Source organism: Dendrobates tinctorius, unplaced genomic scaffold, assembly GCF_039654945.1.
Source record: "Dendrobates tinctorius isolate UK_male_01 unplaced genomic scaffold, ASM3965494v1 ptg000165l, whole genome shotgun sequence".
In the NCBI taxonomy this organism is placed as follows: domain Eukaryota; kingdom Metazoa; phylum Chordata; class Amphibia; order Anura; family Dendrobatidae; genus Dendrobates; species Dendrobates tinctorius.
Genome location: NW_027361832.1, coordinates 7309352 through 7597709, shown reverse-complemented (window position 1 = coordinate 7597709; position 288358 = coordinate 7309352). Strand labels below are relative to the sequence as shown.

The following is a 288358-nucleotide window of genomic DNA, read 5'->3' as shown; positions in this document are numbered from 1 at the left end:
TCCAGGGGGATCCCGATATCCAGAGGGGTCCAGGCAACTCCAAATATACCGCAGTAAGAGGGTCCAGGATAAGGCAGGATTCTGAGGAGCTCTCTCAACAAGCGTCCTCTCTCTCCAGCTACATAGCCATGCCCCCAGCATTGAATTAGTTTGTGATTGCTTTTTGTATTTTCTGTGACTTCCTCTCAATTGCATGCTAATAATAGTATTCGTCAGCAGCTTACAGGAAAGTCATTGTAAGTAAATGTGTTTATTAAGGCAATGAACAGATGTATTCAAGGGACAATTCACAGACATAATAGGAACATTGTAACAACCACAGGACTAAAGCTGTTTACACCACAAATAAACGAGAATTGTTAGCGAGTCGCCCTTGTCAGATGTTCAAAGCAGCAGGGAAACCAAACAGAAAAAATAAAATATTCATGTTAACACAGTTGTAACTGGGTGCCGCTACAGACGAGTCACGCAGGTGTAGCCTTACCACCATGCAATGTGGCTCTGATACTGTGCCCTCTTATCAATTCACTGCAAAGGCTCTTGGGGAACTAAATAAAATTATTGCAGCGTTATCTGCAAAATAAAATATTACTGGCTAATTTGCTGTCAATAAAACTTTAGTTTGGAAAGCGCATAAAAGGACTTGTGTACATAGGTGTATAAGGATCAGTAATGCGGCAGCCATATATATTTATGGACTTGTTTCCTATAGCTAATTTTTTAGATATTTTAGATGTGTTGAAGCCCCTGTTTAGTAGTGCAGATTCGCAGGGTGGCTCAGTGGTTAGGAGTGTTCCTTTGCAGCATCGGGGTCCTTGGTTCAAATCCAACAAGGACTACATTTGCAAGGAGTCTGTATGTTCTTTCAGTGTCTGCGTGGATCTTCTCCAAGTTCTCCAGTTTCCTGCCACAGTCCAAAACCATACAGATAGGGAATGTAGATTGTGACCCCCAATGGGGACACTGATGATAATATGTGCAATCTGTAAAGCGCTGTGGAATTAATGGCGCTATATAAGTGAGTAAAATAAGGGTTCACTCAAGCCAAGGAGCAGAAGCGTCCAGCATATGCTAACATTGAAAGGAGTATGAACCCATAAAGTTTTTAAGCTAAGTGCACCTGGCCCACCAGAGATTCACCATGCTGAACAATAGTTATACCATTTCAAAGTTTAGGTACCCTTTAAATAAAAATATCTTGGGCCCAACGAAAACATTCCACTAAGGCTGGGGCTACACAGTGACTCTGGCAACAACACAGGTTTTACGGCCAAATATCCTGCTACATCACAGCAGAATTCAAGTGAATGGCGTCATATATTCATATTGCAATCCACAGGGTACCGTGACGAGCAAGTCGCAAAAAATCCAACTTTTTTCTGACTTTTTGTAATTTGCCTGTTCAGGCTGTGGTATGTGGTGGGTCGCAATTAGCTCACGTTCACTTGCATTAAGTTGCAGTGTATGAGTGGCATTCAGGGATTTTTGGCCACATGATCTGTGTCAAGGCCAACGTCACCGTGTAACCCCAGCCAGAGGCGCACATAAAACTGGTGCAACCATATTGGGGCCCAAGGGAACCACTCCCACCTCCAAGTGATAAACTTTTAGGCCTACATACTGTTATTGCACAGGGACCCTTTTCTGTCTCTGTCTGCCCCTGACCTCATCCTAATCTGGCCCTCCCTTCATTAAGCCCCGTTCTCAATATGTTACCAATAAACCAGCAGAAAATGAACAGTAACCTCCAAATCTATTATACCTGATGGCAAGCGAACTCCTTCAGAACCCCCTCCTATCCCCCCAGGTATTCAATTTCCACCCATTCATCTACTTAACCTACCGTCTGCGTTCTAAGTTCGATCAGATACCTAGTAGGAGACATCTGCGGAGCTATCACTGATCCCTGGCTGGAGACCAGTCACAGACCAGGCGTCTGATCCAGCATGTAATGTTACTTTAAAACGCCTGTGACAGCTACTTGGTCCCTGTCTGTGCCTAATATATGAGGTTTCACAGGAGCATCTATGGCCACAATGAGGAAAAGAAAAAAAAAAACACTAAAAGCAATTTGTATGAAATTTACTTGCGGAGTCAGAAGCCGGCGTACATATTTCTGTGCACTGAGATCATTGCGTCTAATGGTTTTGTCTGCTGTTGGAGAACGCGAGATCCCAATAAAGAAATCTCTGCAGGACATAGGGATGGCTGAGATCGCTGAGACTAAGCAGACGGTGTGTGCATGCCAGCTCCCTAATGAGGCATAATTGTCTAAGACACTGGTTAAGTAGAAAACCAAAGCAGATCCAGCGCATTCCTTCCCGGCCTAATAGACAACTTAGCTCTTGGAACATGCGTGAACGGCACGCTGCGAGGCGCTGAAGTAACCTATAGCACCGGCATAATGCGCTGAAGACTTTGCTCGCTGCTCACATGGCGCTATCCATCCTAAGGTGACCCTGCCAAAACTAATCTGCTGCAACCACGGGTAACAGATTTAATCAGCGGGAAGATGTCACTGTTATACACAAATGGAGATGAAATAAAACAGTTATTTGGCAACAAAATATGAGGTTTCTGGACAAAAACCATCTTTCTTCCAGCAGCAGTGCGTGCAGCTTAGAGAGCGTTTCCATGCCGTATATGTATATAGCGGTATACGTCTACATAACATTGCTGGATCTTTTCACTTTTCATCCCACTATACATGCTAAACTAGATTGTGACTGTTTACCTGGATTCAGTGATGCACGGGATGTGGGGTTACCAGAATAATTATTGGGGGCCAATTCTAGCTTTTTTGCTGCTCAGGCGAAAATTTAAATGGCGTCCACCCTGCCATCCATCTTCACATACAAAAAAGCAGTGAATAAACCATACACATAAATATATATATATCAGCACTGTATAAACTGTACACACAAATATATATCAGCAGCGTATAAACCGTATAAGTAGGTGTATACAAGCATCCAGCAATGAAAAAAAAAAATTCATATAAATATGTATCGGCAGGGGGGAAGAATCCACATACATTAATATGTACCAGCATCCAGCAATGAATAACCTGTACACACAAATATATATCAGCAATGAAGAAACCATATAAGTAGGTATATACTAGCACCAAACAATGAAAAAAAAAATAAGGATACAGTTAAGTCCAGAAATATTTGGACAATGACACAAGTTTTGTCATTTTAGCTGTTTACCAAAATGTAGTCAAGATGCAGTTATATAATCCATATGGGTTTAAAGTGAAGATGCTCAGCTTTAATTTGAGGGTATTCACATCCTAATTGGAGTAAGGGTTTAGGAATTACATCTTTCATATTATCAAACGTAATCTCAGCTAATCTTTTGTTGTCTCAAAAAGCTCTTTAATGGACTGCATGGGCTTTTCACTCGTTAATCTATCATCAATTAAGCAGGTAAAAGGGCTGGAGCTGATTCCAGGTGTGCATCTGCATTTGGAAGCTGTTGCTGTGAACCCACAAGATGCAGTCAAAGGAGCTCTCAATGGAAGTGAAACAGACCATCAATCTGCTGAAAAAAAAGAAGAAATCTATCAGAGAGCAGAAATGTTAGGCAAGCCCAAATCAACAGTTTGGTACATTCTTCTTAAAAAAGCGCACTGTTCAGCTTAGGAACTCAAAAAGGCCATGATGTCCAGTGGTGGAGGATCGCAGAAGCCTTTACATGGTAAAGAAAAACACTATTACATCATCCACCCAAGTGAAAACACTCTTCAGGAAGAAAGTGTTTCAATATGTAAGTGTACTATAAAGAGAAGACTTCATGAGAGCAAATACTGAAGGTTCACCACATCATGCAAACCATTAACCAGCTTTAAAAATGGAAAGGCCAGATTAGAGTTTGCCAAAAAAAGGCCACCCAGTTCTCGAAAAGCATTCTTTGAACAGATAAAACTAAAATCAACCTGTACCCAAATGATGAAAGAAGTATGGAGAAGGCTTGGAATGGCTTATGATCCAAAGCACACCACATCAGTTAAACATGGTGGAAGCAGTGTGATAGGATGGGCATGCATAGCTTCCAATGGCACTGGGTTACTAATGTTTATTGATAGTGTGACTGAAGACAGAATTCTGAAGTGTTTAGGGCGATACCGTCTGCTTAGATTGAACCAAATGCAGCACGGTTCATTGGACGGTCTTCACAGTATAAATGGACAATGACCCAAAACATACTGGAAAAGCAAAGAAGTGGAATATTCTGCAATGGCCTAGTCAATCACCATACCTCTGCCCCATCGAGCAGCATTTCACATGCTTAACTCTTTAACGACCGCTGATACACATTTTAATGGCAGCCGTTAAGGGGCCTTATTCCTCAGTTCTGCTTTTTAATAGCACTGAGAAATATGCTTAGCTACTTACCGGTAGCGGTGTTTTTCAGGAGCACATGACAGCACCACGATTGAGGGGATCCGCCTTTCGGGGACAGGAAACCTACAGACACAAAAAGGGCGGCCCTCTCCCTCGCTTCAGTTGGATTACAGAGCATGAGAGGACCTCCCTGGTTAGTAGCAGCATATATATATATATATATATATATATATATATATACGATTAAATACTCTTCACACCCGTGCCTAAGGTCTAACTCCCGAGGAAAAGGTGCTGATCCATACGTGAAAAAGCGAAGAAAGGGAGGGAATGGAAAGGTGCTGTCGTGTGCTCCTGAAAAACACAGCTACTGGTAAGTAGCTAAGCATTTATTCAGTCGCAACGAGAGAATTACAGAGATGTAAAGAGCCTAGGAAGGGACAGCTGCCTCAAGCACCTTTATCCCAAATGTGAGGAGTCGCCCAAATCCAACCTGTAATGTTTAAAGAACGTAGATGGAGAGGACCCCGTAGCTGCCTTACAAATGTCCTCGATGGATACCTCCGAGCACTCTGCCCATGATGTCGCCACGATCCGGGTGGAGTGTGCTCTTACGCCTTCTGGAGCTTCTGCGCCACCTGCTGTATAAGCCAGAGAAATTGCCTCCCTAATCCACCTGTCTAAAGTGTTTTTGGACACCCTAAGCCCTTTCCTAACTCCCTGAAAGAAGACGACTAGGGATTTGTCCTTCTTCCAAGAGTCTGTGGCCCTACTATAAGTAAGGAGACATCTTCTTACGTCTAGTGAATGAAGTTTTTTCTCTGACTGGCTAACAGGCTTTGGGCAGAAGGAGGGAAGGACTATCTCTTGTAGTCTGTGACACTTTGAAGCAACCTTGGGTAGATACAAGGGGTCTGATCTTAGTATGACTCTGTCTTCTCTAAACTGAGTATATGGGGAGAGTCTAGAGAGAGCCTGCAGATTGCTAACCCTCCTGGCAGATGTCAGTGCGACCAGTAGGGCAGTTTTGAAGGATAGGATCCTAATAGGGGCAGAGTCAATAGGCTCAAACGGGGCTTCTGTTAGAGCTGACAGCACCAAGTTTAGATCCCAGGGTTCTAGCTTCTTTTTAATGATGGGCCTAGATCTAGCCGCTGCCTTTATGAATCTGAAGGCATCAAAACTATAAATTGACACATGTGGAATTATATAATTAAGAAAAAAGTGTGAAACAACTGAAAATATGTCTTATATTTTAAGTTCTTAAAAGTAGCCACCTTTTGCTTTGATTACGGCTTTGCACACTTGGCATTCTCTTGATGAGCTTCAAGAGGAGTTCCCAGAGATGCTTAGCACTTGTTGGCCCTTTTGCCTTCACTCTGCAGTCCAGCTCACCCCAAACCATCTCGATTGGGTTCAGGTCTGGTGACTGTGGAGGCCAGGTCATCTGGCGTAGCACCCCATCACTCTCCCTCTTGGTCAAATAGCCCTTACACAGCCTGGAGGTGTGTTTGGGGTCATTGTCCTGTTGAAAAATAAATGATGGTCCAACTAAACGCAAACCGGATGGAATAGAATGCCGCTGCAAGATGCTGTGGTAGCCATGCTGGTTCAGTATGCCTTCAGTTTTGAATAAATCCCCAACAGTGTCACCAGCAAAGCACCCCCACCATCACACCTCCTCCTCCTCCATGCTTCAAAGGGGTAAACAGGCATGTAGAGTCCATCCGTTCACCTTTTCTGCGTCGCACAAAGACACGGTGGTTGGAACCAAAGATCGCAAATTTGGACTCATCTGACCAAAGCACAGATTTCCACTGGTCTAATGTCCATTCCTTGTGTTCTTTAGCCCAAACAAGTCTCTTCTGCTTGTTGCCTGTCCTTAGCAGTGGTTTCCTAGCAGCTATTTTACCATGAAAGCCTGCTGCACAAAGTCTCCTCTTAACAGTTGTTGTAGAGATGTGTCTGCTGCTAGAACTCTGTGTGGCAATGACCTGGTCTCTAATCTGAGCTGCTGTTAACCTGCGATTTCTGAGGCTGGTGACTAGGATGAACTTATCCTCCGCAGCAGAGGTGACTCTTGGTCTTCCTTTCCTGGTGCGGTCCTGATGTGAGCCAGTTTCTTTGTAGCGCTTGATGGTTTTTGCCACTGCACTTGGGGACACTTTCAAAGTTTTCCCAATTTTTCAGACTGACTGACCTTCATTTCTTAAAGTAATGATGGGCACTCGTTTTTCTTTACTTAGCTGCTTTTTTCTTGCCATAATACAAATTCTAACTGTCTATTCAGTAGGACTATCAGCTGTGTATCCACCAGACTTCTGCAGAATACAACTGATGGTCCCAACCCCATTTATAAGGCAAGAAATCCCACTTATTAAACCTGACAGGGCACACCTGTGAAGTGAAAACTATTTCCGGTGACTACCTCTTGAAGCTCATCAAGAGGAATGCCAAGAGTGTGCAAAGCAGTAATCAAAGCAAAAGGTGGCTACTTTGAAGAACCTAGAATATAAGACATATTTTCAATTGTTTCACACTTTTTTGTTAACTATATAATTCCACATGTGCTAATTCATAGTTTTGATGCGTTCAGAGTGAATCTACAATTTTCATATAATTTTTTCTATTTTATTTTTTTTCTTTGCCTAAAATACAGAAAAGTGTCATCTTTAACTTTAACCTTTTAGGGTATGTGCACACGCTGCGGATTCTGCTGCGTTTTCGCAGCGTTTTTGGCTCTGCAGAAACGCAGCAGATTTTGCTGCGTTGTACAGTACCTTTATTTCCTATGGAAATAAAAAAAAGCTGTGCACATGCTGCGTTTTTTTCCGCGCGCTTTACAATCCGCAGCATGTCAATTGTTTGGTGCAGAAACGCTGCGGTTTTACACCTCATCCATTATGAGGTGTAAAACCGCAGGGCAAAACCGCAGAAAAAACGCAGATAATCCGCAGATAAACCGCAGAAAAACCGCAGCACTTTGTCCTGCGGATTTCCTGCGGTTTTCTCTACAAAATCCGCAGAGACTAAAAACTACGTGTGCACATACCCTTAGAGATCTTTTCATCTTCAATTTGCTTAACTGCTCACAATAACAGTATTTTTGGAAAGGGGTGCCCAGACTTTTACATGCCACTGTATATCCCCCATCCTGGTATATGTCCTTTAACCTGGGCCCCATCCTAGTATGCATGTCCCCCATCCTGGTATATGTCCCTTGTTTTGCAGCTCGGCTTCTTCTTCTGAAGTCAGCAGCTGACTTCAGCGTGCAAGCGACGGGAGTGCATGACTTCACTGCCATGCGCCACCAGTCGCGTGCACGCCGACATCAACTTCTGGTGTCTGATTGGCCGGCAGTGTGTGTTGCCATGCACGGACCTGAAAGGTCTCTGCACCGCAATTCACTTCAGCTGAATGTGCATCATCCATCTGAATTACAGTATTTGCTGGCATCAGCGGACTCCTTAAACCCCTGGTTGTTGCTGTTTAACCATTTAAATGCCACTGTTAATGTCTCACAGTGGCAAGTGTCACGATGGATCTCCATAGCAGCTAGGGCCTCTTTCACCGCCATCTTCGTACACCTACAAAGCCCATCCACTATCAAATCTGTCAAAATATAATGGTTATTAATTAACCTATACAATTTTTAATCTAAAGAAAAAAGTTGAATTAACATTTCTTATCACTGCACTCTCCCCTCCAACAAAAAATGCAATAAAAAACATAAATAAAAAATAAAAATCAACATGTCATATGTGCCCAAAAATGGCATCAATAAGAATGACAACTGCACACACCGAAAACAAGCCGTCACATGGCGAAAACAAAAGAAGTTATTAGCGACACAACTCAATTTATTTTCTTTACAAAGTTGAAGGTTTTTTTTGTACCACTAAAATATACAAATAGACATTTGAAATATTAAGAATCATAATGATAGGACATTTTTTTTTTTACTCATTTTGTGCATTGAACACCGTTTAAACAAAAGGCTAAAAAAAATTAAGATTTTTTTTTTTCAATTTTTCAGCTTTCTTCCCATTTTTCTGTACGTTATGTTGCAAAGTGAATGTGTCATTCAGGACTACAGCTCATCTCGCAAAAAAAGCAGGCTCACATAAAATATATAAAAGAAGGCAGAAAACACAAAAACTGTCCATTGAAGGAGTTACCAGACCGATCTGGATAGGTAACAACTTCTTGTAACCACTCTACCCCTTTACAGTAATACAGATTCTGTAAGTTCTGCAGTGTTAGCAGTATATAACAAGCCTCTCTTCAGTTCTCATGTCATTTTTCTTCCCCCTGGTCCTCACCCCGTCCTGCGACGGCTTGTTATAGTGTAGTGATTGTGATAGCCGTTGTTGGGCTCCAGCTGATAGGACAGACACTGGAGACCCAGATCCTGCGTTATGAAGAAGACGATGATGACAGCTTGTTCAAAGCCAAAATATGATCACAGTGCAGAAGAGAGAAAGTGTCAACCTGAAGGGGAAACCATTATTTTGGGGCCAGCTGCACTGTAAACTGTTGATAAATTGATTCCCAGAAGTGATGTGGAATGAAGTGGTAAATTTCACATCACCGCCTAGAAATGACCTTGGTAGCGAGTCCAGCTTCTCCGTACTGCACTCTGGTAATTGTCATGAATGTTCGTAGCTGTCTCACATTCCTCCCATGTAAAACAATGATGAGCTATCAACCGTTCAGGGGCAGAAACAAGGGAACGTAAAAAATATGAGATCAGTCCTGGAAAGACACAGCCATACAAGTATGATGATGTATTTTGGGTTCTATGTCATATCAGGACAATACTCTGTTCTTACACTGAGCTCTAACGTAAGGCCCTGATTTACAGGAAACCCATGAACATCCAAGTAATCTGCAGCAAGGTAACCATGAATGGATGGAAAAGAAGGAGAAATGTTCCCCCTTAGTCCCTCAGTCAGAGGCCTCTCACATAGCCAAGTCAGATATCTTGTTTTGCACTGAGGAGGGACAAACATCCAGAAACACGAGTCTGCAAATGGAGTTTCTGGTTTGGCTGCTTATCCTAAGTCATTTGGCAAGGCTCATTAAGAGGTCGATATTGACATTTAGGATTACAACATCCAATAGGCGGCACTAGAGATCAAGTCCTCTTCCTCTGTGAAGAGGTTATTTGCATATTTAAATTCTCAGAGGAGCATTGCATGGCCTAGAAGTCATCTCATGCTGGCTTGGCACTCTCCACAAGAAAAAATGTATCTGCTTAGACCCTAAGACAGAGGCCTCTTACCTAGCCAAATCAGATCTCCTGCTTTGCACTGAAGAGGGGCAAACATACTGAAATACGTGTCTGCAAATGGAGTTTCTGGTATGACTTCTTATCCTAAGTTATGTAGCAAGGCTCGTTAAAGGGTCTGTACTGACTTTTAAAATTGCAATATCCAATAGGTGGCACGAAAGATCAAGTGCACAAGTAGCAGGATGCAGCAGGCCTCCACTAATAAAGGCAAGGAGCAGCACAGGTGCAGACTACTGATAAAACAACCACCCCACACCTACCAGACCATGGAGGGGTTAGCTGCCTAGTAGAAAAAATGCACATAGATAAAGGCTTGCTTTTGACGCCATTCACACAGGCAACCTATTAATGACGCCCATAGTATTATCAGGCGGGCTGCTCTAGCACTATAGTATGCAAAACACAGTGTGGGGTGGTTGTTTTATCAGTAGTCTGCACCTGTGCTGCTCCTTGCCTTTATTAGTGGAGGCCTGCTGCATCCTGCTACTTCTGCATTTGTTCATCAGACAGGGTTTTGGGAAGGCCATATCTTGTGGTATGAGTTTTTTGAATTTTTCCTATGATAAGCCGTTTTGAAATTAGTGTTAGGGACTCGCAAATATGAGGAGCCGTGAAGTGGCTTGTGAGCTTAATTTATTTTGGCCAAAAATACTAACGAATACCTCATTTAATGTATTCATTGTATACATTAATTTTTTGCACTTATCATATCAGTTTTTGCAGGATGCAGCCGGGCCTCTTTCTGTTGGCTTGGTCTGGGGCGTCTGTCACTGTGCTGCTCCTTGCCTTTATTAGTGGAGGCCTGCTGCATCCTGCTACTTGTGCAATTGTTCATCAGACAGGGTTTTGGAAAGGCCATATCTTGTGGTATGAGTTTTTTGAATTTTTCCTATGATAAGCCAGCACGAGAGATCAAGTCTTATTCCTCTCTGGAGAGAACATTTGCATGGACAGAAAAAAATAATAATTCTCATAAAACCAGCATAAAAAAGAAGACTGGAAGACAAGCCAATCTCTCTATCCATACACACACCTTTTTAGAGCAAGTCAACCTCATAGGATGCAGTTCTTACTTCGGGCCCCCTCTATTAGTCAGAGTGCTAATCATGTTATTATGGAGTAGGCCGGTCCATTTATTACAGAGGGCGCTTATTTCAAATTGCAGCTTCAACTTATGTAGCAAGACCTGCATCGATCAGCTGATCCCAAGCTAGGCTCAATGTCTAAAAGGGGATGTCCTGATAAGAGAGCCCATGTATACAGATTTTTTTCGATTTACATCTGTTTCTGGAGGACAGGAAATATGGCTGCATTACAGTTTTTCCCCGGGTTCCCAATCAGTTTTACCAGCAGATCCAGCTACTATTACACAATAATATACATACACTGCAAACGTCCAGTGATTTGGACCTTATGTAATAAGTATTTATTTTTTTACTCATTTATATTGTGCCATTAATTCCACAGCACTTTACAGACGTTATTGGCACTGTCCCCAATGGGGCTCACAATCTAAATTCCCTATCAGTATGTCTTTGGAGTGTGGAAGGAAACAGGAGAACCCGGAAGAAACTCACGCAAACACGGGGAGAACATACAGACTCCTTGCAGATGTTGTCCTTGATGGAATTTGAACCCAGGACCCCAGGCTAACCACTGAGCCACCATGCTGCCCTAAGTAAAAGCCATTAACGTTACAACGTGTTTAAAGAGAATCGGTTAGCAGGATTTAGCCCTATAAACTAAACACATGGACATAATGGTGCTGTGATGCTAATTAATCTGATACCTGATGTGAAGGGATCCGCTCAAGAATACTCACCTTATGAAGTTTACATAAAATGACCTCTTCTGTGCTTCGGGATGAGACGTGGAAGCAGGATCTTCTTCTGGTTCTCTGCCCCCCTATCAGCCTCCTCTACTTCTTGTTAAGGTCACTGATTATTCAGTTACCTGCCTCCTTTTTAAAATTCCGTGTCGCCATCACTGTGTTGACGGAGTGTGCACAGTGTGAGTCAGCATCCTGTGTGCAAGGCTTCAATAAAATGGCGCCGATTGCGCTGCATACGCAGATCGAGATTTCAGCTCAGTGAAAAATTTACTGAGACGAAATCTCGATCTGCGCATGCGCCGCCTTCGGCACCATTTTATTCAAGTCCTGCACACAGGACACCAACTCACACTGTGCCCGAACAATGAGGGCGGCGTGGAATTTTAAAAAGGAGTCAGGTCACTGAATACTCAGTGACCTGTACAAGAAGTAGAGGAGGCTGATGGGGGAGGCAGGGAACCAGAAGAAGATCCTGCCCACATGTCCCGCCCCGAAGCACAGAAGCTGTCATTTTATGAAAACTTCATATTGTGAGTATTCATCAGCCACTGAGCCCTTCACATTAGGTATCAGATTAGTTAGCATCACAGCACCATTATTGCCATGCCTTTAGTTTATAGTGCCAAATCCTCTTGGCAGGTTCTCTTTTATGGCAATCGGCAAAGAAAAATGGTAACTGGCGTGTGCTTCCTCGTTAAGGTCTTGTGACCTTTTCATCTCTTCAGTTTTTTCCTGATTGCCTTCAACATTTCTAGTTGTATTTTTATATTTTTTTTTCTGCAGTCAGTAGTTTATTTTATTGTGCTACAAATAGACAAATAGTATTTAGCTCTTTTATGAATTTTTTTTGTGTGCATGTTTTCTTTTCATTCACAAATATGTTTTTCCCCTTATAGGCTGGGTGGTTGGATCCTTAGATATTCTGGGAAGTCCTGCCAGTCTCGTGCGGAGTATCGGGAATGGAATTGCTGACTTCTTCAGACTCCCATATGAAGGTCTTACCCGTGGTCCTGGAGCCTTTGTGAGTGGCGTCTCCAGAGGAACCACTTCATTTGTAAAGCACATTTCTAAAGGTACGTCGGAGTCTGTGTTCTCAATAGCTATTGTCATCTTGCCGGACATTGAGTGGAAATTGCTCATGCCAATATAACAGTTGTCCCACTTTTACCGAATGTAAAGATTTAATCAATTGCACATAGGACTTGTTCATATGTCATTTCCAGCATTCTTAAAGGGGGCATTTCTTGTGATTTTTTTAATTTAAGCTGAGTAACTCCTCCAAATGATGCTGCTGCACTGATTCTGGAACAGTTTTTCTTTTTCTTCTGTGCCCCTCTATTCCAAAGTTATGCCTCCCAGTAATGAAGATACAAATTTTGTGTGTACCACCTAACTTGTCTGTAGCTGCTGGCTCTTTATCCTTTGACACTATCCAATCAAAACACGGCTCCCCCCACAGAAAAGTTCTGTGTTCCACGCCCATTTGATTGAAAGAAAAACTTGCATCTTTATTACCGAGGGTCATAACACTGGACTGGAGGGGCACAGAAGAAAAAGAAAAACTGTTCTGGAATGGAGCAGCAGCAGTCGGAGGAGGAACTTCGTTTAAATTAAAAAAAAAAACACAGAGAAAGGTCCTCTTTAAACCTTGATCTTTGGTATAGACCAGATATGATGTGTGAGGACATTTAATTGTAGGAAGTAGCATATCCTGTAGAACTTGTAATATCTGTAGGCAGGGGGAAGAGCATTTCAGATAATAGGTGCAGCACTAGAGAGATTGTGGAAGAATGATTAACAGAAAAAATAGTGCATGAAACGGACATGTGCAAGTTTAAACTGTTCTATTCTGTAGAAAATTAGCTTATCAAATTCAGTATGTAATAATTGGAAGCTCAGAGCTACTGGTCTTGGGTCTCCACCTATGCCTCTACATGCACCACACCAGTGAGTGTCATCATATGGTATAGAGTCTACATACATGCTGACAAAATATCGTTTGGCAATAAGTGCTCCAAGTGTGATCAGAGGGCATGATATCACCCCTCTGCCCCCTCTTACTTATGCCATCGCTAGTCTTTTGTGCCATGTAGGTTGATGGGCAACCCATATAGCTACATCACTGTGTCTTCTGGTGGTCTGCGTTTTATCTGTAGCCGTTGAAGTGAGATAGCACTTGGGAAACTTAAGGAAGTGTGTGCTAAGTAGCAGATCTTTTAAAGGGAGCGTCTGCCTTTATAAAAATTGGACTAACAGCAGGAAATGGGGGTTAAAAAAACCCTAAAATAAGAAATACCTGTTCAATAGTCAACACTCTGGTGTTCCCTTCTGGGCTACGTTTCCTTCCCTGCAGTAGGGGTCCAGTGAATGTACGTTGGGTCATTGCCGCAGGGAAAGGACCACCAGTGTCGGGGCTGGAGCAGCAGGGATTGAACTGGTATTTTTTTTTATATAGTTTTTTTAGGAGTTGTTCAGGATATCAGGCCTTCTTTCCTATATCCCAGAGCTCCCTCGGTTGAAATCATGATACCCGACATGTACAATATGCATTCTGCATGTAGGAGCCAGAAATAGGATTATCTTCTGCCGTCTCAGGATTCATGAGCAGGATCTGGGGTACGCATGATAACACTCGGCGCTTATATATCATATTCACTCCTGGCTATGGTGCTGAATTATTACTAGGACTTGCCAGAGGGGAGATTTCATTTCCATGGAGTGTACTGGTAATAAAAATAATGAATAAATCATAAGTTCAGAAATATTAATATTTCTGTGTGGTCATATACCAGGAAAATCCCCCACATACCAGCACCATTACATTGTGTCCTTTCATAAAACGGTTAGATTTTAAGCTTGTATGGGTATATGATACTCATCCGCAATATATTGCAAATCCTTATATACATCTACTGTGGGAGCCTTCCAGAAAGTGATGTGCTGACACCCCCCTCAGGAGTAATGTGATGCTGGCTGTAGATCCCGCTGCACGTGATAGATGGGGAAGCCTTAAGTGTGTTTCAGTGTTCCTGTGGGCTATTAGAAATCCTACCCCGACCCACGGATTTCTGCTACAACCGGCATGGAAGAGAGGAAAAGAGCGGACGAGCGTGTACAGACGGTGACATCTAGTGGAGAAGTGGTGGGGACTGCCGACCAAAGCGGCAGAGTCTTGTATTAATACAAACTGTGTCACAATTGTTGTTTGTGATTCTCTCAATTTGCAAAATGAATCAATTTCCATAAAAATACAAGTCAATCGTTTCTTGTTATCATTAGGAACTCTGACGTCCCTCACCAACTTGGCTACAAGTTTAGCGCGGAATATGGACCGGCTCTCTCTGGACGAAGAACATTACAACAGGCAAGAGGAATGGAGGAGACAACTGCCGGACAATCTGGGAGAAGGACTGAGACAAGGCTTGTCCCGTCTAGGAATCAGCTTACTGGGTAATGTGACAATATTTCTGTATCTAATCTGTGTATCGATGTTCTAAAAACGCAAAAAAAAACTGACCCGCACCTCCTAACAGAATAACGCAAGAGTGAGCTGGTGCAGCCGGCTCTGACTGCATAATATACTAACAAAAGAATACAGCAGCGCTCTGCACGAAGGTGTATGCAAACATTGCAGTCTTAGGCGGTTTTAATTAGTGCTGGATCCTACTACCGTACCTGCGCTTTAAAGGTACGCCTTGTCATGGCTGGTGGGCTCGTATAAATTGGCCAAATTGTGCGCTAAGTAACTGAATTTTATAAGTATATGCTATGTAGCAGTAATGCAGTCTAAATGTTATATATTCAGTATTTGCATTCATTTTAGCACTTACAGAGGTTGCTGCATTCTGTTGTATCTCTTTATTTATCTGCAAAAAAAAAAAGAAAAGAGAGAAGTTGCAACAGGCAGAGGCGTTCCTGGGTGCCATACTCCCCAAGCAAATACTAAACCTTCAATATAGAAGATAAAAAATGGAGGTAGCACACCAGTTAAAGGTGAAAAAAGAGCTATTTAGTAGCCCAAAATGGCACTGTTTCAGCTTGAGAAAGGCTCACACTTGCCGAACCAACCGAAACGTTGCCATTTTGGGCTATTAAGTAGCACTTGTTTCACCTTTAACTGGTGTGCTACCTCCATTTTTTACCATCTATCTATCGTATGTATACATCTAATTTATCAGTTCAGCGCTCTACAATGCCCGCACCCACCATCTATAAGGACTTGTGCTGTTTGGGAATCTATCTCCTGAAGCACGTTATCTACTAGCAAGCGCTCCAGCACCAGATGTGGCACAAGATGGCTTTCATTCTCAATTGCTTGCAGTAGACTTGGGATTTTAGAGTTTTTCGTTTCCATCTTCTAATTTCAGTGACATATACATATTTTATTGTTGTACTTGCTGTGAATGCCGCTGTTCTCCTGAGTCTGGGTTTGTTTTTCTTTTGCTCCTGCGCCTCTCCTGACTTGACGTATGGCTCACTCTTTCCTGTATGAACATCTAGCCGTTTGGCCGCCTAGGTGTGATCATCAAGAAGACTCCCAGAAAGAAGAGTTGAAGGTCACACCTACTTGAATAACAAGACTAGATTTATATACAGGGTAGAGGAGGCCATATCTCAGGAACACAGAGGTGCAGGGGCAGCAAATAAAAAAACAACCTATTTGTGGCAAGTGACAGGTTTTCTTTGAGCCTTTCTGACATATCTGGATGTGTATAAAATTGCTAATAGAATGCAGGACTCGTCTTCAAGACCCTCACCCAGCCGTCATAATCTTCATACTGTGTAATGCTCATGAAGCTCTCTGTAGATCTCATAAACTCGCATTGTAGGTAGTTATGACATATAGATAGGATTTGCTTCGAACTGCTTCAGATTTACTAGAAGTGTTCCTTTAAGTATAGTAGATGTAGAATAGTAAGTAATAGCAAAACAGAAGAAAAAGTAAAACTGCCGCCATTGTACCTACTCAATCAGAGGAACAATTGAATTGTTTTGGGCAAGATTGCACCAACTTATCCGAGTTTCCCTCCTTCACATGCGGTCCATCATATTATGGAAAGTTTTTGTGATCTGCATGGGGGCGCACCAGGCGCAGTTACCCCCCTGCCGTGTCCTGTCTGAGTCTGATGTTCTTCAAGTGACTTTTCCGTTTATATGTAATAAACTGTACAATCATTAATGCACATTAACAACTAGTGCTGGAACTCAGGAGATAAAAGCCCTTTTGGCTTAAAGTGAAGTAAACAATATGAATGGAAAAATTCAAGTTTGTGGAGTTTTACTTGAAAACAGAGCCAATGTTATATTGGAACATAGTTTTATTGTATAATTGTAAATAATTGAAACTGAGAATTTTCTTTATAGTGAAGACTGAATTATTTTCTAGGTTCCTTGAGAGAAAAATCTAGCCGTTCCCAGGTATGGAAAAGATCATGGCAGAAAATCTGTCTCATTGATCATCTCAATGTTTGATCTGCCAGAAGCATGTTATAGAGCTGGAGGAGCTGAGCAGATTTATATCTAGTTTTGTGGGGAAAAGATTCAGTTTAACTAGTAGTTTATTCATTTAAGTCTATGCTTAGGAGTCCAGTAGGTGGTCCATATATAGGACCTCCCACAGGACACCTAAGTACAGAAACAGTACAAATTACAAGTTATACTGAGTAATTTCCCACAAAACCTTATATCAATCTGCTCAGTGCAGCAGCACAGGTGGAATACAGCTGGAGCCTCGACGCGCGTTTCGCCGTCTTGGCGTTGTCAATGTGACAGTTTCATAAGTTGTGTACTGATAGATGGTTGAGCCACAAAGAAAACACCTCCAGTCTGATTTCTTATGGGTTTTTTTATATTACATGTCCAATTATATAGATAGAAAGGGAGTGAGCCTTGGCCTGTGATGACTACTGCCATTGCTTGCACTGGTGATTTCATGGTGTGGTAGTCTCTATTTGAGAAGTCTGGCTTTTTAGTCAATGTGATTGCAGTGTAGTCCTTGGGCTTGTAGGCCTAAAATTTCACAATACTTCTGGAACCTTGTTAGAGAGGACCTGAACTTCTGAATCTCCTCTAATTGCTGCTGCTCCACTGATTCTGAGGCCGTTTTTCTTTTCCTTCAGTGCCCCTCCATTCCAAAGTTATGTCCCCCTTCAACGAACTGGGCGTTGTACCACAGAACTTCTCTGTGGGCGTGTTTTGATTGGCCAACATCAGAGGAGAAAAAGCACACGCCCACAGGGAAGTTCTGTGGTATATGCCCTGTTGGTTGAAGTGAAAAATTGCACCTTTATTTCCAGGGGGCATATCTTTGGAATGGAAGGGCACAGAAGAAAAATAAAAACTGTTCTAGAATCAGTGGAGTAGTACCAACTAGATAAGATACTCAGTTTAAATAAATAAAAAATGGTCCTTTTAAAGAAGTTAGACTTTTTCCAGTATGGTTACAGTGTGGTGGGTAAGATGAACATTTTAAAAGTGATGTTCAAGCAGAACTAAGAAGTTGAAGAAAAACCTTTTTTTGCTGTAACAAAAACAGAAGTTTTTTTTTATAGATTTTTATTAAGATGCAGCCAACAAGCCATTTTGCCATGGCCAAAGTATTCAGATTTTTGAGTCTTGCTCGGACGCCCTTTGCCCTGCTCTGGGGTCTCATTGCTTTTTTATGTGACATTTGCTTTCTGCTCAAGTGGATTTCCAACAAAATTAAAAGTCTCTTCTCTCACCACGCTGGATGAGGAGAACCCATTGTCCAAGCCTTGTACTGCTGGATCCATGCAGTATGTGTTTACATGACTGTGTCCTTCATTGTACTCTGATGCTTGCCAGTGTTTCGCAAAGCACGGTCAGAAATTACTTCTTCCTGCTAAGAGGCTTGAAACCAAAGGTCAAGTCTGTTTTTGACAAATGCTTTTATTCCTCGTGAAATAACAATTCTGAAGCATCTTTTCCTAAAACTTTGTGTTGTGCCTTTCCTCTCATATTCTTCTTGGAAATGTGTGTGTAAATTGTTTTGTTTCTCATTTTTTTCTTCATTGTCAACCACTCCCCATAGAAAAAAAACCTTAAAATCTGTATTTATTGGGGACAATGAGAATCTTTTCTTGAACATACATGAGTAGTCGCAATGCCCCCAGTATCCAACATTCCTGAATAGGTCGGGATATGGGAAGTGTCGTAAAAAATAAAAAGAACGAACTTTTACACCCAATTGTTCAGTGTCAGAAAGCAGCACTTTCATGGCTCTTTCATAGTGGCTTCATTTGTGACATTGCATGGAGCCATTTTTGTGTTCAGCGTTATTAGTTGTTGTCCATTTAACCAGTTTTGGTAGGAAACCGGCTTCCCTCATGGAGTCTGGTTCTGCACGAGTTTTATTGGAAATGCTTTATCGGAGAAACTTGCAAATTAGCCATCTGCCGGAAGGAAACAAAACTGTTTTGTGAGTGCCCCCCTATTGGAGGTAGCCACCCTGCAAGTCAATGACCAACACTTTAGCGAGTCTTGTAATATATATGACTAATAGCCAGTAATGTTGCAAGTCTTGTTAAAGGGTCCGTCATTGACTTTACAAGGTAGCTGTTTTTAGTTAATGGCACTAGCAAGCTTTGTTTCCTTTTAGAAAAAGCTCATTTGCATGTTGGTTTACCATCAGATTCTGTGCTCATCACTTAATAACGATACATTCGGCTTTGGCGCAAGCATCAAAACATATCCATTAGATATCCTTATGGAGCCATGTCAGAGGTATATTCAGGGGAAATCTCCGATGTACATGTTACTGAAGGCTCGGCTGTGATGTGAAGTCTTACGGCAAGTACCCATCGAGTTTTTTCATGAGGAAGGCGCTTCTGGAGTCGCCAACATTTTTATTTCTGAAGCTTCTTTTTGGCGTCTTTTTGGTCATTGCTTTCAACATCTTTGCCGTCTGCGTGTTTTTAAAACTTGTATTGTGTTAACTAATGAGCAACATGAAAAGTGGTCAGGTCATTTCTTTTAGCCACCTGGCTTCTTTGGAAACCTGAAGCATTTAAAAAACAAAATATAAACAAGAAGTGCTTTTTACAGTGCAGTGCATGTGTTTATTCTTTTTAGCATTTATTTAGCTCTTTTTCAGGCGGGATACGAAGCGGACATGCCTGAATAAGACATAGTTTGCTCATACTTTTACTATACAAAGGTATGAGTCTTATCTTATGCCCTCTGCCTCGGCTATGCCACAATTTCATGTGTCTTTGTGAATTATGACGCGGCAGGATTTTTTATAAAAATGATTGATTCTCTGTAATTAAATATATGAAGATGAATTTTCTAACGCCGTTTTGGGACTTTGCTCGCTTGTGGTGCATTCTTTGTTGGCGTAGGCTGCAGGATATTATCGACATACACGCAGGGTTATGTACACATGTACTGTATCTTGTTGTACTTCATGTGACATGAGCCGCGTTTTCAGCTGTTTTCTCTGTTCCATTGTCCTAAGGATGGCAGATCAAAACGACCATAGACATTCCATGGGAAAAGGTCGCAAGAGATGACTCTCTAAGGATTTGTAGATTTTCATAATATGTGGTACGTTGGTCCTGAAATTACAATCACAAACCACAAAAAGGTCCCAAGAGGAAGTGGTGAAACGTTACATGTCGGGCCAGAAGTGCTGGAAGTGATTTACGTTTTAGCATCCAATGATGTGGGTATTGTCATGTGATAATCCCTGCAAATTCCACTCGGAGGTTCTGGTGAGGTTAATCCCAGGATCCCGGCAGTACTCTCTGTCGCACGCAATAGAGATATCATTGTCTTTTTTCTAGAGGATATTGGCATTTTCGTCCTTTCAAGTGTTATTATATAAGACCCAGATACAGGGAGTGTGACTGGGTTTGTCTCCTATGTTCTCGATGCTGGGGGGCGCCAAAAAGGCTCTCTGCCTTGGCTTAAGTATTTAGATACAGGGCCTAGGCTGAGCTGTAACCTAGATGTTCCTTTATCCTAGTCAATGGACAAAGATTCATTGTGGCTCTTCCCCCTCATAAAATACCCCTCATACATGTGAGGAGGGGTATACAAAATAAAAACAAGTAATCTTAAACAATACAAGTCATGACTAGTACACGAGGAGAGAGGATCCTGCCCGCAAGGGCTCACAATCTACAATTGCTGGGTGAGGATTCAGTAGGTGAGGGTAGAGCTGGTCGTGCAGTGGCTTGGTGGATCGGTGGTTACTGCAGGTTGTAGGCTTGTTGGAAGAGGTAGGTCTTCAGATTATTTTTGAAAGTTTCCATGATAGGCGAGAGTCTTATTTGTTTTGGTAGAGAGTTCGGGTAGGGGGGATGCGCGGAGAAATTTTGTATGCGATTGTGGGAAGAGGAGATAAGAGGGGAGTAGAGAAGGAGGTCTTGTGAGGATCGGACGTTGCAGGCAGGCAAGTACCGAGAGACGAGGTCACAGATATATGGAGGAGACAGGTTGTGGATGGCTTTGTGTGTCATGGTTAGGGTTTTGAACTGGAGTCTTTGGGTAATGGGGAGCCAGTGCAGGGATTGACAGAGGGGAGAGGCCAGGGAATAGCGGGGGGGGGGGGGGACAGGTGGATTAGTCGGGCAGCAGAGTTTAGAATAGATTGGAGGGGTGCAAGAGTGTTAGAGGAGAGGCCACAGAGCAGGAGTTTGCAGTAGTCAAGGTGGGAGATGATGAGGGCATGGACTAGGATTTTTGCAGATTCTTGGTTGAGGACTGTATGGATCCGTGAAATGTTTTTGAGTTGATATCGGCAGAAAGTGGAAAGGGCTTGGATATGTGGTTTGAAAGAGAGATCTGTGTCAAGGATTACCCCGAGATAGCGAGCTTGTGGGACTTGGGAAAGTGGGCAGCCATTTACTTTAATGGATAGATCCATTGGGAGAGTCGAGTGAGAGTGGGGAAAGATGATGAATTCTGTTTTGTCCATATTAAGTTTTAGAAATCTAGCGGAGAAGAAGGATGAAATAGCAGACAAACATTGTGGGATTCTGGTTAGTAGGGAGGTGATATCTGGTCCAGAGAGGTAGATCTGTGTGTTATCAGCATAGAGGTGATACTGAAAGCCATGAGATTCTATGAGCTGTCCGAGGCCGAAGGTGTAAATGGAGAAGAGCAGGGGCCCTAGTACTGGACCTTGCGGGACTCCGACAGATGGGGGCGAGGTGGGAGACGCTGAATGTCTGGTCTGTTAGGTATGATGAGATCCAAGATAGGGCCAAGGCTGTGATGCCAAGAGATGAGAGGGTCTGTAGTAATAGGGAGTGGTCGACTGTGTCAAAGGCAGAGGACAGGTCCAGTAGGAGGAGGACAGAGTAGTGTTGCTTGGCCTTGGCTGTTAATATGTCATTGGTGATTTTAGTTAGGGCAGTATATCTGGATTGAAATACTTTCCACCCCATGTAGTCTGCGTCCATCTTTTTCTGTAGCTTCACAAGCTGAGTGTGCCCTCTCCAGGTTGTCCCTGGCCATTAGACAGAATCACACGGAAGGATATTTACGGCAATCCACTGCCCTGAATATAAGGCTCTCGTTGTCCCTAGCAGCCCAAGTTCTGCTGCTTACTCACTGCTGCCCTTACATTGACTGCCCATCACTTCCTGCCTCTGCCACTAGCACTCAGTTCCCCCTTCCCAACTGGGCTGGCCACTTTAGTTAACCCTGTCCCAGCTAACTGCAGACCCAGGGGTATTATATCTGTATCACATACATGGGGATTAAATATATCTAACCTTTAAGTGTCATGGAGCAATCCATCAGCTCCCACCACTGTTAGGGTACCGTTACACCTAGCGATGCACCAGCGATCCCGACCAGCGATATGACGCGGTCAGGATCGCTGGTGCATCGCTAGGTGGTCGCTAGTGAGCTGCCACACAGGCAGATCTCACCAGCGACATCGCAGGGGACGGGGATCGCTACTTACCTGTCAGATGCGGCGATCCTGCGTCCTCCCGCCCAGCTCCACGCGTCGCTCGTTGGCTCCACAGGAAGCCCAGCAGGAAGTAGCAGACGAGGAATGGTCCAGGAGCTTCTCGCGCGATCAGCGATAACCAGCGGGGGAGCCGGTCAGAGGTAAGTATCAGACATAGCGATATCGCTAGCAATATCGCTGCTACGTCACAAAATCGGTGACTTTACAGCGATATTGCAGTGTGTAACGGGGGCTTTACACGTGCACTAAACAGGTGAGCTGGATAACCTATTTGTCTATTCACCGTCACATAAGTTCACCCGAAAAGGTTAGAGTGCATTTCAGGATCTTCCTGAAATTTCAACCGAAAGCCAAATATCCCTAACTATTTGTGATTAGTGTATGTATAATACACATATATATACACTGTGTTCATAACACACACAATAAACTTTTGTACACAGTATAATACACATACACGTTAGACACGCTCCCCTGTCCCCTCTAGCGCCGTCACATCCCAGCAGAGGTGTGGAGGGCATGTAACATACAGAGGGCAGCAGACTTCTGTATTAAGAGCTTAGTCCATAACAACTAAGAATATTTACAGCTTATTGTCAAGTCTATCATTGCCCATCATTAACACTTGATAATATATAACAATACAAGAAGATTTTTGGTTTTAATTTTATCTTTATTAGTATAAAACTCTGGGCTGATTATAATATGTAATAATAATTATTACAATCATTGTAATATGTCGCTGGCGAGCTCTGAGCGGTCGGCCTTCTTGCTGCAGAGCTCTAGATTCCCTATATGTAAAGTCATAAAGTTAAAGGCATTCTGTCACCAGGATTTGTTACTCCATCGAGGGTTGCTAGAAATTACTGGAAAGTCCGTAAAAATAGATGACTTTTTTTCCCTTGTATAAAAAATGTAATGCATGTGTGATTTTTGTGACTCTTATAACCTTATTATGACTGTAATTATCACCAGTGTGCAGTTCACAGTAAATACAGCTAATGTCGTCGTATCCGAATTATGGTCTGTAGAGGCGTATCACTCCTAATCATAATGACTTATTATGGTTTTCCAATGTGAGCGCAAAATTTTTTTTTTCTGTCTCTGATTATTTGATAAGCTATTCAGAAAAGAAATCAAATTTGCTACCCTGAACCGATAAGAATGCAGCATGATGTAGGGTCAGAGACCCTGATTCCAGTGATGTCACTTACTGACCTGCTTGCTGTAGTTTTGTTAAAATCATTCTTTTATCTGCTGCAGATATCACAGTTCTCTTAATGCTGAGCTCTGTATAACCCCGTCCACACCTCTGATTGGCTGCTTTCTGCATAGGCAGAGCAGAAAGCTGCCAATCGGTGGGGTTAGACAGAGCTCATGAATATGGAGAATTACATGGTAGCAGCTTTACTAGTCCTCTAGTGATAATCTCCTGCTGATAAAAGTGATTTTATCAAAGCAACATCAAGAAGCCCAGTAAATGACACATCGCTGCAATCAGGGTCTCTACAGTATCACTACATTATACTGCTGTCAGATTAGCTGATAAAAACCTGCTGACAATTTCCCTTTATATTATAAAATTGTGTCTGCATGCGACCACCACTAGAGGGAGCTAGCAGAAGTCAGAATTCTGTATCTTCCTTTAAAGGGTTCACCCCCAAAACAAGATTTGTTACCGACTCATAGGACAGAATGTGAGTGTATGATCGCTGGATGGTCAACAAAATGGGAAGCAGACGTCCCTTGTGTGAATGGGGCAGCCGTGCTCGTGCACGCCCACACTCCATTCATTTCTGTGTGACTGTCTATAATATCCACTCTGTCATTCTGGTAGAAGTGATTAGAGCGGTGGTCACACATTACACCGCTCCACAGGAAACTTCGGGACCTCCGTAATTGGGATTAGTGTGACCCCCATTTCTCATGTAGGTGATTAATGTTTATTCTTATTTCTATCTAGATGACCTTTAATAACGCTCACCAAAGCCGTAATATGGACGCAGTCGTCTGCTCACGTGTGCTCTGATCACATGTGAGGATTCGGTTTCTCATGACCCTACTTCTACCACTAAAGGGATTTTAAGTGTGAAAACTAGCATTACATTTTGGCTGTATCCGCCGAGCGTGCATCACTGTTCTGACCTCAGCGTGAAGCCAGGACTATGGATATGTATGATTATATGTGCTGTGTACTCCGTTATTAGCCCCAGGGGTCACTGTGCATCCAGATCGCCCCTGATCACATTGACTTGTATCTAATATATAAGCTCTTAATTAAAAATCCCGAACCAGGTTCAGGGATGAGTGATGAGATAGGTACAAGCGTGAGAAAATCCCCCTTTCCAGCCATATTTATGAAGCCCCCGCGTATTGCATTCCATAGGCTCCAAGGCTAACAGCGGCCGTAGATTCCCCATCCATGTCTGCAGCCATGATGCACGAGCAGAAATATTCCAGTGTTATTGGAGATAGCAGGCCTGGCCGTGTCACTGACAGATTTTTGAATGTCACCTCCATCTACAAAAGCCGTTAAAATCTCCATGGTCCAAAAAATCTAAAGGAAAAATGAGAAGAACAGCAAAAAAAAAAGGAATACCATTAAATTGCTGGGAAGGACTGTGTCCCACGGTAAAGTTAATATTCGCTCATTCACTCCAAAGAAATTAAGTGTTTCAGTTCCGAGCTCAATGAGATCGTGTTTCACGAGGTCTATTGGTTTTTAAACGACAAAAGCTATAAAGACAGAAGTAAAAATATATATATATGTCATGTATTGGCCGGGTGCAGACACTGCTGCGTGAGTCAGCGGGCGGGTGATGTGCTTTCTTCATTGGCGCAGTCGCGCACATGTACGTAGCATTAATCACAGCGACGTTTCAGCAAGTGCTTCTAGGGTGCTGTGTAGGGGGCAACAGATGCTGGGGGTCGCAGGCATCTTAGAATTATTGCATCTGGAAAAAACTATTTTGGGATTTGCTGGCAGAGAATCCACAATGTATAACCGTATACCCGTTGTGGACGACATTTATACCCTATGGAAATAATTTGCAGCAGAACCTGACCTTCGGTGGGATTTTGATGTCAGCTCTGTCGATCCATGCTGCAAATTTTCAACACTGATTTCAACTTTTGCAACTAAAGGTTGAAATCCGTGACGTATCTGTATGTAACCCATGCGGATGTTGTTGCTGATTTGATGCAAATCCACTGCATCTCAATATACCTTTACACTGAGATCTCCTCTTCACAGATCCTTTTTTATCTATGTAAATATGCTCAAAATTTACTCCTGAATGCCTGAAATGCGTGCTCTACGATGTTGCTACCTACATGAGGCAGCTCTACCTCTGCAACATATCACAGGAGGAGTAGCACTGAACCTGACCCGATCCGGTGATCCAGCTTCAGAGCAGCGTGCTTGTAAGATCTGAAGCAAAGAGCTTGAAAGCACTGCACTCCTTGTCTATGAGATATCCTGCATCTGTGGCTGGTAACTGAGGCAATGAGCGGTAAACTATAACATCATAACTCACTCAATTCTTGGGAACTTACATTATTTTTAATAAAAAGTAAATTGCAAACTTTCTTCTTTTTACCAGCACTTTGCTTTTTTATCCATTAAATGAGGACCTTTCACCGATTTTTTTTTTTTCATGTTGAACTGGACACATGACCTTTTTTTGGCCTCCGTTGCGGAGATGTTAGTAAGGTATTTGGTACCTAATAAGTTAATTTTCAGCAAGTAAGAGTGGTTGTAATCAGAGAGCTTTTACTGGGGGTGTGTACTTCTTTCCCTTGTATGACGTTAACCAATCTCAAGCAAGCCGCACTCAGGGGAAAGAAGAACACGCCCCCATCATAGCTTTCAGCAGGCTGTTCCTGTTTGAAACATGTAATGACAGACAGTCTGATCTCCCTGCAGAGCGATAACAAGCTTCTGTGAGCACAGCAGACATAAATGTGATTGCTAATCAAGAAGACTTGTGGTTTGTCCTGAGGAAGAAGTTTGTTTTACTTTAAAACCCGTTGACAAACCACATTCCTTTATCCTGGTTCTTGGTCCTTTTTCCCCACTTCTTGATTCGTTGACTATTTGCAGGTCTGCAGCAGCTTCATTGAGAGCATTGTGTGTTGTGGTTCACAACCCGACTAGGTGAGCAATTCCCTGTACACTAGCGTTCTTGTCACTTGGATAAGACACTATTGCACCTTTGTTTTTTCCACCTCTTCTACATAAGTTTGATTACTGACATATTTGAGCTTTCATCTCCTGGCAGTCCATGTGGGAGATGGGCAGTACAGCTGAGTTTAGCTGTGTCACATTACAAACCCTCTCCTCATAGTGTTGCCATCTCAGCTGTACTGCCACACTGCCTGCCTGGAGAGGAGTCGAAGATTTCATTAATCACTCCAGAGCTGAAAACTGTTTTGTAGATTTTACATTTTGACTCATTAAAGTATTGTATCGAGACATACCATTAACTTGTAATTAATCTTACGTTGACAACGCACACCTTGATTCCTATCACGTCATTCCTCCATATTATTGGTCAACGTCATACAGGGAAAAGAAGTGTCTAGTGAAAATTCTCTGATAACGCCCATTTTAACTTAATAAAATTAACTCATTGGGTGCCAAATACTCTTCTAATATCTGTGTAAAGGAAAGGCAAAATAAAAACAAAAACTCTTTATTCCGCTCTACAGCCATTATTACATCATGTGTCCAGTTCAATATCAAGAAGAAAAGTCAACTCCTTAATAATAGGAAGGATTCCTGCAGTCACCACTGAAGGGAGATGCTCGTAAGCTCCCTCTAGTGGTAGCTGTAGGAACTTAACAACAACAGGATCACTGCCTGATCACTAAAGCTCCAATTACTGGGATCCCCTCCAACCCGAAGAATGGGCCGTTACAGAGCTGTGTCTAAATGGAGTGCGGTTGAGAATGTGGCACTTCTGCTCCATTCTTAGCCTGTGGGAAATAGCCAAGCTCTGTCCTGAGATCGGTAGAGATCTGCATCGTTAGATCCCCAACAAATAGGGAAGTAATCCACTATACTGTAGATATGATATATCTTTTAAACTTTATAGAATTAAAATGTTTCTATCAATACAGGAGATATAGAGCGATGTATCAGAGAAACTTGGCTCTGACAATTTGAAAGGTATGTTAAAGGGAATCTGTCAGCAGGTTTTGCTATATAATCTGAGAGCACCATGATGTAGGGGCAGAGCCCCTAATTCCAGCGATGTGTCACTTAATAGCCTGTGAGTTGGTGTTTCAATAAAATCAGTGTTTTATTAACAGGAGATAATCATTACAGGACTAGGTGTCTTGTGCTTCCTAGTTCAACCATGATTCCAGCACTAATTAGCAGCTTATTCTTAATATACACAGGCCACAAATCAGTGATGTGGGCGGGTTATACAGGGCTCAGTGGTGTGGGAGGGTTATACAGGGCTCAGTGGTGTGGGCGGGTTATAGAGAGCTCAGTGGTGTGGGCGGGCTATACAGGGCTCAGTGGTGTGGGAGGGTTATACAGGGCTCAGTGGTGTGGGCGGGTTATACAGGGCTCGGTGGTGTGGGCGGGTTATACAGGGCTCAGTGGTGCGGGCGGGTTATACAGGGCTCAGTGGTGTGGGCGGGCTATACAGGGCTCAGTGGTGTGGGAGGGTTATACAGGGCTCGGTGGTGTGGGCGGGTTATACAGGGCTCGGTGGTGTGGGAGGGGTTATACAGGGCTCAGTGGTGCGGGCGGGTTATACAGGGCTCAGTGGTGTGGGAGGGGTTATACAGGGCTCGGTGGTGTGGGAGGGGTTATACAGGGCTCAGTGGTGCGGGCGGGTTATACAGGGCTCAGTGGTGTGGGCGGGTTATACAGGGCTCAGTGGTGTGGGCGGGTTATACAGGGCTCAGTGGTGTGGGCGGGTTATACAGGGCTTAGACTTTGAGGTGTGCTAGATCTGTAGCTTAGAAAACAGTGATTGTATCAAAATGATAGCAAGCAGGCAAGCAAGTGACACATCCCTGGAATCAGAGTCTATGTCCCTACATCATGTAAATCTTTATTACATAGCAAAAACCTGCTGAAAAAATTCCTTTAAGAAAATTAATCCACACATGATTTTGAAAGACAAGATGATAAAAGTGGTCTGACGCTCATAACAAGTTTTTTTTTTTTTGCTGTTTCAGGTGCAATTGCTGGCATTGTGGATCAGCCTATGCAGAACTTTCAGAGAACATCCGAGGCTCAGGCTTCCGCCGGACACAAGGCCAAAGGGGTCATCTCTGGTGTCGGGAAAGGAATTGTTGGTGTTTTCACAAAACCATTCGGAGGAGCTGCAGAACTAGTGTCGCAGACAGGATATGGTAAGTGGCACAGACCACCGTGGCGATCTGCATGTTCTATGGAACCCATAGAAGTCTATAAGAAGCCAAGCATGCGCAAACCGCTGCAGGTCGCTGACTCAGCCTGGAGCAGAGCGCCATCCTGCCTGGGAAAGCACTTCCTGAATCTCCCTTTTGGGTATAGGTTTTTTGTTTTTTTTTTATCTCATAATTTTTTTTTTAAATAGGCCATTTATGGTAATGAGAAAACTTATTTAAAGTGGTACTCACATCAGTTTTGTTTGTGATAGATACGCCTTTTCTTTGCGGGTTTTCCCTATAGCCTTGAATAAAGTGAGGAAAAGTCACCGATAAAAAGTACACTTGCATTTGCATTGTGATTCCGCAGCTGACACTCCATAAATACTAATTTAAGCTGTACATGATGTAACAATAAAGTTTTATCAAAGCTAAGTAACAGGAAATATGCAAAACAAAGCAGCTTTATTTAAAACATAACAAACCAAGCAGAGACAAATCCCGCACACCAAAAAAAGCGATAAAAAGCATGCAACATGTAAAATGGCACAAAACCTCAACCTAAATTTGCTAATTGGTGCAGAAAATCGCAACCAATCCTCATCGTAGGAACGTAGCCTTAATGTCTACCATGACTTTATCAGATCTCTATATAGACGGCTCCATGATAGCTGATGCAGCGTGTGATTTCTCTTCCCGGTCGATGGATTTGGCTTAAGCGTCATTCAGACATCGGTTTTTCTAGTTTTCCGATGTTTTTACAGATACATCCTGTCCCCATTATAGTGTACGGTGCTGATCACTCTTATATTTTTTTTGTGTGTCCGTAAAAAAAAAAAAAAATTCTCGGTGACATTTCTGTTTTTGATTCAAGTCACAGATGAACATTTCCCATACAAGTCCATAGGCGTGTGAAAATCATGGCCAGAACATGTATGGCATCAGGGTGCTGTCTGTTTTTACCATTGTAATGGGTAGGATAATGTTTTTATTATTTTTTTTTATTATTTTTGCATAAATTAAAATTACCAATGAAATAGATGGTAAAAAAAAACCCTGATGAAAATTGGACAATTTTTTTGCATACAAGAAAAATCACTAGTGTCTGAAAGAGGCCGTACAGCAGGTCAGACCTTTTCCAACACTTTAATAAACTGGGACATAATTTGCAGCAGAATTAGGCAAGTACCTGTCCAGGGACGGACACAGACAGAAGAGGCCCCTGTGTAATGACAGTATATGGATGGAGCCTTTGTGGTCTAATAGCTCATCATAATGCAGCCATTGGTGCTTTGGAGGTGGTGGTGACCCCTTCCCTCGTAGGCCCCTTTCCCCTGAGATCCCTGTCGGTTGCACCAGTGATAGGTCCGCCCCGGCATCTGTCAATCATCGCATTGTGTGAGTGAGGCCGTACATAGCGGTGGGTGCGAGACGTGAAATTCTGCCAGTGATAATGGAATTAGTGCGCAGAGAATTCTGGAACCGATTACATTCCAAGCTGTGCTCATTCTAATGTATGTGAAATCCATGAGCAAATGTTACTTTCCCCCCCATTTAAATCTTTATGAACTGGGATGTATATTTTGCAGTGGAAAAACCAGGCCGTGTTCACTCCCATCTCAGAGCATGTTCTCCATGTCTGGCGTTCCAGGGAATTCATCTCCCATAAAACCATTTTTATAGTATCGCTGAAGGTTTTACAAACCACTAATTCTTGCAGTAATGACCATGCCTCATTTATTAAACCTTTACAAGCCATCCCAATGTGCACATGTTGTCTCCTCTTCTCTCCTCTGCTGTTCTCGCGGTCGGCCGGCGCTTGCTGGCTCTCGCTGCCGCATCCTCGCAACCACATGTCTCCGGAGGGCTCATAAACCTAGATGTATCAGCGTTTAACAGCTGGATTAAGTAACTTCTCTATAAATACCGTATCTAGGCAAACGGTTTGTTTTTTCAATTTTTACCATCCATGACACGTATGGAGAAGAATTTTTCTTTTTAAAGCAAGAAGGTAACTTCAGCCCCGAGTTCTTTTCTTTCTCGGCGGAACTTGTAAACGACGTGTGCGATACCAGTCGGGAGATGGACGTCTCTCAAGAGTATTAGGTTTCCACTAATTGCTAATACAAGATTGCTTTTCAAACATTCATTTTTTGGGGATTTAAGCTAATGCCAATTCATGAGGGTTAAGTGCGCGGCCTTTGCATTTTAATGCTCCGTGTTGCAGAAGTGGCTTCCAAAGAACTGAGCTCATTGTGAAGGCCCTGAATGCTGAGCGGCGAGCAGTGGGCTGCACACGTGTAGCTTTATACACCATATCATTGTGTGTAGCCCTTTAAGAATCCCATGAATGAACCAGTATAATTATTGTGGGTTTTGTCTCTCAGGATTCTCAGATATTATGATACGAGAGCAAAAATAAGAAGTGTCCCCTCTAAGTGCCGTTATCTGTTTTCCTCACCCAGGAATATTACATGGGGCCGGACTATCCCAACTTCCTAAGCAGCGCTACCTGGCCAGTGATCTGCACACCCACAGCGCAGCCAACAGCCACGTGAAATATGTATGGTAAGGTTATTCATAGCTATGATGGCTACTTTGGTCATAACTTTAGGGCGTCTTAAACGAGCCTTAGGTAGACTGTAAGGTAAGACCCTTTAAAATGGAGGGCGACCCTACATTATATCAGGAAATCTGATGCTTAAAGGGAAAAAGTGACCTATTGTATAAATAAGGACTTTGTTACATTTATTTTTAAATAATATTTTCCTTTTTTCATATCATAATCTGCTTTAAATAAAAACGTTGAAATCCTGCAAATTTTCACACTGGCCACTTCAGACTATTTTAGACTCAGACTCCTGGTTATTTACAGAATACTTTTCAGAAGTCTCATTATCATCACAGACAGTATTCAATGAAAGGTAACTATCCTGATACACAGCTGAAAACACAGGATCCACTGTACGGTCCAGTAACAGCTCCCCATCCCTTTGCACACACTCATTAGATTCTTCAGCACAAAATAGTCAGTCTATTGCTACTAATGTGCATGTGGATTTCCTGAAAGGAGAACTTATGAGTCTAGAAAATCTCCAGTGTGAAAACTGCAATGTTATATCAGTACAATTAATATAAATACCTGATTTAACCAGGTGGTCAGTGACACATTCCTTGGTAGGCAGGCATTATGGAACAATGACAAAGCTTCCCAGGGGAATTGCAACAGTAGAAAAAAGAAAGATTCCTCCATACAGGTGAAAAGACATACAGTAAATGTGTCAAGCTTCACAGAGACCATAAAGGTCGAAATGTTTCCGTTTTTTCATGTGTATGGAGGACTAAGAGTCAAGTTTTAGGCTGGATTTACATAGTAATTTCCACAAATTAATAAGTTTTCATGTATCCTTTAATAAGATGGGAAGGGAAGCAAAAGACCAGAAAAAGCCATACACCTGACAAATGCTATTGAGAACTCTGCTAATAGAAGTGGAAAGGAAGAACAAAGACGAAAGAATCTAATTAATAACAATATTGGAGAAAGAGAAACCAATCACAAACTAAAATGTTTCTATACTAATGCACAAAGCATGGGCAACAAACAAGGAGAATTGGAACTACTAACACAGGAAAAGAAATATGATGTCATTGGAATCACTGAAACTTGGTGGGACGATACACATGATTGGAATACAAGACTAGAAGGATACAACTTATTTGCAAGAAACAGACTTGATAAACGAGGAGGGGGTGTTGCATTGTATGTTAGAAACGCATATATCTGCACAGAGATTGAAGCTTCAGAGACTGGGAGTTCTGTGGAAACTGTTTGGGTAAGAATACAAGGACAGAACAATGGAAAGGACACCATTGTAGGCATTTACTACAGGCCGCCTGTGCAAGCTGAAGATATGGATGAACTCTTTATGCATCAAATGGCCAAGTTCTCCAAAAAATATGACATAGTTGTCATGGGAGATTTCAACTATCCAGACATTTGTTGGGAATCTCTCTCAGGCAAAACTAACAGGTCAAGGAAATTCTTATCCTCTCTTGCTGACAACTTTATCTTCCAAAAGGTAGGGGAGAAAACAAGGGGAACTGCTACCTTGGATCTAATCCTTATAAACAGGGAGGAAATGGTTGAGGAGGTAAAAGTGGCTGGAACCCTAGGAGGTAGCGACCATGCTATTTTAGAATTTTGGATAACTAGAGGCGGAAGACCTGTGAAGACTCAGACGTCAAGGTTAGATTTCAGAAAGGCAGATTTTAAGGGATTCAGAAAGATAATTGGAGGGATCCAATGGCTGGATATCCTTAAAGACAAAAATGTCCAGGAAGGATGGGAAATCTTGAAAAATGAAATTCTCAAAGCACAGTTGTTAACAATTCCGAAAAGAGGGAAGAATAGGAAGCATTTAAGGAAACCAGGATGGGTGAACACAGAACTTAAGCACATGCTAAAAAGGAAGAAAAAAATGTTTATAAAATGGAAAGAGGGAGGCATATCTAAAGAAGAATATAATGCTGTCTGCAGAATCTGCAGGGCACAAATCAGATTAGCTAAAGCTGAAAATGAATTGAGGCTTGCAAGAGATGTCAAAAGCAATAATAAAGGATTTTGGGGATATGTCAAAAGTAAAAGAAAAGTCAAAGATGCTATAGGATTTTTACAGGATGAAAATGATGAAATGGTAAGACAGGATGTTGAGAAGGCTGAACTTTTAAATTCCTATTTTGCATCTGTTTTCTCTCAGAAAGGAAATGTAACACCAACTGTTATTCACTGTCCTATTAAGGGAATAGAAGAATCCAGGATATCTATAAACAGAAAGATAGAGAGGAAACACTTAGCTAACCTAAATGAATTCAAGTCTCCAGGTCTAGATGAATTACACCCCAGAGTACTGAAGGAGATAGCAGAAGAAATTTCTGAACCACTCTCCATAATCTTTGAAAATTCTTGGAGAACAGGAGAAGTGCCAGAAGACTGGAGAAGAGCAAATGTTGTTCCTATCTTCAAAAAGGGGAAGAAGGTGGACCCAGGCAACTATAGGCCGGTGAGTCTGACTTCTATACCAGGAAAGATCTTTGAACAAATTATTAAACAACATGTAAGTCAATGCCTGGATAAGAATGAAGTGATCAAACAGAGTCAGCATGGGTTTGTAACTAATAAGTCATGTCAGACTAACTTAATTTCCTTCTATGACGGTATCACTGATTGGGTGGATCAAGGAAATGCTGTAGATATAGTATATCTTGACTTCAGCAAAGCATTTGACAAAGTCTCTCATACAATCCTTATTGAAAAAATGACTAAGTATGGAATGGACAAGGCAACTGTTAGGTGGATTCATAACTGGCTTAGTGATCGGACCCAAAGAGTGGTCGTAAATGGCTGCACATCCAGTTGGAAGAATGTCTCAAGTGGGGTACAACAGGGCTCTGTCCTGGGCCCTGTATTGTTCAACATCTTTATCAACGATTTAGATGAAGGAATTGAGGGTAAACTGATTAAATTTGCTGATGACACAAAGCTAGGAGGGATAGCTAATACTAGAGAAGAGAGAGAGAGGATTCAAAAAGATTTAAATAAACTGGAGAAGTGGGCAGTAACTAACAGAATGGTTTTTAACAGGGAGAAATGCAAAGTACTACATCTGGGCAATAAAAATGAAAAAAGCATATATAGAATGGGAGGAATAGGGCTAAGTGACAGCACATGTGAAAAAGACTTGGGTATACTAATAGATCACAGACTGAATATGAGTCAACAGTGTGATGCAGCAGCAAAAAAGGCAAATGCAGTTCTAGGATGTATTAACAGAAACATACAGTCTAGATCACGTGAAGTCATTATTTCCCTCTACTCCTCTTTGGTCAGACCTCATCTGGAATATTGTGTCCAGTTTTGGGCACCACATTTTAAAAAAGACATCAACAAACTGGAGCAAGTTCAGAAAAGAGCGACCAGAATGGTGACCGGTCTGCAAACCCTGTCTTATGAGGAAAGGTTGCAGGATTTGGGAATGTTTAGTTTGCAAAAGAGAAGACTGAGAGGAGACTTAATTGCTGTCTACAAATATCTAAAGGGCTGTCACATTGTAGAAGGATCAACTTTATTCTCATTTGCACAAAGACTAGAAGCAATGGGATGAAACTGAATGGGAGGGGAGACAGATTAGATATTAGAAAAAACTTTTTGACAGTTAGAGTGATCAATGAGTGGAACAGGCTGCCACGAGAAGTGGTGAGTTCTCCTTCAATGGAAGCCTTCAAACAGAGGCTGGACAGACATCTGACTGGGATGATTTAGCGAATCCTGCTTTGAGCAGGGGGTTGGACCAGATGGCCCAGGAGGTCCCTTCCAACTCTATGATTCTATGATTCTATGATTCTAAGATGTGTAGTAGAGGGGTTACAAGGACACTAAACTTCAGGAAGGCAAATTTCCAACGGATGAGAGATGATCTTGGTGCAATTAACTGGGACGATATCCTGAGACATAAAAATACACCAAGAAAATGGGAGACGTTTATTAGCATCCTGAATAGGAGCTGTGCACAATATATACCGTATGGGAATAAACATGCGAGAAATAGGAGGAAACCACTATGGCTAAATAGAGCTGTAAGGGGCGCAATAAGAGATAAAAATAAAGCATTTAGAGAAATAAAGCAAGTAGGTAGTGATGAGGCATTAACTAAATACAGAAGATTAAATACATTCTGTAAAAGGCAAATCAAGGCAGCAAAGATTGAGACAGAGAGACTCATTGCCAGAGAAAGTAAAAATAATCCCAAAATATTCTTTAACTACATAAATAGTAAGAAACTAAAAAATGATAGTGTTGGTCCCCTTAAAAATAGTCTGGGTGAAATGGTGGATGAGGAAAAAGCCAATATGCTAAATGACTTTTTTTCAACAGTATTTACACAAGAAAATCCCATGACGGATAACATGATCAGGGATAAAAATTCTCCGTTAAATGTCACCTGATTAACCCAGCAGGAAGTACGGCGGCGTCTAAAAATCACTAAAATTGACAAATCCCCGGGCCCGGATGGGATACACCCCCGAGTACTGCAGGAATTAAGCACAGTCATAGATAGACCACTATTTTTAATCTTTAAAGATTCCATAATAACAGGGTCTGTACCACAGGACTGGCGTATAGCAAATGTGGTGCCAATATTCAAAAAGGGGACAAAAACTGAACTTGGAAATTATAGGCCAGTAAGTTTAACCTCAAATGTGGGTAAAATCCTGGAGGGTTTTCTAAGAGATACTATACTGGAGTATCTGGAGAAGAATAACCTCATCACCCAATATCAACATGGGTTTACAAGGGACCGTTCCTGTCAGACTAATCTGATAAGCTTTTATGAAGAGGTAAGTTCCGGACTGGACCAAGGGAATGCAGTGGACGTGGTGTACATGGACTTTTCAAAAGCTTTTGATACGGTGCCACACAAAAGGTTGATACATAAAATGAGAACAATGGGGATAGGGGAAAATATGTGTAGGTGGGTTAAGAGCTGGCTCAGGGATAGGAAACAAAGGGTGGTTATTAATGGAGCACACTCGGACTGGGTCACGGTTAGCAGTGGGGTACCACAGGGGTCAGTTTTGGGCCCGCTTCTTTTTAACATATTTATTAATGACCTTGTAGGGGGCATAGAGAGTAGAATTTCAATATTTGCAGATGACACTAAACTCTGCAGGGTAATCAATACAGAGGAGGACAATTTTATATTACAGGAGGATTTATGTAAACTAGAAGCTTGGGCTGATGGCAAATGAGCTTTAATGGGGATAAATGTAAGGTCATGCACTTGGGTAGAACAAACAAGATGTATAATTATGTGCTTAATTGTAAAACGCGGGGCAAAACTGTCACTGAAAAAGACCTGGGTGTATGGGTGGACGACAAACTCACATTTCGTGGCCAGTGTCAGGCAGCTGCTGCAAAGGCAAATAAAATATTGGGATGCATTAAAAGAGGCATAGATGCTCATGAGGAGAACATAATTTTACCTCTATATAAGTCACTAGTGCGACCACACTTAGAATACTGTGTACAGTTCTGGTCTCCGGTGTATAAGAAAGACATAGCTGAACTGGAGCGGGTGCAGAGAAGAGCGACCAGGGTTATTAAGGAACTGGGGGGGTCTGCAGTACCAAGACAGGTTATTACACCTGGGGTTATTTAGTTTGGAAAATCGAAGGCTTAGGGGTGATCTTATTACAATGTATAAATATATGCGGGGACAATACAAAGACCTTTCTAATGATCTTTTACTCTTAGACCTGTGACGGGGACAAGGGGGCATCCTCTACATCTGGAGGAAAGAAGGTTTAAGCATACTCACAGACGCGGATTCTTTACTGTAAGAGCAGTGAGAATATGGAACTCTCTGCCATATGATGTTGTAATGAGTGATTCCCTACTAAAATTTAAGAAGGGACTGGATGCCTTGAAAAGTATAATATTACAGGGTATATACACTAGTTTCCTTAATATTGCGTTGATCCAGGGAGCTAGTCTGATTGCCGTATGTGGAGTCGGGAAGGAATTTTTTTCCCCAATGTGAAGCTTACTGTTTGCCACATGGGGTTTTTTTTGCCTTCCTCTGGATCAACATGTTAGGGCAAGTTAGGACAGGATATGGGTTGAACTAGATGGACTTAAAGTCTCCCTTCAACCTTAATAACTATGTTACTGTGATAGTGGCTCTGTCAGGGCTTACGTCCAAACCATCAAATGACTAATATGTTTGACGATCTTACATCAGTATGTGATAGACGTATACAACTGTAAAAGGCTGGTAAGCAGTTGAGTGAAAAAGTTTACATACCCCGGCAGAATTTTTGCTTTCTTGGCCTTTTTTCTGAAAATATGAATGATGACACCAAAACTTTTTCTCCACTCATGGTTAGTGGTTGGGAGAAGCCATTTATTGTCAAACTACTGTGTTTTCTCTTTTTAATTCGTAATGACAACCCAAAACATCCAAATGACCCTGATCGAAAGTTCACATACCCTGGTGATTTTGGCCTGATAACATGCACATAAGTTAACACAAATGGTTTTGAATGGCTACTAAAGGTAACATCCTCATCTGTGACCTGTTTGCTTATAATCAGTGTGTGCACATAAAAACTGTGTGAGTTTCTGGGATCCAGACAGACTCTTGCATCTTTCATCCAGCCACTGACATTTCTAGATTGTGAGTCATGGGGAAAGTAAAAGAATTGTCAACGGGTTTATGGGAAAAGGTAGTTGATCTGTATAAAACAGGAAAAGGATACAAAAAGATATCCAAGGAATTGATAATGCCAGTCAGCAGCGTTCAAAATGAGACTAACAATTGGAAAATCAGGGGCTCTGTAAAAACAAAACCACGGTCACGTAGACCAACAAAAATTTTGCCCACAACTGCCAGGAAAATTGTTCGGGATGCAAAGAAAATCTTACAAATAACATAAGTTGAAATAAGGGACTGTTTGAAAACTAGTGGTGTGGCTGTTTCAAGATGCACAATAAGGAGGCACTTGAAGAAAAATGGGCTGCATGGTCAAATCGCCAGAAGAAAGCCATTACTGCGCAAATGCCACAAATACCTCACCTACAATATGCAAAACAGCACAGAGACACGCCTCAAAGCTTCTGTAACAAGGTAATTTGGAGTGATGAGCCCAAAATTGAACTTTTTGGCCACAGCCATAAATGTTACATTTGGAGAGAGGTCAACAAGGCCTATGATGAAAGGAACACCATTCCTATTGTAAAGCATGGAGGTAGAACGCTGATGTTTTGGGGATGTGTGAGCTACAAAAGCACAGGAAACTTGGTCAAAGGTGAAGGAAAGATGAATGCAGCACATTATCAGCAAATAATGGAGGCAAATTTGCATTCATCAGCCCGGAAGCTGCGCATGGGACTTACTTGGACATTCCAAGATGACAACAATCCAAAACACAAGGCCAAGTCGACCTGTCCTTGGCTACAGCAGAACAAAGTGAAGGTTCTGGAGTGACCATCTCAGTCTCCTGACCTTAATATCATTGAGCCACTCTGGTGAGATCTCAAGCGAGCAGTTCATGCTAGGCAGCCCAGGAAATTACTGGAACTGGAGGATTTTTGCCAAGAAGAGTGGGCAGCTTTACCATCTGAGAAAATAAAGAACCTCATCCACAACTACCACAAAAGACTTCAAGCTGTCATTGATGTTAGAGGGGGCAATACACACGGTATTAAGAAATGGGGTATGTGAACTTTTGATCAGGGTCATTTGGATGTTTTGGTTGTCATTATGATTTAAAATAATAAAACACAGTAGTTTGACAATAAATGTCTTCACCCAACCACTAACCATGAGTGGAGAAAAAGTTTTGGTGTTATCATTCATATTCTCTGAAAAAAGGCCAAGAAAGCAAAAAATTCTTCCGGGGTATGTAAACTTTTGAGCACAACTGTAAGTGTTCTCATAGTCCATGTACAACACGAGGAATCTTCTCAGACTGATCTCATCTAAACATGAGGCTGCTGTATTGTAGAAAGCAAAAAAAAAATATTAATCCAAACATGGCTCTTCCATTACTTTACCGATAAATAGTCATGCTAAAAACTAAGTACAACCTACTAGGGTACAAAGGTTTTATGTGTCAGGACATAATAAAAATGCCTTTGGTACTGAGAGTTAAACTTTGTCATTATTTACCAAAAACAAGGCCAGAATGCAGAAGTGTGTGAAACCATTAATATACTGTTACTTGTTCCATCGGAACTAAGAGGGTCATTATTTTTTTAAATTTTCTTGTTTGGAGCATTAAGGTGTGTAAAAAGGGAACCTGTCGGGCGATTCATGCTCCTGACACCCCATTGACAGATTCTCATTAGCGCCGCTCCACTTGATTGATTCGTTTGTCCCATGGCAAGATACCTGTCAATCACCCTAAAGTGGCACAGACTAAAGACGGCCAGGGACGCTGTTGGACTACTCTTTTCTCCGTCTATGGTCCCCGGTCAGCTGTAAGAACTTTATTTTCCCTGAAATGCCAGAGTGTTTTGGGCTAAAATATATGTGGTTGCAGTCATGTATCCAGGCTTGGATTCACATTGTCTGTGGTTTGGGCACAAATTATATGACATGTTCCCCTTAATGCAGTGCTAAGGAGGAAAGACAACAACAATGATCTAAGAGAAGCAATTATTGCTGTTGTTCAATGTGGGAAGCAGTATTAGGCCATTTCCATCAATGTGGAGTCCGTCATACTACTGTGACAAAGATTATTCACAAGTGGAAAACATTAAAAAAAAATTGACAAACTTCACAGGAGTGGACATCCCAGCAAATTCAACTCCAATCCAGATCGTGCAATGAGAAGTTAAAAAAACAAAACAAAACCAAGAGCTACAGCTCAGACTCTAAAGGCCTCAGCTAGCAAGTTAGTTAAATGTTCCAGTTTATGACAGTATAATTAGAAAAAGACTGAACAAGTATGGCTTGTTTGGTGGAAGGTTTGTCGCTTTTTAAAAATATCAAGGCAGTATGGCTAAAGTTTTCAAAGCTGCATCTGAACAAATAAAAAAAAAAGTGATTTGGACAGAAGAAACAAAATTGGAGATGGTTGGCAAAAAACTAAACAAACACAGCAATCGTCCAGCATGGTGGTGGAGGGGTGATGATTTGGGCTTGTTTTAAAGCCACAGGACCTGGGCACCTTGCACTCATTGAGTCGAACGTGAACTCCTTTGTATACCAAAATATTCTACAGCCAAATGTGAAGCCATCTATCCAAAAGCTATAGCTTGGCCAAAGATGGGATAAGCAACAGGACAATGATCCCAATCCCATCAGCAAATGTTCATCAGAATGGCTGAAAAAAAAAATTGAGGTAATAAAATGGCCAAGTCACAGTCCATACTAGAACCCAATTGAAATTCTATGGTGGGAACTTATAGGGTTATTCCCATCTCCGATATCCCATCCCAATGATAGTGGGTGTAGTAATAATAATTCTAGCAAAAAGCTCAAATTAGAAATGTAGTAGAGTTGCAGTAGATCAGGTATCCATGGTTACGACCACTGACAGCTGTTACATTGAGTGATTGTAACCTGATACCTAAGGTTCTGCAATGCCCTGCACATGGGGTAAAAAACATAGCTAATCAGAAGAACTATACTACATTTCTAGTTGGAGGGATTTTCTAATACTATTACACTTACTACATATTGGGGTAGGATCTTGGAGATGGGAACACTTCTTTAAGAGAACTAAATACATGAACGCCCACAAACCTCAATATACTTAAGCAATGTTGTAAAGAAGAGTAGCCAAAGTTCCTTCAGAACAATGTGAGCGACCGATAATCATACAGAAGAAAATGATTACTTCAAGTTATTGCTGCTAAAGTTGTTTCTACAAGCCACAGATTCATGGGGTGTACTGAATTTTTCTAAACTGCTTCTCTATTTTGGCCTAGTTTTTATTAAATAATGACCAGATGGGATTGGTCCTCAGTTTTTCATCTGAAGTTGTATTTGCCTAAATCTAAGACCTTCTAAGGACGAGGCTTTTTTATCCATACAGTTGTAAGTGGGTGTACTTAGTTTTTCTCACGACTGATGTAAATTTCTTCTCTTCTGCAGGAAAATGCTCCAGTCGTTGGGAAGACCGGAGCTGCACATGGCTTTGGACGTAGTGATCGTCAGCGGCTCAGGACAGGAGTATGCGGGCTGCTTGCTGCTCACGTCGGAGGTTCTCTTTGTGGTCAGTATCAGTGAGGACACCCAGCAACAAGCCTTCCCCGTCACCGAAATAGACTGTATGGAGGACCGCCGGTCCGAGAACTGTCTCCTCCTGCAACTCAAGCAGCAGTCAGTCTCCAGTGAGCTGGAAGTAAGTGGCAGTGACCCTCGGCTTTTGCCCCCTTGGGCTTTAGTTTTGATGAGCAGTGTAGAGGAAACGGCCTTGTCCTGGTGGTCGGACATATTGATATTGCTTACACACGATAATTTGAGACTTGGAATATTTGACCTCATTCTTTTTTTTCTTGGCGCAAGCATCATGTTGCCCACCTAGTTGAGCTACTCTGCACCAGTGTCTGTGACTCGGGCCGTTCGTACTGACATTGGGGACCGCCATCTTCTGGGTCTCAACAACCCGTTATATGTTACCTGTGGGTGTGTCCCACAGTGATATGGGGGCGTCACTCTCTGCATTGCTGTGGATGGAAAATCTGCACCGCTGGTCAATTGATTAAAATTGTGATGGAAAATCCATGAGTATAAAAAGTACAGGAAGTGACTTGTGTTACTCAAAGAGGAACTGAGGTTTTCTTAATATTTTTTAAATCCATGAAAATAAGAAACTTTGTAATATATATAGTCAGACGACTGCTGCTTCTTCCTCCTCCTCATCAATCATTTTCAGTTCTCGGGTAAAATGTGCCTTCCATGAATACAGACTTTCCCATTATGGAGATGGCAGTTGGTGCTTATAAAGATCTATGGAGAACTGTAACTGTTAATTAAAGAGAACGTACAACAACTGTCTGTAACATTTTGGCTGCGTTCACACGTTCAGTTTTTTTTGCGGCGGTTTTTACCACGAAAACACAAAAAACAGCATCCCATGCATTCCTATGAGATTCCGCAATGCTGTGCTAATGCTGCCGATTTTCCCGCGGCGGAAACGCATCGCGGAAAAATCCGCAGAATGCTTATTAATTTGCTAAATCGCTGCGATTCCGCACCCATAGGAATGCATTATTCTGCTTACTTTCCACATGTGGCTGTGCCCACCATGCGAAAAGTAAGCAGAACATTTGCGGATGGTACCCACGGCCCGGAGGAGAGGAGACTGTCCTCCGGTCTGTGGGTTCCATATCCCTGTAAAAAATAGAATTAAAATAAAAAAATCGGGTTATATTAACCTTCCGTCGTCCCGCGCAGCGTCCCCAGGCTTCAGCAATACACGCGGCAGCTCCCGTTCCCAGTAATGCATTACGATGACCTTTGCTGACGTCGCTGTCTCGCGATGCTGTAGCGGTCTCGCGAGACCGCGACGTCATCAAAGGTCATTACCGCAATGCATCACTGGGAACGGAACCTGTCGGAGCATCGTGGAGACCTGGGGACGCTGCGCGGGACTTCGGAAGGTGAATATAACACGATTTTTTTTTAATTATTTTTAACATTAGATCTTTTTACTACTGATGCTGCATAGGCGGCCTCAATAGTAAAAAGTTGGTCACACTCGTCAAACACAATGTTTGACGAGTGTGACCAACCTGTCAATCAGTTCTCCAAGCGATGCTACAGATCGCTTGGAAACCGCTAGCATTCTGCAAGCTAATTACGCCTGCAAAACGCTAGTTTTTCTGCGGGAAAATCGCGGGAATTTAAAATGCAATTTTCCTGCGGAATGGAATTCCAGAATTCTCGCGGTAACTTCCACGGGAGTTTTGCAACGTGTGAACTTAGCCTTTATCTCAGTAATGTGAATACCTGCCTTTACTGAATACAGATATTGCAGATTTCTCCCATATCTTCACTGACCGTGAAAGAAGCAGATCTCTCTGACAAGATATATTACAGAGTTTCTTACTTTCATGTGTACAATTGATTTATGAAATAAAACGATGGTTATTCTTTAGAATGTTTTTTTTCTTAGTTTTCATACATGTTCCCAGTATCTGGTCACTTATGTGGATTTCCTGGATTTTAACATCAAGGCCTACCCTTAGCTCAGTTGCATGAAGCCGATTGTGAGATTCAAGGAGCATCACTGATTCCTCATGCGCAGCACATACAGCTGTGGATCTTCCCAGTACTATTGCTCGGCCCCCATTAAAGTAACGAAGGCTTACATGCAGCACCAGGCACAGCCACAACTGGTTTTGTGCAGGGAATAGAGGGAGCACTGTGCTGAGGCTTGGTGGATGCAAAGGTCCTGGGGTCCGATCCCCAACAATGAAACAGACAGCATCTCCAATTCTATAGGCGCTTCATAAAGATCCTTTAAATGTAGAAATGAAAATGTGATCTCTTCTTACAGTGTGATGGGACCAGGGAGCGGCTCTCTGAACAGCAGTACAGCCGACTGGTGGACTACGTGGCAAAAAGTTCTCCTCACCTGATCCCTAGCCAGTCTTCCCTAAACATCGCCACCCAAGTCGTAGCCGCAGAGCCCCCGACGTCCAACATAAAGACTTACCAGTTCCTGGTGGAGGCCGCATTCGCCAGAGTGTTCACTAGCAAATTCAAGATGGTGAAGAATAAGGCTCTGCAGCGAGGATTCTACTGAGTGGTCTCCACGTCATGGTGCTGATCAGTCATAACTGAAGCCACTGCCAAAACCTTTATTTATTAGCACGAGACCCCACCAGATTATAATCTGACAATCGTCATTGGAAATGATATCTGATGTGTTCAGTTCTTATATGTGATACTTTTATTGAAAGGAAACTTATAACCCGCTCTGATGGGAGCATAAAGGGCCTGATAGGTTTTCTTTAAAGCTGCTATGTAAGTGATGGTGTCCGGCGTTGTGTGGCTCTCAGCCATGACCAGCAATTTTATACAGTCAGACATGAGACATTTATGCATTAGATTGCTAATAAATCCCTCCTAAATAGGCCAAAACTCAAGATGGGCACTCAGTGCTTTTTGATGATCGTTTTTTTTTTTCCTTCCAACCACAAGATCTGGGCTCGGTGGGCATGTTCTGTCATAGGTGTATTTCATATAGATTGCCAGTAAAGCCGGCATGGCAGTCTCCGTCATTCACAGATAGGTGTACAGTTCCTGGAGGTCCTCACTACTGGACTTTTAGGGTCGACCTTTTTTTTTTTTTTGTACCAAAATGTATTCTTCCATGTCCTAGATGTATTGGTTGAGCCTATTTGCATCGATCACGATGAAGCGTCGGTGCTACTTTTGCTTCTCTGTGATTTCAGCCAATGACCTGATTCCGGAACATCCTGTACAAAGCAGAACTGATTTCAATGACTCCTTATCTAGAAATGTCTCCATATTGGAGTTTGGCAAGTGGATATTACAGTGCGGAGACTCCAACTCTCTCTACGAATTGTCAACTTTTTCTTTTAAAATGGTTTTCTATTTTCAGGAAAGCAGACCCCAGACACTGTAAAATAACAATCAGAAGGACTAGACCTACCTCGTGTCCAGCGCTGGCTTCCTGCTGCGGCCCGGCTTTCATTGTTTTAGCCACAGAGGAGAATTCACTCCGACAGCAGGCATTACCGCTGTAGCCATTCACTTAGCAGCTCATACTGTCTACTGTGGCATAGCCGCTGAGATCAGTGATTGGCTACAGCGGTGACATGACGTCACCTCTGTAGCTAAAACCGGCGCAGCAGTGGCGAAGCAGGCACTTGACCGGAGGAGGGTGAGTACCTGTTCTGTTAGATTAGCATTTGGGGTCCTTTCCTGAAATCGTAAAACACCTTAAAGACATATTGTGATTAAGACTTCTGCTACTTACACATAAAGGAAAGTCCGGCTTCTGCCACTAAGTACCAGTAATTAGTGACACCTCCAGGAGCTTGTAGGGAACCTGATTGGTGCAGATGCTGCTTGACTACCAAAATTGGGCTTACAACATCCCCAGGAAATGTGAGACACTTATGTGACTGTGTCCAAGTCCCTTGTCATTCTGCAACCCCTTCTGACATTACTGAGACCACCAGGATTATGTATGAGTAATGTTATAAAACTGCATATAGCCGAGCGGTGACCGCCTATTTACTTATGATGGATGCTACAAACACCGACTTATTGTAAGTGAGGAATAAAGATTGCTAAATATTTCCAGTTTATTATGAAAGTACATTAAGAAATTTTATCTCTAGTTTTTTTTGGGAGGGAAGGGATATTAGTCTTATTAGTAGATACACAGCTTCATCAAAAAGTGCCTCATTTCTATAGGCAGTCACGGGGGTCCAGACATTTCATTGCCAAAATAGACTTTCCATCTAAAGAACATGGCCATTTTCTTAAAAAAAAAAAAAAGTCTAGTGATATTGGTATTAGTGTATTCAGGACCAACCCGTCTCTTCCTATCAGAGCTCATCCCTAAGGTAAGATTTGAGATGAACGTTAGCGGAAATGGTCAGTTTTGACCACTATGAGGACTGTTCGTACTGTCTTTCCATGTAGTGAGTCATAAATTGAGGCGCTCATGACACATGAAGCATCCGCACTACATCGCTTTACATATCTTGGTGGTCAGAATCAAAATCAACTGAACCAATAACATTATAGAGTATCAATGGCCACAACATGTCATCCCTAAGGGCACTCCCAGAATATATGCTTCTTACAAAAACCATGGCAATGTAGAAATTTTTTTTTTTTTAAAAATGATTGTATCAATGCAAGTAATAAATAATAAAAAAATCATAAAAAGAAAAAGGGCTCAGATGTATAGGACAGCACATCACCAGAAATAGACCAGGGTAAGAGAATAATGTGCCTCGCTAACATAATATATCCATGATTGTCATAACACACAGTGCATAGTGCCATCAAGTCATAGGTGAAAAGACAATCACTGTAGCACCGTCCATATATAATGTGTGCACATGACACCGGTATAATCATCTGTGAATGACATTATGATAGCGGGGCACATTATTCTCTTACCCTGGTATATTTCTGAACCGGTTTTCTTTTGACTTTAGTTATATTGATTTATGCCTTGTATTGATACAATATTTTTTTTATTTTACTCTATATTGGTGGACGTTGACTCCATGGTTTTTGTAGGAACTATACATGGTGGTCGTAACAATTATTTTCCCACATTGTTACTGTCTGCTTACGGTACATATAAGTGACGCCTTTGCAGCCTCCAGGAGCACCCTATTGCACTTTACATACCTGTATCTTCCATTTCACTTAATATCTCCCAGCTGTTCACACTTTTGACTCTGCGGCCACATGTGCGATGCCAATAACATCTTAGCGCCTGCTCAGTCTCTGCTACGTGAATGTAGCACAGTTATAAGATGATCTCTAAATAGGCTTTTAGGATTGAAAATAAATCTTTTTATGAACTGTTTCATAGAACTGAACCTGTGTGTAAATTACTAAATATCTATATTTCAAGAATAATAAAGTGATATTAAAAGTGATACGTGGCCTGTGTGATTTCTGTGACTTGTAGACTGAGAGCAAACATCTGTATTGTACTTTTCTCACAATGAATTTGGAGTAAGTTTATCAGTTTGGTATAATGGCCGATGTAGCGGGCGAAGGGATTGTCTTTAAACGCCAAACTCAACAGGGGTGTCTCAAGTTTGGATGATATTTCTTGGATTGATTCAAGTAATGAGTTTCAGACAGTGGGTGCTGAAAAAGAAAGACTAAGGGTGTGTGCAGACGCTGCGGATTCTGCAGAAAGAATTGACATGTCACTTTCTGCGGTTTCAAAACCGCAGCAAATCCACGCGGATTTTTCTGCCACGTCTACACAGCGTTTTTTTTTTTACCATTCATTTGAATGGTACTGTACACCGCAGCTAAAACTGCAGCGGGTCCGCAGCGGCCAAAAACGCTGCGGAAACGCAGCGGAATACGCAGCGTGTGCACATACCCTAAGGGTTCATTCACACTAGTGTATAAACCGCATTGCACTCAGACCAAACAGAAAACTTCTCCCAATGAATCGGAAGCGATGTGGTGATGAACTAGGCTTTTCTCAGCATGACGGGTAACACTTTGTGTAGTCTAAAGTGGCTCAGTGAACAAAACACTGAAATTCTGGTTCCACGGCTAGGAAATTCCCCAGATCTCGATCCCATTGAGAACCTGTGGTCAATCCTCACAAAGCAAGACAAACAAAAACCCAGAAATAATAAACTAGAATGTACTGATGACCCATTCTTGTCTAATCAGTCAGAATTTGGCCCAGAAGCTGATAAACTGCTGCCAGGACAAAGTGCAGAAGTCTTAAAAATAAGGAACACACACACTGCAAATATGGAGTCTTTGCAGAAACTTGATTAGTCAATAAAAGTGTAAAAACTCATGAAATGCTGATTATTGTAACCAGAAACGTCAGACTAATGCTGGATTCACACTAGCATTTTTTAGCGCAGCGCATCATGCACGTACATGCGTCCTGAGCCCCTATCTTTAACATGGGTGCGCATGGTCTAGCGCTTGCACGCGTTTTTGTGAGCATGCTTTTTTTGTAGTGCGCGCCGGACGCACCCTATTGCATTTTTTGTGCGTCCAACCTGTCAAAAAAACTAATGCACACGGAATGCGCAAAAAAAAAAAATCACATTAGTGTATGGGAACGCTGGCATACATGCGCACGCCTGCGTTTAAAACCGCATGCGTTTTAAGAATTAACATGGCTAGAAACTGGTTAAAATGCATGCGCATAAAATAAGCAAACGCATACAAAACACATGATGCGTTTTTTGCATGCGTTTCTATTGCGCACGATGGGCAGCGCTAAAAAACGCTAGTGTGAAAGTAGCCTAAGATAAGATCTAAAAACACCAAAGCAAAAAATTCTGAAAACCAAAGATTTGTGTCTGTCTCAAAACTTTTGGCCACGACTGAAGTACTGCAGTAGATCCTGTAAGTAGCTGAGGCAAAAAAACAGCAGCCACTGACTTCCCTGCTCCACAACTCTCCAAATAGCAAGATGTTCCTAGATATCTACACAATTATGGGGAAAAAATCATAAGAGTCCAATATCACCATTTCAACCTCGAATTCACTTCCCCCAACATGTGAAAATCAGCAAACCATTCAGTTGCAAAAGTCAATCTCCCCTGCCTCCTAAGGAACTGATTAATATAAAGACCCCAATTCACCAAGTAACTTTTGCCAGTTCTCTGCTGTAAAATTCCCTGGACACTTAAAATTTTCAAGCAAACTTTTTCTATAAATTGGGTAGACCTTCACCCAGAGGGAGCACAACAAACTAATAATTTATGCTACAGCAGAAATGTACATCAGTCCCTGATAGGGGGGCACTTAGTGCAGCATGGCAGCTGAAAATTAAGGAGTCTTAACCCATTAATGACCACCAACACGTCTTTATTGACCTGCAATATAAGAGATTGGCATCTCCCGACGGGTGACAATACACTACGCTATAACTGACAACTTGCCACTAGAGTTGAGCGACTTTGGTCGGATCGGGTTTCGTGAAACCCAAATGAAACTGGTCCAACTAGGGCAAAAAAGAGTCAGAGTTTCGTCCGAAACCCGACCCCAATGCAAGTCAATGGGAAACAAAAGTCAGCATTGAGCGGATGACATTCCCCATTGACTTGCATTGGGGTTGGGTTTCAGACGAAACTCGACTTTTTTTTTGCCCTAGTCGGACCAGTTTCATCCGACTCAAATTTTGTTTCATTCGGGTTTCACAAAACCCGATCCGACCAAAGTCGCTCAACTCTACTTGCCACATCAGCCGCGATTACTGTTGGCACCGACCATGGCCAGTTAACACCATAGATGCTGCTGTCAATAGTGACTAGAGCATCTAAATGAAAGGGCGGGGCCTCCCTCTTTAACCCCATCGGCACCCTGAGATCTTGATTGTGTGGTTCTGATGCTTGCTATGGGAATTCAAGGCCAAACAAAGGCCTTATAGTCTGCCAGCTGTAGCGGGCCTCCTCAGAAGTTATCAAAACGGTTAATACATTTCTTCATTCCTGTCAATTTCTAAAAATCACCTGAAGAGTTCATGAACTACCTGAAAGCAGTTTTGAAAACATTGAGGGTGATGTTTTTAAAATAGTATAACTTTTGGGGGGTTTCCAATATATAGGATCCCCAAAATCACTTCAAAACTGCACAGGTCCCTATAAAAATCAAGGGAGCCTTCAACTTTTCTGGTGGGGAAATCCCCTCTGAACTATATGTCAGGGAAATTGCCAACCTTGCTACAGTGGCCTTGGAAGCTTTCTTCCCCCTATTCTTGCCCTCGTACTGAACAAATTGGAAACCTGTCTCCAACTGCACATGGCCTCTGATGACCACCTGCCTAACATCAAGAGCATTAAAGAGGGATTCCTTTTGATTTTCCAGATGTTCACAGAAGGAGGGTAGCATTATCTCCTGGTTTAGGTTCTGGACAGACACTACCTTGGGCAGAAAAGTCGGGTCTAATTAAGAGCTATCTGGTCATCCAGAATCTGGAGCTACGGATGGACAGGGCCTGGATCTCCCCTACCATTGAGCAAAGGTAATGGCCACTAAGAATGCTGTTTTTAAGGCGAGTCTGGATATATTTGTGTTCTATGGGCACGTAAGGGGTCTTACAAAGGGCGTTAAGAACCAAGTTTAAATCCCAAAGGGGCACAGATCGCCTTATAGTAAGTAGGTCTCAACCTCTGCACTGATAAATCTAGACCCCACGGTTGACATGCCAATCGATGATCGAGGAATAAACTGCACAGGTAACCATCTTCCTACTGGCCTGGATCGTAGATATGACTTGGTCAGACAGACCCTGGTCCTTTAAAATGTTCCTTTCAGGATTCAAGCTGACAGATGGAGTCTCTTCGGCTCGAGGTGGAAGACTGAACCTTGATGAATGTCATTATATCCTCAAGTTCAAAGAACAATCGCATCCTGAAGTCCTGGGGTATTACCACACATTTCTCTGCGTCTTCCCATTCCTCCAGGATCATCGCCTGGATAAGACTGTTCACTGGGAACACTCGCTGTTTCTGGGATCTGAGACCCCCATACATCCTGTCCTGGATAGACCATGATCTTGGGGCTTCTTACACCTGTATTGTGCTCCTGACTACAGATGAGCTTATATGTTCGGGTCCCTCCTTATTCGGCAGGCTTGCCGAAGAAGCTGCATCGGGATCCCGGCTAACTGGAGCGCTCCGATAATCAGCTGTTCCGAGCCACAACACATGCATGGAGAGCCCAACAAACAGACTCTCCATGCATGTGTGGTGCTTGTTACACAGCAACAACACATGCAGCGTCGGACACCTGATTATCAGAGAGCTTCAGGTATCCGGGTTCCTGCAGCAGCTGCTTATTTATTTATATAGCACCATTACTTCCATGGTGCTGTACATAAGGGGGTTACATATAAAGTTATAGCTATCATTTACAGTAAACAAATTTACAATGACAGACTGGTACAGAGGGGAGAGGACCCTGTCCTTGTGGACTTACATTCTATAGGATAGTGGGGGAAGAGACAAAAGGTCAAGGGTGCAGCAGCTCTGGTGGTAGTGAGGCAGCAGAATGGTTATTGCAGGCTCTAAGCTTTCCTGAAAAGATGGGTTTTCAGGTTCCGTCTGAAGGATCCGATGGTGATGGATAATCGGACGTGTTGAGGCATGGAATTCCACAGGATGGGGGATATTCGAGAGAAATCTTGGAGGCGGTTGTGTGAGGAACAAGTAAGTGTGGAGGAGAGTAGGAGGTCTTTGGAGGATCGAAGATTAGGTGAGGGGAAGTTATAGGGATGGGACAGGTTGTGGATGCCTTTGTAGGTCAGTGTTAGTAGTTTGAACTGGATTCGTTGGGGAATTGTGAGCCAGTGGAGGGATTTGCAGAAGGGAGAAACGGGTGGAGAGAGGTTGATTATTCGGGCAGCAGAGTTGAGTGCAAGAGAGTTGGCGGGGAGGCTACAGAGGAGGGTGTTGCAGTAATCAAGACGGGAGATGAAGGCATGCACAAGAGTTTTAGTAGATTGAGGGCTGCGGAAAGGATGGATTCTGTAAATATTTTTGAGCTGGAGGTGGCAAGAGTTTGGACGTGTGGTTTGAAGGACAGGGCAGAGTTGAGTTACTCTGAGGCAGATTTCAGGTGTGATAATAGATCGGGTAGGGAAGATACGTGGGATGGAGGAAAGATGATGAGTTCGGTTTTGTCTATATTTAGTTTTAGGAAGTGAGCGGTGAAGAAGGCTACAACTTGCCAAATAAGAAGGGACCCGAACATATTCGCTCATCTCTACTCCTGACTGCCTGAATCAGCTCATCAGTGTCTTCAGAGGTTAAAAAAAAAAAAAAAATCTCTTTCCTCCATTTGGACTTTCTGCAACCACTTCATCCTCCACCTCTGAGCCAAAGAACTGAGCTTCCTCTTCTGAGCTCAGCTCCATTTCCCAACATAGAGATAAGGGACTAGGGCCCGAGTTGGTAGCCTGGAGTGGGGTGAGGTTTGAGATGGAGGCCTGGACCTCTTCTCTTATCATAGACAACATCTCTGCAAGAAAGGATGATTGCTCATCCCTAACAATCTTGGTTGTGCAGCCTTTACATAAAACTTCCCAAAAGTCTCTGGTAATTACTGCTTGGACTTCATAGTGGCCTTGCCCGAGTTTTTACAGGTAGGGAGTGCCGTGGCCGGGATTCCCTTATCCTAATTGTCTTAAAACGGGAAGCACAATCAGGATCCTGCAGCACCAGTGAGATTTGTACAGACACATGCACCATGCAGTCTTGCTCTCAGCCAGCTTCCTCCATTGCCATCGTATGAAGCGAGAGCCTGCCGAGATAGATGATCTTTATATTACCTGTCTGCAGTATGCTGCATTCCACCATGGGACACAAGCCACCAGAGGTCAGATGCTGGTGTGACCATGACACCACCGGATGTACACTTGTCCCACATTCCGCGTGTGTACCTGAAGGAGGCTGTACATTACAGGTCGGAGACTACCCAGGAGCTCGCCCGGTTGCTGAAGCAGAGGGAACTCCCATTCGGGGAGTGTCAGCTTGGCGCTTCTTGACAGGGAGTAGGAGAAGCTGAGCTGCACAATCCCCGAGCCCTGTGGTAAGCGCTGCACTCTCTCCGTGCATCCCTCCTTACAGGGACAAGAAAACCACTGAAGGATGTGGGTGGGAGAGGCCTTTAAAACTCTACTTGTGTTTTTAGTCCCGGTAAAGATGACAAAGAGCTTGCCATGGTGGTGTCATGAATGATGACACCAAAACTTCTCCATTAATGGTTAGGTGAAGCCATTTATTGTCAAACTACTATGTTTTGTCTTTTTAAATCATAATGACAACCCAAAACATCCAAATGACCCTGATCAAAAGTTTACATACCCTGGTGATTTGGGCCTGATAACATGCACAGAAGTTGACACAAATGGGTTTGAATGGCTACTAAAGGGAACATCCTCACCTGTGACCTGTTCGCTTGTAATCTGTGTGTGCATAAAAGCTGAATGAGTTTCTGGGATCCAGACAGACTCTTGCACCTTTCATTCAGCCACTGACGTTTCTGGATTGTGAGTCATGGGGAAAGTAAAAGAACTGTTAACGGATCTACAGGAGAAAAAGGTAGTTGACCTGTATAAGACAGGAAAGGGATACAAAAAGAAAAGGAATTGATAATGCCAGTAAGCAGTGTTCAAACTGTGATTAACAAATGGAAAATCAGGGGCTCTGTAAAAACATAACCACAATCAGGAAGACCAACAAAATGTCATCCACAACTGCCAGGAAAAAATTGTTTGGGATGCAAAGAAAAACCCACAAACATCAGCTGAAATACTGGACTCTCTGAAAACTAGCAGTGTAGCTGTTTCAATATGCACTTGAAGAAAAATTGGCTGTATGGTCGAGTCGCCAGAAGAAAGTCATTACTGCGCAAATGCTATAAAGTATCTCACCTACAATACACAAAACAGCACAGACAGGCCTCAAAACTTCTGGAACAAGGTAATTTGGAGTTATGAGCCCAAAATTGAACTTTCCGGCCACAACCATAAACATTACATTTGGAGAGAGGTCAACAAGGCCAATGATGAAAGAAACATCATTCCTACTGTAAAGCACGGAGTTGGATCACTGATGTTTTGGGGATGTGTGAGCTACAACGGAACAGGAAAACTAGGTCAAAGTTGAATGCAGCATGTTATCAGCAAATGCTGGAGGCAAATTTGCACTCATCCACCTGGAAGCTGCGCATGGGACGTACTTGGACGTTCCAACATGACAACGATCCAAAACACAAGGCCAAGTCGATCTGTCCTTGGCTACAGCAGAACAAAGTGAAGGTTCTGGAGTCGCCATCTCAGTCTCCTGATCTCAATATCATTGAACCACTCTGGGGAGATCTCAAGTGCGCAGTTCATGCTAGACAGCCCAGGAATTTACAGGAACTGGAGGCTTTTTGCCAAGAAGAGTGGGCAGCCTTATCTGCGAAAGTAAAGAGCCTCATCCACAACTACCACAAAAGACGTCAAGCTGTCATTGATGTTAGAGGGGGCAATACACGGTATTAATGAGGTATGTGAACTTTTGATCAAGGTCATTTGGATGTTTTGGGTTGTCATTATGATTTAAAAAGAGAAAACACAGTAGGTTGACACTAAATGGCTTCACCCGACCACTAACCATGAGTGGAGAAAAAGTTTTCATGTCATCATTCATATTCTCTGAAAAAAGGCCAAGAAAGAGAAAGCAAGAATTCTGCCAGGGTATTTAGACTCTTGACAGCATGGTCCGAGTGAAGTACAATTTTTTTTTCTCGCACCCACGCTGCAATTTTTTTCCAGTCCGATCATGATCTGATCAGAGCTGGAGAGGGGGAGGGTGGGTTAGGAACAAAAAAAAAAAAAAAAAAAAAAAAAAAAAAAAAGATGAACACAATGATAGAGCAACATTGGTCCAAGTGCACTCTGATTTTTAATCGGATTGCATTCGTCCAATTTCATTGGAAGTAAGAATAATCCCTTAAGGCATTTGGATAGGGCGGTGCAAATCACATGGCTGGTTTCCTTTAATTGACGGAAAAATGAATCCAGTGGTTATTTCCAAATGTCTCCTGCAATAACCAGGTTGTTAATTCCAGCAGCGAGCCACCAGAGGGCAGCGTAGACAGCTCTTCAGGAATTGTACAGGGTTATGTGATTCACTGATGATAGAAATAAGAAAACCAGAATAGGCTTCGATCTGTGGAAGGTTATAAACAGCCGATGCCTTCACTTGCAAATTAGAAGCACTGCACAGTTCAGACATCTGTACATCAGTCATCACACGTGTAAGGCCCACAGTCACACGCATTTAGAATATGCATCAAAATCCCTAAACATGCGATGTGGGATTCTGCAGTCCTGGTCATACAGAGTGGGGAAAATATCTGGGCAGATTGCTGGTGCATCTGCAGAAATAAGCAAATTTTCATGAAATCTTGGAAAGAAGTCTGAAATGCTCAGCAGGTGGAAGGGAAAGATCAGTGCAAGGTGAGGGAACGTTGTGGCGGCCAGAACTGCTCTGCATCCCATTACAGATTTACACATGACACAGATCCAGGTAGAATTGATATATTTAAGCACATTTACAGAGAATTGTAAAAACCAGCCCAGTGTCATTCATCATTATCACTGGTATCTGAATCGTGTTACATCAAGTATGGCCAGCACAGACTCCAGACAGAGGGAGAATAGTTACCAGAGCGATGGATCCTCCTAGAAGAAAGAAAAATCATTATTAATGGAGACTATTCGTGTTGCTGAAACCCTCTAAGCTGACGCAGGTTCTCTTTTCTCCATATGGAATTGCAAAAGTCAAAATAAATAAAAATTAACTGAGTTCTGCATATTACACGTATAATTGCCAGATTTTTTTCTATTTCAGCCTTTGCGGTGGCAATTTTCTGCAGTGAACCCAGGCATAGTCACGCGTCCCGTCTAAGGGCTTGTTCACATGTCAGAACATTTATGCCAAAAGGAGGAGCAGAACTTAGAGAAAAGCTATAACTGAAAGATGGACACCTGTCCTGTGTTTTGGAGACAATCCTGGTTTTGCCTACACAGACTGATGTGTGACTAAAGCTTAGCTAATGAAGCAGCCGATGGCTGGAGTTTCCTGTAAACTCACCTGAAGTTCGGTCTCATTTGGGGCTCACCCCCTGGAAGACTCCTGCATCCCTCATTGCCTCAAACTCCTTCACTGCATCGTAGTTCTTGTAGAAATCGGCATACGCCTTTTTCCTTGGTTCAGCAACACCAAACTAAACACAATGCCATCAGAGAAGCCATATGTTACATGCAATCAATCTCCACATAACCAAGTGTTGTATAAGGGCCTTGCTTCTGGGCAACACCCAACAAGATTCTAGAATTCAGCATTTGAGGGATCAGTGATACATAGGCCAATACTGCCCGCACACGCCTGTCGCATATGACGCAACACAGTTGACTGCACGAGGACTACAGTGGGACGACCAGGAGGGATAGTGCCGTTTTCTCCCATCTACACTAGATTCAGCATATTTTGCAGTAAGGTTACCTTGTACAGTGCCACAACGCTTAGTGAAAAGATAAAGGAGCCGATAATGTGGAATCTCAGACGCTTGCCCAGGAGGCCTCTCATCTGAGGCTTGGGAAGAAGAGCTTGTGACATGGTGAGGTTCTGTAGTCTGCAGACGAAACACAAAAGTGAGAATGACAACAAACTGCAGGTACAGGATGGAATAGCGCATCCTGCAAGTCATCACCAAGGGCAAGGAATGCTTAACGCAAAGATGTACAAGTGCTGACATTTATACAAGCGGCAAATTCAAGTTTACATCTAGTAATTCACGAGAGGCACACACGTCTTATTGTAGCAGATTCGAGTGATGGTCTTATTCACTTATATGAGGATTGTAGAACTCAGCATGTATCCCCAAGACTCCATATTAAGTAAAGCTACAGTCACCTAGCAAGATCATGAGCGAGCGTTCCCAGGATCACTCATTCACGATAATCCCGCAATGTAAACTGACCATCACCGAAAGAACGAGCAAAGCGCCCATTCATCGGGTGAAGTGAAATATAGTTTTCACGAAAGATTATTCCCCCCCCACAGACACACATTCTGTGTAAAGATGGCCTATACCGCAGAAAACAATGGATGCCTAGGCGCACTGAACGGTCTGTTACAGATCACTTAGTGCGCTTCGCTATGGCCGTCTGCTCATGTAAACAGGTTATTAACCGACCGCTGATCGTTTCATGCTACAAAATTTGGGCAGTGTAAACCCACCGTAACCCCTTCCTACCCCATGATGATGTGTTACGGCAATGGGATCAAAAACTGCCCACAGGTATCAGCCGTTCCCTGCGGTACCTGTTGGTGCGAGCATCGATCAAGCGTTTAACACTCTAGATTAATTTTTCTAAAAATAAAAAATACATGAGCAACAACTGCTTAACAGAGAAGCATCCAAACAATCTGGGGGTATAAAAAGCGCTGGCAACAAACCTCAATTATTAATTATTTTGGGGTATAACTGTTTTAAAGACAGACACATCACAGGTTTGAAAACTGCAGATTTTTCCTTATTGTGTAAGTTTGAGTTTCTCTTTATAATATGTTTTAACCCAAGTTTACTAATATGAAATACAAGAGTAAAAAACAAAAAAAACCCAATCTCAGAACCACAGGACAGGTAAAGGCAATAAGAGGTTATGGTTATGGAAAGATGCGCTCCAGATCTGCAGAGCGACATCATTCTAACATCCCAAACAGGCCACTGAAGGGTGAATGAGATGGCGTCATTCATGGCTGAGAACAGCAGAGCGAGTTGCGTTACCCCCTATAGAAGGGAATGGGGGTCACTGAGCAGCGTAGCAGTGTGGATCACAGACCGACCTTCCACTGTCAGCCATTGACCTCCCCCCATGTGCCCCATCATCTGACGCAGCTGCACCCACAGTACGGCCATCTGGACAACATCACCCAGCAAGTCCTGCACACTGTCACTGATGAATGGGCAAAACCGGGCGACCAAATGCATCCCCCCCCCCCATACATAGGAGGGACCCGCACTCAGGGGGCGGCCGGGTGAAGCGCGCGTCTTCCCCGCACTCAGGGGGCGGCCGGGTGAAGCGCGCGTCTTCCCCGCACTCAGGGGGCGGCCGGGTGAAGCGCGCGTCTTCCCCGCACTCAGGGGGCGGCCGGGTGAAGCGCGCGTCTTCCCCGCACTCAGGGGGCGGCCGGGTGAAGCGCGCGTCTTCCCCGCACTCAGGGGGCGGCCGGGTGAAGCGCGCGTCTTCCCCGCACTCAGGGGGCGGCCGGGTGAAGCGCGCGTCTTCCCCGCACTCAGGGGGCGGCCGGGTGAAGCGCGCGTCTTCCCCGCACTCAGGGGGCGGCCGGGTGAAGCGCGCGTCTTCCCCGCACTCAGGGGGCGGCCGGGTGAAGCGCGCGTCCCCCCCGCACTCAGGGGGCGGCCGGGTGAAGCGCGCGTCCTCCCCGCACTCAGGGGGCGGCCGGGTGAAGCGCGCGTCTTCCCCGCACTCAGGGGGCGGCCGGGTGAAGCGCGCGTCTTCCCCGCACTCAGGGGGCGGCCGGGTGAAGCGCGCGTCTTCCCCGCACTCAGGGGGCGGCCGGGTGAAGCGCGCGTCCTCCCCGCACTCAGGGGGCGGCCGGGTGAAGCGCGCGTCCCCCCCGCACTCAGGGGGCGGCCGGGTGAAGCGCGCGTCTTCCCCGCACTCAGGGGGCGGCCGGGTGAAGCGCGCGTCCCCCAGAGGACCTCCGTGACATTACACAGGTCACCGCTGCCACCATCATCCTCACCCCTGGGGCCCCACTCACACCCCACCCACCTGCCCGTCCCGGGGCCCCTATAACCGTGCAGACCCCCGGCCTCATTTCTGCAGAACATCAGAAGGGAATGAAAACTTCTGCAGTTTCCAGCTCTGCTCGGTGTCAGTTCATTGCCGCCATCATGAGGTGACTGGAAGTCTGTGCTGGTCAGTGTGCCAGGGCAGGAGCGCGGCCACGTACAGGGGCAGCAGAGGTGGGAGAGTGTGAGGGCGGCTGCACACATCCCAGGGAGCAGCAGATGGCGGCACCCGGGCGCTCCTGTCCCCGCAGAGGTCACCAGAGGAGCAAGAGGCCTCTACACACCGCGCTTCCCCGCAGCCGGTCACTAATGCCCTGCACCGCTATTCCGCCGCTCCCCGGCAGCCTGAGCGCACAGCGCAGTCCGGTCACCACTCACCTCCGCAGCGGGCGATGTGTCCTTCCTCAATGAGACGAGACCGGGCGGAAATAGAGAGATAGCTCCGCCTTTTCCACTAGGACAAGTGCCGAGGAGGGACAAACCTGCTCCGAGTGCGCAGTCTGACGCGTGCCTGACGTGTGGTGCCTGCAGCACAGGAGACTTCTACAGGGGGCGCCACAGCCCAACTCTGACCTCACCCCTAAATAAAAAATTCACACCCACATCTGACTTTTTAACCCCTCCCTGATTGGGTCATTTTTGCTTTTTCCCTCCTTTGTCTTACTCCTCCCTCTACTCCGCCCTATGTGGCTTTTTTTTCCTTACACAAGTTGTCTTTTGTCCATATAATGAACTGAAAAGGGCAAAAAATTCTAGTCATGTGAAAAACCATAAAAGCATTTCTACAGTGATCATTGTGAGGTAACTATGACCTGTAATATGATTCTCGGTGTCGGTCTGATTACTGCGACAACAAACTGGTGCATTTATTTTTATTTTTTTTTAGTGACAAAAAATTGTCAGAACTTCCTGAAGAACTGTTTGTTCTGTCGCCATATCCTGAGGGTGATGTGAGGGCTTCTGTTGTGTCCCACCAATGGGATCAACCTGTAATAATAATAATAATAATAATCTTTATTTATATAGCGCCAACATATTCCGCAGCGCTTTACAGTTTAACAGTTTCAAAACACAAGTCATAAGTAACAACGCTAACAATACAATAATTAAAGCAAAATAAGACGAAATAAGACGACCCTGCTCGTGAGAGCGTACAATCTACAATGAGGTGAGGGAGATACAGAGTACAGGTGTGTATTTACAATGGTGTGTTTACAATGAAGGTCCAGCCATCTTGCGGGAGTGAAGGATGGATGGAGATAGTGAATGGGCTACGCACGCACACTTACACAGAGAATGACTTTGATTAGTGAATGTGATAGGCCGCTCTGAACAGGTGTGTTTTGAGGGAGCGCCTAAAACTATGCAAATTGTGGATAGTCCTGATTTCTTGGGGTAAAGCATTCCAGAGGATAGGAGCAGCACGGGAGAAGTCTTGGAGTCGGGAGTGGGAGGTACGGATTAGTGCAGAGGTTAGTCGAAAGTCGTTTGCAGAGCGCAGCGATCGGCTAGGCCGATAGACAGAAATGAGAGAAGACATGTAAGGGGGTGCCGCACTGTGGAGAGCTTTGTGGGTGAGAACAAGTACTTTGAATTGGATCCTATAATGAATGGGCAGCCAATGTAAGGACTGGCGAAGAGCGGACGCGTCCGAGTACCGATTACCCAGATAGACGATCCTGGCCGCTGCATTAAGTATGGACTGGAGAGGGGATAGTCAAGTGACGGGGAGGCCAATTAATAGAGCGTTGCAGTAATCCAGGCGAGAGTGGATCAATGCTACAGTGAGGGTTTTTGTTGTTTCCATAGTGAGAAGAGGGCGGATTCTAGAGATGTTCTTTAGGTGTAAGCGGCAGGAGCGGGCAAGGGATTGTATATGGGATGTAAAGGAGAGATTGGTGTCAAACATAACACCCAGACAGCGCACCTGCTGCCGGGGTGTTATTATGGTGCCACCCACGGAGAGGGAAATGTCAGATTTAGGGAGGTTAGTAGACGGCGGGAGCAGAAGAAGTTCAGTTTTGGAGAGGTTGAGTTTCAGATAGAGAGCGGACATGATATTGGAGACTGCGGACAGACAGTCACTGGCGTTCTGTAGTACAGCGGGGGTAAGGTCGGGGGAAGACGTGTATAGTTGTGTGTCATCAGCATAAAGATGGTACTGAAAGCCAAATCTGCTGATGGTCTGTCCAATTGGGGCCGTGTAGAGAGAGAAAAGAAGGGGGCCAAGGACTGAGCCCTGAGGTACCCCGACAGCAAGAGGAAGAGGAGATGACGTGGAGCCAGAGAACAAAACACTGAAGGAGCGGTCAGAAAGATAGGAAGAGAACCAGGAGAGTGCAGTGTCCTTAATGCCTAGTGACTGGAGCCTAGAGAGTAGGAGATGGTGGTCAACAGTATCGAAAGCTGCAGATAGGTCAAGAAGAATGAGCAGAGAGTGGTCACTGTTACGTTTTGCTGTCAGAAGGTCATTGGTCACTTTGATGAGTGCAGTTTCAGTCGAATGTAGGGGGCGGAAGCCGGACTGTGAAGGGTCTAGAAGGGAGTGAATGGAGAGGTAACGGGTAAGGCGGGAGTAAACTAGGCGTTCCAAAAGTTTAGAGATGAAGAGGAGATTGGAGACTGGTCTGTAGTTGTTTGTGCAGGATGGGTCGAGAGCAGGTTTCTTTAGTAATGGAGTAACGATGGCGTGTTTGAAGGAGGATGGGAAAATGCCCGAGGAGAGGGAGAGATTAAAGATTGTAGTTAGGTGGGTTGTGACGACTGGAGAGAGAGACTGGAGGAGATGTGAGGGAATGGGGTCGGTAGTGCATGTAGTCGGACGAGAAGAAGAGAGGAGTCTGGAGACTTCTTCTTCTGTGATGGGATCAAATGTGGAGAGTGAGCCAGGGGAGATGTAGGAAGGGATGGGAGTCACAGCACTTGGTGGTTGGGAGCAGATTTCTTGACGGATATTATCTATTTTTTCTGTAAAGTGGGAGGCCAGGTCATCAGCACAAATGTCTGTGATAGGGGCTTGTGCTTTTGGCCTGAGGAGGGAGTGAAAAGTGTCAAAAAGTTTCTTGGGGTTGTTGGCTAGTGAGGAGATCAGGGTGGTGAAGTAGGTCTGTTTGGCAAGGTGAAGGGCAGCGTTATAGGTTCTTAACATAAATTTGAAGTGGATGAAGTCTTCTGGTGTGCGGGTTTTTCTCCATAGGCGTTCAGCACTCCTGGAGCATCGCTGGAGAAGTTGAGTTTGCGATGTGAGCCAGGGCTGTTTTACTCTGTGTTTGGAGGTTCTGAGGGTGAGGGGAGCTACTTGGTCAAGGGTGCTTCTAAGAGTGTCATTGTAGTGATGAACAGCCAGATTAGGACAGGAAAGAGAGGAGATTGGGGACAGAGATGAGTGTAGGGAATCTGAAAGTATCTGAGGGTTAACAGCTTGTAGATTTCTGACTGTGTGGTAGGTAGGAATGAGCTGGGGTGGGCGAGGATTTGTGAGCGTGAAGGAGAGAATGTTGTGGTCAGAGAGTGGAAGCGGTGAGTTGTTTAGGTGGGAGATTGAACAGAGCCGGCAGAAGACCAGATCAAGGGTGTTACCGTCCTTATGTGTCTCAGAGGTTGAAAGCTGTGAGAGGCCTAGAGAGGTGGTTAGTGATAGAAGCTGGGATGCAGATGTGGAATTAGGGCTGTTAATGGGGATGTTGAAGTCTCCCAGGATGAGGGTTGGTAGTTCTGAGGACATGAAGTGTGGCAGCCAGGCTGAAAAGTGGTCAAGGAAGTGGGTGGGTGAGCCTGGGGGCCGGTATATGACCGCTACCCTGAGGGAGAGGGGACGGAAGAGCCTGATGGTGTGGACCTCAAAAGAAGGGAATAAGAGTGATGGGACTGGGGGGATGACCTGGAAAGTGCATTGTGGGGACAGGAGTATGCCAACTCCACCACCAGGTCTGTTTGTGGGTCTCGGGGAGTGAGAGAATTGTAAGCCACCGTAGGAAATGGCAGCAGGAGAGACAGTGTCAGTATCCTGAATCCAGGTTTGAATGAGGGCCAACAGATTAAGAGAGTTGTTCAGAAAGTAGTTGTGTAGGAAAGGAAGCTTGTTACAAGCAGACCGTGGATTCCAGAGGGCACAATTAAAAGATTGAGATGAGGGAGTGCAAGTAATGTTAATCAGATTATTGTGGTTTCGATATGAGGTAGGGTAGGGGTTGAGGTTGGGGGATGGTGGACCAGGGTTGGGGGAGATGTCCCCTGAAATCAGTAGGAGAAGGAAGATAAAGAGCCAATAGTTGTTGGAATTGTAAGTAGTTTTTTTCTGCGATGTGTTTGGGCAAGATTGGCTGAGGTTTCTCAGGAAGGTGAGGAGTGCATGGGAGCTGTACATGGGAGAAGGAAGTATAGAGGGGCTGATGTGTATGAGTCGTGATGGAGGGGGGATAGGGTGATGAATGTGGATGGCAAGGGAACACAGGAGGATAAAAATAAAGCACATGGTTAAAGGGGAAGGCAAAGTGTGGGTTACCTGACTCCTGCCCTGACTAACTGCCACGTATAACTGCCGTTTTGCTGGATGCTTATCTTCTGTGATGCTTTGCTTATGGGATGCTTGCGTGCTGCACCCCACACTGCATCTGCACCCCACACTGCGTGCTTCCACTTAGAAACTACTACATATATAGGCCACACTACAGGGTCAGGAGAGAGGGATTGTGGGAGCTGGTTGGGTATAATTTGGCAGCTGGGGCCAGCACACCAGGGGATGGTTAGATGATCAAAGGCACTAGACCAAGATGTGGCAAAATGCTATAGCACCTTCCACCTGATAAGATCTAGAAAGGCCCCAGTCACAGATCTAAAGCAGTAAGTATTACATACAGTGCAACAAATGAATTATACCAAAGCTTTAGCAAGCACATTTAAATATGCAGCAAAATGGTAAAGCAGCAGAAGTATGGAGTTGTACCATTTGGATATATTACAGCAGAGAATAGAGGCAGCAGAGGTGGGAAGTTGTATCATTCAGGCTGCTTGCTGGCAGTGAATGGAGTAAATACATGCAGGGTGGCTCAGTTGATTACCATTTGGATATATTACAGCAGAGAATAGAGGCAGCAGAGGTGGGAAGTTGTAGCATTCAGGCTGCTTGCTGGCAGTGAATGGAGTAATGTAATGCATATTTCCCTCTGTGTTTAGTTCTTCCTCCAATCAGCAAATTTCCCTGTTGTTGCTGTAGGGAAGGTGACCTGACAGACGGACGGACTAGTCAGAGTGAAGAAGGAAAGGTTTGCACAGTGAGGGTAGGTGTCAGGTATTATTACAGTGGGGAAACAGCTAGAAAAGTGTAGTGGACGTGCAGTACCTTGGGTTGACCATTAGATGGCAGGGAGGAGTGTGAGCAAAGGACTTGACATCAGCTTAGGGCTTTAGAAACCGTTGGTCATGGGGGCGGAGTCAGTGGCGTATCCAGGGGGGGGCAGCCGGGGCAGTTGCCCCGGGCGCAGCCAGCAGGGGGGCGCAGTCGGGCCGCCTAATGCAGCGGTCCGCAGTGTCTCCCCCCCGGCGGCTGCGCTCTGCCGCCCCCCATCCTGTGAGCCGGCTGTTCTCTGTGACGGCTGTCAAGCTGACAGCCGACGCAGAGAAGGAGGCCGCGCCTGCTCCCAGGCAGCAATTTTACTGGCGTCTATACAGACGCCTGTACAATTAGCTCTGACCGCCGGGTCAGAGCGACGTCAGCAGCGTGATCATGTCATGTGATCACGCTGCTGACGTCACTCCCCGGCGCCAGAGCAAACGCTGGTGGTAAGTGTGCTCCACTGTGGAGCTGAAGAACCACCGAAGATGGGAGATGAGGGGGAGTTAATGAGTGGGGGGGTTTATTGAGTGGGGATGGAGGTTAATGAGTCGGGGGGTTAATGAGTGGGGGTTAAAGTGTGGGGGTTAATGAGTGGGGGGTTAATGAGTGGAGATGGGGTTTAATGTGGGGATGGGTGTTAATGAGTGGGGGGTTATTGAGTGGAGATGGGGGTTAATGTGGGGATGGGGGTTAATGAGTAGAGATGGGGGTTAAAGTGTTGGGGTTAATGTGGGGATGGGGTTAATGAGTGGGGGTACATAATGTGTGGGGGGATGTGGGAGTGGGGATGGGGGATACTTAATGTGTGGGGGGATTTGGGAGTAGGGACAAGGGATTATTGAGTGGGGATGGGGGATACTTAATGTGTGGGGGGATTTGGAGTGGGGATGGGGGTACTTAATGTGTGTGGTGGATTTGGAGTGGGGATGGTATTTAACGTGTGTGGGGAGATTTGAGGACACAAAATGAAGAGTATGTATGAGGGCATATATGAGGAAGCAGTATGGGGGATGGGTGCAGACAGTAAGGGGTGCAAACGGATGAATTTATGTGGGCACAGTATGGGGAGTGAGGGTGATGGGATGTGTGCAGACACAGTATGGGGAGTCGAGGATATGTGTGAGCAGACAGTATAGAGAGTGAGGGGGTAAATATATGAGGAGACAGTATGGTGAACAGGAGGATGATAGTGGAGACAGTATGAGGATGGAGGGGGAATAGTGTGAGGCGACAGTATATTGCAGATATTTATATTTAGGAGCATTATAATGACACTTCTATCTTTAAGGGCATCGTGTGGAGAGTTGCTGCAGAAGACCGGAGAAGATGGAAGTCTGCAGAGACGAGATGTGGATGAGAAAACTCATCATGGGGTCTGGACAAGAAGAAGAAAAGGAGAACGACTGCAGAGACGACGTCATCTATAAGGTACCTGGATGTAAATATTATTAGTGATACTGACTAATTCTCATGTTTTTATTTGTTAGGAACATTACAGGGGTTGTCCAGGTTTGTACGGAGTCTGCAGACATTCTATGTGACTGCAGACTTCTGAATTCTCACAGTGCTCACTGAACGCTGTCAGGATTCTCTGGTGCCGGTAATTTACATACATGCGGTCACATGCTGACTAGACGTGTGTGGCCTCACTCAATGAAAATGAACGGAGCGAGGCCGGGCACGTCTAGTCGGAATGTGGCCAGAAGTATACAAATCACATACTTGTGCTGACATGACTGTACATCGGCAAGGGAGAATGCTAAAAGTGTGCAGTGCATTCATTGTGAGAATTCAGAAGCTCCAATGTCAGGACTCAGCTCTGCAGGTTCCAGTGTCATCACATGGACACTTCACTCATATGCGATTTTCATAGATATGGTCTTGTGACAACGAGCTTCTCTTCCTGCTTTCAGTTTTTTACTGAACATTGAGAGCATTAGGGAGAGCGGCTCGTGGGTACATGGCTAAGTGTGCAAGTCACATATGTACTTTTTTTTTGGGGGGAGGGCACCGAACCAAATTCTTGCCCCGGGTGCCAGAAAGCCTAGATACGCCTCTGGGCGGAGTTACAGTTTCAAGGAACCGGGTTAGCTATAAATACTGAGGGAGGGTTCCAGAAGGTTCCAGTCCCCAGGGGGAGCTCCAGTGACAGGAGGACTGCTGCAGTCTGTGCACTGTGAGGTGAATCCAGACCAGGGGGACTGAGGAGAGAGAACGTCAGGGGGGTGGTCCTGACAGGAAAGTACCGCAAAAGAGGACGAGACAGAGGCGATACATACCGTGTGGAAGAAGACGTCTGACCAGTAAACTTACTGTTGGTGTACGGGCCTAAGGCGGCCACAGTGACGGACCTGTCAGCAGCGTCATCAAGTGAAGTAGGGACAGTACGTGCATGTACGTCCCTGGTGCTAAGGTACGGTGTGTAAAGCGGGCCTAGAAACGGAGGCTCAGGAAAGTGAAGTGAATTGAAGTAAAGTGCGGTGTACTTCAGAGGCCGTCAGGCGGACGGCAAGCGAATAAACCTGGACCTGTTGTACCCAAATGTTGCCTCCAATTGTCTCTGTACGTCTCTGCGCGGTATAACGAGGGATCACCCCCCTAGTCCGGCCCTCACACCTCTACATTTGGCGTAGTCGGCAGGATCGCCACGCTAATACATCATCTTCTGCGGCAGGCCTGCCTTAAAGAATGGAAAAGGACTTGGACTGTGCTGCTTGGATTATAAATACCTGTGGATTACAATTGACTTACCTGTGGATTACAAATTGGGAGCGCTGTGGTGACTCCGTGGTGCTGACCGAAGATCCGGGGCGGTATCAGGAGCTGCGCAAGATGGCGGTATTACTACAGCGCAGGGGAGAGGTCCGGGTGTTTGCAGTCGTGTTGAATGGACTGGGACCCCTCCAACGTACCCCCGTGGACAGCAGTATGTGCCCGCAGGCCGACACTCCCATGTACTGGACCCTGGCAGATGGGTGGAAAGGCCTGCCGACGCCCCACCCAGCAGGAGGAGTGGCACAGAAGAAGGACTTGGCTGTGGCTGTTTGGCGCCATTCGATTGCTGCCCCACGGACGGTATGAGACGCTGTGGGTGTCGGGGCCCCGGCCGCCTAGAGTGGCAGTGGCGGCAGGGGATAGAGCTGTGCCAGGAGTCGCACTCAGGACCATGGGCAGGTAGCGGGACGCTGGGCTGGGGAGCGGAGCCTGAGCGGAGTCAGCGAGAGCGGCCGCCACCAATACCGGCAGAGGACTTCCCAGCGGAGCCCATGAGTCTGGGGGAAAGGCCCGCAGGACAGTGGAGCAGGGGACTGAGGCTGCGGGGGAAACCGCGTGTTGATGTGATGAAGGCCGCAGCGCCGGGGAAGGTGAGAGTACCCCCGGCACCACCAGTGCCTCCGCAAGCGGCCCCCACCATTCTGCCACAGCACGCGGTCTCCAGCATACCGGAAGGTCGGGCTGCAGAGGACCCTATGATATACGCAGAGTTGAGTGAGGCCCCTACCCCCGTCCCTGAGCCATCCCGCCCGGAGTCACCAGGGCGGAGCTTGTTGACAGAAGATGCGTCTGTGCTCTCTCGGCCGGAAAAACCGCCATCACCAGAACCGGCTGTCACTCCGGCTCTGCTGGAAGTATTGGATGCGGCCTACCCTGCGGCTGCGGTGATGCCTGCATTAGAACCGGCTGTGGCCTGTGAGACAGGCCCTGTGGACCAGCCCCCCGGAAACACGGCTGCTCCCATCCGCCACCCGGCCCCAGCGGCTGCTGAGCCGCAGAAATCATCGGCCGCCTCTGATCCACGCCCTTTCTCGGCAAGGTCCCACCCACCGGACTCTGGGACTGGCGCGACCCCCTCTGTCTGGGTGGCGGAGGTGATAAAACAAAAGAAGATCCGGGAGCAGGAGGTATGGAGCCTGCTTCACTCAAAAGGGGAGGCTGGCATGGCGGTGGAAAGATCCCGGGGACGGCTGGTGTACACCAACACTGACAGGGGGTACGGTTTCATTCGTGACCAGTCTGGCCAGAAAGTGTACGTGAATGTAGCATCCATACGTCATGGCCGGGCCCTGAAAGAAGGGGACTTCGTCTCCTACTATAAAGAATACTGCCCCCGCGGGTATTATGCGGTGGCAGTACTGGCGGAGCCTGAGCAAAGCGGACCCCCATGAAAAAAGGACTGATATGGACACTCTCGGTTCCCCCAGGAGTTCCACGGCTGTGGAGCCCTCACCTCTGTCCACTGAGAGTGGGATAGACTGTCAGGAGTTCGATGCACCGTTGTGCAGGTTATAAGGACAGTTGCATTTAAAAAAAAAAAAATGTTTTTGTTGTTGTTTATCTGATGCAACTATTCTCTCTCTCTTTCTTTCTTCTTTCTATGTTCTTTATATTCGAAAATATGTTTACCTGACAGAACGGGGATACGGAAAAGCGGAGGAGTGTCCAGGTCCAAGAAAGGGGGGAGGAAGAAAGAGGATCTGCCATGTTATGTTGTTATATGTTGGTTTTAAAAGCAAATGAAAATGAAAAAAAAAATTATAAAAATGGGTACTTGAGAAATTGTAAAGTTGTTTTGGTGTACAATATGCACAAGAAAATGCAACAGGTCCGGGTAAGGGAAGGTCTGCGGGACCAAAGGAAAGTGTGAGATCGGGTAGGGATCTAAGAGTTGAGGAGGTCTAGGAGACCGGGACGCCGACCATGACATGTTATTGAAAGAAAGGAAAATGAGTTGGAAGACGTGAGGAAGACAGCCGTCCTAGGTCAGGTCCCCAACACCACGGACACCCCTGAAGGACGAAGGCGTGCGCTGGTAATGATCTGGAAGGTAAGAGACCTCGATCATGGCGTACCGAATAGTGGAAGGTGACGGTAGGGGAGAGTAGGGGAAGGTACACGCCATAGAGAGAATATGGGTGTACCTAGCCCAATTTGAAAGACGTCATGTGGCGTGCGCGTTGGTGAGTAGCAGTAGGCTGCTCAGAGCATAGAGCTCCCAGTATGGTTCGGCCCCCGCAGATAGTGGGTTTGGCTCATCAGCTGGTCCGACAACAGAATGTAGGTGTAGCTTCAGAACGACGAAGGCAGGGATGACGATTGTCGAGGACGACAATGGACAAAGGAAGAGGGAGTGTAGGGAAGGTGACCGGACGGACGGACGGACTAGTCAGAGTGAAGAAGTAAAGGTTTGCACAGTGAGGGTAGGTGTCAGGTATTACAGTGGGAAAACAGCTAGAAAAGTGTAGTGGACGTGCAGTACCTTGGGTTGACCATTAGATGGCAGGGAGGAGTGTGAGCAAAGGACTTGACATCAGCTTAGGGCTTTAGAAACCGTTGGTCATGGGGGTGGCGGAGTGACAGTTTCAAGGAACCGGGTTAGCTATAAATACTGAGGGAGGGTTCCAGAAGGTTCCAGTCCCCAGGGGGAGCTCCAGTGACAGGAGGAATGCTACAGTCTGTGCACTGTGAGGTGAATCCAGACCAGGGGGACTAAGGAGAGAGAATGTCAGGGGGTGGTCCTGACAGGAAAGTACCGCAAAAGAGGACGAGACAGAGGCGATACATACCGTGTGGAAGAAGACGTCTGACCAGTAAACTTACTGTTGGTGTACGGGCCTAAGGCGGCCACAGTGACGGACCTGTCAGCAGCGTCATCAAGTGAAGTAGGGACGGTACGTGCATGTACGTCCCTGGTGCTAAGGTACGGTGTGTAAAGCGGGCCTAGAAACGGAGGCTCAGGAAAGTGAAATGAATTGAAGTAAAGTGCGGTGTACTTCAGAGGCCGTCAGGCGGACGGCAAGCGAATAAACCTGGACCTGTTGTACCCGAATGTTGCCTCCAATTGTCTCTGTACGTCTCTGCGCGGTATAACGAGGGATCACCCCCCTAGTCCGGCCCTCACACCTCTACATTGCTAGGTAGAATTAGACTGTGTGAAGATTGTCCCTATGTCCCTCCTGTAGTTGAGCTCTGTATTAGGTTGCTCCTCCCTTCTTCAGTTTAGCCTACAGCAGCCGTTACTCAAGACGCATGTGTACTCCCCTGTACAAATTACCCCTTTTTACCTACTGTCCATTGTAAACTAATACAAGATTTTGGAAGAAATCAGCATTGTTCCTTCTGGTCTTTCTACAGTTGCAGTGCCGGTGGAGTTAATACTACTGAGGACGCCTGGTGGTGTGAGTACAAATTATACAATTATCTAAGAAGCTGATAGAACACTTGGGACTCGCAGTCATCAGGAAGAGTCAGAATAGCAAAAAGGGGGTTGCTGTGACCAGGAATAGTATACAGCTGTAATCCAAGAAGAGGATGTTTAACGTAAGGCTAATGTAAAGCCACAACAGCAGCAGCTTACATGGCTGCAGACAGTCTGTGCTCTTCACTTCAGAAAACTGCACAGTGAAGGATTTAACCTGTTACTAAGAACAGTTCACAGCCTGTAATCCAGAGAAATGATCATCTATAAGCTCTTGAGAAGCTGCAGCTTACATAGACTTGTATCATTCTGTGTTCTCCAGCCCAGCTTGTTGCAACTTTGTATTGGTCTCCTTGACAACCAGGAGCAGAACGGCCCCTCCCCCACCCTTCACTGCAGAGACTAGCAGCTCATATTAGGCTACTTCACACATCAGTTTTTCAGCATCAGGCACGATGCGGTGAAAAATGTGAAAGCCGGATCCGGCTTTTTTCCCATAGACTAGCATTATCGCCGCATTGCGCCTGATGGCCATGCGGCGTGTCCGGCTTTTGCCGGACCGCTTTTTTCCACTGCACATGCCCGGAGACTCTCTCGCCCTCTCCTGCACGTCTCCGGCCTATACAGATGATCCGGCGGGCTGCGGCTTCTACCGGATCAGGTTTGACAACTTTTCGCCGCAGCCCGCCGGATTTAAAAAACTGAAGTCTGAAAGTACCCTTACCCAGATCTCATCTGCCTGTGAGTTACAATGGCTGAAGGAAAGTCTGCAATATCTTTATATGAGGATTCAGCCACTAACAGACCCAGGTGCTCTGCTATGCCGTCACTGAAAGCTATAGAGAACCTTGAAATCATTAAACATGAACTTTCTTGTAATATATCCATCTTATGGCAAAGACTGCAGAGTCACATTAACAGCATCTCCCAGTATGCCTCTCATGAGATACCACCAGAGGGAGCCATTGAACAATTGTACTCAGCATACCAGGCTTATAAAGACACTTGTAAAAAAATACATCTCCACGCTGCTGAAATTAAATACACAAGATTCAATAAAGGAATGTCAGGACTTCCAACAGCTCAATGCCGAATGAGATAGCACCGTGCGTGACATCGTGAACAAGACAGAAGCAAAAATCCCACAAATGTCATAAGTGACATCGCACAGATCCAGGTCTGCTAGGAGCTCAAAGCACTCAATCAAGTCAAACTCATCAAGGTACTCAACTCTCAGTGAGCAGCTCATAAGAGCGCGTGCCGAAGCAGTATCTACAAAAGTGCAAGCCATTTTCACCCAAAAGAAAGCAGAGATGGAAACAGAATCTGCACGCAAGAAAGCAGAGATGGAAGCCGAATCTGCATGCGAGAAGGCGGAAATAGAAGTGCTGCAGAAGGAATACAAACATGTAGCAGCCGTGGCAAAGCTAAAGGTCTTCGAGCAGGCTTTAGGTGGGAGCCAAGCAGGCAGTCTCAATTCGTACGAACTCAACACGGAAGACCCACTTAAGCGCACAAGACATTACGTGCTGAGCCAAACCAACGAACCCCTGAACATCAACAACCTTCCCGTCAGCACTGACCTCTCTCTAGAGCATCAGGACGCTGATCCGCCTGCAGCTTCCAGCTTTCAAGGTCAGTCCAATGGACCACAAACATTCAAACCTGAACCTCCTTCATGTGTCAATACGCGGCCTGACCCTATACCTCAGCAAATGCCATACGCCGACGTTTACATGCAGCCTAACATGCCGTCAAGGCACTACGCTCCTGATAACTATGTGGATCCAGTCCCGCATACAACAGAGATCATATAACACAAACCGTTGCTGGTCTAAACGCCTCAAGCCACTCCGTATCTTCCCATGTTCTTGAACCAAGAAGCTAATACCCACGCTAACAGCATCACTCAGCCAGCAAATGTTTCTCCAAAGTCAGAAAGAACAGACATGGACGATTTTGCGAGGCTCATGATACGCCGAGAACTCACTCACCGGTCTCACAAGGTTCGACAACCAGCCTGAGAATTACAAAGGTTGGAAATATACCTTTTAAAGCCGCAATTAGTGACCTTGGCATCACTGCTGCTGAAGAGCTGGATCTGCTAATCAGGTGGCTCGGACCTCAATCCATGGAGCGGGTCAAGAGTCTCAGATCCGTCCACATCAGTAATTCAGCAGCTGGTCTCATGGCTGCATGGGAAAGACTGGAACGAAGCTTCGGCAGTCCTGAAGCCATAGAGAATGCACTGTTTAAGAGTCTAATAATAATAATAATAATAATAATAATAATCTTTATTTTTATATAGCGCTAACATATTCCGCAGCGCTTTACAGTTTGCACACATTTTCATCACTGTCCCCGGTGGGGCTCACAATCTATATTCCCTATCAGTATGTCTTTGCCTACAGGATTTCCCCAAAATATCTGGCAAGGAGAGTTCAAAATTCCTAGAGCTCAGTGACCTACTCCTAGAGCTCCAGTTAGCCAAGGCAGACACGCACCTACCTGGTCTCAGCTATCTGGATACCGCTCGGGGCGTTAACGCAATAGTTTCTAAGCTGCCATACAATATACAAGAGAAGTGGGCCACTATTGGGTCAACGTACAAAAGAGCCAATCAAGTCTCTTTTCCTCCATTTGCCTTCTTCTGTGACTTCATCAAGGAAATTGCAGAGTGCAAAACTCACCCCAGCTTCTGCTATGAAGAACCTAGCGGCTTTGCATCATTCCCTAAGTACAAGAGTTCGTGCTCTCATGACAGCCCCCGCAGGGGTCCGGTGTCTGCAAAAAAGACAGAAGTTCTGCCTACACCGACATCAGCACCAGACAAAGGCAGTGAAGGTGAGAAGGTTGAAAATGCGAACCGCCAGTGTCCAATTCACAAACTGCCACATTCCCTGAAGAAGTGCATCGGCTTCAGGAAGAAACCCCTTCGAGAACGAAAGGAGCTCTTGAAGAAGTTTGGAGTATGCTTCAGGTGCCTCGCCTCTACTGAACATCTTGAGAAGGACTGTGTCATCGCCATCAAGTGTCTAGAGTGTGACAGCGAAGACTACAAGCGCTCCATCCATCACAGCCTGACTCTGCATCTACACCTTCTCCCACCACAAGCCATCGCGGGGAGAGTTCAGACCAAGCGACAAGCCAAGTTGCGGTATCTTCTTCATGCACCGAAGTCTGCGGAGAAGGTCTTCGAGACAAGTCCTGTGCGAAGATTTGCCTAGCAAGGGTGTATCCCAAGGGTCATCCAGAGAAGGCAGTCAAGGTGTACGTTAGTCTGGACGACCAGAGCAACAAATCACAGGCCAGGTCAGAACTCTTCAACTTGTTCGACTTAAAAAGAGACGTCTATCCTTCCACTTTGGGCACCTGCAGCGGCGTTATAAAAACCTCTGGAAGAAGGGCCCGTGGCCTCATAACAACTTCTCTTGAGAAGGATGCCATGGAGATACCACGACCCAAGCTTGTTGAGTGTAACCAAATTCCATTCAACAGGGAAGAAATCCCAACACCAGAAGTCGCTCTTCAGTATCCTCACCTCAGAATGATAGCCAAAGAGATGCCACCCCTGGACGACAAGGCAGATATCCTAATTCTCCTCGGCAGAGACATTATATGACCACAAGAAGCGTCAACAAATCCACGGACTAAATGAACCGTATGCTCACCGCCTCGAGCTAGGCTGGGTTATCATCGGCAATGTCTGTAGCCACCAGACACAGGATCCTAGCAATATCTCCTTTTACAAAACACTTATCACGCCAGATCACCATGACTTGTCCTCCCTGCCAGACCCATGTCATTACTGGACGAAGGAAAAATCAAATGACACTAAATGTCAGCAACAACCATCTGACAATTCAAGTCTGCGTTATCTTCGAGACTACAACCTTGAGAGAACAACACTCGACCCTACAACAAAGGACAACAACTCACCACCAACAGAGGAAGACAAGGTGATCATCAAGGTCATGAGCATCAAACCAACCAATGTCAACTGTAACAGCTGGGTAGCTCCCTCACCTTCCCTTCCAGCAAAGACTGAGTTTGCAAGGGATTCACAGCAAGTATCTGCTAAGTTCCCAATCTTTGACGCCTATCTCCATCACAAGCCTGGTCAAGCCGAAGCCATGCTAGACTTCAGTGCTCAGAGTGAGAGCCCCTTTCAACAGCCTACCTCTTACCGATGGTGTTAGCGTATGCCCCACGCAATGCAGACTCAGCATACTGCCGGATGTCGAATAAGACACGTTCACTTCCCAAGTATCACCCTGTGATGAACTTCCTATTGAATGAGGAGCCTCGCCTGTTCAAAACAGCATCCACGGTCCTCTTAGGTTCAAAACACCCATCGCAGTTCAAGGCAGGGAATCACTGAGACAGCTCGCTACTTAGGGCATCAACAGAAACACTATGTTGCCATCTCAGAGACAGCAAAGGTGGGAGATGGGGAAGAAGTCCCTAAAGACCTTACAGCAACTCCAACTCCTGCACCGTAGTTCTTTAAAGATCCTTTCAACCGTCATGAAGAGACAAGTCTATGTTTCTTACGACGCATCTACGAAGACTACAGCTGCAGGAACCTCTCCAAGTGCTTCAGTTTGCTGGCTCCTTCGAACAGGAGTCACATGAACGTAACTGTCGCTGGACTCTGCCACGGCGGGGAGCATACCTTCGCATGCTACTGCTGTGCTAGGACACAGGATTATCAGCATCCAACTGAACTTTAACTTCCCCTTATGGACTGGAACTTCTACTGTTGGGTTGGTGGAAGAGTTGGCATGCTGCGGCTTCCCCAATCCGAAGATGGGTTTCTATGTGACTCATTTTTCAATTTTATTCAAACTCTACGTTTGCTACAAGTATGGACTTGATTCCGTATTGTGTTGCATTGTTTTTCTTTTCTCCTCTCATTGCAGGTTTCACGATGTCGAGGGACAGGACTTATGAAATCTGACGATTTCAGACCGGGAGTGTTGTGTCCCACGAATGGGAACAACCTGTAATGCATATTTCTCTGTGTTTAGTTCTTCCGCCTATCAGCAAAATTCCCTGTTGTTGCTAGGTAGAATTAGACTGTGTGAAAATTGTCCCTATGTCCCTCCTGTAGTTGAGTTCTGTATTGGGTTGTTCCTCCCTTCTTCAGTTTAGCCTACAGCAGCCATTACTCAAGACGCATGTGTACTCCCCTGTACAAATTACCCCTTTTGACCTACTGTTCATTGTAAACTAATACAAGATTTTGGAAGAAAACAGCATTGTTTCTCCTGGTCTTTCTACAGTTGCATTGACAGTGGAGTTAATACTACTGAGGACGCCTGGTTTTGTGAGTACAAGTTATACAATTATCTAAGAAGCTGATAGAATGCTTGAGACTCGCAGTCATCAGGAAGAGTCAGAATAGCTTCTTCTTTGCGTCACAACTCGGATGTACAGTCAAAGCTTTTCTCTTTTTTTTTTTCTTTTTAGCTAGTTCGGTCAATAAAAAAATGCCAGTTCTGGAATTTAGATTTTTTTTTCCACTTTACAGAGTTACATGGTTACAGGGGTATTCTTACCTCCAAGACCCAATATGTAGTATGTGTAATAATAATAATTAGCAAATACCTCCAATAAGAAATGTATACCTAAGCTACCGCAATGAGTGGCATAAGTAGAGTCATATGGACCCTGGGGCAAAATTTGGACTTGGTGCCCCCCTTCATGTCAATCAGATGTTTGGGTCCTTGTAGCTTACTAAATCCTATAAGGACATACATGTTGCCCCCTCTCCCATTATGTAACCGGGTCCCTTATTCTGGGCCACTCTTGGTATATATATCCCCCCCATCCTGGTACATATGTCCCCCATCCTGATCCCCTTCATGGTAAAATATCCCTCATCCTGGTATACATGTCCCCATCCTGGTATACATGTCCCCATCCTGGTATATACAGGGGGTTGGACAAAATAATGGAAACACCTGGAAACTTCAACCAAAGTTAGTTTAATATAGTGTAGGTCCACCTTTTGCGGCGATTACAGCCTCAATTCTCCGAGGTATGAATTCATACAAGGTGTGAATTGTTTCCAAAGGAATTGTAGCCCATTCTTCAGTTTAAACACCCTGCAGTTCTTTGAGCGACGATGGCGGCGGAAATCGACGTCTAACTTGAATCTCTAAAATCGACCATAAATGCTCAATAATGTTGAGGTCTGGGGATTGTGGGGGCCAGATGAGATGCTCAACTTCATTAGAATGTTCCTCGTGCCATGCTTTAACGATTCTAGCTGTATAAATTGGTGGATTATCATCCTGAAAGATGGTGTTCCCCTCCGGGAACAGTGCTTGAACCATAGGATGCACTTGGTCGCCCAAAATGCCTAAATAATCGCGGCTGTTAATTCTTCCATGAAGGGATATCATTGGCCCGGCGAATCTCAACGAAATAGCACCCCAGATGATCACAGATCCTCCGCCATGTTTTACGGTTGGGAGAAGGCAGTCTGGATGGAATGCTTCTTTCGGCTGTCTCCAAACGTACACTCGGCCGGAGGTCGGAAATAGGGTAAACGATGATTCGTTTGAGAATATCACATGTTTCCACTGCTCAAGGGACCAATTCCGGAGGTTTCTACACCACTCTAAATGCTTGGAAACATTTGTCATTGAGAGAAGCGGTTTTCAAATTGCAGCTCTTCCGTGGAATCCAGATTTGTGCAGCTCCAGACGAACAGTTTTCGTGGAAACTGGGTTCTGTAGGTGTTCATTGAGCTCAGCAGTGATTTTCAGAGCCGTGGTCTTGCGATCCTCTCTCACAATTCTCACGGTCCCTCTGTCAACTTCAACTTTCGGCCGGACATGTGCTTTGCTGCGGATGTTTTTCCTTCTCTTTCAAACGCAGCCATTACTTTGGAGACAGTACATCTTGACACGCCAAGCATTCGGGCACTTTCTGTTACACTAGCGCTAGCCATACGAGCACAAACAATCTGGCCTCTTTGAAAATCCGAGAGGTCTGCCATTGGTATCAGGTTTTCATCAATGTTCTTACAATTCTGCAAAACAAACAGTTAATTTACATTTATATACACATATCACATAACACAAATAATCAACTACAAAACATTACCATATGTCACGGTTTGCATGTTTAAAACATGTTCGAAGATTATGATGCCAAAACGTTTCCATTATTTTGTCCAACCCCTGTATATTCCCCATCCTGGTATACATGTCTCCATCCTGGTATACATGTCCCCATCCTGGAATATATTCCCCATCCTGGTATATATATTCCCCATCCTGGTATACATGTCCCCATCCTGGTATATATATTCCCCATCCTGGTATACATGTCCCCATCCTGGTATATATATTCCCCATCCTGGTATACATGTCCCAATCCTGGTATACATGTCCCCATCCTGGTATACATATTCCCCATCCTGGTATACATGTCCCCATCCTGGTATACATATTCCCCATCCTGGTATACATGTCCTCATCCTGGTATATATTCCCTGTTACAGAACCACTCAGCACCCAGAATATGTTGTGCAGTTATATGTATATATAATAGGTTCCATGTGAGATGCATGTCCCTAATGTATCAGCAGTGTCCGCCCTCCCCCCACCTTTGTAATTCCCACAGTAAACATCGGCAGGCTCCGGCCACCTGCGGCTTTTGTAATGCATGTCTTGCCTGACGCTTGTCTATTGGCCGGCCCTCTGTATCTGTGTGATATATTCTGTGTCCTGTGAGTAAAGTGTTGTCAGACTGGAAATACATGGAGAAGCAGTGATCTTTTATATGCGCCCATGCACTCAAAGAAATTCCAGCCAGCGTCATTCATTCAGACTCCAACCAACGCAGAGCGGACCTCCGAAAACACGGGGTGGTACTGAAAGAGGTACCCCAGCTTGGAAGACCCCGTTACACTGGTGGCAGACAGCGGGATTTGATACCCCTTCTACAGGAGGAAAGGAATTAATGGAAAATAACTACCAGAAGTTAAAGAGGACTACATTAAAAGATCTGGTGGAAGCCCGAGGGTTGATCGCCAGCAACAAAACAAAAGCGGATTTGATAGCAGCCATCATGGAACACGACAGTGCAGCGCCCCCCAATGTGAATGTGGAGGAGACCAAATTCCAGAGGGAGGTAAAGAACAGACTGGCGTTCTATGGCCTAAACCCTGCAGTAGAGATCATACGAGAGGTGATGGCTGATGTGCGTACTGATCTGAAGGAAAAGATGGCCGAGCGGACCAGGATAGAGCTAACCAAGATGGAAATGGCAGAGCGGACCAAAGTGGAGCTGGCCAAGATGGAGATGGCAGAGTTGACAGAGGAGAGTCAGCGAGCAGGGGGAGCTCTGGCCTTCGACCAGGTACCTTCAACATTAAGCCACAAAAAGATCCAGTACAATGCCTTCCGACAGTTGGGGGATGCAGAGGAAGACATTGATGGCTTTCTGCAGGACTTTGAGTGGCAGTGTGCCCTTCATCAAGTAAAGCCGGAGGAACGGGTTCAGAATCTGGCCAGCAAGCTGACAGGCCGGGCAGCGGACGCCTATCGCACGGTACCTGATGAGGACTGTATGGACTATGAGTGGATCAAAGAAGTGATCTTGGCCCGGTATGCGCGGACACAAGAGGCCTACCGCCAAAAGTTCCGCGGACTTATAAAACGCGTAACCGATACCCACGCTGAATGGGCCTGTAAATTACGGCAATCACTGCTACAGTGGGTATAAGGGAGCCAAGCAACCACTAAGGAGGACGTCCTCCATCTCTTCCTGTTAGAACGATTCTTTAATGGACTAAACCCCGAGTCACAGGAATGGCTTCGGGACAGGCGGCCAACGACTCTTGAGGAAGCCGCTCGTCTGGCCGATGAACATCATGATGCCAGGAGGCCGCAGTTCTTCGGATCAAAGGTGGTCACTAGGGGCCCGCCCATGGACCTGGAGGTCCCCAAACCATCGAAGATTGTAGGGGGATCAGCTAGAAACCCGGCCTACCACAGTCCCCCTGGGGCGCGATGCCACACCTGCCGTCAGCTGGGCCACCTGCAAAGACAATGCCCCAACCGGACTCAGCATACCCAGTGGCCAAAGGCGGGAACAGCTACCTTCAGCTGGGCTGCTGTACACTGCTACCAAGGTGAAGCTGACCCGGCATTGGGGGCTACGACTAACCAAGGGGTGGAAGAGATGGAGGAAGTGCTGCATGAAGTAGACCCCGTGCAGGCAGCCCGGGCAGATAATCGACAACAGCATCGACAGGTCGTGTGGGTTAATGGGAAACGTATGCAGGGACTAAGAGATTCCGGAGCAACTTTGACCATTGTGAAGCCTCATCTCGTCCGGGACCAAGAGAAGACGGACCGGACAGTGGCAGTCCGTGTAGCAGGGTGAGCCATACATCGACTACCCACTGCCAGGATTCACCTGAACTGGGGAGTCGGGGATGGCCTTGTTGAGGTCGGCTTGATGGAGGATTTGCCTGCAGACGTCTTGCTGGGAAATGACTTGGGGCCCATGTTGTCTGCATTCTCGGTGGCCCCTCTGGCTGAGACCTATCCTGTGACCACCCGGAGACAAGCTCGAGCTGTGGAGGCGGAATCACACTCAGAGGAGGCCCAGGTAAGACATCCCAGCCCTGCACGTATTCCCATAGCCAGACACATTTCTTGGGCCACCCCAGATAAATTTAAGAGGGAGTTACTTGAGGATCCTTCATTGGAGGGATATCGTGGGAAGGCACAGGAGGGGAGAGGAGTACTAGAAGGGGAACAGTTTGTATGGAAGCAGGGACTCCTCTACCAGATCACAGAGCAGCACCACACAGGGACGAGCCCCACTATAAAACAACAGCTGGTAGTTCCCAAGAAGTATAGGCAGGAGCTACTGCGAATCTCTCATATACCCTTGGCCGGGCACTTCGGCGTCAGTCGCACCAGGCATCATCTGACACAAAACTTCTTTTGGCCGGGGGTAACCTATGATGTTCGTCAGTACTGCCAGACCTGTGACAGTTGTCAGCGCATTGGCAAGAGGGGGGGATCGATGCAAGGCCAAATTATGCCCCCTCCCCATTGTGGAGGAACCATTTAGCCGAGTAGCGGTCGATTTGATAGGGCCGTTAGCCAAACCCAGTCCGTCCGGGAAAAAGTATATATTGACAGTGGTAGATTATGCCACACGGTATCCAGAGGCGGTTGCGTTACCTAACATACTGGCAGAGACGGTGGCAGCCGCCCTGCTCCAGGTTTTCTCATGGGTTGAATTTCCCCGGGAGATTATCTCGGGCCAGGGTACCCAGTTTACAGCAGAGGTGACTAACCGTGGAAGCTGTGCGGCGTAAAGTCCATTAGAAGCGCCCCGTACCACCCGCAAACCAATGGGTTGTGTGAACGCTTTAACGGGACATTAAAACAGCTCATTGGGACTTTTACCAGGACCTACAGGGACTGGGAGAAATTCTTGCCACACCTCCTGTTTGCCTATCGGGAGGTGCCCCAAGAATTCACGGGGTTTTCGCCGTTCGAGCTGGTATACGGGAGACGGGTAAGGGGACCCCTAGACTTAGTGCTGGAACACTGGGAAGGGGAGGGCCTCATAGAAGGGGTACCTATTGTACCCTATGTGCTGGAATTCCGGGACCGCCTACAGGAGCTGACTCAGGCTGTACGCGAGAACATGCAGGCGACCCAGCGGCGCCAGCGCATATGGTACGATCGGAGGGCCAGAGAGCGCACCTTGGAAATAGGACAGAAGGTCCTGGTGTTAGAGCCCACTAAGCAGAATAAGTTTCAAGCTGCATGGCAGGGGCCCTACCAGGTAGTGGGGAAAATAACCGACACAACCTATAATGTCGCCGATTGTGACGACCCCAGGGTTATCCGCATGTTCCACGTGAATATGCTTAAGCCCTACTGGGAGCGCCCTGAAGAGGTAGTGGCCATCTGTGCACCTGAAGCAGAGGATTTAGCCGGACTTCCCTTGCCAGATGTCTTAGGGGAAAGGACTCAGTCTAAAACATGGGACCAGGTACACTTGGGAGACCTAGGCCCCCGGGAGAGACAGCAGGCGGAGGCGTTGTTGAGGCTGCGACAGAGGATGTTTTCAGAGAGACCGGGGTACACTCACCTGGCACAACACAAGGTTGAGACCCAGGATCAGACCCCCCTGCGACAAAACCCCTTCCGCGTCCCTGAGTCTGTACGAGAGGGGATGCGACAAGAGATACAAGAGATGTTGTGTTTAGGGGTCATTGAAGAGTCAGATAGTCCCTGGGCATCCCCCGTAGTGTTAGTGCCCAAGAAGGATGGGGCTACACGGTTTTCTGTAGACTATCGTAAGCTCAATGAGAAAACAGTGACGGATGCATACCCCATGCCGCGTGTGGATGAGTTGTTAGACCGGCTGGCGGGGGCAAAGTATTTGACCACCATCGATCTATGCAAAGGCTACAGGCAGATTCCCCTTTGTCCTGACGCTATTCCCAAGTCGGCATTTGTCACCCCATTCGGCTTATTCCAGTTTCGAGTTATGCCATTCGGGATGAAGAATGCCTCGACGACCTTCCAAAGGCTGGCTGACCGGCTTCTGGATGGTCTCCAGGACTATGCTTCTGCCTACCTGGACGACATCGCCATCTACAGTGCGACATGGGAAGAGCATCTAAATCACCTAGAAACAGTATTGGACAGGATCCACCAGGCCGGAATTACCCTGAACCCAAACAAGTGTCATGTGGGTAAAGCAGAGGTTCAGTATTTAGGGCATTGGGTGGGAAGTGGGAAACAGCGACCAGAACCAGCCAGGATTGAGGCCATAGTCAAATGGCCCATGCCACGCACTAAAACCCAGGTCATGGCGTTTCTAGGGACAGCGGGGTATTACAGGAAATTCGTTCCCAATTACAGCAGCGTAGCCAAGCCCCTCACTGATTTGACCCGTAAGAACCAACCCCGCCAGGTAACCTGGACCTCAGAGTGTGAGGAAGCCTTCCGCCAACTAAAGGACGCCCTCACCAATACCCCTGTATTGGCCGCACCCAATCCAACTACACGTTTCCTTGTTCATACAGACGCTTCTATGTTTGGATTGGGGGCAGTACTGAGCCAAGTCGGGCCGGACGGCCAAGAACACCCGGTAGCTTACCTGAGTCGGAAACTACTGCCCCGTGAAGTAAGCTATGCGGCCATCGAGAAGGAGTGCCTGGCGGTAGTATGGGCACTCAAGAAGTTGCAACCATATTTGTATGGATGACAGTTTTCCCTCCTAACGGACCATAATCCCCTAGTCTGGCTTAATCGGGTCTCCGGAGACAACGCCAGATTGCTGCAGTGGAGTTTAGCCCTACAACCTCTGGACTTCACCATCCACTACAGACCCGGCAAACAAAATGGTAACGCCGATGGACTAAGTCGACAAATAGAACTTGTACCAACCCCATAAACTTCGGTCATCCCCCAACCGATCCGTTGGGGATCAGACTGTGTATGCCGATCGCGTTGCTGAAAAGAGGAGCCGTGTTACAGAACCACTCAGCACCCAGAATATGTTGTGCAGCTATATGTATATATAATAGGTTCCATGTGAGATGCATGTCCTTAATGTATCAGCAGTGTCCGCCCTCCCCCCACCTTTGTAATTCCCACAGTAAACATCGGCAGGCTCTGGCCACCTGCGGCTTTTGTAATGCATGTCTTGCCTGACGCTTGTCTATTGGCCGGCCCTCTGTATCTGTGTGATATATTCTGTGTCCTGTGAGTAAAGTGTTGTCAGACTGGAAATACATGGAGAAGCAGTGATCTTTTATATGCGTCCATTCCAGCCAGCGTCATTCAGACTCCAGCCAACGCAGAGCGGACCTCCGAAAACACGGGGTGGTACTGAAAGAGGTACCCCAGCTTGGAAGACTCCGTTACATTCCCCATCCTGATATACATGTCCATATCATGGTATATATATTCCCCATCCTGGTATACATGTCCCTATCCTGGTATATATATTCCCCATCCTGGTATACATGTCCCCATCCTGGTATATATATTCCTCATCCTGGTATACATGTCCCCATCCTGGTATATATATTCCCCATCCTGGTATATATATATATTCCTGATCCTGGTAAATATGTCCCCATTTTGGTATACATGTCCCCATCCTGATACAGTATATACCAGGATGAGGAATATATATATGTCCCTATCCTGGTATACAGATTATGATGCCAAAATGTTTCCATTATTTTGTCCAACCCCTGTACATTCCCCATCCTGGTATACATGTCTCCATCCTGGTATACATGTCCCCATCCTGGTATATATTCCACATCCTGGTATACATGTCCCCATCCTGGTATATATTCCCCATCCTGGTATATATATTCCCCATCCTGGTATATATATTCCCCATCCTGGTATACATGTCCCCATCCTGGTATATATATTCCCCATCCTGGTATACATATTCCCCAGCCTGGTATACATGTCCCCATCCTGGTATATATATTCCCCATCCTGGTATATATATTCCCCATCCTGGTACATATTCTCCATCCTGGTATACATGTCCCAATCCTGGTATACATGTCCCCATCCTGGTATATATTCCCCATCTTGGTATTTATATTCCCCATCCTGGTATACATGTCCTCATCCTGGTATACATGTCCTCATCCTGGTATATATTCCCATCCTGGTATACATGTTCACATCATGGTATACATATTCCCCATCCTGGTATACATGTCCCCATCCTGGTATATATATTCCCTATCCTGCTATACATGTCCCCATCCTGGTATACATGTCCTCATCTGGGTATATATTCCCCATCGTGGTATACATGTCCTCATCCTGCAAAAGACAAAGTGAGCAAAAACCAAAAGTGCATCTAAATAATACAGAGTTTTTAGTAATACTGTTTTTGATCAAAAGTAGCATGAAAGCCATCCCACCACGACAAGGTAACTCTGTTCGGGATAGTCCTACACTGTCTAATATTAAAAACCTTGCTTTGTGTCAAAGTTGACCTCAATGTGTGAACAAGGGCAGACAAAAGGACTGGGTCCCAAACAGTAGACACCAGTCTTGGGAAGCCTTATATACAATTTCCAGCTCAGGAGAGGGAGGCCACACCCCAGCTTGCACAGAATGCGAAAAATACAAAGAAAAACACAAAAATTGAGCTTGGTTTGAGATGATACACATGCAGCGTATAAATGCATGTTGACATTGGCCATAAAACATAAAACCTGCAAAAGACAAAGTGAGCAAAAACCCTGCTGTAACTAAATAAGTAAAAGCAAAAGTGCATCTAAATAATACAGAGTTTTTAGTAATACTGTTTTTGATCAAAAGTAGCATGAAAGCCATCCCACCACGACAAGGTAACTCTGTTCGGGATAGTCCTACACTGTCTAATATTAAAAACCTTGCTTTGTGTCAAAGTTGACCTCAATGTGTGAACAAGGGCAGACAAAAGGACTGGGTCCCAAACAGTAGACCCCAGTCTTGGGAAGCCTTATATACAATTTCCAGCTCAGGAGAGGGAGGCCACACCCCAGCTTGCACAGAATGCAAAAAATACAAAGACTGGTGTCTACTGTTTGGGACCCAGTCCTTTTGTCTGCCCTTGTTGTGGTGGGGCGCCACATTCCCCCCTAGTGCAATTCAGCACTCCTGGGCTGATGAAAAACATACACAACATATAAACGAATAAACAAGTTTAAATGTACAAGATTTAGAAAAATGAAAAATTACAAAAACCAAAGGCTCTAAAAATAGTCCTGTGATGATAAGTCCATGCATCAACATCCATGGTCTATTCCTGGGTAAATGGTGAACTATGTACAAAGTTAGTGACCACAACTAGTCCAGTGGCCAATAAGTCCATAACACAAACGGAAAAACTCAAAAAAGAAATTTCTTACAGAATATCTGTAGGCACAAAATTTGAACAGTTACATATATACATGTTAACACTTACATTGCTTTAACTTATTCATATGCGGAATCTGAGGTGTGGTATACCTTGAGTAGTACGGGTAGATCTACGTAACACTGGCGTGGTTGAGGATTTTACTGGTTGCCTGATGCTAACTACTGGTGTAGTGTGTGATGTACTGGATACACTACTGGTGGTTCTGCGTAGCACAGGGATACTAGATTTCCTAGGACCACTTCTACTCACTGTGGGCATGACAGATTCACCACTGGCAGGGCGAGGGTTCTCTGGCTCCACTGCTGGTGTGGCATCTGCTGCCTGATTTTCAGGATTTTCTTGAGTCACTTCTTCTTGTACTACCAGTTGGGGAAATGTCAACACTGGCACCACTATGGCATCATTTACTTTAGTCCAATTTGCAGGGAATTCTCCAACTATAGTGCTGACCTTTTCTTCTTCCATGGGTTGGATGTTATTTTGTTCTTCCATTCTTTCTTTTAGCTGGTTAGGGCATAATTTCAAATGATCCCTTAATATTGCTGCTGAGGTTTCTCCTCCATCTTTACTAATAAGGCACACCTTGGTATTATCAAAGTTTGAGGGTAGAATGGTGTAGGGTTCAGCTTCCCATTGGTCATCCAATTTATGCATCCTTCTTTTCCTCTTTAGGACTTGTTCTCCTGTTGACAATGGAACTGCAGGTGCATGCTGATTTTAGTTCCTCTCTTGTTTTTGTCTTGCCTGAACTAGACTCTTTTCCACACTCTCTTGTACTCTTCGATACTGTTGCTGCCGTTCTGTATCCCAGTCAGCATCTGGTGATGTCACCTCAGGTGTAAGGACTCCCATATCCAAATCAATAGGCAACTTGCCAGGCCTCGCTCTCATTAGGTAGGCTGGAGTGCAGTTGGTGGAATTCACAGGAATGTGATTGTAGAGGTCAACCAGATCTGGCAACTTTTCTGGCCACAGATTCCTCTCTTCCAAGGGCAAGGTCTTCAGTAGGTTGATCACCACCTGGTTCATCTTTTCACACATGCCATTGGTCTGTGAATGGTACGGTGTTGTCCTGATCTTCTTACAACCATACAAGTTACAGAATTCCTGGAACACTTCTCCCTCAAAAGCTGGACCTTGATCTGTAAGCACTCTCTCTGGATATCCGTGTGGTCTACAAAAGTGCTGTTGGAATGCACTGGCTGCTGTCCTGGCTGTTTGATCCTTGACAGGCACAACTACCAAGAATCTTGACTAGTGGTCAACGATGGTAAGAGCATAAATGTAGCCTGAACGGCTTGGGACCAGCTTCACATGGTGCAGGGCGACCAACTCAAGTGACTGCTTGGTTATTAATCAGCTTCAAAGGAGCTGGCTGGCTGTTTCGGTCCTTTCTGCGCAGGTTGCATTGTCCACACTCGCTGCACCAATTTTCAATGGCTTTCCTCATACCAGCCCAGTAAAATCTCTCCCGGAGCAAGGCTTCCAACTTCTTCCATCAGAAGTGTCCAGCTCCATTATGGTATGCTTCCAAGACCATTGATGCTTCTCTCTTTGGGACTATCACCTGCCAGACCAGCTCATGAGTGTGGACATTGATACTCCTCCGACACAGCTTTCCTTCATAGATGAACAGCCGACCTCTTTCCTTTCACAACTGTTGGGTTTCTTCAGGAGCATCCGACTCTGGGCGTGAGTCAGCTTGTGACAGTAGCTCCTTCACCAGGCAGACTGCGGGGTCGCTATCCTGCGTTTCTGCCCAGTCATGATGAGGCAATGGATTTAGGGTGGCCTCTCTCAAGCCAGACCGTCTGTTTCTCACTCCTTGGGCACGTTGGGCCGCAATTGGCCAGTGGAAGGCAGGTAACTCGATTTCTTCAAGTGCCTCAGGGTCTTCTCCTGCATCTGGCAGATTAGGCATTCTGGACAGCGCATCAGCATTGGCATTCTTGTGCCCCGCTCGGTACTTGATGGTAAATTCATAGTTAGACAGCCGAGCCATCCATCGCTGCTCCAGTGCACCTAGCTTGGCAGTTTCCAAGTGAGTCAACGGGTTGTTGTCCGTGAAGATGGTAAACTTGGCTGAACCTAGGTAATGCTTGAATCTTTCAGTCACAGCCCAGACTATGGCGAGGAACTCCAGCTTGAAGGAACTGTAGTTGTCAGAGTTCCTTTCATTGGGACGCAGCTTCCTGCTGGCGTAGGAGATCACGCTTTCTTTGCCATTCTGTACCTGTGACAGTATTGCTCCCAGTCCCACGTTGCTGGCATCCGTATACAACACAAATGGTTGGTCATAATCTGGTTAGGCCAGAACTTCATCTCCTGTGAGAGCCATCTTCAGTCGGGTGAATGATCTCTCCAACTCCTCAGTCCATTCAAATGTGGAAATTTTCTGTTTGGCTTTCTTGGACTGTCCCACCAGAAGATTTTGCATAGGAGTGGCTATTTCAATGAAGCCCTTGATGAACCTTCGGTAGTAGCCTACCAACCCAAGAAATTGACGTACTTCATGGAGGTTGCTGGGCTTCGGCCAGTCCCGGATGACTGTGACCTTGTCAGGGTCCGGTGCCACACCTTCTGTACTCACTACATGACCGAGGTACTGAACCTTGGGCTTCAGGAGGTGGCATTTGGAAGGCTTCACCTTCAGGCCAAAGTTGGACAAGGCTTCAAACACCTCAGCCAGGTGCTTCAGATGGTCTTCATAAGTCTTGGAGAAAACAATGACATCATCAAGGTACAACAGGACTGTCTCAAAATTCTTGTGTCCCAGGCAGCACTCCATTAGCCGTTAAAATGTTCCTGGGGCAGTGCAGAGCCCGAATGGCATATAGTTGAACTCACAGAGACCCATTGGGGTGGTAAATGCTGTTTTCTCCTTGTCTGCCTCAGTCACGGGAACCTGCCAATACCCACTGGTGAGATCTAAGGTGGAAAAATAGTTAGCAGTTTTAAGTGCAGCTAATGATTCCTCATTTCTGGGTAATGGGTAGGCATCCTTATGTGTAATGCTGTTAATTTTCCTGTAATCAACACACACTCTCATGGTACCATCCTTTTTCTTTACAAAAACTATTGGAGCTGCCCAGGGGCTACAACTGTCTTTGATAACCCCTGCTTCCTTCATCTCTCTCAACATACCTTTGGCACATTGGTATTGTGTTGGGGGTATAGGCCGGTACCTTTCTTTTATGGGTGGATGATCTCCAGTGGGGATATGATGTTGAACCCCTTTTGCCTTCCCAAAATCTAGAGGGTGTTTACTGAATACCCGCTCATACTCCTGGGTCACTCTGTAAACCCCATTCTTTTGGTATGAAGGGGTGGAGTCAGTTCCCACCTGCAGTTGCTGACACCACTCCTCCCGCTGCCTTACAGAGCCATTGTCCTCCACCTGGTCGGATGAGACCAAGGGCTCTGCTGCCTGCATTGCATTATTACTGATAGTGAGCAGCTTAGCAACTGTGGCATGCCGACGTATTGTGGCCTCCTCCTCCCCACAATTCAAAAGGCGTACAGGTACTCTCCATTTACGTACATCAACTACCCCTCTGGCTGTCAGGACAGTGGGCCGGCTGTCAGAGTACACTGGCTCTACCAATGCCTGGTAATCTTTCCCTCTGAGGCCTATGGCTGCCCGACACCAAATCAACATTTCACATCTGGAGGGGTATTGCAATGGGGAAAGCATCACTCACTCTGACGCTGCCAATTTCTCCGCTAGAGAGTTCTACCTGCTGTCTTTGTATCAGGGCCTTGATCTCCTTCTGCAGGACTCGTTGTTCACTGGAACCAGCAGCCTCAGCCACCTGTTACAACAAGACAATAACCTCGGAAAGACAATTTTCAATCACATTGGTACAGAGAGTCATCATTGGGTTACATTCTTGTCGATCAATATCCACAACTATCAGACCTTGAGATTTTAACTCTACTCTACCCACTTTAACAGTAATTTCTTTACATCCCACTTGCGGTAAAGACTGACCATTACTTGCAACCACTGTGAGTTCATCACTTGGGCCACGGGTAAGTTCAGAGTCAGCCCAATACCGCTTGTAGAGGATATAGGGCATTGTGGTCACCTGGGAGCCAGTGTCCAGCAAAGTGTTCATGGGGATCCCGTCAATCACCACTGGAAGGTTCGGTCTCCCTCCAACCTACTTGGCTCGCCAGTTCCTTGGGCCTTGTGGTTCTACTCCTGGGGGTTGGCCCTCTGCCCCAGGGGTTGCTCGTTTAAATAACAGAATCTTGCAAGGTGACCTGCCTTGTGGCAGTGACGACAGATGGGACGTCCGTCCTGATTATAACGATCGTTCCCCCCTCGGAGTGGCGGGGTTCTCCTCTTCCGGAGCCACGGGACATCCTCTGGACTGGAAACAAGCTGGATCTTCTCCTTGGAGGACACCTGCAGGGACTGCACGGTTTTAGTAAGTGCAGCCATCCCTTTGGTCAACTCCTGGACCTGAAGACGCAGCTCTTCTGTTGGATCTTTATCCAGAGTCTGTGCATCAGCCTCCACAGGGATGGAAGGGAAAGATGTTGCTTCCTGGTGGTAGGTGATCGCTTGGTGCCTAGGGGGCGCTGGACAGCTGACGGTTCCTGCAGCACCCGGATAGCCCTGTCCTTGAAATCAGCAAAGTCCAGATCAGGGTTCTGTAGGGCTATAATGCGCAGCTGTGCTCTGTGGGTGCTGGATAAGAGTCCTTCAATAAATTGCTCCTTTAGCAGTCCGTCTCCATCTTTCACACTGTCAGGGTCAATCTGCTTGACGGCTCGCAGTGCCTCCTGCAGGTTAAGAGCATAGTCCCTTATATTGTCCTGCACCTTCTGTTTACATCCAAAGAACCTCATCTTGATTTCAGCTGCAGTGCGGGTGTCAAAGGTGCTTCTTAGCTTGGCCAAAATCTTTTTAACAGTCTCTTTATCAGTGTCCTGCCAGGCTTTTACTTCTCTCTGTGCTGCACCTGCTAGCTGCCCAATCAGGATGTTCACCTTCTTGCTTTCAGATAGAGGATACACCTCAAACAGACTACACAGTCTCTCTTTGAAGTCACTCAGGGTATGTGACTCCCCTGAATACTGCGGTAGCCATGCTGCTCCCGGTATGTAAGGCATAGACAGCGACATTATGGGGACCGCTGCGGTGGGTGCTATTGGAGCCGTAGCCGCATTGGGCACTGCATCTTGCGGCGCTGAGGGGCTGGCGGGGGCGTTCGCCGCTGCATCGGCGCTTGCCTCAGACATTCTCCTTCCCCCCTAGTTAACGTTTGCCAGGCCCTGGGGTTGAGCGACTTACAGGCTGTAGACCTCAGCTACTCCCCTTCTCGCGCGCTGTCCTCTCTTCCCACATGGCACTTCACTTCCTTGCGCTCTTTGGAAGGCTCCTCCCATGACGGCCCGCCTCTTTGGGTTCCCGCGCGCACCAAGCAGCGGGATAGTGGCGGCAATGGCGCCAACAGTCCACGGTACTCAAAACAGTCTCTGGCACACAGGACCCGGGGATACCGGGCTCCGTAATCCTGTTCGTGACGCCAAAATGGGTCGCCCTCCCAGGGCTGTGGGGTACTCGGTACCGGGCCGGCCTCTCAGAGGGGATTGTCACAGCAGCGGTGACCCGGTCCGTGGCCCTGGGCGCCCATGTAAAAGGGGTTGAGTGATGAAATAAAGTTTATAAGTGATTCGTGACGCCACCTGTGGTGTTCGGTAGTGAAGGTGTTAAGCCGACGCTGCAGATAGATCCTCTGGCACAGATGGTGTAGTGCAGCAAAGATGTTGTAGCCCTCCACAGGCAGGGCTGTTGGTCCCAGGGCATTGTAGATAGGTGTTGGGGGAAGAGGGTGCAGTGTCTGGCACAGAGATGTAGCAGTGCTGAAGAAGAAGTTGTAGGAAGAAGGCAAGGACACAGCGGAATGTAGTTTCTTTACCTTTACTTGTAAGTGCAGTCCAGGGTCCAGATTACAGATGGCACAGGAGCTGATTAGCCTGGAAGCAACTTAGGAATCTCTCTGTCAGATGGGTTGTGTAGTCTCCTCTCTAGCGCTTACTTGAGGTACATGCAGTACAGTGTTACACTGACGTTCCTCCTTCCCTTTTGGATCTACCTCGTATGGCAGACAGCTGTAGCCTTCTAGCTCTCTTGGCTCACCCTTCGCTGTTGTGCCTCCGAGTCTTAGTTGGGAATAGAGCATTTACAGCTTCCTATTCCTCTGGTTTCTGTTGCAGGACCTTCAGTATCCATACAACCGTGGAGACCAGACTCCAGATCATGCGCTATCACTGGGACGGAGCTCTCTATCCTCAGCTCAACCTCCAGCTTCTCTCCACACGTCTACACTCTTTGCCCTCCTCACGCTAACTCCTAATTTCCCTTCCTGGCCCTCAGAGAGCACTCCTCCCCCAATTCTGGTTCAGAGCTCCCTCTGCTGGCCTGGAGTGGAAACTGTGTTGCATAACATGGTTAACTACCAGAGAGACCCTTCATTGTTTCCAAGCATGACATCACACTCCCTAGGAGGAAGGTAATGCCACTGTGGCGACCATACTCTTGGGGGCACCACAGATACATGAAAAAAAAAATTAGGATGCCATCCATGTCTTATGTGCGCTGTCTGCTATTTACTATCTAAGGCTTCTTTTGCACTTGCAGTTTTTTTGCCGGCCGTTTTTGCAACCCCAATAGATTTGTCGGAACGATGTGCATCGTATGGCCGTGAGGGCCGTATTTACGGCCGTGAAAAAATATCACGCTTGCTCAATATTTTTCGCGGCTTACTTACACAGCCCCCATTTAAATCAATGGTGCCGCAAAAACAACAGTAGCGTAATTGCGGAACACCGTATTTTTTTCCCCCAACTTGTCACACTCAGGAAAAACGGCGATCCGAGAAGGTTTTTTGTGGCCCATTTTTGCGGGAGACCGTGAAAATCACAGCAATACGGCCTGCAAACACAGGAAGTGTAAAAGAACACTTACAAGGAGAGAATAACTGATGCCAAACTGAAAAACACACGGAAGACATCATGCATGCCAATGTGGAGCATTTAGTGACAGTGAGACAAGCAGACCGACATTGCTCGCACAGGTGTGCTAGGGGGTTGCATTATTGATGTTTAGGGATCCCAGAAAGTTGAGTGGTGAGATCCTCATATGAGGCGGAATAGATCTAGCTCAGGAGCATCAACATAAGCACCATAGAGATGGACCAAGGTACTATTGGTTCGCCCCCTGGAAAAAATCTTGTTCCTAGAGACAAGACATCTGGGTAAGATTTGGTGTTACTACTATATAATATAAACACATTACCAGCTATTGAAATAATAGACGTCCTTACTGTATGTATTGAGGTGTCGCATTCCCAGTTGATGAGCCGAGATGCATGGTGGATGGTAATGAAGCGTACTCTGCACGTCAAGTCTCACAGTTTATTTTATCACTTGATTGAAGGATGTGGGAACGGACGTGATCTCATGTGCATCTGACATGACTACACCTTTATCATAAGCATGTGTACTTGAGAACTCGGTGGAGTGGGATCAGTGTTCCTGTCGGTGGGTGGTGAGAACTTCTTCCATCATTAGGGGCTGATATCATAGTTTCCAGCATGAAACTTCGTGCTTTGATGTGTTCTTGATTGGACTATGACCAGGCTTGGCTGTACTGGAGAGTTGGATTGTCACCTGTATTTCATAGAGTAGTCTGTTCTTTCTACTAATTGTTGCTGAACTTTTTTTTTCTTTAAAAAAAAACAAAGGGCTGGATGTATTATTTTCCATTTTGGTAATGGAGGATGATCTCTCACATTCCTTAACAAAACTTTAATTTGTATTACAGTCAACAAAAGGAGTCACTTTATCCCTAGTAATCGGTGCAGTATGGAGCTAATTTCTGCTGCACCATACCGGGTGGCGAGAAATTGTAATAGGCCCTCTTACCTCCTCTGGGTGATACAAGAGGTCAGGGTAGCATTTTCGAAATGCTGTAGGATGGAAGTTGACCTCGATCAAGTGAGCATATACAAGGCTATCACCGGAGCTTGTGTCGGAGTGGACCGGTTCACTCCACATTACAGCGTTACTAAAGAGTCACTAGTACCAGAGCTTGCGTTTGCTACCTGTGGAGGTGAGGGCATGTGTCTGTGATTTCCAACAGGTTATGGTGCTGAAAAGTGCTGAAGTGACAACTGTTATTAACTGAGTTGAGAGACCAAATGGCTTTTGTATCCAACAATTTTGGAAACTTTTAACTGATGGACCTTTCCTTTATAAAGAAAAAAATTCTGTAACCAAGTATAAGTGGATGTAGTTCTTTCAAAGACAAGTGCAGCAATACCTTTGCATGGCCAATCCGTTCTACCGTTACTTATAACTTAAGGTTTGAATTTGTATGCAAATGAGGCTGAAGTGCTATTTGTAGATTTGAAGCCTCTGTCACTCCAGCTCTATTCTCCACCAAGCACCACCTCCTCCTGCTTGACTGATGGCTCCTTTGCCTGAAATCAAACAACATAAAGGCCATCAGACAAGAAGGAGGAGGGAATAAAACTGGAGTGACACTGATTGGGCGCTGGAGTCACGTGTCACAACCATCACATGAAAGCCCCAGGACCCCAAGTGCTGACACCGCTGGAACAGCATGAGATATGAGTATAGGTTTATTTATTTTATTTAATTAGCGCTAAATTTCAAATTTCTAATTTATTTTAATGGCTGCATGGGTTTGTAGAAACTGTACAACCATTAACAATAAGTAACTCATTGGGAAATCATTTCTATTAATATAGCAGAAAGAGGCTTGACTTTACATCCATTTTCTACTTCCATACAAAGCTATTGGAATCACGGCAGTTTGTAGTCCTCCTAACCTTGGAATGGAAGTTGTGGTAGTATAAACCAACAGAAACCTTATTGCAACAACCCATACATTTATTCTTTAGAAATATATATAAAATAAATAATACTTTAGTTTACATTTGAGAAAAGAGAGGAACTGAGTCCAAAGCTACATTCAGATAACAACTTTTATTATAAAAGACAATAAAGGAGCAAGACAAATAGAGGCATAATTACATCAGATGAAGAAACACTATCTTAGTCACCGGATACAAGAAGCACCGTGAGCAGTGGGGTTAGTGGCAAATGGGGGTAAATGAGATGAATTCCCTCATGGTGGGCAAGTAAGGTTTATACAAAAAGACATAATAGGCCTTCCAAACCCCCTTTCAATAGCCATAACCTGGGAATATGATCCTCATAAGTGATGGGACGGGGTGGAGGGAAATAAGTTGTCTATTGCACTTGGCCCAGTCAAGTAATTATAAGGTTAAACCATACCCATCATTGCAACCACCAGCAACCCGCTGACCAGGAGAGCCCCGACGCACGTTTCGTGGTATAACCACTTCCTCGGGGGGCGTGGCTAAAGTAGTGACAATTGCCCAGTTAAATACCTAATACAAACAGTCACATGTGATCAAGAGTCCAATCCTGGGAGACACAGGTAACAAACGCATCGGTTGGAAGTCAAAATCTCCACCCCCGTTGTCTCAACAGGAAGTGACCCGACGAAGGGACGGCTGGCGCCTAGCCGTTACCCAGCGACGGAGCATGCCCGAGAGAGCAGCGGGGAAGAGGAGGGAGGACTCCGCCCACAAGTGCCTCCCAGTCATGTGCGGCCAATTGTCCCGGCCATTGCCCAGCGACGGAACACGCCCGGGATAGCAGCGGGGAGGAGGGGAGGAAACTCCGCCCACAAGCGCCTCCCAGTCACATGCGACTGGCTGTCCAATCATGGAAGAACTAAATAACATATACGTGGTGGGGAAAAGAATATCAAATCCTCCGTCAGAGTTCTGCTCAAGGGAAAATGCACAGTGAGAGAGGTGGCTATACAAAGACCCTACCCAATGGCTGCGCACGCCCGAGAGACAGCAGATTTATTTAATTAGCCCACCACAGTAAGAGCCATTAATACACATCTTATTAAGATATCACAATATACTGCTTATAGAGCCAACATTTAGATGACATGAAAAAATGCAAACAGTAAAGCGATCCTTTGTCAAATTACATATAAGCATAACCCCAGGTAAACCCACACTGAAGTATAATATAACAATAAGGAGGACAATTTTGTGCATTTATATTCATGAGACACCCAAACATCAATATATCCAAGTCCAAGAATTTACCAAAGATCATATCTTTCTTCTTTGGTAAATTCTTGGACTTGGATATATGCACAAAATTATCCTCCTCATTGTTATATTATACTTCAGTGTGGTTTTACTTAGTTCTTCCATGATTGGACAACCAGTCGCATGTGACTGGGAGGCGCTTGTAAGCGGAGTTTCCTCCCCTCCTCCCCGCTGCTATCCCGGGCGTGGTCCGTCGCTGGGCGACGGCCAGGACAATTGGCCGCATGTGACTGGGAGGCACTTGTGGGCAGAATCCTCCCTCCTCTTCCCCGCTGCTCTCTTGGGCATGCTCCGTCACTGGGTAACGGCTAGGCGCCAGCCGTCCCTTCGTCGGGGTCACTTCCTTTTGAGACAATGGGGTGGAGATTTTGACTTCCACCCGATGCGTTTATGTTACCTGTGTCTCCCAGGATTGGACTCTTGATCACATGTGACTGTTTGTATTAGGTATTTAACTGGGCAATTGTCACTACTTTAGTCGCACCCCCCGAGGAAGTGGTTATACCGCGAAACGTGCGTCGGGGCTCCCCTGGTCAGCGGGTTGCAGGTGGTTGCAATGATGGGTATGGTTTAACCTTATAATTACTTGACTGGGCCAAGTGCAATAGACAACTTATTTCCCTCCACCCCGTCCCATCACTTATGAGGATCATATTCCCAGGTTATGGTTATTGAAAGGGGGGTTGGAAGGCCTATTATGTATTTTTGTATAAACCTTACTTGCCCACTATGAGGGAATTCATCTCATTTACCCCCATTTGCCACTAACCCCACTGCTCAGGGTGCTTCTTGTATCCGGTGACTAAGATAGTGTTTCTTCATCTGATGTAATTATGCCTCTATTTGTCTTGCTCCTTTATTGTCTTTTATAATAAAAGTTGTTATCTGAATGTAGCTTTGGACTCAGTTCCTCTCTTTTCTCAGCCTTTGTGAGTCGCCTCTACGTCTTTATCTGGGGTACTTTTGTGCACTTGCACAGCATGAATAAAAATGTACTTTGAGGGTATTTTTCTTTATTTTGTTTTAGTTTACATTTGTATAGATGTTAACAATGGCAAAATAAATGTTTCTCTCGTTCCATTAAAAATATAATGTCACCGTGGTTGCTGTTTTTGTACAATGATTAATTATATGGAAATATTAAAAAAGAAAAAAGGCTAAATTATTGCATCTACAGTTTAACTATAGTCGGGGTGAAAAGTTTTGAGACTGACACAACTTTTGGTTTTCACAAAGTTTGCTGCTTCAGTGTTTTTAGATATTTTAGTTGGATGTTTATATGGTTAACGAAGTACAATTATCAAAATTTCAGAAGTTTTTACACTTTTGTTGACAAATACGTCAAGTTTATGCAAAGACTCAATAATTACAGTGTTGTCCCTTATTTTTTTTTCAAGACTTGTGCAATTTGTCATGACAGCTGGATATCAGTTTCTGGGACAAATCCTGTCTGATGACGACACATTCTTGTCTTATAAGTGCTTGGAGTTTATCACAAATTCTGTGTTCTTGTTTGTCCACCGCTTTTTGTGTATTGACTGCAGATTCTCAATGGGAAAATAAGTCTGCAGGAAGTACAAGGATTGGACTGGGAAGTTATTTTCTCTGGTGAAGTCCCCTTCAGACTGGGACATCTGGAAGAATGAATGTCAGGAGAAGAAAAGGTGATCGCTACCAGAAGTCCTGTGTCACGCCAACAGTAAAGCATTCTGAGACCATTCATGCATGGGGGGTTCTCATCCATGGAGTGGACTAATTCACACCTTTGCATAAGAACACTGCCATTAATAAAGAATGGGATCTAAACCTCCTCCAAGTGCATCTTCTCCCAATGAACCAGGAACAATTTGGTGATGACCAATGCTTTTCCAACATGACAGAGACCATGTCTAAAGCAAAGAGACATGCAGTGGATACTGTGTCTGAAGGTACATCCTGCCCCATCTACTGGCTGACACAAGGCTGTGGGACAGATCTCCCCAGTAAACAGTGGTACGCTGGCCGTGCGCTGGTATGGTTTTGCCGGCGCATGCTCCCTTTTTGCGCTGCGTCGAGCACACAAAAATGCAACAGAGTGTGTTTTGGCGCACGTCGGCATAGAGCTAAAAGGGCGCATGCGCCGGCAAAACCATACCAGCGCACGGCCAGCGTAAATATAGAGTACGCTGATCGCATGCAGCGTCATGCGACCATAGGAGGAGCTGACTGGAGGAGGCGCGGCCGGGGGCAGAGCTTAGCGGCGGCCCTGTGCTGCACTTGGTAACGCTACTGTGAAACTAATATTGACTTTTGCATAAACTTGATGTATTTGTCAATAAAGTGTAAAAACGTATGAAATGATGATGATAGTACTTCAGTAGGCATTGAAATATACGACTAAAAGATTTAAAAACACTGAGGTCTCAAACTTGTGTCAATCTCAAAACTTTTGGCCACAATTGTGCACCGACGGTACACACCTGGCATAAACTTTTTTTTTGTTGTCCATACGCATAAGGTAAAATGTAGACCATCCAACTAATTTTGACAGGGATACCCGCTGATATCATGTGTATTGGCACCTACAAATTGTTCCCCAACATATCTCAAGGGAAAAGAGGGATCGGTCTTGCTCACTTGATAGTTCCTAGGTAATAAAAGCCGCTGTCAGGTGTCAAGTCCTCTCTATACATTGAAGTAAGTACATTATGGTAGAATTGAGAAGAATAGCTGCCAACACCTATCCCAAGTATATGACCAGCTTTACAATCTAGCTAGACCCACTTGGTCCAAGGCTCAGAATCATGATTGTTTGCTATGAATTAAAATCAGTTACCTTAGCATTGCATAATAGGACAAGAATTATAGTTCCAACAAAGCATAAAGATTGTGTTTTTTCCATGGGGATTTTTTTTTGTATAAAAAAAGTCTGCTGGGTTTAAGGGTGTGTGCACATGCTGCGGATTGTCCTGCGGATTTTTCCGCACGGATTTGTCAAAAACCGCAGGTAAATCTGCAGGTCAAAAGACCTGTGGTTTATCTGCAGTTTTTCTGCGGATTAGCCTGTGGTTTGACACCTGCCATGGAGCAGGTGCCAAACTGCAGCGGAATCCGCACAAAGAATTGACATGCTGCGGTGTTGAAACCGCAGCAAATCAGCACCGTCTGCACTGCGGTTTTTAATTTCCATTGATTTTAATGGTACTGTAGATCCGCAGGACCAAAACCGCTGCGGATCCGCAGCAGAATCCGCAGCGTGTGCACACACCCTTACTGTTCAAAGTGGATATGATTTCATGTAAACTCCTGCCCACTGTGCATTTAAAGACGCTGTTAAACTGTGCATTTTTTTAATGCATTTTTTCAAATAGGCTTCTATGGGAAACCTGATAAACGCATATAGGAAAAGCCGCCGTGTTTTTACTGTAATCGCAGAATTTCACCATTTCTGCACTAAAAATGCATTAACAAAAAAATAAAAATAAATAAACACTGCTCGAAATCTGTGACAAAAACATTTTTAAAAAATCTGCAAAAATACAATAATCAGCGCAAATTACTATTACGTATTTTGGTGCAGACACCTGTAGAAAGAACCTGCAGCATTTTTGCACGTGTTTCAGACCAACATAGTAAAGGTCGAGCCAGTGAGCGGACGTGACTTGCTGCATGTACACATCTGCAAAATGAATGGATGCAGGAGCTGCCTGTTATTTACATGCACTGGTCTGGTCCGTAAATCAGACCCGATTAGTGTATGCTGCCATTTTTACCACTCAGACCATTGGTCCGTTTGGAGAAATTGGTCATGTGCACTGACACTGGCTATAATGGGTCAATGTGCTCTCAGTGTGTGGTCCATGGTGAAATGGACAGCTCTCCCATGTAGGATACGGTCGTCTGGACGAGCCCTAAAGCTGACGGTGCTGACCAATCTGTTAAACACTTCTCTGAGCCAAAATTTAAAAGACCTTGCAGTTACGGTATATATTTTTTTTTATATAATCTCTTCTCCCCAATGGTTTTATAGAAGAGGTTGAGCACCCAAAGCCAGGTCTCAGAAGTTCACCTGATTGCTTAGGTCATTTAGGAACATGGCGAATCTGCTATTATTTAATAAGGTATAATAAACTTATTAATTCATTCCTTTTATAGTAGGAAAACTTGTAGTAATGAGGCAAAAGACGAGCAAAGGTGAGAACAAGATGTAATAAATCACTGGAAACTATGAATCAGTGACCGGTGAGATCTATTCTCAGGGTCCTGGTTGTGTATCTCAGTATATCATGATCTTCTCATCCTGTAATTTACAAAATTGCAATTTGTCCTCACAAAAATCATCTTATGGGAAGTGTACCAAAAACAGAACCAAATCAATGCATTCCTCAAATACATGGAAAAAAGTACAATTACACAGTGTGGAAAATCCGCTGTAGGACATGGTGTTTTATTCTGTGTTACTATAATGTCAATAGATCAATCTAGTAACGTAGGAAGAAATGAGATATTAGACCAGGTAATACCTGAGAATGATGCAACACCATTACCTCAAATTCAGGAAACAGATGTTGATTGTACAGAGTGTCCACAGCTGTATCATCATAGCTCCTTACACAGTGTAGTGGTCATTTTCAGGTACTGCAGCTCAGCTACCGTTAGGCTGAGCCTACAACTTTGGCCTCAACACAGGTTGTGCTGCCACAGATATGTGTCTGTGCTACATCGCAGTGCGATGAGGTCACATTGCGACACTTAGGCTGGAGTCACACACAACGATAAAAACGGTCTGAAATCGAACACAAAGGTATCTTAACCATTGATCCGTTTTTGATGCGATTTTTCGTAATTGATGCGATTTTAATCACATGTAAGGATCCGTTTGACATCCGTCTGGTGAGATTTTCTCGCAGGGTAGCTAAATGGACATATAATGGAGCCCAATGACAGGTTTCCCCACACAAAGAATAGATCTAGAATATATATATATATATATATATATATATATATTTTTATTTTATACATGTCATAGAGACACATTTATATATATTTTTCTAATTCATACAGTTCATCATAGCAGAATAGCCGCAGAAACATTTGCCAGCTTTTGTATAATTATTCTCCTGCCCGACATGAAATGACACATGGTTTACATATAGTTAACCATTTCATTTCATGTTTTTTTTGTTATGTCTATCACAATTAATTAGATGAGGGTTTGTGGGTAAAATTTTGGACTTGTAGGGGTTAATTTAAGGGGTTAATTCGTTGTATGAAATTGCAAGGACTCCTGCTGACGTCACTGAGGCTGCAGGGAGTCCCCGTAATTTCATACAACGAATTAACCCCTTAAATTAACCCCTACAAGTCCAAAATTTTACCCACAAACCCTCATCTAATTAATTGTGATAGACATATAAAAAAAACCATGAAATGAAATGGTTAACTATATGTAAACCATGTGTCATTAAATTATACAAAAGCTGGCAAATGTTTCTGCGGCTATTCTGCTATGATGAACTGTATGAATTTGTAATGTATATTAATGTGTCTCTATGACATGTATAAAATATATATAGACACACATATATATATATATATATATATATATATATATATACACACACACACACACACATATATATATATATATATATATATACATACATACACACACACATACATATATATCTAGATCTATTCATTCTTTATTTAACCGGTCTCTGTGATTTTACTGTATTGGAAGAATTGCCGGCTTTTGCTAAAGGACACCGGGTGCGATTTTATCGCAAGTCACACATCTAGTCCGTTTTTAGTCCCATTTCTTCTCGCCACCATAGACTTGTATTGTCGAATCCGATCCAAAAATCGGTGACAATGGCAGCATGCTGCGATTGTCTCGGTCCGACGATCGGATCCGATCAAAAATCGCATGATGGGAGCTGCCCCATAGAATAACATTGGGACGAATGCAATGCGATTTTTTATCGCATTGCATTCGTCCGATTTAATCGCCAGTGTGACCTCGGCCTTAGGGTGATGTGACCATGACAAGCAAGTTGTAAAAAAATGTAACCAGCTCCAATTTTTTTCAATTTGCTTGCCTCGGGGTCACAATGCAACCCTAGCCATTTGCTTTGCACAACTACTTTATGTATGTTGGGGCTGGCAGCACTTGGTCCTAAGTGGACATTATGGGTAAGAGCAGGCTTTAGCACTATACATGTCGTTTTTCTTCCCTTAAAGCGGTATATATCTATTTTTCTTACTAGTGATTTACAACACTCCCATGTTGATCCTTCACTTTTAGTTACTTTTTTTTAGTACTTTTTTTTATTAACTCATCTGTATATTGAGACATTTCATGTTGTTATTTGCATGGAGACCTGCACACACGGGAGCATTAACTTCATAGGCGCTGGCACTTTATGTAATTTGCTGCTTTTTTCTGGCTTTCCCATCCATTAAAATAAACATGGACCCTGTGAGTGACAACTGTGTATTCAACTATTCACTTTGTCTGAAACTTGATTATTGCTGCCCCTGATCTTTTATGTCTAATGTTTTTTAATAAACTTTGATATAATTTTTTTATTTGGGACTTTATGTGCTCTATTTCTTCTTGTGTATTTATGAATTACGGAAGTATCCCGAGCTATAATAGCCTCCCTCACCACTAGATATAGGGTTTGATGGATCATTAACGTGGCTTCTATTCTAAGTGCCCTGTTACACGTATCAATGTCCCAGCGATCCCACCAACGATCCGACGTGGATGGGATCGCTGGGACATCGTTAGCCTGATCGCTGGTGAGCTGTCACATAGACAGCCCCAGCGATCAGGACCGGCAAGCAAGCTGGTTTCCAATGTAAACATCAGGTATCTAAGAGCCGCGCAGCTCTTAGATACCCGCTGTTTACATTGGAAACCAGCATCACTGATCGCTGGTCTCTCGCTGCCACATGCAGCGATGTGTGCTGGCCAGCGGGAGACCAACGATCAAAAAACGGCCCAGGACGATGGAGCGCGATCAGCGATACCCAGCAGGGGGGCCGGTCGCTGATGGAGGTCACACACAGCGATGTCGCTGGCGAGATCGCTGTGGCGTCACAAAATCAGCGATCTCGCTGGCGTATTGCTGTGTGTGACGGGGCCTTATGGATTTTGCTTATACTACTGTATGTAGCAGCAACACAAAGAAATCTTTGCTCGCACGGTATGTGTCGCAGCCAAAGTTGTAATGTAGCCCAAATCTTAAAGTGAATGAGAATTAAGCTGCAATACCTGCAAATGGCCATAACAGTGTATGGGCACTGTGGGGTTCTCTGTGAGGGACCAGTATGAGCCAACACAATTGTTTTTTTTCTAACTGGTAAATGACTTATAGGGTCAGGTGATTACTTCCACTAAACTTTTTTGGTCCTGTTGCTATCACATTTGGATCATGGAAGTTAGACACCTCTACATCAGTTAAACATTCAATGGATTTTTGTGCTTTTTATGGCTCACCTGGCAGGTGGCTCCTGATAACCTGTGAGCTGGATCAGCAGATTGAATGCAGCATGACCTGATGACACTGATGCAATGAGGAGAACCAACTGGAGCAAAGGAAGCCATGGAGACTGGATGGCGGCTGTAGTAACAGAGGTTGTAGGAGCTGAATGCCAGCAGCAGGAACAGTGGAGCCAGTGGCATACTGCCAATGGCGGCAGATCACACAGCCGCTGTGGGGCCCATGAGTGGATGCTGATGCAGTTGAAAGCAATGATGAAGAATGGAGGGCACTGTGAACTGAGATAACCTTACTGACGTCGCCTCAGTTCCAAGCAGCCAGGTCTTTCAGAGCACAGCTCCAGTGTATTTAAATAAATAGATTTGAAAAAAAAATATGGCATGGAGACCCCTCTATTCTTGATAACCAGCACAGTTAAAGCTGACAGCTGTGTGCTATGTCCCTCAGCTGTCAGCTTTATCCTGTTTGGCTAATGAAAATAAATGGGTCTCTATGCATCTTTAATTATTTAAAGAAAAATGTAAAAAAAAGGTGTGGGGTTTCCCCCATGCTTGACAACCAGCCAAGCTAAATCAGGGGGCTGGTATTCTCAGACTGGGAAGGAGCCAATAGAGAAAATGTAAAATAATAACTATAAAAATATAAAAAAATAGATTTACAAAGAATTTTATAGTTTGGAATGTAGGATACAAGGTAAGAGGGTAACTAAGATTTGATTCTAATATTAATCTTCATACAAAGTTCAGTCATCAAGCAATTAAAGTTTAATGAAATGATGACAGCCATGATCCTGCCTGAGTTGCAGTCCCAGCAGTGTTATCTTCTTGCCGCGGATGACATTCTCTGTGCCGGTCTGGACTGTTGTGCCGAGCTGACGGTCTTGCCAGTTCTTTTCGATTCATCAGTTTTCACGCTGTAGATTGAGGTAGCATCTGAGTAACAAATTAATGAGAAAACAAAACATATGAGACGTGATCTCACCAATCCTAGAACAAACAGCGACAATCCCATTGTCGTAACACACAATTTATTTATTTTTTATTTTTTTAATAAACAAAGAAAAATCTTGCAATTTTTACACCTGACTATTTTACACACAGGACGAGTTTATAGCATTTTCCTCATAAAATGGATTACAATTATAGGTAACATTGTTATTTCCTGAAATAATAGTAAGTACCAGTTTGAACCCTTCACCCCAGGGCGATTTTCCTCCCCTTCTTTCAAAAGCCATAAGTTGATTTTTCCATCCATAGCCGTATGAGGGCTTGTTTTTCTTGCATGACAAGTTGTACCATTCATTTTATCAAAACTATACTCTGCAAAGCTGGAAAAAAAATTGAATGTGCGTTGAAATTGCAAAAAAATTTACAACTGCACAATTTTATTTTTTTTTATTTTTTTTTGGGGGGGGGGTGTAGGGTGGGTTTATTTACCATGTCCACTATATGGTAAAACTGACTTGGCAACACGATGCTGCAGGTCAGTAAGATGATGCAGATACCAAGGTTATATACCGTATATACTCGTGTATAAGCCGAGATTTTTAGCCCATTTGGGCGGGGGAGGGGGAGCCCCGGGGGTGTCAGAGACCATACTCTCCTCTCCTGGCACTTCTCTGCAGCCCCTCGCTTCCTGCATTCAGCGGTCACGTGGTACCACTCATTAAACTCATGAATATGCGCATATGTAATGAGCAGTATCAGGTGACCGCTGAAGGCAGGAAGCAGACGGCAGAGGGAGAAGCAGGAGCTGCCGCTGCAGAGAAGACCGTGCAGCCAGGAGGGGTGAGTATGACGGGGGCAGAGCTGTCCCTGTTCTAGGGTCTTCACCGCTGTGTCTCCGGGTCCTCCTTCTGTGATGGCAGAGGGCGCGATGACGTAGTCAGTGTGCGCCCTCTGCTGTCACTGCAGAGAGCCGGGAGACAGAGTGGTGGACGGCTTGGAACGTGGACAGGTGAATATCGCCGGTGCCAGGGGCTCAGGACACAGACACCTGGCCCCCCAGCGACGGAGAGGTGAGTATGTCATTTTTTTTTATTGCAGCAGCATATGGGAGGTATTTATGGAGCATCTTCTTGGGCCAGCATTAACCCTTGTGCACCAGTATATGGGGGTATTTATGGAGCATCTTCTTGGGCCAGCATTAACTCTTGTGCAACGGTATATTATGGGGGGTATTTATGGGGCAGCATTAACCCTTGTGCAGCAGCATATGGGGGGTATTTATGGAGCATCTTATGGGGCAGCATTAACCCTTGTGCAGCAGCATATGGGGGTATTTATGGAGCATCTTCTTGGGCCAGCATTAACCCTTGTGCAACAGCATATTATGGGGGGTATTTATGGGGCAGCATTAACCCTTGTGCAGCAGCATATGGGGGGTATTTATGGAGCATCTTATGGGGCAGCATTAACCCTTGTGCAGCAGCATATGGGGGTATTTATGGGGCAGCATTAACCCTTGCGCAGCAGCAATATATGGGGGGTATTTAAGGAGCATCTTATGGGGAAGTATTAACCCTTGTGCAGCAGCATATGGGGGCATTTATGGAGCATCATTAACCCTTGTGCAGCAGCATATTATGGGGGTATTTATGGAGCATCTTATGGGGCAGCATTAACCCTTGTGCAGCAGCATATGGGGGTATTTATGGAGCATCTTCTTGGGCCAGCATTAACCCTTGTGCAGCAGCATATGGGTGGGTTTTTATCTATTGAGCATCTTCTTGGACCACCATTTAACCCTAGGCTTATATGCGAGTCAATACGTTTTCCCAGTTTTTTGTGGCAAAATTAGGGGGGGAGGGCGGCTTATACACGAGTATATATGGTAGGTTTTTTTTTTTTACTTAAATGATGAAAAAAAATCTAAAATTAGTAGAAAACAAAAAAACCACAAAAACAAAAAAGCCCTTTGCTTGTGTCACCATTTTTCGTGATCCGTAAAGCTTTACATTTTCAGGATATGGGGCTGTGTGAGGGCTAATTTTTGAGTCCTGAGCTGACATTTTTACTGATACCATTTTGGGGTAGATACAATGTTTTGACTGTCACTTGTTACAATATTACCATAAAATGCAACAGCCAAAAAAAAGTAATTCTAGTGCTTTTATTTTTTTTTATATTTTTTTTCTTGTTACGTCGTTTACCGTTTAGATTCATTTACTTTATATTTGATAGATCGGACTTTGATGACCGCAGCAATACAAAATGTGTGTATTTTTTATTATTGTATTATTTTTAGTGGGGCAAAAGAGGGGTCGATTTGAAATTTTGTCTATTTTTTCACATTTTTAAATCCTTTTTTTTTTTTTTTTTACTTTTTACTTAATAGTCCCCTTATAGGACTTGAAGCTATAATCATCTGATCACATGTACTATACATAGTACAAACTGATAGAGTTGAGCGAAACGGGTCGAAAAAATTCAAAAGTCGCCGACTTTTGGCAAAGTCGGGTTTCATGAAACGAAACCCGACCCTAGGATGAGGTCAGCCACGAGGTCGGCGACTTACGCGCCAAAGTCGCGTTTCAAAAGTTTGTTTTGCGCTCTTTTTCAGCCAATCAGGATCCACGGACACTGTGGGCAACGTGATGACCTAGGCACGGGTCACCACCATCTTTCAGAAGGGCATGCAAGTGATTGGCTTGCTTTGGTGGGCGTCACAGGGGGTATAAAAGGGCGTGCACGCCGACCGCCATCTTACTTCTGCCGATCTTAGTATAGGGAGAGGTTGCTGCTGATTCTGTAGGGAGAGCGTTAGGCAGGGAAGAAGACAAAAAAACTGCTTCTGCTGCTAGCGATTTGGCCTGCACAACACACAAGTCACTGTGTGTGCAGTGCAAGGGGAGTCTATATTGTGGTGTATCAGTGGTGTTGGTTGTTGGGCTGCCTTTTAAGGCTTCCTGACACGCTGGCATTGCTGTTTACCCACTGCTCCGCAAACTGCTTTTTTAAAAGCAATCCAATCTCCCTTATCCTCTAGTCACTTTTGTCACAGCTGTGCCATCGAGCCTGTCACATAGCGCTCAGATATCAGTGGGCCTCACACAATCCACAAGTGTCCAGTGTCCAAAAGTGTGCGCAGAGATTCAAAATCTCCATTATCCTCTCGTCACTTTGGTCACAGGCAGCTGTGCCATCGAGCATGTCACATAGCGCTCAGATATCAGTGGGCCTCACACAATCCACAAGTGTCCAGTGTCCAAAAGTGTGCGCAGAGATTCAAAATCTCCATTATCCTGTCGTCACTTTGGTCACAGGCAGCTGTGCCATCGAGCGTGTCACATAGCGCTCAGATATCAGTGGGCCTCACACAATCCACAAGTGTCCAGTGTCCAAAAGTGTGCGCAGAGATTCAAAATCTCCATTATCCTCTCGTCACTTTGGTCACAGGCAGCTGTGCCATCGAGCGTGTCACATAGCGCTCAGATATCAGCAGATATCAGTGGGCCTCACACAATCCACAAGTGTCCAGTGTCCAAAAGTGTGCGCAGAGATTCAAAATCTCCATTATCCTCTCGTCACTTTGGTCACAGGCAGCTGTGCCATCGAGCGTGTCACATAGCGCTCAGATATCAGTGGGCCTCACACAATCCACAAGTGTCCAGTGTCCAAAAGTGTGCGCAGAGATTCAAAATCTCCATTATCCTCTCGTCACTTTGGTCACAGGCAGCTGTGCCATCGAGCGTGTCACATAGCGCTCAGATATCAGTGGGCCTCACACAATCCACAAGTGTCCAGTGTCCAAAAGTGTGCGCAGAGATTCAAAATCTCCATTATCCTCTCGTCACTTTGGTCACAGGCAGCTGTGTCATCGAGCGTGTCACATAGCGCTCAGATATCAGTGGGCCTCACACAATCCACAAGTGTCCAGTGTCCAAAAGTGTGCGCAGAGATTCAAAATCTCCATTATCCTCTCGTCACTTTGGTCACAGGCAGCTGTGCCATCGAGCCTGTCACATAGCGCTCAGATATCAGTGGGCCTCACACAATCCACAAGTGTCCAGTGTCCAAAAGTGTGCGCAGAGATTCAAAATCTCCATTATCCTCTCGTCACTTTGGTCACAGGCAGCTGTGCCATCGAGCCTGTCACATAGCGCTCAGATATCAGTGGGCCTCACACAATCCACAAGTGTCCAGTGTCCAAAAGTGTGCGCAGAGATTCAAAATCTCCATTATCCTCTCGTCACTTTGGTCACAGGCAGCTGTGCCATCGAGCCTGTCACATAGCGCTCAGATATCAGTGGGCCTCACACAATCCAAAAGTGTCCACTGTCCACAAGTGTGTGCAGAAATTCTAAATCTCCCCTGTCCTATAGACACCTTGTACCTTGTTTTACATTACTATATAGTTTGTTGGATTTTGTCTACATTTCTACCAAAAATGAGGAAGGCTGGTGGAAGAGGCCGTGGAATTGGGCGGGGGTTGGCAGCTGGTAATGATGGTGTTGGTGGTGGATCTGATGGTAGTGGCAAGAGCAAAATAGGACCGAATGCAGGAGGTGCTGACCCTGCGTCATCGTCTGGCTACATAAGGCCTCGAACGCTTAGTTTTCTAGGAGTTGGCAAACCGCTTTTAAAGGCAGAGCATCAGGAAAAAGTTTTGTCTTACATTGCTGACTCAGCCTCCAGCTCTATCGCCTCCTCTTCTTCAGTTGTAAAAAGTAAAAGCACTGAGTCGTCATTGGAGGCTCATGTTCATGAACCACACCTTTCCTTGTGTCCTTCACCCCAACCAAGATTGAAGGATGACGCAGGCCATACTACTGATTACTCCATGGAGCTGTTTTCACATACCATGCCTGGATTATCAAGTGAAATGGTGAATTACCCAGGCCAAGATGAATCTGACATGGAGTGCACTGATGCACAGCCGCTGATGGATGATTCTGCTGGTACATTCACTCAGAGCACTACATTGTCCTCGCAGTGTACAGAGCCAGATTTTGACCCTGATGAGACTCAGGTGCCCCTTCCCGCACACTATACCACCATACACGGTGACACAGAGAAAGGTGCACATGACATAGAAGAGGAGGTGATGGATGACCCAGTTGTTGACCCAGATTGGCATCCATTGGGGGAAGAGGGTGCTGCTTCCAATAGCTCAGATGAGGAGCATCCACAGCAGACATCGACATCGCAACAGCTGTTATCTGGCAGGCCCGGAGCACTCCAAAGACAGGTTCCAAACATCAAAAGAGTTGCTGGACAGCTTGTCCAGAGGGTCAAAAGATCACAGCGTGCTAGGCCGCAAAATGTCTGCCAAAGTAGGGAGAGTGCAGTGTGGCACTTTTTTGAACAAAATCCTCATGATCAGGCCAAGGTTATCTGTAAGAAGTGCGCAAAGACCTTTAGCCGAGGGAAAAATCTGAAAAATTTGAATACCAGTTGCATGCTTAGACATTTAACCAGCATGCACTTGCAAGCGTGGACACAACACCAAACCTCAAGTGCCACATGTGCAACTGATCACAACGAAGGTAGTCAGCAACGCTACATTGTTTCCCCCACTGTAAGCCCACCGGTTAGCACAGCAGCAAATGTTGAGGTGTCGTTGCAAGACCACAGCAGTCAGGGAATCCCACTGTTATATCAACGAAAGACTGATTCTAGGCCATCAGAAAGAACACCAACTCCATCACCATCATCAACCCTCTCTCAGTCCGCCCTGTCCACCGCTACTTCCACCATATGCAGCTCTCAAGTCCAGCTCACCCTCCCAGACACTATGAGTAGGTCAAGAAAGTACTCAGTCTCTCATCCGCGTACACTGGGTTTGAACGCCCACATTGCCAAACTAATCTCGTTTGAGATGATGCCCTTTCGGTTGGTGGAAAGCACAGCTTTCCGCGAACTCATGGCCTATGCAGTACCACGCTATGACCTACCCAGCCGCCACTTCTTCTCTCGCAAAGCCATCCCAGCCCTCCACCATCATGTGAAAGACCGCATTGTCCATGCACTCAAGCAGTCAGTGAGCGGAAAGGTGCACCTCACAACTGATGCATGGTCCAGTCGGCATGGCCAGGGCCGTTACGTGTCCATCACTGCGCACTGGGTTAATGTGGTGGATGCAGGGTCCACAGGGGACAGCGGTGGTGGGACAGTGCTGCCTAGCCCACGGTATAGGAAACAGTTGGCTGTAGGCGTTCGACCCTCCTCCTCCTCCAGAAGCGAAAGCTCGTCCACAGAGCGCAGTCGTACGAGCACTCCATCTGCAGCTGCCACTGTTGCACACGATGTGTCCCCCTATCGAGCAGCTAGTGGAAAGCGTCAGCAGGCTGTGTTGCAGATGATGTGTTTGGGCGACAGACACACCGCCGAGGTGCCGGCCGAGTACTTGAAGCGACAAACTGAGTCATGGCTGGGCAGTGTACATCTTGAGGCAGGCAAGGTAGTTAGTGATAACGGCCGTAATTTTGTGGCAGCCATAGCCCTTTCAAAACTCAGCCACATACCTTGCTTGGCTCACACCTTGAACCTGGTGGTGCAGTGCTTCCTCAAAAATTATCCGGAGTTAACAGCCCTGCTCCAGAAGGTGCGAAGACTGTGCGCGCATATCCGCCGGTTGCCTGTACACTCCGTTCGTATGCAGAAGCTGCAGCGATTGCTCCACCTTCCCAACCACCGACTCATTATCGACATTGCAACAAGGTGGAACTCCACCCTGCACATGGTGGAGCGGCTGTGCGAGCAGAGGCAGGCCATAATGCATTTGTGGGAGGATACACGGCCAGGCACTTTGAGAGCAGACATGGAGTTGACAGGCGTGCAGTGGTCGAAGCTGAAAGACCTTTGTAAAGTCCTTCAGTGTTTTGAGGAATGCACACGGCTGGTAAGCGCAGACGACGCCATCCTAAGCCTGAGCATCCCACTTATGCGTCTGCTCATGCAAACTTTGACGCACCTTAAGGAGCAGGCGTCTGCAGCCAATGTTGATGAGGAGGAAGAGGAGGAGGGAATCCTTGATGACATTCAGCCATTGTCTGCTCAGGGACCTCTCCTGGAGGAAGAAGAGGAGGAGGAGGAGGAGGAGGATGATGGGGATGATTACTTAGGGGAGGAGGATGCATCTCGTGGGGCAAGTGAAAATGTTGGCGTGGCAAGGTCTGGTACAGGGTTTGTGCGTGACTGGAGGGATGTGGATTTGCCAGAAAGTGCTCCTCCACCCAGCACTCGCAGTGCATCATTGACACCGGGAACATTGGCCCACATGTCAGATTATGCCTTGCGGATCCTAAAAAGGGACCCCCGCATTGCCAAAATGATGAATGATGACGACTACTGGTTGGCCAGCATCCTGGATCCACGCTATAAAGGCAAATTACAAAACATCATGCCACAGGAGAACCTTGACCTAATATTGGCTAATAAACAAGCAACTCTGGTAAATCGGTTGCTTGAGGCATTCCCAGCACACAGCAGCGGTGATGGTTCTCACACGAGCCGTACGGGCCGGGGGCAGCTTGGCAGAGGTGTTCGTGGTGCACACAGCAGAAGTGGCGTTGGAGACAGGGGTTTCATGACAATGTTGTGGACTGATTTTTCAAATACCGCTCACACAACTGGTAATACTGCATCGATGGAAAGTGACAGGAGACAGCAGTTGTCAACTATGGTTACAAACTACTTTTCCTCCCATATCGATGTTCTCCCACACAGGTCATTCCCCTTTGACTATTGGGCCGCTAAACTGGACACCTGGCCTGAATTGGCCCAATATGCCTTACAGGAGCTCGCTTGCCCAGCTGCAAGTGTGCTATCGGAAAGAGTCTTCAGTGCAGCTGGATCAATCCTGACAGAAAAAAGGACCCGTCTGTCAACCCAAAATGTGGATGATCTAACCTTCATTAAAATGAACCACGCATGGGTTTCCAAGGATTTTGTCCCACCTTCCCCTGATGACACATAGGGTGACAGAAAAATGGCTTGCTTTGGTCCACCTTTTCCTGGTACTTCACCTATTTCGCCTTTTGCATCAGCTGAATGTCCAACATCAACATATGCCACTTTCTAAAACTCCCTAACTGTGCTGCCTCCCCCCCCATGGCCGGGGTCACCACCTACCGCATGACACCGTGCGAGTGCCGTTGCCCTGGACAGGTGGGTAGGCCGACTCTTGGGAGCGGGCACTGGCACAGGGTCCCTCATAGTGCAATCAAGTGTCTCTGACGGTGGTGGTGCACACCCGCCGTCAGACACACCGCTGTACTATGAGGGGCCCAGTGCCAGTACCGACGCCCACGAGTGGGCCCCCTTTGCTTGGGCAGGGCCCCAGCATTTGCAATCTTTACCTCTCCCTGCTCCTCCGCTGTGTAATCTGGGCCGTCAAATCCATACTGTGCCTGACACCGTCTGAGCCTGCCTCCTGAGACATATATTTTGAATGTGTACGCTATCCATACATGTTATCCGGGGATACGGTACCCTTTCTAACCTTTGTGCAATCACGTGCAATCCATACTGGGCCTAACACCGTCTGAGCCTGCCTCATGCTGTATAGACATATATTTTGAATGTGTACCCTATCCATACATGTTATCCAGGGATACGGTACCCTTTCTAACCTTTGTGCAATCACGTGCAATCCATACTGGGCCTAACACCGTCTGAGCCTGCCTCATGCTGTATAGACATATATTTTGAATGTGTACGCTATCCATACATGTTATCCAGGGATACGGTACCCTTTCTAACCTTTGTGCAATCCATACTGGGCCTAACACCGTCTGAGCCTGCCTCATGCTGTATAGACATATATTTTGAATGTGTACGCTATCCATACATGTTATCCGGGGATACGGTACCCTTTCTAACCTTTGTGCAATTACGTGCAATCCATACTGGGCCTAACACCGTCTGAGCCTGCCTCATGCTGTATAGACATATATTTTGAATGTGTACGCTATCCATACATGTTATCCGGGGATACGGTACCCTTTCTAACCTTTGTGCAATCACGTGCAATCCATACTGGGCCTAACACCGTCTGAGCCTGCCTCATGCTGTATAGACATATATTTTGAATGTGTACGCTATCCATACATGTTATCCAGGGATACGGTACCCTTTCTAACCTTTGTGCAATCACGTGCAATCCATACTGGGCCTAACACCGTCTGAGCCTGCCTCATGCTGTATAGACATATATTTTGAATGTGTACGCTATCCATACATGTTATCCGGGGATACGGTACCCTTTCTAACCTTTGTGCAATCACGTGCAATCCATACTGGGCCTAACACCGTCTGAGCCTGCCTCATGCTGTATAGACATATATTTTGAATGTGTACGCTATCCATACATGTTATCCAGGGATACGGTACCCTTTCTAACCTTTGTGCAATCACGTGCAATCCATACTGGGCCTAACACCGTCTGAGCCTGCCTCATGCTGTATAGACATATATTTTGAATGTGTACGCTATCCATACATGTTATCCGGGGATACGGTACCCTTTCTAACCTTTGTGCAATCACGTGCAATCCATACTGGGCCTAACACCGTCTGAGCCTGCCTCATGCTGTATAGACATATATTTTGAATGTGTACGCTATCCATACATGTTATCCAGGGATACGGTACCCTTTCTAACCTTTGTGCAATCACGTGCAATCCATACTGGGCCTAACACCGTCTGAGCCTGCCTCATGCTGTATAGACATATATTTTGAATGTGTACGCTATCCATACATGTTATCCGGGGATACGGTACCCTTTCTAACCTTTGTGCAATCACGTGCAATCCATACTGGGCCTAACACCGTCTGAGCCTGCCTCATGCTGTATAGACATATATTTTGAATGTGTACGCTATCCATACATGTTATCCAGGGATACGGTACCCTTTCTAACCTTTGTGCAATCACGTGCAATCCATACTGTGCCTGACACCGTCTGAGCCTGCCTCCTGAGACATATATTTTGAATGTGTACGCTATCCATACATGTTATCCAGGGATACGGTACCCTTTCTAACCTTTGTGCAATCACGTGCAATCCACACTGGGCCTGACACCGTCTGAGCCTGCCTCCTGAGACATATATTTTGAATGTGTACGCTATCCATACATGTTATCCAGGGATACGGTACCCTTTCTAACCTTTGTGCAATCACGTGCAATCCATACTGGGCGTGAGAACGGCTGGCGAGCTGTTAAGCAAGCTACAGCACCTGTCCAGACAAGTACAGGGATTCCCTAGCGAGGAGACTTATTTGATTGTTTTCAATGTTGGGACAGCAATTTTTGGGGAGCACTATACTCTGGAGAATGATAGATGGGGCCCACCATACACTGGAACATTCCAAAGGTGGACATCAGACACTGGAGCAGCATTTACAGGGCCCATTATACACTAGAGCATTAGAAATGGGGCCCATTATGTTTGGAGCATTATTTGGGCCCATAAGACAGTGGAGCTTCATCCATGGGGACCAACATATACTGTAGCATTATGTGGAGCTCATCATATACTGTTTCAAACATTATATGGGACCAATGATTCTGTATGGAGAAATAGATGGGCCTCGTCATGAGATGTAAAAAGTGAGGTATTTTTCATTGTACTATACCGCTATTTATCTGCCGTATCGGAGCATGATGAGTTGTGGTATGTGTTAAAGGGGCGCTCTTTCGCCCAGGGCACATGAAAACCTGCAGCCAGCCCACCCCCCCCCACAACTTTAGCCAAATAACACCCATTTTTCAGTGCGTAACTTGTATTATGAAGTTAATTAAGGTTGACAAGCTTAAGTAAGAAGAATTGATGCTTTTGGCATTCAAATGGGCACTGTAGGTGTGTTTCCTGTCCTCCTCTCACTGCCGACTTTTATTCCCCATTGACTTACATTGGGTTTCGTGTTTCGGGACGACCCCGACTTTTCCCTATAATCGGACGATCTTGCTCGACCCGACTTTTGGAAAAGTCGGGTTTCACGAAACGAAACGCGACCCTAAAAAACCAAAAGTCGCTCAACTCTACAAACTGATGCACTGCTATGTATAGTGAAAATCACAATCTCCTGCCTGCGGCTGATAAAAGGCACAAAAAAACTGATTTACACAATAGATCATTTCCTGATGACAAATTCCCTTTTAAAGTGGTGAAAAAAAAGTGTTGGAAATTTGTAAAATAAACAAAAATTTGTTTGTGTTCCCTTGTTCTGAGATCCATAATTTTCTATTTTTCTGTCGATGTAGCTGCGGAAAGGTTTGTTTCTGTGTTGTGAGCTGACATTTTTATTAAAGGGAAACGGTCAGCGAGCGCTTGCTATGTAATCATGATATAGGGGCAGTGACCCTGATTCCAGCAATGTGTCACTTTTTTGTTTCAAGTAAATCAGTGTTTTATTAGTAGGAGATTATCATTAGAGGACTAGGTCTTTTGTGCAAAGTAGTCCTCCTGCGCTGTGTACCAACACCCCCACCACTGATTAGCAGCTTTCTGTCATTATACAATGTACATAGAAAGCTACCAATCAGTGGTGTGGGCAGGGTTATACGCGACTCAGCATTGTGAGCTCTGAAAGATCTGTGATTCTATCTCAACTGCTGAATCCAGTAAACTAAGTAACACATCACTGGAATCAGGGTCTCTTGCCCCTACATCATACTGCTGTCAGATTACATTGCAAAAAACTGCTGACATATTCCTTTTAATACGTTTTTGAGGAACATATGATGTTTTGATTCATTTTGGTTGCATTTTTAGGGGAAAAAAATGCAATTCTCGAATTTTGATTTTCTTTATCTCTTTACACTATTTACTGTACAGGTTAATATATTTTATATTTCCATAGATCAGACTTTTATGGACATGGCTCTACCAAATATGCGTTTATTTATTTATTTATATTTAAAGAGGGAAAAGGGGTTAATCATTTTTTTTTTTTATTACCTTTTTTGAGTCCACTTAGGGAACTTGAACGGAGATCATTTGATTACTTTACTGCAGTATATAGCCAAAGACTGGCCTTCATAGGAGGACTAAGATGATTGTAATATGGGCCTTTAGCAAGACCAGGGCTGCAATAACAATCCTCGGTCATGTCACTGATGTCACTTGGTGAATGATGATGGGGCCGATGCAGACGCCTTCCTGCCTCGTCAATCGGCCCATTGGCATTGTCAGAGATTGACAGTGGCATTTAAATGGACAAATAACAGTCAGCAATTGGAACAAGCTCGGTCGCTGCTGTCACAGGTAGGTGCCAGCCGGCTCCTGAGCTCAATCCCTATATGTGGACCCTATGTAGGACAAAGTATTATATCCTACATTGGAAAGGGGTTAAAGAATAGGTGGCAAGTATCTGATTCCTGAAGGTACAATCACTGGGTCCCCCACTGATCATGAGAGCGGGATGGTTTAGTCTCTGTTTGAATAAAGCAGCAATTGTGCAGGGATGCTGCCGCTGCATTCAATGCCTATAGGGTTCACGGAAATTTGGATGCTGCCGCTACATACAATGCCTATGGGGTTGGCGGAAAAGTATAACGAAGTACAGCAGTCTGCTACGTCAGCCCCAAAGACTTGCAATGGAGTGGCCCTGTGTACGCCAACCACCAATACATTCAGACAAGAGACATAAAACACTTGCTGTCAAGATCGTGAGGGTCCCAGTGATCAGGCCCTTAGTGAAGAAACACTTTCTACAGGATAGGTGATAAGTGTAAATCTTGGGCCCACCCTATGGGCTTGAATTGTACCGTACCTGATATGACACTTGAATTTGCTTTATTTTCCAAGTCTTGCTGTATCTTTAGAAGCATCCTTTCCCGCTCCAAAGCTTCCAGGTATTTTGAGTATCTCCACGATATCTAAGTGAGCAGTGACATAGTTAACTAATTAACTATAATAGGTATAAAAAGAACAGGAAATACAATACAATACATAGATACTTTTATACAGTAAAATGTACATTTAGCGCATACTTAGTAATTGCACCATCAAAAGTGTTAAGTCCAAAAGTAGCCATCCCTCTGTGTGCCACGTATTCACTTGGGGTCACTAGCTACACATCCGATGGGTTCTGTTACCTGGTTTATAAAGGAGGAGACAGCTGTGCCCCCAATTCCTGCAGAATGGCAGAGAAATGCGTGGGACAACGCAGCTGTGAAAACGGAGTTTGGGTAATGAAACATCACATGTCATTCTATCACATAATGAGAAATGTTAATCATGGTTAATTAGGAGCAGTTTCCGGTCCTGTAAGATTAATAGCTGCAGTTTTTCCTGTACTTATGCAGATGCATGAGGCTCTGTCTGTTAGTGGGTGTTTTGTTTATCCCCACTGATTCTCAGAATAGCCCACCTGAACAGAGGTCCCAGCAATTAGATCCCCAGTGGGATCCCAATGATCAGACCCCCATTGATTGCAAAGTTATTCCCACGGATAGGGATAATTTCCAAAATTAGGACAACCCTTTTAAGTTTGGAGTGCTTTCATGAAGTGCCTCTTTATTCTGGCCTACATAGAGAGGTCCTGAGTGGGGAAGCCCATCTATGACACTGCACAGCATAATGACTACTACAGAGATGCCTGAAAGACGTGAATACAATTGAAAACTGGGAACTGGTGTGATACATCTTCTCTGAGCCGGCTATCAATTTGACACTCGGCCCATAGAACGGTTGAATCCCACTCCTGGGGGCGGCAACATTGCCTGGAAGACACTTCAGACCACCACATCAGGTGGCCTGACGACGTCCCCCTGACGGATGCCCTCAGGGCAATAGACCACCATCTATTACTGTAGACAATAACAACAATAACAAGTGTATAATGAAAAGTACTCACATGTCTGCTGCGTTCAAAAGTGTCGCGGCCAGAAAAGGTCTCGTCACTGTAAGCGCTATCATTGTCATCATACAAGTCTGAATAGGTGCCCTTTCTCTTTGAGCCTTCGCGTTCATGTTGCTGTTGCTGCTGAAAATGTAGAACATAGATGAGATCAAATCAAAGGAGCAACACACAGAAAACCTTCTATTTCACCTATAAAGCTATCGAAAGTCAATGAAAACATGGGGGCAACACTACTTTTTTTGTTTTGGTTTTACAACTGTGTATTATGTACAAGGACTAAACTTCCATTAAAGTAAAACTTTGTTATTTCCCTCTTGCAGCAATCAGAAGAACATACACTGACCATCGACTGATAAAGTAGAGAACATCCAGTGGGAGAAGTAACCAGACAAGGGGGCGGATATATTAGGAAGAAAGTAAAATATACTGAAAGGGAAGAAATTAAAGATTTCAAAATTTAAAAATGCCCTGTCCTTTATTTATAAGGAACCATAAATCTGATAAATAGTTGTATATTTCATAAATGTAAAACACTGTTTTATTTCTTTTAAAATTTAATACCTAAAGTATTTACAAGGAAGGAAATGTGAAGAGTTTTGCATTATCCTTCACAATTCTCCAGAATTAAATACTGGGCTATTGAGAATTTGTGAAGAGATTTTCAGCAAATCAAGCCGGAAATCCAAATCTATTTCTGCTAAATATTAGTTCTGTATAGAAGAAGAGGCAAAAGTCAAATGGTAAGAGCCAATAGACCGGCTACAATAACAGTTTGGGAGCTGTGATTTCTGTTCAAGAAGATGTCACCAAGTGCTGAATGGGAACTTGCTCTGGATTTTGCACAACCAGATTAATCTGGTTTTATATGTCAGTCTCTAAACAGATAAGAGTTGCACAGCGAGCTGTGTAGTGATGTGTTCATTTAGTGCACTATTAAATTTGATAAATTAGATTTAAGGTTCCCTCCATTGCCCCATTTGCTGGCATTTTATCTCACGCTAAAGCCCCCCATACACTGTAGATTGATAGCTCTTTTGACTTACAGCTATCTCACCCGTCTGCCCCATACCCAGGAGTACTCGCTCTGCCAGGCGCTCCTGTGCTCTTTATCAGGGAGGCACTGACAGACATCTCTGGTGGCGGTCAATCTATTAGAGAACAAAATGTTCAGCAGTCTAAAATCAGACATGTTTGATCCATATCTCACCTGACAATCACTGACCTAGGGAGAGTCAGAGTCCCCCATGCACAAAACCTGTCTATATTGGCAGGTTCGGCCAATGTTAGTGTAATCTGTATGGGACCTTAAAGGGGTATTCTCAAGTGGTCTCTTGAGCAGCACACAACCCTGCATTCTCCTTAGATTTCTCACTTCCTGGTTTGTAGCAGGGCGGGCTCTACTCCTCGAGTGACAGCTCAGGTGAATAGTAGAACTGTAGTATTAGTAGAACTATGAAGCTCAGCAGAAGTTCTGATATAACACAGTAAGCGAATAGTGGTTTGTTCTGTGTCTAAACTGATCACTGTATTTACACATGGAATGCAACTACTGTGCACTCACAGTCAGGGTCTGGAGGTCGAGCTGCAGGGAAACCATCTTTACACCATAAAAGATAGAAGCTTTCATTGTGTGATAATGACTCCAGGTAGAAAAAGCAAGTCAATTGCAAACTTGCTTATTTTCATGCTGTCTAACTAATGTAAGGTAGTGCTTATTGTTAGTGTTGGGGAACACTCGCTTGGCAGCGCATCCACGTCACACAGGAACACTTTCCGTTAAAACAGGTTGTGATGGTGTGATATGCTATATGGATATCATTTTGTGTATATTTCTATTTCACTGATTTTCATAGTGTTTTTCTAGATGCCTTGTATGTCTGCAGCCTGACTTTTATCTATGTCACTTGATGACCCCCTGTAGTGTCATAATCCCCCAGGCACCTTTTGTCAGGCATGGGAGGCCTGAGAACTGCTCCAACCCATCTGGCTACTCCTGGACATGGGGAGGGGGCTGGAAGGGACAGGAGGGGGGAAGTCACTTGCTGTGTGCAGAGCATGGTGTGAAGACAGGACTTCGGAGAGAAAGAAGAGTATATGGAACATGTTATCCACTGTCAGCTGGATTTTGGACTCTCATCTCCCTGGACATGTTATCCTGTTACTGGACTGCATTTGGATTCTGGACTATCTTATCCTTTGTGTGGTGGACTGAATATGGACCTTTCGTATTTTTGCCTAAATAAAGGTCTTGGAATTGTTCACTCTTCGCTTGCTCTGTTGATTGTGTGATACCAGAGAAGGACCCCGTGACACAGTCCAGTGCAGTTTATTATGGCATCATAAACCGCACCGTAAGCCATGTTATACTTCACAGGTTTACACATAGTTCATAACATTTCAACATATGGCCTTTCCTTGCAGTCCCTAAACACGCTGGACCTCCTCACTGTCCAGTTACCGTGGGCAACCGCATGCCGTACAGTTCATTAATGTTCATAGAACACAACAGGCACCAACAGTAATAGCCCCCATGTCCGGGGTTACCTCGCAGGAGCTCCGGCTCCAGATGCCGACTCTTTGTCAGTCCTCTCTTTCCCAGGGAAGCTGCCGAACTGGGATCACCATCCCGGATAACGTCTTTCTCACCAAGCCACCTGACAGTCCAGATCCACAGACAGACAGTAGCTCCCCAATGCAGTGCTGTCACTGACTCTGCAAACACACATGGCCTGTCCAGGTGCTATTCAGGGATCCGTCCCTACTCCCAGGGACTCCCAACACACCAGCCTCACCAGGTCCAGGGCCTCAGCGGGTGCTATTCAGGGATCCGCCCCTACTCCCTGGGACTCCAAACACTCACGCTTCACCGGGCGCTATTCAGGGATTCGTCCCTACTCCCAGGGACTCCCAACACACTGGCCTCACCAGGTCCAAGGTCACAGCACGTGCTCCAGGGATCCGATCCTTCTAGCAGAATCTCCCAACACTGACCCTCCAGGACCTTGCACCCTGAACCACTCGGGTACACACTCTCCCTCCATGTGACCAGACCTCAGGCACATTATATGGTACATAACCACACCCACAGGTGAGGTATGGATCACATGGTCATGACCTCACTAAAGGTCTTATTTCACACAGCCACTCACACAGGCTTTAACCTGGGCGTTCAGACACACACCCCTGGGTGGGTTTGTAGGTGACTGGTCCCACCCGTCTCACCAAGTCACCTGAAAGCCGCCCCATATAAAGCAAAAAACCCATTAGCAGTAGATCTGCTAATCACAACATGATTCGGCTTCCATCACAGGGCACCCACCCCTGTGATACATATCGGCCATTTACAATCCTGCCGCTCACCATTTCCCCATCACAATAAAGGAAACGCCTGCATGCATGTCCTGGGAAGCCCATACAGCGCCCCCTAGCTTTCACAGGGGTCACTGCATCCCACTAATTACAGCAATGTAAGAACTTTAGAATACCCCTTTATTTCAACAGTTATCCAGTATTCTTAAAAGTATGTATAGAGAAGTTTTTGATGGGTCATATAATGACTAGTGATGAACGAACGTGCTCGGATAAGGTGTTATCAGAGCATGCTCGGGTGCTAAGTGACTTTGGCATGCTCGAATAATATGTTCTAGTCCCTGCAGCTGCATGTCTCGCAGCTGATCGACAACCGCAACACATGCAGGGATTGCCTAACAAACAGGTCATCCATGCATGTGTTGTGACTGTCTAACAGCCATGAGACATGCAGCCCGTTGGACTCGAACATATTATTCGAGCTGGTTATTTATATATATATTGTCTGTGCTCGAATTTAATAAAGGATTTTGATATTTTTATACTACTTGGATTCGTTTGCTCCCTTTTTTCTCCTAAATTTGTATATTATTCGAGCACGCCTATGACACTCGGTTAGCACCCGAGTATGCTCCAATAACACCATATGAGAGTACGTTAGCTCATCACTAATAATGCCAGATTCCAGTTGTAGCAATCACTTAGAGTTTCTAAAGTATTCCAGTGTTCATACTGGACCAACAAAAAGATCTGTATGAAAAAAGATCTGTATCTGCTTGTATCCATACTAAAAGACAGAAAAGCAAAGCAGAGGTTAAAGATCTGGCCAGTGACGCGGACAGAAAACATGGATTTTTGTGAGTACTCACCGTAAAATCCCTTTCTCCGAGGACGCTCATTGGGGGGACACAGGTACTGTGGGTGTATGCTACGGCCGTCTGGAGGCTGACACTAAGTATACAAAAAAAGACTTAGCTCCTCCTCCGCATACACCCTCGCCCTGATTGCAGGCGGAAACCAGTTTAGTGCAACAGCAGTAGGAGAACACAACCAATTAATACCATATGTCTGAAAAAGGACCACCCTAATTTTAAAAGGAACCATATTAATTAAATAAACAAGAGCCAACTGGCTACTAGGGTGGGTGCTGTGTCCCCCAATGAGCGTCTCGGAGAAAAGGATTTTACGGTGAGTACTCACAAAAATCCATGTTTCTCCTTCGTCTCATTGGGGGACACAGGTACTGTGGGATGTCCTAAAGCAGTCCCTGGGTGGGAGACTGACTCACCGATCCAAGCCACATGCACCTCCTGTCTAAAGGTGCGCCACTGCTGCTTGGAGAATTCTTCTACCCAGGCTCGCATCTGACGAAGCCTGAGTATGCACATTGTAATGCTTAGAAAAAGTGTGCAGGCTGGACCAGGTTGCTGCCTTGCATACCTGCTCTGCCGAAGCGCCCAAGAGGCACCCACTGCCTGAGTAGAGTGCGCCCCTATCCCTGCTGGAATTGGTGCGCCACCTGATGTACTGGCGCTGGACAAAATGAAGGCAGAACAATGTCCTCATTAATGTGAAATGATGACACGACCTTCAGCAGAAAGGGGGGAGCTGGTCTAAGAACTACCTTATCCTTGAAAAAGGTAAGAAACGGTGCCCTACAAGATAGGGCTGCCAACTCCGAGACCCACCTAATGGAGGTTATGGCTACCAAGAATGCGACCTTCCTGGAAAGATACGACAATGAAATTTCTTGTAACGGCTCGAAAGGAGTCTCCTGCAGGACACTCAGGACCAGGTTAAGGTCCCAGGAGTCTATGGGTGCTCTATAGGGGGGTACCAAATGAGAGACCCCTTGAATGAACGTCTTGACCTGCATATTAGTAGCGATTCTTCGCTGGAAGAGGACAGACAAGGCCTATATCTGTCTCCTAAGGGAACTCAGGGCCAACCCTGCTTCTAGGCCTGACTGAAGAAAAGCCAGGATGTTGGGAACCGAGAAGGACAGTGGAGCAACTCCGTGCTCTCGACACCAACCAAAGAAAACCTTCTAAGTGTGATGGTAAATTCTCGCCGAGGTAGGCTTCCGGGCGCTAACCATTGTAGCAACCACTTCACGCCCAAACCCTGCCTGGGTCAGAATCCAAGATTCAATGGCCATGCTGTCAAACACAGGGCCCCTGAGTTCAGGTGGCAGATCGGCCCCTGAGATAGTAAGTCTGGTCGTTCCGGCAGACGCCAAGGAACGTCTGCGAGGAGCTGCACTAGATCCGCCTACCATGCCCGATGGGGCCAGCAGAAATGCCGGAACCCCCTCTGTCTTGATTTTCCTGATGACCCTCGGAAGTAGCGGCAGCGGGGGAAACAGGTATGGGAGCCGAATCTTGTTCCATGGTAGGACCAACGCATCCACTGCGATCACTCGCGGGTCTTGAGACCGAGCGACAAACACGGCCACTTTGGCGTTTACCCTGGAGGCCATCAGATCCACGTCCGGTTTCCCCCACCGTTGGCAAATCTGCTGGAAGACCTCTGGGTGCAGGGACCATTCCCCGGACACGACACCCTGCCGGCTTAGGAAGTCCGCTGCCCAATTTTCCACGCCTGGTATGTGGACTGCTGAGATTATCGAGTGGTTCCCTTCGGCCCAGCGTAGTACATGCTCTATATCGCGCATGGTTGCCCTGCTGCGCGTGCCTCCCTGATGATTCATGTACGCCACCGCCGTGGCGTGGTCCGATTGAATCCGGACAGGACGTCCTGCTAGAAAGTGCTGGAAATGTTGCAGTGCCAACCGCACCGCTCATATCTCCAACAGGCTGATCGGGAGGCGTGCCTCCTGTTGCGACCATTGCCCCTGGGCCATGTGATGGCAGAAAACTGCTCCCCAACCGAGGAGACTCGCATCAGTTGTGATCACCAACCAATGATCTGGGGGGAAGGGTTTCCCCTGAAGAAGAGAGGAGTCGCGCGTCCACCACTGCAGTGACCGTTTGACCTGAGAAGACAACCTGCACTGACGATCGAGCGTGAATGGACTCTTGTCCCAGGATGTCAAGAGGGCGTGCTGCAGGGGACGAAGATAAAATTGGGCAAACGGAATTGCTTCCATTGCCGCCACCATCCTCCCTAGAACCCTCATCCCGAACCGAATGGTGTGAGGGCCTGGTTGTTGAAGCCTCTGAACTCCCTGCTGGAGCGCTCGAGCCTTGTCCTGAGGGAGAACTACCAACCCTCGGGAGGTGTCGAAAATCATCCCTAGGAACAAAATCCTCTGAGCCGGAACAAGGGATGACTTCTTCCCGTTGACCAACCATCCTAGGCGGGATAGGGTATTCAGCGTGATGTTGACATTTTCCTTGCATGCCCGAAAAGACGGACCTTTCACCAAGAGGTCGTCTAAGTACGGCAAGACCACTATGCCCCGAGAGTGTAGAATGGCCATGACGACCGCCATTACCTTCATGAACACACTGGGGGCGGTGGTCAACCCGAAAGGCAGAGCTACAAATTGGAAATGCCGACCATCGATTGCGAAACGTAGGATCCTTTGATGCATAGGAAAAATAGGGATGTGCAGGTAAGCATCCTGGACGTCGATCGAGGCCATGTATTCTCCCTGCTCCATGGTCGATATAACTGAATGGAGGGATTCCACTCGAAAGTGTCTGATTCTGATGAACCTGTTCAGGAGCTTTAGGTCCAGAACCGGCCTTACTGTCCAGTCCTTCTTGGGGACCGCGAACAGGTTGGAATAAAAACCCTGAGTTCTCTCGCACTCTGGTACCGGAACAATGACCCCGTTGCGCTGAAGTACCTCGATGGCCCCTAGCAATGCCTCTGCCTGGGCTTCCGCTTTGGGAAGCCGGGAAAGAAAAAATCGTCTTGGAGGGTATCTGACAAATTCTATTTTGTACCCGGACGACACTAATTCCGCCACCCATGCGTCGCGTGCTACCGCGACCCAGACGTGGCAGAACCGGAGTAGACGGCCGCCTACTCTGCCGTCTTCGGGTAACGGATGCCCCGAGTCATTTAGCTGAGGGTCTCTGGGACCTGGCTCCCCTTGACCTGGGTAGGCAGCCTCGCATCCTGCCCAGCGGGTTGGCTCTATACGTGACCTGACGATCCTTGTCTTGGTTGTAGCGAGCTGGGACGGAAGAACTGGCCGCTGCCATCCACCCGGGGCTGCAAAATGCCCGAAAGCGTGCCTGAGGCTGACGCAATGGCAGTTTAATTTTTTGCTGTGGGAGAAAACTGCTTTTTCCCCCTGTAGCATCTGAGATGAGTGTCTAATTTTTCCCCAAATAGGCGGCTACCCTGATAAGGCAGGGAAGTCAAGGATTTCTTGGAAATCGAATCAGCCCGCCACAGCCTTAACCACAGGGCTCTCCTAATGACTATTGCATTCGCCGACGCTAAAGCTGCGCAATTAGCCACATCTAAGGATGCATTGATTAAATAGTCACCTGCCATCGCGATCTGACCTGCTATCTCAGACACCTCCGTTGGCAGGTCTCTATCCTGCAGGACCTTATTTAAAGATTCTAACCATTACATTATGGCCTTGGCTACCCATGTTGCCGCAAATGAGGGAGAGAGTGCTGATCCTGATGCTTCATATACTGAGCGGGCCAAGCTTTCTATGAGGCGATCCGTGGGGTCTTTAATGGATGAAACAATAGGCACAGATAAAGTTTTTGAGACCAAGCGTGACACTGGGGGATCCACAACCGGAGATTACGCCCAGCTTTTACAGAGCTCTGGTGCAAACGGATATCTCGTTTCTAGCGTTTTCTGGCCCGAAAAACGCTTGTCTGGACGTTCCCTGTGACGCTGCACTATGTCCTCGAACTCTGGGTGAGTGCTAAACACCCTATGCGGTCGCTTGGCCTTTTCAAAGGACACCTTATGACCTGAGGTTAGGGAGACGTCCTCCTCAATACCCAAAGTCTGATTGAACAGCTTCAATGAGACTGTCCACCGTCTCCCGACACCCCTGGGTATCCAGGTCCAGGGATTCCTCCGCGTCATAATCTGAACTCTGCTCGCTACCAGAAAATGGTGACGGTGAACAAGACGCCGCACTCACGGATGCCGAAGCACTGGAGGGGCCCGGAGACGCAGTGTGGGTTCTCTTCCTATGCGTCTGCCTAGAGAGAGTGTGGCCCCTGCAGGCCGGAGGCTCTTGTGAGGTGGATGAACCCTCCCAGACAGGCGAGCCGTCGTCTTTGCCCCATCCAGGGCCTGAAGGGTCTCAATCGCCTTTCTAAGCGAAGCCATGGACCGTGAGAGTGATAACGCCCATTCCGGGGGATCCAGACCTCTGGGCTCCGTCGCAGGGGAGGGCTCCTGGGCGCATTCGGAGTGACAGGCCTCACATAACTTAATAGTCTGCGCTCGTGGGAGCATAACCCCACAGGAGACGCATGCGGCATAAAGGAACGTGTGCGTTTTTCCTTGCCCGGACATACTGCTGCTTAGGCTCAATCTATGAGAGTTTGAGGGGAAAGGAGGAGGAGGATAACCCCCTATCGCACGTAGCGTGGCTCCAGGGACGGGGTCGCACTTACCCTGCTCCTGTGTCCCCCCGCGCTTCTGCCTCTGCCTCTGATGCGCTCCTTCACCTCTGGGTAGGCGGCGAGGTGCTCTCCTGGTCACGGCCTACCCTATACTGAAGCCGGGGCCTCAATTTGTCTGGCGCTCGCCCTAGCCACGGGGGGGGCGCCGCCGGATATGACGTCACGCCGGGGGGGCGGAACTTCCACCCACGGCCTAGGCCGAAGCCGCGGGCTAAATTACTCACCACCCGCCCGTGCACTGGCGGCCCCGCTATCCTGGCGATCCCGCCGGCACCTCCATGAACCGCTCTCCTCCCCCACATGCTGGCGGTCTTCCACATCCGCGGCCCTGATGAGCCACATGCAGGTAGTAGGGAGGGAGGGAAGGAGGAGAGGAGGCGAGAAGGATAGGAGAAGGCTAGGAGAAGGGGGGAGGGAAGGAGGGGAATGGAGACTGCCGGATTGCAGCCTTAGTCCCATAACCGGTCAGTTTTTGGCCGCACCACTGACCTGGAGCCTCTCCCAACATGCTGCCCAGGGCCCCCCCCAGCCATCCATACCTGCGACTCCAGCCACTAGGTAGAGGAAATGGGGTAATTCATTTGGACGATGCAGGCACCCTAGCTCCGTCCGCCTTGCAGGGGCGAGGAGAGGGACCGTCTGCCGCCATGCAGCACCGCCGTCTTGCGTTGGTGGAGCAGTGGGGGCCGCACAGACTAGTCTTTTGCCTCTGTGCAAGCCCATGGTTTCAATACCTAGGGGTGGACAGGGCTAAGTCTGGCATAATGTCCCACGTCGCGGGAAAGGATGCGTGGAGGGATCCTCGCACGTGCTCGCCAGTTGATGGTTTGGGGAAATCGGATCCTTTCAATAGGATGCGTTGCCCCTGTCTTATCTTCATAAAATAAAAAAGAAAAAATAGAAGTCTGGGGAAAAGTCCCAGATATGTCCCTCTGTGCGGGAAAGGATACGTGGAGACGATACTCAACCCGTGCTCGCCCGTTGATGGTTTGGGGAGATCGGACCCTTTCAATAGGATCCGTCGCCCCTGTCTCATCTTCATAGTAACATAAAAAAAAATTGTCTGGAGAGATCCAGACTGTGTGTGCCTCCATAGGACACTAAGCAAAAAACTGGTTTCCGCCCGCAATCGGGGCGAGGGTGTATGCGGCGGAGGAGGAGCTAACTCTTTTTTTTGTATACTTAGTGTCAGCCTCCATACAGCAGTAGCATACACCCACAGTACCTGTGTCCCCCAATGAGATGAAGGAGAAATGTCTATATAGAAATCCAATTAACTCAAGGTGTTTTTGTATATAAAAAATGTTTCAAAGGTTTCATGGTTATAACAAAAATATTCAGGATTGAGAGTCCTCAGTAGTTGATACCTTTTAATGGCTAACTTTCCTACATCACACATTACACATCACACATTCCTACATCCTACATTACATCTTTCCTGTATCAAAATGGTTATAACAATAATTCTCTCCTTGTATAAGTCCAGAAAATTCCAGGGATTTTGTATCATAAAGATATATAAACACGCTGTAAGATGACCGTCGGACAAGTCCTTGAGGGGAGATGTGTGTCATCGCGGCTGTTAGCTGAGGTGATGTGAACTCGGAAGCATGCTCCAGCACATATAGTGCTGACAGAGCTATTTGGCCATTCCAGGGCCGGGTTTTTAGAACGGTCATAAGAGATGGGTGGGAATGACCGCTCGCATATCCCAACCCCAGGGGCGTGGATTGGCAGATAAAATCAAGGCCAAGTCTCTCATTCAGAGTTTGTGGCTGTGTGAAGGGTTAATACTAAAATCAGAGTTGAAGTTTCGTTTTATCCATTCAATGTAAGGTTTCGTTTCTCCGTTTTTGTTGCTGTAAGATAAATTTTTATAATTGGCATGGGCTGTCATGAAACCAGATTGTTCTCATCAGGTGCAAAGATAAGGGAGGTGGGAATGTTAAACTCTGAAGAATATGCCATTATACTACTTTCTATTTGGATACGGACATATATGTAGTTTCCGGTTTTCTTGCAATATTATTGGCTTATAAAGTGAAATGATGCTATTGGTACTTGAGAACCTTGCATAATTAAGCAAAAGATTATAAAAGATGTGACTAAAATAAAGGGGCTTAGTGATCTGCCTCGATCCTCCCGTACAGAGACCCCAGTCTCCGTGTGGTCATTTGAGTTGCTAGCAACACTGGAATAATTTGGAAATCACTGGCTCAACCGTGAAGGGTTAATTTAGCCCTCCCTAAATAGCTGCCTCGACAGTGGCACGCAACGTGGGGCCCCTGAATAGGGATGCCTCTGCCCCCGGAGGACAACAAGACAAAGGATCCTCGGAGCGGACACAGGTGCTGGAAAATTGGGACTGATCACCCCCCCACAACCACGGTAAGTTGGCAGTTATACTGTTCAGACTGACCGTTGGTGTGGTTTTCCTGTGCTTGTTGCTGCAAAGAGGATCTGAGGTTTGTCCCCTGGTGGGGTGATTCATGGGTGGAATCATATAAAGGTGTAGTCCCGTTGGGGGCCCAGTGCTCGAACCGTACCTCATAAGGGACGGACACCCCGGATTGACCAGTGATTGTGACTCTCTTTATAGTCAAAATATCCTGAATTCCTGATCATTATTAGTATTGGGCGTGGTGAAGTGATCGAAGACTGGGTAGGATACGTAACTCAGGTATATATAGATATATATATATATATATATATATATATATATATATATATATAACCAGAGGTGTCCGGAGGGATAGTCTGAGACGCCCTCCTCCTTTCACTGAGTACCGCGAATTTTGGGCTTCCCAGAGGGGGTTGACCCTGTGGAACAAACGGAGACAGCTGCTCCAGTATTGTGCACAACTGAAGTAAGGATATTTAGCTCTAAAGGAGAGAATTGTTTCTGTGAAAGAAAAAGAAAAGTTTGGAATTGTGTGAAGGATCAGATACTGTTAGTCTTATGATTCAGATACAAGGAAAGAAATGTGTCAGGAATGCAGGAAAAATATTTTTGATTCTGGGATTTCCTAAGGGCGGGAGGTTGCAGCCTACGCTATGGGATGAAGGAGTTAAAAGGTTGACTGATGATGGATTACTTAAAGGCGCTGAGGAATTCCGTGGCTTGGCACATGAATTGTACAATGAAGGTTATGTGGAAATTGAACAGCAAGTGAATTCTGATTGTTTCTGTTACTGTTATGTTGAAGAAAGAAAAATTGTCTATTATTATGGCAAAGACGGGATGTTTTATGGTTCAAGCAAGTGACTGTGGTTTGACAATGTGATTGATTAAAGAAGGAACTAAGATTGATATTAATGTGTCAGGGAAATAGTTAAAAGTGATGATTTGAAAGAAGAGGTCTCCCTGTTAGATGACAATTGTACAAGAAGACCGAGAGTTGCAGCCCCCACCTCTGCTAACGGCACCTATTATCATCTGCCGGCAGCCTTAGTGCCCGGTTTTCAGACTTTAACCTGCTCTGTTCAGGAGAGAGAGAGAGAAAAAAAAAAAAGGAGCAAACAGCAGCCTCTAGCCCCCACCGCAGCTGCGAGCACACAGTGTGCCCTTCAGCCCACACAGCAAACTCTGCCCCCCCTCAGACTTCAGCTAGTGGGAAACTTGCTCCTCAGCCCCTCCCTGCTAATTCTCGTTACTGCTCAGTTTGTAATCTCTCTCATATGTCCTGTAAATTTACTAGGGGCAGATTCATTATCACAGTTCCGCTCCGGAATACAATTCCAAGATGATGGTCAGATGGTTTTTTTGTTACATAATCCCTATGTAGATGAAGACAGTGAAGATAAATCTGTATTTTGCATGCCTTTCCCACAGTTATAATGGCCCTGATAGGCTCAGATCCATCCCCAATATTGCCTGAGGATCAATGACTCACCCCATACCTCTCAGAGATACTATCTAAAATCTGGTCAAAAGGGCCAAATGATATAGGGAAAATGCCAGTAGAACCAGTAAGTGTTTCTCAAACCTGGTGCCTAATCCACATACTCTTTTGTCCCAAATACCCCAGGATGCTGCTTGTTTTACAGTTATTGATCTTACCAATGCCTTCTTTAGCATTCCGTTACACCAAGACTGCCAGTTTCTATTTGCACTCACTTATCAGGACAACAGTTAACATGGACAGTTATGTCACAAGGGGCCCAAAACAGTCCAAACCAGGTTGCAAAAAAAAAAAATATGAGCAGGTGTCTTTTGCCATTTCTGCCACTGTTAGCCTCCTTAAAGCATCTGGCATCACTGAACTGTCGGGTTTCGGCCTCGAGACTTCAGTTCTGCCTTGGTCAAGTGATATTCTTGGGTCACTGTCTCCTTCAGGGTGCCAGACACCTCGCAGAAGAAAGAAAAATAGCTGTCAGCTCCCTTCCTTTCCCAAAAGATGAAACTGAACTCCAGCGTTTTCTTATGCACTTATTTTTGTCAGTGGATACCGGATACATCCCGCATAATGCAACCCCTTTACAACGCCTTGAAAGACGGTATAATGAACTATAAGGAAAGATGGCAGTGATGAGGATTACCTCCAACATGATTGTTCCCAATTTCTGACTGAAGAAACAGCTACTCCACCAAATGTCAGTGAGAATCCACTCCCAAATCCTGATCTGGTGTTATACACGGATGGTTCAAGATATGCTGATGAGTTTGGTATATTCCACACGAGATATGCTGTTACCACAGAGGACACTGTAGTGCACGCAGCTGCGCTCCCACCCTCACAGTCAGCACAAGAAGCAGAACTCCAGGCTCTGTCTACTGCATGTACTTTGGCCAAGAACAGACGGGCTAATATATACACGGACTCACGGTATGCATTTGGTATTGCTCACGATTTTGGGGCTCTATGGGCCAATCGAGGGTTTATTACTACTGCCGGAACTCCAGTGAAAAATGCTGAAGCTGTTAAAACCCTCATGGATTCGATCAAATTACCTGCTCAGGTGGCTATTATCAAAATTAAGGCGCACGGTCCTAGGACCAGTCCACAGACTGTTGGCAACACATTTGCGGATATGCAGGCAAAAGCCGCCGCTCTCTTAGCCGTTGAACCAACCATACCAACTATGGTGACCACACGCTCTCAGCGTAAACAGTTACAAGAAGCACTGACCCTACAAAAACCTGAGGATCTACAACAGACTGAAGTTTTCTGTCGGACCCCACGAGACCGCTTAATGACAATGCAGAGAATGTCTCCAAAGGAAGAGGTGAAGCAATAGAAGACTGATGGGGCACGAATGTATAAAGGTCTCTGGAAAAAGGACCAACTCATGTGTCTCCCTAAGCGGATGTACCCTGCTATTGCCATATGGGCATATGGACCTATATATCGAGGAAAGAATCAGGCCCTCGCACTGGTGCAAAAATTCTACTGGGCCCCGGTTCTCCAGTTGGCCGGAAGCATTCCCTGTTACCAACATGACTGCAAAAACTACAGCGAAGAAACTGGTGATGGAAGTCATATGCAGATATGGGATTCTAGAAGTTGTTGAAAGTGATCAAGGTCCGGCCTTTTCTTCTCATGTGTACCAAGAAGTTCTGACAATGCTTGGATCCTCTGTAGCCCTCCATACTCCGTACCACCCACAATCCAGTGGGGAAGTTGAGAGGCTGAATGGCACACTGAGGGCACAATTGACCAAAAATGATGCAGGAGACTACGGCTCCTTGTCCAGAGCTCCTACCCATTGTACTATACCATATTCGTACTACCCCTATTGCAAAACATGGCCTGTCCCCATATGAGATATTGTTTGGTACTAGGCCCCCAGTTGCAAATTTCCAGCCTCAGCAGTTATCAGAAGAGACTGACCGTGCTGTTCAATATGTTATTCTGCTTAGTAAAAATCTTGCTAACACCTATGTTCTAGTTTTCTTTTCTTTTCCTGATTCAGCAGAAACCGACACTTGTCATAACCTGAAGCCTGGTGATTTGGTAGTTGTGAAGAGGCATGTCAGGAAGCACGGACTAGAACCCTTGTATGACGGTCCCTATGAAGTCCTCCCCATCACCCAACAAGCCAATAGCAAATGAAAGGACATAATGTTTTGGTTTTTCGCATTTTCCATATTATTATTGGTAGAAGTTAAAAGTTAAAGTTAGAAGATATTCAATGACTCAGAGATCAATACGATAAAGACAGTGATCGTACTAAGGACAGTTGGTGGTCAGACACCTTCTCCTTTCTCAATCCAGCCAATTGATTTAAGGGAATTGGGGGCTGGATAGCTGGGATCTTACAAAGCTTGTTACACACTGCTGCCTGTATCCTTGTTGTATATGTGATACTAAAACTTGTTCTTTGGTGTATTTCTGTATGTATTAGGAAATTCTGCACTAAGACAGCTAATGATTATACCAAAGGTGTCGTTGCCTCTGCTCTTCTCTGCACCGATCTCAAAAGGCTACTTGATGAAGATGTTGAAGCCAAGCACATGGCTACCTACAAAAGTTCCCCATCACCGTCATCAAAAATTGTTATTCGTGAACTGCAGTATACAGGGGGGACGGGTGCGCCGCGACAGCCATGACTGGTAACATGGCATCAGTCATGTGAAGACCAGTACCCCTCAAGCTGTTAGCTTGGGATAGCACCTCTGATGCTGCATATGTGTTAAAAAAATTTATCTAGGGGGGAATGTGAAGGGTTAATACTAAAATCAGAGTTGAAGTTTCGTTTTATCCATTCAATGTAAGGTTTCGTTTCTCCGTTTTTGTTGCTGTAAGATAAATTTTTATAATTGGCATGGGCTGTCATGAAACCAGATTGTTCTCATCAGGTGCAAATATAAGGGAGGTGGGAATGTTAAACTCTGAAGAATATGCCATTATACTACTTTCTATTTGGATACGGACATATATGTAGTTTCCGGTTTTCTTGCAATATTATTGGCTTATAAAGTGAAATGATGCTATTGGTAGTTGAGAACCTTGCATAATTAAGCAAAAGATTATAAAAGATGTGACTAAAATAAAGGGGCTTAGTGATCTGCCTCGATCCTCCCGTACAGAGACCCCAGTCTCCGTGTGGTCATTTGAGTTGCTAGCAACACTGGAATAATTTGGAAATCACTGGCTCAACCATGAAGGGTTAATTTAGCCCTCCCTAAATAGCTACCTCGACAGCTGGACGTGTGGAGACCTCCAATGTGTGTTGCTAAAGGCACTGACCTGAGCGGGTGAACCCGCAATACCATATGGACTATTTGTTTTCAGTTTGTTTTTCACTTTGTGCCTGACAAGGCTCTGTTTTGTTGTGCCTCCAGGAATGGTTTATGAAGTTAAATAAACTTGCCTGGACTTTGCATGAATACCGCCTCCTGTGCTTACGTCAAGAGCAGCTGAGTGAGTACAAACCTCTACAACGGGATAGACATGCTGTAATTTTTTTGTCCTAATTTGCAAATTAAAAATAGCAGCAAAATGTATAAAATTATAACAAATCTCATCCACATGCTGCTAATTTTTTGGCATAAAAATTGACCTGTGTTGTGGATGTTAAAATCTGCAGAATGTCAATTTCTATTGCAGATTCTCATTCCAGAATTTCCCTTATTCAATTTAAAAGGGTGAAATCTGCCACAAATCTGCAGGCACATGCGCAGTAGATCTTTCAACACAGCGTTAACTTACGCTAAGGGACATGACTCTTTTTGTGCATCCTAAAAATGTGCAATTCTACATATTAGATGTAGATTTACCCACCTTGGCGACTTTCTCTTGTTCCCTCATCTTCTGTTTCATCTGTTCTGTTTTCTTTGCCTTCTTCCGCTCCAGGTGAGGCACAATCTTCTCATCTGTCAGACGATTCCGGAATTCACAGAACTCGGGCCAAAACTTGAACAGTATGCTGAAGATTGTCATCTAGGTGCACAGATACATTCACAGTTATTACTGTCTATTTGTATTTTAGAAAATTGCAAAAAGTTGTCAGATTTTAGTCGGCCATGTGCAATAACAGCAGAATGTTGGGTTAGTCAAAGGCTATCTCTGCTGACCCCCCATACACGTGCACACTCGAATAAGAGCTCAGCAGGAAAAAAGGAAATGAGCCGCAGTCTGGACATTTTTGCTTTATATTTTTTTTTTTATATTTTTTAATGTTTATTTACATTTTAAATGAGGGAAGTTGAACCTAATGTTGCTCGATTGAACAGGCTTGATTGCAAACTTAACACACTGCAATACTACAGTATTGCAGTGTATTGTTAACACTCTGGGTTTCATGGAGGTTCTAACATCCCAGACGCGAGGGACTTCAGTAGGCCCTTAGCTGGAATGATAATGTATTGCCACCCTGCGATCAAGTCGCTGGTGGGACTTGGGGGGGGTGGGGGGGCAATGGCTTTTGTTTTAAAGCCTTTTAAAAGCCACTATCATTCCTGACCGATGCTTATAAAGGGAATCTGTCACCTCATTTTTGGCCTATGAGATGCGGCCACCGCCATCAGGGGCTTATCTACAGCATTCTGTAATACTGTAGATAAGCCCCCAATGTAACCTGAAAGATAAAAAAAACGACTTAGATTATACTCACCAGGGGGTGTGGTCGGGTGCGGTGGGTGTCGCGGTCCGGCGCCTCCCATCTTCTAGCGATGACGTCCTGCGCACTGCAGTACTTTACTCTGCCCTCAACAGGGCAGATAAAGTACGCCTGCGCAGGAGCCGTGGCAGAAGTAAGAAGGAGGAAGTCATTGCTAGAAGATGGGAGGCGCCGGACAGGATGGCGACACCCATCGGATCGCACCGGACCGCGCCCCCCGGTGAGTATAATAAAACTTGTCTCTCTTATCTTTCAGGTTACATCGGGGGCTTATCTACAGCAGAATAGAATGCTGTAGATAAGCCCCTGATGGCGGTGGCCGCATCTCATAGGCGAAAAATAAGGTGACAGATTCCCTTTAAGATATTAAGTTGAGCTACATGTAGCTCCGATCGTGTCAGTATCATAGCGCTAGAGTATGTGCCAAACATTAAGTACGGTTTACAATACAATATTAAAAAGTGGGTGTTGATCCTTACCACCTGATTATGCGCAAGTTATGCAACTTTTTTGCATAACTTGAGTTAATTAAAGCCTATGAATCTATTCAGTACATATGAGATGTGTAAATTGCCTATGCTATAATGCGTTTCTGATTGTATAATTGTATTTCATAATAAACTACAAAAGCAGCGAAAATTTTGGATTTTCCTTATATAAATTAAATCCACCACCTTTAAGTAGTTTTGAACATGACTCTGGCAACCTGTCCATAAATGCCCAGCGCCTCGGCATATATAAGAAGGTACTTTTCATTGTCCTCCAGAGCCACATGCTAATTGGCACTGTCCGGTCTGATGGGTATCACTGATCTGTGCTCGGCGCCTCCTCATTGCCCAAAATCACCGTCCTCCTGCCTTGATTGATGTGGCTGCTATCTCCTATCATATCCACAGATTGTTCAACTCACACACCTGCAGAGTAGAGAACAGGAGCTGCGTACATGCAACAGGCTATGTGGATGACGTAGTAAACGTCATCCATGAGGACTGGTGGTTTGCGAAGAGGCAGCGAGCACCGACCAATGACTTCCATTGGACTGGACCGATTAGCATATGGCGCGGAAGGATTATAAAAAGTTATTTTTTTAGATATGTGGGGGAGCTGGGCACATACAGTTGTGGCCAAAAGTATTGACACCCCTGCAATTCTGTCAGATAATACTCAGTTTCTTCCTGAAAATGACTGCAAACACAAATTCTTTGGTATTATTATCTTCATTTAATTTGTCTTAAATGAAAAAACACAAAAGAGAATGAAGCAAAAAGCAAAACACTGATCATTTCACACAAAACTCCAAAAATGGGCCAGACAAAAGTATTGGCACCCTCAGCCTAATACTTGGTTGCACAACCTTTAGTCAAAATAACTGCGACCAACCGCTTCCGGTAACCATCAATGAGTTTCTTACAATGCTCTGCTGGAATTTTAGACCATTCTTCTTTGGCAAACTGCTCCAGGTCCCTGATATTTGAAGGGTGCCTTCTCCAAACTGCCATTTTTAGACCTCTCCACAGGTGTTCTATGGGATTCAGGTCTGGACTCATTGCTGGCCACCTTAGAAGTCTCCAGTGCTTTCTCTCAAACCATTTTCTAGTGCTTTTTGAAGTGTGTTTTGGGTCATTGTCCTGCTGGAAGACCCATGACCTCTGAGGGAGACCCAGCTTTCTCACACTGGGCCCTACATTATGCTGCAAAATTTGTTGGTAGTCTTCTGACTTCATAATGTCATGCACACGGTCAAGCAGTCCAGTGCCAAAGGCAGCAAAGCAACCCCAAAACATCAGGGAACCTCCGCCATGTTTGACTGTAAGGACCGTGTTCTTTTCTTTGAATGCCTCTTTTTTTCTCCTGTAAACTATGTTGATGCCTTTGCCCAAAAAGCTTTACTTTTGTCTCATCTGACCAGAGAACATTCTTCCAAAACGTTTTAGGCTTTTTCAGGTAAGTTTTGGCAAACTCCAGCCTGGCTTTTTTATGTCTCGGGGTAAGAAGTCGGGTCTTCCTGGGTCTCCTACCCTGGGTCTCCTACCATACAGTCCCTTTTCATTCAGACACTGACGGATAGTACGTGTTGACACTGTTGTACCCTCAGACTGCAGGGCAGCTTGAACTTGTTTGGATGTTAGTCGAGGTTCTTTAGCCAACATCCACACAATCTTGCGTTGAAATCTCTTGTCAATTTTTCTTTTCCGTCCACATCTAGGGAGGTTAGCCACAGCTCCATGGGCTTTAAACTTCTTGATGACACTGCGCACGGTAGACAAAGGAACATTCAGGTCTTTGGAGATGGACTTGTAGCCTTGAGATTGCTCATGCTTCCTCACAATTTGGTTTCTCAAGTCCTCAGACAGTTCCTTGGTCTTCTTTCTTTTCTCCATGCTCAATGTGGTACACACAAGGACACAGGACAGAAGCTGAGTCAACTTTAATCCATGTCAACTGGCTGTAAGTGTGATTTAGTTATTGCCAACACCTGTTAGGTGCCACAGGTAAGTTACAGGTGCTGTTAATTGCACTAATTAGAGAAGCATCACATGATTTTTCGAACAGTGCCAATACTTTTGTCCACCCTCTTTTTTATGTTTGGTGTGGAATTATATCCAATTTGGCTTTAGGACAATTCTTTTTGTGTTTTTTCATTTAAGGCAAATTAAATGAAGATAATAATACCAAAGAATTTGTGTTTGCAATCATTTTCTGGAAGAAACTGAGTATTATCTGACAGAATTGCAGGGGTGTCAATACTTTTGGCCACAACTGTATGAACAGGTTTCTGGAGTGCTGTTCAAAATGACTTAAAAGTGGTGGAGTTAGGTTATTCAGAGAAAATTGGTTCCCTTTAAAGGGTTAATGAAACCCTTCTTGTTGGCTCACTATGGATTTAGGGTGAATAAGGCCCCCCGCTTAATACCCTTCTATTAGTAGAAGCCATATGTTGTAATTATATGCCGGGAGACTATGAGTGTTGATTGAAAGTCAGAAATTAGACCCAAGACTCCCCCTGATTAGCTGGTGCCAGGGGTGCCAAAATATAAGGTTTATGTATGTATAGATATCTATGATTCCAAAGGAAAAAAGAAGACAGTACCGCTAGTTCTGCTGAATCTATGTGCCACAGGTGTAATGAACAATTGCAGGCTATGCCTCAAGATTCTGGGTGCTCCTCCAGAAAAATCATGATGAATTCCATTGAAGAAATAAAATGTATAGTACTTAAAAAGTTCCATACTTTATTCAGAAGCGATTAAAACATCATGGCTAGGAGAGTGAGGACAGGAGTGTGCGGTTGCAGGTGCCGACGACAGCAGTTTTGCGCTTCTACGGGTCAAAAGTATGGAACTTTTTAAGGATCGGTGAGTGCTATCCATTTTCTTTCTTCAATGTAATGTATGTATAGGCCCGCTCCTGTAACTCAAGTTTACAAATGTATTCATCAGCTTCAGCTGACCTCTGCTTCCCGAAATACATATGGTCCAAGATCCCGACGTCGCTCTATAATTTTCTCTGCTTGCTCTGGAGGAATGTCTATCTGCAGAGCTGGAGGGATGGAGGAGTTGATGAAACAGTTGATGATAGCTGTGATCTTGTTCTGAATCATAGACTCATCACAGTGCGAGTGGCACAATTCCTGAAGGATACGCAACATAAAAAAAAAAAGATATTTAGAAGAGATGATCAATTCGTAGTAGCCGGTCTTCACTTGCGCTGGGAATCTTTGGCATCTCTTGCACATACAAGGTTCTGCGACATTATGTTGCGATGTGACATACATCATATGAGGCCTAACGATGCCGGGTCGAGGAGCCACGGATGCCTAGCACAGAAGTGAAGACCGGGTGCCCTGTAGTACTGGAAACTGGACCAGGGCAGCGTGAATCTAATTGCAATCTCTAATATTCAATGGATTCCATGAGACTGAAAACAGTTGTAGCTATAAACTCATATGGCAGATGTAATGATAGTAAATAGATCAATGAATGATTAACACTACAAATACACGGATATAGCAATCTTTAAATCAACTTACAGCAGCCCACAGACATCTGGATCACAGAGTTTTCATATGTAATGTGAATAGCAGGGACACTCCAATGTGAAGTAAATGAGCGGATGTGATCTGCAAACATACACATGCTGCACCATCGATGTAGCCATACCTGCTGTGATGCCGCGGTATCCATGCTGTGCAGTGACAAGGCAGTGACTTAGTAAAGTTCAAAGTAATGTCTGTTTTAATGCACGGTGTACTCACAAACAGAAAGTAAATCAGGTCCTCCGGATTGCAGCCAGGAAAACAAAGACAGTCCGTGATCTGTTGCCGTGGGCGACTGCATCGCCGTGTATGCTGAGGGTGCCAGGCCTTTTGGCTCCGCTGGGCCCCGTGTTACCTCACACAGGTTGAGCTCTGCAAAGCATTCTTCTCTGTCTGCTTGCAAGACCAAAACTGACACACCCAACCCTCTACTGCAGGGGTTTTTACAAACAAACCTGTGGCCTTAGGCCACATGGAAACCTGGGGACGGGGAAGGAAATGGACTGCCCCCACTACCATTCTGTAGTCCATTTAAAAAATAAAAGCCCATGTGGGGTTTCTTAAATCTGCCTTGGACAAATAACTTGCCCAAGACTGACACTTTACTTCTATTCTGCCTTGCAATCACAGCTATGCCTGTGATTGTACTCCCCCCGCCCTCCATATGCTTCTTCGCACATTTTGGGGGATACATACATTGTACTCCCCCCGCCCTCCATATGGTTCTTCGCACATCTTGAGGGATACATAGCGACCCTCGCATATAACACCGGTCACTGCCTTGCACTTCCATGCTTGGATTTCTACATCTGCATTACCATTTGCACATGGCAGCATTTTGTTCAGAATTTGTAATTTTTGTATTTTAGACCCACTCGTGATTTTTACTTACAAATATTGCAGCAATATACTGACCAAAATACAGCCTTGTGAAAGTGGCCTACAAGAAAATTGGGAACAAATAATGAGTTGTATCTAGGCTTTTCATTATTTGGGACAAAGATTTAGCTTGCAGCCCTAAATCTAAATACCATGGCTTAGGCAAAGCGGATTGTCGGTGCTTCCCTTGTGCTCTTGTGTGATGTTGATTACAAGAAAACAATTGGTTCCATCTCACCTTATACTTCTGCACCTCTTGCCAGAAGAGCAGTCCATTTTCAAGAAAATCACCCTTTAAAGATATAAAGCGCTGAAATTGGCTGGCCGTAACAGAGTTCAGTAATGCTTTGCGGAAAGCTATGATTTCTTTGGACGAAGTAATCCACTTGCTGTCCAATTGCTAAAGAAAAAAGTCCAAATTAGTAATCTCCTGCGCATAGTAGTCACAGATAGAAGAAAATGAGTAATCTCCTATACATAATTGTCACATATATGGTAGATGACAATGAGTAATTTCCCATACATACGGTAGTTGTGACAGATGAATAATTCCCTATACATAGTAGTCACAGATACAAGAAATTTAGTAATAATAACAATCTTTATTTTTATATAGCGCTAACATGTTCCGCAGCGCTTTACAGTTTGCACACATTATCATCACTGTCCCCGATGGGGCTCACAATAGTCTCCTATACATAATTATCACAGATAGAAGACACTGTGTATTTTCCCATACATAGTTGTGATAGAAGAAAATGAGTAATCCCCTATACATAGCTGTCACAGATGGAAAACAGTGAGTAATTTCGTATACATAGCCATCATAGATAGGAGAAAATGAATATCCCCCTATACATAATTATCACAGCTAGAAGAAAAGGAGTAATCTCTTGTACACAGGTGTCACATTTGAAAAAAATAAAATACTCGTTGATGCATTTTGCACCTTACAGGTGCAATAAATAAAAAATACAATATGACAAAATGTATAGTTGAAATAAAGCAATAAGTATACTTTAAGATCATGAGACAGAAACTAATCTATTTTGGACACGTGAGGAGGGGAAAAGAAAGAGACGCTCCTCAGAATGGTCAATGGTAAAAGGGAACAGGAGACTGATGGCCCGTTGGCTAGACACCATTAAGAATGATACGGGAATGAACATCAAGTAACTGAAAGAAGCCGTGGAAAACAGGGAAGTATAGCGAGAAACCGCCTAGATTTAGAAGACTAGTATATTTACCTTCCACACTCCCAACTTCTTCTTATTTGATTGGAATAGGACATCTTCCACCACATCTTTCATCTGTGACTGGAGGAAAAACACATAAACCAAGTAAATATTTACAGTTTAACCCATTGAAGCCCACCGTACACACTAGACTAAAAGCGACTGAACATGCCAATGTCGATGGGTTCGGCAGACAATCTAACATATATTGGGGACCACGACTCTTCTCTGAAAGAAAATTGTCATCGGAGATAAGGATCTGGCATGTCTGATTTTGAACTGCCAATCGTTTTGTTGTACAAGAGATAAGCCACCACCAGAAATGTTTAGCAGGGGCTCGGTCATAGCGAAAACCGGAAAGCTCGGTAGAGTGAGCGCTCCTGTGTCAGGGAGGGTCCGGGGATTAACTGCCTTCCGAATGATCGGTTGAACTATTGTTGATACAACGGCTATCTAAAGTGTGTGTATTCGAATAAATACAATCCATTGCTCATAGTCATTTCTGGCTACTGAAATTTTTGCCAAGAAGTCAAGATAAATTCTCATCTCTAATTAATCTCACGTACTGCAAGTATAACTCATCATTTTACTTGCAGCCCGGTATCCTAGAATCAATTACTGATGACTTTCATCTTATCTATCTACTGGCGAACACAGTACAAAAATATGTTTCTCTTTAAAAACTTTATTGTTTACTAGTTTACTAGTTGGGTCATCTGCTTTTTTGTTCAGACTGGCCAGTTATCAAACAAAAACTAAGGAATCCTGATTGTAATTGTACAGTGGAAATAGACCTTTGGAGTGAGTAAAATAGATGTGCATGTAAATGTTTGCATTACCCCTTTTTACAGAATGGATAAAATTACAAAGTGCTTGTGAAAACAATTGGCTTTGCAACTTACCGTATTTTTTATTAAAAATGAGCAACGTTCTCAAGAACAGAGAGATTATTAATTTTACAGCTTATGGCTCAGCTATGCCACTGGTCCAAACAGTCAGACATCATGGGTGCACTACCCCCTGCCCAGCAGAAAGCTGAGAGGCAAGATAGTGGTGCACTACTGGAGATCGAAGCCAAGAATGACTTCTGGAAGGCAGATTTTAGTAGAATGCAGGTTTAAGATGTATGGAGCGAGATGTCCTTCTGCCTCTCAAGGCTTGAAGCGAAGAACTATAAGATTGTAAGGATGAATATGTGTCAGTGGGTCAATATGTGTCAATAGAGTGTATGTTTCTCAATTCTTGTTTATCTCTCCTATTTGTCTTCTTTCCTTTTTATGTGATTTTGCTTTATAACCTTTAGTCTTCTCTATATATAAAAGCAACAGTATGAATAGAAAAAAAAAAAACACTATGCCACTTCTCCTAATTCATCTTAAAAAATTGACTGATATCCTTCATGTTATTGAAACATGAAATTAAGATGCAGATCCTACTTTACGTTTCCGACGTTCTCTAAATTCTTCAGTTGCCAGATACAAGGGTAACCATTTCTTCTCGATCCTCATACGGACGTATTTTTGTATCTCAGTTATGACGATTAATGGCAGACGATCATGTAGAAGCTTTCCCCAGCCTCCTGCCAGCTTCATGACCTGGAAAATAAAACAGGCATTTCTTAATTTGTTGGTGTCCAGGGCACGATGTATACTAAGTCTACTCATTTTGCGGCTACACGTAAAAACATTGGACTTTTTTTTTTTTTTTATGTAGGGTAGGGGTTAGTGAAAGTATTCCTAGAAGTGGTTAGGGGTTTGTAACTAGTCATCTAGGGAACACTTTAGGGAATATTTGAGGTGTCTTGGGGTAGTTGGGAATTAATACCCAATGTCCTGTAAGTGAAGGGTAGGTTAAAGGTCAGGACCTAATTTTTTTCTTTAGAATGGTGATGGGGTTAACAGCTCTAGCAAGGGCTGTCGCAGGCATCAAAGGGCTCAGGTTAAAACATATATTTATTTTATTTCATGTGTCTCTCCAGCCATACTCTTGTGCCGATCTGTAATTGTGGAAAGACACAATCACGCATTGGGTGGTACAGTTGCAGAGACAATGGTACGATGTCAGTGGGTATCTTACATGGGTCCTATTCGAATTAGTTGGATACTCGCTAGCTGTCATACAGATACAGTACCTCACCAACAGTACCCCTGGTTGTGTCTCTCTCCCAAAGTCTGTTTTGATTCATTTTTTTATACGCCTTAATAATTACATTTCTGATGGATATGCGTTGGGTTTTTAGGTGCAAATCCATCGCCTATGAACATGCTCTTTAAGTTTTGCATTCTTTGTGTCTCGGTTCATATGGATTGCCAAACAGCATGACTTAGGAAAGTCTGACAGACGGCTTCACTGTAATGACCCCTCCCAAAACCCACACTTACCCCTTCTTAACTTAAATAAGACACGACTGCGTGACATTGGATGTAAAAGGCCACAGCAGCCCCGTTTATTAACACCAAACAAGCAATAACATTTTATCCATAAACGTAGAAATATTCCATAAACATAACCACCAGCAAAAGGAGGGGGGGTAAATAAAGAGTCCATTGTACATGATTGCAACACCAGCTCCACCACGTGCCCTCAGCCACACCACACCGGCTCGAGGACACCCAGCCGAGTGTTGCAAAACCCATTGTACATGATTGCAACACCAGCTCCACCACGTGCCCTCAGCCGCACCACACCGGCTCGAGGACACCCAGCCGAGTGTTGCCCAACCAATGTCCTGCTGGGACCCAGCCCAGCAGGGACCCACGTTAACATGCCCCGCTGTGACCGAGCACAGCAGGGTCCCACGTTAACATGTCCCGCTGTGACCCAGCACAGCTGGGACCCACCTTAACCAAGTATACCATTGCACCACCAGGGGTAACCCGCTCCTGCACTGGGTTCACCCCCCCGCTCTTTGTGCAATCCACCGACTTCAAATACCCCCCTCCTTTCCGCCGACTGCTGCGACAACGTCAAACCTCTTCTTCTCTTCACCATGTCGATCTCCAGAAGATCCTAAAATTAGGGCGGGACGATTCCGGACGTCTGCAAGGTAAGGAATGACCATCCCCCCACAGTTCTGCCCTATATATCCATCCCACTACTGACCACTCCCTGCCAACTCACATTGCACAATAAGCCCCATAGCTCCAACCCACACCTTCCCCACAAGCACAAAGCACTACTGACCACTCCCTGCCAACTCACATTGCACCATAAGCCCCATAGCTCCAACCCACACCTTCCCCACAAATACAAAAGCACTACACCTTACCCTTCACTAACCCTCAGGCCTAGCATCCCTCCTTAGTCATGTGCGCCCTCCCTGTAGCCCCTTTGGGGCAGGCGTCCGGGCTTGCCTTGACTTAGGAAAGTCTGACTGACGGCTTCACTGTAATGACCCCTCCCAAAACCCACACTTACCCCTTCTTAACTTAAATAAGACATGATTGCGTGACATTGGATGTAAAAGGCCACAGCAGCCCCGTTTATTAACACCAAACAAGCAATAACATTTTATCCATAAATGTAGAAATATTCCATAAACATAACCACCAGCAAAAGGAGGGGGGTAAATGAAGAGTCCATTGTACATGATTGCAACACCAGCTCCACCACGTGCCCTCAGCCGCACCACACCGGCTCGAGGACACCCAGCCGAGTGTTGCAAAACCCATTGTACATGATTGCAACACCAGCTCCACCACGTGCCCTCAGCCGCACCACACCGGCTCGAGGACACCCAGCCGAGTGTTGCCCAATCAATGTCCTGCTGGGACCCAGCCCAGCAGGGACCCACGTTAACATGCCCCGCTGTGACCGAGCACAGCAGGGTCCCACGTTAACATGTCCCGCTGTGACCCAGCACAGCTGGGTCCCACCTTAACCAAGTATACCATTGCACCACCAGGGGTAACCCGCTCCTGCACTGGGTTCACCCCCCCGCTCTTTGTGCAATCCACCGACTTCAAATACCCCCCTCCTTTCCGCCACCGCGAGCACGTATGACACCTTGTACGTGCGAGTACCACCACCAAAAACCCAACCCGAGCCGACTCTGCGGCTCGAGTAACCAATGTTTCTGTACCAAGACCAATCAATCAAAACTGATCCCCATTAGACCTCACAATGCCAACCTACACCAAAATACCAGTAAAACAAGGTCAGCCACACCCAAGACCTGCAACTAGCCAACCGCATCGTCCAATCCTATGCACCGCCTGCGCGACCAGTCCCCAACCTGAGCCGCCGCCTCTGCCTCGTTGAGACCGCAACATTGCAGGCGCCTCCGAAAATTATACTTCACCTAATAATTAATCAAAGCCAACCATTATTGCCGTGAACAAAAGAACCTACATTGGTTCCCCAAACCTCCGATAGATTCTTGAAAATGTGCCCAGTAAAACCCACTATGTAGTCATTCCAAACAGGAGCCCCTATGGACACCAACATGAGCACGGCTCCCAGGCAGAAAATTGCACTCCACCTGATAATAATCAAAGCCAACCATTATAGACGTAACAACAGAACCTACACTGGTTCCCCAACCTCCGACAGATTCTTGAAAAACGTGCCCCACTATATAGTCATGAACAACAACACGAGCATGGCTCCCAGGCAGGAGCATTCAGGCCCGATGTCTCAGATCAAACTCCTTGACGCCCCAGCGACCAAGTCTCCACCACACACGTGCAGTACCAAAACGCTGTTGGTCCCGTCAACCCTGCGTGATAGCATCTATCTTAAAATATCCACCCAACTAGAAAACATAAACCAATCCACCCCGTAATCACCACGACCCGGAACGAATTAATTGTGTGCATCACCCGTGCACTTCGAACCCAGAATCACAACACTATTGTTGCCACCCTCTTACCAAAAGTGAGATGTACTCCGCACCCATTCCCCGCTGAACTGCGGATTCGACACTACTCACAAAAGAAAGAAAAGCGACTCCACACCACCTGAAGTCCAGGAAAACTCAGACACACATCACGTCTCCCGACAGACACCATAAACCCGGGCCATCCGTCAAAACATTGCACTCACCGGTGCCCGATGCTTGTCCACCACTCAGCCTTAAAGCACCGCAAAAAGCACCCCCAAACGGAGCACAGCCCCAGATGATTACCAGGTCCTTAGAATCATTAAAAGTCAATGCACATCGCACTAGCTTCCCCTGCCACAGCGTACCACCAGCCCAACATTAATGAAAGTAATGTTATAGCTGCAACCTGCTAACCCACTACCTAAAGTACACCTCCCCCGCAGCAGCGCTGCACCACAACCGTGTCCCCATAATACCAGCCGGTCCTGACAAGTGCGCATAACGGAATAAATGACATAGCCATGTATTGCCGGACGGGCTACACCCACGCGGGAGACCATTCACATGGCCATCGAAACAACATGTCCTGCCTCATGCTCTATACAGAATTCCTGACAAATGGAACAACACCCGCTGGATAAACAAACCGTTCACCAACCAGGACCCCCGAGACCAGTAAAGCACACGCTGGGTTACCCAACTCAAATGTTGCATCATCCTTGCGCAACACTTCACCCTGGCCCCCCCGTCCGGGGGCACCCAAAAAGAAAAGACTCTAAGGAGAGCTGTATACCCAGAAGGCAAAGCAGGACCAGCTGCACCCACAATAAACCTCCTAGCCCATTGTAACGAAAAACTATCCACTCTGTATAATAAACTCCTATGTAGCTACAATCAACGGCTGTAACAAATACCCCCAGATACAGTCTGCCAAAAGCTCAATCGGCAACCCTAAAGAACCACAGTGAGAACCCACCAGTCCTTACTTACAAAAGTTGTTAAAACTGCCCCAGGGCAGCCACGACCAGCAAATTACCGTAAGAACGCCATATGACTGCAGATCATGCAAAAACCCCCAGTGGATCGTAGCCCCACGTATTCAATAACCAAAATCAACCCCCCAAAACAGCAGCGCGATATACACGGGAACCTAATAACGACCCCCGACCTGACACGATGTACTCGTTAACCTAACCTGACTTAGACATAGGGCCCCAGGTGAATCAAACACTTTGACTTATCCAAACACATGATAACCGCAACAACGCCCTGAGCATGAAGAAACCCAAAGTAGTCAAGGGTTGGACCATGAACAGAAATAAGCACACCACCTTCCCTAATACCAGATAGTAGTTCCAGGTTGGACCATGAACAGAAAATAAGCACTGCACCATCCCTAATACCAGATAATCCCCGACTACCACACAGAAACCAAACCACGGACCTCAACAACCGGACATTGACCAACCATAACCCCAGCTCCACGCCATATCTACGTATCCCCAGAAATTAACCAGGAAAACAAATCCGGTAAAAGGTCAACTCCAAGCCCCCCCGGGGGAAATGTCATCCATTGCTGCCAGAAAGGCAGGTTCCCGAAAGATCTGCCGTCCCAAGCATCTCGACCTCACCAGAACGTCTGCCGCAACAAACCAAAATGCCCCTAGTGAACATGAAAACCCTTAGTACACTCAAAGCCCCTATTGGAGAACCGAACCCGGCATATAAATAAAACACACCCTAATGAAAACTCGACCACCTACCCCCTCACCTCTGATCAGCAATAGAACACACCCCACTGTAACGTGAAAGATTAAGCCGCCCGATGCACTAACCAAACAGATCACCACGTCAGTGAACTGCCATCCAACCAATATCAAATACTTGGCGCGGCGATAATCCTCCAGCCCAAAGACCCCATGCCTATAACAATAAACCATAAAACTGGCATGGATATGGCTATCCACCACCGCTCTGCCAATATCCGTATCACCACCTGAATTACTCACAAACCGCCATGGAATCACCACCAGTCATACACAAACACCCAGAGAATGCAAGCACAATTATACTAACCAAAATAAAATGATGTCGTCACCTATAGATATACCCACTATCATAAAAGCAAACTAGCATGAAATTAAAAAATACCTCCCAACACTCATGAAGTGCACAAAACAGCCTCCTGGACCACAAAGCAACCATTCCCTCACAGATTCGAACGCTGTCCACATGGACCAGCCGCGCATCTTTCCGAACCCCCAGACAAACACCCGAAACCATACGTAGCAACACCCTTCCCAACCAATATAATCTAGACATTAATAAAGGTTTAAGTGAGCCTTACTTACTAGGCTGACTCCGCGGAACCCCACGGAACAGCCGTCACGTGTCCTCCGCGTCGAGCACCGCAACTGCGATCTTCTCCATGGATCTACGCCGACTGCAGCCCTCCTGGGCCGCAGCGCCAGCGCCCAGACCGACTGTCCGTCCGAGAACGCATGGCAAAAAGTCACTGGCTCGGAGCCTCAAACGGGGGGGGGAGGTTGGCGCTCCAGCCGCAGGCAACACCTCCTGAATCTGGCACCCAACGCCGGGGGAACGCGACGCCGGACCACATGACCTGTGGCCCCTGGCAGCTGAAGGGTGGCCACATGACCGAGCCACCGCCCGCTTCCCCCCAGCGCCGCGAGAAAGGAAATGAGGCTGGTGAAGTCACACACCACCTCGCCACCGGGCTCCTTGCCGCGTCACGTCACCGCCGTCCACCGATGCCGATGACCGCGCCAGGTCAGGTGACCATGCCGGGTAACGTGGCCGCGACGTGCGCGTCACCACTGTGTGACGCGATCCGAAATGGAGGGGAGGCCGGCCACGTCACTCACCGCCCCGTTACCTTGCTGCCTGCTTCTCGACTTCTGGTCCGGCCCCGCGATGTCTTCTGCAACAGGTCTGCTAATGGGGCTCATCCTCCGCTGCAAACTTAACTCCGGGCTGAGGTGCTCAGCAGGCCGTGATCGTCGCTGCCGCTTCGGAGGCAGAGGGGTCTCATCTTCTCCGCCGTCGCCATCACCAGACCATCGCTGCAGCTGTTCCTTCATCCACTGCTGGCCGCGCTGCTCCATCATCCTCTTCATCTGTGCCACGAGGTATTCCATCTTCTGGATCCAAAGATTCAAGCTGAAGTCCCAGTTGTGAGGAGCTGACGATTCCGGACGTCTGCAAGGTAAGGAATGACCATCCCCCCACAGTTCTGCCCTATATATCCATCCCACTACTGGCCACTCCCTGCCAACTCACATTGCACAATAAGCCCCATAGCTCCAACCCACACCTTCCCCACAAGCACAAAGCACTACTGACCACTCCCTGCCAACTCACATTGCACCATAAGCCCCATAGCTCCAACCCACACCTTCCCCACAAATACAAAAGCACTACACCTTACCCTTCACTAACCCTCAGGCCTAGCATCCCTCCTTAGTCATGTGCGCCCTCCCTGTAGCCCCTTTGGGGCAGGCGTCCGGGCTTGCCTTCCTCCAGGGTGCTTTAACTTATATTTAATTATCAGTAGATCCTACTAATCTTCAAAATAGAAGACCACAATTGCAACATTTTGTTCCATGGAAGAGCAGCTCTGAAGCACAAACTGCTGCTCTAACAAGTAAACCTCTTTGCATACTATGTTATTACATAAAAAAAATTATAAACAGTATCTGACAAGAGGAAAGACAGAATTGCCATACTTTTTTTGGCCCCATGTCTCACCTGCTCCTGCTGATCACTTGTGGCTGGACTGTTAGGTCCAAAGAAATATTTTTTATTTAAGTATTTGTCCTTTATATCCTTAGAAACTTCTAGCCGTTCCTCCTTATTTTTGTGCGAACCTCTTCTGAGATGTTCAAGGTCCAACCAGCATCTGAGATCCACGCTACAAACGTAACAAAGTATTGTGAACAAACTGACCATGAACCATGTGAAAATGGCATAAAAAAGGCAGTAACAACTTGTAACATGCAAGTAAACAGAACAAAAACACTGCTATGCAGAAATGAAAGAATGCATAAATATGTGATAATTGTGAACAAAGAAGAGAAGCTCTACACAGTACAATTTTAATTTAATAAAAGAGCTAATGACCATCTCTCTACATTGTGGCCTACTTAAATAAATACTAGATCAGATATAATCTAATCCAATACGCCAGGCCAATAGATAGCTGTTGAGAAGAAAAATTTTAATAGGTTAATATTCTATACACAATCATCTTTAAAGAGGGCCTGTTATCTACTCAAAAAATAAATTTTATTTAAATACCTTGTAAAAATAAATTTTATTTAAATACATTGTAAAAAAATCCCGAGGTCCCGATTCTGCAGCCCTTTTCCGTTTTGCGCTGCATCGCTCCATTGTTGAGATATTCATATTTGCTTCTTCTGGAGCACAATATGTGAAATCTCTGTTTGCAGTCCAACTGGGTGATTTTTCAGAGTTTTCTTTGGGAGTGTGCGCTTTCTCCCTTCCAGATGCTGCCAATCACAGATCAGCAAAGTCTAATTCTAATAGATCACCTGCCGAGTTGTGATTGGCAGCAACTGGGAGGTATGGGTTAATGTGCACACCGTCAGAGAAAACTGGCAGTGAAAGGGTCAGCTCAGTACCTTGTCTTCTAAGTGTTCTGCAACAGAGGAAGACGCAAGTGCTGACCATTTCACTGCCAGCATCTGTACTCTAAATGAGTTAGTTCTGCTGTCAGTGCAGCTATCGGTAGGTGTCCTAGAGAAAAATGAAAATTCATGTAGACCTGTTATTAAAGGGTCACCGAGGAGCATAGCAGGCCCAGGCTAAGCCACAGAAAACCAGAGATGTTGGTAACTAAGCGGATGTCCTGTCCTGATCCTGTCCACACAACTAGCAGTAGCCGTGGAGCGTACCTACGATGAACCTAGACGCCCTCGGCACAGCCAGAGAGCTAACTAAGCCTAAAGCAAGAACGGGGAAATCTAAACTGCCCCAGAGCAGACCCCAAAGGAATAGAGAGCCCCCAAACATATATTGTCAGTGAGACAAGATGAAAACACAAACGCAAGCAGAAAAATAGAATGAGCAAACGATGGGGCCCACACTGACTAGACAGGACAGGAAAGACACTGTCTGCAATCACACAAAAAACCATGCAAAAAGTCCAACACGTCTGATGCACAAAAACACTGAAGTCGCACGACTTCGCCCCCACTATATCAGCACTTTGGTATATTCTGAAAGCAAAGCAAAAAGAGACCAATATAAAAGGGGACAAAACAAACTGGCACATGCAGTAACATATGGGCGGTGATTCAGCACAGCCCCAGCCGGAGCTAGCTGACCCGCACAAAGCAGAGATAAACAAAACCAGATCAAATGCAAACAGAATAGCAAATGAACCACTTAGCTGAACATGCAGGGAAAGAGCAGGAGACATCAGACCTCCGGAGGCTCAGGAAGAAAATCACCAGCAGGGATAGAGGGAGTCAGCTGTCTTAAATCCCAATCAGAAACCCCAGATCTCCAATCGTCTTCCTCATTATCAGGTGGCAAGCCTCTGTCAATCAGATCAACTCCACTACCTCCAGTAACCACCAGAGGGAGCCCAGAAAGAGAACTCTCAATCTGACCAGCTCCACTATCTTCAGTAATGACCAGAGGGAAGCCAGAGAGAGAATTCACAACATAGACCTCTCCAAGGAGGGAACATGTCCCCTCACACTGAATATATGGGAAGAGAGAAAGAACTAACACTTCAATCTCCATTGAAGTAGAACTGCACATTGAACAGATGGGATTAATTAGAGATGGGAAGAAAAAAACTAATTATAACTAGGAAACAGAGAGAGCTGACACTTCCATCTCCACTGAGTAGTGGCCTCCTGCAGTGACCATACTATTACAGTAGGGAAATTCGATGGGAAGAAGACACCAAGACTGAGATCTGTTTATGCAGAGGCGGGGAAGTACCTTTCCCCAGGGATAGGGATTCCACTGATCAAAGAATCTTCTTAGACATTTTGGAGCCAGTGGTCAGTGATGAATATTGGGGTTTGCATCAATCCGATATTTATAGGAGATATATTTTCGGCGTTATAGCAAAAGGATGAACATAATGCATTCACTCACATCACCGTAAGGCCATTTTTATCCCTCCAAATTAATAATGGTTCTATGGATGGTGCTGATGGTGCTATCCAGACCAGGTTTCATCTCTATAGATAGGTAAAAGAAACATTTACAATAATATCTACCTCTTTGGACCTCCAGGGGCAAAGATATCCTGTAAGCTGGGGATCTCATGGAATTCTCAAGGACCTAACACATTCCACAACCAGCGATCATGTGAGGTCGTCACAGGAGGTATTTGGACGTAGCCATGAGCTAATAAAAACTAAAGTTTGGGAGTCTGTCTTTGTTCATTCAGGAAGACATAGTTCACTGTGAGAGCCTTCCATTTTCCTAACCAGAGTGCTTCCCTCCATAAAGATAAGAGCCATTCCTGTAACATCAGGTTTTAGCACTTATCTTTCGTTATACCTTTTTATTTTATGTAATTGTATATACTAAAATGCATATACTAATTTTTTCAGAGGCGCTGGAATAGAGGAATGTGAGGGCAGCGAAACTGGACAAAAAAAACACCAATTTTGTCAGATTAAAAAGCTATAAATAAAAATGAATAGAATCGCGCACAAACCTAATTAACTGAATTTATTACATTATTTTGCAGAGGAGCAATTTCTTCAGTGATTAACTATTCTGCCATTTTCACAGTCTTTTTTAGGCTTGGATTTCACAGATTTTCACCATTGTATTTTATCTTACCATACATAATTTTTTTTTTTTTGCAGTGCTTATTGTTGCAGCATACTGTTTCATTCTTCTTTTTCACATTTATTTGGGCTTAGTGCAATTTAGGCAACAACATTGCACTCACGGTGCAAAGTAATATTACAGCCTTATTATTGCAGGCTATTGCCATTATGGTCCATTACATCTAGAGGGTTTATGCTTTTTATTCTATTTGTGATTGTGTCATTATTTGTAATAAATTCAATTAATTAGGTTTGTGCGCAAATCTATTCATTTTTATTTATAATTGTATATACTGTATTGTTTTGTTCACATTTTGTATAATCTTTGCATATTTTTTTTATAAACACTGACTATCTTTCTGGATTAAATATATAACATTTAATAGCTTCGTTCCTCTTGCTCTGTAAACCGCACCCTTGAAGCCATACACTACCTGTGCAATCAGCTTGTATAAACGATTGGTAGTGGCAGCTAATAGTGGTTCCTTTTTTATTGTTATTGTGGTTCTGGCAGTGACCAGACAGGGGGATATATACTCCATGCCTTGGAATCAGAGGTGTATATACCATACGCTCACTATGAGTTCCCCAATAACCAGCCTAGTAGTGGAGGAAGTCGCTGCCTCGCCCATCACTCATGAGCCAGTTGCGTAATTGTCCTGATGATTGGAGGCATCGGAGTTGCTTTCCGCTGACAGACTGGTGACAGCGGTGGTATCTGCGTGATCTCTCCAGTGTCTCCTGTTACAAAAGTGATAACAGTGATGAGATCTGCGTGATCCCCCAGCTATTATCCTTGACATCTGGTGGCAGCGGTGGGATCTGCATGAGACACCCAGCTGTTATCCTTGATAGTAGGCAAATACTGTAGATTAGGGAAACGCAGGTGTTTGGAAACCCCTTACATTTACATTTTTGTTTGTTTACAGCAATGAAGACAAATTTCCTAATAAGGCAATTTTTCAAAGTCTCATAACTTTCCATGCTGGACAATATTACTTAAAGTTACTTTTTAACTTTTCCCAAATAGAAGCTTTCATAACTTGAAAAGTTGAAGTCCCAGATCACTGCCATTGGCACAATGTGTCTAAATCCTGATATAATTATGAGATGTCTCACATGGCTATGACTGCAGCAGATTGTGTTTTGGTGTCAGATACATCAGTAAGACAGTTTGTCCCATTACTCCATGAGAAATGTTACATAGTAGCACCAAAGAGTGGAAAATGCAGATCAGATATCTTCCAAAGAAAGCAATCTAATAGTGTAGCTGTTTTCAGCCCTCTCCTGTGTCAGCTGTGCAGGGTTAATGTAGCACATGGCTGTCAGTTAATATCCTGGCACTGATTCTATTATGTGGTGGTGTCTGCTGGGGGCAGATGTTTTTATTCTGTATGACAGAGATAAAATGGGTATTGGGGAATTAGCGGGCTCATTAGTAATTCTTATTAAGCAATGTAATGGTAACTGAGTCTACGTCCCGTTACATGTTTCAGCAATTCTAATTTACTGGGCACTTTAGTATGACAAGCTTCATGTTATAAGACACAAAAAAAATGTAAGAATGATTTATGGGTCTCGGTAAACTGGCAAAACTGCAAAGAAAATAAACGTCCAAGAGAAATACATTCTTACATTGGAATAATGTCCATTGCTGGTCTCTTGTGAAGGTAGAAAGTAAGGTCAAAACATGTAAGTACATAATAATGTAGCACAGATAGGAGTACTGCATCATTAACTGAAGTTACATATACTGTATAGGTAGTGTTGTATAGGCGCAGTTGTCTATATGGGACAGAAAAAGTTATTCCCATCTTAGATGGGTACATTTGAAGAGTTCTTATAAAAATGAGCAATTGTCCAATGTATTTTTTATTAAAATTTGACATTGTTTTCAAGATACCACTCCTACAGTATTTTATTGTTTGCTGCTTGCTGTCCAGGGGATAGGATAAACGAAGCCGACAACAGATCCATGGGCACAGTGACCCATGACTCAGCTATGAAGGGAAAGCATGGGCTAAATTAATAAAGGAAGAAGAAGCGCGGGCTCCTTTGGGTCAAAAGTTTAAGGGGGTTGGTAAAAGGGGAGCTTTTGACAATAGAGCAGGACTATATATTATCTGAGAGGGGTGGGGAATATCAATCGACACAAGGCACCATGAGTAAAGGTCCTGTGCCCTCCTCACCTGGTCTCCTTAACCTGACCGAAATGACAGCAATCCATGACATCTTTGAGCAGCTGAAGGCTGCTGCAGGCAGCGAGTACGGAGCAGCTGTCAGGTCTAAGATCCTTGAGATCGTGGGAGGTCCGGCTGCTGGGGGTGAGGCTGTGCTTCCATCGGCCCGGCGCACACGCAGGGAGACAGTACTGAAGAGTGTCACTTGATGTGGCTTTTGGGCCTCGGCAGCGCCGAAAGAGCACCACCTCGTCGAGACCTTCTGCCCCTTCTGCTCCAAGTAGCAGGTCTCAATATGGGAGGAATCTTTCCAGGGAACCGGGACCTGCGGCGGAGGGCAGGCCAGCTACCTCTAGTGTCTCAAGCTATGACAAGATAGCGGCGGCCCTTCCTTACGATCCTGTGTCTGCAGCGCCCCCTGGCCCTGGGGCTCGAGGGTCTTCACAGATAATACCTGCGGGTTCCTGATCTCGGGATGTCAACGAGCCTGTTGTCTGCTCCCTCGTCATAGTGCCGGGTCTGAGCAGGACAGCTTGCCAGGCGGTCCCTGATTGAGATGCCGAGTAAGATCTGGTCCCTGTTCACCCTGAGGTAGATCATACAGAATCCAGTTTTTCAGCTGGTGGGTTTTGCACATTGATACAGCCTGGTCAGTATGAAGTCATGTTATGTGCATGCTCACTTATTTTAGTTTCTCCCGAGGTGGATTTTAGCCACGACCCCAGATGTACTGCTTCTAGTGGGAATAGTGTGGGTGCTTTGAAGTCAGAAAGTGGTAGCATCGTCAGTTTGTTAAGGAGTGTGCGGGACTTGCTAGAAAATTTGGATTGGACAAATAATGGATTAGAAGGGTCCCAGATTCCTGATTGGGTGCCAGGGCCTAATTTTTGGCGGCAGGTGGTTAATCGGGCAGAGAGCGAAGGTGTGCATAGCAGCGAGCGAGGTTTCAGTGTCAGTACATACTGAAAAAGATGAGGAGGAAGACAAGATATTGTTGGATGATAAGGCAAAAGGGGAACTTTACATTTTTTTTAAGGTCCCCTCAGAGCCAATTTAAAAAGGGAGGTGAAAGAAAAATCTGGAAGGATGAGTACGTGGAAATATTCTCCCTCCTTCCATTGGAAAAATGTAGTTTGGATAGGGGAAAGAAAGATGAGCGCAAAAAGGAAGCAGAAGAAAAGCGGAGGTGGCAGCTTGTTCCTCAGACTTCGGTTAATTGGCTTCAAGTTTTTGCCATACTAGCGAGTGTGATAGGTGAGAAGGCCTTGGTGCATTGCCCTGGGCTTTTCTGCTACATTTTTTTTATGTTTACTCACTTATATAGCACAATTCCACAGCGCTTTACAGACATTATCGGAACTGTCCCCATTGGGGCTCACAATCGAGATTCCCTATCAGTATGTCTTTGGAATGTGGGAGGAAACCGGAGCACCCGGAGGAAACCCACGCAAACACAGGGAGAACATACAAACTCATTGCAGATGTTGTCCTTGTTGGGATTTGAACCCAGGACCACAGCACTGCAAGGCAAAAGTACTAACCAATGAGCCACCATTCGGCCCACATGGATACTATAGGCGAGGTTCATCGAGCTTATGGAGGGCAACTTGGTTAAGTTATGATGAGGTGTTTTAGTGGAGGAAAAGTGGTATTAGAAAGATACAGGTCTATGGCTGAAGGCGATGGCACCTTCCCGTTATGGTCAGGCTTTTCAAGGCGTGGCCGGGGGATCTGGCCAACATTTTGCAGGAGGGGGCATGTCCCAAACTGGGCTTGCAGGAGCAAAGCTGGGAGCATGTTGACAGTTCAATGAAGGCCAGTGCAAGTTCAGGGAGGGAACAGTAAATTTAAGCACCAGTATTCAGGATGCGGCAGTTTGTCACATGGAGTGTCTCGTTTCAAAAAAGGGAAATCTAGATCTGGGGGGATTCCGAAAGAAAGGGCTAGTCCAGTGAGTCTTCTCACGATGGTCCGTTATCTAAATAGGTACCCCAAATGGGATAAGGCAGTGCTGAAGAAAGGTTTTTGTTTCAGTTTTAAAATTCCCTTCCCCGCCATATGCGGTTCTTTTACTTTGAAGAATTTGTTGTTGGCTCGTCAGCACCCCGTGGTGATTAACAAGAAAATTATGCACAAAGTATCATGCAGGCGAATGGTGGGTCCATTTGAGTTCCCTCCCTTGCATAATTTGGTGGTTTCACTTTTATAGGTGGTACCGAAAAAGAGACGAATAAATTCCATTTGATTCAGCATTTATTGTTCCCAAAAGGTTCATCAGTTAATGATGGCATAGACCCAGAGCTTTGCTCCGTGGTTTATACATCCTTTGATACAACAATCAAGTTGGGTTAGGGCGTATGTTAAAGGGACACATTGTTGGCTAAAACCAATATTGAGTCTGCTTTCTGTTTGTTGCTGGTTCACCCAGATAGCTTATATTTGTTGGGTTGTTTTTCATAGAATCATAGAATCGTAGAGTTGGAAGGGACCTCCTGGGCCATCTGGTCCAACCCCCTGCTCAAAGCAGGATTCGCTAAATCATCCCAGTCAGATGTCTGTCCAGCCTCTGTTTGAAGACTTCCATTGAAGGAGAACTCACCACTTCTCGTGGCAGCCTGTTCCACTCACTGATCACTCTAACTGTCAAAAAGTTTTTTCTAATATCTAATCTGTGTCTCCTCCCATTCAGTTTCATCCCATTGCTTCTAGTCTTTCCTTGTGCAAATGAGAATAAAGTTGATCCTTCTACAATGTGACAGCCCTTTAGATATTTGTAGACAGCTATTAAGTCTCCTCTCAGTCTTCTCTTTTGCAAACTAAACATTCCCAAATCCTGCAACCTTTCCTCATAAGACAGGGTTTGCAGACCGGTCACCATTCTGGTCGCTCTTTTCTGAACTTGCTCCAGTTTGTTGATGTCTTTTTTAAAATGTGGTGCCCAAAACTGGACACAATATTCCAGATGAGGTCTGACCAAAGAGGAGTAGAGGGAAATAATGACTTCACGTGATCTAGACTGTATGCTTCTGTTAATACATCCTAGAATTGCATTTGCCTTTTTTGCTGCTGCATCACACTGTTGACTCATATTCAGTCTGTGATCTATTAGTATACCCAAGTCTTTTTCACATGTGCTGTCACTTAGCCCTATTCCTCCCATTCTATATATGCTTTTTTCATTTTTATTGCCCAGATGTAGTACTTTGCATTTCTCCCTGTTAAAAACCATTCTGTTAGTTGCTGCCCACTTCTCCAGTTTATTTAAATCTTTTTGAATCCTCTCTCTCTCTTCTCTAGTATTAGCTATCCCTCCTAGCTTTGTGTCATCAGCAAATTTAATCAGTTTACCCTCAATTCCTTCATCTAAATCGTTGATAAAGATGTTGAACAATACAGGGCCCAGGACAGAGCCCTGTGGTACCCCACTTGAGACATTCTTCCAACTGGATGTGCAGCCATTTACGACCACTCTTTGGGTCCGATCACTAAGCCAGTTATGAATCCACCTAACAGTTGCCTTGTCCATTCCATACTTAGTCATTTTTTCAATAAGGATTGTATGAGAGACTTTGTCAAATGCTTTGCTGAAGTCAAGATATACTATATCTACAGCATTTCCTTGATCCACCCAATCAGTAATACCGTCATAGAAGGAAATTAAATTAGTCTGACATGACTTATTAGTTACAAACCCATGCTGACTCTGTTTAATCACTTCATTCTTATCCAGGTATTGACATACATGTTGTTTAATAATTTGTTCAAAGATCTTTCCTGGTATAGAAGTCAGACTCACCGGCCTATAGTTGCCTGGGTCCACCTTCTTCCCCTTTTTGAAGATAGGAACAACATTTGCTCTTCTCCAGTCTTCTGGCACTTCTCCTGTTCTCCAAGAATTTTTGGGAGGGTGCTCCATTTCTCCTGCTTATTTTGCATTTAGTTCATTATTGGAGTGCGTTATATGCAATGTACTCAGGATAGCGTCAGTTATTCACTACCTCAATTATGTTTTATACATCGGGCCGCCCGGTTCCCCAATTTAGTCATTGCTGAGATCTATGGAATGGGTAGCTTGTCACTTTAGAATTTCAGTAGCACAAGAGAAGACAGGAGGGCCCTGTACCTGTATTAGCTTTTTGAGTATCACCATCAACACTGTGTGGATGGAGTGTAAGTAATCAAAGGAACAAAATCGTGGTTAGAAAAATCCAGTTGAGGAACCTTCACTCGTTGCTAGGAAAGCTTAAATTTTGCATGCCGGAATATGCCCACTAGACAGATTTTTTTACGTCACCTGGTGGCATCAATGGCAGGGGTGCCGTCCCTTAGTCATATTCGTTATATTTGTTTAACAAAGTAACTAAGAGAGGATTTGCCAGTTTGGGAGGGTTTTCTGGAGAAGTATAATGGCCAGTCACTAATGATCACCAAGTCCATAGAGGATTTTGACTATGAATTGTTTACAGATGAGGTGGGCTGTACAGATTTTGGGATCTATTGCAAGGGTCAATAGTGCATAGAAGAATGGTAGAGGGCCTGGATAGAGCCATGATTTCCAAAGAATCTGACATTATTAAAGTTTTTTTTTTCAGATTATAGTGGCTTTGTCAATTGAAGTGAGTAATCCAGCAATAGGAAGATACGCCTTCATTGTGATATGTCAATGGTAATGATGATCAATTATGTGGGTCTTCTCCCCGGAAAGTTTGCTTGCTGAGGTATTTTGTCTTGCATTTCCTTTGCCTCAATGTATGGGTGGTGGTGGTTCATGTACCGGGGGTCTAGAATTCAGTTGCTGATTCTCTCTCTCATTAGCAGTGGGACCGTTTTCGGACACTGGGACCAGATGCGGAGTCCTCGGGCTGAAAGTAGCCAGTATAGCTACTGTAACTGGTATTCAAACGTTTGGCTCATTTATTAGAGTGTTCCTTGCAGACATGGGTAGCTTATGAAGCAGCTTGGAGGAAGTGGGAGACATGGAGGGGAAATTCGGCAAATTGGGGTCAGAAGAGGACCTTGTAGGTGCATTACTTTTTTAATTAAGTAGGGTGGCGGCAGAAAGATGGTCTATTTCAAGAGTTAATCGCTTTATGGTGGGGATAGCATTTGGTTACATTAGGGGTTTGGTGGATATCAAAGCATTTTCTTGTGGGTCAGGCACTAAAGGGTTTTATGAAAGGGCTCAATAGGACGGACACTCGTTGGCCAGTTTCATTCAAGCTTCTGGAGGAATTGGGGGTCGGTTTGGCACGAGTATTCAGCTCTCAGTTTGAAGAGACATTGTTTCAGCAGGCTTTTTCGTGATCATTTTTTGGGGCCATGAGAATACAGGAGTTAGTGTTTCCATCCTTGTGGGTGGGGTATTAGGTCAAGATGCGGTTGCTTTAGTGGATTCCATTGAGTTTTGGTTGTGTCGGTCAAAACAGATCAAGTTGGAAAAGGAAAAAGTTGTTTTGGGGGCATTGAGGGGGTCCCCAATATGTCCAATACGTCCAATACAGTGTTTTAAAAGTTATTTAAGTTTAGGAGTGGATCGTTCAGGCCCATTATTGAAGTACAATGTCACGCTGTTGTGGCGCCCCTGAGGGTTCAGTCGCCACAGAGGCACTGCACCTCCTCCTGAGGTGTGGTACCCCACCATTCAGGTAAGGTGGAGACCCCTGACCACGCTCCAACACCTGCATTCCACACAACACAGTAGTGTAGCAAAGCACCCTTTGGTGGCTCCCTGCTTGGAACACGAAGCGTGCTGGGAGGCTGGTTGAGTTTAGTTGGCACCAAAAGAGCGGGAAGAGTTTAGGATTTAGTCAGTCTGACAGTCAGTAGAAGAGTGAAGATCCCCTGAGTGGGATGGATGAAGGAAGTGCTGCAGCCGACCTCAGTGACCTGGGTCCGCTGACACAGGAGAGGAACATTGATGGAAAGCCTGACTCTCTCCATAAGAAGGAAGGATTAGTACAGAACGTAAGGAAAGGAGGGCTAAGGATTAGGGTTAGAGCAGAACCCTTCCCAAGTTCACAGCGCAAGGCCGGTGTCCGATCCCCGAGGTTGTATGGATACTAATGGTCCTGCGAGAGACACCGGAGGAATAGAAGTTGTCACCACTTTATTCCAACACAAGACTTGTGGGCACAACAGCAACGTGAGTGAGCCGGGACTAGGTAGTAAGGAGTCCCCGAAGCAGGCTACAGCTGTCTGCCATACAAGTAGAGTTCTAAGAACATCTGAAAGGAGGAACTCCAGTGTAACTCAGTACTGTGAGTACTTCATTATAGGCGCAAGAAGAGAGACGTTTAGAAAAGGCACATATGTTGGCGGAGTGTTGGAACGGAGTACTTCATCTTGCCTGAAGGTTGACTGAGCTCCTGGCCCGGAGGACATGGTACGGATGTGGGCACCTGTATGCACAACAGACTGTGAGTAAAGCTTTGGAACTGCATGCCCTGGTGTCCTCCGCTTATTGCTGCGCCAACCCACTCAGCACTGCTACACCTTTGTGCCTAATACTGCACCATCCACGTCTCCCCTCACTGTCACTTCATCTACACTGCCCTGGGAATACAGCCCTGCCTGTGGAGGGCTACACCATCCTTGCTGCACCACACCATCTGTCCCAGAGGATCTGTCTGCAGCGTCGGCTTAACATCTTCATTGCCGAACACCACAGGTACGAATCATTCACTAATAAACTTTAATCATCATCCGCACACTCAACATTCCCCTTTTACAATGGACGCCCAGAGTCATGGACCGGTCAACGCTGCCGTGACATCTCCCATTGAAATCCACTGGGCCCGGCTCAGAGTACCCCTCGGCCCTGCCACGGCACGGGGCGATCCACTGTGACCATAGGAAAGCTGGGAAGAGGGACCCTATACTGTCCCTTAATCTAGGGGAGCCCTAGTTTAGCCTTAGCTCCAGGGTTACCCCTGAAGGTGAAGATGCCCGGGTCTCATACTTCTCTGTGCTCCTACAAAATCCTACTTAGCTCCCATCTTTTACTCAGGGAGGAAAGGGGCAGGAGTAAAAGGGTAACACCAGCTGGACAAACAGGCACATGGCACAGTCAAAAGACAAGCGCACAGGATAAAATACAAAAGGGAAAATGGGTGCAGAGTAAAGAGGCAGAAAAGCAACACAAAAGAACGCCAGAAAGGGAAGGGAAGGTAGAGATATCCACAACAAACTGCATACAACAATCTCAAGACGACAAGGCGAGTCTCCAGAACACTTTCTCCAATGAAGCCAGGTACAGAATGAAGATTCTATTGCTCACATGGAGGGAACCCAGACTCAGGTCCAAGTAGAATGCGCCACATTCATGACACAAAGACGGGTCTTTTCAGTCTCGCTATCAGTTGGTGGCAATTTTCAGGAAGTGCCTGGAATTTCAGGGTTGGAGACTGACGGGTTCTCATCTCATTCTTTCCGTATCGGGGTCGCAACTAAGGGTGAAAAATGGGGACTCCCGACTGAGGTGGTTCAGAAGATAGGTAAGTGGGAGTCTAGGATATACAAACTTTATGTGTGGCCTCATTTGATGTGAGGGAGGGGTGGAACAGGGGATGGGGTTGAATGGGAAGCGCTTGTTTATTGATTAAGAATTAAAGTGTATATTTAAACATATAGATTGAGTTGTTTGGTTTTCACCTCCCTTCTTCTTCCCTCCCCTCACTCCCTTCTTTCCCATAGGAGGAGAACGACTAGTGTGGGTTTTGGGGCACTCTTGGGTATTTGGGGGGCCTTGAGGGCTGAAGAGTGAAAAAAACGACTTCAGGTTTTCTGAAGTATGAGGTTGTAGTGAGATGGATTGGCGATCAAGACATTAATTGGCGACAGGTGATGCCGATTTTTACTGTTTGGCGTGGTTAGAACATTTCCCGCATGTGTTGGTGTTACCTGTAGGGGATAATTATTTATTTATTTTATTCATTTATATAGATGGCTAGTAAACCTTATTCCATGTAGTCCAACATATTCCTGAGCTCTATATAATCCTGCCCTTACCAATTGGCAGCTTTATGTGCAGTGTGCATAGGCAGAAAGCAACCAAATACTGGTGTGGGTGGGGTTATACAAAGCTCAGCATTCAGAGGACTGGTAGACCTGCAGCACATAGAACAGTGATTTTATCAATACTGCAGCAAACAACCCAGTAAGTGATAAATCGCTGGAATCGGGGTTTTCTTCCAGTTCTGTGAGATTCCTGGGTCATCTTGCATGCACTGCTCTTTTGAGGCCTAGTCACAGATTTTCAATAATGATCAGATAAGGGGACAGTGAGGGCCATTGTAAAACCTTCAGCTTGCACCTTTTGAGGTAGTCTATTGTGGATTTTGACGTGTGTTTAGGATCATTACCAATTTGTGGAAGCCACCCTCTTTTCAACTTCAGCTTTTTCATAGATGGTGTTATGTCTGCATCAAGAATTTGTTGAAATTTCATTGAATCCATTCTTTTCTCTACCCATGAGATGTTCACCATGCCATTGGCTGCAACACAACCCCAAAACATGATTTAGCCACCCCATGCTTAATATCTGACAAGATGTTCTTTTCCTGAAATTCTGTGACCATTTTCTCCACACAAATCTTTGCTTATTGTGGCCAAAGAGTTTTAATGTAACCTCATTGTTCCACAGGACTAGTTTACAAAATGCATCAGGCTTGTTTAGATGTTCTTTTGCACACTTCTGGTGCTGAATTTTATGGTGAGGATGCAGGAGATGTTTTCTTTTAATGACTCTTCCATGAAGGCCATATTTATGCAGGTGTCTCTGAATAGGAGAACAATGTCCCACAACTTCATTCAGAGTCTGCTAAATCTTTCTGAAGGTCTTTCACCTCCAAGCGGGGGTTCTGATTTGCCCCTCTAGCAATCCTACAAGCAGCTCTCACTGAAATTTTACTTGGTCTTCCAGACCTTATCTTGACCTCCACTATTCCTGTTAACTGCCATTTTCTATTTACATTTCAAACTGAGGAAAGGGCATCTTGAAAACACTTTGCTATCACATTATAGTCTTCTCCTGCTTTTGTGGGTGTCCAAGATTTTCAGAGTACTAGGCAGCTGCTTAGAAGAACCCATGGCTGCTGTCTTTTTTGGCACAAGGTTAGAGGAGGCTGGGAAATTTGCATCACCTAGCCTTTCCGAATGATAATAGTGAACAAGCCATAACCCTAATAGGATAATTAAGGTCTGAAACCTTGGTCAAAGATATCTGAGCATACAAATTTGCAAGGATGCCCAAACGTTTGCATTGGCCCATTTCCCTTTCTGTAATTTTTAAAATGAAAAAATGACGATATTTTTCTTTGCCTAAAATACAAAGGAAATATGTAATCTTTAACTTTAGGTCTTTTAAATATTTCATTTTCAACTTGCATAACTGTTCATAATAACAGTAATTTTGACTAGGGGTGCAAAAACTTTCACATGCCTCTGTAAATTATAACATTTTACCTTGCAAAATGCTCATCCAGAAAGGAGAGGAAGTGCTGTAGCTCCATCCTGTTCCGGAGTAATGTGTCCATGTTGTAATTTCTGAATTCTTCAGGTACCAGCTCCCAGAGATTAGGCTCTTTAGGAACATCAGGAGGTGGAACAAACGTAGACTTGTGGACTTGATTCTGTAAAATAAACTTAATTTCTTACCACTTCAGAAATAATATATTAAACATTTTTCCCAAATCTACAGAATTAATTTTGTTAAGGCCGTCAAGAATGTATACATACAGTATACAGTATTAAGTAGATAAAAACTTTGATGGGTGTGCTTCTTTAAGGCCTGTTTCACACTTCAATTTTTTTACGCCAGTCAAAATCTGCCACTTTTAGAAAAAACGGATCCGCCTTTTTTTGGCGGATCCGTTTTTTCCCCCCATAGACTTGCATTAGCGGCGGATTTTGACTGATATTCGTCCGTCAGATCCGTTTTTTGACGGATCCGTGAAAATTTTAGCGTCTCCTGGGCGGAAGAGACGGACGATGCAACTTTTTTTGCTACGACGGTCCGCTATTTTATAGTGCACGTGCCCGGCAGATTTCCCCTGCCGAGCATATTAACCCTAAATACCGTTCTGGAAGCGCCGAAAAAAAAAATCTCTCTCACTCTCCCTCCCTCCTGCGGTTCCTTTAAATTTAGCCCACATGCCGACTCCAGCGGATCCGTAAACACCACGGATCCAGTGACGACCGTTTGGCCCACAACGGCAGCGGATCCGTTTTTAACAGCTCTGGCGGATTTGGCCTTCCGTCAAGAAACGCTGAAAGTGAAAGTAAAAAAGAAAAGAGAGAATTGTGTTAGCAGGAACCAAATTGTGTAGAGATTTGCAGGGGGAGTGAATTAACCTGCTGTTCCTGATCAGGTGACAGAAAGGACTTCCTCAATATAAAAGGTCTGGGCCAGGCTGAGAAGGGCAGTTGGCACCAGAACCTGCACCAGGGCAGGTTGTATGCCTGCGAGGTGGGCTTCCAGTCACCATCTGCATAGACGAGTCCAAGAGAAGGCCTAAGCTGTGAGGAAGATCCATGCCCCGCTCCAGTGGAAGGCTCTGATCAGAGCCAAGCCAGGCCCAAGAGACACCGTTGCCAAGTTACTGGGACATGCTTGGAAAGTGAGACAGGCAGGACATTGTGTGTCAGTGAAAGAGTTTTGGACAACTCCAGTCAAGGTGTAGGCTCCAGACTACGCTGGTCAAGTACTGAGGACCAGAGCAACACCGGTCAAGTCCCAAGACCCAGGAGATGCCCGTCGGCGGTCAAGCACTGAAGATACCTGAAGAATACATGACCAGAGACTCTCACCTCAGCTGGTGATCAGAGGATGTGTGTGAGCAGGGCCGTTGCTTTCAGCACAGACTCACGGTACCGAGTGTGGGAAGGGGGAGGCTGCAGATGGGATGGGGCCTGGCTGACAATAGAGAGCCCCAGAAAGTGTTATTAGACTTTGTCAGTGCCTGCAAAGCTGCAAGGGTGTGCCCTAGAGACTGTTCCTGCTAAATACAGCGTTTGCCCCCCCCTTCCCGGTTAGATCAAGGCTGGACTGTAGACCCCGAGTTGATCTCGAGGACATATCCACTCGAAATGTACTAAGGGTCCCGTTCCACTAAACGGCGCACCAGCGATCCCGACAACGATACGACCTGGTCAGGATCGCTGGTGCATCGCTACATGATCGCTGATGATCTCTCAAACAGGCAGGCTCACCAGCGATCAGGATCAGCGAGGACGCTGGTATCCAAGGTAAATGGCAGGTAACTAAGCGCGAGCGTGGCTTGGTTACCCGCTGTTTACCTTGGATACCAGCTCCCAGCGCGAGCACGCTGGTATTCAGGGTACACAGCGGGTAACTAAGCCATGCGCGCTTAATTACCCGATATTTACCTTGGATACCAGCTCCCAGCGTCTGCTTACAGTGCTGGGAGCTCGCTGATCGTTGGTCTCCCGCTGCCACACGCAGCGATGCGTGCAGGCCAGCGGGAGACCAATGAGCAAAAAATGACCCAAGACATTCCTGCACGATCAGCAATACCCGGCGGGGGGGGCGGTCGCTGATGCATGTCACACACACAATGAGATCGGTGGCGAGATTGCTGATGCGTCACAAAATCGGTGACGCATCAGCGATCTCGCTTAGTGTGAAGTACCCCTAACCAATATATCTATACGCATATAATTGCCTGTTGCTTGTAAATGATACTGTGAATATTGTTCTTGTGCATTTATCTGTGACAATAATCTTTCCAGCATTTAACCGTTACGTGAATAAAGTAGTAGATTTTTTATCCCGCCTGTTGTCTCTGCTGTTACATTCCGATCTCCTGCATTACAATTCCAAAGTTATGCCCCTGGTAATAAAGATGCAAATTTTCCCTTTACACAATTGGGCATATACCATATAACATCTTCATGGGCATTTGCTTTTTCTCCTCTGATGCTGGCCAATAAAAATATTACCAATCCTGCAGAGAACTTCTGTGGTACACGACCAGTCGGTTAAAGGAAAATTTGCACCATTATTACCAGGGGACATAACTTTTGGAACTGGGAGGCACAAAGGATAAAGAAAAAACTTCCAAAATCAGTGGAGCATAGCACCAATCGGAGGAGGTACTCAGTGAAAATTTCAAAATCTAGTGAAAGGTTCTCTTTTTAAATGGTGGCCCTACAATACTTTGTAATCCTTGCTTCCACCAGTGGGAAGGTCAAGACTGCAACATTACAGGGAAGATGCAAACTAGAGCTGCTTGAGCACACTTTAATCAAGGGCATACATACCCTAGCCTAGAGGCTGACTATTATACCTTCTATCTGGCACTTGGTTGATCACATTCCACTTGAGAACCTGTCCAGGATTCTGCTCTCCAAATGAACAGAACAGTTAGCAAATGTAGGGGATGGTAATTGGCCTCAGGCCATGGTCTGTTAGGAAAACTTGCTGTGGACACAATCGTCCTTCTTTGGTTTCCATACTTCCCTGATGGTCTGTCCGTGCTGGGACCAGAGCTATCGTGCGCTTGGCTAGTGCAACTACACATGGTGGTTTCTCGTGTGTGGAAGTGGTGAGTGATGTGGGAAAATGGGACGCTGCAATTCATACTTGTTTTGCAGCCCAAGAGACATGGGACTTTGTGTCTCCCGGTCGCCAGGCAATGCAGGACGCTGCCTTGTCTGGTGAAAGCCAATGGTGGGAATGTGTTCATCCTGCTGTGCCGGTGAGCAGGGAGTGGCTCCATGGACATGACTGGGAGGAATGCATCACCTGATTTTTATCTTTAGCAATGGACTGGCTATTTAAAGCCTGGCCCTATCCAGATCCAGTTCTGTTTACTCAGTTCCCTTGCGTAGTGGTGGGGTGAGTGCTTTCTGGTGAAAGTCCAGGTTGCTTCTCAGCAATTGCTTATGTTTTTTTCCGGTTCTTCTTCCTTAGTTATTGCTTTTGGGTTCCCTTTTGGTTTTTGTTTTGGTTAATGCTGCTAGCTTAGGATTTACTCTGGTATCTTGACTAACATTGTCCGCGTCACCGAGCTACCCTGTAGCAGTAGTCTGGGAAGGGATCTGTATAGCCCCCATCCTTATTGGGAGTCGGTAAAGAATATCCCGGCCCTTAGGACTTCCCTATCAGTCATGGCTTGCGGTAAGTGCATCTATGATGGCACATTTGCTGGTCAGATGCGAGTCGCAGCCGAGTAGATGAATTTCTGCGTATAACAGGTTCAGACAGGCATATAAAAACAGAGCAGACCAGTGCATTCCCCAATTTTTCCATTGACTGTTGATCTGTGAGAAAAATCCCTGGTGTGTACAGGCAGCTGTTTATTACTGGATCAGCATGCTGTGCAATGAGCACATGGACAGCACTCTGACTGAAATACACCTGAACTCGGCCCTAAGGTAATGGAGAGATTGTAAACCTAGAAAAACAGACACCAGAGTCAAATGTCTTGGGGAGCCCATTTTTTTATTTAAGACTAACACAAATTTTGTTTATCACAAAGTTTCCTGCTTTAGTTTTTATAATGGCAATTTGCATTAACTCTACATTGTTATGAAGAGTGATCAAATGAATTGCAAAAAAATTGCAGTCATTCCTTGCCATGAAAATTAACTTACCGTACGTACGCAAGTATAAGTCAAGCTTTTCAGCACATTTTTTTGTGCTGAAAAAGCACCCCTCGGCTTAAACGCGAGTCATTGTCCCAGAAGATGGGGGGAGCGGCAGTGGCGGAGCAGTAGGTCACAGAGGCAGGAGCCGACTGCTGTGGCTAACTCCTGTGCCCGCTGCTAAAGAGAAATGAATATTCATTTCTCTTTAATAGCACGCACAGTGTCAGCCGCAGCAGCTGGCTTCCAGCAGCTCCCTGGCGGTCACTTGTGCCCGCTACTTAAGAGAAATTAATATTAATCTCTCTTCACTCCTATAGGCGTGGAGAGAGGTGAACATTCATTCTCTTAAGTAGCGGAGACACATGACCGCACGGCAGCTGCAGCTGACACTGTGCGTGCTACTTAATAGCATTGGATACTCACTGCCCTTCATACACAAAGTCCCGGCGTGGAGAGCAGTGAGTATTCTGGCAGCTGTGCTCTGCTTGTGAGCAGCACATGACGTCCATGCCATGTGCTACTTACAAGCATAAAGCAGCTGCTATCACCAGAACAAGATGCTGCAAGGGAGTGCAGTGAAGGTAAGTTTTTTTTAATGCTTTTTTGATGGGAGCCATGCATACTAGGAAAGGGATGAGGGTGCAATGCACATCAGAATAGGGATGAGGAGCCATGCATACCAGGATAGGGATGAGGAGCCATGCATACCAGGATAGGGATGAGGAGCCATGCATACCAGGATAGGGATGAGGAGCCATGCTTACCAGGATAGGGATGAGGAGCCATGCTTACCAGGATAGGGATGAGGAGCCATGCATACCAGGATAGGGATGAGGAGCCATGCATACTAGGAAAGGGATGAGGAGCCATGCATACTAGGAAAGGGATGAGGAGCCATGCATACTAGGAAAGGGATGAGGGTGCAATGCACATCAGAATGGGGATGAGGAGCCAGGCATACCAGGATAGGGATGAGGAGCCATGCATACCAGGATAGGGATGAGGAGCCATGCATACCAGGATAGGGATGAGGAGCCATGCTTACCAGGATAGGGATAAGAAGCCATGCTTACCAGGATAGGGATGACGATCCATGCTTACCAGGATAGGGATGACGAGCCATGCTTACCAGGATAGGGATGACGAGCCATGCATACTGGGATAGGGATGAGATGGATGCCTACCAGGATAGGGATGAGGAACCATGTATACCAGGAGGAGGAGCCATGCAAACCAGGATAAATATGAGATTGAGGCATACCAGGATAGGGATGAGGAACCATGCATACCAGGATAGGGACGAGGAACCATGCAAACAAGGATAGGGATGAGGAGGCCATGCATACAAGGATAGGGATGAGGGTGCCATGTATACAAGGATAGGGATGAGGGGACCATGCATACCCGGATAGGCATGAGGAGTCAAGCAAACAATGATGGGGATGAGGAACCATGCACACCAGGATGGGGATGAGGCGGCCATGCATATCAGAATAGGGATGAGGGGGCCATGTATACCAGGATAGGAATGCGGAGGCCGTGCATCCCAGGAGAGTCCTGTGTCATGACAACATTAAAGCATCCTGAGAACATTCATTTGCTTGGGCTTTTCATCCATGGGGGGGGGCTCACTCACAATTTTTCCATTTGCAAAGAATGGAGAGGTCTGTAATTTTTATTCTTTATGCACTTCAACTGTGAGAGACAGAATGTAGAAAATGGAAGAAACACAAGACGACTGTCAATCTTCCTCGGTCTGGGATTCCATGCAAGATCTCGCCTCGTGGGACAAGGTTGATTCTGAGAAAGGTCAGAAATCAGCCCAGAATCATACAGGAAGACCTGGTCAATGACCTGAAGAGAGCTGGGACCACAGTCTCAAACAGTTCGGTTGGTAACACACTACACCATCATGGATCAAAATCCTGCAGGGCACGCAAGGTCCTCCTGCTCATGCCAGCACATGTCCAGGCTCTTTTGAAGATTGCCAATGACCATCTGGATTCTTCAGAGGAGGCATGAGAGAAGGTCATGTGGTCAGATGAGACCAAAATAGATCTTTTTGCCATCAACTCCATTCGCTGTGTTTGGAGGAAGAAGGATGAGGTACAAACCCAAGAACACTGTCCCAACCATGATGCATGGTGTTGCTAACATTATACTTTGAGGGTGCTTTTCTGCAAAGAGGACTCCATTTTGAAGGAAGGATGGATGGGGTCATGTATCGCAAGATTTTGGCTAACAACCTCCTTTCCTCAGTAAGAGCATTGAAGATGGGTCGTGGCTGGGTCTTGCCGCATGATAATGACCCAAAACACACAGCCAGGGCAACTAAACAGTGGCTCAGTAAGAAGCACTTCAAGGTCCTGGAGTGGCCCAGCCAGTTTCCAGACTTGAACCCAATAGAAAATTTTTGGAGGGAGCTGAAACTCAACTGCCCAGCGACAGCGCCGAAACCTGAAAGATCTGGAGAAAATCTGTATGTCGAGTGAGCCAAAATCCCTGCTGCTGTGTGTGCAAACTTGGTCAAGAACTACAGGAAACGTCTGACCTCTGATTGCAAACAAAGGGTCTGGGTATCAAACATTAAGGTTTGTTTTCTATTGTGTAAAATACTTATTTCATGCAATAAAATGCAAGTAAATTGTGTAAAAATCATGCAATGTAATTTTCTGTCTCCAAGTTGAAGTGTACCTACGATAAAAATTACAGGCTCTCCATTCTTTGTAGGTGTGAAAACTTACAAGTGTGACCAGCCTGTCAATCACTTTTCCAAGCGATGCTTCAAATCGCTTGGAAAGCGCAAGCATTCTGCAAGCTAAAACGCTTGTATTTTGTGGGAAAACGCATGCGAATTCCGGCAGGGAGTTGTGGAAATGCTGCGGACATTTCCGCAGCATTTCGGCAACGTGGGCACTTAGCCTAATAGATCTAAAGACACTGAAGCAGCAAACTATGGAAAACAAAATTTGTGTCTGTCTCAAAACTTTTGGCCACGACTGTAGAATTAGCAAATATGATAGATTGCCTTTACATAAGGCTTTGTGCACATTCTGCCGTGGGTGGACATCAGTTCAGTAATAGTTGATTATGTATAGCACAACTATATCAGGCTGCACAATCCATCACTGTGATTTATATTATATGTGTTGTATTCATAGGGAGGTCTTGGCAGTCAGTGCTACAGACAACAAGATACAGTTACAGATTATATTCTGTATTCCTGACATTTTTAATGCCCGTGTGGGTGTTTCATGGGATTTTGAGCAATGTTTTTACTAAATGTATTTAAAACGGACGCTGCCATTAAGAGGAGATGATAATTGAGGTTCTTCCTTTCTGTCAATTAATCTCTACAAGTATGAAAACTGATTGCCTAAGAAAGGATTATACGGTTTGGAGGTTGCGGGGCAGTCGCTGTTGTGATTTTCGGTACATTAGGTTTGTCATTCACGCCTGACATCTGCTCCAAAGAATCTGGGAGATTAATTTAATGATGTTTCTTGGATTCTTTGCAACGTCAATTGTATCAAAGTGTAAAACGATGTTTGTTTCTTCACATGATTAACTCAGATGCTGAAACAAAACGAACTGGACTGCAAAAGAACATATTGTGTAGCAGTCTGCCTCTGACGTAAGAGGCTTTACACATTCAGTTTTCCATTTGATATTCTACTGCCAACAAAACAATACTTAAAAAAAAACAAAACATAAAATACATGAAAATATTTATTTGAAATCAAAAGCATTCGGCGTGCTCAACAGAAAATGGTTCAGAGGTGTCTTGGGCATCTGACGTTTAAAACAGAGGTATTCTCCCAAAGTAGTAATACTTGTAGGGAAGAATATGAAGAATATTACTGTAATATTACTGTAACACGGGATCTGGTGGACTTATTTATATACTTTATACCGTAATATTTACATCAATATTCAAAAGCAAAGCCAGCCCCCTTCTATATCACAGCCCATGCAGAGCCTAAGAAAGAGGCTGGCTTAGCTGGTAAGATGAGAAGCCTCCTTCACATAATGCTCTGGTCACACGCCGACGAGGGCCAGAAGCAGAGGGTCTGGAAAATGGGAGAGGACCAGGGCACCTTTCCAAATGGACATACATAGAGAAACTATATGATATATCAATATATACTAATAGATCATAAAATGATAATATTGTATAGTTAAAAAGGATTTAGGATATATTATTACTCCCTGGAAAGCATCTTAGAGGTACAACACTACTGAGGAACCATATATCATCCACTGTGCCACCTGCTGCAGTTTCTACAAAATCGGTGTTTTAGCATCAGAAGATTATCACTAGAAGACAAGTAAACCTGCTGCCATGTAGTCCACCATATTCATGAGCAGTTTATAGCCCTGCCCCCACCTCTGATTGTCAGCCTTCTGCCTATGCACAGTGTACACAGAAAGCTACCAATCAGTGGCATGTTGGTGGGGTTATGCAGATCTCAGCATTCAGAGAACTGCAGCAGATAAAACAGAAATGTTATCAAAACTACAGCATGCAGCCCAGCAAGTGACACATCACTGGAATAAGTTAAAACCTTTTTTTTTTCTTACACAAACAGCACTCGAAAATATGTTGGTGTGAATGTCTTCTTAGGGTTACATTTTAATGACAAAAATGCAGCATGTGCCAGCCTGGTCCGATTTATGGATCAGACTAGGACATGTAAATAGAGGGCAATTCCTGCACCCGTCATCTATGCAGGCGAGCACAAGGAGCCAAGCACATACTCGGTTTGCCCTTATACATTGATAGAGGTATTGACATGGTAGTACTTGTTTCATAGAATCATAGAATCGTAGAGTTGGAAGGGACCTCCTGGGCCATCTGGTCCAACCCCCTGCTCAAAGCAGGATTCGCTAAATCATCCCAGTCAGATGTCTGTCCAGCCTCTGTTTGAAGACTTCCATTGAAGGAGAACTCACCACTTCTCGTGGCAGCCTGTTCCACTCATTGATCACTCTAACTGTCAAAAAGTTTTTTCTAATATCTAATCTGTGTCTCCTCCCATTCAGTTTCATCCCATTGCTTCTAGTCTTTCCTTGTGCAAATGAGAATAAAGTTGATCCTTCTACAATGTGACAGCCCTTTAGATATTTGTAGACAGCTATTAAGTCTCCTCTCAGTCTTCTCTTTTGCAAACTAAACATTCCCAAATCCTGCAACCTTTCCTCATAAGACAGGGTTTGCAGACCGGTCACCATTCTGGTCGCTCTTTTCTGAACTTGCTCCAGTTTGTTGATGTCTTTTTTAAAATGTGGTGCCCAAAACTGGACACAATATTCCAGATGAGGTCTGACCAAAGAGGAGTAGAGGGAAATAATGACTTCACGTGATCTAGACTGTATGCTTCTGTTAATACATCCTAGAATTGCATTTGCCTTTTTTGCTGCTGCATCACATTGTTGACTCATATTCAGTCTGTGATCTATTAGTATACCCAAGTCTTTTTCACATGTGCTGTCACTTAGCCCTATTCCTCCCATTCTATATATGCTTTTTCCATTTTTATTGCCCAGATGTAGTACTTTGCATTTCTCCCTGTTAAAAACCATTCTGTTAGTTGCTGCCCACTTCTCCAGTTTATTTAAATCTTTTTGAATCCTCTCTCTCTCTTCTCTAGTATTAGCTATCCCTCCTAGCTTTGTGTCATCAGCAAATTTAATCAGTTTACCCTCAATTCCTTCATCTAAATCGTTGATAAAGATGTTGAACAATACAGGGCCCAGGACAGAGCCCTGTGGTACCCCACTTGAGACATTCTTCCAACTGGATGTGCAGCCATTTACGACCACTCTTTGGGTCCGATCACTAAGCCAGTTATGAATCCACCTAACAGTTGCCTTGTCCATTCCATACTTAATCATTTTTTCAATAAGGATTGTATGAGAGACTTTGTCAAATGCTTTGCTGAAGTCAAGATATACTATATCTACAGCATTTCCTTGATCCACCCAATCAGTGATACCGTCATAGAAGGAAATTAAGTTAGTCTGACATGACTTATTAGTTACAAACCCATGCTGACTCTGTTTAATCACTTCATTCTTATCCAGGTATTGACATACATGTTGTTTAATAATTTGTTCAAAGATCTTTCCTGGTATAGAAGTCAGACTCACCGGCCTATAGTTGCCTGGGTCCACCTTCTTCCCCTTTTTGAAGATAGGAACAACATTTGCTCTTCTCCAGTCTTCTGGCACTTCTCCTGTTCTCCAAGAATTTTCAAAGATTATAGAGAGGGGTTCAAAAATTTCTTCTGCTATCTCCTTCAGTACTCTGGGGTGTAATTCATCTGGACCTGGAGACTTGAATTCATTTAGGCTAGCTAAGTGTTTCCTCACTATCTTTCTGTTTATAGATATCCTGGATTCTTCTATTCCCTTAATAGGACAGTGAATAACAGTTGATGTTACATTTCCTTTCTGAGAGAAAACAGATGCAAAATAGGAATTTAAAAGTTCAGCCTTCTCAACATCCTGTCTTACCATTTCATCATTTTCATCCTGTAAAAATCCTATAGCATCTTTGACTTTTCTTTTACTTTTGATATATCCCCAAAATCCTTTATTATTGCTTTTGACATCTCTTGCAAGCCTCAATTCATTTTCAGCTTTAGCTAATCTGATTTGTGCCCTGCAGGTTCTGCAGACAGCATTATATTCTTCTTTAGATATGCCTCCCTCTTTCCATTTTATAAACATTTTTTTCTTCCTTTTTAGCATGTGCTTAAGTTCTGTGTTCATCCATCCTGGTTTCCTTAACTGCTTCCTATTCTTCCCTCTTTTCGGAATTGTTAACAACTGTGCTTTGAGAATTTCATTTTTCAAGATTTCCCATCCTTCCTGGACATTTTTGTCTTTAAGGATATCCAGCCATTGGATCCCTCCAATTCTCTTTCTGAATCCCTTAAAATCTGCCTTTCTGAAATCTAACCTTGACGTCTGAGTCTTCACAGGTCTTCCGCCTCTAGTTATCCAAAATTCTAAAATAGCATGGTCGCTACCTCCTAGGGTCCCAGCCACTTTTACCTCCTCAACCATTTCCTCCCTGTTTATAAGGATTAGATCCAAGGTAGCAGTTCCCCTTGTTTTCTCCCTGACCTTTTGGAAGATAAAGTTGTCAGCAAGAGAGGATAAGAATTTCCTTGACCTGTTAGTTTTGCCTGAGAGAGATTCCCAACAAATGTCTGGATAGTTGAAATCTCCCATGACAACTATGTCATATTTTTTGGAGAACTTGGCCATTTGATGCATAAAGAGTTCATCCATAGCTTCAGCTTGCACAGGCGGCCTGTAGTAAATGCCTACAATGGTGTCCTTTCCATTGTTCTGTCCTTGTATTCTTACCCAAACAGCTTCCACAGAACTCCCAGTCTCTGAAGCTTCAATCTCTGTGCAGATATACGCGTTTCTAACATACAATGCGACACCCCCTCCTCGTTTATCAAGTCTGTTTCTTGCAAATAAGTTGTATCCTTCTAGTCTTGTATTCCAATCATGTGTATTGTCCCACCAAGTTTCAGTGATTCCAATGACATCATATTTCTTTTCCTGTGTTAGTAGTTCCAATTCTCCTTGTTTGTTGCCCATGCTTTGTGCATTAGTATAGAAACTTTTTAGTTTGTGATTGGTTTCTCTTTCTCCAATATTTTTATTAATTAGATTCTTTCGTCTTTGTTCTTCCTTTCCACTTCTAATAGCAGAGTTCTCAATAGCATTTGTCAGGTGTATGGCTTTTTCTGGTCTTTTGCTTCCCTTCCCATGTTGTTCTAGTTTAAAGCTCTCCTTACAAGTGTAGCAAGGCGACTTCCAAATACATGCTTACCAGTCTTCGTAAGGTGCACCCCATCTCTAGAAAGTAGTCCATCGTATAAGTAGTTCACTCCGTGATCCAGAAATCCAAATCGTTGCTGACGGCACCATCGACGTAGCCAGTTGTTCACCTGCAGAATCTTATTCCACCTCCTTGTTCCATGGCCATCCACTGGGAGGATGGAAGAGAAGACCACCTGCGCTCCCAGTTCTTTCACTTTCTTGCCTAAGTCATCAAAGTCTCTGCAGATGGTTTCCAGGTCGTTTCTTGCAGTGTCATTTGTCCCCACATGTAGTAGCAGGAATGGGTAGTCATCTGTAGGTCTGAAGAGTCCTGATATCCTGTCAGACACATCTTTAATTTTTGCACCTGGAAGACAACACATTTCTCTTGAAGTTATATCCGGTCTGCAGATAGCGGCCTCAGTTCCTCTCAACAGGGAATCCCCCATGACCACCACTCTCCGTTTCTTCTTCACAACATTTTTCTTTCTCCATCCAGGAGGACTCTGAAGGCGTACAAGGTTGCTGCTTGTTGGCAAAGTCTTATCCTGATGTATTTCTTCATTGTTTTCCTGCGTGAGAGCCTGGTACTGGTTTCTGAGCAGTATGGGTGCTGACTGCCTCCTGATCCTCCTGCTTCTCTGGGTCACATGTCTCCATTCCTCTGTTTCTTCAGGTGCACTTCGAATTTCTTCTCTTTCTGTAACATGAAGAGATAATTCTGCTCTGTCCAAGAACTCTTCACCTTCCTTAATGATCTTCAACGTAGCTAACCTCTCTTCGAGATTTTGCAACTTTTCCTCCAACAGGGACACAAGCTTGCATTTGTGGCATGTGAAGTTTGGCTTTTCCACTGGTAAGTCTGTGAACATGTAGCAAGAAATGCAGCTCACCAAATGGCTCCTGGCCTCTTCCATCTTGAGATTTCTTAAAAACGATGAAAGATGAGCCCAAATTATCGGCGCGCGGTTTTTCCGATTTCCTCTTTTCAGCTGCAACGGCCAAAACCCAGTGATCGTTGAGCTCGCGGAGACTCTTCACTTATCCCATGAAAGGCTTCATGCTCCTTTTTTTTACATTTATATTACTGTCTTCTCTAAGAATTTGGGCAATTCCAAAGGAAAAAAAAGTCTTCATATATATTTTTGCTCAAAAGCACAAAGCATAGTTGTACAGAGCTCATATTTTGCACCAAAATTCAGAACACGGATTTTACTCTTTTTTTTTTTTTAAACTTTTGCTAAATATTCAATCCTGAATTTTATATTTTTCCGTTACATGAAAAACTTGGAGAACGTTTCTCCAAACTAATGCAGTAAAGCTATTACCTTACCTCATCTTTCTTGGACGCCTTCTCCTGTTGCAGAGCTTGAAGCTTTCGATAGTTCGCTGACTCCAGCTGGCGAGATTCTTCAACCAGCTCTACCTAATAAAAAGGAATAAAACAAAGCAATGAAGAAATGCTGCCGACTTCTCAGCCTGTGCAGGGGGATACATTGACAAACGAATGTGAAGACCATCTGTCCATTGTTGTGACACAAAAATCCTGATGTGTTTATAATGATAAATCTGTCATCGCTCTGCTAACAGCGGTTATTTTACTCTGACTATTGTGGGATGTGATGCGGAGCAGCTGACTGTACCAAATAATAATTCTCACTATAAAACAAGCGAAAAACTCTTTACGCTGTTAAATGGCCAACTAGAAGAGTCGGCGTGAATCGATTTGCGCGTCCCATTCCATCAACCACAGCAGCGGACTGTGGCAGCTGCACGTGAGAGGCAGTACCACCTCTTACCCCCTGGCATCTGCGGCTCTTCTTTAGATTAGCCAGCTATTAGAAATCTGCAGATGCCGGCAGATAAGAGGCGCTTCTCCTGCTCCAGTCCAGTGGCCATAAACGTGTCGTAGCCGATGGAATGGGATGTGCGCTTCGATTCACACCAACTACTCATAGCAATGATGCCCACCCCTCTATTTGCTGCTGTCACCCTTCCGCTCCAGCAGAGTAGCGTTACAAGGTCAGCTCTGGCTTTGCTGGATATATTGATAACAAGTATGAACGTTAGATTAATTTCTATCAAGCTCTGAACCTACTGACCCAATCACAATCCACAAATTACAGAAACTTTTTTTTTTTTTTCTTGTCCACAGCTGCAGGAACTGCAGGCGATTTAAATACAATAGTCTGGTCTGTAAACTAGACCAGCCAAGCGCAAAGTGAAATTTTTTTCACGAAGACCAGATGTCCCTGTGGACCAGCACATAGGCTGCAACTGGTCTGTATACTGCTGCAGTACATGTCTATGAAGTACATGTGAATGTACCCATAATAAGGACTTATTCAGACGTCTAGTTTTCACGTACGAGTTCTATTCCTGGTTCTCACACATAGTTTATGGGGCTGTTCACATGTCTGATTTTTTTCGTTGGACCAAGCAGTCTGTGCCAAAATCGCAGAGACATCCGAGTGACAGATCAAAATTGGCAATGCAAGTCCATGGGTCCGTGAAAAAAAAATTGGACAGCACTTGAATGCCACAGACTGATCGATAGAAGTTGGAGATATATTTTTTTCTTGTCCGAGTAAAACTGATGAAACTTGGACAAAGCTCTGATGATAATCTGCTGAAAATCTGATAAAGTTTGAATAAAAAAAATGTATTAAACTTTTTTCTAGTATGTGAAAAACACAGACGTCTGAATGAAGACTAAAGCAAAAGTAGAACACTTCTGTAAGTTTGTTTCTGTAAGACAATAGGAGGTTCCGATTTCTTCATATTACTGTATACAAGAAGTCATAGTGGTAGGTCTTGTTTGTGGATGGAACCGCCGGCCATTTATACTCCAACTGTATGTCACGCAGTTCTGTACGGTGACCCTGTATGTTGATATTTAGCCCCATACAGGGTAGAACACATACTTTCCCAAAGCTCTGTCTGTCTAACTCAGTCATCTGTGTCCAGGCGGCGAGTAGAATCATGAGGACATATTCTTCAGCTAAGTCGAATAAATCCTCAAAAGGTGGATCAGATTTCTGGTAAATCTCTTTCCTTATGTTCCGCTCAACACCGATGTCCATGGAAGCTGAAGGAGCAAGGTAAGTGCCAAAAATGAGCTGGAGGAGAAAACCAAATTCAGGTCAATAAATCATTCTGTGACTTCAATGTGGGATTTAAATTTTGCTGAGAAAGAAAGAACTTGACAACAGTTAGACTCTTAGTTGCACCTATCATGAATGCTTAGAGGGGTGGAGAAAACCCAAGTTTTAGAACGGATGTGTGTAACCTGTGCTTCTACAAGGACTGAAGGTCTTGATGAGACTTGTAATTTCACAGCTGGCTGAACGACGGGTTGTCTATGTCCGTTGTTTAAATTGGCCAGGTATGACTTTAGACAGCTGTGACTGAAAGAGAAAACTTTGGCTCCGGTTCATCAAAGTGTTTCCACCAGAAATCTGGTAAAAAACACTTTAATAAGTTGCTAAATTTGAAATGAAAATTGAGGTTGGGCAAAAATATAGAAACTTTTGGTGTTTTCATGCGAATTTTGCCTAGCTCTGCCGAAGTAGGTTAAGCAAGGGCTGGAACATGGGTGTGACACTCCAGATCTTCCAATTCATGAAGAGCTCTGGCAATCTGTACACCAGAAATCTTACTCCAGTCCCTGACTAGAGTGAGATTTGTGGTGAGGTGCACACCACTCGTCAGGTGCTCCTGATTCATTAAGACTAAGGAATGCAATTTTTAATGAGTCAGGAATGTCGGAGTCCAACTCACTCCCATCAAGACTGGTGTTGTTCATAAAGCCTTTATACTTAAATAAATAGCCAATGATCCATACCCTCATCTGTATAAAAAAGGAGCTAGTCCTTGACGCATTGTACGGGCGCAATCAGACAGCCGTATAACACGGACCATGATCGCATCGCAATGCTCGGACTGTCCATCGGCTTTCCTGACCCTACCATGACAGCTGCATACAAATATACTTGGGTCACCAGAGCCAGCGGCCAGTCCAAACATTGCAATGCGATCGTCGTACGTGTTATACAGAAGCTTGACTCTGCCTTATGTCCTATTGTCATCCATTTTGCGAGTCAGACTCAGCCATTAAAATCTATGAGGATCTGTATATAACAGATCAGACATACTTTGCACTTCAGTCTTCCCTCCATCTTTCATCTGTTTTTCACTGATTCATTGTTAGGAGTCAATGGACAGAAAAAGTTCAGACAGTTTATCTCCTTCAGTCTGTAAAAATGGATGCAACACAGCAGCAAAGTCATGCTACATGAATGCAAAAATTGACTCTGATGTGTATGTGGCGCCCCTAAGGCTCAGTCGCCACAGAAGTACTGCACCTCCTCCTGAGGTGTGGTGCCCCACCATCCAGGTAGGTTGGAGGCTCCTGACCACGCTCCAACACTCGCTCCCCACACAACAGAGTAGTTCAGCAAAGCCACATTGCGGCTCCTTGCTTAGAGTGTAGCAGAGCACCTTTGGTGGTTCCCTGCTTGGAACATGAAACGTGCTGGGAGGCGGGTGGAGTTGAGAATACATAAAAGAGGGGGAAGGTTTAGAATTTCAGGGAGTTCGAGGTCAGTCTAGGAGAGGAAGCCACTCAGAGAGGAGTGAGGAAAGAAGATCCCTGAGAGAGGAATGGAGGAAGGAGGTGCTGCAACAGACCTGAGTGACCTGGGTCTGCTGGCACGGGAAAGGAAAGAAGGAGAAAGACATTGAACTAAAACCCGATCTTCCATAAGAGAGAGAGATTAGAACGGAACGAAGGAGTAAAAGGGAACAGAGAGGACGTGGATTAGAGGAAGAACCCTGCCTGGAGGTTCTGGGCGCAGGGCCGGGGCCCGGTCCCCGAGGTTGTATGGACGCTAATGGTTCTGCAGCAGACGCCGGTGGAATAGTGGGCTGTAAATGCACTACTCCCATCTAAGACTTGGGTTTGCAGACCGGTCAACATTCTGGTCGCTCTTCTGTGAACTTGCTTGAGTATGTTGATGTATTTTTTAAAATCTGGTGCCCAAAACTGGACACAGTATTCCATATGAGGTCTGACCAAAGAGGACTAGAGGGGGATAATAAATACTCAATTAGGACACAAGTGTGCTCGGATAACACCTTATCCAAGCACGCTGGCTCATCACTATAAATTAAGTAAAAAAGAGCAAATGTTTGACCTCCTTTCCAGTAGTGCCTGACCTTTTTAGCCAAGAGAGAAGGTCAAATGGAGTCTAGTTGCATATTTTGGACTATTTGCCTGATTAATGTCAGTTGATGCCGGGGGGGGGGGGGGGGGGGGGACTACTGAACATCATTTTTTGGGGTATTCAAAAAGAAGCCTCCAAGAGAGTGATGAATGGGGACGAGGTCATGGTTTGAAACCAGTCTAAGGGTACCTGCACAAGCAGATTCCGCATGAAAAAGCAGAGCAAAGGTGCCTTGTAAAATGAACATAGTACACAGCACTAAGTTCCACCTTTTTTTTATAGCACACAATGGTACAGGCTATTTTATGACATCCCATCAGAGGAGCAACAATCGCGGCTGCAGAGGGTGTGACAGGGCCCATGCGGGAGTGCAGATTTTCATCAGTATGCTGGGTCAGATTTATATCAGTGTTTGGTCAATGTGTCAGCTGTACCATCAGTGATTTTCTCATGTGCAAAAAAAAAAAAAAAAAAAAAGAAAGTTTCTCTGAAGCATTACAATATTAAAAATGGACGACTCACAGACAGTATCCTTGTGTTTTGCGTGACTTTCCTGGACCCATAGACTTGTATGGGTAATTTTGTGCTGGCCTATTCTGGTGAGACGGATCCTCTAAGCCTTGGGTCTGGATGGGCACACTGACCCAGGGCGCTGATGCAACAAACAGGAAGGCACGTGTGCAGCGAGGACTTGGCATACACAGGAATCTCAAGAACATGGAAGTAGGGGAACCAAGCAGAGACGAATGCAAGCACAAACAAAAAAAGTCCAGATGGTGGAGCCACCAAACATAGGGCTAGAGTCCCAAGCCCTAAACACAATTGTGTTTCTAAATGGGCCTTAAATAGGTCTAGGGAGACTATGTCATAGATCCACTCTGGGTAACTTGCAAAACCCAATGTGTAGCACAGCAGAGGGCAGTGGATTCAGGGGAAGGAAACAAAGCCCAAGACAGGTGTGCAACATTTTGATCTCTCCGTGATTATTTTTTGAGGATGTATGGTCCGCAAATCAGCCCTTAGAACATGTACCCATTATAGACTATCTGTGAAAAACACAGAACATGTATGTGAAAAATGGTTGTCTGAATTAGGCCTAAAGCACAAGTCTGGCCCCTACGTGATGGGTAGAGTCAGAGGAGCCAGGTAATCTATTGAGATGAATTAATTGCGCTGTACACATATATTAAACATGGTTTTCCTTTTTTACTCAATGGTAGGTGAACTGCAGACCCCGTTTTCTCATGGTACCCATTTTGAACCCCAGCAACAGGTGTTCCAATGAATGTTTTCATGACATGGGAATGTTATCCTAACTTAATCTTTAGCTACTGGTAATATTCCAAAAGAATGACACCCTCTTTGCATACAACGATGGCTAAAGACACCAGAAATGTGTCAAAAGCTACAAAATTAGTGAAACTGAATCATATACAGAGGCCAAAGAACATCTCTATAGACATGTGTTCTGAGCCGGGAACGAAGGCTGGTAACGTGCCTATGATATCTAAAGCCATTGTAATTATTTTTCTCACAGTCATGACACCGTGTTATGCCATAGGCGCACAGATATCGTGAACACTTAGCTTGTAGCCGCTTTTGGTGAGGAATCAGATTAACGCTCACATTTGTTCCAATGAAAACAAATCTTGTATGTGCAAAGGGCTTAAAAAGCCATTGAGAGAACAAAAGTCAGTATCCAGGCCAAGCGGCTGATCTGTCTGTGAACATTCTCGTATGTGAGCGATGCCATGAGGTCTGTTTAGGATTCCTGGATTTATTTTAGGGGTCACATTATGTATAATGATGTCCACTGGCATATTACTGTGTAATATAGAGATCTGCTGTCACCCAGAGGCCGGAGAGAGAAATCAGCTGCACAATTCAAGTTCTTTCTTTGATTTGTCTTTCCTTTTTATTTTGTTTTATATAGCCATTATTAATTTTCGGTGCATTCTGTTTTTTTTAAGTGTAATTCCAATTTTACAAAACTTTTGACATATCATGGTGACAAGTTAGAAGTTTGGATCAGTCCGTATGCTGAGACCCTTCATTAATTGCTAAAACGAAGGAGCAGGAGCACTCAACCCGGCTAAAGACAATCTCATTCAGACATCCATTTTTCACATCCATTCTTTTTTACAGCACACATACACGTTATAGCTTATGGGGTTGTACACACATCGATGTTTATTTTGCGGGCTGCGTCACCCAGAAAAAAAAAATTATGTCCATTTCAGATTCTAGTCAAGGATCAAACTTGCCCACTCAGGTTTGTGAAGAACTCGGAAAGCACACTGATGACACCCTAGTGCTGTTCTTTTTTCATATTTTTTGCTATGAGAAACTTCAGAAATCTCGATCAGCTTTTTGTTGTATGAAAGAAAAAATTATGAGTCAGTGATGGAAAAAGTGACACTGATGAAAATCTGATCCAGCACACTGATCCAAATTAGCGCATACGAAAAAAGCCAATGACATCTGACTGATGGCCAGTAGTGACGAGTGAGCATGTTCTGATAAGGTTATCAAGCATGCTCATTTGCTAACCAAGTGACTTTGGTGTGCTCAAAAAATACGTTCAAGTCCCCGCGCCTGCACGTCTTGCGGCTGTTCGAGAGCCATAACAATTGCAGGGTTGCCTGTTTGTTAGGCGATCTCAGCAAGTCTCGTGGCTGTTAGGTAATCCCTGCATGTGTTGCTGCTGTCGAACAGCCGCGAGACATTCAACCGAGGGCACTCGAACATATTTGAGCACGACGAAGTCACTTGGTTAGTACCTGGGCACGTTCTCTCATCAATAATGCCCAATAGTACCATAATGTACCAATAGTGGCACCCTCAACGCTTTCTGTCTAATAATCATTTATCCTTCACATAAAAGAGTACTAAACCTGGGCCCCGTTTTAGCAAGACTAGTGTTTTAAATGCCGATCATGACGAACTGTGATCTGAAGTAAGATTCACATTTAAATTTATAAAGAGGTGTGAACCCGCACCGGAAAAGTCCTCCATTTAGGAGCTACATTTTGTCAAATTTTACACTACTTTTGTTGTGCAGATTTTGCTGAAATTCTCGGATGTGCTTGGCCCAAATCCCTCCAAACTCCGCTCCCCTTATAGTACCTGTCTACGTGATTGAGGAAGACATGGTGCATATATAATAACACCAGCCATAATGCACATAAAGTCTTAGAGTGTATGTGGAATGTTGCCAGACTTGCTATAGGAATATCAGTGTAGTATATACTGTATAGTGCCTCACCGTCCCATTCACGGCTTCCTATTAAACTTGTCAAACTTTACTTTGCTCTTGGAGAAAACTTTATTCCAGGATATATTTTAATTAGCGCCATAAAAATCCCATATAAACAGCCCACTTTTTATGTGATGTTTTTAAATGATGTAATAAATAAAGTGTCAAGGGTTCACTAACTTTCATGACCTGTTTAAGAAACAAATGATGCCAAAGTATGCAAGTGAAAGACTGAGCTTTAAAGATGTATAATATTTTTTGGCTAGCTGTAAAGTAGTTCAGTCTGACCCCATAAATATTTGCTTTTCAATTACAACATTTATATATTTTGCTGCTGAGCATGAAAATACACTTACTCCAAAATCGCAGATAAAATCCGCAGAGGAATAGCTTAGTTACTCACCGATAACGGTGTTTCTCGGAACCCATGACAGCACCACGGAGAGAGGGGGTCCGCCCATCAAGGACAGGAACCTACAGATAAAAAGGCGGCACCTCTCCTCCGTCCCCAGTTGGTTACAGAGCATCAGAGGGTCTCCCGGTTAGTTAACAACAAAAGTATATACATAACATTATAATATTTCATATTATGGAGAAGCCCCGTGTCTAACAAAACCACTTTACACACATTAACTCATGCTCACCGCACACGTGAAGGGGGGGAATAATCGGGTGCTGTTATGGGTTCCGAGACACACCGTTATCGGTGCGTAACTAAGCTATTCTCTCTCACCCATGACAGCACCACGGAGAGAATTTCAGAGATTGGTAGCTTAGGGAGGGACCACCGCCTGAAGGACCCTTCTCCCAAAGGTCAGGTCAGACGTAGAGGCTAGATCTAAGCGATAGTGCCTGAAAAAGGTAGAAGGTGTTGACCAGGTGGCCGCCTTACAGATCTGCTCTATTGATACCTCTGATCTTTCTGCCCATGAGGTCGCCATTGCCCTTGTAGAGTGAGCTTTTAAACCCTCCGGGATGGTATATCCACTGGATGGATACGCCAGGGCAATCGCATCCCTTATCTACCTTGCTAGGTTACTCTTGGATGCCTTGAGTCCCTTCCGAGGTCACTGGAAACACACAAAGAGACCTTTCCTTCCTACATCCCTTGGTGGCCTCTAAGTACTGAACTAGGCACCTCTTCACATCCAGGGTGTGAAATTTCTCCTCTCCCCTATTCCTAGGGTTTGGGCAGAAGGAAGGAAGGACCACTTCTTGGGACCTATGGAAGTGTGTCGACACCTTAGGTAGGTATGCTGGGTCAGGTTTTAATATGACTATTGTCTAGGATTTTAGTGAACGGGGGTATTGCTGACAAAGCTTGAATATCGCTCACTCTGCGAGCGGATGTTAGGGCCACTACAAGTATAGTTTTTATGATAGGGTTTTTAGGGGTGCTGACTGGATGGGCTCGAATGGGGGCCCTGTTAGTGCAGACAACACTAGGTTTAGATCCCATGATGGTATTTTCTGGGTGGTTATTGGTCTAGACCTGGCTGCAGCCCTCATAAACCGTGCCACCCAAGGGTTGCCTGCCACATCCTGGTTATAAAGGGCACCTACAGCCGCTATCTGTACCTTCAATGTATTAGTTGCCAGCCCCTGCTCTAACCCTTTTTGCAGGAATTCGAGAATTTTGTCAATTTGTACTCCATCCTGAACTCTTACCCCGGAGCTGAATAGAATTTTCCTTCAAGTTCTACCATAGGCCCTGGTTCTGATCGGTTTCCTACTCTTTTGTAGCGTGGAAACCAGGTTTTCGGAGAACCCCCTCCCCCTCAGCAGTGCCCTTTCAAATTCCATGCTGTTAAATGGAAGTTCACTGCCCGAGGGTGTAACACGGGACCTTGGGACAGAAGGTCGGGGAGATCTGGTAGAACCCAGGGGTAGGTTATTGACAGTATTCTCAGCCAGGAAAACCAAGTTCCTTTTGGACAAAAGGGGCTATTAGTATCATTCGTGCCCTGTCTTCTCTGACTTTCCTTATGACTGCTGGAATGAGAATGGGCGGCGGAAAGGCATACATTAGGCCCTGCGTCCATGGAAGCATAAACGCATCCAGGGTCCAGGATTCCCCCTGGGGTCAGGGAACAAAATGCGTCCACTTTTTTGCTTTGTGGTCGGCAAACAGATCCATGTCCGGGGTTCCCCACATTTTTACAATCTTCCGAAAAATGGACTGTTTTAGAACCCACGCCCCTTGATGTAGCTGGGTGCGACTTAGAAAGTCTGCTGTCTGGTTTTCTGCTCCCCGTATGTGTAGTGTAGATAGGGATAGTAGGTTTTCCTCGGCTAGCGTGAAAATTTTGAAGGATGTGTTCATTAGTGTTCGGGACCTGGTTCCCCCCTGATGATTCATGTAGGCCACCGTCACTCGATTGTCCGAAAATATGCGGACATGATGTCCCTTTAATATCGGTAGAAAGTGTGTTAGGGCGTAGCCTACTGCCAACAGTTCCTTTTGGTTTGAGGAGGCATCTAGTTCCTGACCTCCCCATTCCCCCTGAGCCACCCTGTTGCTCATATGTGCTCCCCATCCCTTGGGACTAGCATCCGTGGTGATTATGTGTGTGACTTTTATCACCCAGGGAATCCCTTTGGATAGGTTGTCTCTGTTTTCCCACCAAGCTAGGGAACGAATAGTTTGAGTGTAGTGTGACATAACCTTCCAAGTGACCTCTTAAAGCTGACTGGTTGGCTAAAACATCCCATTGGAGATCTCTCGTATGTAGCTGTGCCCACTGGACTGCCGGCAGGCAAGCGGAGAGGGACCCTAATAGTGACATTGCTTTACTTAGCGTCATGGAAGGGTTCTGTATCGCTCTTGCTACCATCTGAGCGATCCTCTCCTTTTTGTGGTCTGGCAGGTAACACTCCTGGGTGTTTGAGTCCAGTGTCAGGCCTAGGAACTCCTGGACTTTTCTGGGCTCCAGCCTTGATTTTTTTCAGGTTTAGGAGCCAGCCGAGGTTTTTTTAGAGTGTCCATCACTCTGTCCCTCTGTTCCCTGCATATTTGGGCCGAGTTGCTCGCTATTAAAAAGTCGTACAGATATGGGACTATAAAAACATCTTGTTCTCTTAAGTGAGCCATCATCTCCGCCACTAATTTCGTGAAGATTCGCGGGGCTACCGAAATCCCAAATGGCAGGGCCCTGTACTGAAACTCCCTTATTTCGTCTCCTATGGAGACCACAAGTCTGAGGTATTCTCGGGAGTCTTTGTGGATGGGAACGTGATAGTAGGCATTGCTGAGGTCTAATACTACCATGAAACAATGTGGAAAGAGAATTTTGATGCTTGACTTGATCGACTCCATTTTGAATTTCTCGTTTTTGACATAATCGTTCAGCCTCTTTAGATTTATAATTGTTCGGAAGGTACCGTCCGGTTTGGTTACTAGAAAGAGAGGCGAGTAGAATCCTCTGCCTTTCTCCCGCGGGGGAACCTCCTGGAAGACTCTTTTGTTCAACAGGCTTAGGACCTCTTTTTCGAGGGCTTCTTGTTCTGTTACTGATGATCTTAGTGGGGTCACTACATATTTTTGAGGTGGGAGAGAGAGAAAGTCTATCCTTAACCCTGATCCTATCAGATTTAATAAACAAGGGTTGTTCGATATTTTCCTCCAGGCTGGGAGAAAAAAGCTTAGCCTCCCTCCCACCCTGGGCAAACAGTCATTTGGAGGGCTTTTTGTCTCGGGACGAGTTACCAAAGAAGAACCCCCTGTCTCTCTTTCTATCGTCCTACTTCTGTTCTCTCGGGGGTCTCCTCTGAAAAAACGTTTTGCTTCGAAAGGACCTTTTAAAGCCTTTAGGGCCTAAATTTGGGAATCCCTTCTTTTTATCCCCCGCCTTTTGGAGGATGTCATCCAATGTCTCTCCAAATAGGAATTTCCCTTCACAAGGGATGGCACATAGTTTCATCTTAGTCTGTAAGTCCCCAGGCCAACATTTAAGCCACAGCGTTCTTCGGGCTGCGTTTGACATGGCTGCCGTTTTGGATGACAACCTTACCGAATCAGCCGAAGAGTCGGCTAAGAAGGCCGCCGCTCCCCTTATCACAGGAATGGATTCCAGGATCTTCTCCCTGGGTGTACCCTCCCTTAGCTGCTTCTCTAGTTGGTCCACCCACACCATGAGGGCTCTGGAGGTACAAGTTGCCTCTATCGCTGGTCTAAGATTTCCTCCTGCTGATTCCCAAGTGCCCTTGAGGAAAGTATCGGCTTTCTTGTCTAATGGGTCCTTTAGAGTACCCATATCCTCAAAGGGGAGTGCAAATTTTTTCGAGGCTTTGGCGACTGTCACGTCTAACTTCGGGGCTTTGTCCCAGGACGTGGAAGCCTCCTCGTCAAAAGGGTATTTTCTTTTAAGGGAGTGAACCGTGGAGTTCTTCCTATCTGGTCTCTCCCATTCTTTTTTTATCAGACCCTGTACATTTTCGTTTAACGGAAACACTCTGCGTCTCTTTTGGCCTAGTCCCCCGAACATTATGTCCTGGACTGATCTATCTGGCCGAGGGTCTGCTACCCCCATGGTAGAACTTACTGCCTTTACTAACATGTCTACCTCATCCAGGGGAAAACAATGACGACCTTCTGTTTCCTCATCTGAGGATGACGAGTCGGTGTCTGAAGTATGTGATGTAACTTCCCCTGACGTCGAGGCCTCTGACTGGGAGGCTGCTACTGTGTCCCTTTTCCTTCCCCTCTCTTTGTGTTTTAGGGATGAAAGGGCACTTTGAAACTCCGATCGGATTACCGCTCTTAGATCTGAGGCGTAATCCGGGGTTTCAGCACAAAGAACTTCCTGTATGCAGGAGCTGCAGAGTTTTTTATCCCAAGCTGCTGGTAGCGGCCTGCTACAGGTGGGGCATTCCCTGTTCTTTGTTTTTTCTTTCTTCTTTCCCTAATAAGGGAAAGAAGTCTATTATAATGGGGGACATTCATGTAGATCACTTACCCCATTATGCGCGGTTGCAGGTACCGGTCCAGGAGGTGGATTCGGATCCCTCACGGGCTGATCCACAGAAGGTGACTTGCTCCTTGCAGTCGACTTGCTCCGCTACGTGGAGTGGCTACTGGACCGGCCCTCGCGCCCGTCCTTTTCTTTTTGCCGGCGATGGTGGTGTCTGGGTTGTTGCTGCTGCTGCTTATGCTCCTGTATTGGCTGCTCCTCGTGCTGGTTGCTGTCCTCCATGTTTACAGGATGCTTCCAGCAAGGAGCAGCTCCCACGTTCTTCTGACGTCACCTCCTTCTCCCAGCCTACCCCGCTGTGCCCCCGGGGAGTGCGCAGTCCCCGGAAGTCGTCATTCCATTTCCAGGGCAGCGCCATATTGGTACACCTGTGTACCGCAGCGCTGCCCCCGCGTGTACCAGCATCCCCCAGCCCCATTCTCCTTTCCGGAGCAGCGGCTCGGTCCTCTGCCGCCCGCTCACCCTGTACAGCCCCTCGGTTACAGCGGTGGCGGCTTCAGGCACCGACCCCACTGCGGCAGGGGCCTCCCCGCTGCCAGGACTGCAAACGGGACGGTCCTGGCTCCTCTTCAAAAATAAGCTGCTGCTGCCGCAGGATCCACGGGTCACCCGTCAAGGACAGGAACCCAACTGGGGGCGGAGGAGAGGTGCCACCTTTTTATCTGTATGTTCCTGTCCTTGATGGGCGGACCCCCTCTCTCCGTGGTGCTGTCATGGGTGAGAGAGAAATTGACTTTTTTGCTACAGATTTATTTTACATCCAAAGCATAGCATAAACTTAGCGGCATGCAAGCTGAGTACAAATATATTGATAAGTCAGTGATTCTGTATTGATTCTCACTTGGCCATACACTTGGATCATAGTGGCGTGGCAAGAGCATGATCTACACTGCAGCTACACTTAACTCCTGGTCTTTCAGTCAGGGGAGAATGGGGGGCACAAATCCTCCTTTCTTGCGATAGGTGCCAGAAAGAGGAGTTGAACTTTAGCGCCACCCAATGGAAGAAGCAATCCTAAAAGTCAATACTCCACTCTAACAAGCCTTGCCACATGACTTAGAATAAAAGCCAAATCAGAATTTCTAGTTCCAGACACATGTTTCAGGGTGTTGCCCCTCCTTGGTGCAAAGCAAGATATCTGATTTGATTGGGCTGTATGAGAGGCCTCCGACTAACACGTCTGCAAATAGAGATTCTGGTTTGGTTTTCATCCTAAGTAATGTGGCAAGGCTCTTAAGGGTCGATATTGACTTTTAGGGTTGTTACTTCCAGTAGGTGGCAGTAGAATTCAAGTCCTCTTCCTCTGTGAAGAGGCAATTTGCATGTTTACTTTCCCATTCAAGCATTGCATGGCCTATAAGTCTCCTTACACTGGCATGTCAGAAATTTCATTTTCCATAAGGAGAGATGTTAGCCCCTAGACCCCAGTGGCTTGATGAATATTTATATAGAATACCTCTTTAATGATCTTGCTAAGTAGTCTGCATAAGGGCATATGCAACTGAGGGTGGGCAAAAAAATGAGTACAGACCAGTTCTTCCTACTTTTTCCATTATTTCAATTGTCATTGAGCTTTGACACAAATGAGTGCTCAGCAACTTAAGATGCCAATTTGGAAAGGGGCACAATATATTATATATATATATATATATTATAATATATATATATATATATATATATATATATATATATATATATATATATATATATATATGCAATTTTTTTTTTTTTCCTTCATTTATTTTTCTGTTACTCACCTGTTCTAGCTCCAGCACCTAATGCTGTACCCTACTCTCATCTTGCCTGCAGCAGCCAAATTCACTCCAATGAAAACATCTCATTGGGTAATTTAAGATGGTTGAAACAGCAGGATGTAATCTGTGTATTCAGGTAGTTTTAATATTCCTGCTGTTTTACTGTACCACCACTGCATCCTCAGCTCTGCTGCATCATTTCCACTCAGTTATAACTCTGCTATTCCAGCCACCGCTGCTGCAACCGTGCTATTTCGATCATCATTGCTCCAACATTGCGACATCAGCCATTACTGCTACAACCCTGCTAATTTTGGTCATTGTTGTTTCATCTCTGCTACATCAGTCAGTGCTGTTCCAGCTTTGCTTCAGTAGTCAATATTGTTCCATCTCTGCTTGATTAGTCTTTGCTTTTCCAGCTCTGTTTCATCAGACACTGCTGCTTAAGCTTTCCTTCCCCAAACAAAGCTGTTTCAGCACTGCTGCATCAGTCATCACTGTTCCAGGTCTGGTGCATTAGTTACTGCTGTTTAAGCTCTTCTTCATCAGTCATTGCTGATCCAGTTCTGCTGCACTAGTTATTGCTGTTCCAGCTCTTCTGCATCAGTCATCGCCGATCCAGCTCTGTTACTCCCTCTGCCGGCATTGTGTTTTCAGTGATGGTTGCCTCACTGCGCTACATTCAACAGGTGAGCGACCCACTAAGAGGTTCGCTGTGACTTTATACAGTCTGATCAAAATTTGCTTCACTGCATTAGATCAATGCATAATATTTGGATGTGCGGTCAGAGTCATTTTTCTACATTTATGCTATAAGACATAACATTTTCCACTGAGTTCAAGCAATTGATAAATAGTTTCCGATATGAGGAGCACTTTCCTTTTCATGACGTAAAATGAATGAAGAAGAAAGATGAGCATTCTGAAATTCCTGGTTTTGGCACCAAAAGATCTAGTCCCACTCCTGCCCAGAAACAAAGTTCATCAAGCAATTTTTAACAACATTTTGGAATGTTGCATAATTTGATGCTTTGGCCAACTTTGTCAACTTGTAGATGTGGCACCCCTGAGGGTTCAGTCGCCACAGAGGTACTGCACCTCCTCCTGAGGTGTGGTACCCCACCATCCAGGTAAGGTGTAGACAACTGACCACGCTCCAACACTTGCACCCCCACACCACAAAGTAATGCAGCAAAGCACCTTCGGCGGCTCCCTGCTTGGAGTATAGCATAGCACCCCTTGGTGGCTCCCTGCTTGGAACACGAAACGTGCTGGGAGGTGGGTGGAGTTTAGTTGACCCAAAAGAGCGGGAAGAGTTGAGTTAGTGAGTCAGTCATTCACTCAGTCAGAGAGTGAGGATGTAGACGGACGGAGTGTGAGACAGAGAAGATCCCCGGGAGAGGGATGGAAGAAGGAAGTGCTACAGCAGGCCACAGTGATCTGGGTCTGCTGGCACAGGAAGGAGACAGAGAAAGGAAGCTTGATTCTCCATTGGGAAGAAGGATTAGGATGGAATGTAAGGAGAATAAGAGAACAAGGACCAGGGTTAGAGGAGAACCCTTTTCAAGTTCTAAGCGCAAGGCCGGGGTCCGTTCCCCGAGGTTGTACGGATACTAATGGTCCTGCAGCAGACACTGGAGGAATAGAAGTAGTGACCACTTTATTCCCACCTGAGACTTGGGGGCACAACAGCAACGTGAGTGAGCCGGGACTAGGTAGTAAGGAGTCCCCGAAGCAGGCTACAGCTGTCTGCCGTACAAGTAGAGTTCATAGGAACATCTGACAGGAGGCACTCCAGTGTAACTCAGTACTGAGAGTACTTCATTCTTAGGCGCTATAAGAGGAGACGTTCAGAAAAGGCACATAAGTTGGCGGAGAGTTGGAAAGGAGTACTTCATCTTGCCTGGAAGTTGGCTGAGCTCCTGACCCGGAGGACACGGCACGGATGCGGGCACCTGTATCTGCAACAGACTGTGAGTAAAGCTTTGGAACTACATGCCCTGGTGTCCTCCACTTATTCCGGCGCCAACCTGCCCAGCACTGCTACATCCCTTGCGCCTGACACTACACCATCTACGTGTCACTTCACCTACACTGCCCTGGGACTCCAACCCTGCCTGTGGAGGGCTATAACATCACTGCTGCACCACACCATCTGTCCCAGAGGATCTGTCTGCAGCGTCGACTTACATCTCTATTGCCGAACACCACAGGTGGCGTCACGAATCACTTATAAACTTTTACCACCATAAGCACACTGAAACAACCCCCCTTTGCAATGGAGCCCCAGGGCCACGGACCGGGTCACCGCTGCCGTGACAACCCCCGTTGAGAAGATCAACTGGCCTGGTACCGAGTACCCCACGGCCCTGGTGAGTGAGGGCGCTCCATAGAAAAGTTGGTGGTGACGGTGTAAAACCACCAGATAAATTGATCATAATTTATGAAAAGAAATGTATACCCACCTCTGGCTGGAGTAACATATGCGGCAGAGGCGCACAGTAGTTCTAAGATGCGTTAAATTCATTTAGAGGCATGGTCTCTTGAATTTGGAGCATCTTAGTTCAGCGCATTCTTTATTAAGACTGGCAAACAAAACACCAGTGTTAAAGATGTTGCCCAGGCTGCGGACTAAAGACTGCAGCCACTCAATGTGACTGCCGAATTCCCTGGTATTCCTGGTGGTATATGTCCTCTCAATTCACTTGCATTGAGAAAAGCTGGACATGTCTAGTCATCATGTGACCGCAAGTATACAAATCACAAACATGTGCTGATGTGACCATTGACTCGAACTGGGAATACCGGGAGAGTGTGCAGCCACAAAGTAATTGCAGATTTTTGGCCCAGACAACCCCTTTAATGAATTAGGACCATAATGTTTTTCTAACAATCTTGTGTGACTGATCCCTCTATCACAACAATCTATATTCAATAATTTATTGCTCATAGCATGGAAATGTGCTTAATAAAAATGAGTGTCTTTTTCCTTTATGTCTTTGGATGCTGATATTTTTGATGATTTGTGATAAACTCACAAGCACAATATCTAATAATCCTGTAGTGACATCTGATAGCGCTATACATCATATGTTTTGGGTTCATTTAAGGGTCCATCTCACTAATAACAAAAATATTCCCTAAGTGGAATTCAAAAGAATCATAAAATCTAAAGAGCATTATGCAATCTGATCATGCTCGGCACACAACATCCCGTTCCTTAGATTTACCACTTACTTGGGAATGTCTGCGTAGTTTAAAAGGTTGTAGAGTCTCTTGGTAGAACATGTGATGATAGGACTGTAGATCAAACCAGAAGTGGACACCATTCTCCCACAGCTGAAACACAAGATCGATCGCATTGTTAGCTATAAAGACATCATTAATTTTGTAACAAAGAGAAACGCCTATCTGTAGACAGCTGGTTCAGAGTACTAGCCGCTCAGCAAAAAGAGCAGGTGTGTTGGTTGGCTGGGTGACAGGCCGCTGATGCAACTCTTAGTAGGTATTGGTTTGGTTCTTCTTGTGGCAATCCTCCAAGAAAAAAAACCTTGTATGTCTAGTGACTTGTCCAGGATTATAAAATCTCTGAGTTCCAGAAATCATTTATAGGTGTCCAGTATTGCAGCTCATTTTCATTATTTCAATGAGATTGATCTGCAATACCAGACACAGTCTATGTGAAAGAGTGGTGCTGTTTCTGTTTTTTTCTTTCTAATCCAGGACTACAACAAGATCTATACCAAAAACCCTTTAGAAAGTTCTAATATGGAATTTTTTTTTAACAAAATAATGAGCAATTGTCATAATTTTAAGGGATCTTGGGCTCTAATCCCGTGGCACAGCCAGGGATACTGGAGAGAAGACAGAAGTGATTTATTACAGCTTCTGTCACTTCTTATGCTGGCTACAGAGCACTCAATGAGCGATATTGTAGTCACTTCTGTCACTATATGGAGCTGTTTTCCCTCTGTATCTCTGTATATGGCTGCCCCAGTTACAGTGGAAAAAAAAAAGGAAAAAAAAAAAAACTATAAACAGGAAATGTTCCCCAGAGTTTTTGATAGGTTTACTATGTGCACATATACATAGAAAATTAAGGAAAAAAATAAAAATCCCCACTGCAACAAAATCCAAAATAATACAATATTCTAGAATAAAATATATTCGCCTTTTATTTTTAACACTATAACTAACAACCTACACATGTTAGTTATACACACAACTGTAATAACCAGGAGAATTAGTTCATCAAGTTATTTGATGTGAAACATGAACACTAAAAAAAAAAGAAAAAAACTAAGCCAAAAATTGTTTTTTTCTAAATTTATTTTTCAAAAAGAAAGGTTATCACAAAACAGCACTAAAAAAATAACACAATTTGTCTGATATAAAACAGAGCTCCATATAGTTTTATCAGTGAGAAAAGTAAAAAAGAGTTACAGCTGCAGAAAAGTAGAGAGGCAAAAATGAAAAAAATGTGGCCAGTCATAAGGGTTTATATACTTTGTAATGAGTTAGCATAGTTGTGTTATTAAGGGGGCACTGAGATTAATGTTAACAAATCTGATCATCATTAAAAGTTCTCATAAATGTGAAAGGGTCAGTAAAATTTGTACAGATTATTTTCTTGATGATCTGGTTTATTCCTTTAATCAAAGTATAGTGACACAGCTCTTTTCCTAAAAACATGGACGTGGTCAAGTGGTAGGGTACACGCTGGGGAGGTGTAGTTATGATGTGGGTTGAAGGCATGTTTAAATGACAGCAAATTCGCCCAATATATGCATGCATAATTTGGCCAAGCATATATGTGCTCTTTATGGAGAGAGAAGAGTACGCCACAGCCAGGGTCGGACTGGGGTGTCTGGGGCCCACCAGGGGAAAGGACTCTTGGGGCCCACCCTACGGTTATATGCAAATATCTGTCAGTTGTTATCCCCATTATAGTGGAGCATCAGCTGCAAACCACAGGCGCCTCCTGCACATCTACTGTGCGCCCCCATAACTGGGATGTATAATTACAGTAGCTTACATTAATGGGGTTCTTTGGTTAAAACAAGTTATCACCGATCCATGGGCTCCACAGGATAGGTGATCATTAGGTCCGACCATTAGAAACTGCACTGATTGGAAGAATGAGGAAGTTTTATCCCTGATAGGACACTTAACCCCATTTTAAAATGGAGTGGCAGGTGGGATATCTGACCGAAGCTCCATTCATTCTCTTTGGGGCTTTTATAAAAAAAACAAGTTCAGCCACTGAGGGAATGAATGTATCAGTGATCAAGTCAGACATGCCACTCCAGTCTAATGGGGATAAAAGCTCCACATTCTGCCGATTGGGTCCACATAGTCCGCCACACAATATTATGGGCAACCACATAGTCCGCCATACAGTATTATGGGAAACCACATTGTCAACCATATAGTATTATGGGCAACCACATAGTCCTCCATACAGTATTATGGACTCCACATAGTCCGCCATACAGTATTATGGGCAACCACATAGTCCGCCATACAGTATTATGGGCAACCACATTGTCCACCATACAGTATTATGGGCAACCACATAGTCCGCCATATAGTATTTTGAGCACCCACATAGTCCGCCATACAGTATTATGGGAAACCACATAGCCCGCTATATAGTATTTTGAGCACCCACATAGTCCGCCATACAGTATTATGAGCACCCACATAGTCCGCCATACAGTATTATGGGCAACCACATAGTCCGCCATACAGTATTATGGGCAACCACATTGTCAACCATACAGTATTGTGGGCAACCACATAGTCCTCCATACAGTATTATGGGAAACCACATAGTCCGCTATATAGTATTTTCAGCACCCACATAGTCCGCCATATAGTATTATGAGCACCCACATAGTCCGAAGCACAGTATTATGGGCACCTCATAGGCCGCCATACAGTATTATGGGCACCTCATAGTCCGCCATACAGTATTATGGGCGACCACATAATCTGCCATACAGTATTATGGGCAACCACATTGTCCACCATACAGTATTATGGGCAACCACATTGTCAACCATACAGTATTATGGGCAACCACATAGTCCTCCATACAGTATTATGGGCAACCACATAGTCCTCCATACAGTATTATGAGCACCCACTTAGTCCACCATACAGTATTATAGGAAACCACATAGTCCGTCATATAGTATTTTGAGCACCCACATAGTCCGCCATACAGTATTATGAGCACCCATAGTCCGCCATACAGTATTATGAGCACCCACATAGTCAGCCATACAGTATTATGGGCAACCACATAGTCAGCCATACAGTATTATGGGCAACCACATTGTCCATTATACAATATTATGAGCAACCACATAGTCCGCCATACAGTATTATGGGCAACCACATAGTCCACCATACAGTATTATGGGCTACCACATAGTCCTCCATACAGTATTATGAGCACCCACATAGTCCGCCATACAGTATTATGGGCAACCACATAGTCCTCCATACAGTATTATGAGCACCCACATAGTCCGCCATACAGTATTATGGGCAACCACATAGTCCGCCATACAGTATTATGGGAAACCACATAGTCCGCTATATAGTATTATGAGCACCCACATAGTCCGCCATACAGTATTATGGGCAACCACATAGTCCGCCATACAGTATTATGGGCAACCACATTGTCAACCATACAGTATTATGGGCAACCACATTGTCAACCATACAGTATTATGGGCAACCACATAGTCCTCCATACAGTATTATGGGAAACCACATAGTCCGCTATATAGTATTTTGAGCACCCACATAGTCCGCCATACAGTATTATGAGCACCCACATAGTCCGCCATACAGTATTATGAGCACCCACATAGTCCGCCATACAGTATTATGGGCACCCACATAGTCCGCCATACAGTATTATGAGCACCCACATAGTCCGCCATACAGTATTATGAGCTCCACATAGTCCGCCATACAGTATTATGGGCTCCACATAGTCCGCCATACAGTATTATGGGCAACCACATAGTCCGCCATACAGTATTATGGGCAACCACATAGTCCGCCATACAGTATTATGGGCACCTCATAGGCCACCATACAGTATTATGGGCATCTCATAGGCCGCCATACAGTATTATGGGCAACCACATAATCTGCCATACAGTATTATGGGCAACCACATTGTCCACCATACAATATTATGAGCAACCACATAGTCCGCCATACAGTATTATGGGCAACCACATAGTCCACCATACAGTATTATGGGCACCACATAGTCCTCCATACAGTATTATGAGCACCCACATTGTCCGCCATACAGTATTATGGGCACCACATAGTCCTCAATACAGTATTATGGGCAACCACATAGTCCGCCATACAGTATTATGGGCAAACACATTGTCCACCATACAGTATTATGGGCAACCACATAGTCCTCCATACAGTATTATGGGCAACCACATAGTCCTCCATACAGTATTATGGGCAACCACATTGTCCACCATGTGGTATTATGGGCACCACATAGTCCTACATACAGTATTATGAGCACGCACATAGTCCACCATACAGTATTATGGGAAAACACATAGTCCTCCATACAGTATGAGCACCCACATTGTCCGCCATACAGTATTATGGGAAACCACATAGTCCTCCATACAGTATTATGGGCACCACATAGTCCGCCATACAGTATTATGGGAAACCACATAGTCCGCCATACACTATTATGGGCACCTCATAGTCCGCCATACTGTATTATGGTCCCAATATATTGCTCCTCCATACAGTATTATGGGGCACCTGCTCCTTCATACAGTATTATGGGCCCCCTGCTCCTCCATGCAGCACATTATGGCCCTGCTGCTCCTCCATGCAGCACATTATGGCCCCCCTGCTCCTCCATGCAGCACATTATGGCCCCCCTGCTCCTCCATGCAGCACATTATGGCCCCCCTGCTCCTCCGTACAGCACATTATGGCCCCCCTGCTCCTCCATGCAGCACATTATGGCCCCCCTGCTCCTCCATGCAGCACATTATGGCCTCCTCTGCTCCGGCACAGCTTCCAGGGAGCATGGTGACGAGAATGATATACTATTAAGCTGCGTAGGCGACAACCGTGGGGCCCCCAGAAACCTATTTTTCCTCTCATTGTGGCCCCATCAGGTAGCCAGCACAGCTTCCAGGGAGGGTGCTAATATTATATATGCTATTACCCACTGCGTAGGCGACCACCGTGGGGGCCCCCAGACAGTGTCAGACAGGGAGCTCGGCAGAGAGCACACAACACCACCACCACTACACAGCCGGGCCGGCACTGTCCGGCACTGCAGGACAGCGGTAGTCGGAAGCCGGCAGAGCTGCATGACCGAGGAGGAGGACACTGGACGCACTGAGCAGGCCACAGGGCTGCAGGAGTCAGACAGGGAGTCCGGCAGAGAGCACACAACACCAACAGACAGCCGGGCCAGCACTGCAGGACAGCAGTAGTCGGGAGGCGGTCGAGCTGCATGACCGAGGAGGAGGACACTGGACGCACTGGGCAGGCCGCAGGGCTGCAGGAAACAGACAGGGAGCCCGGCAGAGAGCACACAACACCACCACACAGCCGGGCCAGCACTGTCCGGCACTGCAGGACAGCGGTAGTCGGGAGCCGGCAGAGCTGCATGACCGAGGAGGACGACACTGGACGCACTGGGCAGGCCGCAGGGCTGCAGGAGTCAGGGAGCCACTGCGACTGGGCCCAGGGGGAGTCAGGGGCCCGGCAAGTCAGAGCATGATATCTCCCAACCGTCCCAATTCTCGTGGGACAGTCCTGTCCGGGACTCTATCTATTCTTCCTGCACTGCACCGACCCGCCACGCCCCCCCATGCACCCCATCCTCGCCCTCCCAGATAGACCCACCGCAGCCCCCCACAGCCTTCAATGACATCCTAGGCTGTTCTTTTCTGTGCGCACAGGATCTGTGATGATGTCACATGAGGGGAGGAGTCAGGGGTCACATGATCAGGGGCCTCTGTGTATGCAGGACTCTGCTGTGCTGGTTGTCATGGTGCTGGATGAGGTAAAGTTTCTGTGTGGGGTCAGGAGGGGTTTACAGGGTGGATGTAGTACAATTGTGTACAATTTTGGACGGAGCGGAGCCGTGTGTGTACGAGGTGTATGGAGCGGAGCCGCGTGTGTACGAGATGTATGTAGCGGAGCCGCATGTGTACGAGATGTATGGAGCAGAGCCATGTGTGTCCAAGATGTACGGAGCGGAGCCGTGTGTGTACGAGGTGTATGGAGTGGAGTCGCGTGTGTACGAGGTGTACAGAGCGGTGCCGCGTGTGTACGAGGTGTATGGAGCAGAACCGTGTGTGTACGAGGTGTACGGAGCGGAACCGGGTGTGTACGAGGTGTACGGATAGGAGCCGCGTGTACGGAGCGGAGCCGGGTGTGTACGAGGTGTACGAAGCAGAGATGTGTGTGTATTTTAGCATGTGGGCCCCATTTGAAAGTTCGCACTGGGGCCCATAACTTTGTAGTTACGCCACTGGTGACCAGAATCGCATAGTACAATTACTAATATGATTGTTCTGTGCATATAGAACATTATGTTATCATCAGCAAAAATTCTGTTTATACTGGGTGATATGGTAACAAAAATGATGATTTTTACCCCTTAATGACCCCAGCTTTTTTCGGTTTTGCGTTTTTGTTTTTCAGGCTGGAGTCACACTAACCTGCGTAAAATACGGTCAGTATTTTACATGCGTAATACGGATGACAGACCCCTAAACAGTGCTCCGTATGTCATCCGTAATCAAGGTGTGGTCGCGTATTTTGCGCATGTCAGCATCCGTATGTAATCCGTATGGCATCCGTATGGTGAGATTTTCTCGCAGGCTTGCAAAATGGACATATAATGGAGCCCTATGACAGTTTTAATAAAGAAATGAAAGAATAGATATAGACACATAGAATGCATATATATATATGTATTCTATGTGTCTATATCTATTCTTTCATTTCTTTATTAAACCTGTCAGTGTGAGTTTACTGTATAGCGCACTGAATTGCCGGCTTTGCTAAAAGACACCGGGTGCGTATTTCTCGCAGGTCACATGTGTGCTCCGTGTGTAATCCGTATTTTTTGCGCACCCATAGACTTGCATTGGCGTACTACGGGCGTAGTACGCTGACAATCGCAGCATGCTGCGAGTGGCACGGAGCGTAGGATACTGAGGAGAAATATACGGCTGGTGCGAGGGACCCCATAGAGAATCATTGGTCCATGTCTAATGCGTGCTTTTTGCGCCTCTCACGCACCCGTATTCCTCGCCAGTGTGACTCCGGCCTCACTCCCATTCTCAAAGCCATAACTTTTTTATTTTTCCATCAATATGTCCATGTGAGGGCTTATTTTTTGCGGGATGAGTTGTACTTTTGAACAACATCATTGGTTTTAGCATGTCGTGTACTCGAAAACGGGAAAAAAATTCCAAGTGCAGTGAAATTGCAAAAAAGTGCAATCCCACACTTGTTTTTTGTTTGGCTTTTTTCCTAGGTTCACTAAATGCTGACCTGCCATTATGATTCTCCAGGTCACTACGAGTTCATAGACACCAAACATGTCTAGGTTCTTTTTCATCTAAGTGGTGGAAAAAAAATCCAAAGTTTGCTACAAAAAAAAAAAAATTGCACCATTTTCCAATACCCGTAGCGTCTCCAATTTTTGTGAGCTGGGGTTGGGTGGGGGCTTATTTTTTGAGCGCCAAGATGATGTTTTAAAGGATACTATTTATGTACAGATACGATCTTTTGATCGCCAGTTATTGCATTTTAATGCAATGTCGCGGCGACAAAAAAAACGTAATTCTGGCGTTTCGATTTTTTTTTCCAGCTACGCCGTTTAGTGATCAGGTTAATCATTTTCTTTTATTGATAGATCAGGCGATTTTGAATGCAGCGATACCTAATATGTTATGTGTGATTTTTTTTTTTATTGTTTTATTTTGAATGGGGTGAAAGGGGGTGATTTAAACTTTTATATTTTTTTATTTTTTTCATATTTTTTTAAACTTTTTTTACATTTTGGCATGCTTTAATAGCCTCCATGGGAGACTAGAAGCATCCTCTCCTTGATTGGCTCTGCTACAGATAGGTGATGAGCAGATCGCCTATATGTAGCACAATTACAGCATTGCTATGATCGCCGACCACCGGGTGACGCACATAGCAATGCCTCATCCACAACCATAGAGGTCTCGAGGAGACCTCTGGTTGTGATGGCAATGCATCACTGACCCCCGTTCACATGACAGGGGTCGCCGATGTGCGTATTTACGGCCCGGCGACCAGAAGCGCTGGTTAAATAAGCGGGATTTAACTAGTTAATAGGCGCAGGTGGATCGCAATTCCACCTGTGCCTATTGTGGGCACATAATCACTGACCTCAGGGAGACCAGTCAAAGAAAACACTGCGGCAGCCTGCAATAGCGCTCAATCAGTGAAATCCTAGGGAAATCCTGGGAAATACGAATATGCAAATAAAGTCCGTGGAGCCTCATTTAAGAGTCTCCAACACGGGACTAGCCAGATCTTCCTCCAGGGAAGGACCCAGCCAAGGAGTGGCTCCTTTCGGAAACCACCATTACCACCATATTAAGTGGCCATTTAAGTCAATATCCAGCTCTTTACGAGTTTACAGATATGACAAGGGAAATACCAAGGCCAGGTATCCATCCACAGACAGCTGTTTCGGGGTGTTGCCCCTCATCAGTGTGGAGTAGGATTCTGGCTAAGTGGGAGCAATGCCTAGTAGACCAACCTCACAAAACAATCACTGACCTCAGGGAGACCAGTCAAAGGAAACACTGCGGCAGCCAGCAAAGGCGCTCAATCAGTGAAATCCTAGGTGCATTGCTCCCTGGGAAATACAAATATGCAAATAAAGTTCGTGGAGCCTCATTTAAGAGTCTCAAACACGGGCGCGGATGGATCGCAATTTCACCTGTGCCTATTGTGGGCACATGTCAGCTGTTGAAAACAGCTGACATGTCCCGGCTTTGTTTCGTCCTCACCGCCGGAGCCCTCATCAAAGCGGGAGTACTGCCGTTGGACATACTATTCCGCCCAATGGCAGTAAGGGGTTAAGCACCCAAGGATTCCCCCATGTATTGGCTGAACTAAATAGGCTATAAGACTATGGATAAAAGAGGATAGTACAGATAAAGAAAGAAGGTCACAGCGAATAAATAAGTAGCAGAGCTTAGAACACAACATTCAGACCAACAAAGCATATTCAGTCATTTTCCTGATTTATCATAGTCTTGGGCATATATCCATGACCTGTCTCCGTAATGATGAGACACAGTGTTCTCGACCAGGATACTCATGTACTGGTACAACCCGCTCCGCGTTTACCTAATGTCTAATTACAAGTAGTTCTTTGCAGGCTCCTCTCCAGCATACCTTGTTCCCGGACTGCTCACAAAATGTTGTAAAGAAATAACCGGCCCGAGAGTCAAGAAACATGGCTCGCAACATTTCTTCCATCTTGGAACTCTTCATTACACTGTAGTTTGTATCTGCGCTCTATAAACAAGCAAAACACCATGATTTATCTGTGCAAGAGCCTCGTTCTTTTCCTTTTTATATTTTAACAATTTTCCAAATATTACAGGAGATTCAATATCACAATACACAGCGTACATGAAACATACTCATTCATGCAGATCTTTTCGGTAACAAGGCTTACAATCAAATTACCCAATTCATTTCAAGCATCATCCTAAACCAAAATGGTTAGAACATTTTGTAGATGTGTTAAGTGTAACAGATCCGGGCTAAGTGCGGCCCATGGGCCACATCAGGCCCTCTGGCTGTTCCAATCCGGACCGAGACACCCGAAGGGCCGAAACAGTGACCCACGGGCTGCACAGACAGCGGTGAAAACATTGGTGGAGAAGGGGGGTTTCATGGAGAAAATACCTTTGCACATCTTTTGGGTTTACGGCTGTGCATGGGCCCTGTTGGAGCCTGAACTCAAAGACTCTGTACCCAGGAGGAGCCTATCATACTATCCAGTACTTTACAGTACTATTTCCTGGAATTTATTCCATTGGGGCCATCTAGGAGGACTGGCACATTATGAAATGTTTTAAGGATGCTATTTTTCTTGCCAGAAACTGGTTCCTTTTGTGGCGGGAGCCATAGGTAAGGTTGTTTTCAAGCCCAAGATGCAGAAGTGGCCAAGAAGTAGTGACCCTGAGTTGCTGCAACTCACTGGATGTGGTAACCCCACTGAGGCTAGTTTCACACTTGCTTTTTTTTGCAGCGCGTTTTTCCCGCAAAAAAACGCATTGAAAAAACGCATACATAAGCATACAACTGCTGCGTTTTTTTCAAGCATTTTTATGAGCATGCATGAAAAAAACGCAGCGTTTTTATGCGTTTGTATGCGTTTTTAGCGCGTTTTTACCGCGTTTGCGTTTTTTTCCAACATTTTTAGGTGGCCCCTCACACTACCCAAACCATGACTTTACTAACCCTAACCCTGACCCTAACCCTAACCCTAACCCTGACCCTAACCCTAACCCTAACCCTAACCCTAACCCTGACCCTAATCCTTAACAAAACCATACTTAACCCTAATCCTGACCCTAACCCTGACCCTAATCCTTAACAAAACCATACTTAACCCTAACCCTGACCCTAACCCTAACCCTGACCCTAACCCTAACCCTAACCCTGACCCTAACCCTAACCCTAACCCTAACCCTGACCCTAACCCTTAACAAAACCATACTTAACCCTAATCCTGACCCTAACCCTGACCCTAATCCTTAACAAAACCATACTTAACCCTAACCCTGACCCTAACCCTAACCCTGACCCTAACCCTAACCCTAACCCTGACCCTAACCCTAACCCTAACCCTAACCCTGACCCTAACCCTTAACAAAACCATACTTAACCCTAATCCTGACCCTAACCCTGACCCTAACCCTTAACCAAACCATACTAAACCCTAACCCTGACCCAAAACCCAACCCTAACCCTGACCCTGACCCTAACCCTAACCCTAAACCCCCTTAACTAACCCTAACTCTAACTCAAACCCCTAAATTCCATGGTTAAAAAAAAAAAACGCATATGCAAAAAAACGCTTACATGAGCATGCCAGTGCGCACATATGCGCATCCATAGGCTATAATGGCCCTTTTTAGCGCAAAACGTGCGCATATGTGCGCATGCGCTTTTTTGCAGGGCCAAAAAATGCAACATGATGCGTCTGGAAAATCCAATCGCACACCCCAAAAAAACGCAGCGCATGAAAATCGCATACATGCGCTTACAAGCGCGCAAGTATGCGCACCCATGTTAAAGATAGGGGAAAAAACGCATGCGCAGGTTAGCGTTTTTTTCCAGCGCTAAAAAACGCAAATGTGAAACCAGCCTGAGTTTGGAAATTGTGCACAAACTTCATTTTCACTCAAGGTCAGGACATTCATCTCTATTCTGGACCATTTAGTTGGGCAAAATTAAGATTTTTTTTATAATTCAGATCAGATGTATGGACCACATTCACAGCACATATGGTGATATGGTGCCCTTATGGTGTTACCTTCCAGAGGTCTAGGGGGTGTGTTTGACTATTATGTTTCACACCCTCTGAAATCCTATGTCACCTCCGGCAGATGAGCAGACGTTGATTTTCGCTTTGAAGGACACATGGAGGGAAAGGGTTGGTAGCAGCCTAGGGGAAAGACCAGAAAAAAGGGGGCTCTTCCTAAGCTTTAACAAGGGGAGGCAATTTTTGCATAAATGCCTATTTCCTCTGCATGAATAATGATCATCAAAATTAATAAACAGGCAGCCGATCACCTTGTTTGATGAGTGAAATTATCTTTTGGTCTGCCTAAAAAAATCATTGTTCTCGACAGCGCATCATGCTTGGTAGAGCGGCTTAGTATACATTTTTTGCAAACGTATCAACTAAATACCCTGCTTTGTTATCATATTTTTACTAGCACTTGCTGTTTATTGTTACATTTTTTTACAGCAGAGTATTTTTTCACGTTTGTTGTACTGTGTTTTTCTCTGTGTTTGAGGACAATGGGAGCCTATATGCACTAAACGTTCAGTGCACATCTTTGGTCAGCAAACAAGTAGCTGATTGGCAGTCGTTTAGCGCCACTGATCGGCTAATGTAAATGGACCTTTACACTTCATGTCTCTTTCTGGTCTGTAGGACACATTTCATAGTTTCATGGTTATTAAGGTTGAAAGTAAACATAAGTCCATCGAGTTCAGAGAGTGCTTACCAAAGACTATCATTGGGAATTTTTTTTGTGGCATGCTTCACTGTTGAGTACTTTGATAAATAATAAAACTTTGGTAATGATACACTTTGGCAATAAAAAAAAAATATTAAAAATTATACAAGCCAGACCAAAAGATTTGTCAGCAGACAGCTGTTTTGGGTCTCTGATCTGGTTAGTCTTTAAAATCTCTGGTTACTTTTCAAAGAAGAATATTTAGAATTGAGAGTCCTCAGGGCTTGATACCTTTAAATGGCTAACTGAAAAGATGGTAACAAATTGCAAGCTTTCAAGACTACTCAGGTCTATTCATCACTTCTACTCCTTACTTCCTGGCGCCGCTGGAGTGGCAGCCTGTTACAGTAGCTCCTTCTTTGCTCTCCTTTTTTCTCTTCTTTTTTATTGTTACTCCAAAGGACATTGCACTATGGAAAACCATAAGAGGACCTGGACCTTCGATGAACTTTTTACCTTGTTTTTACTTGGATCTATTGTGTTGGGAAATCCAGGAACTGAAAAAGACCCTATTGTCTACTCCAGAGAAGCTATACTGCTGCTTAGGGACACAGCAAGACAGCATGCTGCTAATAGACCACAGGACATTCTACCAGAAATAAGGAGGACTAAGAGAAGAGGTTGCAGAGCTCGAGCCCTCAGGAAAACTAGAAGAAGGCGCTATAGACCTGCTCTTCCCTCCGTCATTATGGGCAATGTGAGGTCACTCGGGAATAAGATGGACGAACTGTCGGCGCTGACCAGACATCATCGGGAATTAAGGGAGTGCAGTATGTTGCTGTTTACAGAGACCTGGCTCACCGAAGGTACTCCGGACACTGTTGTCTCGTTGGATGGCTTTAAACTCATTCGCGCGGACAGGACAAGGGAGAGCGGTAAGAGGAAAGGCGGAGGGCTGGCGATATTTGTGAATGATAGATGGTGTGACTCTAGGCATATCGCGGTCAAAGAGCAAACATGCTGTAAGGACATTGAGCTATTAGCTGTGGGCATGAGACCTTTTTATTTACCAAGGGAACTATCGCATGTAATCATGATAGCTGCATATGTCCCCCCTTCTGCGAAAGCTGATGCCGCCACTGAGGTCCTACAATTCACAGTGAGCATGATGCAGTCCCTTCACTCCCAAGCACTCCTTCTGGTTTCGGGAGACTTCAATCATGTGTCTCCAGCATCCATAATACCCGGCTGCACACAGTATGTTACCTGCCTCACAAGAGACAACAAAATATTGGACTTGTTCTTTGCCAATGTGAGAGGGGCATATGCCTCGTTAGCCCTACCGCCCCTTGGAAGATCAGGTCACAACCTAGTGCACCTCCAACCCGTGTACAAGCCACTTGTACAGAGAGAACCTGCTGTCACTCGCACAGTGAGGATATGGACTGAGGAGAGTGATGATGCTCTGAGAGACTGCTTTGAAACAACCACTTGGGATGTGCTGCAAGACTCCTATGGTGATGACATGGATGGTCTCACACACTGTATAACGGACTACATTAATTTCTGTGTAGACAACACGGTACCCACAAAAGTAGTGAGGTGCTTTTCTAACAATAAACCATGGATCAGCCCCGGAATAAGGGTACCGTTACACCTAGCGACTCACCAGGGATCCCGACCAGCGATATGACGCGGTCAGGATCGCTGGTGCATCGCTAGGTGGTCGCTAGTGAGCTGCCACACAGGCAGATCTCACCAGTGACATCGCAGGGGTCGGGGGTCGCTACTTACCTGTCAGACGCGGCGATCCTGACGTCCTCCCGCCCGCGTCCACGCGTCGCTCGTCGTCACAGCAGGAAGCGCCGCAGGAAGTGACAAACGAGGAATGATCCAGGAGCTTCTCGTGCGACCAGCGATAATCAGCGGGGAAGCCGGTCGGAGGTAAGTATCACATGCAGCGATATCGCTAGCAATATCGCTGCAACGCCACAAAATCGGTGACTTTACAGTGATATTGCTAGCGATATCGCAGTGTGTAACGGGGGCTTAAAGGCTCTTCTCAAAGAGAAGAAGTTGGCCTTCAGATCAGGTGACAAGGGCAGGCTGAGAGAGGTGCAGAAAGATCTGAAGAATCTAATCAGGCAGGGAAAGGCTAATTATAAGAGAAAGATTGAACTGAAATTGTCACAGAAAAGGATTCATGAAGTCTGGGAGGGTCTAAAGTCTATATCTGGGCATAAACAGACTGTCTCCAGGATGGTTGTAGATAAAGAGGGGCTTAATGAACTTAATCTATTCTTTAATAGATTTAATCACACACTGGCTGCTCCTGCCCCTGCATACCATTCACACCTCTCTGCTACAATAACCTCACCCCCTGCTGCAACTTGTCAACTGAGCCAGGTTCTGTTCTTCACAAGTACCCAGGTTGCAAAAGAACTGGATAAGATCAAAGTTTTGAAGGCTGCAGGTCCTGACGGCATCAGTGCAAGACTAATCAGAACCTGCGGGCACCAACTGAGTGAGATCATTACATATCTGTTCAATATGAGCCTGAGAATAGGTATAGTATCACAACTGTGGAAATTATCGTGTGTGGTACCAGTTCCGAAGAAACCTTATCCGAACGACCTTAATGACTATAGACCTGTAGCATTGACATCACACCTGATGAAGGTACTAGAGAGATTGGTTCTCACACGTCTCCGTCCTCTAGTGAGCTCGGATATGGACCTTCTCCAGTTTGCCTACAGGCCGGGCATTGGTGTGGATGATGCCATTATCCACCTTCTAGAAAGGACTCTCTCTCACCTGGAGAAACCTGGGAACACTGTGAGAATAATGTTCTTCGATTTCTCTAGTGCTTTTAATACCATACAGCCAGGTCTACTGAGAGACAAGCTGGGCCTTGTTGGCGTGGACCTCCAACTCTCCACCTGGATCCTTAACTACCTCACGAACCGACCTCAGTTTGTAAAGGTTCGGGACAGTGTGTCAGACACGGTGATCTGCAATACAGGGGCACCTCAAGGTACAGTTCTTGCCCCTTTTCTCTTCACACTGTACACTGCGGATTTTAAGTGCAACTCATCTAGCTGCTACTTGCAGAAGTATTCTGATGACTCTGCAATAGTAGGCCTCATCACAGGAGGAGATGAAAGAGAGTACAGAGATACTAACCAAGCTTTTGTGGAGTGGTGTCAGAGGAACCACCTTAGGATTAATTCCGGGAAGACCAAGGAATTGGTGGTGGACTTTCGCAAGGGAAAAAATCCACCAGTAGTGGTGAACATTCAGGGAAATGACATTGAGATAGTCGACACCTATAAGTACCTTGGTGTGATCCTCAATAATAAGCTTGACTGGGCCCATCACTTGGATGCAGTGTACAGGAAGGGCCACAGTAGGCTTTATCTGCTCAGAAGGCTGAGAGCCTTCGGAGTTAGGGGGGCACTCCTTGCATCCTTCTTCAACTCTGTTGTGGCATCAGTCATCTTCTTTGGTGTGGTGTGCTGGGGTAGTGGCATATCAACCAGGGACAGGAATAGGCTGGACAAACTGATTAGAAGGGCCAGCTCTGTCCTGGGATGCCCCCTTGATCCAGTTCAGCAAGTAGGCGACAGGAGGATACTGGCCAAGGTGAGCTACATGGTGCAGAATGATTCCCATCCCATGCATGAGACCGTGACAAAGATGTGCAGTACTGTCAGTGACCGGCTACTTCATCCTAAATGTGAGAGGGAGCGCTATCGAAAGTCCTACCTTCCTGCTGCAGTTAGGCTGTATAACCAGCACTGTCCAAAATGGAGAACGTCCCAAACAGTGAACTGATAGATCCAAAGTTGTGATAGTCCGGTTATATCTTTTTTTTTTTTCCGTATATGTACCTACCTACTGTCAATGTAATGCCTTTATGCATCTGTATCTGTACTTGTTCCTGCCTTGCTGCTGTAATGCTCTGAATTTTCCCATGGTGGGACGATTAAAGGATTATCTTATCTTATCAGGCTAGACTAATACAACATCTGAAGAATCACATATTTATACACAAGACAGCACAGAAATAACGCAATAGATAAGACAAGTGATGTGAATCAGAATTGTCATTATGGGAGAGGGTTCAACATAAATATTGGAGCAGTTCATAGATAAGGAGCATGAAAGTTTTATTGCCCTCTGATAGGCTCTAGTTCTGTGTTGTGATGACCCCAGAAGGTCTGAAGAGCAAATTCCTTAATTGATGTAAAAAGACATAAATCCAGAAAGACCTTTTTGAATCAGGGCTACCATCCAAAAACAATTGAAAACCAAATTACAAGAGCCACCAGAATATCAAGGAATCACCTGCTACATTACAAAACTAAAGATGAAAATAACCGGGTGCCTCTAGAGGTCACCTACAAGCCAAATCTGGAGGTGCTAAGGGGAGCTGCACGGAAATTACAACCTTTACTGCAAAAAGATGCCAGATTGCAATCCATATTTCCAGACCCCCCACTACTGTGTTTTAGGCAGACCCCAAATTTAAGAAGCATAATTGTCAGAAGCTCCCTGTCCCTGTCCTCTCCAACAGCTGCAGGAACCTTTCCTTGCAACCAGAAAAAATGTAAAACCTGTCCATTTATAATGACCACGGACAAGATAAAGATCCCCAACTCACATCAGGACTACAAGATCCCAGGTACTTTCAGCTGCATCACATCTAATGTGGTGTACTTAATTATTTGTACTAAATGTCCAACTGGGGGTCTGTATGTGGGGGAGACAGGGCAAAAACTGAGAACAAGGATGAATTCTCATCATCACATAATAAGAGAAAAAATAATGGATCTACCTGTGGCAAAACATTTTTGTATCCCTGGTCATAACATAATGGACATTAAATTACTTATATTAAAAGGTAACTTCAAGTCTCAGAGAGAGAGAAGAATTTCGGAGTACAAATTTATGAAAACTTTTGACACATTCAGTGCAGGAATGAATGTGTCGCATGGATTTATGTCTTTTTACATCAATTAAAGAATTTGCTCTTCAGACCTTCTGGGGTCATCACAACACAGAACTAGACCCCATCAGAGGGCAATAAAACTTTCAGGCTCCTTATCTATGAACTGCTCCAATATTTATGTTGAACCCTCTCCCATAATGACAATTCTGATTCACATCACTTGTCTTATCTATTGTGTTATTTCTGTGGTGTCTTGTGTATAAATATGTGATTCTTCAGATGTTGTATTAGTCTAGCCTGATGAAGAGACCTGCATAATCTCGAAAGCTTGCAATTTGTTACCATCTTTTTAGTTAGCCATTAAAAGGTATCAACCACTGAGGACTCTCAATTCTAAATATTCTTCTATCTACTGGCTAACACGGTACAAAGATATACAGTATTTCTTTTCTGGTTACTTTTCAGGCATTATCTGAATCGAGGATAACATATGCCCATAACCCCTGATTTTCACAAGTTGTTCTCTATCAGTAGGGTTACAAACTAGTCCTGCTTAGCTCTAATGGATGCAAAACACTTGTGATGTGATACCTCCACTGCTCAGAGTTTTTTTCCCTAGGGTGTACTCTAATTTTCATCAAAATGAAGTCACTCAGAAGATATTAAAAGTCAAGAGCAAACCTGCAAACAATCTTAACCCCTCTGACGTACATACACTTCTGGGTGAAAATACTTAGCACAAAAATTTGCAATGTAAATTTTATTTTTTTTTTCTTGGAAGACCTAAATCCAGATTAAGAAACTGATGGAATCAGATTTTACTTGGGGAATGGATTATTTGTACTGGCAAAGAGTTTATTTGTACTACATTCAACTAATCCTATGAGGTCATGAGTTTAATACTAATGTTTGTATTGAAAAGAGTCTCAGCACAGTTGTCAGGGGGACACGTCCGTGGCACGAGACCAGAGGAGCAGCCTATGCTAGTAACGTATGGAACCTGGTCTGGAACTCCCACCCTGGCAATGTTCTTACAATCTCAAGAAGGCAGTCATCGCTTCCCGAGATCCCCATAATCCATCTTTAAGCATTTGGGATTTATAACAAGCTGTATAAGCTTCCAACTATTTACACACAATCCTCTTACAATTACTAATTGCTGATGGAACGAAAAGCCTCATATTCCAAGAATGCTCAATCAATACCAAAAGTTTAGAAGATTCGGTTTACTCTTGTCTTTAGATCTTCCCTATTTTCTTTACACTATTTTAAGGCTGTATTTTCCGTATGGCCTGGGTCATCCCGTGGTGTAAAAGTCAGATAGAAATTATTATTTATTCTTGAAAGATCAGTTTCTGTCATGGTTTCCATAATTTAACGATAAAAATAACAAAAATATTGCAGCACGTTGTGCTATTTATCTCGTAAATATGATGGCATTTGTGACAAAGACTCCAACCCAGAGGTGAACACAATGTTTTTCTTGGTGTTTTGGACAGTATCCCAATTTATATTAACCCCTTCACGCAAAAGGATGTAACTGTACATCAAGATTGCAAGTGATTTCCAACAATATGACGACAGCTGTCAGGTTGAGGAGTCGCGGGTCTGCCATTCGCAGCAGGAGCTCGCTGTTATGCGCAGTTGAGCTCCTACTGCATGTGCTGGGACCGGACCTAGCACCAATCCCACCACTTTAACCCATCAGATGATGCTGACAGTAGTGACAGCAGCAAGTCAGGAATTGAACAAAGTGAGATCTCTTCATTTGTCAGCCGATCGATACCTCCGTAGTGCGATTATGAGTTGTTGATGGTTTCTAACAAGCAGGACTAACATTGGCCGCTGCTGTGCCAACCATTAGCCTCAGTCTATCAGATTCTTCTGGGATGGGGTCTGATAGGCTACCCTTCAGTCACACACTGACAGGTTACATAATACACTGTCAATACAGGGTCAAAGGATCACATATTCCAGTACCCTTTTGGGACCAATAAGTGCTATAAAAATGTTTTAAGTTTAAAGAATAAAACATTTAAAAACTCAACTTCCAGTTTTTATAATAAAAAAAATGGTTAGGAAACTATAGATAAAAAAAATCCTGAATCCATAGAAATAACACATATTTCATATTGCGGCATTCGTAATGACCATACTATATAACAATCTTTTCGATTATTGTGCACGATGAGTACCGTAAAATGAAAAAAAAAAAAAAAAAAAATCATGCTAGAACTGCTTTGCTCTTAATCTTTCCTAAAAAAAAAAAAAAAAAAAAGAAAATGAAGGAAAAGTGATTAAAAAATATATCTACAGCGCAGGGAGAAATAAATCAAAGAAACAAGCCCTCATACAGCTCTGATCTCAAAAAGATAGAAAAGTTAGGGCTCTGACAAAACCACGACCCCGTCCCCAAAAAAAAAGAAAAAAGTGATCTTCCTATTCAAAAGTAGAAAGTATAACAAAAGACGGACATGTGCACAGCAATGTGATTTTTTCCATCAGTTAAAATTTTACAAGGTGAAAACTGTTAAAAAGTCACCGCTCACTACACAATGAGTGCGCTGTCAACACTCCCCGACACAGTGATTGACACAAGCACTCACACAGTATAGTGACCGGTGACTGTAACCGTTCCCTGCACCGGCTCGATGTCTCGAAGGCAGCAGCTGCAGGGAGAATATAATTTCATCTCTGCGCTGTAGCCTCGCTTTTAGTAAACCAGCCCAAGAGAATGTAAATTCTATTTATGTGTATACTAACCCAATATTTACAGGTAAATAGCGTTTTATTGAGGTGACAGCTTCCCTCTTAAGGCATTGTTTAGTACATTTTTTTTTCAAAACACAGTAATGTAGGCAGATTCATTAAAAAAAAATATATACCGGTACATATAAAGATATTCATAAACTTGTTCTTATATTTGCATGAAGAGAAGGATTGTGTCCACTTAATGATTGTCCTGCACATTTATAGACAGACGTTTAGTATTTGCAGCAGATTTTTCTGCAGCAAAAAGCAGTGTTGGCAGGAAAAATACTGAGCATTTCTGAGTGCGTTTTTACTTGCGTTTTTTCCCAAAAAATAGGTTAAAAATGCTGTAAAAACGCTGAAAGAATTGACATGCTGCAGATCTGAAAAAACTCTTTGAAGGGAATTAAATAGAACAAAAACACAATGTGCGAACATATTCTTGAAAGGTAAATTGTATGAAACTGACAATTACCGTATTTTTCCTCCCTGCACAAAAACTTTCATATACCACAAATATGTAAAATATACTTGTAACACCAAATGTAATACCAAGCGTTTAATGAAATAAAATTACCTAATTACAAATTGTGTGTCTTTGTGTTACCAATTTGTTAAGCAGACAAAAACCATACATGTTCTTAATTGTGTACTCACTGATACAGCATCTTCTTCCACATCAGTACAATGAGACTTTGGTCTGTCTTTCTTCATGTCAACCCTTGTCCATTCAGTTTCCGGTCTGGGGCTCATGGGTATTATTTGTGTCCTAATAAAAAAATACATGAGTATGTCTATAAGATAATGTGTCACATACTTAACATGAGACAGTGTTTTTAGTCTTAAGCTGAAATTAATAATTCACTTTATACAAGGAAACTATGAGATAAAAGTTGAACACTTTTGTGTGCATTTGTAGTCCAGAAGAGAATATTGAATGGATTCTCAGGTCCCCGGACCAGCTGCCAAGTCAGTATTCTGTAGGCGTCGGACTGGAGCCCTGTGAACCATCTCCTAGAATCCCGAGTTCCTCTTTTGATTTGCTGGCCTGGTGTGATGTATTGTTGAGGTGTGATGCACACAGGCCGTCTAGTCAAAAGAGGAGTTGTGGATGCCGGCAAATAGGAGGAGGTCCACAGGACTCCTGTCCAGCATGCACAATACTGACGTGGTCACTGGCCCAGGGTCCTGAGAATTTATTTACTTCTCTCTTTCACACAGTTCTGTTATTTTCATGCAAAGTTGGTGGACTTTAGCTGGAGTGGTGGGACATAGTGTTGCCTGAGAAATTCACTATAAGGCCATGACTGGAGTATGTTTTCTCACTAAGGTGCACAGGTGACCCAAAACATGCACTAAATTCATTAGGAGGTAGATAGTCTGATTTGTGGCCCCCAACTTAATGACAAACAGTGAGATAGTCCTAATTTCCCGGCTGATACAAAGCCTACTTAAAAAAAACACAAAAATTGAGCTTGGTTTGAGTTGGTACACATGCAGCATATAAATGCATGTTCACATGGCCGTAAAGCATACAAAACCTACAAAAGACAACATGAAAAAAAGAAAATAGGGGAGGAAGCCAGAACTGCTTAATGTTAGAACGCATAAATTGAAGTGCATATGCACATAATATCCAGCTGTATTCAAAAATGAGATATTTGGCAAAAAAATTGATCAATTCAATTGAGCCACCCCGCCGCGCCAAGGCAATCTCATGTGGGGGGTCCTACTCTACATTTATAATATATACTGTACCATTACGGCCTCCTAAGAGCATGACCACATCAAGTGCAATCTGTACCTGAACATTGCTGGATCGCTCCCATGAAGCCAGATGAAGCAAGTACAGATGAAGGCCAACCAGGTCTGAACACAGACATATCAGGATTGACCTCCACACATTGCCCGACCAGGAAACATAGATGAAGGGCGATATTGGCCCGGACACAGGTGCACAATTAAATAAAGCTTGGGGCAGGGCGGGGCTGCCGTGTGTGTGTGTATTGATCAATATTTTGCCAAATGTCTCATTTTGAATACAGTTAGATGTTAATATGTGCATATGCACCTCATGTTATGCGTTCTAACCACAAGCAGCGCTGGCTTCTCTCTTTTTTTGTAACATGAAAAAAACCCTGCTATAATTAAATAAGTAAAAAGCAAAAGTGTATTTAAATCATACAGAGTTCTTAGTAATACTGTATTTGATCAAGCATAGCATAAAAGCCGTCCCACCATCGACAAGGTGACTCTGTGGTCGGGGCGGTCCTACACTGTCTAATATTAATAACCTTATCATGTGTCAAAGTTGACGTCTGTGTGAATAAGGGCAGACAAGGTCCGGGTCCCAACCAGTGGACACCAGTCAGGGGAAGAAGGACTAGAGGACTAGAAGGAGGTCAGGGCAGGCGGTTGACAAAAATCAAGAGACAAGTAAGTAAAAGCTGAGTTAGTAAAGAAAAGAAAAATTAGAAGAACACTTAAGGCCCCGTCTCACTAAGCGATCTCGGTAGCGAGATCGCTGCTGAGTCACAACTTTAGTGACGTAACAGCGATCTCACCAGCGAGATCGCTATGTGTGACAGCGATCAGCGAGCGGCCCCCCTGCCGGTATCGCTGATCGCTGGAAGAAACCTCTGGACATTTCTTTGGTCGCTGGTCTCCCGCTGGCCAGCACGCATCGCTGTGTGTGACAGGCGGGAGACCAGCGATCAGGTGTAAACAATAATAAAAAAAATAAAAAATAAGAGTTATTCTCACCTTCCGACGTCCCGTTCAGCCATCCTGCCTCTCTCCACGCTCCGGTGCCAGTGATCCTTTGCACGAATGACCGCGAGACTTTGTTATCCCTCGAGACAGTGACATCTCGCGGTCATTCGTGCAAAGGATCACTGGGACCGGAGCGTGGAGAGAGGCAGGATGGCTGAACGGGACGTCGGAAGGTGAGAATAATATATTTTTTATTTTGATTCTATTTTTTACAGCGATGGCAAGCGATGCCGGGCGCTCGGCATTGCTGTGCTGATCGCTGGTGAAGCTGTCTGTGTGACAGCTCACCAGCGATCACATAGCGACTTACTAGCGATCCTGACACCTTGACATCGGTGTCGGGATCGCTGGTAAGTCGCTTAGTGTGACGGGGCCTTTAGGAACAAGTAAACAGTGATGGGGGAGGGTAGTAAAAGTATCCTGGGTCAAGTGAGCACTGGTTGGGAAAGACAGACTTTGGCAGTACTCTAGGTTTTCGCCAAAAAGAGACTGCTAATGGCCAAATGACAGCAACAAGAGACCAGGAGAGTGGGAAGGTGAAGACTGGCAACACATGGGGCCACTGTTAGATGCGCTCGTAGCAGATTGTGAAACAGATGTTGTCCCAGAATGACATACATCTACTCTGATAGATTAGCTTTTCTAAATCAATTTCATGTTGTAGGTGTATAAAGGTGTATAAAGCCGTCCAGAACTATGTTCAGGTCCACTCTGCATCGCAGATACTACTTTTATGGACAATACGGAACAGGTATAAGGGTAAATCTGTACGGTGAGGAATAGTTGCAAGGAGGTACCACAGTGTAGATACATCATAGACCTTGTATGTGAACAGTTAGATGTGATCACTGCTTTTTGGAAGAAATTAGTGGATTTGTTGTCATTATAGCTGGAAAGTCAAAGAACACAGTATATAGATTTCAGTAATCTGAGGAGTGTTGCATTTATTTCTGTGCTCCCAAGGATGAAGCTGCTGAATAGCCAGTGACTCCCAGAGCTAGTCACCATGTTGTCAGATGAAGGAGAGTAATTCACCTCTGTTTATTAGCCTGCGTGGCACTGCCAGGATGGCTCCTTATTTGTCTCTTCGGCGGCAATATATTTGCAGATATCAGTCGACCAGACATTCGAGGTGAAGTAGCACTTTTAATCACTTTAGGATATGCTTCAATCTTCTTGGGCACCTGTAAAAATCTACTATTAGCATATTACAAAGTGGTGCATGAAAGTTTAGTAGCAAACGTGCGGTTTCCAGCTGTTTGTACAGCATAGTGCCTCGACAGACACATATTTTGATAATGGAGGCGATGCTTCCTTAACTTTGACCATTGTCATAAACTTACTTGGCTCTACTCCTGTTGCAAGCGTCTGTCAGACACTGCCACTTCAGTCTCTGCGAAGTAGCTAGCAGAAAAAACACATGGCGAGCATGATGTGGGTGCGTATGAATAAGTATTGCGTAAGTATAAGTGTATATATATATATATATATATATATATATACACATACATACATACATACATACACACACACACACACACACACACACACACACACACACACACACACACACACACACACTGAAGTGGCAGTGTTTGACAGAGGCATTTGGTGCAGGAGCAGAGCAAGGGAAACTTATAAAAACTGTGAAAGCTACGGAAGCCGCACCGCCTCTATTTAATACATTACACCAGTTAATTTTGGTTAATAGTATATTGGTAAAATTCATAGTGATTGTTATGTGTTATGTAGATAAAAATCTAAATTAAATGTCACTGCACAACTGTAAGCATAATCATCAATATGGAGATAACTACTTTAGTCTGAAGTCAACAGTCTGTGTGCTTCCTCGTTAACAAAGATGCTAACGAGCAGGTAAAGATAACTGCCCCTCAGGGTACCGTTACACATAGTGATGCACCAGCGATCCCGACAACGATATGGATCGCTGGTGCATCGCTTTGTGGTCGCTAGTGAGCTGCCACACAGGCAGATATCACCAGCGACATCGCAGGGGTCGGGGGTCACTACTTACCTGTCAGACGCGGCGATCCTGACGTCCTCCCGCCTGCGTCCACGCGTCGCTCGTCGTCACAGAAGGAAGCGCCGCAGGAAGCTGACGACGAGAAATGATCCAGGACCTTCTCGCGCGACCAGCGATAATCAGCGGGGGAGCCGGTCGGAGGTAAGTATCACATGTAGCGATATCGCTAGCAATATCGCTGCTACATCACAAAATCGGTGACTTTACAGCGATATTGCTAGCGATATCGCAGTGTGTAATGGGGGCTTTACTTAGATTGGTCATCTCCAGCCGTCACCATGTTTATCAGTGTATGGGACAATGAAAATGTAATATTTCAATGCCAACTCTAACAATCCATGTTCAAAACAATCCACGGATATATCTGTGATCATGGAACAAAATTGTTTTTCTGGTTTCAAGTGCAGAGATTATTGGTCTTGGGAAGCCCTAGAAATGTAATATTCACCCCAATTATGGACGTGTCATAATGGTGTATCTAGGATGGTAAACGTATGCTTGGAAACATGGTGGTTAGATAATTCTGTAACTAGGGTCTCATAGGAAAATAGGATAAATTAGGATTTTATCCTGCAATCTTCTTTTCTTTTATATAATGAGTCATCCTCCATTTGTGTGACCAGGAGGATGGTTGAGGGGTCAGGTTTAGACCCTTCAAAATTGTTCATGAAACTACATCAGAGGTCAGACCCAGGATTGTAGATATGTCCAAATCTCAGCGTTTCTCCTCCGCAGGATCGCTGATCCATCTGATTAGTAAGAGGTCTCTTGATTTTATCTTTTTAGTCTTTGTATATCTTTTTAGTATTTTTGAAAGCACAGTATATTTTGTTTGTCTGTTGTGATAGCGGCGTGGAAAATTGTGAAAAGATTAGTAAGGCCGGGTTCGTACAAGTGTAATTCGCAGTCTGTACATGGACCACAATGCCCAGACTGACAGCGGGTCTCTCGACCCAAACTTACAGCCTCATAGACATACATAAGGGTGTGTGTTGTGAGTGGATGATTTTGTGATATTGAGATATTTTGTGTCTCATCAGCTAATATGATACCAAATTTCCGTTCACCTACCGGAGAATTTGAGGTGGTAATTCTTGGCATACAAGACTTGGGTCTGAGAGGTAGTAGGGTAATCATCTGTGCAAAAGGGTCAGCATCTCTCTTTGGCCTCAGCTGGCGGTCACAACGTAATTTGAGTTCAGTACCAACTTTGTTAGCCAGTACAGAACTGGACAAACAAAATCGTGGACCCCTTAAAAATAAATTGAGATGTTTAAGTGAATGAAGCAAACCTTTATAACATATGCTCCTAAACATTGAAACTGCAACACCTAAAAGGAAAAGTCAGGGGATTATGGAAATCACAGGATGGATCGAAATGATAATGATATGTAATTCCTGAAAAATTTTAAACAAAATATTCAAAACAGCTCAAGCATCGAGTATGAGCGCCATGTGCAGAATTCCCTGCCCTTAGATGCCTTGTCCGCTGTCAATGAGATTATTAATGGTTGTCTGAAGATTTTACTGCACTTGGGCAGCAAATCATCAAGATCCGCTTCTAGCAGCTCCCTTTCTAATTACCGACCAATTACATTCTATATGTGCTCGATGGGAAACAAGTCCGGGGATGCTGCAGGTCATGGTAGCTAATGTAGGCCATACAGGCTGCTTATGATTGCACTAGCAACATGAAGCTTGTCAGGCCCGGATTAAGGGAGGGCCCAAGGGGCCCGGGCCCTGGGCCACCCACCAAGTGGGGGCTTCCCACGAATATAGGGATCAATATCTCAAAACATGTAAAATACACGTCTCTCTTTGCTGTGAACCGTTTCTAATGATAAGGAACATTTAACAAAAGAGAAACTATTGAAAATGTAGGGACCTGGCTACGGTCCTACATCTCAGTGGCTGGCACAGAGCAGAGTCATGGCACCTGCGTCAGCATCCACTGACCTGGCTAGCCAGACTTCCTTAGTACCTGTACCTAATGCTTAACTTATGGCATGCGGCAGCCTTCTCCGATCCCAACAGAAGCTTCTAGGGGCGCCGCTCTACTATTCAGCTATATCGCTCCCTCGGATTAGACCAGATGAGAGTTTGTTCAGTTCAGCTACCTTTGAGGAAGGAGGCGGAGCCGCTATGTCGGCGCAAGAAGAGGATTCTCCACCACGGAGCGCGGCAGGACTTCACTCTGGATCTTCAGTCACTGAAGGTCCAGAGAGAAGTGGTTCAGTCTTCACAGTGTCGCGGTGGGTGAGTATGATCTCTGTCTATGTGTGTGTCTGTGTGTGTGTGTCTGTCTGTGTATCTTTCTTGCAGCTCCTGTCCTACACAGTACCATACTGTATATACAGGTCCACACTATATCCTGCATTACAGTATGTCTGCGTATACTGTATGTATATAGTGTGGAGCTGTTTACAGTATAGTGTTGTGTTATACACTTTATACAGCCCCTCAACCTCTATTCTATATAAAGCCAGCACAGCAACAGCCTCTGATATATACAGCCAGGCAAACAGCCTCTCATATACAGTATATATACAGCCCAGCAGCAGCCCCTCATATATATATATATATATACTGTATATACATACATACACACAGCCCAGCAGAAGCCTCTCATACATATACAGCCCAGCAAAAGCCTCTCATACATATACAGCCCAGCAAAAGCCTCTCATAGATATACAGACCAACAAATGCTACTAGTAAAAATCTACAACATGCAAAACTCGATCTAAACACTGCTGTGGCGTCACTGACCAGCTTAAAAAATTATGTTGCATCAAAGCATGACTCCTTCAAAATTTATGAGAAGCAAGGCGAAGAGCTGTCTGGTTCATCTGAGTATGTTCAGACAATAACTCAACACAGGCCCCGAAACGTGTGTCTCAATCCATTGGATTATGGCCGTACGGAAGAAATACAACTCAGCCCTTCTGAAAAATACAGAACAGAAACTTTCTTGCCTATCATTGATCAGTTTATCGCTTCTCTTGACCAACGTCTTCAAGCATATAAAGATATATCAAGCAAATTTAGCTTTTTTAGCCATCTGAAAGAACTGTCTTCAGACAATCTTAAGGCCACAGCAGAGCAACTCGTCAGGTCTTATTCAGATGACTTGGATATTACATTTATCGATGAACTGTGTCAGTTTGTAACATTTGCCAATTTATTCACAGACGAGGAGCCAAAAGATATCATCACTGAACTTTTCATGTACAAGCTTATCATGGAAAAGGGTGTGCGGAACACTTTCCCAAATATTGAGATAGCTCTAAGGATATATCTAATTTTGATGGTAACAAACTGCAGTGGTGAGCGTTCTGTTATGAATGAGTCACCGTAGGAGGCAAAAACAGAAATACTAGCTAAGTCCAGAAAACCATAGAAGTTGGCAGCTATCGGATTGCAGACCCCTGAACCTATCAACAACAACTAGCAGTAGCCGTGGGGGGTTCCTACGGTGCCCTAGACCCCTCGATCACAGCCGGAGAACTACATAGCCTAAAGACAGAAAGGGAAATCTAAACTGCCCCAGAGCAGACCCCAAAGCAACAGGCAGCCCCCAACATATAATGACGGTGAAGCAAGATGAAAAAACACTCACACAGATTGTTGTGAGTTCATTTTCCCCTTCATTACTGAGGCCCGAGGAACTCTCTCTTCTGGTAAAGAAAGGTAGTGAGCCTGATTATCAAACACCTGAGGCTGATGATGATGACTGGCTGAGTGGAGTTACTGACTGGATATAAGGCTTCCGACGCCCTTCTGCCCTGCGGGTGATTTCTCTGTGGGATCCTTGGAGACCAGTCTGAATTCCTGCTCCTCTAAAGCGAAGTTTGCTGCTCGGCCTTTTGCATTGGTGCTTTGACTTTGTTTTGCTTTGTTTTTCTGGATTTCTGCCATTCCCTGCTGGGGTGTGCTGAATTCCTTTAGCTCTGTCTTTTGAAAATACCTGAGGGCTGATTTAGTTTTTGAAGCCTAGCTGCTTCAGGGCCTTTTTTCATATCAGCTTGTTGGCTTATGTCTTTGATAGGGTTTTGGCAGATTGCAGACAGCAGCCTTCCTGTCCTTTCCTATCTAGGTAGTTTTGGGCCCCGTCTTTGCTCAGTCTATCTTTCTGTCTGTGTTAGTGTTTTCATCTTGCTTCACCGTCATTATATGTTGGGGGCTGCCTATTGCTTTGGGGTCTGCTCTGGGGCAGTTTAGATTTCCCCTTTCTTTCTTTAGGCCTATGTAATTCTCCGGCTGTGATCGAGGGGTCTAGGGCATCGTAGGAACCCCCCACGGCTACTGCTAGTTGTGTTGATAGGTTCAGGGGTCTGCAATCTGATAGTTGCCAACTTCTCTGGTTTTCTGGACTTAGCTTGTATTTCTGCTTTTGCCTCCTACGGTGACTCATTCATAACACAGATAGAAAGATAGGCTGAGCAAATGATGGGGCCCAAGCTAACTAGATAGGACAGGATAGAAAAGCTGCTGTCTGTAATCCGCCAAAACCCTATCAAAACAAGAGCCAACAGCTGATAGGGAAAAAGCCCTGAAGACGCTAGGCTTCAAAAAGACTATATCAGTACTCAGGTATTTTCTGAAGACAGAGCAAAAAGGAATTCCGCTCACCCCAGCAGGGAATGGCAGAAATCAAGGAAAACAATGCAAAACAAAACCAAAACACAAATGCAAAAAGTAGAGCAGAAAACTTAGCTTTTGAGGAGCAGGAAACAGACTGGTCTCCTAGAATCCCTCAGAGAGATCACCAGCAAGGCAAAAGGGCGTCGGCTGCCTTATATTCAGTCAGTAATTCCCGTCACCCAGTCATCATCATCCTGCCCAGGTGTTTGGTAATCAGCCTCACTACCTTCCTTCACCAGAAGAAGGAGTTCATCAGACCTCAATGGTGAAGGGGAAAATGAACTCACAACAGTACCATGGACCCGGCCAAGGTACAGGCCATTTATGATTGGGTTCAGCCCACTTCTTTGAAGGCCCTCCAGAAGTTTTTGGGTTTTGCTAATTTTTAGCGTAAATTTATAGCAAAATTTTCTAGTATTGCCAATTTTCTAGTATTGTTTTTGCAACAGGTGGTTCGCTTGCACGGGATTCCTGAGAACATTGTATCTGACAGAGGAGTTCAGTTTGTGTCTAGATTTTGGAGGACTTTCTGTTCCAAGCTGGGAATTCAGTTGTCCTTCTCCTCTGCTTTTCACCCTCAGACCAATGGGCAGACGGAGAGAACAAACCAGACCTTGTTGTCGTATTTGAGATGTTTTATTTCCGCTGATCAGGACGATTGGGTTTCATTTTTGCCCTTGGCCGAATTTGCTTTAAATAATAGAGCTAGTTCTGCCACTTTGATGTCACCTTTTTTTTGTAACTTTGGGTTTCATCCTCGATTTTCTTCAGGGCAGGTGGAGCCTTCTCCCTGCCCAGGTGTTGACACTGTGGTGGAGAAAATGCACCAGATCTGGGACTAAGTGGTGGATAAGTTATCTCTCTCCCAGGAAAAGGCCCAGCGGTTTTCCAACCGACATAGGACCATTGGTCCCCAGTTTAAGGTTGGTGATATGGTTTGGTTATCATCAAAAAATATCGCTATGAAGGTGGCTTCTCCTAAGTTTAAGCCTAGATTTATTGGACCTTACAAGATTTTGGAGATTATTAATCCGGTCTCTTTTCGTTTGGCTCTTCCTGTTACATTTAAAATCCATAATGTGTTTCATAAGTCCTTGTTGAAGAGGTTTGTTGAACCAGTAGTTCCTGGGGTGGCACCTCCGGACCCTGTATTGGTTGAAGGTAACATGGAATATGAGGTAGAGAAGATACTGGATTCCCGTCTGGCTAGACGGAGACTCCAGTATTTGGTTAAGTGGAAGGGTTATGGTCAGGAGGATAATTCCTGGGTCTCTACCTCTGATATTCATGCCAAAAGATTGGTGCGTACCTTTCATCGGGCTCACCCTGATCGCCCTGGTGGCTTGGATGAGGGTTTGGTGACCCCTCCTCAAGGGGGAGGTACTGTTGTGAGTTCATTCTCCCCTTCACTTTTGAGGTCTGATGAACTCCCTCTTCTGGTGAAGGAAGGTAGTGAGGCTGATTACCAAACACCTGGGCAGGATGATGATGACTGGGTGACGGGAATTACTGACTGGATATAAGGCAGCCGATGCCCTTCTGCCTTGCTGGTGATCTCTCTGAGGGATTCTAGGAGACCAGTCTGTTTCCTGCTCCTCAAAAGCTAAGTTTTCTGCTCTACTTTTTGCATTTGTGTTTTGGTTTTGTTTTGCATTGTTTTCCTTGATTTCTGCCATTCCCTGCTGGGGTGAGCGGAATTCCTTTTTGCTCTGTCTTCAGAAAATACCTGAGTACTGATATAGTCTTTTTGAAGCCTAGCGTCTTCAGGGCTTTTTTCCCTATCAGCTGTTGGCTCTTGTTTTGATAGGGTTTTGGCGGATTACAGACAGCAGCTTTTCTATCCTGTCCTAGCTAGTTAGCTTGGGCCCCATCATTTGCTCAGCCTATCTTTCTATCTGTGTGAGTGTTTTTTCATCTTGCTTCACCATCATTATATGTTGGGGGCTGCCTGTTGCTTTGGGGTCTGCTCTGGGGCAGTTTAGATTTCCCTTTCTGTCTTTAGGCTATGTAGTTCTCCGGCTGTGATCGAGGGGTCTAGGGCACCGTAGTAACCCCCCACGGCTACTGCTAGTTGTTGATAGGTTCAGGGGTCTGCAATCCGATAGCTGCCAACTTCTCTGGTTTTCTGGACTTAGCTAGTATTTCTGTTTTTGCCTCCTACGGTGACTCATTTATAACAGAAAAAACACTCACACAGATAGAAAGATAGGCTGAGCAAATGATGGGGCCCAAGCTAACTAGATAGGACAGGATAGAAAAGCTGCTGTCTGTAATCTGCCAAAACCCTATCAAAACAACCAACAGCTGATAGGGAAAAAAGCCCTGAAGATGCTAGGCTTCAAAAAGACTATCAGTACTCAGGTATTTTCTGAAGACAGAGCAAAAAGGAATTCCGCTCACCCCAGCAGGGAAAGGCAGAAATCAAGGAAAACAATGCAAAACAAAACCAAAACACAAATGCAAAAAGTAGAGCAGAAAACTTAGCTTTTGAGGAGCAGGAAACAGACTGGTCTCCTAGAATCCCTCAGAGAGATCACCAGCAAGGCAGAAGGGCATCGGCTGCCTTATATCCAGTCAGTAATTCCCGTCACCCAGTCATCATCATCCTGCCCAGGTGTTTGGTAATCAGCCTCACTACCTTCCTTCACCAGAAGAAGGAGTTCATCAGACCTCAATGGTGAAGGGGAAAATGAACTCACAACAGCGTTCCTTCTCAAAACTCAAATTAGTTGAAAACCGATTAAGGACACCAATGAAGCAGGAACGACTTGTAAATTTGGCTATCATGAGCATCGAGTCAGATATACTGCGTGAATTGGACTTTAGTGACATCATTAGTGATTTTGCAGCACGAAAATCAAGGAAAGTGCCTGGATTGTAAAAAAATGAATGATTTTACCTGAATTACTCTGCGCAAATGATTTTTGTAATTAAACTTGCGTTCGTTTCACTTTGTGTTTTTGCATTACATATTGCAACACCTTGAAAAATGTGCCTCCCTCCAAAATGGGCCCCGGGCCACCCACCTCTTAAATCCAGCCCTGAGGCTTGTCATTATTGAGTAAACAAATGGCTCTTGGAACAGTTTGAGGAAATGACCGTACCAATTGTTTCACGACTGCGCAATTTTATACTGCAAGTGAAACTGGATGTAATATAACAACCCTAAAGCATTAGTGTCTACACAAGCCATCAGAAGTTATTTGCATGACATTGGGATACAAGCCAGACGTCCAACTACAGGTGCTCCATTGACCTCATGCCACCGTTCTCAAATACTACCATGATGCAGAGCAAGTTTCAATGGAGGTTGAAATAGAAGTCTATCCTGTTCAGTGATAAGTCTCATATTTGTCTTGGATGCAATGATAGCTGGGATTGACATGGAGACTACATGGGCAACACCATGAAGAGGCCTTTACAAGGGAATGTCACACAAGTCCAACTTCCGGGATTACAGTGTGGGATGGAATATTGTAAGGTAGCCGGACCCCTCTAGATTTCATTCCAGGTACACTAACAACTCGGTGTTATATTGATTTGATGATAAAACCAGTGGCTCAGCCATTTCTCTAAAGTGTACCTGGAGTCATCTTTCAATACAACAACGCCCACTGCTACTGCCACTGTGAGCAGCCTGTAGCGTCACTGGACTTTTCTCCCATCTAACACATCTGGAATGTCATTGGTTGCAATTGAAAAAGGAGCTGCCAGCAGCGGACCTTGATGATTTGCTTCCCAATTATATTCAGTGGAACAGAACATTCCTAATGCAACCTTTAATAACCTCACTGAGACCGGGCAAAGCATGTAAGTGTGGGGATTTCTGCACATGGCGCTCATACTCCATATTGAATAAATTGAGACATTTTGAACATTTTCTTCCTATTCTTTCATCATTTTCATATCAATAACATGTCTATCTAGCCTACGATTTCCAGAATTCCACAACTTTTCCATCTAGGTGTTGTAATTTCAATATTGAAGAGTATTGATTGATGCAAAAAAGATGAGGAGACTTCTTACCAGTACAGGAGCAAAGGTTTGGTTATTTCACTCTGGACATTTTGTAGATGATTTTCATGCCACTGATTTGTATCTAGAAGGTTCAGTCTTGCCAGGACCTCAGCGTGAAGGTATTGGTCACCAGTTACCACCATGTACAGGTTTTTCATCTTGCTAAGATGACTAGAAAGAATTAAAAACACTGTTTATGTCTTATTACAATATGTATCAGGAATTATGCAGACAAGCGTATAAATCAGAAAGCACATGGACACCACTCTGACCCATGCCATTCAATAGTCTGTTCAGATGAGTGATTTGTCACTCAGTCTGACTTTCCAGGTGGAAAAAAAAAATCTCAGCATGCACTACTTTCTTCTAAGTCTTGGATGAGACTCACCCATTCAAGTCTAGAGATGCGTAAAAAAAAAAAAAATCAGATCCCGCACAGAACATTTGTGTGGCATCCAATTTTTACGAACACATTTTATTGTAAATATATGAAAACAGAACACATGCGGCTGTCACGCGGACTTAAAAAATGGACACACAGATGGCACATGAATGGAAACTGGATGAAAATTAGTTGTAAATCCTTTTTCAGATGACATTTCATACACTGGTCTAACAATGAAAAGAGTAAAGAATTTCTATTTCTTCTGGTGACACCAATTCTCTTATTAAAAGAATTTAGAAGCTTTTGCAAACTGAAATCTTATATCACTACTCTCTACTACTATACTATGCACCCTAATCTATAACTTAATTCCAGTATATTCTGCATCCTGCTTATATTTTATTACTGCTCTCACTGCTATAAACATTAAAGTGCACTCCAACACCTTTGCTATGATCCATGAGCATTTTCAGTTTTGTTCTTTATCTGCTCCTTTAAATGGTTATATGCATTTTCACAAATGGGTAATGTTGGACAGTGCTTGTAAATACAACCAATTTTGCAATTTACTTATTAAAATTTGCATCCGTTCTTAAGATATTAACACTTGTCTTTTGTTTACAGCTTGTTGCTTTGAACATTGACTACCTCTGCTAGACAACAGAACATGCACGGTGATTACAAGCTCTTTACTATGGAGCTTGTAAGCACTGTTTTGAAGCTGACCAGGATCACTGGAGTGCATTTTTACCTCCTAGTCCTGGCCTGCTGCAAAGAAGTGCTTACAAGTTAGACAACAGCAGTGATGGGTCACTCTGGGAATGAGCAGTAAACAAAAGGTTTTAATATCTCAACAATGGCTGCATATTATAATAAGCAGTAGAGTGCAAAGGGGATTGTCTTTACAATCACTATCAAACAATATAACACTTTAACCCCTTCTCGACATCCACCATACATGTACGTCGGACTTTATCGTTAATTTCTCTACATATTGTAATACTGTAACATTGCAGTATCTAATACCAGCGACTGCAGGTTTATGTCCTCTAGTGGGACTATAAAAGTAAAAAAAAAACAAACATAAAACAAAGTTTTAAAATATTAAAAAAATAATGAAAAAGTTTGAATCACCCTCATTTTCTTAATACAAAAATAAATAAATTAAAAAACATGCTGCATATACATCGGTTTATATCCCAATTCATACCTTTGGTTTTTTTCAGTCTGTTTGCGTCATGTACATATAAAGGTATGGCCCGCCTTTCCTTGAGCTGGACATTAGGTCGTCTCCCATGGCTGTGTGTCTACTAGTTGGGCCTAGTCCTTCTCAGCCCTTATCCACATATATGTCACATGACAAACAGTAAAGTTTTTAATATTAAAGTTAGGACTTCCAAATTAGGGTCACCGTGACATGGTGGGATGGCATTTGCATTTTTGATCGAAGAACATGTTAACTAAGTACCGCATATTATTTTCATGCGCTATTGCTGTTTATTTATTTACTGGAGAGTTTTCAATCATAATATTTGTCTTTGTTTTTTTTTCTGCTCAGTGGAAAAAACAAAGATACTTAGCACATAATTTGGCCAATTCCTGCATGCCCAGCAGCCATGGCAAGGCGACTTTCTTTGCTGGGAACCTATCCTAATGCAATTCGTCTCCTGAGCTGCTGCCTGCATTTATATGGGTAGCTAGGATCCTGCTGTAATTAAAACTGCCACAGGCTGTGCACAGTCAGAGAGCTTATGTATAAATATCAAAAGACTGACTGTCACTTCCAAACAGAAAACTAGTGTGAACATGTGCAAACTAAGAGTAGCATTCTCCATACATAAATAAAGTAGCATTCTGTAGCGCTAAAGTATGTAAACATGACCTATATGAAATTTGAATTGCATTATTGCATGCCCAGCAGCCATGACAAGCTGCCCTTTTAATCACAGCAGCATTCAGGCTATAAAAGAGGTCATTCTCAAACAATGGAAAAAGATAGATGTTGCAATATGTCGCCAATTTGTTCATTCTAGGCCTAGAAGACTTAAGGGCCCGTTACACACAGCGATCTCGCTGGCGAGATCGCTGATTTTGTGACACATCAGCGATCTCTCCAGCGAGATCGCTGTGTGTGACATCCAGCAGCGATCGGCCCCCCTGCCGGGTATCGCTGATCGTGCTGGATCGTCCTGGACCATTTTTTCCATCGCTGGTCTCCCACTAGCCAGCGCGCATCACTGCGTGTGGCAGCGGGAGCCAGCGATGAGCGACGCTGCACGCTGGCTACCAATGTAAATATCAGGTTTCAAAGGGCTGCGGGGCCCTTAAAAACCCGATGTTTACCCTAGGTACCAGCGTGCACTGCAGGCAGGGTGGGAGGTGGAGGCAGAGCGGCGCACAGACCGGAGTAGCTCTGCTATCTGCTATTCCAGTCTGTCAGACCAGAGTAGCAGATAGCAGATCTACGCCAGTCTGTTTGTGCGCCGCTCTGCCTCCACCTTCCGCCCTGCCTGCAGTGCACGCTGGTATCTAGGGTAAACATCGGGTTTCTAAGGGCCCATAGAAACCCGATGTTTACGTTGGTAACCAGCGTGCTCGCTGGTCCTGATCGCTGGAGGCACTGTCTATGTGACAGCTCACCAGCGATCAGCTAACAATGTCCCAGCGATCCCATCCACGTCGACTCGTTGGTGGGATCGCTGGGGCATCGTTATGTGTAACGGTACCCTTAGCATTGTCCTTAAAATCATGGTGGTCATGCAAAATACTATTTACTATTAAAGTAGTTTTTGATGTGGGGTGTGTTCATTTTTAGCATCAACTAATTTGAGTAATACTGAAGATTTTGTAGTGAAAGCCTCCACAGACTTTATTTGCATATTCGTATTTCCCAGGGAGCAATGCACCTAGGATTTCACTGATTGAGCGCCTTTGCCGGATGCCGCAGTGTTTTCTTTGACTGGTCTCCCTGAGGTCAGTGATTGTTTCATGATGTTGGTCTACTAGGCATTGCTCCCACCTAGCCAGAATCTTACTCCACACTGATGAGGGGCAACACCCCGAAACAGCTGTCTGTGGATGGATACCTGGCCTTGGTATTTCCCTTGTCATATCTGTAAACTCGTAAAGAGGTAGATATTGACTTAAAGGGCCACTTAATATGGTGGTAATGGTGGTTTCCGAAAGGAGCCACTCCTTGGCTGGCTCCTTCCCAGGAGGAAGATCTGGTTAGTCCCGTGTTTGAGACTCTTAAATGAGGCTCCATGGACTTTATTTGCATAACTATATATTGAGCGTTGCAATCACACTTGTTTTTTTTTTTTTCCTGGAACGTGTTATGGAAGACAATACAACTACTTATTTTTGGGATCTTAAAGGGGTTGTCCAAAACGAACATTTATTTTAATCCTAAATGTCTGTCTATTTAATGTAATAATCTAATCTCTTTTCTAATATACTTTAATTAAAAAGTCCCTTTCATTCCCTCACTACTCTATTTAACTGCTTTTTTTCTACCTACTTCCTGCTTGATTTCAATTTGTTGGAAAATCTCCAGTGCATGCTGAGACGTCATCAGGGGCAGAGACTGCAGTCACTGCCATAGCCTCTGCCCCCACCCTGAAACAAAGCATCATCAATGACGTCCGTTTCAGGGGCTGGGCTAGTCCCTGCTCTACTGAGCATGTGTCGGCTGTAAATTCCAACAGATGCTCTGTAGGATCTTGCCATTGTGCAATATTTTTTCTAATGCACACTGACAGTGCACTCCCTCACCATCTCTAATGAGAAGTGATGAGTCAGCAAGAGAGTGCACTGTCAATGCACGCTGTAAGGAAAAAACCTGGCAAGCAGAGACCCAAGACCTGAACCATATCCCACTGACCAGGGTCTGTGACATTACAGAAAAACATGTATTTTTCACTTTTTGCTCACGCTTTGTCTGATTTATGAGATTTCTGCACCATATAAAATAGATAATTATAATAAACAATAATAAGACTCACCTCTGCTTTCTTTTAATAGACTTCATCCTCTCAATATCCATCCATAGCAAAAAAAGTTTTTCTCCTGAAGTACCCCTGATAAATAACTTAAACTTTTCAAATTCTTCCCAGCAATGAATATAGGAATATTCGTGGGTTTTATGAGAAGTATCCAGAATGTCCAATTCATCGCTATCTGACTCGGCGACATCAAACTCTTCTTCAATAGAGGAGGTAGAGGAGATCCCTGTACTAGGTAGTTTTTGGATTGTCACCTGACACAAATCAAAAATATCCACTTCATTTACACTTTTCTTCATACGGTTACCGTTCAGCTTGTAAACTGCAGACTTCATAATTTGATCGACATAATAAAAAGCAAAGTCCTCCATTGTTGGAAAGACGGGAACTTGAGTGTCTTCTGGTTTCTTCTCAACATAAAGTCTTATAGGGCTTGGGGTTGGGGAAGATGCAATAGATACAGAATATTCATCCTTCTCCCATGTATCCTGCGTTATCTTATGGTCCCTCTGAGATTTGGCAGACAGTGAATTCTTATTAGTGTAGGAAAGACTTGGTTTCTGGTGACTAGAAATACTCTGAGATGCTTGGTAAAAGAAAAAGCAATATTAATCACTTAGCCTATATTCATACTGAGTTTTTTTAAGGATTTTTTTGAGCAGATCCACTACAAAATACTCCTCAATAACTTAAAAAAAAAAAAAAAAAAAGTTTGGAAAACTTTTCCTATTCATTTCCATGGGAAATCGACTGTTCATATGGGGAGTTTGAGTGCTTTTTTTTCCCCTAAAGAGGTTTTGAAAACTGCACATCACTTCCTTTGAAACTGACCTCCTCCAATCTATGCACTCTCAACTCAAGTGAACAGACTGTAAAAAAAAATGCTTTATAAAATAACTCTTCAAAACTGCTCCAGGAAGAGGAAAAATACTCAAGCTATGAGTACACAACATCTTTCAGGCAGTTTCTGCTGCAGAAACTGCCTGAAAATAAAGAAAAAAATTCAAAATATTGTACACATTGTAGGGACTTACTCAGGTAAGTGTTAGGCAGTGTTCACACAGGTAACGTTTTTAGTCCAACAAGGTGAGGTTTATTAGCTCCATAAACCATGGAGGGATTTTAATACAAAACAGCCATGCTCCAACACAAAGGTAAACACAGCAGGAGAGTACAGCACATATAGCAGGTCAATACTCCGGCAGGTACATGTTCAATACTTTGGCAAGTACAAATCAAATACTCTGGCAGGTAAACATCCAATACTCCGGCAGGTACATGTTCAATACTCCGGCAGTATCACTGTGCTTGATTGGCCAGAAAACTCGCCTGACCTTAACCCCATAGAGAATCTATAGGATATTGTCAAGAGGAAGATGAGAGACATCAGACCCAACAATGCAGTCGAGCTGAAGGCTGCTATCAAAGCAACCTGGGGTCCATAACACCTCAGTAGTGCCACAGGCTGATCGCCTCTATGCCACGCCGCATTGATGCAGTAATTGATGCAAAAGGAGACCCGACCAAGTACTGAGTGCATTTACTGAACATACATTTCAGTAGGCCAACATTTCCGATTTTAAAATAATTTTTCAAGCTGGAGTTATAAAGTATTCTAATTTACTGAGATAATGACTTTTGGGTTTTCATTGGCTGTAAGCCATAATCATCAACATTAACAGAAATAAACACAAGAAATAGATCGCTGTGTGTGTAATGACTCAGCCCAGGGAGGAAAGACTGTGCCAACACTGTGACCAGGAGGCCCTGGAGGATGAGACCCACTTCCTGCTACACTGCCCCAAATACTCAGCAGTGAGGGACACTCATTTCAGGAGACTCTCACATCTCTTCCCGGATTTCATCACTATGAAGGAGGAAGAGAAAACATATATCCTGCTGGGGGAAGAAGAGAGAGCAATGGAGATAGCAGCGCAAAATGTGAGCGAATGTCATAGACTGCGAGAAAGAGAACTATGATATGCCATGGACTTCTATGGCCCCCACCCTGGATCTGCCCCATCCCCCCATCCACCTTCCCTATGCCATGGACTTCTATAGCCCCACCCTGGATCTGCCCCATCCCCCCATCCACCTTCCCTATGCCATGGACTTCTATAGCCCCATCTTGGATCTGTCCCCATCCACCTTTCCTACAGCCCCTACCCAACATCCCTACAGTCCCTATCCCTATTCCCTTTTGTACACTAGCTTTGGCAAAACTAATGTGTATTTAGTCCTGCCAATAAAGCTTCTTTGAATTTGACTCAATATAATATACGAGTTTCATGTTATGTATTGAAGAACTGAAATAAATTAACTTTTAGATGATATTCTAATTTTGTGAGAAGCACCTGTATATACAGTGCCTACAAGTAGTATTCAACCACCTGCAGATTTAGCAGGTTTACACATTCGGAATTAACTTGGCATTGTGACATTTGGACTGTAGATCAGCCTGGAAGTGTGAAATGCACTGCAGCAAAAATGAATGTTATTTCTTTGTTTAATTTTTTTTTAAATTGTGAAAACTTTATTCAGAGGGTCATTTATTATTCAACCCCTCAAACCACCAGAATTCTGTTTGGTTCCCCTAAAGTATTAAGAAGTATTTCAGGCACAAAGAACAATGAGCTTCACATGTTTGGATTAATTATCTTTTTCCAGCCTTTCCTGACTATTTAAGACCCTCCCCAAACTTGTGAACAGCACTCATACATGGTCAACATGGGAAAGACAAAGGAGCATTCCAAGGCCATCAAGAGACAAGATCGTGGAGGGTCACAAGGCTGGCAAGGGGTACAAAACCCTTTCCAAGGAGTTGTGCCTACCTGTCTCCACTGTTGGGAGCATCATCCGGAAGTGGAAGGCTTATGGAACTACTGTTAGCCTTCCACGGCCTGGACCGCCTTTGAAAGTTTCCTCCCGAGCCGAGGCCAGGCTTGTCCGAAGAGTCAAGGCTAACCCAAGGACAACAAGGAAGGAGCTCCAGGAAGATCTCATGGCAGTGGGGACATTGGTTTCAGTCAATACCATAAGTAACGTACTCCACCGCAATGGTCTCCGTTCCAGACGAGCCCGTAAGGTACCTTTACTTTCAAAGCGTCATGTCAAGGCTCGTCTACAGTTTGCTCATGATCACTTGGAGGACTCTGAGACAGACTGGTTCAAGGTTCTCTGGTCTGATGAGACCAAGATCGAGATCTTTGGTGCCAACCACACACGTGACATTTGGAGACTGGATGGCACTGCATACGACCCCAAGAATACCATCCCTACAGTCAAGCATGGTGGTGGCAGCATCATGCTGTGGGGCTGTTTCTCAGCCAAGGGGCCTGGCCATCTGGTCCGCATCCATGGGAAGATGGATAGCACGGCCTACCTGGAGATTTTGGCCAAGAACCTCCGCTCCTCCATCAAGGATCTTAAGATGGGTCGTCATTTCATCTTTCAACAAGACAACGACCCAAAGCACACAGCCAAGAAAACCAAGGCCTGGTTCAAGAGGCAAAAAATCAAGGTGTTGGAGTGGCCTAGTCAGTCTCCTGACCTTAACCCAATTGAAAACTTGTGGAAGGAGCTCAAGATTAAAGTCCACATGAGACACCCAAAGAACCTAGATAACTTGGAGAAGATCTGCATGGAGGAGTGGGCCAAGATAACTCCAGAGACCTGTGCCGGCCTGATCAGGTCTTATAAAAGACGATTATTAGCTGTAATTGCAAACAAGGGTTATTCCACAAAATATTAAACCTAGGGGTTGAATAATAATTGACCCACACTTGTATGTTTAAAATTTATTAAAATTTAACTGAGCAACATAACTTTTTGGTTTGTAAGATTTATGCATCTGTTAATAAATCCTGCTCTTGTGTGAAGTTTGAAGGCTCTAACTTATTTGCATCTTATCAAACCTGCTAAATCTGCAGGGGGTTGAATACTACTTGTAGGCACTGTATCTATTGAAAAAAAAAAAAACTTGATGGGTACATGTTTAGTGTTTTGTTACTTTTAACCACTTCAGGGTTCCGAAATCCTGGAGTGGTTAAAAGAAGTATTCATGTTCATTCTTTGGGCAGCTTCCTTTGCTTGGAAGCCACCTGCTCTGAAAGAGATCTCTCCAGACACAACTGTTGGTTTAATGATGCCATGTTCACATGGGCAAAAGGGGTTTCCAGAAGCAGTTTCCACTTGAAAAACTCGTGTTTTTTCAACTACTCAAAAAACACGATGTGACCATAGCCTTTTTTTCCAAAGCATTTTTGAGGTTGTATAGAACTTGGGGAGAGTTTTTATCAGGAAGTATTCTTTGCAGTCTTTTGATTTGATAGTGTATAGTAAGGAGCGGATAAGGATAAGATTAAAAGTGACATGCACTTTCCATATTTCCACCAGGCATTTCTCTAAAGTTTACTGGGGGAAAAAAAAAAAAAACAGTGGATTTCCCATAGAAATGAATAATCAGAGTTTTCCAAGTATTTTTGAAGCGATTTTTTTAGGAGGATTTTAGAGGAGATACACTCTAAAAACATCAGAATCAGGCTATGTTCACATGAACATGTATAAAGATTCCAATTTTCATCCAGAGAAAACAATTATTCATCTGTACTGTCATCCATATGCACATCAGTAGTTATTACAATTTGCAAGAACACATAATTTCCGATTTTAATAATTACAATGTATCTGTAAAAATTGGATGCCATGCAAATGATCCATATGGGTTTGGATTATTTTTTTGCTCACTCATAGACTTCAATAGGTGCATCTCATCTGACATACGTATGATACTAGTACATGCCGTGATTCTTTTCGCGGAGACATTCGATCCAATTGAATAACATTGAACTGAGTGCAGTTTTTTCCAAGAACAGCACAAGGACTGAAAATACAGTCTTGTGAACGTAGCCTTAATATAGCCTAACTGTAGGAATGAAATACATCGTGTACACAGACAGGCACATATTATAGTAATAATTGATGGAGACACACTGGTCATTGGAGCAATAAAAAATGACTACAATTTTGGACATACCATTTAAGTTTGGTCCTATATACAAGTGTCGAATATGGTTACTTACCTTGGCTACAATTATCACCCCAGGCAATGGTCCCAAAAACTGAATTTGTGGTATTGAGAACTGTACTTTGTTTTGCTATTGTAAACCATTCTTTTGTCTGTGTAAAAGAAGCCTGTAAAAGATATATGTAGCTGTATGAAAGCAGTGCCAAAATTGGCTTACAGAAGAAGAAAGTCAATTAGTCAACTAATAATCAATCATCTGGCTCCACAAAGAAAGCATGATCTAAAAAAATCAGAAAAACAAAAACAAAAACAAAAAAATGATTCCAAAGCACCAGAGAGCAATTTAGGCATAAGACGCAGCCTTTATTCCATCCTTAAAATCACATAGTGACAATACAAAAAATAAGGTAGATGGTGCAACGTTTCAGCCCTAACAGGCCTTAAGACAGAAATACAATAAAAATTACAGCCAATCAATCACTGGAATAAACAAAAAATAGGAAGCGGCATATAAAAAGGAACTAATCAATATATTAGAACTAAATGCCAAACAAACAACATAGACCTCAAAATAGAAAAAATCTGCTAATAAAGAATATGCTATTGTGAATGTTTTCACACCTGGGATTGAGTTTCTGGGCATGAATGAATTATGAAGGAGGACGTTTGAATTTGAAAAATGTAGAAAACAGATAGCAAACACTATTACAGGAATTCTGTGTTAATTCTTTAGTGAGCAGATGGGAGAACTCGAACACTAAAGTTCAAGGTCTGTACCAAACACCTACTGTTTGGGCATGGATCCCGAACACGGACTTCCCCTGGAAGTCTGTGTTACTGTTTGGGTTTGGCCCCCCGAAAACCGGGTGTTTCTCATGCTGCCATCTGACAGCGTGAGAAATACCGGCAGCTCTAATCGGTGGTAAGAATAATACCAACGGTTAGAGCGATGCGGCTCAGACACTGTCCGATGTCAGCGTGAGCTCGTAACTGTGACCGGAGGTAAAAGTTTACCGCAGTTCAGAGGCCTGGCTGGGAATTCAGCATCAGTGACCTGCAGTAACCTCGATGAAGTCACCGACGGCCACTGACGCTGCGTGCTCACAGCAGCTCATTCTCCAGTGGTTTTCAGCCTGGACGGTCGCATCATGTCGCCTTCCAGGTTGAAAACTATTTATCCCAGACATGGATTATGGCATGGAACAGAACAGGACAGGTGAGGGATATGGTTATTTTTTATTTTTTTTTTTACAGTAGATGTTGGCTTCAATGGAATGGGCATTTGGTGATTATAAATGTGATTGTTATTTTATTTCAAATAAAGGACTTTATACTGGCTGTGTGTTTATTTACAATATAACTATAGGATTTCTAATGGATAAGTGTCTTATAGAGGCCTCTCCATTACTAATCCATGGGCTTGATATCACCAGACAATACAAAGGTGACGTCAACTTGATAAATATGAACATCACTTGCTGTCACCACCACAGGACAATTGGGAAGAGACGGGCAAAGCTCCAGAATTGCCGCATCTAACAGATGTGCCTTTTCTGGAGTGGCTGGGGGTTGCTATGTTTAGCCTTGCGGGGCCATGGATAATGTGAATACTATCCCCCAGCTGTCTGCTTTAGCTTAGCTGGCCGTAAAAAATGGGGGAGGGCACATGGTTTTTTAACATTAGCTAGTTAAATAATGGTGTGGGGACCCTCTATTCTTGATAACCAGCCTTGCTGAAGCTGACAGTTTTGCCTGACTGATTGTCAAAAATGCAGGAGAACCCAAGCATTTTTTTAAATTTATTTACCGTATATACTCGAGTATAAGTCGAGTTTTTCAGTCCCCTTTTGGGGCTGAAATAGACCCCCCTTGACTTATATTCGGGTCACGGTGCCAACTTACCTGGTCCCCGTCATCTCCGCGGTCCCATTAGTCTCCGCGGTCCCCGGTGTTCGTCTGCGGTCCCCTGCAACGTCGGCGGCGGGTGATGATAGGGCCGCGGCGGCGTTCAAAATCTCTGCGCGCCGCTCTCTCCCGTCCTCCGGCAGTGACGTGCAGGGGGCGCGATGACGTGAAAAGCACGCGCCCTCTGCCTGAGTCACTGAAGAGCCGGCGACGCTCAGGAGCAGCTGTCATCAACGTAGGTGAGTATATAGTGTTTGTTTTTGTTTTTTTTAAATTCCAGCAGGGGCAGCAGCAGCGGCAGCAGCATGATAGGATTACCAGTAATCCTATCACTTTGGGGGCAGCATTACGGTATTTAGGCCACCATTCACTGTGCAGCATTTATGGGGGCATATGTTGTGCAGCGTTATTTGGGCCACCATTCACTGTGCAGCATTTTGGGGGCATACCTGGGGGCATACCACCCTAGACTTATACTCGAGTCAATAAGTTTTCCCAGGTTTTTGAGGCAAATTTAGGGGGGTCGACTTATATTCGGATCGACTTATACTCGAGTATATACAGTATTTATTTATAGCGCAGGCACTGGCTGATGAATACTCATCAGCCACCGCCTGCTCTCACTGTTATTAGCGGGAGCAGACGTAGGTTGATGGGAGAAGTAGTCCCATCAGCCAACGTCTGTGACCGTAGTAAACTCATGTCACAGCTGCAAGCTCACACTCTCATCTGACAATGTGGGAGCCACAATCAGAGGCAGTGTTTGCAGCGCGGCAAACACTGGATGTTCGGGTCCCCCATTCATGTGAATGGGGTCCAGGTTCGGGTACTGTTCTTGTACCCGAACCTAACTTTTATTAACTGTTTGACTGAACACTTCGGACCCAAGCATCCAAGCGTTTGCACATCATTAGTGAGTAGGTCAGAAAGGGCCTTAACCCCTTCATGACCAAGACTATTTTGACCCTAATGACCAGGCCATTTTTTGCAATTCTGACCAGTGTCCCTTTATGAGGTAATAACTCTAGAACACTTCAACGGATAGTAGCGATTCTGAGAATGTTTTTTCTTGACATATTGGGCTTCTTGTTAATGGTAAATTTAGGTCAATAATTTTTGCGTTTATTTGTGAAAAGAACGGAAATTTGTAGAAAATTTTGCAATTTGTATTCTGTTAAACCAGAGAGTTATGTGACACAAAATAGTTAATAAATAATATTTCCCACATGTCTACTTTACATCAGCACAATTTTGGAAACAAAATTTTTTTTTGTTAAGAAGTTATAAGGGTTAAAAGTTGACCAGCGATTTCTCATTTTTACAGCAAAATTTACAAAACCATTTTTTTAGGGACCACCTCACATTTGAAATCACTTTGAGGGGTCTATATGGCAGAAAATACCCAAAAGTGACACAATTCTAAAAACTGCACCCCTCAAGCTACTCAAAACTACATTCAAGAAGATTATTAACCCTTCAGGTGCTTCACAGGAACTAAAGCAACTTGGAAGGAAAAAATGGACATTTTAATTTTTCCAACAAAAATTTTCTTTTAGCATCAATTTTTTCATTTTCACATGGGCGACAGGATAAAATGGATCCTAAAATTTATTGGGCAACTTCTCCTGAGTACACCAATACCTCCTATGTGGTCATAAACCACTGTTTGGGCGCACGGCAGGGCCCGGAAGGGAAGGTGCACCATTTGACTTTTTGAATGGAAAATTAGCTCCAATCGTTAGCGGACACCATGCCGCGTTTGGAGAGCCCCTGTGTGCCTAAACATTGGAGCTCCCTCACAAGTGACCGAATTTTGGAAACTAGACCCCCTAAGGAACTTATCTAGATGTGTGGTGAACACTTTGAACCCCCAAGTGCTTCACAGAAGTTTATAACGCAGAGCAGTGAAAATAAAAAATCATTTTTTTTCCTCAAAAATGATTTTTTAACCCTCTATTTATTATTTTCACAAGGCTAACAAGAGAAATTGGACCACAAAAGTTGTTGTGCAATTTGTCCTGAGTACATCGATACCCTATATGTGGGGGGGAACCACTGTTTGGGCGCATGGGAGAGTTCAGAAGGTAAGGAGCTCCATTTTGGAATGCAGACTTTGATGGAATGTTCTGCGGGCGTCATGTTGCGTTTGCAGAGCCCCTGATGTGCCTAAACAGTAGAAACCCCCCACAAGTGACCCCATTTTGGAAACAAGTCCCCTCAAGGAGCTTATGTAGATGTGTAGTGAGCACTTTGAACCCCCAAATGCTTCACAAAAGTTTATAATCGCAGAGCCATGAAAATAAAAAATAATTTTTTTTCCCTCAAAAATGATTTTTTAGCCCGCTATTTTTTATTTTCCCAAGGGTAACAGGATAAATTGGACCCCAAAAGTTGTTGTCCAGTTTGTCCTGAGTACGCTGGTACCCCATATGTGGGGGGGCACCACTGTTTGGGCGCACGGCAGGGCTCAGAAGGGCAAGAGAGCCATTTGACTTTTTGAATGGAAAATTAGCTCCAATCGTTAGCGGACACCATGTCATATTTGGAGAGCCCCTGTGTGCCTAAACTTTGGAGCTCCCCCACAATTTACTCCATTTTGGAAACTAGACCCGCTAAGGAACTTATCTAGATGCATAGTGAGCACTTTGAACCCCCAGGTGCTTGACAGAACTGTATAACGCAGAGCCGTGAAAATAAAAGCAATTTTTTTCCTCAAAAAATGATTTTTTAGCCTGCTATTTTTTATTTTCACAATGGTAACAGGAGAAATTGGACATCAAAAGTTGTTGTCCAGTTTGTCCTTAGTACGCTGGTACCCCATATGTGGGGGGAAACCACTGTTTCGGGGCTCGGAAGGGAAGTAGTGACGTTTTGAAATGCCGACTTGATGGAATAGTCTGCAGGCGTCATGTTACATTTGCAAAGCCCCTGATGTGCCTAAACAATAGAAACGCCCCATAAGTGACCCCATTTTGGAAACTAGACCCCCCAAGGAACTTATCTAGATGTGTGGTGAGCACTTTGAACCCCCAAGTGTTTCACAGAAATTTATAACGCAGAGCCGTGAAAATAAAAAAATCATTTTTTTCTCTCAAAAAATGATTTTTTAGCCTGCAATTTTTTATTTTCCCAAGGGTAAAAGGAGAAATTAGACCCCCAAAGTTGTTGTGCAATTTTTCCTGATTACGCTGATACCCCATATGTGGGAGTAAACCACTGTTTGGGCACACGTCAGGGCTCGGGATGGAGGGAGCGCTGTTTGACTTTTTGAACGCAAAATTGGCTGGAATAAATGGTGGCGCCATGTCACGTTTGGAGACCCCGTGATGTGCCTAAACAGTGGAAACCCCTCAATTCTAACTCCAACCCTAACCCCAACCCTAATCATAATCCTAACCACAACCCTATCCCCAACACACCCCTAACCCCAACTCTAACCCTAACCACAAGCCTAACCCTAATCCCAACCCCAACCCACCCCTAACCCTAATATTAACCCTAATTCTAACCCTAATTCCAACCCTAACCCTAATTCCAACCCTAAACCTATTTCTAACCATATCTCTAACCCTAACCCCAACCCTAACCCTAATTCCAACTCTAATGGAAAAATAAAAATATTTTTTTTATTTTATTATTTGTGCCTATCTATGGGGGTGATAAGGGGGGGTGTATTTACTTTTTTTTTATTTTGATCACTGTGAGAGTTTATCACAGTGATCAAAATGAAAAAATGAATCTGCAGAGCGATGGGCGCACTATGCATTTTCCAAGATGGCGGCGCCCATGATCCGGGACGGCGGGACACCAGGACGGCCAGAGGGACATCGGAGGCACCGTGGAGAGTGAGGGGGGGATCGGAAGGTGGGGGGAGTGGAGAGAAGGGGAGCAGATGATGACAGCGGCGGCCGATCGGCGCCGTCAGTCGGTGGCAGCGGCTGATCGCCCCCGCTAGTTGGTGTGTGGGGGGGGGGGTCGGATCTCGGTCTCCAGCCATGGCAGATGCTATTGCAGCATCGGCCATGGCTGGATTGTAATATTTCACCAAATTTCATTGGTGAAATATTACAAATCGCTCTGATTGGCTGTTTCATTTTTAACAGCCAATCAGAGCTATGGTAGGTTCGTGGGGGCTAAGCCAACCCCCCTCAGGGTGAACTACAAAGGGTCCTCTGTGTGCGGGTCAGGTGACCTTTCAGTGACCCCGGTCACCCGACCCGCAGGAGGGCAATCAATTCATGATGCCACATAGGCGCCATTGGTCGAATTGGCACCGACTTTCATGACGCCTATGTGGAGTCATTGGTCGGGAAGGGGTTAAAGGAGTCGCCCACAGAATTGGGTGTGGATGTGTAGTATGCAGCTGAGGCTAATATTCCGTCGACAGAGCTGTGCTGTGCAGATCCACAACTGAGCCGTTCCGACAGACGCCGACATCGGGAAGAGCTGATCGGCGTGGATGCTGGCTGTTACACCCTCACGTATCAGACTAAGGATAGACCATCAAAGCTAAAGTCCTGAACAACCCCTTTAATTAGCTTAGCTGATACAAACTTTTTTCAACTATTCAGATTTTACCTCTAGATGTACAGTATATGTACTGTTGCAATCAAACCTAAAGTGAGAACTGCAGGAGAATCTACATCAGCAACTCCGCAGAGAATAGTCTTGTGGATTCCTATGGTTTTGCTGCAGAAACAATCCACAGCAAATTTGATGTGTGTGAATTTACACTAAGACTGCCAATAAGGTGCACATTGCAAATATTCTTTCCATCTGTAAACTATGACAAAACTATTTTAAAGTCCTTACCTGACCGAGAGTAACAAAGAACCTCTTCATAATTTCCTCATTCTCAGTCTCAGGGGATGGGGAGGCCGCTGCCACCCTTCTCACTGTCCAGGGATGGTAATGTACATCGATCTCTAGACTCACTCCTGTATTACTCACTTTCACCTGGGACAGCAACTTAGCAAGTCTGTAATTACAGAAGAAAAGCAATCATTATTATTAATGGGAATCGGTCAGGTCCCCCATGCCATCCGCAGCATTCATTTATTTATGAATTAAATTCCCTGCCTAACCATCCCTGTATAACTACACAAATTTCTGTAAAAAAGAGGTTCAAATTTATCCAGAATTTGCATAGGGTGTATGCACACAGAGAAATTGAGAAGTCTTTTGAAGTATGTTGGCTCCAATAAATGTAAGGAAATAGACCTATTGCCCACGTTCCCCTTTGAAGAAGAAGTGTTATTTGTAAAATGCAGTGTGAATTGTGACTTGCGTTAGTAATGCAGATAATGTGTGTTGTTTGACAGTAGGGACAAGGAGTATTAATGGTTGGGACTAGCCCAGAAGGGGGGGCTAGGCTGAAGAGAAAAGAGACAGTTTCCTGTCAGAACAGCAGAAAGGGCCCAGTGTGCTTAGAGAAAAAACCTAAGGTCTAATGTAAGCAGCATCGCATGACTTGGGTGTCAATAATGAGAGTGGAGACAGATATGTAGGATAGCGAGATCCTAGAGTGATCAATCGGAGACGGTCCTAGGAGGTCGCCTAACCTTACAGCCCAGAGTTCATAACTCCAAGAGGTAATGAGCCTAGACAGGACAGAGTACGTAAAACGAAGAAAGTGTCCCAGTTGGGAGTTCCGGAACATCAGAAACAGAAGAGATAAGTAACGGCCTTAGTGGCAAGGTAGCCAAAAAAAGAAGCAGAACCGCAGGTTGAGCATATGACTTTTACAAACTAGACTGTAGTACTGAGACGGGTTGTGGTGAAGTAAAGAGGAGAGGTGAAGACAGAGAATAAGAAAAAGAAGAGGAAGGAGTCAGTGTATGGAAAATGCTCCGTGTCTTAAAAGAAACGTTTATCCCTTCCCAGTTATCGTTGAGTAAAAAGTGTATTTTTGACTGGTTGTCTCCCACATTGAACTGTCCAACACCCGGTCCTGACAAGCAGCAACATCGGTTACATGTGGCCCAAAAGGGTTTATCGCCCTCAGCACAAATCCACATACCCTGCCGGGACCCACACCTTCATGTAACGTGCAAGGGCGCACAAGACAAGTACCTTGCCTACGGCTACCGCCTAACGCCATGTTACATAAACACCTGAAAAATCGCAAAAAAAAAATTGAAGTACTCTTCCTATGCATTTCTAGTGTAAAACTAATTTGCAGATCGTATGTTCTGTCATTTGAGTGTTCTTGTACGCTTCAGGTTTTGAAAAACACCTGTTGGTAGAAAAAAAGAACATGAATGGATCTTATTTTAAGTGGCTCATAATGGAATCTGCTCCAAACAAAGCACTTTGCAATCAGAAAACTGCAAAAAAAGGTTCCAAAGTGCTTCAAAAAGTCTCCAAGTTGCAGGGAACAAAGAACGTGCTCAAAAACTCCCCCCAAGAAGGAGCATATTTTGAAGCAGTCAAAAAAAATTCCATAGCAGCAGGTTCACCATTCTTCTATTGATAATCTCATGCAGATAAAACAGTGATATTATCATAACTGCAGCAAGTATCTCAGTAAGTGACACATCACCGGAATCAGGGTCTCTTCCTCTACAATATGCTGTTCTCAGATTAGATTAGTGGCAAGAACATGGTGACAGATTCTCTTTAATCCCTTTCCAACATCGGGAGTAAATTTACACTGATGTCAGACTCCGTCCATTTGATGTGGGCTCCGGCACTGAGCCTACATCTTTTCCAGCACATGTCAGCTATTTTAAACAGCTGACATGTGCCCAGAATAGCCGCAGGTGTAGTCGCGATCCACCCATGGCTAATAACCAGTTAATTGGCGCTGTCAAACTCTGACAGCAGCATTTAACATGCTCTTCCGGCAATCGTGCCGGAAATCCACCAATCGGTGACCCCTGTCACGTGATCGCGGGTCACCGATGGGTTGGCATGACAACCAGAGGTCTCCTGCAGACCTCTATGGTGTCACTGCCGGATTGCTACGAGTTCAAAACACTCCACCCCATTCAAAATAAAACAATAAAAAAAATCAAACATACATATATTTATTATCGCCACCTTCAGAATCGCATGATCTATCAATAAAAAAAAAAAAAGAATTAACCTGATCGCTAAACAGCATAACGAGAAAAAAAATTCAAAAAGCCAGAAGTACGCCCTATGAGTATGTCTTTGGAATGTGGGAGAAAACCGGAGAACCCGGAGGAAACCCACGCAAACACGAGGAGAACATACAAACTCCTTGCAGATGTTGTCCTTGGTGGGATTTGGACCCAGGACCCCAGGGCTGCAAGGCTGCCGTGCTAACCACTGAGCCACCGTGATGCATTTATTGTATCCACTGCAAAGGTGATAAATATATAATCTGTAGACTGCTTTGACCCCCCCATTGATCCAGAAAACATGGCTCTAACAGACTCATGTGAGTAGAGTGGTAGTGTTCATGTACTACCATTATTCCTATAGCCAGTGAAAATATATGGGGACACACATTATTGGACAAGTTGGGCTCCTGGAAGTCAAGCCTTTACCAATCATGTGGTTACCAATCATGTGGTTCCACTACTACTCCCCGGCAACATGCGCGCTGTCTTGGGGTCATACTTGACTCCGAGCTTTCCTTTGCCCCCCACATCCGATCACTGGCTCGCTCTTGTTATCTGCACCTCAAAAACATTTCTAGAATTCGACCTTTTCTTACTTTTGACTCCGCAAAAACTCTTACTGTTTCTCTTATTCATTCTCGTCTCGACTATTGTAACTCTCTTCTAATCGGTCTCCCTCTTACCAAACTTTCCCCCTCCAATCAGTCTTGAATGCTGCAGCCAGGATCATATTCCTCACCAATCGTTACACCGATGCCTCTACCTTGTGCCAGTCATTACACTGGCTACCCATCCACTCCAGAATTCAGTATAAACTTATTACCCTCACCCACAAAGCTCTCCATGGCTCAGCACCACCCTACATCTCCTCCATTGTTTCAGTCTACCACCCTACCCGCGCCCTCCGTTCTGCTGATGACCTGAGGTTAGCATCCTCAATAATCAGAACCTCCCACTCCCGTCTCCAAGACTTTACACGTGCTGCGCCAATTCTTTGGAATGCACTTCCCAGGTCAATACGATTAGTCCCCAATCCCCACAATTTTAAGCGTGCCCTGAAAACGCATTTATTCAGACTGGCCTACCGCCTCAACACATTAACCTAACTATCCCTGTGTGGCACAGCCAAAAGTTTTACCATAACCAGGTTCCCCGCATCATGTTCCCACATGCTTTATGAATCCATTAGCCCTCTGTGTCTGTACACACTTAACATTATGGCTGGTCCAAACAATCAGGGCAATTGTTACCACCCACCTTTCGTGTCTACCTTTTCCTCATAGACTGTAAGCTTGTGAGTAGGGCCCTCATTCCTATCTGTTATGATCTACGTGATTATTGTTATGCTGTAATGTCTATCGTCTGTATATGTCCCCTCTAAAATGTAAAGTGCTGCGGAATATGTCGGCGCTATAGAAATAAAATTAATTATTATTATTTATAAGTACGTTTTTTTGATTGTCGCAACATTGCATTAAAATGCAATAACGTGAGATCAAAAGATCATATCTGCACCAAAATGGTATAAATAAAAACGTCAGCTCTGCATGCAAAAAATAAGCCCTCACCCAACCTAAGATCACGAAAAATGGATACTCTACAGGTATTGGAAAATGGCGCATTTTTTTGTTTTTTTAACAAGCTTTGGAATTTTTTTTCACCATTTAACTAAAAAAGAACCTAGATATGTTTGGTGTCTATGAATGTGTAATGAGGTGGAGAATCAATGTCAAGTTAGTTTTAGCATTTAGTGAACATGGTGAAAAAAACAAACAAAAAACAACTGTGGGATTGCACTTTTTTTTGCAATTTCACCGCACAAGGAACTTTTTTCCCGTTTTAGAGTACACAACATGGTAAAACCAATGGTGTTGTTTAAAAGTACAATTCGTTCTGCACCAAAAAGCCCTCACATGGCCATTTTGACCAAAAAATAATAAAGTTATGGCTCTTGGAGGACGGGGAGCAAAAATTGAAAATGCAAAACCAAAAATACCTCTGGTTGATAAGGGGTTAACAGACTTTTTTTTATGGTTAAAACTGATATTTAGCTGCCAAACCATAAATGAAAGTACCACCGAGCACATGCCGATGCGGATTTTGGTCCATACACATACATGCATCAAGTTTTGAAAAATGGAAACCTTGGAGAAAACCAACCCCAAAAAAGTATTGGAGATAGTCTGTAACAAATTAGACTGGGAAGAAAGTTAGCACGCTAGGTGACCTGCTCAGCGTTGATGAGACCGAGACATGAATTTTCTGAAAAGTGTAAAATAAGACACATTGCACGTAGCTTCCCATCGCCCCTGATGCTATTAACCCTGTCTCTGCCACTATTTTATTACTCCTTCAGCAGCACTGACACGTCATAGCTGTTAACGATGGGATGTTTTCAGTAAACCCTGGATACATTTGGTATCTACCTATTAAATATGTTATACAACGTTTACCCATCTTCTAGACACTACAGTATAAAAAGAGCGGATGCTGCGTCGTGGTCACACGTGCAGGATATATTACATTGTTATCATTATTGATTAAAGAAAATCTGTCTGTATTTTGTTCCAACAAATCTGGACTAACATTATATGCACTATGGGCACAATTCATCACTTGCATTTTTTTTTAAGTCACTTCTCTTTTTTTGTCTTGTGGAATTTGTTGATTTTTTTATGCCAAATTCTTCAAAATGGTGAGCATGGTTCATGAATTTTGCAAAAAAGTTTAAATTTTCTTTATTTTTCTTTTGTACAAAAAGCCAAATGTGCCATTTAAAAAGTCACAAATGTTACAAATGTTGCTAAAATCACTCCAGGAGGAGCTGGAGTACATTTGCCAAAAAATAAACAAATTGATATTTATCGAAAAAGTCTCAGTTCAGGAACCAGCCATAAAAAAAACTAAACAAAACAGGAGAAGACATATAAAATAGACTTAAAGGGAATCCGTCACCTCATTTTTTCCCTATGAGCTGCGGCCACCGTCATCAGGGGCTTATCTACAGCATTCTGTAATGCTGTAGATAAGCCCCCCCCCACCCCGATGAAACCTGAAAGATAAGAAAAACTAGTTAGATTATACTCACCCGGGGGTCTGGTCCAGTCCAGAGCTGCGGCAGAAGTAAGAAGGAGGACGTCATCACTAGAAGATGGGAGGCGCCGGACTGGACAGCGACACCCATTGGACTGGACCAGACCCCTGGGTGAGTATAATCTAACTCGTTTTTCTTATCTTTCAGGTTTCATCGGGGCTTATCTACAGCATTACAGAATGCTGTAGATAAGCCCCTGATGGCGGTGGCCACATCTCATAGGCCAAAAATGAGGTGACACCGATTCCCTTTAAAAAAGGCACAAATGAAAGAAAGAATAAGGTGCAAATGAAAAATAGGTAAAAAAAAAACTCCAGAACTAGACAAAAAAAAAGTGCAAATGCAATAATAAATTGGTCCCTAAATGGCCCACAGTGGGACACACGTTTTAATATTTTCACTCAGGTCTTTCCATTCAGTCCCATTGCCACAGGTATAATGCACTTTTTCATTTAAAATAAGTGTGATGCTGAGTCACTAATCAAGGACAAGCTGTGAGAGAGGGTACCCAAGAGGTTCCCGGTCAGATATCAAGAGAGCTTGTCATAAACAGAGTGGTAAGACAAAGGCGTAGAGAGGTCCCAGTCCGAGGTCAGAATTCCAGGAGGGTAGCGGATCAAAACAAAAGGGGCTAGGCAAAAGGATGGTCAAAGGCAAGGTCCAAGGTTGGGCAGCAAAAGATCAGAAGCAGTTTTGGAAAACAAGGCAACACACGCCACTGAGCTAATGCTACGACTGGCAATAATTAGACACTGACAGACAGCTAAATAGCCAGGTAATCACTCAAAACGGAACAAAAAAAACTGGAAGAAACCCAGTACGCCTTTGCCTTGATTGGGAGCTAGAGTGTCACTCACAATACTAACAGCTCAGCACGCCCCTGCCTCAAACTGGACCACTGAGCTGTCACTCACAATACTGAATGGATTCTATAGGGCAGCTGAATTGTGGTGGAATCGTGCCAATAAGCTCTAGAGGCAGATTCTCAAAGAGATCTATGTCCGACCTATCAATCTTAACAGCTCATTTACATATTAAGAAAAACGTGGATTTTAAGATATCGGATGGCAGATATCAAGGTATCATTTTATTCAACTTTCTATCATCTACATGCCCATATAGATGGTTTAGGTGGGTTAACCCTACTGACAGATTCCCTTTAAACTAGAATGTTTTAGGTATTGCTGCAGATTTAATTATATTAGATTATAGTCACAGTAATAGGATTTTTCCATGTTACTGCACCTGTATTCAGAATAGCAGTCACTCTTCAGAAATGCTGGAAGTCTTTCCTTCTTGATCCATTCAACGCCTTGTTCTCGATTCAAACACTTGAAAATGAGCAATATAAAAAAATACATATATATGTAATTGTAGATTTTCAAGTTATTAATGTTTGCATTACGAGCATTTCATGTTTTTGAACAAACCACATAGATGTCTGAGCAATAAAACAAAGAGCAAAAACAGTTTTTTTCTGTTGAATTTTTTTTCTACGCAACAGCAATCTTCTGACTATTGTGTTTTTGCTGTGACTTTATTTTAAATGTATTTCTCCAAATTTAATGCATTTTTAATACAGATAATGGTACAAAAGAGCTGCCGCCCTTTTTCCTCACGGCACCTCAATTAATATTTTTGGTAGATACACGCACAACAGAATTTGTTGCAGAAATGTAAGAGATTGAAAATAATTTCCATTCATCTGAGTTTCTTTGTTTCTCTGGCAAATACGTGGGCCCTGATTAATCAAGAATTGTATTGCAGTGTATTGAAAAGGCAAAAGTCTATTCAATACATACAGTAATTAAAATATAAAAAAAAATAAAAGAATAAATCAATAAAAATTTAAATCACCCCCTTGGTTCCCCAAACATAAATAGCAAAATGTAGAAATATGAAAAAAAAAAACCCTACATATTTGGGATTGCCACGTGTAGAATTGCCCGAACTAAAATACAAAAATACTCGTCACATAACGTGAAAGTTAAAATGAAAGAAAAATTGAATGGCAGATTTGATGTTTTTTTCGGTGCCGCACTGCCACCAAAAAATACCGTACATTAAAAAGTAACCAAAACATTGTAGGTGTCCAAAAATGTCATTAATAAAAGCTACAAATTGTCATACAACATACAAGTCCCCACACAGAGCACTCTAACAAGTCCCAGAAAACTGCGCACAAACCAAATATTCTTTTTTACAAGGTTCTGAATTATTTTAACCACTAAAATATAAGTTTGGAATCATCGCAGTTGTACTGATCTGAAGAGACATATTGCCGGGTCATTTTTACCACACAATGAAGACATTATAAAAACGAAATGCAAAAAAACAATTGCAGAATTGCTTTTTTAAAATTTTTTTCACTTTTTCGCTCTTGAAAGAAGTGGGAAGAAAAAATGAAGTCACAAAGGCAAAAAAAAAAAAAAAATATTACTCGGTCCATCAGGGATTACTTTTCTGTTTTCAAGCTTCTTCAGCGCATAGGCATATGCTAGTTAAAAATAAAATCAGCATTATTCACCTTTCCCTGTTCCAGCGCCGAATCTCCAAGTAGCATCGGTGAGGAGTCAACACCGGAAATAGGGGAAAGTGAGTAATGTTGATTGTATTATTTTTTTGCTATCACATGCCCCTGGGCCAAGGATACTTGAAAAGCTCTTTAAAGTCATAAGGAAGGAAGATACTTACCAGCTTCACACTCAATGGCTGGATTTTATGTTTCTCATGCAATATGTGACTTTCTGTGCTTAGCCATTATGCAGCTGGAATGTATTTACTTGAACAGCAGCCAAAGAACCTTCTCCCCATTTTAACAATTTGGCTATTTTAATGAATGATTACAAAAAGATAAAGCAAACCTACCCATAGCTCAATGTCCTCCACTTACCATAACACTGTAGTTGTTGTCAATTTTTACATCAATAACAGAGGATGTTTTAGGGCTCCGTCCAGAGACACTTCTGGTTGCATTATAGATGGGATTTGGTGACTGAAGATCACGTAAAACTTTTTTAATCTGCTGTTCCAGAAGATGGGGTACACTACTGACCACTTCAAAAACGCCATATATTTTGTTGAACTGGATGGTTTCAGAGAAAGTCTGCAAAAATACAATATACAAAAATGTAAATGTTGCACTACTTACGAGCCCAATTTGGTGCCCAAATTTAGAATCTATACGGCCGGGATTCAGATGGCTGTATCTCACCGTCCATGCCCGGATTGATCACATAATCCAAATTTGCAACCTCATATATGCTGTGAGATACGGCTGTCTGAACCCAATCTAAGACTATGTGCACAAGTAGAGAATTCACAAGTAATCCATAACAAAATCTGCATGCATAGATTTGCAAATTAGCTACCCTCCAGAGGAAAGAAAGGTAGTTTGATTAATATCATATGGCAAGGCTTGTGTTGCCCATTGACGTATAATCGATTTAATACAATAGTGTCCAAAATATATAGAAAATGGCATTTCAAACAAATGACTCAACCCAATTTCGGACTAACATGAAATCACAGCCAAAGGAAGAGAACCATTAATAGCACAAATCTTTATTAATTGCGAGATAAAAACAACATTAAAAATAAGATAAAAAATAAGATAAATGCAGAGTAAACATAGTAGCAGAGTACCCAGTAGGGGTGTGTGACTAATACGTCCTGAAGAAATGATGTAATATATATTTAACCCCTTCACCCCCAAGGGTGGTTTGCACGTTCATGACCGGGCCAATTTTTACAATTCTGACCACTGTACCTTTATGAGGTAATAACTCTGAAACGCTTCCATGGATCCCGGTGATTCAGACATTGTTTTCTCGTGACATATTGTACTTCATGTTAGTGGTAAAATTTCATTCAAATAACTTGCGTTTATTTGTGAGAAAAACGGAAATTTGGCGAAAATTTTGAAAATTTCGCAATTTTCCAACTTTGAATTTTTATGCCCTTAAATCACAGAGATACAGCACACAAAAAAAATTGATAACTAACATTTCCCACATGTTTACTTTACATCAGCACAATTTTGGAACCAAAATTTTTTTTTGTTAGGAAGTTATAAGGGTTAAAAGTTGACCAGCGATTTCTCATTTTTACAACACCATTTTATTTTTAGGACCACATCACATTTGAGGTCACTTTGAGGGGTCTATATGATAGAAAATACCCAAAAGTGACACCATTCTAAAAACTGCACCCCTTAAGGTGCTAAAAACCACATTCAAGAGGTTTATTAACTCTTTAGGTGCGTCACAGGAATTTTTTTGAATATTTAAAAAAAGTGAACATCTAACTTTTTCACAAAAAAAATACTTCAGGTTCAATTTTTTTTATTTTACCAAGGGTAACAGGAGAAATTGGACTGCAAAAGTTATTGTGCAATTTGTCCTGAGTACGCTGATACGTGGGGGGAACGACTGTTTCGGCGCATGGCAGAGCTCAGAATGGAAGGAGCGCCGTTTGACTTTTTCAATGCAAAATTGGCTGGAATTCAGATCGGACGCCATGTCACGTTTGGAGAGTCCTTGATGTACCTAAACAGTGGAAACCCCCTACAATTGACCCCATTTTGGAAACTAGACCCCCCCCAAGGAACTTATCTAGATATGTGGTGAGAACTTTGAACCCACAAGGGCTTTACAGAAGTTTATAACGTACAGCGGTACAATTAAAAAATCATATTTTTTCCACAAAAATGATCTTTTCACCCCAATTTTTATTTTCCCAAGGGTAACAGGACCCTAAAAGTTATTGTGCAATTTGTCCTGAGTACGCTGATACCCCACATGTTGGGGTAAACCACTATTTGGGCGCATGGCAGAGCTCGGAAGGGAAGCAGCGCCATTTGACGTTTTTGGCTGGAATTGAGATCGGACATCATGTCGCGATTGGAAAACCCCTGATGTACCAAAACAGTGGAAACCCCCCACAAATGACACCATTTTGGAAACTAGACCCCCTAAGGAACTTATCTAGATTTGTGGTGAGAACTTTGAACCCCCAAGGGCTTCACAGAAGTTTATAACATACAGCCGTACAATTAAAAAATCATATTTTTTCCACAAAAATGATCTTTTCACTCTCAATTCTTATTTTTCCAAGGGTAACAGGACCCTAAAAGTTATTGTGCAAATTGTCCTGAGTACGCTGATACCCCACATGTGGGGGTAAACCACTATTTGGGCGCATGGCAGAGCTCGGAAGGGAAGCAGCGCCATTTGACGTTTTTGGCTGGAATTGAGATCGGACACCATGTCGCGATTGGAAAACCCCTGATGTACCTAAACAGTGGAAACCCCCCACAAATGACACCATTTTGGAAACTAGACCCCCCAAGGAACTTATCTAGATGTGTGGTGAGCACTTTGAACCCCCCAGTGCTTCACAGAAGTTTATAACGCCTGGGCGTGAAAATAAAAAATTCGTATTTTTTCCACAAACATGATCTTTTAGTCACCATTTTTTTATTTTCCCAAGGGTACCAGGAGAAATTGGACCCCAAAAGTTGTTGTCCAATTTGTCCTGAGTATGCTGATACCCCATATGTGGGAGAAAACTACTGTATGGGCACACGTCGGGGCTCGGAAGGGAAGTAGTGACGTTTTGGAATGCAGACTTTGATGGAATGGTCTGCGGGTGTCATGTTGCCTTTGGAGAGCCCCTAATGTACCTAAACAGTGGAAACCCCCACAAATGACCCCATTTTGGAAACGAGACCCCCTAAGGAACTTATCTAGATGTGTAGTGAGCACTTTGAACCCCCAAGGGCTTCACAGAAGTTTATAATGCCCGGGCATGAAAATAAAAAAATCGTATTTTTTCCACAAACATGATCAATTAGTCCCCAATTTTTTTATTTTCCCAAGGGTAACAGGAGAAATTGGACCCCAAAAGTTGTTGTCCAATTTGTCATGAGTACGCTGACACCCCATATGTGGGAGAAAACTACTGTGTGGACACACGTCGGGGCTCGGAAGGGAATCAGTGACATTTTGGAATGCAGACTTTGATGGAATGGTCTTCGGGTGTCATGTGCGTTTGGAGAGCCCCTGATGTACCTAAACTATTGAAACTCCCCACAAGTGACCCCATTTTCGACACTAGGCCCCCCACGGAACTTATCTAGATGTGTGGTGAGCACTTTGAACCCCCAAGTGCTTCACAGAAGTTTATAACGCTCGGGCGTGAAAATAAAAAAATCATTTTTTTCCACAAAAATGATATTTTTGCCCCCAATTTTTTATTTTCCTAAGGGTAACAGGAGAAATTGGACCCCAAAAATTGTTTTGCAATTTGACCTGAGTAGGTTGATACCCTACATGTGGGGGTAAAACACTGTTTGGGCGCATGGCAGAGCTTGGAAGGGAAGGAGCACCATTTGACTTTTTCAACTCAGAATTGTCTGGAATTGAGATCAGATGCCATGTTGCTTTTGGAGAGCCCCTGATGTGCCCAAACAGTGGAAACCCCCAATTCTAACTCCAACCCGAACCCCAAGACACCCGTAACCCTAATTTCAGCCCTAACCCTACCCTAACCCTAGCCCTAACTCTAATGAAAAAAATGGAAATAAATACTTTTTTTTATTTTATTATTTTTCCCTAACTAACGGGGTGATAACGGGGGGTTTGATTTACTATTTATGGCGGTTTTCATGTTTGGCAGCTGTCACACGCTAAAAGACGCTTTTTATTGTAAAAATAGTTTTTGCATCACCACATATTGAGAGCTCTAATTTTTCCGTATTTTGACCCACCGAGTCATGTGAGGTCTTATTTTTTGCGGGACGAGTTGACGTTTTTATTGGTACCATTTTCGGGCACGTGACATTTTTTGATCGCTTTTTATTCCGATTTTTGGGACGCAGAATGAACAAAAACCAGCGTTTCATGAATTTCTTTTGGGGGGGTGCGTTTACACCGTTCCGCGTGCGATAAAATTGATAAAGCGGTTTTAGTCTTCGGGTCAGTACGCTTACAGCGATACCTTATTTAGGTCGTTTTTTTATGTTTTGTCGGTTTTATGCAATGAAAACTATTTTATATAAAAAATAATTATTTTTGCATCGCTTTATTCTGCGAGCTATAACTTTATTTTTTTGCGGATGATGCTGTGTGGCGGCTCGTTTTTTGCGGGACAAGATGACGTTTTCAGCGGTACCATGGATATTTATATGCGTCTTTTTGATCGCGCGTTATTGCACTTTTTGTTTGGCGGTATGATAATAAATCATTATTTTTTGCTTCGTTTTTTATTTTTATTTTTTAAGGGGTTCGCTAAAGGGGTTAACTAATGGGACAGTTTTATAGGGCGGGTCGTTACGGACGCGGCGATACCTAATATGTGCACTTTTATTGTTTTTTTTTTTTTATTTCTAAAAAATGGATTTATTTGGGGGAATATTTTTTTTTTTTTTCTAATTTGGCGATTTTTTTAAATTTATTTTAACACTTTTATTTTTTTTTTTACTTTATTAAATAGTCCCAGGTGGGACATCACTGTCCTGTGACAGATCGCTGATCTGTCACATCGCAGATCACTGTGACAGATCAGCAATCTGTCACAGGCACTGCAGAAGGCTTCCTCATGCCTGCGCTTTGCAGGCACTGAGGAAGCCAGCTTCCTGCAGGCCCCCGAAGGCCCCCGTGCCATCTTGGATACGGGGGCCTGCAGGAAAGGAGCCCCCCGCAGCAGCGCTGCACATTGCGCTGCCGTGGGGGGCTCAGGGAAGCACGGAGGGAGCCCCCTCCCTGCCGATGCTTCCCTTTAACCCCCGGTACACCGCGATCATGTTTGATCGCGGTGTGCAAGGGGCTAACGTGTCGGGGGCGGTCCGTGACCGCCCCTGACACATTGTGCTGGGTGTCAGCTGTGATAATCAGCTGACACCCGGCCGCGATCAGCGGCGCTCACCACGTGGGCGCCGCTGATCGCGGTAGACGTACTATCCCGTCCATGGGCATAAGGGCCCGGGTCCCATGGACGGGATAGTACGTCTCATGTCAGGAAGGGGTTAATATTTGAATGATGCACATTATCTGCCAAAGATTTGACAAGACTCAAACGAGAAGTGATCAGGAAGCCATTATCCTCCAGTGCTGTGATATTCCAGAACTGCAGCCTCGCTGGAGGCCCAGAAGTACAAGGGGTTCATAGCTCAGAGACAGGGCCAAGGTAAGAGAGGCTGAAACCCGACCACCACTGAACAAGTCACAGAAGGTGCCTGGGCCAAGAAATATCTGAAGATGGGTTTTTCAAATGTTTTATGGACTAATGAGATGAGAGACTCTTAGCAGACAAGATGCATGGGCCCATGGCTAGATCAGTAACGGGCACCGACCTCCACTCCAACTCAGACACCAGCACGGTGGAGGTGGTAGTGCGTCGGGCTGGTATTGTTAAAGAAGAGCTAGTTGCATCTTTTTGGGTTGAAGATGGAAATAAAATCAACTCCCAAACCTACAGGAAAAAGTCAGCATCTTTCAAGAAAACCATGACTTTTATGCAGGACAATGCCAAGTCTTTACGTTTCAACTTATGTCGTGTTTAAATGTGTCGAATTTTTACTAAATGTGTTGGAGACAAGCACCAAGATGGTGGTCATTTTTACAGGAAAGGGCCAGGGCGGGGACATTATTAAAGGATGAGGACATAATTACATTAAATGGCCAGGATGGGGAAAATATTGCAGGATGAAGACATTACTACTCTAACATGAAAACCTCAAAAAGAGGAAAAAATACTCCAAAAAATTCAGATACAAACCAGACAGGCCTAAATACATCTGCACTAATACAGAGTGCAGCGGACCCAAGTAAAATTGCAGCTGCACAGGTGCATAAATACCAAATGAAACAGCCAGCCTACTATCAGGGATTGGCCGTGTGGTACACCAGTGCAGAAGAAATAATCCGCAGGTGGCAGTGTTCACACAGGGAATGCAGGGCTTCTGGTTCACAACCTCTTAGTAACACTATATAGGGGGGCTGCCCAGTGCCAACTAGAATGCATCCCGTGTGAACAGAGGCCACAAGTTTGCAGAACCATTTGGGCCCAACTGCACCCTGAAAAAAATATAAAAAGTGCACAAAAAACATATCAATATATGTAAGGTATTGGTTGATATTAAGGCCTTAACACGGAAGCTGGAAAACTGCGTCAAAGTTCCTTACCCTTGCCAGTCCTACTCTAACATGAAATTGATATTTTTTTGTGCACTTTCAGGGCGCAGTTGGGCCCAAATGGTTCTGCAAACTTGTGGCCTCTGTTCACACAGGATGCATTCTAGTTGGCACTGGGCAGCCCCCCTATATGGTGTTACTAAGAGGTTGTGAACCAGAAGCCCTGCATTCCCTGTGTGAACACTGCCACATGCGGATTATTTCTTCTGCACTGGTGTACCACACGCTGGCTGTTTCATTTGGTATTTATGCACCTGTGCAGCTGCCATTTTACTTGGGTCCACTGCAATTTGTATTAGTGCAGATGCATTTAGGCCTGTCTGGTTTGTATCTGAATTTTTTGGAGGATGAAGACATTATTACATGGAAGGACCAGGATGGGGACAATATTACAGGATGAGGACATTATTACATGAAAGGGCCAGCAGGGGGACATTATTACAATATGAGGACATTATTATATGATAGAGCCAGCACGGGGACATTATTACACAATAAGGACATTATTACATGAAAGTGCCAGGGTGGGGACATTACTACATGATGAGGACATTATTACATGACAGAGCCAGCACGAGGACATTATTACTCGATGAGGAAATTATTACATGAAAAGCCAGGACTGGGACATTATTACAGGATGAAGACATTATTACATGAAAGGACCATAACGGGGACATTATTACAGATGAGGACATTAATACATGAAAGGACCAGGACACCAGGACGGGAACATTATTATAGTATGAAGACATTATTACAAGAAAGGGACATTATTACATGAAAGTGCCAGGACGGGGACAATATTACAAGATGAGGACATTATTACATGAAAGGGCCAGGATGGGGGCATTATTAATGAATGGGAGATCTTGTCACAGGATGGAGGACATTATTACAGGAAAAGACCAGGATGGGGACATTATTACTAGATGGGGACATTATTACAGGATGGGGGCCAAGACAAGGACATTATTACTAGATGAGGGACATTATTACAGGATGGGGATATTATTACAGGATAGTGGCAAGGATGGAAAACATTGTTACATGGGCCTGTACATCTGATCACCATGCTGGTGGGGGCCTAGATCCAATTTGTTTCTTTAGTTATTACAGTTGGAACAGCACAATGTAGTTTTAAGAAAAGGTGGTGCTGAATGGCTATTTTATAGTGACTGTAAGTATTTTGGAGAGCCGATATGTTCTTCACACAGGAATTGGGTCTGCTGACAGGTTTGATTAGACTATTTACATTCCTGCAGTAGTGAATAATGCTATGTAAAAAAATCAACAATGTAAGTGAGTGTGACAATTCCAGTAAGTGTATTATACGAGTGTGTAATTGTATTATAGAATGAATAGGTAGATGGGGATTGAGCAATATTGGGATACTCAGCCATGTTTACTTACTGGTAGACTTAAGAATTCATTGAAGAAATCTACAAGCAGTTCATCTGTTACTAGGAAATCCTCCTAAGCAAATAGAACAAAACAGAACTTTAAACACAAACCATGGTAGTGATTGTCAGTGCTGATTTATAGATAGCAAACACCAAGAGGCGCAGTGACAAATCAGAAAGCGTATAATATTATAATCTATCTTCCATGCAATCCTTTATCACCTTGCAGACGTCTCACGTGCTTCTATGCGATCCATCATGTGTGGGGTGAATGGAGCTTTGCTAAGATGACCCACATGATTAATATTATACTACATTCCTCTTTCTGATAGGTTAGCAGAACTTAAGCTTATTTGCTCTTGGCAGCCCCTCCAAAAAAGTTGTTGGGACCTCTTGGCAGAGCTTAGCTTAACAAGGTTCTAAATAAGACTTCCCCTTTAAATAGTCATAAGTCTTTTTGTAAACCAAGCAACTTCTTTAAATTAACTTTTTATTTTTTTAAGTATACCACGTTTTTCTAAAAATTGATTTTGCTCAGTTTCATTTTCTGGTTTCTATACCTGATCCTTCTTATGTAAAACCTAAAAGGTGCCTACAAGACATTAGATAGAAGTCGACCAAATCCACCTACCGGTGTTCTGACTCTCTTTTGGCTGGATAAATATTTCAAACCTGAACTTAAAGTGAGTAGCATGGAATCGTTGTTGGCCAAATGGACATCTGGATGGCAGCTTTCTGATGCATATAGACACATTTACAGGGCTTCTCTCATCTTCTTCTGCAGGAACGCAATGCTCCCTGCTTCTTGCTTGCTTGCTGAGGCGGCAGTGCACTACTGCTTGACAGACAGTTGAAGCTAGCAGCATCATAGCACTGCTGGCCCAAACTGTAAGCAGAGGCAGCTTTGCCCCCTCTTGTACATGATGATCACAGGGGCACTGAAGCCGGTTCGGATTGGGGCGCTATCAGTGCACTCCCATCAATTTCGACAGCATCACGGTTTCATCTTTTCTGTGCCGCAGTGACGCTGTGAGTGCCAGCTCAGTCGCCCTATGGGATCTAGAGTGAGCGTGACTGTCGGTTTTGTGAGTGACATTCCAGTCATCCAATCTGATGCTGAGGCATGCAGGGCTGTCAACATTTTGATTGACAGCCTTGCTCAATTTGGCCTAGCCTATTTCCACAGGTGCCTCCTGTCCTTGGTGATTTGCTAAGCTATTTAGCTGGCTAGCTGTGAGCAGGCCACTGTCAGCTGTAGCTTAGCTTAGGTAAGTGTGTGTTAACTCTGTGTCTGATATTGTATCATTCCCTAATCTTGTTGCCGGACCTAGGATTTGTTTTGACCATTCATGTGTATTATCCCTTTTGCTCCTTACGCTCTCTGACTTCAGGTACCTGACCACGGACTTGGCCTCTAACTATCGGTTTGTCTTATTCCCTTGTCTTGATGTACACTCCTGGCATTTGATCCCAGACTGTTACCTGACCACCCCTTTTGTCTTGCCCCTCTGTACCACAAGTCCTCCTGGTATCTGACCTCGGACCTCCTGACTATTCTATCTCACGGCTTGTCTGTGAATAGTAACTCGGTGTTACAGCCAGATTGCTGAAGTGCACTGTTAGGCCTCATTCAAACGTCTGCTTTTCTCCTGTACGAAAAAAATGGACCAATTATTTTGGTCAGACTTCGATCAGAGTGTGGTCAGAGTGCCACCAATTTTTATAGTACGTGGAGAAAAAAGAAAAAAAAAAAAAGATCCTCCACCTTTTCTTATGTCACAGTTCGAGAAAATTTTACCACACTCGGATGTCATCTGAGTATTCTTTGATTCTTTCAAGGACTCTTAGCTTTGCCTTGTCGATCAAAATTGAATATGTCTCCTCGATTTTCACGGACATCTGAAAATCAAGGACATCTGAATTTTTTTATGGATAATACTTGGCCCCATAGACTATACCAACTACAAGTACTGTACTACCCGTGAAAACTACATATAGCACTCATACTCAAGAAAAACGGATGTCTGAATGAGGCCTTAACATACTGAATTACAAATGTAAGCACTACACATGTTTGTCCACTGCTGCCATACTGCAGAGGTGGCCGGCATATAAGGCAATGAGCAGTAAACCGTAAAATTAAAAAAAGATTTTTAGTAACAAGAAAATTGCAAATTTACTTGTTATTACTAGCACTTTGCAATTTTACAACTGAAAGGACATGAAAATGTATCAACAATACCGGATTTGCTATATTGTTGGTGTGCAGGAATGCAGGGTTCTCAAATGCCGCCGTATCGAGGGAGATCTAGGTGCTTCTACGCGACTGACTAGATCAAAACCTATTCTGTAAAATCACACTAATTATAGGAGACTCTAGGGATTGTAATGTCAAAAGAAAATACCACAATGTGGTGCTAATATAGGTAGATTACTACTGCAGGCATCTATGAATTAGCATTCATTGTTAGGAATTTAAGTTAGTGAAACAATCAAAGAGACACAAATCCAACCTAGGAACACACATCCACCAACATCTAATTTACTGATAAAATAAAATGGAGCATTGAGGGAGTTGTAAAATATTTTACTGTTCTTTTCAGAATAATAAATTATAGCAAAAGCAGCAACACAGCCCCTAAATTTCAGCAATGCCAATGGTGTAGATACTTCAAGGCCAGTAAATTCCAGCCATGGCAATGGAGCAGATCATTTACTGCAAAGTACTTTTGGATTAGTTGTTTCTGATGGCAATGCCTTCAAAGTTGCAAACTTTCTAGTGCATCTGTGTAATCATGATGATGGAATAAACACTAGTACAATGCATATGGTTGCTAGTACTGCATTGGGTACTTGTGGTTTTCCGTTGTGCCTGTTATAAAACACATATGGGAAAACAGAGTCTAAAAGAGGACAAGAGGACCTGTCACCAGTGGCCAGTTTTTGTTGTTATTTTAATTCCGTAAATGCACATGCTGACAGATTAAACATTATTTTAATTCCACTGCTCCCCTGAGTATTGTTTTTTTTTTTCAAATCCAACATACGATTCCAGAGATATGATCCTTTTTATTTAGGTCTTTACTAAGGGGGTTGTGGCTCACAGGGTGATAATGCAGAGCAGACTAAAGACATGCCCCAGAGGATCCTGTGAGCAATGCCCACTTGATAAAGATCATAAAAAAATACCACTAAATAAAGAGGCGCTTATCTCTTAAATCATACATCAACTAAAAACGCAATTTCTAGCAGAGTGGCAGGAATAAAATAAGAACAAAAACTGATCACTTTTGTCTTGGTGACGGGTCCTCTTTAAAGTATCGGAATCTAATTTTGCTAGATGCAACATGTTTCTTAGGAAGGAAAAACATTATCTACATTTTCTACAAATTGTGATCTTCGTTTGACAATATTTGCACATATACTTAAGATACTTACAAAATCATCTTCTGTAATATTAGGTGGTCCTGGTAATTAAGAAACAAGATATTTTATTCATGATTAAGCAAGCAGATAGTTTCAAAAAATTACAAATGTAAAAAAATAGTATTCCCCAAACAATTGTTATAATTAAAGGGGTTGTTTGGTCTTAAGCTCCAACTCTGCAGTCAATCTATGTGACTGTAGACTTGTGAATCCTCACATTGCGCACAGTCTTTCAGGATTCTTCAGTATCGGGAGTAGCGGACATGTGACTGTAAGCACGCGATATACATACTCTCGGACACATTCTGACTAGACTGTTTTCGCTTGGGTTGAGAAAGGCGGTGTCCATCTAGTCGGAATGTTGCCAGTTGTATGCATATCGTAAACGTGCAGTCACATGTCCACTGTTCCCAGTGCCAGCAAATCCTCACAGCGTGCTGTGCCCCTAATGTGATTCGCAAGTCTGCAGTCACAGAGAGTGACTGTAGACTAGTAGGTTTAGACCCGACCACCCCTTTAAAGTGTACCTGCTGCTGGGACCCTGTATCTTGGACTAGTCATCCTAGTGGCATGATCCATGTGTTAAATATTACATGTATGTGGTTAAATTCTCCCTGCGGGTATCAGACTTGTGAGGGAACAAAGTCAAATTCTGTCTGTAGTCCATGCAGATGTGCGCTCTCACAGCTGAGTGACTGACATCCCAGCAGGTGCGTGACAGCAGGGAGGAGAAGTACCCAAAGTCTGTGATTAAACACTGTGCTTCTAAAAGCACAACTTGAAAAAACTGCAAGTACTACAATAGACATGATGTGTTCCCCCTGGAGGGCTTATACCACAAGCTGCCTTTATTAGTTGTATAAAAGAGAGCCCCTGCATAAGAACAGTATATGGGCCCCTTGCAGTCAAAGGCTCATCATAAAACACCTCTTTATATGAGACAGAATCTGCTTTGGATGTAGAAGTGGCCCCTTATGTCTTGGGCCCCCTGTGTGGATGCACAGGTTTCACCAATGGTATGTCCGCCCCTAGTCACAGTCTTGATCAATGACATCCACAAGCTGCATTCACATGACATACAAGTGCTTCTCTCTAGTTTAGAATATCATCAAAAGTTAATTTATTTCACTTTTTCAATACAAAAAGTGAATCTTATATATTATACAGAGTCATTACAGACAGAGTGATCTAATTCATGTGTTTATTTCTGTTAATGTTGATGATTTTTTTAGAAGAACCTGTATGTACCAAAATCAGGTCAGGACACAAAAAAAGCAGCAAAAACGCTATGTATGAACAAGCCCTAACTGTATGAGACAAAAAAGGTTATTACCAAAATATGAATTTTATTGCCTTTCCAGTAGATGGGGGACAGCTTACCAATTGCTGGGGGGGGGGGGAGGTCTGACTGCTTCGATCCACAACTATCATGAGAATGTGTCTCTTGAACCCATGGACGGTCTTGAACAGAACGGAGATGAGCGTGCTCAACTACATCGCCACTCATTCTCTATGGGACAGAGACAGCTGGGCACAACAGTGCATCTGTAAAATACTGGAAATTAAATATTTACTTCTTGTTCCAATAATTTTTTTTTTTTTACTTTTTTTTTCTGGTGCAATGACATGGGTGCTAGTGCTCCATCAACTGCTGATTCTGGCAACCCTATACAGAATGAAGGTCCATTCCAGATGGGTCTCTGCAGAACCCATTCCTGAGATCACTGGAGGGCCTTGCACCTGGACCCCTCCAGCAAGTTATCATTGATTGATCCTATAGATAGGGGATAACTTCATACTTTGGGAATAACATTTAGATCTGGTGAAAACTTAATAATAATTGTTGGAAAAATCTTAGTGGATATAATGGAAATGAAAGTGTTATATAATTACAAAAGAAAGTGAACTAAGTGGTCATCGCGTGAACGATCAAAACCCAGAATAAGACAAAACGTTAACAGGAAATAATTAATAATGCATCTGCGAGCAACATTTATCCTTCTCTCTCTGTTGGACTATATATCCAGCTTGGCAGTACACCCAGCATGATACTAGCTCAATACAACAGTACCCCAGCATTCCGCGCCTACCAATGGCCAGCCTCTTGTGACCCATGGTGAGTGGCGGTGATCAGTCCTCAGGAGAATTGATTGAGGGGTCCATCTGTATAGTGAGGATCCTGACAGGTGACGGAAGAAAATCCTAGATGTGCAGGAGCTGCTAGCTTTCTTCCTGGGTGTGTATGTGACTGAATGTTGCTATGGAGTTCACGGTTGTAATGAATGGTGAGAACTCCTCTCCTCCCACTGCCTTGCTGAAAACATGGTCTGGGCAGGTTATAAACTTTCTGCTTTCCCTCTGTCACAATGCTTCCAAGGTCCAGCATTGTGATTCATAATAGGGACAAGAGGAGGCGGAATGCCAACAATGGTGCCCTGGCAGGGCTGTCTTCTCCGCAGTAATCAGTGGCCAGAACCCTATTTTTTTAACAATTCCTGACACTTAATCCTAATCCACATTCCCTCTCTTAGGTCAGCCGGGATCATGACTGTGACACGTCACCATAATACTGGAGACTGATTAATTCCAGCTTGTGTTTCTTTCTTCCCACTGGTTCGGAAGTCTATATACTGTACATTTTTCAGTTCTGCCTATACATTTTATAAGGGATTGAGATGACTCCGTTCCCTTACCTTTGATGACTTTAGAGGGAAACTATCATTAGAAAATGACCTATTATTCATTTTTTTTTTCCATATCACAATCTGTTTTAAAAATATAACTAAGAAATCTTGCAATTTTCACATTCACTTTTTTTTATCCACTTTTTAATTTATGTAACCTATTGTATAACTCTAATGATCTCATTTCCTGCTGTTTGTATGTTAGGCACCCCTTGTTAGTTGTGCCACCACTTCACCAGGTATCCATAATAATAAAGGTGTTTTAATGCATAACTTCTTGCTTCACTCATCCTTTACTTGTATACATTTCTTCCTTTGACCTTTATTCGGTAGTTTCTTTATTGGGTGTATCCTATTTTAGAGCCAGGATGCTGGAAGGAGAGCGAATGCCAACCTATCTCTTCAGGATTCCCCATTGGTATTCAGTTGTGTTCAGATCAGGAGACATATTTGGCCAGTAAATCACTTTCACCCTGTTCTTAAGAAATGAAACCGCATCCTAAGATGTGTTTTGGATCATTGTCGTGATGGAAACGTACATGTCTACTAAGGGCACAGGGTGATGTACAGCTCAATATTGAAAAAGATGCTCCCATCTGTGAATTCATGATGCTATCAATGGAATGTAGCACCACGAAAAACCAGCAGCACCCATATAGCCCCACATAAGAGCACTGTCACCACCACAAATTTACCAGCCCATTTTTACTGCAAAGTCAACATTCTTAAAACAAAAACTAAATCACAACAGTAGAATTGCTGTCCCCCCCCCCCCCATTTGCTTGGATTTTCCCCCCTTTTCCAGTACATTAAGGCTGTGCCCACATAGCGATTTTTAAGCGTTTCCACGGCGATTTTAAACGCGCGAGTCTGCCGCGGAAACACTTAAAAAAATCCATCACATACACTATCAATGAAAAACGCATACGCTTGTGCTAATGTTGCGATTTTTACCGCTGCGTTATCGCTAAGCAGTAAAAATCGCAGCATGTTCATTAATTTGCGGAATCGCATGCGATTCCGCCTACATAGACATGTATTGAAATGCTTGAAAATCGCAAATGTAACAAACATTTGCGGTTTTTCAAGCGTCTCAAAACGCACACTACAGGAAGTGACATCGGCCCATCCCATAATGCCATCCCATAATCCAGGAAGACAAGAAAAAATCCCATAATTCCTGTCTTCCTGGATCATAGCTGCCGACATGGATTGGTACCTGGATGTGGGCCTCCTCATAAGTGTGGTAAGTGTCGGTGTGTGTCAGGTGTGCGGTGTGTGTGTGTGTGTGCGGCGTCTGTGTGCTGTCTGGCATAGGCCGATAGGACAACTACTCCCATTGGCCTATGTCTGTTCCCCCTTCACTAGCGCCAGCAGGCTCAGCACGATGGGAGCAGTATTTCCCATCGAGCTGTTCCTGCTGTTAAAAAAACAACCTTTTTTTGGTTGCCCTGCCCCCCCCCTGTCCGTCCATAAAATAACCCCCCTTATATAGCAAAATAAATAAATAAAAAAAAATATATATATATATATATATATATATATATATATATATATATATATATATATATATATATATATATACCGACTTCACCCGAAGGCAGCTCGCGTGAACTCGGGCGGTGCGGTGTGCGCATGCGCGGACTCCCAGGTTCACCTGAGGTGAACGAAGGAGCGTGGGAATTTTTCCCACGCCAATTAGTTCATCTCAGGTGAGCCAGGGCGCCTGCGCAGTGCAGCCAGCATGACGTCATTTTTTTTTGTATTGTTTAAAAATAAAAAAAATTCCAAAAAAATTGTATTTATTTCATAAATTTTTTTAAAAATTAAAGTGTGTGATTTTTTGTAACCCCCCCTCCCTAAAAATACATCTCTAAATAAAAAATTAAAAACAATAATATATATATATTTTTTTTAATTTTTTGTGGCCGGGGGGGTTAAAAATAGGGAATAAATATGTATATATTTTTTTTTTTTTTATTTGACCGGGGGGGTTAAATTATTCCCCATGTTTAACCGCCCCCCGGTCGAAAAAAAAAAAAAGTATAATGAAAAAGATATAATATATATTTATATATATACATATATATATATTTTTTTTTTCGACCGGGGGGGTTAAACATGGGGAATAAAAATATATAAAAAACCCAAAAAACATTTATTCCCCATTTTTAACCCCCCCGGCCGAAAAAAAAATTATATATATATATATATATATATATATATATATATATATATATGTATATATATGTATGTATTTTTTTTCCACATTTTTAACCCCCCCGCCAGAAAAAAAAAAAAACTTTTTTTTGGGGGGAGGGGTTGAAAATGGGGTATATAAATGTGTGTGTGTGTGTGTATATATATATATATATATATATATATATATATATATATTAGATTAGGGTTGGAATTTGGGTAAGGGTTGGGATAAGGATTAGGGTTGGGGTAATCATCATTGCAACGGAGAGTAGACTGAAAGAGCTGTGTTGGGGTGATTGTGTGTGTACATGGATTCATACATATCTATATTGGTTTTGAAAGTGTGTTACCATGTGGATATATATTAATTGATGTGTGAAAAAGTAGATATTGTTGTAATCTTCATATTGTTGACTACACAATTTCAAAAAAATACCTTAACTTTATTGTAGATTGAAAAACATCCGGCCGTATGGGACCGCTCATGTGAGGAATACAAGGGTTCCAAGCGGGATGTATGGCCGGCTATTGTGAAGGAACTTTATCTTCAGTGACCTCATCTGTCTTCAGCTGGACAAAAAATGATTAGTATGTATTGCATACATTGAATTTGTCCAGTTTTTTTAATGATTGAATTTTCAAAAACTTTTTTTATTGTTTCATTTCAGTGGAAGAAACGATGGAGGTCTGTAACAGATCGCTTTATGAAGTTGCTAAAACCTCCAAGTGGAAGCTCACCTCCGAGGGCTAGGGTCCAATACTCAGACCAGCGCCAGTTTATTTTAACTAGCAGGAACTTGCGGAGGTAAATTTTACATATAAATTTTTATTACAATTTATGTAACATTTTAAAGTAGTAACATGTTTTTTTTTTCTTTCTTCTACAGAACTGACGGCAACATCAGGGCCGAAACTCCTCCGGCCCATCCAAATAGCGCGGAGCAGGGTCTGGGAGAGGAGGCGGAGGATCATATGTTCTCACCAGATGTTCCTGAGGACTGCCCATCATCCTTGGCGCCCACAGATGTTATCTGCAACACCAACATATTCTGCTGCGGGAACTTCGGCATCTGTGGTTGAGGTCATGTCAGAGTCCTGTTTTGCTGCTCCTGCCTCGGGCGCTGCCTGTAGCTCTGCTGGTGGCGTGTCAAGGCCTACTAGGATGGGCGCTGCTTCTGCCCGTCCCGTGCCATCAAGAAGGGCAGCACCCAAAAAGGTCAACAATACTGAGACTTCGACTAGTGTGTTACAAAACCTCACTAGTCGAACCCTCAGTATGCTCAACACTTCGTTGAGGCAAGATGAACTTGACAAATTTGGCTAATTTTTAGCCGGCCGCCTCAAATCCATGACACGTGACCGGCAGAATACGTTGTTGTCAGCAGTCAATTTACTCTTAATGACTGTTGAAGTCCATCCCCAATTCCCCCGTCATCAGCTATAATGACGGGGATTCTTAATATTTTTAATTCCCAAAGTGGGCCTCCACCACCACCAGCTGCATGGCAGCGTTTTGGGCAGGTGGCAGCATCCAGGCATGACGCTGCCGAACCGTCTGGTTTTGTCCGACCACCATCAACACATACCGCAGGCCATAATACTTCACCCACCTCAACTAGGTCATCCCCAAACATGTATCCAACTTATGGATATGATCCTGTCTACCATACTTTGTGAGAAATTTTCTAGTATCACCACAAACCACTCTGTATGTCCCACCCCCCCCACTCTGTCCTGTTGATCCGGTGCTTTTTGTTATTTAAATATTTTTGTTTTGTTTTTTCAAAACAATTATTTAATGTTTATTAAAAAAAATTTCAAAATAAAATCTGTGTGTATTTTAATTTCTTTCCAAAAATTTTTTTGTACCAAAAAATGCGTGTGAACATACCCTTAGGCCGCGGTCACTCTTGCGTGTGCAATGTGAGGAACTTGCGCAAGTCTCATCAATGCGCGGCACTGCCATCAACACTCGGGTCGGAGTGCGTGGCTGCATAGAAATACATGCGGCTGCACACTCCGGTCCCGAGTGGCAGCAGCATTGATGCGTGAGTTTCTCGCATTGCACACGCAAGTGTGACCCCGGCCTTATTGTAATCCTACCTGACACAATGGTATGACAACTGATAAGTGATCTGTAAAGAAAATGAAGGACTAGCCTATTGTAAGGCTTAAAACCCTTCACAGCATCCACTATACATGCACGACTCAAGTCTGAAGCGGGTGTTTGTAGCGGGCTCACGGTCCACACTTGTGACTGAAAAGTTACAAATGGGCAAATAAACTACATGTGAATTTCTGGTGTGCTCAGCTGTAGTGTTGAGCATTCCGATACCGCAAGTATCGGGTATCGGCCGATATTAGCTGTATCGGAATTCCGATACTAACTTCCGATACTTTTTTCATATCGGATACCGGAATCGGAAGTTCCCATAATGCTATGAGCCCGCTCGCTTTGATTGAGCCAATAGGAATCCTCAGAAGTGTGGGCACATCCTGGTAGGCATGTTAACTATTGGCATGGCTGTGATTGGCTGCTGAAATGATGTCATGATGCACTATAAAAGCCGCCGCCGCCATTTCTGGTCACTCTGCTGTGAATTCAGTTAGGGACAGGCTGCTGTTGAAGACTGTGAGGGACAGTTAGAAATAGCGATTCTACAAAACATATTGTGCTTTAACCAGGCTACATAAACCACCACTGTAGCTTTCTCTTCCCTAGCAGCAGTGTTCACAGCTGTCTGCAAGGGCTGTGTGAGTGTAGCTCACGCTGTGGAGTGGGTCCTGCAGCCACGTCTGGTTGTAGGCCGCCCAGTGTGCATCACTGCTGCCTCAGACATATTTTTCTTTTTGAGCTGCTTATTTTTCAAAAATTCTATCTAGTGTGCTTCCATCCGTATCCATGTACGTTGGTAGCAAACACTAGTAGTAGACAGCGGAGCCTTTCAGTGCTAATGCCCACTTAGCTGCACTGTTCACGGCTGTCTGAGAGGTCTCTGACTGTGTGTGAGTGCAGCTCACGCTGAGTAGTGTGTCCTGCAGCTACGTCTGGTTGTAGGCCGCTCAGCGTGCGTCACTGCCTCACACATTTTTCTTTAATTGCAGCTCATTTTTTCTTCTATTATTGAGCCTTTTTTCTGGCTTGTGCCCTTCATCTGCAGCCAGATTAGTATTACCCAATTCTTTTGGGGCCTCATCTTTTGCATTGTAGGTTACCTGCCTGCATTGTAATAGCTCCAAAAAGTTGTCGATGCTATCACTTTCAAATCTTTGGTCACATCCTTTTAGTTTTTTTTCACAAAAAAAAATAAAGTTCACCAAACACTACATTTGAAAGTTGTGTAGGCCACTTTAGCTCCTATTAAAGTGTAGTCCACACACACACTTCATAAAATTAGTGTTTCTTCTACCTGTAACCAGCTGTTCAGGAATAAGCACACTAAGCCCCCCCTTTGTACTTTTCTGCCTATCTTTATCAGTCTAGCAAGATGAAGAAGGCAGGGAGTAAGGGGCGTGGGGTTTCAGCAGGGAGAGGACATGGGGATTCTGCAGGGAGAGGACGTGGGGATTCTATGCCTGCTGCGGGCACCAGTGAGTCAGCATCCCCCAGTTTTAGCAGGCAACAGTCCTTTGTGCGCAGCTTTGTAGGACCTCGCCGTACCCCACTGCTGCGGGAGGAACAAATTGAAGCCGTTGTCGGATGGATGGCAGCTAACACATCGACTTCAATTACTTCCACATCCTCTCAGGGCCAGAGCACCGAAGAGCAACCATTTGTCTCTTCACCACCTGCCAAAGTGCCCAGGCAGTCAGAGAGCCCTGGACAGGAACCATCACAGTCTCTACTTCTGTTCTCTGAATCTGTTGGCTTGGAAAGAGGGGGCCAGCCAAGCAGCATTCCAGAATGTGAAGAAGAGGGAGTATGCAGTGATGCGCAACTTCTTTGTCGCTCTGAATCTGAAGAGGCGGGTGGCCCAGTGCCTATGGTCAGCACACCTCAGTACGCATCAGATGATGACGAGACACAGGCGCCACATTCTGGTGCGTACGCTGCTGGTGAGACAACCCAGGAGAAGCAGGTGTTTGAAGAGGGGAGTGTAGGTGATGAGGTCCTTGACCCATCATGGCGTGAGGAACAGGAAGGTGGTGGGAGCAGCTCTGAGGAAGAGATTCCCCGAACGGCCAAAACAGGAGGGAGAGGGAGGGGGCAGATTTGGTTGCCTGTAGCCTCCACTTCGGCACCGGTTAGGATCATTCCTCTTTCAAAAGGCAAAACGGGGGCTCCCAAGACTTTCAGTGCGTGGTCCTTTTTTGACACAGTTGCAGATGACATTTGCTTTGTCAAATGCAAGCTGTGTCATCAGAGAGTCAAAAGAGGGAAAAATGTCAGCAACCTCAATACCACTAATATGTAGAAACATGTGCGGACCAAGCACGAGGTGGAGTTACACAGACACACTGAAGACGTAGGCCAACATACAGCACCACCTACCACCTCTTCAGATCGTGTTGGGGCCTCTTCCTCCAGCTCAAACACAGCTGGTTCGGCTTCCTCACAGGATCGCCAAGGAAGAACCTCTGGCACTGTTGTCAGGAGACCCTGTGACATTCCATCCACAGCACCACGTTCCCAGTCATCCTCACACTCCCAGGCCACTCGACAGCCATCGGAAGCACAGGCATGGGATAAAAGGCGGCCATACTCGGCAAACCATCCCCGAGCACAGGCTCTGAATGCTGGCATTGCCAAACTACTGGCACTTGAAATGCTCTCATTCAGGCTGGTGGAGACTGACACCTTCCGGGACTTCATGGCATTGGCAGTCCCACAATACACCGTGCCCAGCCGCTTTTATTTCAGCAGGCGAGCCGTCCCTGCCCTGCAGAAACATGTGGAGGGAAAAATAAAACATGCGCTACTAAACGCCGTTAGTAGCAAGGTCCACCTGACCACCGATGCGTGGACCAGTAACCATGGACAGGGACGATACCTTTCCCTCACTGCCCATTGGGTCAATGTTGTGGAGCCGGGTACAGATCTGGAGAGTGGCACTGTACGTGTTCTGCCAACTCCATGGATTGCAGGAATCCAGTCTGTACACATAGACTCCTCCTCCTACTCAAGTTCCTCAGAAACAGCGCAGCAGGAGCCTGTTACGACCTATATGAGCACAGCCGTGGCCAAACATCAACAGGCCGTACTCAAATTAATTTCTTTGGGGAATCGAAGCCACACAGCGCAGGAGCTCTGGAATGCCATCAAGCAGGAGAGCGACGTGTGGTTTGTGCCAGCGAATCTCCAGCCGGGCTTGGTAGTGTGTGACAATGGCCGAAATCTGGTGGCAGCTCTTGGCCTAGGCAACCTCACTCACATCCCATGTCTGGCACATGTGCTGAACTTGGTCGTGCAGAGCTTTCTGAGGGACTATCCAGATCTTGATGCACTGCTGCACAAGGTCCGCAGAGTGCGCTCACTTGCGGCGTTCCAGCACGGCAAGATCGCGCCTTGCTGCTCTGCAGCGCCGATTACGCCTTCCCGAACATCGCATCATATGTGACCTACCCACCAGGTGGAATTCAACGTTACATATGTTGGAGCGGTTGTGTGAGCAGCAGGCAGCAGTCATGGAGTACCAACTGCATCAGGCGCAAAAAAGTCGCACTGTGCGCCGGTCACACTTCAGCACCAGAGTGGGCCTCTATAAAGGACATCTGCCTCGTTTTGCGTGCCTTCGATGATTCCACGCGGATGGCGAGTGCAGATGATGCACTAGTCAGCATGACTGTCCCCCTTATCTGCCTGCTTCAAAAAACACTGCAAGCACTAAGGGATGAGGTTTTGAAAGAGGTGGAGGATGAGGAGTCCCAAATGCCACCTGCTTCTGGACAGTCTGCGCTACGTGGTTCCTCACAAAGGCCTAGGCAGGGGACACTTTGTGAGGAGGATGAGGAGTCGTCGATGGAGGAGGAAGACATCTCTCCAGAGGAGGGAGGTACACAAAGCTCTAGTCAGTATGTACAGCGAGGGTGGGGTGATGCAGAGCAGGCAGAGATCACGCCTCAAGCAGGAGACAGCGTTTCTTTGGCAGTTGGGAGTCTGCAGCACATGGTTGATTTCATGCTGCAGTGCCTGAGAAACGACCGCCGCATCGCCCACATTCTCTACACGGCTGATTATTGGGTGTACACCCTCCTAGATCCTCGCTACCGGGACAATTTACAAAGCCTCATACCAACGTTGAATCAGGAGCGTAAACTGCGGGAGTACCAAGACACACTGGTGCAGTCCATCATGTTTTCCATTCCACCTGACAGCAGTGGTGCTAGTGCTTTACAAAGCAGCTCTGTGCGTCGAGGCAGTGGAGGAAACTCGGTACAAAGAGGGAGCAGAGGCAGCGCCTCAGCACAAGGCAAGACCACTATGGCCCAAATGTGGCAAAGTTTTGTGTGTCCGCCACAATTGTCTACACCATCACAGACGGCTCCAGTCAGCAGGAGGCAACGTTTCGGTCAGATGGTGACAGACTACATGTCTTGCCCTGTCAGTGTACTCCCAGATGGCTCTTCCCCCTTTCAAGTTTTGGGTATCTAAGCTGGATACATGGCCAGAGCTTAGCCAGTATGCATTGGAGGTGCTGGCTTGCCCTGCTGCCAGTGTATTATCGGAACTCGTCTTTACTGCCGCAGGTGGTGTACTAAGACTGTCGCACGCGACTATCTTCCGATATCGTCGACCGGCTTACTTTTCTGAAAATGAACAAGGCCTGGATCTCTCCAGAATTTGCCAGTCCTCTTCCCGACTAAATAATTGGTTGGCAACTGTATCCAGGTCTCCTGTTGTGTTCATGTTTCTACCACCTGAACTATAATCCCTGGGCTTCAACACAGCCAGTTGTCGCTCAGATGTGTCGTCTGCACAGAGAAAAACACACTAGCTCCTGTGTTAGAGGGGTTCGGTAATGCCAGCTGCTCCCCTGCTGTGTGGACGGCAAAGTCTCCTGCTCCATCCACATTCAAACTCCTACTGATTTCTAACCGTGCTCCACTTAGGCCTCTGGCTCCACTGTCTTTAGTATTTCCCCTGGCCTCCAACCCCGCCTGTTACAGCTCTGAAGTGGCGTCTGCACAATCCATACTTGTTCCTGTGTTACTTGGGCTCAGTCACGTCAGTTGATCCCCTGATGTGTGTCCGGCAAGGTCTCCTGCTCTGTCCACATTCCCATTACTAGTAGTGTAAATGAGGACAGAGCAGGAGACCTTGCCTCATCCTGGGCTCCAACAACGCTAGTTGGTGTTCAGAAGTGCCGTCTTCACAGAGAAAAACACACTAGCTCCTGTGTTAGTGGGGTTCAGTAATGCCAGCTGTTCCCCTGCTGTGTAGACGGCAAAGTCTCCTGCTGCCTCCACATGCCTCAACCACATCAGGCCTCAGCCTGCTCCATGCCTCAACCTGGGCTCCAACAACGCCAGTTGGTGTTCAGAAGTGTCGTCTTCCCAGAGAAAAACATACTAGCTCCTGTGTTAGTGGGGTTCAGAAACGCCAGCTGTTCCCCTGCTGTGTAGACGGCAATGTCTCCTGCTGACTCCACATGCCCAAAACATCAGGCCTCAGCCTGCTCCATGCCTCATCCTGGGCTCCAACAACACCAGTTGGTGTTCAGAAGTGCCGTCTTCACAGAGAAAAACACACTAGCTCCTGTGTTAGTGGGGTTCAGTAATGCCAGCTGTTCCCCTGCTGTGTAGACGGCAAAGTCTCCCGCTGCCTCCACACGCCAACAACATCAGCCCTCAGCCTGCTCCATGCCTCATCCTGGGCTCCAACAACGCCAGTTGGTGTTCAGAAGTGCCGTCTTCACAGAGAAAAACACACTAGCTCCTGTGTTAGTGGGGTTCAGAAACGCCAGCTGTTCCCCTGCTGTGTAGATGGCAAAGTCTCCTGCTCCATCCACATTCAAACTACTACTGATTTTTAACCGTGCTCCACTTAGGCCTGTGGCTCCACTGTCTCTAGTTTTTCCCCTGGCCTCCAACCCCCCAGTTGCTGCTCTGAAGTGGCGTCTGCACTATCCACACTTGTTCCTGAGCTCAGTCACGTCAGTTGATCCTCTGATGTGTGTCCGGCAATGTCTCCTGCTCTGTCCACATTCCCATTACTAGTAGTGTGAATGAGGACTGAGCAGGAGACCTTGCCAGACACACATCAGGGGATCAACTGATATGACTGAGCCACAGTAACACAGGAACAAGTGTGAATTGTGCAGACGCCACTTCAGAGCTTTAACTGGCGGGGTTGGAGGCCAGGGGAAATACTAGAGACAGTGGAGCCGGAGGCCATAGTGGAGCAAGGTTACAATCAGTAGTAGTCTACAACCTCTATAAAACCAGCTGCAAGTTGGCCTCCGCCTGCTGCATGCTTCATCCTGGGCTCCAACACAGACAGTTGTAGCTTGGAATTGCCGTCCGCACAGATAGACACACTCGCTCCTGTGTCTTTGGGGTTCAGTAACGCCAGCTGTTCCCCTGCTCTGCGGATGGCAAAGTCTCCTGCTGCCTCCAAAATCACGCAACATCTTATTTTCTACTTGCTCCAAGTAGGCCTCAGCCTGCTCGGAGCATTGATCCTGGGCTCCAACACAGCCAGTTGTAGCTTGGAAGTGCCGTCCGCACAGATAGAAACACTCGCTCCTGTGTCTGTGGGGTTCAGTAACGCCAGCTGCTCCCCTGCTGTGTGAATGGCAAAGTCTCCTGCTGCCTACACCGTCACACTACTACTGATTTTTAACCGTGGTCCACTTCGGCCTCTGGCTCTACTGTCTCTAGTATTTCCCCTGGCCTCCAACCCCGCCAGTCGCTGCTCTGAAGTGTCGTCTGCACAATCCACACTTGTTCCTGTGTTACTGGGGCTCAGTCACGTCAGTTGATCACCTGATGTGTGTCCGGCAATGTCTCCTGCTCTGTCCCCATTCCCATTACTAGTACACCGTACTTGCCGTACACACATCATGGGATCAACTGACGTGACTGAACCCCTGTAACCCAGGAACAAGTGTGGATTGTGCAGACGACACTTCAGAGCAGCAACTGGCGGGGTTGGAGGCCAGGGGAAATACTAGAGACAGTAGAGCCAGAGGCCGAAGTGGAGCACGGTTACAATCAGTAGTTGCGTACAACCAATATAAAACTCGCTCCAAGTAGGCCTCATCCTGCTGCATGATTGACCCCTGGGCTCCAACATCGCCAGTTGCTGCTTAGAAGTGTCTTTGGCATGGGTACTCTCTCCTGCCAAGCCTGGTTCCAGCACGCCTGCTGTTTCCGGGTAGTGTCAACGTCACTTTGCCACCGATACGTTGTCCTGTCGTGTTGCGGTCGGGTTAGCCGAGTCTATGGTGCCTGCAGTTTCGGTGCTTCCTATGTGGGCTGCGGGTTCTGGTACTAAAGGCTGGTTCCGTAGTGCCAATAGGACAAGCACCCCCTGTTGGACTGTGGGATTTGGTAACTGCGTCCTGCTCGCGGCCTTGCAACTTTGTTGATTATGGGTACCTTCTGCTACCCATCCGGGTTCCAGCACCGTCAGCTGGTTCTCGGCAGTGTCTTTGGCACAGGTACTCCCTCCTGCCCAGCCGGGTTCCAGCACCGTCAGCTGTTTCTCGGCAGAGCCTTTGGCTGAGGTGCCTCCTTCTCGGTGTCCAGGTTCCAGCAATGTCTGCTGGTTTTTGGTAGTGCTTTAACGCACAGGTACCTCCTGCTTAGAAACAGTGTTCCAGCACCGTCAGCTGGTCCACAGTTGTGCCATTGGCTCTTGTTCCTTCTGCTACCCATCCGGGTTCAAGCACCATCAGCTGGTTCTCGGCAGTGTCTTTGGCACGGGTACTCCCTCCTGCCCAGCCTGGTTCCAGCACGCCTGCTGTTTCTGGGTAGTGTCAACGTCACTTTGCCACCAATACGTTGTCCTGTCGTGTTGCGGTCGGGTTAGCCGAGTCTATGGTGCCTGCAGTTTCGGTGCTTCCTATGTGGGCTGCGGGTTCTGGTACTAAATGCTGGTTCCGTAGTGCCAATAGGACAAGCACCCCCTGTTGGACTGTGGGATTCGCTAACTGCGTCCTGTTCACGGCCTTGCAACTTTGTTGATTATGGGTACCTTCTGCTACCCATCCGGGTTCCAGCACCGTCAGCTGGTTCTCGGCAGAGCCTTGGGCCTAGGTGCCTCCTTCTCGGTATCCAAGTTCCAGCAACGTCTGCTGGTCCTTGGTAGTGCTTTGTAGCACCGGTACCTCCTGCTTAGTAACCGTGTTCCAGCACCGTCAGCTGGTCCACGGTTGTCCCATTGGCTCTTCTTCCTTCTGCTGCCCCTTCGGGTTCCAGCACCGTCAGGTGGTCCTCGCTAGTTCCATTTGCTATTGTTCCTTCTGCTACCCATCCGGGTTCCAGCACAGTCAGCTGGTCTACGGTTGTCCCATTGGCTCTTCTTCCTTCTGCTGCCCCTCCGGGTTCCAGCACCGTCAGGTGGTCCTCACTAGTTTCATTTGCTCTTGCAGCTTCTGCTACCCATCCGGGTTACAGCACCGTCAGCTGGTTCTCGGCAGAGCCTTTGGCCTAGGTGCCTCCTTCTTGGTATCAGAGTTCCAGCAACCTCTGCTGGTCCTTGGTAGTGCTTTGTAGCACAGGTACCTCCTGCTTAGTAACCGTGTTCCAGTACCGTCAGCTGGTCCACAGTTGTGCCATTGGCTCTTGTTCCTTCTGCTGCCCCTCCGGGTTCCAGCACCGTCAGCTGGTCCTCGCTAGTTCCATTTGCTATTGTTCCTTCTGCTACCCATCCGGGTTCCAGTACCGTCAGCTGGTTCTCGGCAGTTCCTCTCCCTTCTTGTACCTTCTGCTACTTTTCCAAGTTCAAGCTTGTGGAAATGGGTTTTGATTCTCACTCTGGATCTCCCTGACAATGACCCTGAAGACGACGACCCTGAAGACCACACAGAAGAATACCTAAAAGATGACCCTGAAGAAGATGACCAAGAGGACAAAGAACATGAAGACAACCACCAAGATGCAGAACAACAAGAGACAGAAGAAAAATAAGCATAAAAACCAAAAGCAGAAGAACATTAAGCATAAGACTAAAAATCTGAGCAAATGACATTATCTAATTTATAAGCAGAAGACGACTAAGCAGTGTATGGGGGTGAGTCCGTTCCTCCTCGTGGTGCCCCTGTAAAAGGCCTGCTGCTGCAGGCCAAACGGAACGCGGACAAATCCTGTTGTAAATCTTTTGGGACAGGCTGAACGGAAGGTGTAATCTTCAAACTTTTATAGATTACAACTACAGGAATGCCTGACACAAATAAGAATATAATGAAGAAGATGAAGAAGTAGAATATGAAGAAGAATAATAGTTGAATAAGAAGAATATGAAGAATGTAAAAAAAAAAAAAAAAAAAAAAAATAGGAAGAAGGTGAAGAAGAAGAAGATGAATAAGGTGAAGAAGAAGTTGATGAAAAAGATGCTGCTGAGGATGATGAAGGAGAAAGTGTGGGAGAAGTAAAATAGAAGGTGAAGAGCATGGAAGTAGTGAAACATACATATCTGACAAAATATTAAAGACTTTAACATAGTCAATATCTTTGTAACTACGACCGTCTTTAAAAAAAAAAAAATTACTGCTATTCCATTTGATTGGGCTAAACCTCTATGGCTTTAATGTCTCCTACACCTCCCACAATACATTCTGCATTATTATTAGCTGTTTTTCTTCATGTAGGATTAACCTACAGGGAAAAAAAGGGTTTTTTTTTTAATTCCGATATTTCTGTTCCATTGACTTGAATGGGACTTCCGGGACCGGAATCGGCGATACCCGATACTTTTTTTTTTAGATCAGCCGATCCATTCCGATCCGATATTTTTCAGTATCGGGTGGTATCGCTCAACACTACTCAGCTGCCTTTGATTTTTCTGGAATTCTTGCAAAGTTTTGGTATATATTAAAAAAACAAAAATTGGTTATAAAATAAACTTTTATTTAATGAAAAAATAACAAAAACGGTAATTAGACCTACAGGTAATTGTTTCCAGGAATCCATCCTGACAGCACACTGGAGGACGTCCTTCTCATCCGCAGTGGGACAGGAAACCACGAAAGTTTAAGAGGATCCTCCCCCTACCACCCCTCAGTGATTTCACCTCTGGATGGATTCAAACAAAAATTTTTCATACACGTTACATCACAGTTGTATGGATGCGTTTGTCGGGAGGGAACTAAAAGTGCTGTCAGGATGGATTCCTGGAAACACAATTACCGGTAGGTCTAATTACCGTTTTCCAGGTCACCACCTGACAGTACACTGGAGTAGTACCAAAGAATATTGGTCCTAGGGTGGGACTACCGCGTGGAGTACCTTTCTCCCAAATGCCAACTGTGCGGAGGCCACATCTAATTTATAGTGTTTAGAGAACGTACTGAGACTGACCCAAGATGCTGCTCTGCAGATCTGTTCTGTCGAGGCTCTCCCCCTCTCTGCCCATGATGTGGCCATGGCCCTAGTTGAGTGGGCTCTAAGGCTCCTCAGGGGGCTCTGACCCTGTGCTCTATACGTTGTGCTAATAATGGATTTACTCCACCCTGCTATTGTGGATTTCGATGCCTTTTTCCCCTTATTAGGGCCTCTGAACTGGACAAAGAGATTATTATCCTGCCTCCAAGGCCTGGTTGCGTCCAGGTACCTGAGCACTGTTTCCCTGACATCCAGATTGTGGTAAGCTTTCTCCTTGCTATTTTTAGGATATTGACAAAATGAGGGGGGAGCACTACCTCCTGATTCATGTTCGAGTCTGAGATAACCTTGGGGAGAAAAGCCGGGTCGAGTTTCCGGACTAACCGGTCGACGAATATTTGTAAGTAGGGATCTTGAACCGATAGGGCCTGAAGTTCCCCTAATCTTTTGGCTGACGTAACAGCCACTAGGAACGCCGTCTTCAGAGAGAGGTTACCGATAGTTATTTCTACCCCTAGCTGGTACGGCTGTCTACATAGCGCATTAAGGACTAGGTTAAGGTCCCAAGGAGGGACGTTCTTTCTTATCAGGGGTTTAAGCCTCTGCACAGTCCTTGAGAACCGGGCTATCCAAGGGTGAGATGATGGGGTTGTCGTAGAACACGCTTAAGGCCGCAATCTGCACTCTCAGAGTGCTGGGTCTAAGACCCTTTTCGAACCCTGCCTGCAAGAAGTCAAGGATCTTCGGGATGTGGGCGTTGGTCAGTCTCGACTGTCACCTCTCCACAAAAGCTGCAAATTTTTTTCCAGATTTTGTTATATATTGCTGCTGTCATGGGCTTCCTACTTGCTTGTAGAGTGGATATGACTTCATCCGATAGACCCCTTGCTCTTAGGACCTGCCGCTCAGGATCCAGGCTGATAGCTTGAGGGCTTCTGGCCTTTTGTGGAAGACCGGACCCTGGTGAAGAAGGTCTTCTCTTTTTGGCAGAAGAATGGGATCTTCCCGTGATATTTTCCTGAGTAGAGGAAACCAACTTCTCCTTGGCCAATAGGGGACCACCAATATGACCCTGGCTCTGTCCTCGTAGACCTTCCTGAGAACCCTTGGGATGAGAGCTAGAGGCGGGAAGGCGTACAATTGGCCCCTGTTCCAGGACTGCGATAGAGCATCTATCCCTGTCAGGTTTCCTGCAGGGTTCAGGGAGTAGAAGACTTTGACCTTTGTGTTCCCCTTGTCCGCAAACAGGTCTATTTCCGGTTGTCCCCAGAGGTCGCACAGACTGCTGAACACCTCTTCGTTGAGTTCCCATTCGGTTGCGGTTATTCTTCTTCTGCTGAGGAAGTCCGCAACTTGGTTCCTGGTGCCCTCCAGATGTATGCTGAGATTGAGAGGACCTCTCTTTCCGCCCATCTGAAGATTTGTTCGGCTAAGCCCTGTAGTGCCGGGTGTCTTGGTCCGCCCTGGTGGCGGAGAAAGGCTACTGTCGTGGTATTGTCCGACAATATTTTGACGTGCTTGTTCTTCACCCGGGACCAGGCGACAAGTAGTACCTTCCAGACCGCATGTAGTTCTCTGAAGTTGGAGGACCTGTTGCTGTCCTCCCGACTCCATCGCCCCTGGTAGTATTCTCCTCCGACGTGTCCGCCCCAGCCGTACAGACTTGCGTCCGTGGTTGTACGATCTCTGGGGACTGAATACATGAGAGACCGGTTTTTAGGTTTCTCGGGACGGTCCACCACAGCAGCGACCTTCTGACCTGGGGAATTAACTGTATTTTCTTGTCCAGTGAGCCCTGCCTTCTGTCCCAGGACGCTAGGACTGCCCGTTGTAGTTTGTGGGAGTGGAATTGACTCCATCTGACACAGGGAATGCACGAAGTCATCAGCCCCAGAATCCTCATTGCGTCTCTGATCGATACCCGGTTCTTTGAGAACTGACAAATCTTCCTTGGCATGCTGGTCTGCTTTTCCTCTGGAAGATAAGACATTCTTCTTTCTGAATCCAGCATGACCCCCAAAAATTTTATTCTGGGCTTGGGTGTAAGATCTGATTTTGACCAATTTATGATCCAACCCAACCTCTGCAGCGTGGAGATCGAGGACTGACAGTCGACTCTGAGCTGGGCTGCTGAATCTGCTACAATTAGGAAGTCGTCTAAGTACGGGACCACCGTGATGTTTTGGGCTCTTAGGTAGGCCACTACCTCTACCATTACCTTCGTGAAAACTCTTGGGGCTGATGCTAGGCCGAAGGGGAGGCAGCGGAACTAGTAGTGGTGAATCCTGCCCTCCTTTTCGACCGCAAACCTGAGATATTTTTGGTGGTCTGGGTGGATGGGGACGTGGTAATACGCGCTTTTTAGATCGAGCGTGCACATTACCGCCACTTCTCCCAGCAGCGGAATCGTGGATCTTATTGATTCCATCTTGAAGCATTTGTATGCTACCCACTTGTTTAGGGGCTTGAGATTTATTATGGTCCTGGTCTCCCCCGATGGTTTTTTTATTGCGAAGAGGCTCGAGTAGTGTCCCTTCCCTTCTTCTTGCGCGGGAACTGGCACGATTGCCTCCATTTATAGGAGGTCCTGGATATCTAACCACATGGGGGAGGTTGGACAGAGTCGTGAGCTGGTCACTAAGAACCTGTTCGGGGGTAGGGAGTTGAACTCTATCTTGTACTCTTGAGAAATTACCTGTAGTACCCAGGGGCTGGTGGTAACCTCCCGCCATTCTCCCCTGAACTTGAGCAGTCGCCCCCCTACGCTGGTGGCGTCATTTTTTCCGGGAGCTAGACCCTGGGCCGGAGAAGATGGTATCTCTGCTCCTATTTCTGCCCTCGCCCCCTTTGGGGTAGCTCCATCGGCCCGACTTCCCCTTTCCTCTGTAGTCCGTTCTCTGGTTGTAATGGGATCTACGAAAGGGCTGATACTTCTACATTTCTCCTCAGGGAACCCCTTTTTTTCATCTGACGCCTTCTCTAAGATATCAAGCACAGGTCCAAATACTCTACCCCCCGAGAAGGGAATTGAGCACAGTTTATTCTGACTGCATGTCACCTGACCAACTTTTAAGCCAGATAGCTCTTCTGGCTGTGTTGGACAATGATTGGCTTCTAGCCGTGAATCTAACGGACTCTGCTGAGGCGTCAGCCAAAAACCCCGCAGCTAATTTTAGCAAGGGAAGGGATTTTAGAATAGTTTCACTCGGAGTTCTATCTGACAAGTGCTCCTTCAAATCATCTATCCATAGATGCATGGAGCGTGCTACTGATGTCGCGGCTATATTTGTTTTTATGACCGCCGCTGAACTCTCCCAGGCCCTCTTTAAGAGCCCGTCTGCCTTCCGATCTAGGGGCTCCTTTAAACTTGAGTCTTCTAACGAAATGGCTGTCTTTTTTGATACTCTCGCCACTGGGATATCGATCTTAGGGACCTCCTGCCAGACCTTGACCTCCTCTGGGTCAAACGGCAGGCAAAGCCTGAAGTCTCGGGGGATAGTTAATCTTTTCTCTGCTTTTTCCCATTTGTTTAATATCATAGCACGTATATGGGTATTTACTGGGAAGACCATCGAAGTCTGGGAGCGCAACCCCCCGAACATCTCATCCGTATCGCCGGATGCAAAGAGATACTTCCTTCCCGTTTCCGGGTGCTCTCTGATCTCCTCCTCCTCTGCGTCTGATTCGGACAGGATGTCCTCTGAGGACGTGCCCGACTCCCTTTTTTGGCTGCCTGAGGGTTCACCTGCGGGGCTTGGGACATGGCATACCGGACACCGAAGCCTGTACTTCCTCTCTAATTATTGCTCTCATGTTAGACATGAGCGTAGCCTGCTCTTCCCCATTATGCGCTTTGTACATGCATCGCAGAGGGTCTTTTGCCATGTGTCCTTTAGCTTCTTAGAGCAAACTGGACAATTCTTATCCTTCTTCCTGGGTTCTTTCCTTTCTGAGGTGGAGGTTCCCCCCCTAGAACACATAAAGTACCTGTTCTGTGGGGTCTGTCTTACTGGGGCCCTGCCATGACCTCATTTGAGGCTACTCACGTGACCCTGGCTCTCCGTTCCTGTCTCAGTCTTCACCTGGTCCTCCATCCTGGGTAGAGACGGTTCCCTGTGACTGCCTGCCTGTGGAGACATCGGAACGTGTAAGTGGCCGGGGGGGTGCCGTCCGGCTCATACAACCGCAGGGCCCTGAAAACCGCTGCTGTCTTCCTGCCGCGCCGCCGATCCGTTCCACTGCCCAGAGTCTGCCCCCTCTCACAAATGGTGCCGGCACTCCTGAACGCCAGGCGGTCGCATTTAGGGGTGCACCCCTTTTGAAAAAGCATCCAATGCGAAACGCGCATCAGGGGGTCACAGGAGGGCACACTGGCGTACTGGTGATTATGGGTAAGTGATATTTATTTTGATGCAGATGGGCACACTGATTTGTCAGTTGTTCCGGAAAATGTTGTTTATATTTGCTCATGTTTCTGTATGGATACTTTGCTTGGGATTTATCCTGTTGTACTGTATTACCGATATGCATATTGTATAACTCTTGGTCGCAGCATCACCATGTGTACCCCTGTATTGGCCATAGTATTCCTTCTTTCCTTTTTATTGTAAAAGCCTTAATATTGGTATGTACATCTTGTATATTTTCAACATTATTTGAATTAATAAAATATAATTTTTTTATTGGATTGTGTTTCTCTGCTCCATTTTCTCTATGTATATCATTCTAATGGGAGCATTTCCATTTTTTTCATTTGTTGTTAGGCATTATGCCTCATTCTTTGGAGTGAAGTTATTTCTTCAGCATTTATTATAGTTAATTTATGCTTGTTTTGACTTATTTTTGTTTTCGGACCTTGCTTGCTTGTAGTTAGTCTTCAGATCTTCTCTGCTGTCCTGGCTGCTCAACACCGACACAGGAGTATTGCCAGTGCACGGCACCTTCAGGACTCATGAAGTAGTCAGTGAAGGTTTCTCGCACACGCACATCCAAGTTGGATACCCTTCCTTGACCCAAATTTGAAACAGCATTTAATTCAGACAGCTGTGACTCCTCATCTACGTCGGTGGCATATTCTCGAGCGTAGTTGTGGAGTACACAGCATGCCTTAATGACTGTCAGCGGTCTGCGTATCCAACTGGATGGCTGTGTGAAAGATCCGCCACTGACTACACATGATCCCGAAGGTGCATTCCACATATCTGCGTGCACAACTCAGCCGATAATTAAAAACCCTCCGCCGGTCACCCAGTGCCCTTCGTGGGTATGGGCGCAGCAGGTTGGTTTTTAAGGGAAACGCCTCATCCGATACTATCACAAAGGGTACTGGATGTGTGGAACCCGGCAAAGGTCTTGGGGCTGGGAGCATTCCGCCATCTTGAAGAATTTGCAGTCCAATCTGTGATGCTCGCAACACCCGAGAATCCCCAGTACTGCCATAAACACAAACGCCAATGGCAACAAATTTGCAATGTGCATCAGCCACCGCCATCAGGACCACCGAAAAATACCTCTTATAATTAAAGAAGCGTGATCCTGATCGTGGTGGCTTCAGCACTCTCACATTTGCCATCGACCGCACCTATGCAGTTTGGGAAATTGGCCACAGACTGAAAGCCTGCTGCAACCTGCAGCCAAGTCTCCTCGGTTGGGGAAGGCATCACCATGGGCTGCAACTTCTGCCAGATGACGGCACATGTGCACCTCACAATTCTAGAGATGGTGGTTTTACCAACCCTAAATTGGAGGTGCAGTGATGTGTAGCTCTCTCCTGTGGCCAAAAACCTGAAAAAAAAAAAACATTGATAAGCAAAAAAAAAAAAGGCCAGGCGTAAATAGCACATTGCTGGCAGCAGTATTGGGGGCAGAGGCTGGTAGCAGTATTGGGGGCAGTGGCTGGCAGCAGTATTGGGGGCAGTGGTAAGGGCAGTTGCTGGCAGCAGTATGGGGGCAGTGGCTGGCAGCAGTATTGGGGCAGTGGCTGGCAGCAGTATTGGGGGCAGTGGAAAGGGCAGTGGCTGGCAGCAGTATGGGGGCAGTGTGTCAGTCTTTTGGGGGCTAAATGTGTTACCAAAACACACACACAAAAAAAAAACACCGCAAGGTGATGAGCAGCCTTTCCGCAGCAGGGATGGCTCGTCGCATGACCGTGTCCTCATAATCTAAAGCTGGAGAAAGAAAGCCGAGTAGGCGATCGAATGCTTCAATTGGGATCCTGCAGAACTGTATGAATTTTTCAGGATGACTGCAAAAAAAAAAAAAAAATTACGATTAACCACACAGATGAAAATGTGACATAACAAAAAATAAACTTAAGTATCCATTAGGTTCGCACGGCTACCAATAGACCTATTTTCCATTATATATCTTACCTCCGTATATCCTGGAAAAGGAGATGGAAGTGGCACTTTGCCGCCCGCTCTTGAACTACCGGGTGCACCCACATTCTTGTTCTCCTCCTCCTCCTCTTCCTCCTAGAGCGCTCCTATGAGAGAATATAGACTTTAGTCAAAAATACATAACATATTTAATAAAATATTAAACAGATCAAAAAATTGCATGACATTATGTCACCTGCTCTTTGTGGTGTAGGTGTAGCAGATTCAGTAATAAAGTCAGCAGCAAAATCCGCAAGTTTTCTTCGCTCAGATTCCACTGGTCCTGCACGTGAGGCATTTTGAAAACAGCCCGAAAACAAAATGGAGAAAAGGGGTTGGAAAAGGAAATGACCTCAGCCTTTTTTTTTTTTTTTATAAACAACTTTATTTGGAGTAAAAAAACGCTTAAAAACACGCATTGAAAAAAGCGTCAAAAACCGCATGCGTTTTTCCTGGCAAGGGTATGCGTTTCTGCTCAGGAAAAACACGTTCAAAACCGCATTGTGGGCACATAGCCTTAATATTAAAATGAATGGCTGAATTCAAAGCTACAACTATATTTGTATCTATTTAATAATTTTTAATAGCAAGCCTTGTCAACAGAAAAATAAGGAAATTTATGGCTTTTAGAGAGGGTGAGAACAGCACAAAAATTAAAAATGACTGTCACCTACTAGTTAAAGGATCAGTCTTAGGCTGGTTTCACATTAGCTTTTTTGCGCAGTGCATCATGAGCGTCCAGGTGCATGCGTCATGCGCACCTATGTTTAACATGGTGTGCGCATGGTCTAGCGTTTGCACGCGTTCGTATGCGTTTTCGCGCGCATGCGTTATTTCGTCATGTGCGCCCGACGCAACCTGTTGCATTTTTGGGTCCATCCAATGGCGTAAAAAAAAACAAAAAAAACACACATGTGCACGCTATGCGACAAAATAACACATTACAGTCCATGGGAACGCAGGCGTGCGCATGAACAATGTGAAAGTAGCCTTAGAACTGCAAGTTGTTCCCTATTCGTAGCATAGGAGATAACTTCTTGATTACTGAGGTCCAACTTCTAAAAACCCCAGTAATGTGGAAAATTGAGCTGTGCAGATGGAGTAGAGGTGATCATATGCTTGACCTCAGCTCTTTTAA

The 288358-nt window shown here is 44.7% G+C and overlaps 3 protein-coding genes across 7 annotated transcripts in view; 1 reads left to right on the top strand and 2 right to left on the bottom strand.

Annotated features, from left to right (window-relative positions):
• VPS13B (vacuolar protein sorting 13 homolog B) overlaps positions 1-46959 on the top strand; it is a 1297298-nt gene extending 1250339 nt beyond the window's left edge. For all 3 annotated transcript variants that reach the window (XM_073550458.1, XM_073550457.1, XM_073550459.1), the window contains exons 57-62: positions 12370-12546; positions 14753-14923; positions 28617-28793; positions 31256-31358; positions 41450-41699; positions 43860-46959. In XM_073550458.1, coding sequence (XP_073406559.1) covers positions 12370-12546; positions 14753-14923; positions 28617-28793; positions 31256-31358; positions 41450-41699; positions 43860-44108 — 1127 coding nt within the window. In that variant the 3' untranslated portion in view covers positions 44109-46959. The remainder of the gene's footprint in view (positions 1-12369; positions 12547-14752; positions 14924-28616; positions 28794-31255; positions 31359-41449; positions 41700-43859) is intronic.
• Positions 46960-55090: 8131 nt separating this feature from the next.
• COX6C (cytochrome c oxidase subunit 6C) lies at positions 55091-58937 on the bottom strand. The gene is made up of 4 exons (XM_073550456.1): positions 58772-58937; positions 56074-56203; positions 55663-55795; positions 55091-55250 (listed from the first exon to the last, which is right to left on the bottom strand). The coding sequence occupies exons 2-3, from the start codon at positions 56185-56187 to the stop codon at positions 55676-55678; spliced, it is 234 nt and encodes a 77-aa protein (XP_073406557.1). The 5' UTR covers positions 56188-56203; positions 58772-58937; the 3' UTR covers positions 55091-55250; positions 55663-55675.
• A 44272-nt stretch (positions 58938-103209) lies between these two features.
• Positions 103210-265711, bottom strand: RGS22 (regulator of G protein signaling 22). Of its 3 annotated transcripts, none has more exons than XM_073550453.1 (26): positions 265562-265711; positions 263484-263512; positions 260056-260118; positions 252342-252554; positions 250694-250779; positions 244079-244244; positions 237417-237528; positions 232336-232921; positions 227956-228117; positions 220357-220537; positions 218277-218425; positions 215127-215238; positions 203961-204083; positions 194712-194813; positions 179194-179388; positions 177603-177695; positions 164279-164445; positions 149563-149725; positions 142409-142567; positions 140985-141053; positions 139976-140137; positions 138274-138453; positions 133985-134143; positions 117367-117495; positions 116281-116386; positions 103210-103491 (listed from the first exon to the last, which is right to left on the bottom strand). In XM_073550453.1, the coding sequence occupies exons 1-26, from the start codon at positions 265584-265586 to the stop codon at positions 103376-103378; spliced, it is 3807 nt and encodes a 1268-aa protein (XP_073406554.1). In that variant the 5' UTR covers positions 265587-265711; the 3' UTR covers positions 103210-103375. The 3 variants fall into 3 exon arrangements, with proteins under 3 accessions (XP_073406554.1, XP_073406555.1, XP_073406556.1); XM_073550454.1 differs by having other exon boundaries at positions 117367-117492; XM_073550455.1 differs by lacking the exons at positions 103210-103491; positions 116281-116386 and adding an exon at positions 116478-116643.
• Between the last annotated feature and the right edge of the window lie 22647 nt (positions 265712-288358).

Excerpts from the sequence above, each read along its gene's own strand:
- RGS22 (XM_073550453.1), bottom strand. The coding sequence starts at position 265,586 with ATGGGTCACAAGAGGCTGGCCATTG. Across the intron at positions 252,555-260,055 it reads ATGAATTCTTAAGTCTACCA|ACTTTCTCTGAAACCATCCA; the intron begins GTAAGTAAACAT and ends GTATTTTTGCAG. Across the intron at positions 164,446-177,602 it reads AGGCGTCCAAGAAAGATGAG|AATCAAGTCCACAAGTCTAC; the intron begins GTAAGGTAATAG and ends TTTATTTTACAG.
- COX6C (XM_073550456.1), bottom strand. The coding sequence starts at position 56,187 with ATGTCACAAGCTCTTCTTCCCAAGCCTCAGATGAGAGGCCTCCTGGGC. Across the intron at positions 55,796-56,073 it reads GCGTTGTGGCACTGTACAAG|TTTGGTGTTGCTGAACCAAG; the intron begins GTAACCTTACTG and ends CATTGTGTTTAG.